This window comes from Excalfactoria chinensis, chromosome 25 (genome assembly GCF_039878825.1).
Source record: "Excalfactoria chinensis isolate bCotChi1 chromosome 25, bCotChi1.hap2, whole genome shotgun sequence".
NCBI classification, from domain to species: domain Eukaryota; kingdom Metazoa; phylum Chordata; class Aves; order Galliformes; family Phasianidae; genus Excalfactoria; species Excalfactoria chinensis.
The window spans coordinates 3,393,310-3,681,667 of NC_092849.1; the positions used below are offsets into that span (position 1 = coordinate 3,393,310).

The 288,358-nt window shown below is 42.4% G+C and overlaps 1 protein-coding gene and 2 long non-coding RNA genes across 3 annotated transcripts; all 3 read right to left on the reverse strand.

The window, feature by feature from the left end:
- Positions 1-19,701: 19,701 nt before the first annotated feature.
- On the reverse strand, positions 19,702-21,562 carry LOC140262538 (uncharacterized). Its single transcript, XR_011905836.1, has 4 exons — positions 21,453-21,562; positions 21,052-21,184; positions 20,402-20,503; positions 19,702-19,839 (listed from the first exon to the last, which is right to left on the reverse strand). It is a non-coding gene; the product is annotated as an uncharacterized lncRNA (long non-coding RNA).
- Positions 21,563-36,350: 14,788 nt separating this feature from the next.
- LOC140262695 (uncharacterized) lies at positions 36,351-45,284 on the reverse strand. Its single transcript, XR_011905849.1, has 4 exons — positions 45,192-45,284; positions 44,277-44,414; positions 38,376-38,457; positions 36,351-37,696 (listed from the first exon to the last, which is right to left on the reverse strand). It is a non-coding gene; the product is annotated as an uncharacterized lncRNA (long non-coding RNA).
- A 453-nt stretch (positions 45,285-45,737) lies between these two features.
- Positions 45,738-211,378, reverse strand: LRRTM4 (leucine rich repeat transmembrane neuronal 4). The gene is made up of 5 exons (XM_072357223.1): positions 211,152-211,378; positions 177,648-177,918; positions 177,157-177,363; positions 173,549-175,095; positions 45,738-47,164 (listed from the first exon to the last, which is right to left on the reverse strand). Exons 3-5 carry the CDS (start codon positions 177,158-177,160, stop codon positions 46,943-46,945), a joined length of 1,773 nt encoding a protein of 590 aa, XP_072213324.1. The 5' UTR covers positions 177,161-177,363; positions 177,648-177,918; positions 211,152-211,378; the 3' UTR covers positions 45,738-46,942.
- Between the last annotated feature and the right edge of the window lie 76,980 nt (positions 211,379-288,358).

Genomic DNA, 288,358 nt, shown 5'->3' on the forward strand with positions numbered 1-288,358 from the left:
TCTGCATACAGCCCTGAAACCTCAAATGTGCACGTGGTCTTGCAGCAATCTTCCCCATTAATGGGAAGCACTGGGAATACTGTCCTTTGAGCTAGAATCATGGAACGATACCCTGCTCTGCTGCAGAATTAAGTAGAAAAAGAGTACGGCCCCAAAGAAGGTCATTAATAAAGAGCAAAACATGAGCTTAAAATTGCAATGATATTAATCAATGAAAAATGTGATTCTTTTATACTGAGTTTTTCATCTAGATGACACCACCTGTTTTTATGGGCTCTGAACTGAATAAGGTGAAGTAAAGCAATAGCTCAGATCTATGCAGAGAACATAGGGGAGGCTGAGCTCCCCACTTAGCCTATGGAGCTGTATACATGCACGTTTCCTAATGGCACGTTGCATTTGCCCAACTCTTGCTTGTGTTGTAAGCAAGTCAGGCAACCACACGTGGAAGTTTCAATGGGGTTCTGATTTTCGTGAGGGCTTTTTTTTTCCTTTCTTTTCTTTTTTTTTAATTCATTCTGGTAATGCAGTCAATTGACTTACTGCAAACAGACTGCAGCGTTAAGATACCATTTGATTTTCTAATTCCAGAGCTTCTTGCAAAGGAGCTGCTTCCACAATTTTGTTGATTACTGTTATGAAATAGAAACATTTGATCTATTATAAATACTATACAGAAGACAGGTTTCTCTTCCGCGCTATTTTTTCTTGCATGCTAAATGACTGATTCAGGGACTTCTTGTGAAGTGGCTGTCTGTCCCATCTTTTTGATTTATTGCTCTCATACGACAAGATTGAAATCTCCGAATGTTTTCATGACTCAAAGATTCTCATTAGGAGTTATCAACAGAGAACTTGAAAAGGTGGGTTATTTTGTACTCGGTGTTTGAAAGACGGATCAGTGTTTAGCAATGACTGTTTTTTTCCAATTCTCTTTGGGGAAATGTGTTTCCTTTATCACAGACAGCGTATCTATATTCATTCATAACTGTTTGGAGAATCAGCATAATATTCCCTTCCTTCCATTATCTTTTCTTAATAACTTTCTTTTCTGCTCAGTGATTTTTTTCTTTCTTCCCTTCTTCGGCACTACTTTAATATTCTCTTTGGACAGTAAGAAATATTATCCCTGAATAACAAATGTGATTTAGTAACCTTGTGCCTTTATCCTTGACTCAATTATTATTTCTCTTGGATTTTACTCCTCCTGCTCTCACCAAACTACGCAGTTTCTGGGGCAAGTTCCACCACTCTTGGCCTGCTGACCTCAGCTCTCCATCTCCTTTTACCACGTTGAGCTGTGCGCAGCACTGACATAGGGCACAATGGAAGAGCCAAACTTGGACTCCAACACTTGGCTCTGGTTCTTAGTCTTTAACATGGAGATGAACAGAAGAATGAGTACGGAGGACTCAAAAGCCCTATACCTGAGTTCCTGCACAGGACTGGGACCAACCAGGATACCCCAAGGCATAAAGTTGGGTCTCACTGTACCCACCAGTCTGTATTTCCACCCACTACCCTCTATGCCACATTTGCTGTCCCTGTGCCATCTTCTGGCACTGCACTTCGGGGACGAGGATGCACAGTTCAAATGGGAAAGAGATGGAAGGAGCAGAAGTGCAGCTGCATCTTTTTCCCATTCACTTCAAGTAGTTTCAGCCTCCCATATCCTGAATCTCTCCTTGAGATTTAGCCAGAGGTTTCGGTTTCTTTTTAAGATGTTAAAAAAAAAGCCTTTCACCTAAAATGGACGCCTTTCTGGATAGGGCCAACAAAAACAAATCGATTTTGTGCTCAGATACTAAAAGTAGTGGAGTTTTTTAAGGAATAAAGGACTGGTCCATCTGAACAAACCAAAGTCTAAGAAAAAATCCCACAATAAAGTGTGGGAATGTTTGCTGTTTTCATGCTACATCAGATTTGGAAACAGCAGTGGCAAATCATTGGGAGAAAACAGCAAAAAGGAAACTGTGGCATTGCCAGCATGATTCAAGACAAGCTCTAAGCTGAAGGGATCCAGTCTGGCTGCCCGATGCTGTGAAGGACTAAAGTGTATGAGAAAATAGCTGGTAGCCAAAACATTACAGCTCCAAGAGCAGATGTCAGAATAGCTAAAGACAAGCTGTAAGACTAAACAGAAGTAATGGCACAGAAGATATTTAAACATCTTCCTTGGATTGAGCACAACGTAATTCCCTCCAGCGGGGGATAGTCCTTCCCTATCCAGTGACACGTTGTTAAAGGCACCAATTCTCAAAGAGAATGTAATGAAAAGAATAAAACATTAATGCATTGAATAAGAAGAGTCTATCGCTACTTACAATATTAATGATGAAGTCTGCTAAGAAAGAATCATTTAGAGGACAACCGGTGGCACTCTGATCACTTCTCCAGAATATGAGGGGACAAACAATAGCATTATAATCTCATTAATCCCAGTATATTTCTATTTCCCAGTTTTAGTAGAGACCAAGGAGAATACGCTCTCCAACGTAATTACACTAATTAACTTCTAATAGGCCCGATTAACCTTAAGGGAAAAGGTTAAACATCACTTCAAACACATGAGCAGAAGCTATTTTTCTAGTATTCTGCAGTGATATGGAAAATGATAGGACAGTTAACTCTGAAGGCTTGGAGGAGGAAGGTTATGGATAAGAGTCCCTATAGGGCAGAAGGAGGGAATAACAAGAGCTGGCATTTGTTAACACCTTCCCATGAAACTCAAGGTGTCTGCAGCAGAAGCGATCCCAAAACAGTTGTTCGTGTGTACTACTCCCAGTTAAGTCTGGATTGAACAAATCTGCATAATCCCATATCTAATTCAGACCATGCCTTCATCTGAGTTAGTTCATCTGTGTGCATAACTAGAGCCAACCAGATGGCTGCATTGCAGACATCAGTTAGGCCTTGGAAAGGATGAAATACTCCAGCAGGTCAGTGGAGGCATTCCCTGAGCCAAGTATCCTGGGTCTGAAAGACTCCAGTACATCTTCTGGTACATGACATAAAGGTTTTTTTCCCCAAAGGAAAACAAATAGCCAAGCAAAAATAAATTGCACAGCCCAGAAGAAGCCATCAGTCCTGTGTTCAGTAATAAAGCAGAGCTTTGAGGAGACAGTAATGTAGGAGCCTTCACATCTGCAAGCAGTGAAATCAATATGAAGAACATGGCTGCGGCCAAGAATATTCTTTACAGTCGCAGCACGGTTTATGGGATGAAAGAAATCAGACAGGAATTAGAAATACACGATTTGTCTGCTTTAAGAATAAAACTGGTAGATTGGAGCTTTCGAGTAATGTGGCTCTAATACTAATTAACCCACAACGCCAGCAACTGAGAACCAGAATGACCCAAACAAAACAAAGATCTTTGCCTGCCTCGCTGTTAAATAAACACAGCTCTTGTCAAAGCCTGATATGTTTATCAGCTGAAGCCTTTGTATCCTTGCTGCTTCCATCAGAAACTGAGTAGATGCTTATGAACATTTGCATCTGTCTGCGGAGCAACAGGATTGGGAACCTATTTTATGTTTTCAAGCTTCTTTAGTCTTATCTCTTGCCATTTTAATTGCACTTATTATTTACTAAAATCCCCAATTCTAAAGACGTGTGGTGATGTCAGAAGCACTTCATTGCTGAGCCTCCCAGCTACAAGGAACGAAAAGCATAAAAATATTTCCTAAAGGGCTCCACATTTATTTTTCATGATTTCTGGGGGGGGGGGGAAGAAAAGGAAAATGATTTATGATTTTTCAATGCTTAAGTTGTCACAGCTGCTTCACTTCCCTCTGCTATTTGGTAACAAAATAGAGCGATCCATTCTTAACGCATGAATAGAATAAGAATTTCCATGTTCTCCTGTGTAATACAAGGAGACAGGCTCAGTAAAGGAACCAAAACTCCTCTGAAATGCTTAAGGTGTCCTGACCTCATTGTCAGTATTCCTTTTTGTATAAAGGGGAGGACCAAAGGCATCCTGTGTAACCTACTGCCATCATGACCAGCTGCCATTATGCCCATTTAACATCACATTGGGCAGCTGCATTTGGCTTGTGGAGCTGGCTACTGGTAACAGCTTTCTTGCACATTATTTCCTTACGTCCAAGCTGAAAGCCTAAACAAGGCTCCTCAAAACAAGGAGGATAAGAAGGGAATTCATTCTTGATAAAGTCAGGTCTGAGCAGGGAAAAAGGAGAAACCTCCCCACAAAGAGGGCAAACTCACTGCACACATTGCCTGCTCCTTTATAACATAACCCAAGCACGGGTGATGAACAGCACTGCACATGGAACACGAGAGACATTTCCCAACTGTTATTGTAAGGTCAATGGGGTAGAGCCCTAAGGATTTCCTGCTGAGAAGTCCGCACCAATATAAAACTTAACCAGCAATCAGAAAAGGAATTACACACACACAGTCCCTGCTGAGCTGGTGTAGGAGGTTAGGGCAGGAGAGCATAATGAGGTACCTTGAGGTCAGTTTAAGCCACACAGCAACCCTGTTCCCAAATGGGGAAACAGACAGTAGCCCCAAAGGGACAAGGAACTGTATTAACAGCTACTCCAACAAAGCACTCCATCTGCCATCCCTACACCAACAGGACTCGGCACTGCTTGCGAGTGAGTGGCACCACTTTCCTAGATGGCTCTGTGTGCTCAGGAACACAAAACCTTTGGCTGGAAATCACAAGGAAGTTTCTCTTCTTTTATTTTTTTATTGCTTTGGTAAAATTAACAGCATAGGTGGCTGCTTGCAAAGCCCAATGGAAGTAGAAAAGCCGGTCAGTTCCAGGCCAAAAAGACATTTCTAGATCAAAAGCTTTCCTTCTGAGAAAAGTTGGATGTATGTGATGCTTGTTGCTATTAAAAATCAGATACAAGAGCATGGTTTGTTAATGCTGTGGCCTGAGTGCCATAGCAACCCGGCTGGTCCCATCCGTGGAAATTCAGGCACAACACAAAGAAAGGATGAAAGAACAGCATCCAGTGCAATTCCACATAGTCTGCAGCATCAGCAACCCGCGTAGACATCTTCTGGATCTATAAGCAGAGAAAATTTGATCTGGGAGTCTTGGAGAGAGCAAGCAAAATTTATGGCATTCTCCAAGTCATTTATTTTTCATAGCATCATTTTTTTTTCCTGACCATAACTACGTTTTAAATGGCAACAGGAGAGAGCCAGAGAGGTTTCTAAATTAAAATGAAAAAGCCCCGTGGTTTTCTTTCTCCTTCAGTGAATAAACATATTTAAAAAGTAGGAGAACTGAACTAGAAAGAAATCACATGGAATTTTTATAAGAGCATGACGGTGGTAGCCTCCCAACAATACGATGCCATCTGCACTTCTGATTTCAGAAAGCAGCAATGAGTAATAGCAATGGATTGTCTGTAGGAGTTGGGGTAGGAGGAAGGTTGATCACTGCTCCAACCCAACCTTGTTGTTTTATGAAGATCAAGGAGAATCATCCTGATCCTGCTTGCACAATCAGCATAAACTGGTGTAAGCAATTTTGGCCTCATGGCTTCTATTCTCTGCTCCAGATATTGGTAAGAATTGGTCTAAATCTTCATTGACAACGGAGATCTACTACTGCACATCAGCATTCCCCGCTCTGTCTTGCAGAACCTCTACAATTAATCATCACGTACATTACTGATCACAGTTTTGCTAGTCATTTATCCTCAAAAACTTTGACAAAAACCTGGAAGTGAAGCAGCTCTCATTTTTACTCCATTTCCTTCCAGAGCTCCAAGGGTCTCCAGCTCCCCAGCCCTCCTCTATGCATTCAGCCAGTACTGTTTCCATTAATACCAGGTTTTTGTTTAAGAACCTTATCTCTTGAGATAACAATCCAGCCCCAGAATTCTTTCTCTATCAGCCAACAGAACATTCCTATTCTCTGTTGCCTCCCTCCTTTTGTCGTGATGCAGTATCAGTCCCTATGCAAGAACCTGGAGCACAGCCTGCATGGAAAAGCAACCAAGCCACATGAGGCATCCCATTCTTCTGGGAGCAAATGCAAACTATTCAGATCAGTGCAAAAGAACCAAAAAGAAAAAGAAAGCTAGAAACAGATTGGGGCCTGGTTGGGGTTGAACTATTTGATCCTAGCAGTCTTTTTCAACCTTAATGATTCTGTGATTCTATCTATGGGTCTCACAATGTAAACACAGGAATAGATAGCTGGGAAGGATGCAATGAATTCTAAAAGCAATAGAGTTAAATTCACCCAGCGGTACAAGAGACTGCTGCCACATTGCCTTTAAGCAAGGAAGCAATCAGAGCTAACTGGACTTTAAGTGGTCAGTGCTGAAATGCAGCACCGCTGCTGATTTAGAAGCATGTTCTCCTACCTACCTGAACGCAGAGTCATTAAACCTCCCCATATAAATCAGAATTAAGAGAAGGATGGGCACAGGCAAAGCAGCAGCTGTAAATCAAGTGATGGAGTGAAGGAATCCAGGCAGAGCATGGACAAAGGCACTGCATATGCAGCCTCTCCCTGGGGAATTATGATCCCAGATCAGTACGTTGAGTAATAGCTTGCATTTACACACTGCCTTTCATTTTGTAAAAACAGAGTGCTTCGCTGATTATATATAGACAGAGGTCAGTCATCTCCAAGGAAAAACAGCCACTGACGCAGCAGAAAACAGCAGCAGCTCGCTGCAAGGCAAGCCAATGCTTTCCAGAATGGGAAAACAAAGAATAAATTCTCTGAAAATATATACCTTCACGTTCAGAGATGCAGAGCAAAATCAACTATGGCAAATGCTTAATGATTGCTGCTTTTAAGGAGCAGTTGAGATGGCTTAAGGGATAAAGCGTGGGTCAGCAGGAATGCACGCACCTCAGCTGCATGCAGCTGTCCGAATTCTCTGGGTCAAGAGCACAGAAAGAGAACAAAACTGAATGTATAAAACAAACCATGTGATCAAAGTCCCTTTAAACAGTGTGGAGAACCTCAACAGTCAAAGCCCACAGAAGAGCTCTCAGCTTTGAGCTGCCAGCCCTGGTGTCAGGGCAGCAGATGGAAGGTACCAGCATCACATCTTCAGAGGCACTCTATATTTCAGAGGTGCACAAGGGGCTAACAGAGCACAGACCACAGGAGATACCACTTTATCAAGCTGTGTAGCTCGCTTCCCTTCTGTCTCTGCCACTTGTCATGCTCCTGTGATGCATCCTTTCCTCCCCCCAAACCAATCTCTACAGTAACACAGGAAAAAAAATCAACTAAAGGAGTATCAAGAAGAAGAAGAAAAAAAGACTGTTACAAGGTTGACCGGCTCCTGGTTTGGTCTGTGGCAGGAGTCATATATTTTGCCTAATTAAGATAAGGCTGTTGCTTCTTTGCAGATTTCACTAATACAGAATTTATTGATGCAGCATTACACAGCATTTTAAAGTGATAAAATACAGCTGACGCAGGAGCCAAAGGCACCCTGAACTGCAGCCTGGAGAAGGCACTAATTGAGACAGATCTCTGGGCTTTGGCTGAGCATGAGTGCTTCTACTGCATCCAGGGTCTGAGCCCAACCCAAGGAAGCAAGCACTTCAAGCACTGATTGAAAATTCATTCCTGCCTTCTGTAACGTATGCACAAGTGCTTGCACTTAACCCAGGTGTTCAGTCACATTCCTGCTCATCTCAAGTGGTTCTGCAAACCACAGATGCAAAGCGGGGAGCCATAAAAGCACCGAGTGGTGGCACTTCTGGAAGCCAGGTCCAACACCTGCCTGATGACCTGAACTCCTCCTTTACTGCAGATTAGGGAATCTTGGGGTTCTGGCCCCTTCTGGCTCAGGGCAATAAGCCTTGGTAACAGAAGGGACAGCTGGAAACAGCAGTGAGATCTGAATCTTCAGTAGTATCAGGGCTGTGCATGACATTAATGCATCATTGGCTCCTTCCAGAAGAAGCCATTCTATCATCCTACGATCACGAAGAGGTTTTGCTCCAAAGAACTTGAAATGCAAAGTGCAGTTCCACACTTCGTACTGAAATTAGCAGGAAGGGTAACGAAGGGTAACCATTTTCAGGCAGAAAGAACCTTTTCTTTTTCTTTTGACAAGCAAAACCTTAAATTTCCCAAGTAAGGTTTAATAATGGAAACGATTTGCCATTTCTGTTGCAAGAAGGCACTGATTGCTCCATAATGACGACTGCATACGAATCACCTGCAACCAGAAACTGGAAGCTTTGCAGAAGCACACGTTGCATTCAGATGCCAAAGCGATGAGCAGAAGCAGATGCAAACAGGCTTACTAGCAGAGTTATTAGAGGACGCCACGCTTCAAAACACTCTTTCCAATGTCTGCCCTGTTGCGTTGCATCGCGCTGCTGAAAACGCGTCCAGTTAAAGCCCGACGTGCTGTGATACAAGATGCATCTTAGCAGAACAACGTGATAGTTCATGTTTAATCCAGGCTCCCTTTGCCATGGATGCTGATTATCTCTGAGATTTACAAAAAACAAACGTGATAAATTACTTGACATGCAAGATTACAATCCCTGAAGTTCCTCCTTCTCTCAGCTCGCTCCCATTAGAGCTGCTATGTCCCATTAGCTGAAATTCCTTTCAATTCTTTTAGACTTACAATGTTGAGTGTACCTCGTTCCAGTTATTTCCCAATATTATCCTATAGATGCACGCTGCACAATCCCTCAAACAGTTCCAAGTTAACAAACTATTTGGCCCCCCAGTATCTGCCCTGCACGCTTGCAGCATTAGAAGTAGGCTGTAGGTCTTTGCAACCATGCAGAAATCAAAGCTTAATAACCTTAAACAGCTCCTGTCAACTTGGCAAGGGAAAAATAAAGAAGTAAATAAGCAAACATGCAAATAAAGCATGCTCCCTCTAAGTACTCTAAACGCAATGTTAGTATTTGTATTTAAAATACGCCTCGTGTCTCATATTTAACATGTTTTAACAGCTGTCTGATGGCCAGAGAACACAGATCTCCGTTCTGACACAAGCTGTGTGCTACTGTTCCTAAATAAGTGCCTGAATCGAGATGCAAAATGCAACACGAGAAGTGTCAGGTTTTTTGGCCCTGTTGAGATAAATGCCCTGCAATGCCCACGCTTCCAGCAGTGCTTTATCTGAGCAGCCCTCCTGTTCCTGCCAACTGGAAAAGCTTTATCAGCACAGGTTTTCCAAACCTGCCATCGACCTCTTTGGTTTTGATCACGCTGCAAATACTGCACTGAGCTGCCCTCGTGTTAGTGCTGCTCTAGGTGGAGAACGGACATAATTCCCTGCAGTGAGGTTATTACTCTGAATATTTACTGATTAGAAGGGGGGGAAAATCATGCTAATCAAAGATTTTTTAATGCAATTTATTAGATCTCTTTTAAAGAGCTACACTGTTGACAAAGGGTAAAAGGAAGAAAAAATGAGGGCATTCATTAGCCTTGTAAATAAGTTAATAGCTTGGGGAATTTGGGGAACAAGTGAGAAATCGGCTGGGGATTCCAACTCTAACACCATTCTGAATGTATTCATAACCCCAGGTATTTTTCATGTAAAACACATCTCACAATGACACGAATAAAGGTAACGCTGCTGAAGATGCCCGACATACAAGTGTGTGTACATATATTAGGTTAAAATATGTTATAAATATGATAAGAGTTTGTTCAATTCCACCCTTGGTCCCTCAAGTCACAAATAAAGCAGAACTGTATTCCCAAGTGTGTCCTGTTCCAAAACTGGAATCCAGTCCAAAACACCCACGTGTCATTGAGTCTACAAGGAAGATCCTTTAAGATCATGGCATCTCAGAGCAGTGTTATCACTTTAAGCAGACTTTTCTTGACAACATTCTTCACAATTTTGACATTATCCTACACACACCTCAATTTTCATCTCGCTTTTCAGTTGGGTTTCTGGGTCTGATCACAGTCTATTCTCCCTGATTGGGTTCCTCACCTGTACTTAGAAATTTCAATGGAAATCAAATCAATCACCTCCGCCAAGAGTGAACATCAGCTATTAGGAACAAAAGTTAAGCAGCATAATCAAGGTATTCTTGTTCACCCGACACTTTGCAACCAGTGTATTGCAATCTAAACAAAGGAAAATGTACCTTGCCATCAGGTATTTAACACTGAGAGAGACAAGTCATGGGATGCGTATAGGTTTTGCTATTACAAAATGTAGTTTATGATTAAAACTGTCTAAAAATGGTTCCGAGGTTGGGATTGAGTGGTAAAGTTTAACAAATCCTCATCTGAGCATATATTCTATAGGGATACTAATCCACTGGTGTACCTGAAGCTTATTCATAGTCATAGAAATGGCTTGGGTTGGAAGGGACCCCGAGGATCATCAAGTTCCAACCCCCCTGCCACGTATTCCTTGTACAGCAGCTCACATAACAGGCGCCTATTTCTGATGGCTGCAATAAAAAACAATGAACAACAGTTTGGAGGTTGAGCGCGTGCTGAACCACTGCCATATGTCTGAAAATACCCTGGAGGTCTCTCAGACCGTTTCCACACGCTCATGATCCAGCTCAGCCGCATCAAACAGCATCGCTGGAGGCCACCAGCACTGTGCTCTGACCCAAGAGAAAGTGATGATATTGTGGCCAAAACTGAGGTTTTATTCTAGAGAAACAGGCCTGCCATGGATCTGAAAGCAAGGAAATGCAGAAGAAGGAAAAGAAAGTGAAAAAATGAGATACATGAGCCTAAAGACAAATGTTTTCATTTCACCCCTGTCTAAAGGTGGGAGGCAGGGATCTGCAGACCTGGTGAATGCTGAGCTAACACAGGGCTGGGTGCCCTAGCAAATGTCTGCAAGGGGCTAAAAGCTTGCCCTGTAGGGACCCTATAATGTATGTCCATATGTACATATATTACGACTCCAAAGCAACAGTCAAAAGACACCAAAACTCATCAATAAGCAGAGTAATTAAAAAAACAGACAAGAAATAACCCAACAACCCCCAAAACCAATTAGTCGTATAACAAGTAACATTTGAGTGCTTTTCACTTGACTTCTAGTTAGTAATGCAATACACTTAGAGGTTACCCACCCATAAGGGCTACACCTATCAGCTTTAAGCAGCAAGCTCAGGTCCTTGTACATTTATGAGGCTCTGCTGATGTTTTCAAGGTGCATCATTTTTGAGTGAACACCAATAACAGATCTATGAGATTTCCGTGAATTATCACAATTCCAGGACGTGAATCCATTTCCCATGCAATAAAGAATATTTAACAACCTGGAGAATTGGTGGTAACTGACATGAAAATCATTCAGTTTTCATTTTGGAGCAAAAAGCCCTATCCGTAAAAGCTTGTGGTATTAACAATGTATGTTTAACTACCGTAGTGCAACCATCAAGGTGTCACTTAAAGAATGAGTAATGGGCAGGGAAGGATTTTAAACGATTCCCAACAAGACCCCGACCCTCTCCTTTCCAGCCATTAACAAGTTTCTGAAGCATTCAGAGCAGTTTCATTTGTTCTCAATCACCAGGAGTTTTAACTGTGGAATTTCAATGGTTCTCTCTTGGACGGATCTAATTTTAGGAGCCATTCAGGTGACATCCCTCTGAGCTACAGCGCATCAGGGCAGCGCTCCGCAGCACGCACAGCTCTGTTTGCTCCAGTAGAGCAGAGCAGACAAATACGACTTATCAGAAGTGGTACATGATCTAGGGATAGAGCTGAGTGGCAGCGAGCAAAGGATGAGACATTAAAAAATCCCCCCCAAATCTGGCACTTGGGTTTGCAGCAAGAAATCTCCATAGAGGCAGGCTGCCTTCCTGTGATACTGAGTCCTTCCAGCCTCCAATGGCTCCACATAGATGTGAAACCTTTCTAAGAGATCCGTGAGATGTGGGTCTGTCTATGGGAGCACTTGCACTGAGGGATGAAAACATCTGTAAGCCAGCAGCCATCTCACCGGCCCCAAGGGTTGCAGTTCAAGCCAGAATTTAGTTTACAGAAGCCAAGATAACCTCTCATAAAGCCTTGTGTGTGCAAGACACTAATAAAGAACAACTAATAAAGTCTGCAGAGTTCAAAGTGTGCAAACCTTGCACTAAGCACATGAGCCTGCCTTCTTTGTCAGAATCTGTTGCAAACTCCTGGCAGAAGGGATAAAAAGACTCTTTGAAGTGCTGACGCTGCTGTATGCAGACATCTTCCATTTAAGAGATCTGTCTTGTTCCAAAACATTTTATCTTAGCCACAGCAGCAAATTACTGCAGATGTTGAAGCTGTCAAAAAATAAACAACAAACAGAAGCCAAGGAACAAGTTGATCAGTAATTGCACGCACGCTCAGCTGAAGCCTGAGGTCTTGCACCACCCCATTCCCCTGCAAGCATCGTGTTTAGGATCCGCCACAGCCCAGCAGGAATATTACGCTTTGCAAGCTTTAAGCCATTGCAAAGCTGCTCTGACATCACAGTTTCATACATATGTCAGAGCATCACCTTGCTCTCAGCTTCCTGCTGCTGTGTTTTACACACTGAACATACTTTAAGCATCCGCAGCAAACACATCAAGGAACTCACTGTCTGCACAGCGTTGCTGATTTACTCCCTCACCGGCTCCTACTCCTGCTCTCCTCAATGCAAAGCAGGGTAAGTGCATCCAAACTGGACAACTATTTCATGCAAGCTACTCCAGAAGATTCAATGTGAGCTCTTGGCTACACTTCCATTTTGGCAACAGAAATTCAGCCCTTAATGCAAGAGTGGCCCAGGTTCTGTCCAAGATTTGAAGCTTCCTGGTAGATTTTACTCCTTCTTTATGCTGAGAAAAAAGAGGTTTATGCAAGAACTTTGCTCTAAGAGGAATTTAAAGCTGTATTCATAGCCCCGATAATGCTATCACATTCTGATCTGCACACAGCCTTTGCTATGGCTGAATATGAGATCACAATACATACATAATTCTCTGATAAGAAGTAAATCAAATGCTTGGAGCAGAGTGCGGCACAGCAGCTCCAGATGTTAAGAAAGAGAATACGCGTCAGGAATTACACAAGGGGCCAACAAATCTCTCTGTGCTGACAGAGACCTGGAGCTGTTTGCTAAAGCTAGGATTCCTGATAGGAACTGTGGATGGTGGGAGCAGGAGAAGGCGAGGAAGAAGCAAAGAGGGCAGCAGTGCTTCCCTTCCCTCTTGCAGGTTTCTGCTCCTGCTACACCATCACAGCACCAAGTACTGCAGGCCCCGGATGGAATTCAGACCTGACCAAAATGCTTCCCATAGAAAGACTTACTAACAGAGCTCCAGACTGTTTAGCATGAACAAAGCATAAGCGCTTATAGATGCTTGGCTATGGACGTGAACGCCATATACAGCAGCTCTTTCCTGCTGCAGTCTTTAATCTTATTAGACTTGACTGCAGATACTTAGTTGGCTCTTGTCATTATGCATAACATTATAAATTGCTTTCTTATTAGAGAAGGAAAAAGTTCTCTCCATTCCCAAGGCTGCCAAAACATGGCAGTGCCCACCTGAGTGAGTCAACGTCCCTTCCTCCCATCCTCAAGACTTGCAGGCAAATTCTATTGTTAAGATATAATAAGGAGCATTGGTTGACAGTTAACACAGTTTTTGATAGGTGAACATGAGAAAGGTCCATGTTTTGTAGTTATCTCATGGTGAGAGCCCCTGTCTGTAGGGGAACCTTTCCACCTGGCTAACTGTGCTGCCAGTACTGCTGAAGGAAGCCAGGCAGCGCAAATTAAGCAGCGTTTCCCCATCTGAGTCGACATTCTGTCCACAAGGGACCACAGCAGTCACCTACTTAACACTCCATCACTGGAAACCACTAAGCACTAAAGGAATTATTAGGCAAATACCTATTCAATTAGTCAACAAACCAGCACTGATTTCAGGGGAAAAACGATCAATCCTGAGTCTCACCTATTTGCAGGTTCAACGGTGACAGCAAAGCTTATGGCTGTTGAAACAAGGGATGTTTAACAAGGCACTATTCCGGATTTTAATTATTTTTGGTCATCTTAATCCAGACACTTCTGAGAATTCGGAGAGTTTGATAGATTGCAATGGATCTTCATCTGCTCTTACAAAACGCTTTTTATTGCATGAGATGTTTGCAGCAGTACACCGCGCGATTTTCCCTGTGCCGTTTTCCCTCCTTATCATCATTCTCTGAGCAGTGTTTCGTAGCGAGAAGATACGGTGCACAAAACCTCCCTGAATATGAAATTTCTGGAGTAATTCTGTCACAGGTCTCCCAGGACATCCTAGTCAAGGATGAACAATTCAGTCAAAGTCCCGCATAGCCGGAGAGAAATTAATCATGCATTTTTAAGCGTTTTGAACCTTCTTATAGGATTTAATGAAGAATTCTGTTGAGCTTTGAAAACGTGTAGGGGAAAAAAGCCTCTCCTCGTCTATAAATCGAGTTCTTGATACATATTAAGTTGATTAACACGAGGGAGAAGATCCTGCCCTATCTAAAGGTAATTCTGAGGCGACCTCAGACTTCGTTCTGGACGTTGTGATTTTTTATTGCCTACCTGGCTGCATCCATTGCCACAGAAGTGAAAAGCAAAGGTGTCTTCAACTCTGGACCAAATCACTCCCAAATACTTATTCAGATTTTAATGTTAAGAATGGAAGTCATCTGCTGGTTACTACAGAAGCCAAGCATTTTTTTAAGCACCATTAAAAAATAAATGGTTTTCCTACATAAAGCAACGTGGAGCTGAAATAAACCCTTTCATTTCCTTTCATTTAACACACCGAATTGGTATCAAACACCTTCATACCTTCTCCAGCAAGTGCAGCGGGTGCAGACTGTTAAGGACTTCATGAAGTGGCTCCGAAATAGCCTTCAATGAGATATGATTTGCTTTAAAACACCCTTGGTACCACCACATGACACTTAGTAAGCTACAGCAAACACCGCTGCTTTAGCATATGGTTTTGGTGTAAGGCTTTAGCCGGAGTCACAAAAGAATTGGGCATTCATAGGGATAACAAAACTGCCCAGAACTGTCACACATTAAAATAATCATTAAAAAAAAACACCCACCCTAACAAGACCTTCAGAAATCATAAAACGCCTTCATACTTCACAGCATAACCCAGCCTCTAATTAATTGATGCCAAGAAGAAATTGTCCCTGGAGGGCATGTTATTCTGGCTGCATAACAGGGGTTATTTTTGTTGGCACTGACTGCTGTCAGAAAGAGGATATTGCAACAACATCTATGACTCAGGGCAGCAGCGCTCCATGTATTCAGGAAGAGATGGCAGCACAGAGAGCTGCTACCAGCAGCCTAGGTGAAAATTCTGGCTGTTGAATCACAATCTTAATTTTTTTTAATAGCATGCAAAGACTATGTCAGTAGCACTTTTCATTATCCACTTCAGCAGTCCAGAACTACTTGGTAATTACGCCCATCCACTCTCCTTTGACAGAGCTAACTAACAGAACAAGAGCTTCTGATAATACACAAGCTTCTTGTAAAGAATTCATGTAAGGAGGCAATAATCTAAATAGCAAAGCTGATGAGTTTGCACAGTGTCTTGCTCTAGGGAATATGTGGTTTCTCCAATCTGAAGGTAGCATTGCATACTTGGGGAGCAAACAGAGAAGGACTGGAGAGTAGGTTCTGTCAGAGCTATTACAGGACAGATCCTACAGCCCTGCTTTAGCCAAACAAGTAAACAGAAGTAAAGAAGCATCCTCAGATCAATGACTTGTTCCTTGTCCATCCCAAACGATGTCTCTAAAGAGCAGAAAAAGAATGCTATTGCTCCCATGGATACCGTACTAACAGACATGGAGACCACATTTCGGAGTGAAAAGCCAGGAGTGTTCCCTGAGATTGTGTATCCCTTACACAAACAACTGGATTCCAAATCAGTCACCCCTGCAGCATCAATCTCACAGACAGTAGCTCAAAAACTCATTTGCTCACCTTTTTTCCAACCCATTAATACAGAAAACGTATTACCAGACTCAATTAAAAACATGTCAAGATAATCTTAAGAGAAAGTCCACAAAGTCTCAAATATGGTATTCCGCACTGGCAATAAAATGCATTTAAAATATGAAAGACTCTTAAAGCCTTCATTTGTTTCATCGTAATCTAAGGCACTCCTTTAGGATTAGCAAAGAATCTTATACCAGTTTTAAACCATCGGCTGAATTTCTTGGGTATAGCTTCAATAAATTAATTGAACTTATCAGCTCAGAGATCATCTCCATAGTAGCATGAAAGACAAGAGTTACAGCCAGACAAACTGATGCAGCAATCAATTTCAGCCCTTGTAAGCTATCTGAAGATTAAGATTCCAGCTAGATCAAATATGCTAGATTAACAATAATGCTGTATTTTAGGCTTTTGCAACCTATACTCATAGACCAATCTTCACAATGCTGCAGATAAAGCTGCCTCATTAGACAGCTCTCCATGCAGAAGCTTATGATGCTTCAATTAGTCATCTTCCTCATACCTTTAAGTCAAAAAAGAGACACACCTTACTAAAAAAAGGTATCCCAGCTATTCCCTTTGACACTCGGCAGGATTTTTCCATATACAACTTAATGAGGGTGGTGTCTGTCTGCCCATCCTAGGGAAGCTGCCCCAAGACCCCAACCTTTGGGTCATCCCAAGTAGCATCTCTTCCAAGACCGGGTAATGGAAATGTGGGGAGGGAATTCTTGTTGTCCGCGGTAGCAGAGTTTGATGCAGTTGGAGGATGGAAGTGGCAGAATAGAGGAAATAATTAACGTTCCCAAAAGCACACTGGGAGTAGAAATGGGGAGAGAGAATTAAAATCCAAGAGCAGCTTGGATGACTTTCAGAGCCGCCCCTAGAGACCTTCCATCAGGTGTGAGCATCCTGCTCATCAGCTGCCTTATTGCAATTGTCATTTACCTCTGGGGATGCAGGCTTCACTTAAAACTATATCCAAGTTAGTCATCCAAGTATTTATATCCCCCTTGTACTTTTTATTCCATTAGGAGAGTTATAAAGAAATAAATTAGAATCACAACACATCTACAGCTTGTTCTGAAAGAGACTGCTAGCACTTGACTCACCTACTTAGATGTCAATTTAACACTCTTAGCTGGATTTAAATTGAGTCAAGACCAATCTGCTGAAGACAGAATCTGCACCTGCCCCCCACAACACTTTAAATAATTAGACTCACACATAAAAGTCAAACATTACTACAATTTGGGAACATCCAAGAACTCAGAGCGTGGCAGGTTTGTTCACCAAATGTGAATGTTACTCAAACAACCCAGCACGGAACAAGAGGATTTAGTGCTGTGAATCTCAGCTGCTGTCACACATCCTTGCTGTGGCTCTCCAGGAAAGGGCAGGACTGAAGGCATTACCTGTTAGCACCTTGGGATATCCAGCACCTTCCACCACCAGCCCTTAATCCTGCACATTATTTTCAGGGCAGAAAAGGGTCTTTTATTTGAAACACTGAGCTCAGTTTTCTGTGTAGGGATCTTGTATTGCACATGAGCTGGCCACCCAGCCAACCAAGGTGATGTTCAGAGCCCCAGCCTTGGGATTACAGCAGCATTCCACAGTTTTATCGCAGGTATATCGCTTTATTTGACATCAAAGCAGAATCTTAAGTAATAAACCTAATAGTGAAATGGGTGGAAGAAAGACGCGTGGAGCCACAAGCAATCACTGCAAGCTCAGCCATGGAATATCTAAGGAAAAAAGCTGCTGCCCCATCTTCTCCGAATACATCAGATCAGTAATTAGGCATATTAAGGGCTGCGTCTGTCGCATTTCACTCATTTCCACAGACATAAGAAGTCACATTTATAAGTCATTAAGCTGAAATAAAATCTTTGCCGGGCTTAATTAATTTAAATATTCATGGAAACAGGAGAGCAGGGGGAAGTGTTATTCTTAATCAAAACAGACATTGCTGTTCTATAATGCAAATTACTATTTCTTATGTGGACAGTGCCAAGCACCTACAATCAAAGGCAGCATAACATTAATGATGACCACATAGAAAATGCAGCTAAAAGGGATCTGCATTGTCCTTCACCTCTCAAACAGAACTGGGCATTTGCTGAGCCAAACACATGCTCAATAATTGTGAAACAGAAGTCACTTCCAGGTAATTAATCACAATTTACTCAAGCTGAATGCAACACCCACCTCCCTCTTCATCCTTTAAAGAAATAAATTAATAACAATAACACCATGCACCTATGGACACATGCTCTCTCCTTGCAATGCCACGGTGGCCATAACTTGCTTTTAAAGATAAAGGTGTTGGTCGCTACAATTGCTCCTCTTCACTAAATCTTTGCAATATGGGCATATAAGGGCTACGAGGTGGGACATCAAAGCTCCCTTTCATTGTCTGCAGAGGGAAACACCCAGAGCTCAGCTCATACAGGTGTCCTGTGCTGCTTGGCTGGGCTAAGACTTGACACAACAGATTGCTACGATATGTGGAAAATTACTTTGAAAAGAGCAGGGAAAAAAAACACAAGTTCCAATTTCTATCTGTTAATAGCAGCTTTGGTTTCATTACCCGCCGTCCCCATATCAGGCTTTGGATACAATTAACATCGCAGAAATCAAACACTTGATGGAAGTAGCAACGTGTTCGCTGGTAATGAAATGTTTATGGATCTGTTTGGTACACCAGTAAAGAGTGAATGCATTTCATTCAGGATGAGTGAAAACAAAGCATAGATAAGCACCGAAAATCACTTTGACTCTAGACATTCACAAAATGTTATTATTATTTCCCCTCTCCCCCCTCGGAAGAAAAGATAATATTGATTGTCGAGGATCATTTGGACAATGCCAACAATGAGTTTTCCTGATAAAAGCCAACAGCTCACCTAACACAGAAAACAGCACTGGTGACCTTTAAGGACCTCTTCTGACTCAAACAACTCTATGACAAATATCATCCATCTCAACAGAAGAAAGGACACATCCTGAAGAGACTCCGGCACTGCAGGAGGTACCAGATATTCCTGGAATTTCTCTGGCCTGCCCCAGCCCAGCAGCTTTGCAGTGGGCTTATGTGCAGGCTCAAGGAGTGCATTCATGTCACTTCTATTGGCCAAGCCATTGTGTTAACCCAAAGCCAAATGTTTCCAGCCATCACATTTAATCCATATCTGTGGTTCTGGCCACCATACTCAGCATGTGGAACTTAATAAATGTCATCTGTATGCAGATTCTGCTTTTTTTTCTCCCCTGAAGCATAATAGAGTTGAAAAGTCACAATTCAAGCTAACCAGCGACACTTCAGTCTAAGAGCCAACTCCTCCAAGAATTCTGACAAGCAACAAATGAACAGGACATAAAATATGCAAAGAAAAGACTCCTCTTTGCCTAAGGACTGGAAAAGTTGCTGAATCCCAGCTCACATCCAAAAGAAGCCTTTTCTTTCTCTTAAAGAAGTGAACTCATTGAGAACCAGTGCTCCAGTTCTTTGACTACACAGACCCCACGTAAGCCAAAGCACAACATACCAAAACGGGACACCAACCCACCAACCAGGATGAGCCCATTAATTCAGTACTCACTTAAAAGCTTGGCTAGTCTTCCAATTTCAGGAGAACTCCTTTCAGAAGATGCCACAAACAGAAGACTTCAGAGGCTTCCATGCTTGAGCATCCAATCTGAAATGCTTTCCTTATGTAAAGGCTTCCGAAAATACCCCGCTATTCTTGCCCTCAATACAGGCGTCTCTTTTAAGGGGCTGCAAATTCAACTCAACCAGAAGTCCACAGGAAACAAGTATTTCTGACTTCCTCTGTACTGTTAGCTGAACCACACGGTACTGCTTTGGCTCCTTACAGATTGTAAGCTGGGGAACAAGGTATAAAAATGGTTCGGGTTATAACTGATGAAATGTGTCTTTAGGCACAACCTTTTATTATTATTTTTAAGGATATCTGATCCTAATATATATATATATAAATCAGTATTTTTACAATTTGCCTTTTTTAGAAAGAATTAAAACAACTCCCAGTGCAAGAAATAGCATTCAGTCTTCCTCCATCAAATTAATTTCATAAACGTTCAATATAAATGCAGACTTTCACTGACTGAGATTGGATGACATGCCCACGGAACTTGTTCCACGGATTCAACAGAAAGCTTCATTTTGCCCCTGTCAATTTCTCTACCCTCAATTTATTTTCAATTTGTTCAATTGCCTCCAGGATAACAAGTTCCATCCTACGAAGAGCGGCGTGCCTCTCAAAGAATCTACCAGCCTGTTTTATTTACCACTCAATTGATTTGACCTTCAGAGGGTCACCTGCCACTTGAAGTCGTCTTAAAGAAATCTAATTAGTCACCACACAGAAGAAAGTTCCTAAACCAGGTTGCAACACAGTCCCCTAGCTTCCAGAAGTGTTAAGTACCTTCACTTCCAATGATTATAGAAGAATTTGAAAGCACCCAAGAGCTTTGAAACAACCCAGTTCGAGGTACGTTGCCGCTTCCATACCGTCTGCAAAATTCACCTGCAACAAACATCAGAGGAAAAGATGCAACAGAGAAACACAATGAAAAGACAAATGCTCATTAAAGAACAAAACAGGGGAGGAACAAAAACAGGTATGTATATTTCATGTGGCCTGGGCTCGCTCTTTCTAAAATCATCCCTGGTTAGGGATATCTATCTACTGAAACGCACCAGTGGGTTCCATCCCATGTAATACACGTTTCATTTACCTGGTTTCACTGAGCCCACTGGATCTGCTTCCCATCAAACCCCAGCTGTTGAGGTTCCTCAAACAGGCAGCAATTCTCAAACTTAGATGCAAGGGCTTGTTCAAGCAAGACAATGAATAATTAGCTACTGTCTCAGAAATAGGAGCAAGTCAACCACATCTCAGGTAAAATAATGCAGAGACGGGCTACTGAAATCAATAAAGCCACAACTCTTATACCACCAAGGGTATGATTTCTTAACAAGGACCATAAATACTGAAAGAAATTCCCAATCAATTGCTTCTTCCCACCCACTCAGCTCACTAAAGGGTATAAAATCATTTCTTCAATTACTGACATTTTGTCATTTGAGCCGGAAACACATCCTGGGCATCACTGTCACTGCTTTGTTGCAGAGTTTATGAATGGAACCAACTGCAAGGATGAGCTTCCCTTTATCTGCAGGGATTCTGTGTCACAGATGATGGCATCTGGTGGAAGAAGCAGAACATGAAACCGATCAGCCAAGATACGAAGAGCAATTAGAGATAGTTTCAGAAAATCTATTGCTTCTGGAAAAATCTTGGTTAAAACATTTATTCTACTGAAAAAAAACCAAAAAACAAACCACAACCCACATAAATGTTTTATTTCAGCTTTCTTTCCTCTTATTTTCGAGATTACAAAATTGACTAAATTACAACAACGCGCTTCTATACATTTCTCTGCTTGCGATTACCGAACTCAAAGCAACGCTACCTGAGTTGCAAAGACTTCAATCGTCAATGAATTTCAGCAGCACAACACCACGCTTGAAGTTGCAGATGGCATTTTGGGGACTGCTCAGACTACAGAAATCTGTATCTAAGATAAGACTGGTCCCATCCTACGCAGCGCTGAGAAGCTTTCCTGGGAAAGGCGAAGGTATTCTGCAATTCTCACTGATTTTTCCATTTTCATTATTTATAAGAGAACTAAAAAGCGGTGTGGGGATGCACGGATGAAAAGAGGGATGGAGTAACGAAAAGCAAAAGGAGTGGAGCCCATCCTGCCCTACCTGGTATAACAGAGGATTTGCTGATGGTTCCAATAGCAGCACGCAATCTGAAAAACGGGAATTCATTTCCAGGGTAACACTGGTAGGAGGTGAAACATAAAAGTGAGTGATGGGTTAATGAAAATAAATGATCTGAAATAACAGTGGTTCAGTAAAGCACATATTTATCGTGTTATCCAAGTTGGCTACATGAGAGTTATTAAGTTAAATCAGCCCTCATAGAAGCTGAATAAATGAAGGCAATTCTGATGATCCCAATGCTTTAATCTCCCCATTCACACTGTATTTAGTCAGGGACAGAAAGAGCAAGAAATTGGCGTAGTGAAGTACCTTAATTTTTAATGTAAACCTTTCACAGGAATGTCACTTTAAAACAGGCATACCACAGACAATTGAATTGCATGGGCAAAGAGGCAAGTATAGAACGATATCACCAAGAAACTCTACAAAACAACCTTTTTGTTGTTGGCTTCCAAGGACACAGATTCTCTGCTAACAACATTGCTAAGCATAAAAAGAAATAATTTGGTCAGCAACAGTGAAAAGCTGATGGTTCTATGAGGAAATAATGGCTGGAACTCTGAATCCTGAAGGATTCATCCTGTGATTTGCACCAGAATAAATGAATCCCATCTCCATTTCAGCTCACATTTTTATGAGGGAGTTCTGCTCATCTTCTGACTCTGCTATCATATCCAGGTTGAGGGAAGACTATCATTTGGAAAGTTATCAGTCGCTGTGCCTTCTCAAGAAACCCTCAAAAGCACAAAAGTGAAACCCACCCCCTTTTATCACCACCCAACTCACTCAAAACTCAAGGATATTAAAAAAAAAAAGGAAGAAGTTTGCACTGAAAGTTTTGCAGGAAGACTGAAGATGAGTCACCTCTATTCCCCAAATGAGACCGTTTCAGTTCCGTGGTAGCACTTCATGCAGCTGAAACTAAACACCGACTTTCACAAAGCCAAGAAATCTCATTCAGATAACGTTACTGAGAAGGAAAAAAAAACAAGTTATTTCCTTTTAACTTTCCCCTCACCTGAAAAAAATGCAGCATTATGCAAACCTGAGTTTTGCTCATTTCGAATCTTCTACATTCATTAAATCCTTCTCTTGTTGCTCATGGCAGCCAAGCAGAGGAAGGGCTGGGCTGTCACTCTCACTGTAAAGCAGCTCTTCCACTTCCTACATTCCAGCTTTTGGCCACTGCTCCTTGTCCTGTCGCTTCACACCACTGCAAAGGGACTGGCCTTGTCCAATGACCAACTGTCCAACTGAAACCTAATGATCCTTCCTTTTTCCTTCCCACTTTCTACAGAACCATCAACTTGCAGATTTTCCAAGCCAGAAGAACTTGCTTTGACCTTCTTGTGTGCTTTGGGAATATCCCTTATTTTTCCTCTGAACTCAAAGGTAACTTTGTCCTCCAACACACCCTGTGGCAATGAGTTCCACCACACAGTAACATGTTGAGGAAGAGGTAAAAAAAAAACAACACAAAAACTTCTTCTTTTCCTGAACCTGCTGATGAGTTTAAAAAGACCACAGCAAAAAAACCCTGCAGATGCTCTTCCGTTTGAAAGAGCAATAAGCAGTAAATAATCATTTCTACCTGTAGGCTGAATTTGAGTTGCTTCAGTTCCAACTTAATGTCCGCCAGCTCTATCACACAAATGCACCTATGTAATTTTCCCCAAGCAGCACGTCCATAAGGAAGAGCTGATAATGGTCCAATATGCACTATTACCACAATGTAAATCCAGAGCAATTTCATTTTGTTGAGTCATGCATTTAACCAAGTACTGCCTTTACTAAATGCAGTTTTTTTGCTTAACAATTCTCTAGTTTTTCCTCCCACAAAACCCTCAGTGTTCTACATAACAACGCACCTGCTGCCTTGTAGATAGACCAGATTATAATCCACAGGCAAGGCACTGAAGTCTGGGCACCTCTCAGCAGTTTAACGTAATGAAACGTAGGGTAAGACCATGGGCAAACTAGAACTAGTCTTTGAAATACCCCTTACAAGTTGACTGCTTGTGGCACTAACACATCAGTTACAGTGGGATTTTACGGACACTGAGCACTATCTATACGTCTTTGCTGCCTTTTATTGGCTCCTAACCCGCTTCTTCCTGAAGACACCCACCTTACCTCAATGAATCGAGTTGCTAGGCTCAAGTTTGTGGGACTCGGAACATCTTTAATACCCACGACAAACTCTAAGACATGGATGCTTTCCCTGCAGTTATTTCTACTGCCAGTCATTCTGCAGTCTTGTAAAGGGCGTAATATCAACTGTTACAACAAGAATGAAACCAGAACAGAAACCTCTTGCCCCTGTAAATCAAAAAGGAACCAAATGTGAATCGATGCCCTCGAGCACCTCACATCCAGGGGAACTGCAAAGTACCTATAAGAATCATCAGCCTTATTCATTTAAGAGCTCATTGAGTCTATTTATACCCAAAATACATCACTGGGGAGGTATGTTGGCTCTCAGACTTAAAAAGTCATTTTAGTGGCAATTCTGCCACGAAATATAATGGCCATTACAGAGGTCATAAGAAGTATTTTCATAAAATATTACCTTCTGCTGACACTGTCCTTGGTCAGTGCCTTGGTCAACTGCTTGGGACTGATCTCAGCATTTCCTCCAAAGGCCTCCTCCTTGGATGGCTGTTTCTGCAGTGACATGACAACCTAATAAAATTTCTAAAGGTCAGACTTGAGCTTCGATGAACACATCAGCAAGAAGTAAAATAAAACCTGAGCTAAACTGCAACTAGCTGCACAAAACAAATGGAGTGCACAAACACTAAGTATAAAATTAATGGTTAACAGCTGTTTCCACCTAAACTCACAAAGCAAAACCAAGTCAAGGTGAACTGGTATGATGAAAAACATCTCATCTTGCTCTTTCCGCCTCATTAATGGCTGCTTACTGGAGACAATGCTGTTGTAGTGAACAGGAGCAGACAATACCTACATGATAACTAAGCTTTACTAATTCAGTATTAACTGGGATAGAGGACACCACTGGTCTCCTTCAGATCTTAAGTTCCATCCACAATGCAGTGTATGGGAGATTGGTAATCACAGCCTGAACCTCTGATTAATCAGCTGAGGCAAGTATGGGGTCAGCTGTGGGAGCACAGGTGAGAGTGATGGAGCTGTGCTCCCGGGAGGGGTGGAGCTTGACTCCATCCCCTCTGAGACCTCATTTAAGGGCTGACTCCCACTGGAGCAGTATCTCTTGGAGATTGCTCACCAGGGAGGACTGCTCCAGCTTCTTCAGCCAAGGCACCACCATTGGTGAGTTTTTCCTTTACTTATTCATTTATATCTTCTGTACATTTTGTTACCATCTGTACATTAAAAACCAATACATGCAGGTTCAAGTAAAACTTGCATTTTGTTGCACCGAAGGTGAGTGGTCAAAGCATCTTTGCTAATTCTGCAGCACGATGCTGCACCTGATCCAACTTTCAGCCTCTATATGCATCAAAATGCTTCACGCTCACAGCACGGCTTTGGATGAAGGGAAAAAAAGAAAAGTCCTTCACATTTACAGCTGCATCTTCACCTTTGCTCTGTTAACACCTGATCCTCAGTCAACGGCCCCATGAACGCAAGCCACCTGCTGCTGATGAGAAGGATGTGACAATAGGGCAAGGCTCATTATCGCACCTCCACCCGCAGCTCCTGCCCTCCACAGCTCCTGAGGTCAGCCAGGTTCTCCAGTTCACCTGGATGAGCCTGGGATGAGCACAAAAAGCCACAGAAAGGCCCAAGATGGGCGTGTTGCATGCTGGCTCTCTTCTGAGCTCTGAGTACCTTTCAGAACGGGAGCTTTCAGGTTCTCTCTGTAGTGGCCTCTTCAAGGCCCCTTGCCAAGGCTTTTCATCCAAGTCGCACAGTCTTCTTTCTTGGGTAGCTTTGAGCACATGGTTGTAAAAGCTCAGTTCTTCTGGACCTCTGCTCCGTTTCATTTTCACAGCTGCACAGCACCCGCGTTTGTGAGGCAGGTCAGGAGGTTAAGAAGAAGGTGCAAAAAAAAGAAAACTTGCCTCCCTGGAAAGAAATTAGTGCTCGGAAAGTTGCACGGAGTTGAAACAGAGGATGAAAGGAGCTACGTTTATTCCAGGAGCTGCAGCAGAAGGCTGGTTGCCACTACCTTTGTGACTGAAGTAGCACCACACAACTGAAAAAGACAGCTTTATCATACAAATAGTGGAAGTCAGGACTGGAAGTTAGAACAACCCATAAATATGAGCTCCAACAATGGATCTGAGCACAAAAAAAAAATATATAAATTAGAAAAAAAAACCGAATAGATAAACTAATCCGAAGATGCTGTGTGCTGAGACATGGCAGAAAGCACACCAGCTGCCCAGTGTCCAATCAGGTTTGACATCCACAGCTCTAACTGAATGAACACTCTCCCAGAAGAGCCTTAAACGTCTTCCTTCACCTTCCCTCTTCCTCATATTTGCATGCAAGTAAAAATCACTAAAAGCCAAGGGTGTTATCTCCTATTAGCCAATGCTAGGCAGCTCCGCCTGGTGCTTGCTTTGAGCCCACCTGATTTTTCAAGGCTCTTCCAAGTTGTCACTTGGAAAAGATAAGGAAGAATTGAGGTTGCCTGAACACGGCCTTTGAGGCAGAGGTTGTCCCACACTCCTGTTGAGGCTCCAGCAGCAGTGCCATAAATGCTGCTCGTTTGCAATCAGGTCACAGCGGTGTCACACCTAGAAAGACTGAAAGCACAGAACAGGTTACGCAGCGAAAGGATCGCTGTCAGGCGGCTCAGACACAGGGATGAATTAATTTCCAGAGCTCTTCCATGTTGGGACTGGTTTTGCTGACCCTTAAAGAATCCTCTCGTTTCGGGGTTCTGCAGAAGGCAAGAGGTGATGTTATTCTTCCCATGCCACTGCAGCAGCTCTCTGAATGTTAATGCTTGCTTCTTCCAAGACCCAACGAGACTGAAGTAGAAGTATTGAGAGCTCCTGTTCCAGAAGTGACATAAAAGGGGTTACAGCTTGGGGCACTGACTTGGAAAACGGGATCTAAAACGGGTCTGGAACCAGAAGAATCGATTCCGAATTTACACGAGGCTACTGACACCAGCACATCAAAAGTAAACATGGCCCTTGGAGTTAAATTTAGATGACACGTTAACAGCTGCCTATTTTCCATACTGTGTATTAATCGATCATTTCCGCTGCTTACTGCGGTGTTCCCGTGGGCGAAGGCAGGTAGGTGACAGAAGTGAACCTGACAGCACTACCAACATTGCTGGAGCCCCTCTGGTATGTTTTTTGGGCATGTTTTACCTCTGAAGAGCACAGCGTGAAGCAGTCAGATGTGTGCTGGCTGGAGCATAAAGATAAACTTTCGGTAACAAAGTCAGAAAGGTAAAAACGATGTCCCAAGGGTTTGAGCAAAGAAGGAAATGCTTCAGAAGGCTGTTGCTCCGTCAAGGTAGAATTAATCCAACACAAATGCATTACTGATCTGCATGGGGAACAGAGATTTGTAGAAGCCACATGAAGTGGATGTTTGATCAATGTTGGCAGTTTCAACTCAGGAAGATGCATCAAACCCCAGGTCTTCTTCCCACACGATGAGCAAGCACCCTTAATGCCTTCCTCCAAAAAGGCCCCGAAAGCCCAAAAACCAACAACAGAAAGACTGAAACAAAACAGATGAACCAGACATACAAAGTATGAATGGAGGCTCACCAGCCCTTGCTGGGACCTTCAGTGGAGCTTGAAAAGCCCCCCCCCCCGTGGCTCTGCAGAAAGGCATGGCCCCCCACAACACCAACCTAGCAAGCAAACAGCCTGCCAGCCACAGACACAGCTGCATTGTGGACCCCACACACAGCAGTTCTCAAGGTATCAGCACAAAGCCCTACGTAGCAACTGCTGTCGATCTCGCTACACAACATCTCCCCCCCCATATCCCCTTGAAACAGAAAAAAAGGAGAAATATTTTTGACTGTTTTTGATCTTTTGGTCTTTTAAATAAGAGCAGGCAAGCAGAGAAAAAGCAGAGAAGGTTTCCCAATAAAATGCTTTGTGCGTTTTGGGGAAGCCAAGGACTCTATTTGTTAGTTCCACTGGAAAACAAAAATTGACTTCGAGCTGGTGCCATTCCAGAGCATTGGCTTTCAGTCTGCGCTGTCTTGTCAAATTAGTGAATCTGGTGTTGCTGCTGCATCCCAGACTGACAGCTGTAGAGCAGAGCACAAAGAAATCAGCCTCCTGTACTCACAGCAGAGATACGGAGGCGATGCAGCCGCTTCTCCCCACACGCCTGTGCTGCAGGCACTCATCCCCAGGGCCGTTCCCTGTGACATTTCATCTCTTCTCTGCCCAGAATACTAATGGGATTGCCAATTAGCAGGTAACTGAGATAGGGGTTTGGAGCCCAGCGTGGGTCAGCCCTCAGATGTCTGAAGCACGAACAGAGGTGAGTTCTGCCCTGAGCACAGCACAAGGCTGAAGTGACACCTCCAATTAGGTGGGAATGCTGTGAGGGTCTCTTACTGCACCCCCATAGGGGAAGGATGGGTTTTCTTTTGGTAAAGGTGATGCTGATTTCAGGTTTCCCCCGATGGGTTGGGGAGGCCGGATGAAACCAAAATGAAAAATGACTGTTTTTGATGCTTCAAAATCATAATGTCCATGATTCGAATCGTTTTCTGTCAATAATGTAAGAAGAGAGCGTTCAGCAATCTCAAAACATTCTGATTGACGTGAAAATAGAAATCAAACTGGATCCAAGGCAGCTGTGTGCCTCTCCTAAAGCTGCACACAAAACACAAAGAGGTGCGTGTTACATCTCTGCACTCAACGCTGTTCTGCTGCTGATTCATTTCTTCCTGACTTCAGACATCATTTGAGAGACCAATCTCACCAACTTGCTTCCACTTCCTACTTCGGAGGTTTTCATCTTCATCACTTTGGGTTATACGGCAGACTTTCCAAACCCAAATATACAGTCAAATAGCTTAAAAAAGCACGCTGAGCAGCATAGAAAAGTAATACATATGGAGGTGAGTTTCCTCCCAAATGTCTTGAGCAAATATTTGCCAGCCTTTAAATAGAGGTTTTAGGATAAGAGATAAGCCAGGGGGAAACTCAAATGGGCACCAGCCCCCAGATTTATGGACTTCTAGCCCTTAGAAAGTCCTAGAAATCAAGGTGTTTCAGAAATCTGGCACCTTTACTTTGAGATTTCCTATCATGCTTCCAAAACAGATTCCCATTCTTTTCCCATAGCACACAATGCCAAGCCTTTCTGCTTTTTTTTTCTTCCCACTAATGAAAACCGACTTTAAATCTGCACACTGTTCTTTCATCTAGACCTGTTAACGTGGGGGGTGGGGGGGGAATATATTCTGTTTTTAAATGGAGAATCATTGCATTTGTCTGGACAAACGTGAACTCTGCTGAGTGCTAAAGAAAAGCTATTCGAGTTCTCCATATGCTCAGCAGGGCTGGCTAAGCCTGGGAGCACCCACATCACACATGCTCTACCCAACTCTCCTTCCCCACCCTGCCTTCAGCAGATGCTTGTAACATCGAGGCATCTGCTGCTGCCTCACAAGTTGGTTTTCTGTGCGCTGGGATTTGAAGGATGCTTGCTGTAAAATAAACCTGTCACAGCAGCTGGAGAGCACACAGTGGATGAAGGTGACAATGTGAGTCTCAGAAGGAAAGGGAAAATGCTTGTTCCCAGTTTCTTCCCTGTGAGTTTTTAGAGCCTATACTCTGAACTCCATTCTAATCTTAGACACCAGTGATTAATTTGAGCCACAATTAGGCACAAAATCCTCTGCTGCTTCTATTTGCACCAGCCAGTCCGAGCTCCAGAGCTGAGCCATTGTAGCTCCCCTTTCCTTCAGCAGGTTCCATCATGGTGGGGACCCTCACCTCTACAGGAATGTCACAAGCAAACAAAGTGAAAAACTCCTTTCTGTTGCTGTTCATTAAAACTGGCTACTGATTTTGCATTGGATGCAGATGTTGGTTCTGTCCACAGTCTGTTGGACGTGTTCTCCTTCTCTTGCCCCAAGGACTACATGCCCTGTTACTCCAAGCAGGAATGTAAGCTAACAGCACATTACTAAACAAAGATCTTGCCATATTTCTTAAGGTTTTTTCAAACTCACTGACCTTTAGGAAAAGGAATTCAACACATAAACGTTATTAATGCTTGCATTTATGTACTGATATGCTTTAAAACCTCTGGCTCCCCAGCTCCATCTGTTCTACCTACAAATACTGAATTCCTAACCTTAACCTATCTATTTGGATCCTAACCCAACCTCTATTAAACTCAGCAAGAAAATCTGCTGGTTTCAGTGGTAAGTGGGTCAGATTCGTGGTACAAAGGTTAATTTTTAATGATTTTCCTTAATAAATACCATAAAGGTATGGCATGGTAATGCAAGGTTCATCACTTCGACTGATTCCATAACACAGCTCATTTTTATAAGCCTTCAAATAAAATTTCTCCTGCTTGTTCATTGGCAGCTTCTACCCCTAAAGGCTACAAGGAGCATTTGGAGAAAGACTGCAAGAAATGAAGAACGGTCCCAATAGAGCTGCTTGCTCACATCCAGAAACAAATCTTCCTGTCAAAACTAGAAACAAACCGGATGGGAACGTGCCCATAAGCAGATGGTGCCCTGAACACCAGATACCCAAATCCTGCCTGCATCTCTCCCTCAGCACTAGGCTGTACAGTTTCAACAAACCACTGAGCCTCCGTTTTTTGGTGCCCCTATCATTCAACATGCTTATCTCAATGCAGTTGGGAACTAGATGATCTTTAGATCCAACGCGAGCTGTTCTATTACTCTATAATTCAAGATGGGACACGACTAAAAGGTCTAGATGGGACTGCTCTAGTGCTGCGGCAAGACTCATTGTCCCAGAAAGAGCTGTGTTAGAAAAGCTACCTTAAGTGGCTGTTTTTCCTGGCCTGTCCATGACCATTTATTGTTACTATTGCCCTTCTGAGATTTTCCAGTCCAATTGCAAATGCGGTTGCTCCTGAGCACAGTGGAGCATGCCAAAACAAATAGCAAGACTCCTCGAAAACAAATTGTCTTACTGCTTAAAATACTTGAAGTAACCTAATCCACCAACTAGAGAAAACAGCATGTATGATTACCGACTGGAACAACTATTTTCCCTACCAAGGGCATGCCTTTGAAGCGAGCTCAGATATCTTCCTTCCCCTACCTGCATCCACACACAAGAAGGCTTCAAATAAGGCAACGTTTTCTCCCTAGGATAGTCAGTCATCCTTGGAGAGATGCTAAAATGCAAAACAAAGCTGTCACTTAAACTGATCGTCTGCCTTTCCAGCAGTGAGGACGTCAGGTCAGATCTTTGGGGTGCTGACTGTCTTCCCTATGGGCTGGCTGGGAAAAAAAAACAACAGCTGCATCAAGCCATTGACTGGAACTTGTTTTCCTCTGCAGTGCTACGAAAAGGAGACCTTATAAAAGGCTCAGTAGAAAACACGAACAACAAAACCAACTCAGAGAAAACCAATTCTTTGTGGCCAGAGAAGCCACGTCAAATGATAAGAGATTTGAGTTCAAGTTCTTCTCCACCTGATGGGATGCAGAAGCATGAAGCTGAAATCGCTCCTAACCCAATGGGATGCTCCTTTCCTAAAGCTGCAGGACCCACCTTTGTAAGCCAACTAAATGCGATACAGAATGAGATTAATCAGAGGAACTCAGTGGCTAATTTGACAGTCTGATGCATGGAATGCTTCTATGGGATGTGGGAAATCAGCAGAGCAGAACAGGGTACCCAGCTCTTCTCCAGCCTTGGGAATCCTCTAACTGCAGTGCTCTGTTTGCCAGCCTCCCACACAGGGCTGTAAATTCCATCTAGAGTAAAGTTTCCAAGCCATAAACAATATGCTTCCCCAAAAAGCTGCGTGTCTGAAAGACAAACATGCTGCAACCAGCAGCTTTTCCTAAGGAAATGTCTCTCTGGGGTGTTACCTTGTGAGTTGTGCAGCCTACGTGTGCACAGAAGACAAAGAAATACCCCTCTCTAAACCCTGGAAAAGAAGCAGAGAACAGCACAAGGAATCCCAAGCATCACACCTCCAGGTCCCAGCAAACATACTGCAAGTGAGAACACAGTACAATCTGAAACTGCTTTGCAGGGTGGTAATTTATAGCCCGGCTGAGGCCTCGGTTCCACATTAGCACCCGGTTTAGCACACTCACTCCACCTGTCTACCAAGTGACACCCACATGGAGCAGCAGCTCTGCTGCAATTCCTGGCTTTCAGCCTCTTGTGTAACCTAGATGTGCCCTAACTGAGCCTCACTGCATTTGATTGGAGCCTGTTGAACTTTCCACAACACGTTAAAGGCAGTTGAGGATGCTCCTACCCGAAGTCCCAGGATATTTCCAAAGCAGGACTGAGAAGCTCTATGTGCAAGCAGACACCCACGTGCACGCAGAGGTATCCAAGTTAATCTGATTAGGCCCACTCTCTGTTTGCCATCAGTTCTGTAGTCCTACAGCATCTCCTCCCTGCACCCACACACATCTGGTCCTGTTCGTTTTCTTTTCCCTAAATAAACTTCGGAGAGGAAAGCAAAGTTTCCAGGGATTGGGCTTATTTATTTATTTTCCCATCCTCTCTGAACTTCAGCTGCCTGGATCCCACAAAGTGGGGCTGTGCCACATCTGGAAATGCCCTCTCAGGTACAGCAAATGCTACAGAAGAGATAAGCAGCGTTCAGTCCCTCTGTTTTGCACTCAAAGATACACACAACAAGCCTAAGGCAGTAAATGTCAGCTCAAATGAGAATCACTTTCTGACTGCAGTGGCAGCTCTCACGCTTGCAGTCTCTGCAGGATCAGAGCTCTCCCTGCACAAAGGATCCATCAGTCCGGTTTTCCCCTCGGTCCCATCATTCACATCTCACTTTGACACCAGAGCCTCCCTGCCTCGATGATTTACCCCGGTGAAAGCCATAGCAGTCCAGAAATGCATAACACTGATTTCAGAAATGAAACTCAACTCGGCTTCCAGCAGGGACAAGGCAGCAATGCGAACAGCAGCGCACGGTTCACAGTCACCGCCAGCTGGGAGACACCCTGCAGCCAGCACCAGCACCTCCTGCCTGCACAGAGATGGGCAAGTGTGCATCCAAGGCTGCTCCAGATTGCCCTGTGGAATGCTTTAATTGACAGCCTTCAACAAGCCTACTCATTATGTGGTTGGAAAACAATCATGCAGTGTGCTGCATGCTTTACCCCCTGCAGACACAGCACAGGTCCCTGCTGATTCAATTAACCCCACAATGGTGTCCTGGCTGGGTGATGCTTTGCTAGGTGCACAACAAGCTGGTGTTCTGGGCAGGGAGGCAGGAGATGCTTGAAATCAGATTGACTTCTGGAGAGAATGTGTATGAATTAAACCATGCAGTCGGATATGAGACTGCAGAAGAAAGCAGGCTGGGGAAGGAGCCAAAGGGCTTTGGCAAACCGACTCCTAAAGGCAGGCTGAGCACCTGCCTTGTGCCACCCTTCTGTCCTGCGCCACCTGTTTCCATGAATTTGTAGGATTTTAGAACCCGTCAGGCTTCTTGTGCTACCTCAATCTGGTCACCAGGTTCAGAAGTGCTCCAGTTCCACACGTCGCGTGTGTCTTGTTTCCTTAAGAAAGCAAAAGACTTCTTTTATTTTATTTTTAATGCTCCCTCTCAGTGCGTGGCTTGAGGCAACCCATTCTCCTTCTGTTTATCCATCTGTGAATGTGAGAGAGCAGCTACCCTACCCACAGTGACAGATGCTTCATTAATTCCAAGGGTGAAACTCATCCCCCCGCAGACAGCCAGCACGGGACCCAGGAAGCACCTGCACTCCAATCCAAGGGTTGCAGTGAAACTCGAGCAGTGTGCGTACAGACAGTCGTGAAGGTGAAATCCCAATCTTCTCAAGTCAGATGAAACAGATGCATCTGGTCCCACGCTGCTAGAGAAGCATTCGCATCACTCAGGGACAAGGTTGAGGCCCCACGACTATTCCTTTTGTTTAACAGAGCTGCTGTCACGTTTGCAGCACCAAACACAACGCATCCAATATCAGCACCCAGGGCTCCCCTATACTCCAGCACTGACACCAAAAGCACAACTCTGGTTGAACTCAGGTGCTTTGTGGATACTGCTCTGAGGTTGTTCTTCTATAAGAACACAATACCCACAGGCAAATGCTTCTCTACAGATTAACCACTATTTGCTGTAACCTATAGGACTACTCCAACATTTTACTCTGGGGAGCAGATACCATATGGGCATGTAGGCTCAATTAGCACATGCTGACAGATAGCAAGACACTTCGAATTTTATTTTATTTTTTTTAAAAGTCTTGGCAAGCTTGAAAAGATACTGTAATGATTATGTCATACTGCATCTTCTGGTGCTTTAACTTTTGGGGTTTCTGTGCAAAATGTAATCAGAGGAGCAACAAGCAATTAGAAGGCAAGGATGAAATGGAAGAGGCTCTGGAAGGCACTGGTTGGGATCAGCAAGTGGCACAACAGAACCCACCCTGCCAACTCCCCTTGCCAAGGATGGGCAAGGGCCCTTCACAGAGCAGACGTGTTATTACTCACACATCTCTGACTGCCCAAACTGATCTTAAAGCACTTTGGCATGTCCCAAGGGTCATTAGAGATGACTTCCTCTCTGCATTAATAATGAAACTGCTCTTAACCAAAATTAAACTGGAGCGGCTTAATAGCGTTTTAAAATTGACAAATCTCGGATAGTTCATTTCTTAGTCCCCTCTTGCCCATACAATTAACAGTGGGAGAAACTTCAAGGTTTTCCCTCTTAAGAAAGAGCTGAAGAATCCTCAAAACTTCTGCTGGAGGAAGGAATGAGCAGCCACCCCTCGGATTAAAGGATCTGTCACCTCCTTCAGTGCCATGCAGACAAAATGTGCTTCAGCAAAACCAGATACAATACCTGACCCTCCCAACAGGAAAAGTGATGAGACTCCAAAGTACAAGCTCATCCTCTGCTGTTATCACTGAATTCTTTCCATATGTATGTATACATACGGATTTGTGTTGTGTACCTGCTACTCCATCACATAAATTCAGAGCACATCTTGTAGCCAGCACCAGCTGGACACAGCACATGACCCTTTGCCTCCTGGTAAACGACCATCTGTACCTGCAAACACCGGTATAGACCCTCATGGAAAAAAAAGCAGAACTCTTTCCAAGCCCACCTATGTAGCTTAGAAACCACTTCAGATTTTCAACACACAGCAGAAATTTAAGTACCAGGAGCTTTATTTAAGAGCTAGGGAGATTTGCAAAGATTTCTAAAGACTATGAATTCTAAGAATCTTGTTTTCTGCCTTGGCTCCAAAGCAACATGGTGGTTTTAATTGATCCTGGATGTAAATCTCAGCAGTGATAATGACAGCATGAGCACAACACAACCAAGGTCTCAGCAGAGGCTGCTTTGGAGGATGCTGGACCATTTGCAGTTTTATTTCATGGCTGGACATGGAACTGGCTATGGGTTTGCAGAGAGGCATTTCAAAGCTCCAAGTAAGCTCAGTGTCCGTGGGCAGAAGGTGTTCAAGCTACAAAGACTCAACCACTTGTTGCCCCAGTGCTATGGGGAAATAGATGGAGACTTGATGATCAAACAGCAACAGGGAGCAACCCGCTGCTCTGCTCTGAACACTGTGCTGAGAATATCCCTCGTACACCTTTGTATGCAGCAACTGGAGGGGAAGAATTTGAAGATCAAGGAACAGTTGCACGTCTGAAGATGAGGACAAACGACCTCTCCTGGCTTTGATGAAATAGCAGAAAGGGAAACATCTCTGGCTGTTTTGAAAGGGGGGCAAAAAAATACGGCTCACAGAAAGAGAGATTTTCTTGGATGAGACAAGCAGGAAAGCACGTGGCGCAGCAGATTTCCAGGGTGCTTTCAGAGAACTGCTGCAAAGCCTGTGGCAAAAGCTTCAGCCTTCGATGCTGTGTCAGCTGGCAGCCTGCAACTGCCCCGTTGCTCTCAGATCCATTTCCTTCACCAGCGACCCCAGCACCTGCTGCTCAGCTCCCTGCATCCCCTCTGCACCACAGCTCTGCTCACTCGTGCAAAGGGAGCACAAAAAGGAACAGCTGCTTATTCCCGTGGTGCCAGCTCCTTTCCCCTTTCCCACCTTGCTGTGCTTCACAGATGTTGCACTGATGTCTGCCTACAAGTGCCTTCCTGCAGCAGCTGGTCTGTCATCCCCCAGCAATCCTTTCTTTAAAGGCCAAAGGATGGCTCCATGCTCCCCTGCCTTGTTTTAAGGCAGCTCTCACGTTAACCACAAAACCTCAGAACGAAGCTTCTTTCCACCATTCTCTGGCTTTATCCTCCTATTTGCCAAAGCATCTTGCCAGGAACTCTACAACAAACTCTGCCTGGTACTGGGGAGAACCCTTACATCAGATTCTCTCACATTGCAATTCAAGGAATATGGGGAACTTGGCAAGGAATAAGAGGAAAAGCAGCATAGCGGTGTCCGTGTTGTACAGAAAACCATGAGAGCATTTCATATAGAACCCCAGACTCATTAAAGGTGGAAAGGATTTCCAGATCCTCAAGTCCAACCCCAGCCCTTCCCACCATGGCCACTATGTCCCACATCTCCATGTTCCTTGAACACCTCCAGGGATGGTGATTCCACCACCTCCCCAGGCAGCCTTTGCCAGTGCATCACCACTTGTTTAGAGGAGCATTTTAGTGGAACACATCTCCATGTTATGCTCGACCTTCAAAGTGCAACACCCAAGCAATAACAGATTTGGATGGAAGTAACGCTCTCACTTCCCCATGAGAAGCTCAACCAAGACACAGAGAAGGAATGTTGATTTAAGCAGCTATGCAAAAAAGCCCTTCTGTTCTGCTGGATTAACTCAACTTCTCTGCTAGGTTAAGTTAAATTTAAGCCATTTTCTCCAAGTGCAAACTTTCCTCAATCTCATTAAAATTGCAAAGCAGTCTATCAAAAGTGTACTCTCATGAAATACAGTCATACATACAGGCACCATATTTTATATGGCTGTAATTATTCTAGCTATTCATCACAGAACCACAAATCCAAGCTTCAAACTGCATCGTAACACAAGATTCACTGAATCCAGCTGATATTAAATATCAACAGGGCTCCATTATCAGTTTTTGTATCTGAACACTGTAATATCAGCTATTACTCTTTTATATTAAAGTTGTATCTTTGGAGGAGAAATACTTCCCTTGGCAACAATGGTAAATGTTAACTACCTTGAATATTTCAGTTATATATACATTATGCATAAGATTGTGATCTGCTAAACAATAACGGAGAAAAGCAGAAAGCGACAAAAAGATTTGCTCTGTGAAAGATTTCTTTCTGTTCTCTGAGAAAAAGCACATGGTATATAATGGAGAAATATTTGGAATAATGTGTCAAGTCTTTTTTTCCGCTGGGATGCAGAAATCTGATAGAGTTATTTCTGAAAGAACAGGGTTCTGCATAGCAAAACAAAGCATTAAAATAAAATGGTTAATGTTATTTGTATGACAGTAACGCCTAAAGACTCCGAGCAATACCGCTGTGAATTATGTAAGGCACTATGCATGCAAACCAGAAGAGCTCCTTGTCTTTCCTATGTATGCAATTGTAAACTGTTCCCAGCATGGATCGAGTACAAACAGTCGGCATACGCAGATCAAAGCAGAGCAGGAGGAGAACCCAGATTTAATGTACAGCACAACCCAAAGGCTGCAGCCCCTCGATCCAGCAGCTTCCAAGCAATACAGCGATGCATTATCCCCACATCCAGGATCCCACCAGTCAGCAGGGTTGACCTTAAGCCTTGACATCTGATACCTGTGAGAAGACCTCATTTTTAAGAGGCATGCATGCAAATCAATCTTACCACTTCCCAGAACGTAAAGATACGTAAACCAGCATTAGGATCAGGTTTAAATTACTGTTTACATTGATAAGTAAATTGAAAATTACACTGCTTGCATGCATTACACAAGCTAATTCCACACGCCGATTTGCAAATATTTACCAAGCTCTAACTCAGTCATTAAACTCGATACTTACAAATCATTTGGAAACCAGTTTATGTCAACTTCATTTTTCATTGAGTGAAATGAGGCATTAATGGGTAGCGAGGCAGCTGAAACTCCCCATCCTGGTTTGTTCACATTCACAAGGCAGGAGGGAGCCTATCAATATCAAGGCTCAACAGCCTCATCTGTGGTGCCAGCTGCAGCAAGTTACCCTATTTGATGCTGTCCTTCAACAAGTCATTGCTCCTTCCCATTGCCAACCATTTCACCACTTCACACAGTATAACAGAATCATTTAGGTTAGAAATGACTTCTGTGATCACCAAGTCCAACTCCAACCCATCCCCACCATGCCCACTGACCATGTCCCTCAGTGCCACATCTCCATGGATCTTGGCGGTGGTGACTCCACCACCTCCCCAGGCAGCCTGTGCCAGTGCATTACCACACTCCTTCCAAGAAGGAATTGCTCCTCATATACTAACCTGAACCTCCACTGGTGCAACCTGAAGCAATTTCTTGATCCATCTGTGGCCATATTCACCACTTGGCCACACAAGCAGACACCTAAAGCAACAAAACAAGAAACGAGGGTATATATTGAAATGAATGCCACCACCAAGTTGTCATGCTATGCCCAAACAAGACTTATTACCTGTCCTGTCTTTATTTACCTGTACACTTCAACTAATTCAAGCAAGACTTGTGAATTCAAGGCTACCTAGGGAGATGGGTCAGTGCAGAGTTGTTAGTAGGCAGTATTGGTGGTAGGCGGATGGTTGAACTAGATGACCTTACTGGTCATAACCATCTTAATGAAGCCAGGAAGGAGACAGACTGTATTAGGACACTCACCCATATGGTGAGGGGACCACATGCAGCTGGTCCTTGACACACAGTCATAGGAAACCATCATCCTTAGTTCAAGTAAGGACAACATGGTTAACAGTTGAGATGTTTGATGCATAAAGAGGGCATTACGTTTCATTACCCAGCACTTCGCTGCCATTTTCCCTAGAAGTATTTAAAGGTCCCTGTAAATTCATTACTGAGGATAACATGAATGAATGTAGGCTCCTCTAAGAACACTCAGCATAAAACTTAAAGCAACGTAAAAGCCGATACCGAAAAATCATTTCAAAAGAGAGCCCAAACCATTTGATGGGCACAAAAGAAATAGCACAGAATTGTTGACATTTCCTTCATATTCATACAGAGCTAAACTTGCGATAGCTATTGATTTTTTTGTTTTCTTCACAAGTACATATACATTATTTAATACAACTGAACAGTTTGTAAACCAACTTTCTTGTGCTTTTCAAATATTGATGCCTTTTAGAAGGTTGAAACCTCTGCAGTAAATCTCAGCTCCATGTACGCTGTCTGGAATAGTGCAACTTAATCTAAACAAAAGCAAAAACTAAGTGTTTTCTCCTTAATTCTATGGGTGTTCTTCATGGTTTCCAAAAGCTGATGTTGACCTGTATTCCATGAACCCCTAAAAACAGATTCCCATTTCCTTTCCTTGCTCAAAAAGGGCTTATTCTCTTCTCCAAAACTTCCTTTCTAGCACGTTCAAAGATGTTCGCAGCAGACCAGCAGCATTTTTAATTCAGCAGCATCCCTCCTCCTACAGCCAAAGAAATCAATTGCTTCACAGAACTGACCAAGAAAGCTCCATATAAATAATGATCAAACAGTCTCCATTGATAAGCCATTGTCAACTGTTTATGGGCTGATCTGGTCCAGTTCCATGACTAGTGGGGCCATAACAGCCATCAGCTTCCCTTTGGGTTCAGGAGGACAAGTGGGATGTCTTGCTCAGCTTCTGCCAGAGCAGCCAGCCCCTTTCCTTCATGCAACACCCACATCTGCTCTTTAAGCACTCTGACAGCCCAAGAACATATAGGTGGGCAGCACAGAATTTATATCAGTGCAGACTGAGTCTCGTGATACTTATATAAATGGGAGTGCTGGGCTCAGCCTTGTTGGTACTAAAGCATGTCACCTTGATCTGCTGCTTCCACATCCTTCAGAAAACTCAGTGCTGAAGATACCAGAACTCTGTGCGCTCTGCTAACACAAGGATAAGAAAAAAGATGGTGATGTTTTCCAGGTGTGCTTTCCACAGGGATTTGACCCAGGCAGGGCTGTGGGCACACAGATCCAGAAGCAGAAAGCACAGTTTAACCAAGGGAAAGGTCCTCTAGGGACGAGGCTGATGTGACACCACACAGCACTCTGCCACTTAGAGAAAGAGGAAATCAAACCAACCAGCACCAACAACATTCCGACTATGAAGAAATATTTGCTGCTAAGAGGCCTGGAATGGAAACAAAAATGTTTCATCTTGCCTCCCGTTATTACCTGGATACAAACCAGGTTCAGAGACCAGATAACACTGCCTGTGATTTAAGCCAAAGAAAATAGATGTGTTTGATCTTGTTTATGTCTCCTGCAACCACAAGGCTCTTCTGTTCCTGACAGTGTCAAAAAGAGGCAAACGTGCATAGCAAGGCACGTCTGTAGTCCAGCTAGTACTACTGGAAGGATGCAGAGGGACTATGAAGGTCCAAAAACAACCTGTGAGCACTAGAAGCTAAAGAGGTCTTAGGAAGATGCAGTCAACAATTACTATTTCCTGCTGTAAATGGGAGGTAAGTGAAATGTTTTGATTTTACATACATTTTTCCCTGCAAATCTCTGGTCAAATGTTGAAGATGCATCGCTGTGTTCAGCAAAACTGCAAGGCTGAGAGCATGGTCGACCGAACACAAATATTGCTGAAGATTAATAACTTATGCAAGATAACAACTAATTAACTGAAAAAGTCTATCAATAACTTTGTAATGTTACTGATGGCAAAAACAGATGGAAAACAAGCCAGGCCTTACCCAGGTGAATACAGCTCTCTAAAAGCCCACCCAAATCCCACTTGAAATTCCCATAGAGGGAGCAGTCGGGATGTCTCAGCTCAGAGCCATTTAACTGTGCTGCAATGCCTCCCCAAAAATTACTAAACGTGGATAAAACATAGAAATTAATTGCAGCCAAAAGCCATCAGTGTACCAATATATGCAGCTACATCAGTATCTTCCATTGACAGCAGCTGATCGATACATTTTATGCTATCTGTTCTATCTTCACTACTGCATTAACACTTATCTAAATGCTTCTCCCACCTCAAAGGGGTCATCTATCTGAAATTCTACACTTGTTTCCTATGAGCGTCTTGTACCTTAAGAAGGCTGAATGATCTATACAGACAGGGATGGACACTAATTTACACACAATCCATAGCTTGCTTTATTGTCTGCAGTTCTAAAACCAACCACATGTTGAGTTCAAGCAAAAAAAACCAGCTGCACGCTGATCTACCAGCCCAGAATGAAATTCAAGTGCTACTTCAAAGCTTACTTGCACAGATAAACTGCTGAGCTTTTGCATTGCAACAGGTGTGATTTCAGTTCTTAAGCCTGCCTTATTTTGGTGCATTTTCAGAGTTATGCACTCTATGTAATTATTTTTCAGGTCTGTGGATGCAGATTTGTTGCTGGGATCTGCTGTTAAAAAGCCCCAAAGAGAAACCCCAAGAGAATGCAATAAAGCTCCTAGCAGGAGCATGAGACTGCCTCCAGGTGAAGGATTCCACCATTAACCAGCCTGCCCCTCTCCTCACCTGTGCTCCCCCTTCCAGCTGCTGCAGACATGCTGTTAGCCAATGGGAACGCTCTTTGCTAGGCAATGAGCAGCTGCAGACTTTCATTCTTGCAAGCTTATTAATAATTCAGTGCTGCTACAGAACCGTTCCAAGGCTTCACAGGTGCACTAAATAACATGGGAGAGGCTTAAAGGCACCCTGTTCCTTCAGATGGTTTTATACCTCTTTTATTGTAACCTCAGTGCTTTTGCTTTGAGTATTTCCAGATCTTAAAAGTCCCTGAATACTTTATGAAGGGACCATGGTAGCAAAGTGGGGATCCCTGTTCCTATCACAGTTTCCCTTATTTCTTTCCTGGGTGAAGGAAGCCAAGAAACTTCAACTTTTTAAGGTCTCAAAGACCAGCAGAATTGCCTCACTTGAAGTTCCTAAGGAGTGAACCTTTGTGCAAACAAACTCACAACAAAAGAGTGCCAAAAAGACACCTCCAGTGTGGAGGATGTGAGGGATTCCATTAGAAGTGGAGACAGGAGCAATCACTACTGTAAGGAGGCCACTAATCTGCAGCTAAATGCTAACAAAGACACTCATGTTATGCTGTACCAGCCCCTCTAGCAACTTCCACTTGCTGCTTGTTCCCAAACCTTGCTGCAACAGATTTCTAACAACAAAGCACAGATTCATTCATTCTTGACTGAACTACACGTGAACAAGAAGCAGTTCTAGCATTGATCAGAACCAACCTCCAAGCCCCTTGTTAGCAAGGCTAGAGAGAAAGGAAATGGTACGTCATTCCCAAAACACTTGCAGATAAACCGTATAGTAATTAATATCAGAATTATTGATGCACAGCAAACATTCTGCAAAGGACTCATCTGAAACTCTGTCACCACTTCACACGTTACAGCATTGATTTATAAATCACTGAACAAACAGCAGCGTGTCCAATAAATACTTTATGAATGTTCGCCAACAATTTATCTTACATATTATCTAAATACACTGTTGTACAGTTAAACTAATACAAGTATAGTTGGATATAGATAGCCAGAGGGTATCTGAGGAAAAGGACTCACCAGCTCTGATGCCTTTGGTCAAGATGGATGCTCTCTGATGCCGAGGCTCACCACAAGAACTCCAAGAAGGAGCAATCTCCACAAAGAGATGCTGCCTTAGTGGTGGTCAGCCCTCAAATGGGATCTAGGAGAGGGGGAGTCAAGCTCCACCCCTTCAGTGAGCACAGCTGAATCACCTTCACCTGTGCTCCCACAGCTGACTCGTTGCTTGCCTCAGATGGTTAATTAGAGGTTCAGGCTGTGATCAACAGTTTCCCTTACAACTGCAAATACTGTGTATGCTGTTAATAAACCAGAGGCTGCGTATCATTAATATGGTTTCAAGACACTCACATTCTTTTGCATAATGCAAGAAACTTAAAAAGAAATCTGGTCCCACATTTGCAATATGTTGCAATATGAAAGTGTGGCTGCTCTTCCATGCCTTTCTTGAAGCTTTGCAGGAGGTCCTCATCACCATCAGCTGTCTATGAGTTACTCCACCTGAGCCTAAGAGGTAAAAAAAAAAAGCCCTCTGGTGTTGCTTAGTGCTTCTCTGTAACTCACCACCAACTGCCAAACGTTCCTATTTCATAGAACCATGGAGTCCTTGGAGCTGGAAGAGACCTTTAAAGGTCATCTAGTCCACCTCCCCATTTCATCTGGTTCAGCTTCACAGAAAGCATGAGGAGTACACCAAAACCAGTAAAACTCAATGGCTGACATACCCATTATAAAGTCCCTTATACACCTACCTAGAGGAAACCACAGACCCCAAGCCTCCAAAGGGTTACTGTGCTCAGCTTGTCCCACTCCTGCAGGAGGCACGCCAGCATTGCTCCCCCAGCAGACCTTTTCAATTCATGTTTTCCTACTGTTCTATGATTTCACTTGCCCGGCCCTCTTACTTTCATCCAACAAAATACCCATATGCAGTTAACTTCTCTTTTACCCTTAAAAATCCATCCCGAATAAACAAGCACAAGTCACAAGATGATGATATATTTTGTATATCAATGAAATATACATAATATATTCTGCTTTCAGCTATTGGGGTATGCTTTCTTTTTAATTCCCCAGCTAAACAAGAACTCTACTGTATACGACAGCTGCCTTCTTTTTGAGTCCCAACTCCCGGGATGACTTTGGAATAAAATGCTTTCTTTCCCTTCTTCATCAGCCTATCAAGATCCTCTAATTCCTGCTGTTCTGAGAACACACTTTTAGCAAATAAGAGTGCTTCAGATCACTGGGGAGTCTGAAGCGCTGATTGAAAGTCACGAGCTACCATCGTTTTCTGCGTTATCAAAATGATTTTGCTTGCCTTTTAAATACCCAAAATAACTCTGGGGGGTGGTAAGGAAAAGGGGGCAAGACAGGGATTTTCAGGCTTTTTCACTTATTTCCGTTTCTGTTGCACCAGAAGTCACAGAGGACGTGACTAGCGCTGAATGCAAGGCATGAGACATGCTAGCAGCTAGGAAGAGAATGAAAGAGTAAATTGGTATTCCCAAGGTCATATGGCAAAGCAATTGAGGGTGAGAAGCACAGCTGAGGCAGCAGGACTGCCAGAGCTCTGCAGCCACTGATGCAATGAACTGTCTGAAAAGCCACTGCTTCCCCAAGGCCAGTTGTGTCCACAGCAAAGCAACAGGAATAAGATCTATTACCTGCATCATCTGCCTCTTGCCTCCGGGGGAGTCAGCAGCTCCTCACTTACTCAAGGCTGCCTTGCAGATGTGCAATGTTTCAGCTACTACGGAGCTTGGAGTAACTTCTCCTTCTCTTCTGCCAACTCTGGATACCTCCTAGAGGGAAACAAAACCAAAATCAGAAAAGCAAGAATGCATTTAATAGCTTTTGTTTGGACCTACTTTGGAAAGCTTGGCTTACCTGTAGCGCCATCATGCAATGCAAACAAACAAGAAACAAACAGGAATGTTGCTTGCAGATTGCTGAAGACCTCAACAGTGCTGAGTTAGCACTGGGAGCTGCTTGGCACCAACACTGTGCAAGAGGAAGCTGGGATATGCATCCTTCACATGTAGCTTTATTTTTGTATCACTCCAATACGACTTAGCACAGCAATGACAAAGGCGTAATGTATCCCCTGACTCCAGTAATGACCGATATCACACTCCTCTGTAGATGAATTTACTTTAACCTACCCATATATTACCAAAATGCCAGTCACCAGAGCATCAAAGCAAATAACAGGCATTAAGTAGCAATGAAATAACTGCTCTGCAAGAAAATGAGGGGTTCTTTGCTTTTGTTACTCTACCAACGACCCCAGACCTTGGCCACAGGACTGCCACGTTCATAGGTTTCCACTGCTGATCCAGAGCCCGCAGGAATCAATAGGAGAGAGAAGGAGCTTCCATTTTCAGCATAATAGGCCATAGGTCTTAAAACTCAATTTGAAACAGCCTGGTGTTTCAGGCATCCTTTTCCCTCTGCCTGTAGGAATGCTAAAGCTGACAGATATTGAGATGTCTAATAGAGCTGGCTGTAAACTCATCACCTCGTCTTCCACTCCATTTTCTTTTCATTTCCTGCCTAGCACTTAATTCTAAATACATTACCTCTGATGCATCCAGTTGGCGTTGCAGGTCCATGTTTCCCTATGAACTGCCTAGTGCACAGAATGCACACATCCACACATATTCTTTCTTTCCTTTCAGAAAAAAACATGTTTTTCAGGTGAGAAATGCAGAAAACAATACAAAGTCATAGACATGATACAAGAATGAACACTAACAGAGACTCACACATTGACTTCTAACCTTGTGGCCAAGTGAAAAACACCCTTTATAAGCAGTAATTAAGTAAACACCCATTGTTGTATCAATCAGCAGCCAATCAACAAACACATGCCTTACCTTCTAATCTGAACCCATCTGGCTTCATCATGGAGAGAGAATATATATAGGAAAGCCAGAAGACTTCTCCTTTTCCATTCTTTCCTCCCCCAGCATCACCCCTAAACCTATTCTTAGGCAGGCACAACTCTTCCAATCTTCACCCAATTCCTTCATCTCCAAGCAGGTGAAATGGGACAAAGTTTTGTCCCCTTTGCCCATTGAGGCCGTGTGTCACCCATCCAGAGAAATCATTCAAACAGTAGCTTGGCTGTGGTGTCCCAACCACAAAATAATATGTTTATTATCATCATTATTATTATTATTTTTTTTTTCCACCACTTTTTTCTTGTTGCCATTTTATTGATAAAAACTACACAAAAACTAACTGGTCAGGATCATTAATTTAAAAAAAAAAAAACAAATAAAAAACAACAAAAAAAAAACCAAAACAACAAAAGAAAACCCAACCAAACCCCCAACGTTACACATCCTCCTGTGGTTTAGAAATCGTGTCAACCAATGAGTTTCACCCAAACACTTTTGCTTTCAAAGGTTTTCCTTCTGATCCATTTCAAGCACATCTCTTCCATTTTGCTCCCCCAGTGTCCATTAGTTTTGCTTACAGCACAGCTGGACTGTAAATATGAGAGTCGATACACCATTGCATGTGTTTCCCCCTGTTTTTAGAGCCCCAGAAGTAATTATAGTGTCAACAATGAAGCACAATGATGATAGTAAAAATCAAAAGCACCCTCCGTAGTGTACAGCCTGTCTCTTAAATGTACATGCACCCAAGTTTCTTTGTTTCTGCTGCATCAATTGCCAACGTCCTTTTGGTTCAGCACAAGCTGTAACGCCCATGTCTGAAGCTTGAAATATTAGTGCTCGACCACCTTAAAAAAGAGAAATAAAAAAAGAAAAAGGGAAAAAAAAAAGAAAAACAACTAAAACCAAAGAAAATATAGATCTATCTTTTGCATCGTTGAAAAAAAGAACCCAAAATATTAAACAAATCTTTGTAGAGTAATAAACACTCCATAAGGAATCATGGCTGACCCATCCCACCCCAACCCTCGCCCTCCCCACCCCTGTATTTTTTTACCTGTGGTTCTCCTTCCCTGGAACCGTGCAATGTAGAAAAATCAAATATACAAACAAAACTCTTAATCCATCCCTTTATGTAGCTAGAGTGAAATCTATTCTTTTTTTTTCTTTTTTTTTTAATAAGAACTCGACAATCTCTCTTTTAATATTTACATTGAGGGATTCGTTTGAAAGTTTAAAGCAAAGAAAATCCTGAAGTTCTCAGTGTGTTACTGCAAGACAGCATTTCCAGTCTGCGGGGTCTGCTTTATCCCCTTCCCGTGGTCTGTGCTGGAACACCTCGACGTGGAATGGTGGATTTTAGCTCCTGGCCCTGCTCTCTTCTGAGCTGAAAGGTCCTTTGGAAGAGCTCCCCGCTGCCTCCGGCCCTAGTTTGGTATTCTCTCAATGTAGATGGCCGGAGCCGCTGAGCGTGCGATCGTGGCTATGAAGCTGTGGTCCCGACTGAGTTCCAGGTTGGTGGGCTCTGGCTGCTCCCGGGCCATGCTGTCGTAGCCCTTGTTGATGTGGAGGGGCTTGTGGGCTTGGCAGTAGCTGATCACTGGTTGGTCGTAGCTGTAGTAGGGTAAAGTCTTCATGTGGTGAGGGACCTGCAGGAGACCAAACAGATCGAAAAACAGAGAAATATGAACGACGTGCTTTGTTGTGTTTGTTTAGCAATTATCCCAGTGCAGCCCCAATGCGCCGGGATGCTCAGCATTCAGCTCCTGCAAGAAGACTGCTCTTGATTCATCCAGTCCCCTGCAATGGGGACACCCCAACGGAGTGAGCCTTGACTCGGGCTGAGTCTGTATAGTGCACGTGGGTCCATCTCTTCCCACTGTGCTGAGCTTAGGAGCTGAGGTCCATGGAGATGACTACATCTAGGGGCAGATCTCAACCTGCCCTGTCTCGTATACTGAATTCTCACCTTGCTTGCAGAATCTGGCTGTGAAGGAAGCTGCTGGTAAGACAAACCTTTAACAAACAAACAGGCCCTCTTCCAGTGCCTCAAAAGCAGCTGAGCGGTTCTACACAAGGCAGCCCAGACTGAGCAGGTCAAAGGACAGGAAATCTCAGCTGCCAGCTCATGCAGCTCTCAGCACAGCTGGACACGTGTTTATTCCTCCTAGGACTAAACTGCTTTCGAGATGATTTCGTGGGTTCTGTATCTTACAGCCTCACCATGAGCCTTAATGATGCTCGCTGGAGCCGAGCAGATCCACACCCTGTAAGAATGCAAAAATATATTCAAAATGCCTGCAAGATCTACCCTGAATCCTCTTTCTTTAAACATAAATACAAAATATGCCCCAGTGCCCCCCCCCCCCCCCCCCCCTCCTTTCCTTTCTTTTTGTAGATAGATGTCCTATGTTTGCAAACGTTAATCCCACAGGTAAATATGATTTATGGCACAACCTCAGATACAAATCTTTGCAGATAATTTTATCAGCTGCAAGACACGAGCTTTTCAAGTAGGAAGAAAGAAGCTTTTAGGAAAAAATCACACACTGCAGGAGACAGAGGCAAGAGTCTATTCTAACATACCTAGCAAACCTGGGCTCATTATTGCCGAAGAAACCCTACATAGAATTCAATCTCATAAGCAATGCCTCCTTATTTTCCATGCCGAACTGTAAGTGAACACTACAGAGCTCATTTATCACAACCTTCCATTGCACGGTGCACACTGCTCCAATCGCTATTAAAGAAAAAAACAAGATATTAGGAGCAATTCTAAGTCCTGCAGGGTCAGAGTTCCTGTTGCATTCGGACCTGAGAAGCAGCTGGAATCCACCCCTGGTCCCTCTGCAGAATGCTGGAGAGCTTCCCAAACTCTTTTCCTACCTGAAGCTGGGCTGAAAGCATCATTTTACATGACAGCTGAAAGGCAGGAATGCAGCAGACGGGCTGCTCAGCAGAATTTGATGGGACAGTTGTATTCACTTGTGGATCGCTTTCAGCCACAGCTCAAGAAACTCCAACTTCCTTTGGATACAGCAGTATCTGTGCCAATTCCTATCAGGGCTCGAATTTGTCCTCAGCCTTTAAGGCAGCTCTTTATGATTCTATAAAAGCCAAGGACTGTTTGTGTTCGGGAGAGCTGAGAGATTGAGGTCCTGGCTTTACAGCAATAATGCACAGTACATTAACCACCCGAGTCATGCGAGCAGCACTCTTTGCTTCTTTTCTTCCCTTCTCCAAATGGGAGTCAAACAGAATTGGGATCCCAACAGCACCCCTGGGTGGTGAATAAACACGTTTCCCTTGTTAGAACACCCAAAACGAACCACCCAGTTCTTGGCTCTGCCTTTAAGTCCTGCTCAGGAATTTTCTTGGTGCACAGCAGCAGCCTGACTGCAGTGAAGACAAGTTGAGGATCAAAGATTAACGCTCTGTCTCGCGCAGCATCACTTGCAGTTCAGTAAGATCTAATCACCGGCGGTCCCAGGTTGAAGTAATTTCCTGGTAAACTGTTAAATCACATTTTGAAAACACGAGTTTTCCAAACAGATCTATTTCAGGTTGGAAATATTATGTGCTTTTTCTTTCAGCTGGGCTTTGAAGAAACATCTCCAACCATTTGTTACCTTGAAGGGAGGGGATATCTTTCTTGGGAAACAAGGATGGCCATGGATGTCTAAATGACTCATAGCACCAGGCCTATCAACCAGCGGGCAGACACGCAATGCAAGGAAGGGCTGATAATCCCAGCACAGCCTTCTGGAAGAGGTCTGTAGTGGGAGGGAGGTCATTTGGATTCAGGTAAACTGAATTATGAGCACACATTTGCCCACTTAGTGATTGCACGATTCAATTACATCCCAGTTCAGAAGTTGTCCATACATAGCAGAAACTCAGAGTGACAAAATACGGAAGCTATGCTTTCTCATTAGTGCTAATATTTAGTCTCAGAACACCATGACCTCATTGCTGAATTAACAACATAGATGTTGATAAATCAGAGTTCATTTTAAACCCTATCGTAGTTTTTCGAGTAAAAAATAAGCAAGGTTTACCATTAGTGAAGCACACAGCTTCACCTTAAAGATGGATGGATTAGATGCATTAGGCAGGTAGGGCAGGTATGATCAATTTCATTGGATTTCCCCCCTGGAACATCCCTTTGAAGTCAGTTCAGAAAATCATTCCTGTTCAGGAAAATGCACAATCACACACTTCCTATTAAACTCACTAAAAGCAACAAAGTGCCTCCATCAAAGTTAGGTCTGAAAAAATGAATGTTGCTTCGTTCTGTTTGCAACAGCAATAAACATGAGATTGTTTGTCCTTATGTTTATTATTATTTTTTAAATAAACCTTTTGGGCCTGAAATTTGTGTTCCAGCCAGAAATCACTTCTTTGTCTCCTCTTATCTATTCCCCAACAAATCAAGTTAATGATCTACTTATCTCCCTCTGGGAAAGGAGGTGGCCCATGGTGTAGCTCCAGACTCATTCACATCAGGACAAGAACCCCGACACCAGTTGGGTACGTAGCACTTTTCACCAAGAAAGTGAGGGCTGCACCCACAGAGGGGATTTTGGGGGGAGGTGCAATAGTGTCGGCTCCTCACCTCTTGCACACTTATGCACAGGCATGCAAACACTCATGACTGACAGGAGGGTCACTATGTTTACTCAATCCTTGTATTTATGACCATGAAAAGGGACCCCAAAATTGACATACGATGTATTCTCTCGCCCTTTCAGTTTTCCTCTTCTCCCCCACAGACAGTTTTTTAACCCTTCCATCCAAGCACTGGAAACTTTTCCCTTTCAAGCACTTCCACTCTTTGGATGCTGAACTAAGCGTGCTCAAAGACCAGGACAAAAACAATACCCACCCCCCCCTTGCTCCTTCTATAGGCCAATTTTGTCTATCAATCAGCAAATGAAAACCTTTCCCTAAAGGGAACTCAGAGAAGAGAGACAGTCCTCTCAGCCTTCTTGGGCAAGATATTTCTTTTCAATTGCTTTATCTGTATTTCACGGTGTGTCTGCTCATGACAAAGGAGCTCGCTGATGAAGAGCGTGAAGTGAGATTCAAAGCAACCTTCGATTTTCCGCCGTGGAGCGCCGATAAAATAAACAAACTATCTAGATATTCTAATTGGAAAGCCATTAATACTGCTTTCGGTGCTATTAGGATAATTTTCGATAGAATTCAATAGGAAGGGAAGGGCGGTATTTCAACAAAAAGCTTTTGCATTGCTTAGGGACAGATTAGCTTTCCAAAAGCAACGCAGTGCCTCGTGGCAGGGACCTACCCAGATGCAAGAGAGTCCCTTTGGGTACACGTCTTTGGGTGCCTAAGCACACAAGCCTTCAAAAACTTGATTTTCTCGGAAGGCAACTTGGTTTTCATTTAGCTACTTTAAAAAGCAATACTCTCAAGGGAAGTTTCTGCTCCCTATGTATGGCATTAAATGCTGCTTAAGCGCAGATCGTTTGTACTTAGCCTACCAGGATGAGTCAAAGGGCCATCGAGCCAAGTCTCCGGTGGATCAAGAAGAAAGAGCAGAGCACAGGTCAACAGCATGGTAACAATGTCCACAGGGCATTCTCCTGACCTCCAACACTCCCGACTTCTGTTAGCCTTCTCAACTGCTGACATTTCAGCCTGAAATGCTACGGGCTGGATCTTCCAGCATCTCTAAGAGCCTGAGGCACTCTCACAGGCGCTAGCAGGTAAGGGGATGCTTTGCATCCTTCAGCAGATGGTTTGGGTTTCAAATTGCACACTGGATGATTCCGGATCTGGGAGGACAACCTTAACTGGGAGCTGCCCTAACCCCAATAATTGCCTTTCCCTCTGATTTCCATGCGAGAGAGAACTGGAACCTCTGCTTTTCCTGTATTGTCCCCTGGGAGGGGAAGGTTCAGTGTGCAGTTTGGAAAATAGAGCAGAGTCCTCTACCAGCATTTAAAGTTCCATGTTCAACATCGTGCTATTGACCCTACGGCAAGCAGATCACCTGGTTTATTTTTCAGTCACCCCCAGACAATCTGAAGGGGCTTTCTTTGCTGAAAATGAATGCCAAAAGAGATTAAGTGGCAGAAAAATAAAGAAAGAAGACTACAGGAGCTCATGCTGCTGTTGTTTTCCCCTGATCTGGGCATCAGATGGTCTACAATGGACCATCAACATCCAGAGCCGCTGACCAGAAAGGACTTAAACCAAAAGCAAAGGAACAACCAAAGCACCAAGGCTGCAAAGTGAGACTGAGCTGAAGGAATTATTATTTCTCCTGAGGAAACAGTGAGGAACCAATTTCCTCTGGGATAAATTTGTTCCAGTGGGAGAGAAGAAAGTGCTGGCACTACAGACCTGCTTGGACACGGGAGGGAGCTCCTATTAAACTGAATGTCTCAGCAGGGTTCTCTTCATGAGAAATTACATTTTAATTACCTCCACTGTCTCCTAGCAGAGGAATCAGTGTGTGCAATGGCACAAACACAATGGAAAGAGCATTAATCCAGGGACAGCTTCTCCTCCTGATGCATGTCACTTCCATTAGCACTGATGGGAGCAGTGTTCCCACGCGTAGATGTACCCAGCTCCATGGTTCCCAAAAGGTACTGATAAGTGACTCATATTGGGGTGAGGATTTATATAACCCCCATCTTTACTGGAAGGCTGAGAAAAAGTCTCTGCATGCTGCAGCACCACAAGGGGAGGAAGAGGAGGGCAGAGCTGGAAGGGCTAATTTAGGGGCAATGCTATCAGCCCAGTAACAACATGAGAAATCCATCCACCCAAAACCCTGGCTACAAATACATGACTAGCTGATATATGTTAGTTCACCTCTCTTACCAGCATTAAAACTATCACAGAGGAATATCAGGACTTTAATTAAAGCTCAGAAAACGCTCGGATATGAACTGCTACAACACCTGACTGTGTTCCTAAGGCACTGCAAACATATCCTGTAACTGCTGTTGTACGAGCATGTGACTTGCAAAGGAGGGATGTAACAGCAGCACTGCTTGCTGCTTTCTGAGCAGGCTCCTGAAATGGCAAAAAGCAAACCAAAAAACAGCAGGGTCAGGGCTGCATAGGATTAGGAAATTAACAACCAACTTGGGTTCATGCTTCAGTCATGTTCTATGGGATCTTTGTGTATCTGACATTGAGCAAGCAGAAAATTAATGCAAGACTGTCCAGCGTTGCAGGCAAGGACAATGCACAATGATAGCATTATTTTTTTAATACTCCATAGAAAACAAATGACTTTTTCTTTCCTCTGGGCAAGTTTTGTCACATGCAGTGAAATCTTCAGAATATTCAGAATCCCTGGGAAAACTGCAAGATAGGTTAGAAAATATTCTTGGGTTAGTGATCTTGGCTGCCACAGAACCAAGTGGGTCAATTTGATGACCCTATGAATGCAAAATGAATGGATATACATGGATATATGCAATGGATTACTGGGCACCAGTGGCTTAGTGACGCTTTTAAAGCAGAAAGGCTGGCCTGGGCGATGTGCACACCGAAAAGCATGCTCAGTCCTCAGAACATCCACTGTGTAGTGGGAGAGGAAGGTTGTGACTCTCCATGGCCAGATCACTGCTCTCCCCTTCCATGGAGCTGCCAGCTGGCAGATGCCAAAGCTGTAATTATTGGCCAGCAGATCACGAGGTGTAAATCCGGCTGGAGACTGAGCCTAGCTTAGCAAAAACAGAGGCATTTGGGGATGAGGAAACTGAGTGTCTTTGCCTGTACAGCTGAATGCAGCCAGCAGAGGGCTGCAGAGAACGCAATGCACACGCTGATGTTCCGGACGAAGCGAACAAAGCAGCCTCATACCTATTCTGACGCAATGAACATTAATAAGCAAAAAAATAGTTGTTGCCTACTCAGACCCTTCCTGTGCTCGAGCTCAGCAGCAGCGATGGAGTGTAAATGAAAAGAAGCAGGTTCAAAGAACCCCGCTGGAAAGAATAAAATCTGCGCTGCGAGCGAGATTTTGGAAACCAAAGGAGCTGCTGTGAGAAATCTCTGCAGCTCACGTCAACAGGAGACGGCATGCTTGAACGCTCTCTCAAGCAGCCAAGCGTGAGCCCAGCAGTTTCCAGCTACTGTGGCTTTTTTGCCCCCCCCCCAACTCGTTCTGTTTGGGAAAGGAAACTGCAGCGTGTCATATGGGCTGAGCACAGAGGTGAGCAACCCACCTTTGTGGTATTGGGTCAGAGCATGGCTGGGATGCTGGAGCACAGGGCTGTGGCCGTTCTCAACCTCCTGCATGGGATCTGTGCTGGTTGCACAGAACAAACACTTGATGTTTTGCTCATCTGTAAGATCAAGGCAATATCACGGCCTGATCCCTCACTACCCAAGGGTGAAACAGACTGGGAGAAGCAATAGAAAGAGATAAATAAGCGTCTTGTAATCTGAAATCTGTTGTTTATTTGCAGTGCCTAGAGGCCTCGACCAGAACTGGAACTGCGCGGCGGTAACCAATGCTCGTGTGTTCAGCAGAGCCCTTGCCCTGGAGAGCTCATGCTGCAGACAGGCGTGACAGATGAAGGGTGGGAGAGAAGAGAACAGCAAGCAAGCAAAGGATCTCAAAACTGATGCACAGATTGAGGGACAGATTTTTCCACGAGCTAAGTACATGAATACAGATCTTTTATCCCTAAATGACTTCCCTTATCATGTGGCCACTGTGCCTGTGTAGATATTAGCACTACAGGCCAAGCATTGGAGTTGGTGCTGAGCACACAGTGCCCACAGCACACGCATTGCAGAGGACTGCCACCAAACCTGCTCTGGTCTGGTCCCACCAACACTCAGAGCAGGTTTAACTTCATCCCAGAGGGATCTGCCTTTGTGCTGGGATGTCAGCACACTAAGTGAGGACAGCCTTGAGATCTGCACATCAAATGCATCACTCGGATCTGAACTAAAGCATCAATTAAAAGCATCCTCTGGGAGTCAAGGATGGGATTCATTTCTCTGGAGCCCCAAGCCAGTGCAGCAGAACTCAAAGCTTTCTGTTTAAAGGTGGTTTTGACTAAGACATGGTAGCTTAAAGTCATGCTGCAGGAGTTTGCCTACACCTAGTTCTACTCTTTGCTTTCATTGCACTTAATCCAGGATCAACAAAGCCATGAACTGAGCACAGATGCTTAAGCAAGCCAGGCTGCTTAGTCCCTTTAAGGACAGCGATCTCAGCTAACCCACAGATCTCAGTTCACCCCCAGAACAGTGGGGAAAAGCTGCCTAAGAACAGCTCTTTAGCAGAGCCCCTCTGAAGCCCAGTTGCAGCTCAAAACAATGGGCTTTATGCTGAAGGCTTGAGCAAACAGCAAACACGAGCCTTGTGACTGCCATCGCCCTGCGGGTTGCTCAGACCCTTCTGCTCCTTTCCAGCCTCTTCTCTCCCAACAAAGAGGAGAACAAAGGTGACGATGTGACTGCAGGCCACAGTTTGTGCACTTTTGTGGCAAAGAGACAGAGAGAGGAAGGCTGAGAGGAACGATCCCATGGAAACCAGCATGAAACAGATGAAATGCTGTGGAAAAGGCACTGGATTTCTATTGCACTGAGGCTCTTTGGGGAGCACTGCATTGAGGGGCTTCACCACCAGTGAGCATTGAAGACCTGCAACAAGCAGGAGGGCTCAGATGGAACAAGGTAAATCAAAGTCTCTATGAGAACACTTTGCTGCTCACTGGGGATGGGACAGGTTTCCTGCAACGCGGAGCACGCTGCTTTAAAGCTAATGCTGCTTAAAGATAACACTCCTTATCTTTCTCCTGCCCCCCTCCCCCAACAAGGATAGAGCAAATGAAGGTCAGCCACGTGGAATAGAAGACAGGTGATTTATCTCAATGATAAATCCAAATTCTGGAAGAACATAAAGCACTGACCATTTCCCCATATCCTTTAACATTATACATGAGTGCTTTGCAATCACTAGCAGAATGGGCTCATGGGATTAGCAGGGATTTTAGGTGACAAATGATAGCCCATCCTCTTCACACTGATGGAATGACAATTTTTTTCCCTTTGGCAACTGGAAATAATTCAGTCCTGTGCATTAAAAGACCAAATACATCTCTATTTTCCACCAAAGAAAACAGGGACAATCACAGCAGCAGCCTCGACTCATAGCAAACACACTGCAGGTCCCTAAGTTCTCACACTTGGCAAAATTTTATCAAGAGCCTATCTTCAGCCTGCCACATTTGTAAGTCAGATCATGTCAGCAACAAGAATAAACAACAGTTGTTTGCCCTTGTGCTGCACCTTTCATCCAAGGGCTCTGCAGTCATTATTCTGATAAGTCTTGTGTTGTTGCTTTGAGACGAGCAGATATCATTATTCTCACTTTATAGATAAATAAACAGAGGTCAGGGAAATCCCCCAAGGCAATCCAGAGAGTTGAATACCTACATCAAAGGGTTTAACCAAGACTGATATCACTACTGCTACCCAAAAAGACAAAGGAACAAGAAGAGTTGAAGCTGAGCCCAACATCAGATAACTGGGCCTGGAACTTTGGTCTCTGAGATAACTTCACCTGAGAGCTGGCTTCCAATTTTACAGCCAGTATGAGCTCTATGTAGAAGCAAACAAAACCATATAATGTAATTTGAGCACCCCGCGCTTGCTTATTGAATGCTAAGATACACAGCTCTGTGGTACAGTACAGGCACAATGCAGACAATGAAAAGGAGAACGATGACAAAAGACTTTCACAAGGGGCATTAAAAGGGGCTTCATAAGTTTCAGAGTCATAAAACCTGGCATCATTGTTGCAGATTAAGGCCATCAAATCAACCAGAGATTGTCTGCAATTCAGGTAAGTGAAAGTACTGTATTATCTCCGTACCACAATGTGTCTTTTACTTTCCATCCACTTCAACTGGTTTTATCACTTATGAACTCAACAGGACTTTCCCATTAGGCACTGTACGAGTCCTTCCTTGGTAGAATGGGGCTGCTAACGCAGTGGCATCAGCTAGAACAAGCTAATAGCCATAACACTGAACAGAATGAACTCAAACAGTGGGTAAAACTGATTCCTCCAGATGTCACCTCAGGTCTGTGTATTCTCTCACTCATGTAAACACAAATATGGGAAGCTTATCAAAGTACCCATTCATCTTCCAGCAGTTACGTTGTTCTGCTTCCTACTCTTTACCTCAGGACAAAGCACACATGAAAACCCAAAAGCCAGCAGAAAGACCGGTGTATGCAGAACCTCACTGTCCCAACATGATGCTGAGAGCTGGAGGAAGAGCCCCAGAGCCTTCATCCCATCGCTGTCCACATCACTACGGTAGGACAAGGCAAGGAGATGACGGCAGCGCATCATGCTGGTGCCAGCTGGACACTGGTTGACATGGTTACCCTTTTCCTTTTTGTGCTATGGGTATGTAGTGAGTTCAGCTTCAAAACCTCCCTACAAAATGTAACACAAAGCAAGGCAGGCTCGTCCTATTACCACGGAAGAAAAGAATGTGCCATTGACAGACTTCAGTGCCCTTTTAAAGCAGAACAGCGCTGACATCAAAGCTCACAGCACTCCTCTGCAATAGTTATTCACCGTGTCTTTGTGGCTGGGGACTAAAACATTTGTATGAAGTTCTAAGGGGAAAAAAATTATCTCCTGAAAATGAGTCTCTTGTAGTAAGTGCTGCAAATAAAGAACAGCTGCGGTGTTTCCTTTGGAAGGTGAAGTGGAGGGAATGCAACCTTGATGTGCATTTGGGCAGCAGCGGTCAGTCTGCAAGATGTTTATTGGGCATAATGGGACCATTCTGTTGTCAAAGGGAACATCCCAAAGGATTGTGGCAAGTTGGGCAGGGTGCATTATTTAAACACATATTTATCTATCAGAAGGAAAACAGCTGTAGATTAGGGGGGAGTGTGATCAACCGTGGCTCAATTGTAGCCTCAACCATATGGTTTTTGTCTGACAGATTAGGGGACTATCTGAAACCCTTTTTTTTTCCTCTTCCCTGCTCACAAGTGGGGCCTACATACGGCAATAATAATAATAAAAAAGGATAATAATGAAGCACAGCATTCCTTGCAAGATGTCCTTCCTTTGAGGGCTCCGATGCCACTCGCTGACATAACTGACAGCACTGGAAGCACTGTGAATCTGTGCACTAATGCTGTGCTGACAGCTCCTGCACTCACACTGCTCCAAGCCGTGGATTCGGTGCCCTTCACCATCCCGTTTGTCCTTTAAGCTGAAAGATTCAGATCCAGTGCCCTTAACCAACCTACTGCCCTTCCGCATTTGCTTGCAGGCGGCGCTCTTCACCCTCATCCTTCCACCCCTGGTGGGCATTTCACTGCAAAGTGCTTGGTTTCCAGGTCAATCCCTCTGCCTTCTGTCCCCACACACTCAACCTGCTCCACGTACATTAATCCCCCTTCATTTTTTTTTTCCCTTTCCTACGTGCATCCCAAAATAGCAGGCAGAAAAAGCATGCACTCCAACCAGACTGCAGCCTAAGCCCATTTGTTTAAGCAGAATGAAACATTAATAGCTGACGTGCTCTTTGTGTGATACGCAGTTGCTTGAACTTCATGAATTTTGGGGGGTAAAAAGTTTACATCAGAATAATCAACAGCAGCAGTTGATACAACCTTAGCAGAGAAGGGAACCAAAGGACCTGCATGCAGAACACTGGACTGCCTTCCCAGGGCTCTATTCCTGCAGCCTGAATGCTGTGCTGACAGCACACAGGTAGAAACTACAGGAAGACATATAAATGAAGAGCAGGCCTGGAGCAGACTTCGTTGCTGGTAGATTATAATGGAACAAGCCTGTCAAGAAACATTATTACTATATAGAAACAGAACTACTGAAGGTTCTGCTTCCAGAGCCTGGTTGGTTGGCTATTTTTTAGCTCATCCTTTTAAGCATCATAAATAACAGACAAAGAATCACGATCTTCAGCTGTCAACAGATGGAAATGGATTCCTCGAATGACATCCAAAACTGTTTTCAGAGATGAAAATTGTATTGAAAACCAGGCGAGCTGCATTCCAATTTTGGAAACACTTCCCTAAATCCCTCAGAACAGTTCCCTCATATGTTGAAGAGCCTTTGGAGGTCTGCTCCCCATTTTACATGTGTTTCAAAGAGGGCAGGCCGCTCAGATTGGTTTTTATATACTTCTCAGATTCAGCCTTGATGCTCTCCACATCTGTAGCAGTTTTAACTGTCAACAAGGTCGTTCAGTTTAGCTCCGATCTGATCATAACTCACTGCTACTTAATTGCATTACAAACAGCTACACCAGCACAAAGTCCTTACATCTTTACTGAGCTTATGGGATGAGAAACAAACAAATAAGCCAGTTTCCACATATATGTGTAACCTGGATGCATATTACTACATGTACAAGTAAATACAGGAGCTGCATCAAACGTCCATCACAAAAACGTCTCTGAAAGTCTTGTATTAATGATGAGAAAAAGCTTAAGCAGCGAAAAAGGAGTCCAGCAAATCCCTCCCTGTTCTACCATCTCTTTGCTAACTACAGTCAGCCTCCCTTCATTGCCTTCTTCTTTGCCATGGTAACCTGATGCTGGTTTCAACATTGTTTATTGAGTGCACGAACCTGTTGAAAAAGTTGCTCACCCTAAAAAACAGCACTTTGTGTCAAACGCCACGCACGTTTCCTTATAGTTTGGGTGCTAAAATGGAAGAGTTCTGAATAATAAGGGATTTGTGTGTGCATGGACAGCATTACTGCCAGACCAAAGTTTCTGTAAATGAGATCAATGCAATTGAAGACACAACTTGTGACTGTGTACCTTGCACTATTTTTAACTGCTGTACATCACTGGTGCTAACAGCACCCTGTCTGGGGAGGGTGTGGAGCACAGCTGCATGTAACTGAGCTATTATCTTCAAAAGCAAGTTTGACCCTACCGAGTTTAGCTCATTTCCACCAACAATTTGCTTCCTACAACAATCTGCTTCCCATTAACTTGTGCTCTTTTGATGTTGTCAAAACACACGCTGGACCCAAAGCACCCAGCTGTCCCTAATTAGCTTTAACTTACATCCCCATGACCCTCTTGTATCCCCTTGCCACATCTGTCTCTCTAAATTAGCACTGTCCTTTGGCATACAATCATCTTTTGACAAGACTTGAAGCCAGAACTTAGGTGTAAGGCTTCTACTTCTTCTCTATACTCCTGGTCCCTGACCTGAAGTCAAGAATAACACTCAGCAGAGAATGAGCAAGCAGACTGGATTCTGACAGTGATGGGAAAGGAATGCATGCATACTGCAAGAAAACCCCTTGTTGATACCACCAACAAGGTATCAACTGAGCCAAAACACCACATCTCTACATGCAACAAAACATGAGATACCCATGAAGGAGTCATCCAGCTTTGGATGCCTGCTTACCGACTGTTGGATCGGTCATGTTACCAAAGGCAACAAACAGACAAAAATGCTGTTCCTTTCCACATCAGCTCCCAAGGAAAGCATTTGATGCTCAAGTTTATGCCAGTGTGAGCAAACAACACGCTTCCAGGGCTGCAGCACGAGGCCAGCAACACCCGGGCACAATTAGAGGAACCAGCGTGAGATCTTAACTTATGGAAAGCATTGCAAAGTGAAACAGCAGCACGCAGCACGGGGAGGCAGCGGCCAATCTGTCAGCTAGCTCGTTTTGTTCTGCTCGCAGGAAGGCACAGCGATGCTGAGCTCGTACAGCTCCTGCCCTGGCTCCAGGGAGAGATAAATCCATTCTGCTCGCGGCTCTGCAGGAGCTAATGAAGTCAAACGGAGCTCACTGGGATGAGGTTCCTCTTGCTGGTGGAGGCTGCTGCTGTTCTCTGCTCCACCAGCTCTGTGTGATGGGCTCTGCAGCCTTCTGTTGAGGGTGCTGCAGCACTGAGAACAACAGGGCTTTTCCCAGCTCCATGCCGGGCCATTGCTGCTGTATTGAACTCAATGACACTGAGAGGGATGAAAGCATGACTCTCACTGTCAAGTGAACTCTCTTGCACTAACCTGCTCCGTAGTACCTTCAAACTACAAAGACAGATAAAACTAAAGCCTGCTAAAGACACAAAGACCAACATCCTCCATAGGAACTAATAAAGAATCCAAGCTGAGATGTTTATAAAGGGGTCACATTTTCAGAAGGCAGACATGCATTTCTCCTCTGCTCATTAGAAGTCCTTGCTAGTAGCTATGGGCTCCTGGAGGCTGCTCTTCATGCACCAGGCGCATCCTTCCATTCAACAATGGCTTTTCAACAAACAATCTACCAACAACAACCACTCCGAGCGTAATTAAGTAATTAATTATATTTTCTAATCTATTAAGTCTTGATTGCTTATCAAAGCATTCAGCTGGATCGTTTTCCCTCTTGTCATTTCCCATTAATTTTGCCTTTATTATTATTATTATTATTATTATTTTAAACAAAGGGAAAAGTCTCTCAGACTTCATGGGAAATCCAAGGCTTCAGTGGAGCAGGGTTGTTAACATGGGCACGTACTCTACAGCTTCATCACAATACTTGATCTTTTTTGCCACTAATTTGTCCTGGGATTTTAGGCAAGCACAGAAGATCTGTGAATATCCAATAGGGGAAGGGAAATCTTGGCTGCTGTAGGTTTTGGGGACAAAAACCACAAACAAATGTGCACTAAAGTATCATTCCAACCAACTTTTAACCCAGAAAGAGTTTCATAATGCGTTTACAAAGAGGGGGTTTGTTGTGCACTCTGATCTGTTGTGTTGGACCTCACTGATGGAAAACAATCAATAGCCAACGGAGACAAAATGCATCAGTGCTACTGAGAGCGCAGCTAATTAAACCTCCTCAAACTGCGCTCTTCGAAATTTCACTACTGCAAACAAACAGACAGGAAAATGCCAAAAACACAGAAGAAAACCCACTTTCACCCAATGACATCAGCTCCTCAAAACACGGAGGTCCAGCTCCTCGCTCCCAGCACTCTGCATCAAACACCCCGAGGGGCTGAAGATGAGGACTTACCCAGAACAGTGCTACTGAAGCACTGGGTCCGAGGCACAGCTCCAGATCCTCTCACCTCCTCTTTGTCTGCATTAGCAGCAAATTACAAACCTGTTGTGTGTAGTCATCTATTAAACTACTACAAGGTAAATGAGCCACGTTTTCTCCTTTTTGCTCCTTATCCATCTGGACCAGGAATGCTTTTGCACTGCATACAATGCAGGCATGAAGAGGACTGATTACTTACTCCCCTGAGGGCATATAATCCAGCTGTAATGAATAGCATGGCCGCAAATGAAGTGCTGTGGTTCACAGAAAGGAATCTATGCAATGTGCTATATATAAAGCACACGTGATAACAGAAATTATAACCTGGTACAAGTACAATTTATAAATACACATCTGTGATTGCCATAGAAGAAAGAGTGATCCCTGTAGTATGTACAACACCGTGATGAGAGGAAAACTCCTCTCTGACGAGAGAGCAGAGGATAACCTCACTGACAACAGCGTGGATCCAAAGGTTCAATGCAGACTTTGCGCTGGGAAAACAGATGTGCTTTGCCTGTTATTTCCCCCTTGAGCCACCAGGATTTCCAGGGTGCACCCAGGAGCTGGGATGATGCCACACTGCCTTCCAGTTGCACAGCTCTTGCTATTCTTTTTCACTCTGTGTGTGGAATCCTATATTCTCCGCTCAACTCAGACCTTGCAATCCAAGAAAACACAGAAACCTCTGCAAATCCAACACAACGTGTCTGAGCAGATAAAATTCCAGGCGAGGTGGTTATAGTTATACTGAAACTGGGAGAGCAGGACTGGAAAATTACCCAGCTGGGTACTGATACATCACATATAAAGTACAGTCAAATGGAACAAACCACACAAAATTAACTGCATTCACATCTGAGGATAATGATCGGAAAAGATGCTTCATAAAATAAAATGTAATGCTAATTAGGTTTTTATGGAACAGGGCTGTTTAGCCCTACTAGCTACAGGGAGTAGCTAGTGTTAAGATTGAAGCCTTTTACTTAAGCCCTAGTATGGTAGGCATTATGCAGCCTAGACAGAACTCAAGGTAGGAGGATGGAGCAATGCTGACAGCCCAGCCCCTCCTCTCCTTACCCCAAATGGATTTCCTTTCAGCAGCCTCAGATCTCGCACGTGGGAGCAATCCTTCCCCTTAAGTGACAGTTACATTTGGGCTATTAACAACAGAGAGATGGGCTCCATGAGATTCTCATGCTAAAGAAAGGGTTGCAGAATATATAATTCTTTTAAATTGCTTCTTCGAGGATAAGCAGTGGAAACTGAACAAGCACAACAGAAAACTTGCTCAAGAAAAATCATCGGAACTATGTCTGAGGTGCAGCTTGGTGGAGAAATTCATTTCTCTGTCAATACCACAGCAAAAAGGGTTTCTCATCCTTCTCCTTGGGTATTCAAAGTCATTCATTTAAAAATAGATATATAGATATATTGCCATTTTTCCACTGCTGAAACAATGCACTAGGATGACAGTTAACTGCCTCTGGATAGTAAATAAATTTCCTGCCTTATTGAGTGAGGTGAATACAAAGAGATGAAGCACTAAATCCTGCCCGTGGCATGCCATCTCTGTCTTGTGTTGCCATGCCAGCAAAAATTATACTGAGTTCTGTCCAAGTAAATTCTAACTCAGAAACATTCCTGCTAAATACGTTGCTCTCTCGGTTACAACAACGTGAATCTGCAGACAGGTCTATATCCAGAGCTTGAGACACTGACAGCCCTACTGTAGGGTGAAGTTCATGTGATGCTCTCAGCAGTGCTCAGCACACGCTTTAGCAACAGAGTTGAAGCTGCTCAAGCAATTGAGGCTATAGCATAAGAACCCCCCCTATGTCGCCTTAAGAGAGAAAGCTGATTTATAAACGTGGTTTTACAGAAAGCCAACATTTTCCTAACGTTTTTCTTGCCTTTCTCACTTTGATATAATGGGAACACAGCTGTGAAGTGAGCGGACCTGTCCCTGGCTGAGCAGTGTCAGCCTTCAGTGCTTGGCATTTGGATTTGTGTCACGGAATGCCAGGGTTTTTCAATCACATCAGCTAAGAGCCAGAGATAAGATAAGGCCAGAAAGGGAATTACATGGGATATATCCAGGTATAATTTGGCTTTATGGTTGAGGAGAAAAAAAGAAATAATAATCAGAGGCAGCAAGCCGGAGCGATTGCAAGATTTCATCTTAAAAACAACTTATTTACTGGGAGCCAAAATTGGGATAACGTTTCACGAAGCATCTCTGCAGCTTAAAAACCGGGATCTATCGTCGGCCTTGAGTTCAGCACTCAAAGTTCAGTTTAAATGTTGAGTGTACGAGACTGCCTGGGTTCGGGGAGAGTGAGGGGCTTTTATTATCTGGCTTGAAAAGGGCACTTTGTGTTTGGGAAACACACGCTGGAATAGAACTTCTCAGGCATGTTAGGCGATGGATGCACAGTCCACGCAAATCTGACTCCTCTAAAACCTCAAGAGCTTTACTCACAAAGGCACTGACTCCTCTAAAACAGGCACACAGGAATACTCCAGGGGAGGAATGTAGGACATTGACAACTGACTGAGCTACACCTCGGGTTAACTGCTTTCTCTTTAGGTGTTTCTATAGCACCTGGCACAATGAGACCTGATGCTAATTGGGATCTTGAGGTTGAACGGAGAGGACTGGACAGCTGTGACCCATTTGGCACTGCAGCAAGGCAGGGGCAAGGTCCTTGCAGCTCCTTGCTCTGAGCCCTGCCATCCCCCCATCAGCATGACAGCTGCCTCTGGCTGAGTGACATTTGGGTGTAGGAAGCAGAGAGAAAGCTACCCTCAGAAAACACTGAGTCATGGTTTCAGCTACAGAAATAACACAAATAATACTATGGGCTCACAATGCTGCAAAGGAAGGCTTTTCCCTCCTGGCCTTCTCTGCTCTGTTGCAGCAGATTGCCGGCCTGCAACCCGATGGAAACCAGGAGCAGCACCTGCTACAAGTTAATTAGTGCTTCCTGGCTCCCAGCAGCTGTTCATTGCGGTGCGGGTTCTGTCTTTATTTTCCTTTTTTAGCAGTTTGTTCAACAGAGCAGGAGATGGGAGCAACAAAGCCAGGTCGGCATTGGCGAGGTCAGAGCTGAATCTCATCCTCTGAGATGGAAGAGCTCCCAGGCAGGGTCAGGTCTGGGCAATAGGAAGGGAAATGCCAAGCCTGGGTTTATTCTATGGAGAAGATAAACTGGTTTAATATACACTGAAAGAGCCTGTAGTTCTCTGCTTTGTTTGAGTGTTTTGGAAAGCACTACTCTCTCTCTTCAGCTTCTATCACAGAATGGGTTTGGTTGGAAAGGACTTCAAAGATCATCTCATTCCAGCCCCCAGCCATGGGCTGGGATGCCAACCACTGAATCAGGCACTAGATTAGGTCAGGCCATCCCACCTCATCTTCATAAAGCTAAGTTTATCCAGAGATATCCCATAGTCTATTTGCAAAGCTACCAATGGGGAAAAGGGCTGATTTATGCACAGGTCGGCTGAATGTCTTCTCTTTGGAGTTATGCTGAGGCCAACAAGCCGGGCCATGGAATGGAAATAATATGGTTCACATGTCCCTCATCTGGCTTATCAGATGTTGCACAGGTTGGACCTGTGGATTGCAGAGGCCTTTTCCAACCTTAATTCTATGGTCCTGTGATTTCAGCTGCCTTGGCAATCTAATTATACACAGAGAATGATACAGTTATGTGCTGTCCCTAAGATGAGTTCAATGACGATACTGGTAACGAGTACATGACCATCTACAATTAACAAATAAGAAGCTTTGTGGAAATAGCAAACCAATTGGCAGATGGCAAACAGATGGATACAAGATTCAGAGATGTGTACATACAAAACTTAATTGAAATGAAAATGATTATTCATTGCAATAAATTTCAGCTCGGTTGGATGAAAGGCAACAGTCTTAAGTAAGTAATGGGAAAAAATGGTTTTAAATAATTAAGGCTTTCCTTATGAATGTCTCCTGAAGTATTCATGAGAATCTCTTCGTAGGGATAATAAAGAATATATTGCTTCCAAGTGACAAGCAAAGGTATTCACTGAGTTACAACCTCACTGATAAAAGCAGTATCTCCCTCTTACAGGAGGGGAGAGGAATCCCAGCACTTGGGTTAGCACATCGTACTGAAAAGGCATTTACATGGATTATGATATTCTTCTTAAGAATAACAAACAGTTCTGAATAATATTGATACTGAAGCTCGTTCTCACCTCATGTGAGAATCTTATTCCTTTTGTGTCTTCTTCTCTTGAATGTGAAATTAAAAGAGAATTCATTTCTCCTGCCTGTGGATTTGGTATGCCTAAGAAATGCCTCTCACAATACACATTTCCAGCTGCCAAGCTGACCACTCTTTGCAGATGATACTTAATGAAGAGTAAACAACAAACTGTTGTGCTGATTCAGTTGTTTGAACAGTTCTACATTTGCCTTTCCAAGGACTGCCAAAGCTCTCCCACTTGCTCCCAGGAACTTGCCAACACCACATCACACCTTACAATGACACGATAACTGTTTTCCTGATATGATGATGCAAACTCACTTGCATTCCAACAGAAGCAGTGGGATCCTGGCAAGTCTTACAACATCCAGGATCATATGGTCCACAGAGACTGCCCTGGGGGATCCCGTCTACCTGCAGGTCCTGGGAACCCAGCCCTGTCCTTGGGACAACCCCACAGTGGTTGTGAAGCTGCACAAATAAGCAGTGAAACCTGGCTAGGAACATCTCTGCACTGGGAGCCCCCATGCAGTATCACAGTATTGGCTTGACTTGATCCACAAGAAACTTTAGGTTTTAACAGCCCAACAACTTTCAGAAAGAAGCAAATCCATCTGCAGAAGCACAAAGAGATCACATTTATTTGCTCAGCTCCAGCCTCTTGGGCTGCACTGTGCCATGTTTCTTCCTCCCCTCCTCCCACTTTCTATAGTTAAAGAAAAGGACACCCTCCATGCAGGCTTCTCTGAGCGTGCCTGCCATCTCCAAACCCAATTTCACACAATGACAGCCTAATTAATCTTCTTCTTTTGTTTCAACAGCATACAGCCTCTGCTCAACTGTGGAATATGGTGGAATCTTGCTGAGAACACATCTGTCGGGGCTGCAGTGCGAATAAAGGAATGCAGCACGCTGTGGTGTGATTATATCTGTATTTATATGGATGTGTGCCTATCGAGTGCTCCGAACACGTGTCCTATGGAACAATCTATACAGGAATATCCTGAATTTTGAGAAACACCTGCAATCCAAGACACTTCAGCATCAAAATGAATTAGCAAAATCCAAGGAGATCTCATTGCTCCTACACCCACTGCTTGGGCAAAGAAGGATGACACAACCTGCCCAAGGTCCCGTGGAAAAGCCTGCAAGAGAGATAGGAACTATGCCAGTGGCTCAGAGCACGGCTTACTCCTAAGCCAAGCTCCTTTCTGGTTTGTAAGGGTTTGTCTCTGTTCTCCAGCCATTCCCCCTTGTCCTATCACTATCATATCCATAGTTGGATGCTCCCGGGAGCAACAGCACCCGACCTGTGCCTAGTTTCTCTCTGTCTACCCTGCTGATGATTCTCAGGGCTTTGCTATCACTTACAATACTTGTTCATGTTCTTAATTCTTCAGTTTCTACTGTCAGGAAGTTATGAGATAACCCCAACCGCCACTGAAGAAAAAGGTTTCAAGACCTTCCACCTCAAACACGACTGCAAAATAAACCCCAAAGAGCTGAAGAAGCTCTAAAGAAATCACCGTGCTGTGATAGTTTGATTGAGGTTGGAGGCTGATGTTTGGACGTCCAGGGCTGCTGGTGCTGCACGTAAATCACTTCCCCACAAAGTAATGAAAGGTCACAAGACTTCAATCAAGACACCCAGCCAGCATAAATCCTGTCTCCCCATGGAAGCCCTTGGTGCAGCACAGACTCACGCCTGTCAGTGTCTGCCTCAATTTATTGTCCCACTATCAATAAAATCTGGTTTCTTGGCTTTAAATATGAGAGCTGAATTTGTCCCTACTTCAAGGGAGTGGATCTATGTTATTTTCAATGCAGTTTCTTGCATTGACACTAACGGTGAACTTGACCCGCATCTGGGAGTTTTCTAAAGGCAAAAGCTCTGCTGTGCACTGCAATATTTTCTTTCACATTGGCTGCCTAAATTTCTGATAACCGCTAAAGAAATTATTTGCCTAATGAGCAGCGATATCAGCCATCTTCATTAGGATCCACAGCGATAATTAGGAAGACAAAAAGGAGAGGGGAGGGGAACGGGAAGAACCTCCAAGTTCTTTAGGATAATTATCATTTGTGTCAATTAAGACAAATATTTCAATTTCTGGGCAACAGGTACCTTAGGAAAAGACTGTGGGCTGTTGTAGTCACAACATGCCACGAGCCGTAGTGCCATCCGATATCTGCAGTCATACAATTAAACCTGGCATGTACTAATTAGGAAGGCAGGCGTACTCCATGCTTACTACAATGTTTCTACCAGCTGCTGTCTTCTATTAGCCCATATTTGGTTAAGTCATCGTGGAGACAGAATGGTGATCCTTCCAGATACTCAGGGGATGCACAATAGAGTTTGTGGTGGGTAGGACAGTGAGCAGCTTCAAGTGACTAAAAGGAACTGGAAGTGAGTACGTAGGGAAGCCTCCCTGCAAGGAATATGAGCGTGCAGCACCTGCTCCCAGTGGAGGAGGAAAACCATCCCATGTGAGACTGAGGGAGATAATAGAGTGAGTATCATGCCTGATAACCCTTAGAAAAACAACAAAGACTGGTTATTACTAAGAATAAAAAACCATCACCCTCTACTCTCATCCTGAAGAAAATTCATTCCAATGAAAGCTGGTGCTAATGAGGGCTGTAGTTCACACGTCAGCGTGCACTGAAACAATTAAGAGTTCTGTAGTACTTCATAAATACCAATATTGATAAAGCAGTAGAGGCTAAAATACAATTAGGCATTTTTATGGCTCCTAAGAACTTCCTGTGTTAATGCTCATTGGGTTAACGAGTTAAAAAGGAAGATGAACTCCCAAGTTTCAGCCAACAGTGAAGAGCTTGGAGCCATGAAGATGATGTCACCTCCAGATCAGGTCACTATAAAATGGTCTCTAACAGGAAGTTTTTAACCTCTTCGTTTAAACTATCTTACGCCAGTGAACTACACACACAATTTAACTAATTCTAAACGGTTGCTTTTATTCCTCACACTAAAAAAGAAGATTTTTCAAAGCTACCCGGGACATTTAGATGTTAAATTCACATAAAAATTAATGGGAAGCGCGCTTCCTAATTCCCTAAGCATCTTTGAAAATCTCAAATAAACAAGTTCTATTCATTTCGAAGGCTCCTAATGCACTTTACAAGCGTTACTGCTTCTATACAGAACACATTTCACTGAAATGTAGCTACCTCTGTGATGAAACATGGCATAGGAACGCTGCATAAAAGTTTAAAGGCTGGCAGTAAAGAATACCCAGGGGTAACTGGGTGAAACTTAATGGCCTGTGATAGACTGAAGTTCAGTGCAGATGATCTGACGGGCCCTTCTGGCCTCAGATGCTGTGAAATTAAAGCAGTCCAGCTATTGGAAATGAAGACCTGAGTAGGGGAAGTGAGCACCTGAAGGAGCTTTTATACACCATCTCATGCAGCTCTACCTGGGAGATGGACCGGCAGCTCCACAAATAAACACTGACCCAGTCACCACTCAGCACCTGTCAGAACTGAAAAGCACATGCAAAACCACAGCGTGCTTCGAGACAGCAAATAACGCTCCTTCTGACAGCAGGAGATCAACTGCCAGCTTTACACATCTCAGTTCTGTATCAGTTTCACAGAAGACCATTGCATATGCCTCTTCTGATACTGCCACAAAGCAAATGAAGTACTGTGTAGGAAAGTCTGGCTATATGCAATTATAGATGAATACATGGGTTGGAGCACACTTGAAAGGATTATCATTCCATTGTACTCCAGATTATTATAATTACATCCACAGTTTTTCATACTTACTTATTTTCAGACTATTACACATCCTCTTTGGAAGAGTGAAGTCAGTGCTCGCAGCCTTGACAGCAAAGGACAAATGCCTTGACAGGTCATAATGCTTCTCTAAGAATAATTAAAGCAAAGCATGGTGTAAATCCCAATGGTGCCTCTCCATTGGTAGTATTTCTATCAGGAATCTTCCAAACCTTTAAAGCAATATTGAAAATTTATGGGTTTCACCTATGGTTTCAAGGTGAGAGGCAGCTGTAGCGATGCTTTAGCGCTTCCGTCTGTCTTCCTTTTCATGCAGAGCAATAAAGAAAAACAGCACAACGAACCTCTCACCTATCTGCTGAGGTGCACATAATTTCCACCTGCACAAACACAGGGAAAAAGGCTATGATTGAAAAAATCCCCATAGCTCCAATGGGTAAACACAAACACAATATAATCCTAACTGTTCATATTGCAAATGTTATATATTTAGAGATGCCCCTTGCAAGGTCAGCAACAGGTATTCAGCGACGTCGCAGACAGGAAGGAGAACAGAGCTCTCATTATCTTTGCTTAAAAATAGGAAAATAGGTAAGTCGTGTACAGAACGTTTCAATAAATTGCCCCAAATTACCCAGAGAGAACAAGCTGAGCATTGTAACTAAAAACTCTCCCTCCAAACTGAAACCAAAGACAATCAAGATGAAAAAGGGAGAAAATAAGAAAGAAATTGAGTTTTTCCTTCCAGCTCCATCAAGTTGGACAAGGGCACTACTGCCTCTAGCAAAGGAAAGAAGGGGGTAGGGGAAAAAATGAAGGCAAGGGAAGGGAAGGAAAAGAGGGAAGAAATGGTATTTTGATGGATAATTTTCCAAGAATCCTTCATCTATTCTCTGAGTCACCGTAGCAATAATTAAAAGGTACCAACAGGCCGTGGATGTAAAAGTACATGACCACAATTCAGATGATGACTTTGGAAGCATTCAGAACTTGAGTTTATTACGTCTGTCTCGAAGACCTCAATCCTCTGAACAGCCCAAGTTCTGACCTTAGGGGTTTTGTTACGCCACGAAGCATCCGGATGCTGCGTTGAATTCTCAGACTCGCTGGGTTCAGCTGTTAACAGCACTCTGGGAAGAAGCCTTGTATGAGGATCAACGCCAGATCTCAGAAACACGAAGGATTGTTTTCCTGCTCTCACATTTATTGCTAACAAAGGCACCACTCTATTAACCTCTCCCACTTGGATTTCCCTTAATCTGTACATGCAACTCGAAACCCTTTAAAATGTTTCCTCTGTCCCTCCTGTGGTTTTAAAAGCTCAAGTTGTGCTATGATCTTTGCTTAAGAGAAGTTACTGAAGCGATGCATTCTAAACGTTATAATCCAAGCGGTCATGGCTGGATGAAAATCCAGTTTATTCAGTAATGCTACCACCCCGGCATGCAACCATCTTCATTTATGAAACCATTGCTGCCTGATGGGTTAAATAATGAAACTGCAGTAACAGAAGCTCTGAAGATGAAGAACACTGAGGCATGAATTTCATGAGTTTTAATAAAGTATCTGTAACATCATTTAGGAGGAAAACAGCTCCTTTAAGGCAGCCCAAGCTGACATGCTGAAGTTCGTTTTCACCTTCAAAGATCAACTTTGGTAATGTGCCAAGACAGTAATTGCTTTTAGACCTCATCCACGTTGGGATTTCGCTCCAGTTCTCCCAAATGAGGGCCAGCTCCCACATAAAGCCCCAAGGCCAGCTGCTTTGCTGGCACACATGAACAATGTCCACTGAGAGCAAAGCAAACAGCTGTGCTGGCTTACAACATCTGGCCCCAGATGTGCCCCTGGGAAGCGGTGATTTGCAGCACAGCTGGCAGTTCTCTGGGTCCATTCATTGTCCAACACCTTGCTAGTGCTCCAGGCTTACAAAGATCCATGCAACCGGTTGGTGTGAGATACAGGAGCCAGGAGGGATCCCCAGTGGACACAAATCCTTAACATTTATGTGCAGAAACACGGTCTATAAACTATAATCTTATAGAAACAGGGAGAGAAAATCTGTATGGAACAGAGAGACACAGAGAACTTCACTTGTAAGTGTGACATGGATGCATTATTCCAGTGAACCTTTCTGGCAATGCAAGGCATTAAGAAGGGGAGGCAAAATAAAAAGGTTTCTAGGGCAGGTGTGCTGAGGTGTGCCCTTAACAGTGTGGGAATGCCATGTGCTGAAGCTGCGCTGTGCTTTCCACCAAGGCAGCATGCAAGGCATTGCACTCAGAGCCAGAGCTTGCACTGTTCAGGGGAAGATCCTATGGCAGCAATTGCAGGAAATTAAATCCCTGTGTGCTTGCTGCTATGAAATGCCACACAAGCTGAAAGCAACGAATGAGATACTGTATTTGTAACTCTTTAGCAGACACACTTAAGACAATTACGGTGATGAAAGCTACGCAGGCAGCACTGTACATCAGACTTATTTTGCAGAAGTCCATAAATACATAATTTGACGTGGTAAAGCACTCTAAGATGGCTTGGGGTTTGGAAAGTGATATTGAAAAGTGAACCCACACGTACACATGCTGCTTATTATACTGCAGCACAAGCAATTTCCTACTTTCCTCCACTGCGATGAAATAAGATGACTAAAAATGAATGATTGATGCCCCCTACCATCCGTGTTTTGAAGAGAGAACAGTGTAATAATCTACACCAAAAGACGGCTTCAAACTAAAAGAAGGTTTAGATTGGATGTAAGAGGAGGTTTTCTACAGTGAAGGTGGTGAGGCACTGGCACACATTGCCCAGAGAGGCGGTGGTTGCCCCATCCATAGAGATACTCCAGATAGGGTTGGATGGAGCTCTGAGCACGTGACGGACCTGTTCACTGCATGGGAGTTGGACAAGATGACCTTTTAAGATCCCTTCCAACACAAACGATTCTGTGTTCATACGGAACCACATTCCTGGACAGTCCCTGAACTGAGTGTTCAGTTCTGAAATGGTTTTAAAGGGGTTGCATGGAGGCAGGCAGGCAGCCTATCATGCAGTGCAAGGCAGAAAATGTAGAATGTCAGATTTAAAATAAGCTTCCAAAAGTCTTTCCATAGGGGGTGCAGAACAAGGAAGGATGAGCCGATGTGTAACGGCATAGAGAATCGGGTACAAGTGATGCTAAAAGTGTCTGCTTGAAAGACTACTGAAATACATTAAAATGCACATCGTGGGGAGAGCAGCAGGCAACTTAAAAATAAATCTAAGGATCAGCTCAACTAAAATTTTTAAGGGACATGCAGCTTTCGAGCACCACTTTGATTACTGACCTGTTGAATGCTAAATCTGCCTCAACAATGGGTTAGTCATCTACTGAAAACATCGAACAACCGCTGAATAACCGTATAAAGTCTACTAATAGGTGACCTCTTTAAAGAACATGAGTCAAAAATCAACACAAGGTAATAGCTTGGAGGTTCCAATGCGATAGTGATCCTCAGCTGCCTGTCATTCCTATTGCTCAAGCTCATTTTACATTCCTCACACCCAAAATACTGATGGAAAAGAAAAGAAGATTTGAAAGTGCTTGATCCAGAGCTCACTGACAAGTACCAAGGGGTGTTTTTCTATTCTCACTGGTCCCCAGAGGGCTGAATTGAAGACCGATAGAGACCATTATCACGGCTCAGAGACAGCATGACACTGTGCCCCTCAGATCTCTTTCCAAGGACAGAGATAACCCTGTGACAATGAATGTATGGCGTGTTCGGTTGCTGCTACCTCACCCTAAGGCAGATGCAGAACATCCCTGGAGGCATTCAAAGCAAGGCTGGATGCGGCCCTGGCAGCCTGGTCTAGTGGCTGGCAACCCTGCCCACAGCAGGAGGGTTGAAACTAGATTAAGCATTAATCATGGTACTTTTCAACCCAGACCATTCTATGATGATTCTATGAAATGACCTCCATCAAGATCATCCAACAGATCCCCATCTTATTAACGACAGCGTACAATGGTCATTTTCTCTTGGACTCCAGTCTGCATCCTTGCTGCTTTTATAACTACAAATTCATTCTTAGCTTTAGCCTTTCTAATTAGTTTGTTATACACCATTAATTTTCCCTGTAAACTTCTTTCAGCACCTCCCTTCCCCAGATATTTGAGAGTCCAGCAATTAACTTCTCTCATCTCCCTTATCATACTGCCATCACCATAGTCTCCGCTGTGATATTTAGTTCTTAAAATCACATTCGTTAGTTACTGTCAGCCAGTGTCACTGTGTGAAAGACAGACTCTCATTAATTAACATTTTTTTACATTAGGAAGAAAGAATATTGAGCATCTAGGGGGAAAAGTAGAGTACAGGAACTAAAAATATAGCTCTGACTGTCTATTACGGTATAACAATATATTGCTCTTAGCAGACAGTTAATTGAGACTGTGAGCTGCGAATGAAATAAATTATCATTGCTCTGAATGTTCATGGAAATCGAGCCCAAAAAGATGAGTGCCACACACCCAGCGCACCTTAATTACTGTGGATGGATCCTCATTGCAAAACGAATGGCAAGGAAGAAGCTGAGAAAGCCATGGGGTGGCAACTATAACAGCATCATACTCAAATGCAAGTTTGAAAGAGGATATTACAGGGCTGCCAGGGAACTGTCGGGTTACTGGGCTTGACTCATTGAAGGAAGAGTAAATAAGGAAAAGTGACCCAAATTTTACATTGAGCCATATATTGCATTTTTGGAGGTCTTGGCGCATGTGCAACCCAGTGACATCATGAGTCTGCAGTGATGCCAATGACAATGAAGACAAGGAGAAGCTCTGATTGATTGTGTTGGGGAAGTCCCACCAGCAGCTCTCAGATGTGGGAAACTTTCCTCCTTCCAGCCAGGATTTGCTGCTCTGCATTATAAAGAAGTAGCTGCAAGAACGAGTTGGTTGTTTTCCCACTTCATCAGCTGATTTTCACTGTGTTGCATTCTGCAAATTCATGGTGTTAGTCCTTAATGCATGGATCAAAGCTACCAGAACCTGCATTGACTCAATGGATGCTCACAGAGCCTTTGGAGGAGCCACGGCATCAGCAGTAATCCATGGATTAAGAGCCCCATATGTCACAATTTGGTACATCTACAATGTCTGAATGTAAGGCATTTACAAAACACAAGTCCAAAGTTATTTTAGAGTAAGATTAATTAACAAAAGCCAATTCAAAATCAAGCTGAGATGCTGCATTCCGCTACGTTTTACAAAGACATAAAATGACAAATGAACCAAGTTTACAACGGAAATTGCACATGGTTATTCCATGATTTATATTAAATACATCATTAATTAATATTAATTAATTCCAGAGGTCTGATTTCCATTCTCATTTTGCACAGTTCCTACGCACAAAAGGCCTTCATCTTCCCAGCTGGGGTCTGTGGGAAGAAAGCAATGTTTGCTCTTTTACTCTTTTGTTTTTTAACACAACTGCACCAACTTGGTGGTTAAGAACCCTTCAAAACTCAGAGCAACCACCGTGAGGTCAATTTCCTCATTAAAAAGCTTTATGATCAAAAAAACCCCTTTGGTAGGATTTTTAGTGATCGAGTTATCGATATATGTATGTATGTATGGCAACGTATGAGCTATGTGCTCATGTATAGCCAAAGGATATGCTTAGAGATTGCATGCATATGTGTATGTATATATATATATATATGTATGTATACACATTGAATTCTCATGGGAAAAGTATTTTAATGTAAATTTGGCACAGAACTGCAAAACTGAGATGATGCTGGCAGCTGTCTGGGAAAACGCTGATGGAAACTCAACGTTTACCACTGCAAACAGATACCGGCAATGAGGTGAGCAAATGAAGAAATGATTTTCCATTAAAAACAGTTTCGTAGGATGGTTTTCAACCATCTGAAAGATAGCTGTGCATGTGTGCACGTACATTCATAAATCAACCACATTCAGACAAATAACAAGTAGGAAATTAAATCTAAACGCACATTACGCACTCCTCAGCATACGTTGATAAATACACACCAGCTCAGTAAACATTTTGCTTCCTGGAGCAACTCTGGATGAAAATATTTTCCCTGTTTGCCTTGAAATATACAAAGAAAAAGGTTCTTTTCTAACAAAGGCTCAATTTTGTTAAGAGCTATTTGTCCATTGGAAACCAGAGGTGGGTAACCTCTCACTGGTTCCAATATGCTTGCACACCGTTGCTGTTGGGGTGTTTAATCACATTTGAATTGCACAGTGCAGGTCTGCCAACACCTTGCTGCTTTAACTAACTGAAACACCATGCAAAATGCATGTAACAAATAACAGCATCAGCAGGGACCTCCCAACAAACAAACTCAACACACCTACAGAGTGGGTTACACGTTGAGTAATTACTGTGTGCAATTATCATGCACCGTTGCTTTTACATTCAGCCTAACTCAACAAAAAATGCATTGAGAATAAGGAAGACAAAGGCAGAAGAGAAGCAGGAGCTGCTAGAACTCCTCTTGGATTCCCTCCCCACCACATTCTTTCTGGGGAAGGGGAAAAAAGGAAACATTCCTATTTTATGTTGTTCTATTATTTAACACACCTTTCTCAGTCAAGGTTTACTTACAGGAGTGTGGGCCTGGACTGAGAGAGGTGCTTTAAACAATATAATAACACAAAACTAGACACAATCTAGATTCTTTTCCCCCAATGCTTTCAAGTTTGGAAGACTTTGTCTGATTTAAAAGAGAAGAAAGCGACGAAGGTAAATCCATCACTGAGAAGGATGGCATGAAGGGAGATATAATACATATGTCACACATGATTTAGAGGAGTCCGGCCTAAGAGCTAAACGGTAAGGCTCTGTATGCAGATTCATCGATAACGCAGTAATTTATGGGAGCCCATTTAAGGAAAAAAATTATGAAGGAGGAATACACAAAAATAAATTTCCTTCAACACAGCCTAAATTTAAAGAAGCAATCTAGCAACTGCCAATGAATACCAAAACTCCAGAGTGATTAAATAAGTCGGAGCATAAATTATGCAATGCAGTTAATCAACACGCATGCAATGTGGAAGAGTCCTTTTGCAGAGCAATGCAACGCTGAAAAGAGCCTGGTGCATTCTGAGACCTCCTTGGGCAGCATTTCCAACTTGCACCTCAATGGGGGTTCCTTCCCTTTGCAAACACACCCATGGCTGCAGTGATGTGCAGGGAGCAACTGAGCAGAACAGACTTTCTCTGCTGCATTCATCTTAACCTACACAAAAGGATTTCCTTCCTCCACCCACTTCTTTAGAGAGATTAAGGCTAATCTAAACAGCACCCGAGTGGAAATCCAGGATTTATTTTCCATACTCACTTTTTCCACACAGAAGCACTAGCCTGAATTCAAGGCACATTTATCAACGTGTTTGGCACCACCAAGTACCTCCATTAAGAGCTTTCCCAGCTCCTAATGTTAACATCAGCTTACCTACACATACGTACACACACCGTTCTGTTCTTTGAGGTTTTGAAGAAACACCTGAGCCCAAAACTTTCCCTTCCAGTTTTAGATTATTTATTTAGATTGCGAGTAGTTCAGAATCTAAGCATCTCTTTAAACATACAAACAAGCCAGCAAACAAGCAGAGCCCAGTTTCAGGTAGATTTAACATGCCTCTGGACAAGTGAATTTTCAATAGCTAATTTCAACTTGACAGCTCGTGGGAAATATCAATCTATTAGGCAGGTTTCAAGTGTTGCATTTTTAATGCACTTCTAGTGCAGAAAGTGCTGTGTTTCTGCACTGCTTGAAAGGGGACACAGTGACTGCAACTGCTTGCCAGAGCAAGCAAGGAGAAGGGAATGTTCACCTATATTAAATCAATAGCACAAACAGGTGGGATTCCAGTGCTGCAGTTTGGGAAGAACAGGAAGAAATCCTGTTATGTAAATAGAAGTCTGTGATAAAAGATTGCCTCCAAAATATGCTATGGCATACCAGGGGAAATATCCTGAATTTCTGCATTACTGTTGGAACAGCTGACTCTGAGAACTGGGATCTTTAATAGAAGTCAAACTTGAAGAGAGATTTCAAGGGCTGCAGCAGCGGTGGTTTAATTGGAACACATCTCAAAGCTTTTTAGGGAGAGCTCGGTGTCTGTTCCATTTTATTTTATGCTGCCTTGCTGATACAAACGAAAATTAGCATTGCTTCTAATTTCCTGGCATAGCCTGTGCAGAATGCAGGAAATACTTGTAGTATTCAAACTGTGTTCCTCATGTGTGCAGTGCACAGGAATAAACCCTCCAGGGTGCACATCCATCATTTAGATGGGTGCCTCCTTTGCCAAGAACCGTGTTGCACTGGCATTTCTAGGAAGCAGAGGTGCCTCCAGCAAGAGGAGCTGCTGACACAAGTGGGAAGCTGGTGCAGCAGAAGGCAGGCAGCCCAGATGGTGCAGGTATGAATGGAGCTGGGTATCTTGCATGGCATCAGGAGAGAGGCAGTATTTTGTGTGCTCCATCCTGATGCTCCAGAAAACGCAGGGTAATTGTCAGCTCCTCCTTGGGATCCAAATGTTTGCAATGCTGTTATGCTTGTTTTTTTTCCAGCTGGATTTTGCTGTGAAAGCTGTGGTCCAGATTTCTCATCTGGATCACAAGAGAACAACTCTTCTGAGAGCCCCAGCATTGGGCAGACTTGGTCATTTCCTTCATTATCCATTAATTTCTCCACAACTTCAATATCATCCTTGCTGGCCCTTTGGCCATTCAGAGCTCAGTTTACTTTCTGCAGGCTTTATGGGAAGCAAAAGTATCCAAGAACAGCCCTCACTGCTTGGGCTTTGTTCCTTCTTCATGTAGATTCCAGCTATTCATGCACCTAAAAGAATAGAGCGTATAGAGCATATCCTTAAGGAGCTGAGGGAGCTAATTGTGTGGCTGAGCGAAGTAAAGGATGAATTCTGTGTGGTTTATTTCTTGTTTTTTTCAAAGGCGTCAGATGTAGGCACTGAAATAATTGTTTTTTTTATTTTCTCCTGCTCACCCAATGGTTCAAATAGGCAGCAATCAAAGCAAGGCACTCCCTGTCTGTAAATAAGCCTTTAAAGATTCTGACAGAAGAAGAGCATGAAGGGTTATCATTAGCTGGCTTTAATATCTGCAAGATCAGTGAATTATAAGGATTGTATGTGAATAAGCTAACGAAAAGTAAAGAAGCTTTCATGTTTGTTATTGCTGCATCAGAGGCAGCGGATTTCTGGAGGCTATTGAGATGTTCCCTGTGTATATTGACAGCTTCTCTTTTTTTCCAGAGGCGCTCACAGTTTGCAGGCAGCCATTGTTTGGAATCCTGTTACTTCTTCTAGCTCGGTACCATGTTAACTTGTTTATGTTGCTGTAGGATATGGTGTTTTTCAGGCATTTTTTTCATGGCAACAATAGGATTTGGCAGGGTGGAAGAACTCGGAGTCACGGAATTGAAGAAAAATGTCTTTAGGAAGCAACCTCTGTAGATAATCATTTAGTCTCTCCTCCCTGCACAGCAAGGCTGACTTCAAAGCCGCATCAGGTTGCACGAGGCTTTGGCCACTCTGAAAATGTGCAAGGATGAACACTGGGCATTTCTGCATACTGAGACACTGAGACCTCCAATGTGTCCAGAGGAGGGCAATGGAGCTGCAGACCACAAGTATTATGAGAGAGAGAACTGGGATGGTCCAGTCCGAAGAAGAGGAGGCTCAGGGGAGACCTTATCACTCTCTACAACTGCCTGAAAGAAGGTGAGGGGGGCTGGTCTCTGCTCCCAGGTAGCAATAATAGGATCCAATGGTGCAACTCTGCTTCTGCAAAGGTTCTTCAGCTGAGAGAGTAGTAGAAGCCATTGCTTGGTCCCCCACAAGCAGTCTGCAGCATTCCTGTCTCCCTCCCTCTTTAGTATTGCAGCAGCATCAGGAAGGGTTGTACGCAAGGGCTATGAAGTGTTTTTCCTCTGCTTGCTTTTTCTGTATCTAATAGTCCCCTCTATTAATCTCCACTGGAGAGAAAACACACTTGTTATAATGATCTTGAAGGAAACACAATCTCCTCTGCTCCCTTTTTTTTCCACTTTTATTCCCTCAGTTCAGAGCAGGTCTGCATTATTTCAGGTCACAACAGATTTGAATGATAAAGTGATTCGGATGGACCTATTAAGATAGTAGCAGCTGAGAACTGTGTTATTTGCTGGAGGACGGCAATTTGTACAAGAAGCTCATGATAACCTATTCACCTTCCCCCCACAGAGCTGTAATCCATGGGTTTGGCCATATGGAAGCTGGTATTCACACAGAGTGAGTGTAAATAAAGCTTTTCAATGCCTTTGATATCAAAGCTATTTATGCCTCTCTCTCAGCAAGTAGTTCCATTCTCTCCCAGACATAGTTAGCATAAAAGAGCAACCCACTGCTCAGAATGCATTTGGACTGGAAAAAAGAACAACAACCCAACTTGTCTCCTGACTTTCAGAAGACTGTCATGAAATAAGAACCCTACGGTTCTTATTTAGCAGGGGTGGTGGGGGCAGAATTTAGCCAACAGGAGAAAGAAAAAGGCAACCAGAGCCCACTGCCCATCACTGAAGACACAACAGCCCTTGTTGGCTCTTCCAAGATCAAATCAGAGACTATTTGCAAAGCCTGATTGACGACGCTTATATATGTGCATATATATGTAATAAACTGAGCAAACCCCACCATTTAAAATAACCTGAGTTTTCCACACAGTCTTTCTTAGTGTGTTCTTACGTAAAAAAGATTTTGTATGGGCAAATTTGCCTTATTTTTTTAATGGCAGGATTCTCTATTGCCCCACTGCGTGGAGTGAGCTGCTCAGCTGCGTTCTCTCATGTTTTAAAACCCCAGACAGTTCCTATATCCCATTGAGAACCCAGCACAATTTCTTCCCTGTTACGAAGTTTCCACGTGTATCAGCTAATACTGCATACAGATACGTTCATTAAAGATCTGTTTTGCTGGGGGGGGGGAAGAAAAAAACCCATCAATCCACGTTCTGTCAAAGCGTATGAACATTTACATAGAAATACAACAAGGAAAATACCCGAGTGTAGCAGTGCAAAGCACTGATGTGCTATAAAAAGAAGCAATTTGGAAATACTGTTCCCTCCCTGAGCTGGCACAAGAACCATTTCTCCAACCCGACCACTCTACGAATTTCCTTGGGTACTTAAATTTGTAGTGATTGTACATTAAAAGTGTTATAGGCAAATGGGAAAAATAAAGAAGCCAGGCATTTCCTAAACAAGTGCAATTTAGCACAGCTATAGAGAGGAATGCTGAGATTACCAGCAGCCCAGGACCAAGCACTTTGCTTCATCGCCTTAAAAAAAGAAGTGCAAGTTGGCTGTGAGAAGCAACGTCACATTTCATTGTGCTGAAGGTAGTAAATACTTAAAAACAAATGGGCCTGGGTTCGCATGGCATATCTGTGAGCAACTTTGAAATCCAATAAAGGCTTGTGATTTTATTGGCCTTGTACCTCTGGCATTTTGGACTTGCTGGAGAGACACTGAAGATAAACACAGAGACCTGAAGCTTGATTAAGCTCATGAAAAATGGCTGTTCAATGAGGTCTGTGGCTTCCCTCGTGATGATTCCTTTTTTGGTTTGGTTTGCTTTTCCCTTTGCTTGTTCCTTTATTTCTTTTTCTTCTTGCACCTCAACAGGAAGCACTTTTGCCTAAGGGTGATTGTTAGAAATGCAATGAGCCAGTTCATCTCTTATCATTACTGGGGATGAATATCAACCTATGTGATCTTCATCAAGGAAAACTGGTTAAGATCCTTAAGCCAGGATCATTGGAACAAGTTTAATTGGGTTCCAAGAAGTTGGATCCTTCACATACAGGACCATTTAGACCTTTCTAATGGATATATTTACTCTGCAAGCATAAAAGAGTTCTAAAGGGTTTTCTGTGGATCCATCTAAGGCATATAGGTGTAGTTGTGCTGTGCTGCTCCCATTAGCCCTGGAATATAACCCTGAAACAAGAGTTGTGAACAACTCTTGGTGTTCAGAATGGGAAAGGATCCCATAGTACTGCAAAGGCAGTCTGTGCACAAAGGATCCAGTTCATTCCTTTGGGGTGTGCTCTCAGAGAAGAAGATTCACTGCTAGGGTTATGGAACATGTGTTTATCTAATCTTTCTGCCCTATCAGCGTATATAATTAAGCATATTATTGTTTGTATTAGAGGGATGCTCGAGTGCCCTGAGATTGGGGCCCTGTAGTGCTCAGCGATATGCTGTGCTTCAGGGGAGCACAGTCCCTGCACAGGTTGGGCATTTTAATGATATTAATTAATTAACTACAGTAACGTCCTATCCTCTGCCTACATTGCTTCAGCAAGCTTATCTCTTCCTATGTTTTGCAGCGTGGCCAAAAGGGAACAAAGCTGAGCTTGCTTATCACAAAGAGGAGACAAGAGCAGGTACCACAGGGCACCCATCAATCTGTCCCCATGCTTTCCAGCTCTCCTGCACGCATCTGCTTTCCATCTGCAGGCAGCTCACCTCGCTGGCAGGGGATTTTGCTGCTTTTTAGGCAATCCCTTTGCACAGCAAAGCCATTTCAGCCTCTTCTTCCAGCAGTCAGGGACTGCAGTGCACACACAAAGACGAAAAGAGTCTTCCTGCATCTCATCATTAGCGCTCAGCCATCACACAAGCTGTGATTGTGGGCAGGATTTGGGGTTTTTTTTTGGTGTTCAAAAGCCTTCAGTGCCAAACATCTAGCCCCAAAGGACAGTGTGGGAACCGTGGAGTTCAGAGCATTTTGCAATGCTGCCTACCCTGTCGCTGCCTAAAGGAGAAACTGGTTGGGCATTTGAGCTCGTTTCAAATCTGGCTTGTAATGAGCGTGATTCACTTGCACCATTGGCATCCAAAACAGCTGGTTCCTTCCTTTCTGCTAACAGGAAAGGAAGAGATTCCTCCTGCTGGACCCTTCCATAGCAGCATGTGTTGGTATTATCTCTGGAGCTGCCTGAGTGGGAGGCTTTAGGAGAGCAAAGAGGGAGGGCAGTGCTGCAAGCAATAGCTTTTATCTTTGCTAATAGTAATCTAATGGACAGAAGAGAGGGCCTGTAATTGGATTTTGCTTCAGATCATGATTAGGAGGATTGCTTTGTGAAGTGTATAGAAACTGCCCGCGAGAGCTACGCACATCTTTCTGCAGCACTGAGCGAGAGTGATAGCAAGAAACAAAGCTATGACTATAGCATGGCTCTACATTGAGGTAGTGAAGGGTAAAGGCAAAGGAGGGACTTCAGCTCAGATATCCAGGGCAGCATTTGGCTTTGTGTACCTGTGGGGATGGAGGCTCTGAAGGCCCTCTGGGCAGCCTACCCTGACACTTGACCATCTTTCACCGCAACAATGCAGAACCATAGAATGGCTTGGGTTGGAAGAGTGCTTAAAGATGACCCAATTCCAACCCCTGCCATGGGCTGGTTGATCCCCACCAGATCAGGCTGTTCAGGGCTCCATCCAGACTGGCCTTGGTCACCTCCAGGATGGGTCATATGCTTCTGTGGGCAAATGAAACATTCTCTATTTCAGTTTAAATGCCAAAGAGTCTGGCTCCAGATATCTCTGCCTCTTCCTTGCCTGTGCCCTCATGGATGGGACCTTGTATGGAAGATTGGTAATCACAGCCTCAACCTCTGATTAATCAGCTGAAGCAAGTATGGGGTCAGCTGTGGGAGCACAGGTGAGAGTGATGTAGCTGTGCTCCCGGAAGGGCTGGAGCTCGACTCCATCCCCTCTGAGACCTCATTTAAGGGCTGACTCCCACTGAAGCAGCATCTCTTGGAGATTGCTCACCAGTGAGGACTGCCCCAGCTTCTTCAGCCAAGGCACCACCACTGGTGAGTTTTCCTTTACTTATACTTTCTGTACATTTGCTACCATCTGTATATTAATAACCAATACAGACCTCCTTCAGGCTGAGTGGTCCCAGCTCTGCCTAACTTCAGAGCTCAGATCCTCCAGTCCCAATTGTAATTGTGACCACACACTACTCCAAGATGACCACGCTTACAACCAGAGAGCCACAAACTGCTCCCAGGGCATCCATGAGGTCCTGATCCTAACAGCACTGAGCAGAGGTAAATTATCTCAACCTCAGCTTGCTGGCTGGGCACTGCTCCATGCAGACCCAATCCTGGGGGCTTTCTTTGCTGTAGGAGCACGTTGGTGGCTCAGACACAGCTGAGCTCCCTCCTGCTGGGACATGCTGGGATGGAGGCAGCAGTCAGACACAGCCACGAGCTGCACATCAGAATCCTCCATCTTTGGGTCTGTTATCCTTTCCCTGTAAGACTTAGCACAGTCTTGGAAGGTCACCTGAGATAAGTGGGTTGTGATTCACAGCAGATCTGATTAATTATCACCCAAGGTCACGCAGATACATTCCAATCTGCGTCTGATTGTTTTTCCAGATAACACGCAGGTGTTTAAAAAGCAGCCATGGGTGTAAAGCGCTTTTTGTTTGTTTGTGCACGTTGCATAATTAATAAATCACAATAGGAAGGCTGGGAATACTTAACCAGGAACTCTACCAGAGCTGTAGGAGGATCTCTTTCTCAGCAGAGGTGAGCTTGTTTCTTATATAGCAGAAATAAAGTAAGTTTGTCTTTTGCACCTTTCAGGTATGGGTTTAATTTCCCCATTAGCTCTGGGTAATCCTGGTTTTAAACAGGACTCTGTTGGGAGAGGAGATCAAAAGAGATCAACAGAATTAAACCTGTTGTAACGTTGTATAAAGCACTGCTTGGCCGAGCTAATAGCAAAACGTTGCTGTGAATCTGTTGCTGATTTAGTTTTAATTTAAGATGAATTAGTAATTTAACTAGACCGGTTGACAAAGACGTGGATGTTGTACTGAGTTCCCAATTGAAGGCAACTCCTTTTGTTAACCAGTTTGTGATCTGCAGGGCAGGGACGTGTTTTAATCTGTGAGGCATCTCTAGACCAGCCTTCTTATTTCAGCTCTTCTATGAGGATATCCCAAGATTCCCCCATGCCCGGTGCTTTTACTGTGCAGCAGAAACTAAACAATAAGTTCATACAGTTGTTCTTATGTTTTAGAACAGCGTGTCTAGAACAGGCATGTTAACAAACACAAGAGAAGGCTTTTGGGTAGCCAAGGCAGATGTGCAGCCCCTATTGCCTTCAGGCTCCATGAGCAACAGCATTGCACATAGGGGTCACTGTGCCAGGTGAATAAGCAGAAGGAACAGAAATCCATCTCAGGCACTATTCTCGTGTTCCAGCAGCTTAATGGAAGGCTGTGCTGGTATCACTCCAGCCAACTCACTGTCACTGTGAATTCAATTAACCTAAAAAAGCGAAATATATGGATAGCTGCAAAGTGATAGCTCCAATGTCACCTTCAGCTGGGGAAGCCTTGACTTGTTTGTAACTTCAGGAAGCTGAAGAGAAGGTAAAAATTGAAGCCCAAGTTTTCCAGTGATGTTGGATATTCAAACCACTTCAGAGAACTGAATTCTACCTTATCCTTTCCTTCCTTCCCCCTCCATCCCTTTCCTTCCTTCCTTTCCCCTTCCTCTGTTTCCTTCCTTCCCCTTCCTTTCCTTCCCCTCCTTTCAATTAAACCTTGATTTCTGTGAAAGAGGGGGATTTTGCTTGACTCTTAATCCCTAAGGAGATACCCTGCAGCATCACTAGCTGTAGTTACTCATCATAACACAAAATCACTTTTTCACATGCTGACTCTTGAAAGGCAGATACCCTTATTGCTAACATCTGTCAGGAAAAAGATGTCAGTTTGAGTCTCCTCTAATGCCCAATTCTGCAGATATTAATGGATTAGGTTATTTTTTCACCAGAGTATTCTGCATTGCATTAAGTTTAAGGTATTTAATCTACTTTGAAGCAAACTCTATCAGGCAGTAGAGAAAGTCACTGAGAGTTTTACAGAGTGAGGGATCTTAAACGATGAAGCTCACATCTAAAAACAGGTTGCTGTGAACAATCCTGACATCCAGACTTGCTTGCATTGAAATCTTAACTTCTGATTTCTGTTTCTGCCATTTAAAGGGTGGGAAGATGACTTTTAGGGAAAGGAAAATAGAAGGCATTTGAACAAAATCTAAACCCTGTGATCTGTTTACTCCTGAAGTGCAACTTCAGCTTGCTGAACAAGGGCTTTCAAATGATGTTAACTAAAGATTGATTTCTCTCTTGTACCTCCAATAATTGGAAGCGGTGATAAATTGCACGAAATGGTAAGGAAAGGAAATGGGGGCTTTACCTTTTTGCTTTAAGGGTAAGTAAAACTGAGGAAATTGGTACCGTAGGTCGCCCGAATGGCAAATGTTGAGCTTGACAAAATATGTTCACTTGGAGGTGTCATTATTTGAATCTAAACAAAGGCCAGCATCAGGGTTTGTGCCTCGTGTGGAAAGCCATGCTCTGATCCCTCTGAAGTAAGGAAAGGTTTTCTGTCTGTTCAAGAGGAAAGTCTTGGCACCATCTGAATGGCAAATAAGCAATGCTGGAGGGAAAGTCCAGTTCATTTAGCAAAACCCTGCCATGAAGCTGAAATGAACCAGAAGAGTGAATCCCTGTCCCGGTGCGATCAGTTCCCACTTCAGCCGAGATATTTGGAACTGAATTAAAGAAAGAAGTGAGAATCCACAAAAATGCACAAATTAAGGGTTTACAATTTGCTACTAATTTTGAATAAAAGGCATCTGAATCGTGTTCTTCTTAACAGAACTGGCACTACATCAAATTAGAGGAAGTTAAGCCTTTGCTTGTCATGCTCCAGTTCCTTAGTACCCAGAATTGATAATAATGGGGACTTTATTTTTAAACCTGTGATTTTCAAAGGAGTCTGACAGTTGTCAGTCTCAGGCAGGCTAAATTTAGCCTGACACCTCATGGTTTCGAGCTTCGTTACCTTCGTGAATCTGGGACTCGCTGATGCGAGTTTGAAGATGGTGAAAGTAAGGTAGAGAAAGCACAGAAGTAAGGTACAGAAACCACAACGGGAACCATTTGGGACTGAATAGGAAATGATGGTGTCTAGACAGCAACTGTGCCTCAAGTATCTTGGAGGAACATAAAAAGAGAATTCCCATCAGCTTTGGGCTGCTAATAGCTAGAAGTTAATGATGACAACGATAGTTCTGATCTAAGCAGACTCAAGGAAGGTGTTTTAAAAACAAACAAGCTCAACAACCCGGAATAGGAATTCTGCTTTTCAAAGCTGGACAATTATTCATCATTTCTATTATTCTATAAGAGCCTGGTATAGAGCTCATCTAAGCTTAGCAGTTCTCACCACCATCACCCCCACAGGCTTCTTGACTTCATCATAAGCAAGAAAAACAAGAAGAAAACCTTCCACCTTAAAGGATGCTCGAAATCAAAACAGCCCAACCTGAAAGCCTCAGACACCTTCCTGTTAGAGGGAGCAGCCTGTAGCATCAGCCCAACACCACATATCCAAGGGAAGAACAGAAATGGGCTTTGGGGTCTCTAACCCAAGCAGCTCCCTATCCATAATAACGCCATTACATTCTATCAGTGGCGTCTCCGCACGACTACTCCGATAATGAAGTCCATAAAGGATGCAGTCTGCCTTCTGTGGAGAGACTGGAGCAGCCACTGCCTGGCAGGGAAGGAAATCAATGACTGCGATGCAAGCACCCTGTTGGCTACAGTGAGGAGTTATCAATTTTCTTCCCAGCCAGACAGCAGCTGCTTCACTCCCTCCATTTGTTGTGTGCTTTTTTTCCCCCTATTTTTATTATTATTTTTTTTTTAAAGAAAACATAACACACGCAAAAACCCCACAAACAAACAAACCGTGACAGCAAAAAGAACAAACAAAGGCTGTCCTTCATACAGCAGCAAGCCATGACATTGTAAACCAGGCTAGAAACACTTCTATGAAAGAATTCATATTCATGTCAAGCTGAAGATCCAGGGATCCCTCCAGTAAGATGCTATCTGTACCCAGCAGGACTTCCAGCCTTGAACACCAAGGTATGTGGTCACCTCTATGCATGGACCCACCTGAGACCCTGTGCTGCTATAGGGCACTGAGGGCTCTCCCACTGGGCACTGTGTGGTCCAATGTCTTCAACTAAATATATTCAGTTTACTATTGGTAAAAGGAGTCATTTATTCAGTACCTGAAGGGCAACGGGAGACGCGGGCAGATCAAGCTTGTATCTAAGTGAGTCGTTCTAAGTATTCCAGTATAGCTTTTGCATATATATTCCAGCATAGATCAGTCCCATCGTGAACAAGCATGATTTTAGATTATGAGAATGTTATTTAACATGTCCTCCCTTATTAACAAAGGGGAACAAAACTAAATGGTGTCACTAGGATGAGAAAAACAATGAAATAAACACAAAGTTACCCATTAAAACCTCACAGACGACATCTACCTGGTTTTCCCCCAGTCGCTTTGAGAATGAACCTGCAGAGTCAATACAAGAGTCCTTGTATTAAATAGTTTGTGCTTTTCAACTTCAGTTCGACTTTTAAATGAATAAATCTGCTTTCCCCTTGGATGGTATGCAACGGATAACCAGGACAATCATCTCAAATCTATAAAATATGCCAGGACACTCAATAAGCTTGATACGGTGCATGCAAGCCCATAATTAGTAGGGCAAAAGTAGCGGGTACTTCATATTTAACCACTGCAAGTGTCAGCTCTGCATACATGCATCACTGAAGGATTAAACGAAGAGGAAAACAATAAGAATCTACTGAATATATTTACTTCAAGCAAGCAGAACCCTGGGTGCTCACAAAGGTAACACGAGCTTAATGTAATATTTAATTTACAGCCTGGGCTCCTACAGCTGCTTCACTGAATCAAGTTATTTCATAGCACTGAACAGGACTGCCTTTGGGGCGGTGGGCAGCCTGCCCCACCAGGTGAAGGACATTTCTGAGAGAAGGTTTGACTTTCAAATGGAAACCTTTTGGGATGGAGACAAATCCATCACTGTAATGCTGAGAACTAAGCTGTGGAAAGCAAAGGATATGAATCAGTGCAGTGGTTCACCAGCCATGTGGAGAACGCTGCACCTGGAACTAATAGATGCTATGTCACGCCTCTGGACCGCTTCCCAACCATTCCTACTCAGCTAGAAAAGGACGGGAGGAAATTCTATTCTATTCCCCTCCATTCCTGCCTCCTTTTACTTATTCCACAGAGTAACCTGTAGCCTAAGCTCATCCAACGCTGCAAAGCATGAATTAACAGAACAGCAGGATATTACCATTAAGAAGGAACAGCAGACAACAGAAATAAGGTCTGATCCTACTGCTGACACTTTGCCCAGCTTCAGTGCTCGTTCTGGTTTCTGACTGACCACGCAGGGCAAAACCATACAGCTACTAATTAATAATCAGTGCATAGTTCCATTTACCTAAAGGTTTCACAGTGTGGATCTTGGGATAAATCCCAGTGATTCACTGCACAAACCGCTCCTTTTAGATTGCTAAACGCTGTCATGACCCGGCTCAACAACAGGGAAAATCAAACCCATGAACCACTGGCTTGTGTAGAACAGGTCTTACAGCTCAGGGCTGTTCTGAAACAAACATACAAGATTCCCAGTGTCCCCATTTCTTTCCACTTTAACCCCAGGCTGAAGTCCAGCTGAGCTCCAGGAAACACTGAGTTATCTCAGTACTCTTCCAGCGCCTCACTTTTTCCCCTCTAACACAGTCAAAGGGCTGTGCAGCTTTCAGCATATTTTCCCAGCACAAAGCAATGAATAACACCATGTTCCCTGTCAAGCTGCAGCTCTCAACGTATAGCAGCACAATGCTGCAGCAGTGATTTTTTCTGGCAGTGCTCTCGGTCATTCAGCCTGTCTTTCCAGTTCGGAACATTTTCCAGTTTCTGAAATAGGCAGATCTGGTTTTGGACTTGACTTTAAACAGAGAAAGAGGAAAAGTATCCCAATATTCTGAGATCTTCAAGACTGAACGCAGAGAGCAAATGTGTGAAGGTATGATGGCCACGAATTAAGTAAGCCAAAAAACAGGCTGCTGCACTGCTCCAATGAGCAGAGGGATGGATCTCAACCTGCAGCGTGCACCCCAAGTAACTTCACATGATTATACCCACCCCATCTTTCTACACAGAAAACATCTTAGATTGCTACAGCCAACTTCAAAAGCCACCACTGGAGAGTATAAGAAAATGATTCATGTGAGATGGACTAAAGGTCTTAATAATGATGTTAATCCTATTCCGGTTTCTTGTTTCTTGAGAAGGAATAAACCTCCCAGGATCTCACTTCAAAACTGCTTACAGCTGACAGGAGTTCACCACCCTTAATGACCTCAATAATTATCGCTATTGAATGAGTATATTGATCTGTAGCTTCCAGTGATGACAAATCTCCTTTTTGAGCTGTTACAGCGGATAGAATTACAGTATATCTCTGTATACACACCGTATGGATATATGAGCAGACTCAGGAGGTAACACTGAGAAAGAATGGATCAGAGATCTACTGGCTGCATTAGAAGTACAGCTATTAGCAGCAGTCTTTTAGCTACTTGATAAGCCAAGAGAGGTGATGATAACATCTTAAATCTAATATGGCTCTGTAGATCCCAAGGCACTCTTTAAACTGTTCCCAAAAAGAGGAGATAATGTTCTCCCCTTTCCCAGAGTCATAAAGCGGACTGGGAGCACAAGAACAAACCCAAAGCAGAGGGATATGAAGACACTACGGTCACTAACTCAAGGCTGTTTCATCTTTGCAACTATGAGCTACAGAAATAAGGACTGTTCTGATGCAGTCAGCTCTGTGCTGATCTAGAAGTGAACTGTTGGGAACAGATACCTCTTAAATTAAAGGAATAAAACCAAAGGAAGGGCAACAGATGTAAACTTGAGAACTCTTGATTTTATTCCAAGCTTTTGCCAGTGATTTAATGAACAATCACAGACAAGCCACTTCATGTTGTTTCTCAATACATTAATTAGGCACAATACTCATCTCACAGTTCTGCAGCTGAAAGGTACTATGTGCAAAGATTTCACTTCTATTGGGTTTCCTTTGTTTTGCTTTTCAAATGGAGATTAAAAAACAATTTGCCAGAATTCCCCCAGATCAAAACAAACAGCAACTCCCATCAAATGCCACGGGCAACAACAACAGGCTTCCTGTACATTGTGCAGATCCAATTCATCTGTCACAAAGAACCACACATTTAGTGTTCTGCTAAGAGACAGGAAAAAATACTCAGAGAATACAGTAGTGTACTACTATATTACAACCTATAGGTAAATATCCCTACATACATGTATATATCCTGCCTACACTTCAGCTTGCTGAAGGCAAGCAGCTTGCTGATGCTGGGAGATGCCAGGGAAGGACTCTGAGAAGCCCCAACCAACTCACTTTGTTAACTCAGCCCCACTGACAGCACAGGTTGCTGTTGCTTTGTTTCTTAACAAAGCACCTTTTTACCTTTTTCAGTGGGAATTGATCAAAATACAGCAAGGTCCGGCTGTCCCTGCTTTCTTCTGCAAGCACTGCCACTAAAACTGAAAACAAAGGTGCCAAAGAAGCCAAGCTAAGCAGTGAAAGAGCTTTTCCATTCCTTACATATAACTGGACTCAGAACAACGCAGGATCTGATCCGCTCTGTTTGCAAGGAAATGGAAGACCTGAAATTGAGGGAAAAAGCCACTCCTCTAAAGCAGGAGTTCATTTCACAGATAAAATAATGTGAGCCTTGCAGCAACAAAACTAATTAGAAGCAAACATTTTCAAAATGCATAGAAACCGGTTAATGATTTTCTAATGGTGTGATATAAAAACTGGCATCTCCCACATCTTGCCTTGGTGGCCCAGCAGGGTGGAACACCTTTCAATACCCAGAGCAGCAACTCTTGATGTTTTCAGTTTGCTGTTGCTTTCTTCAGCTGCGATAAAGCAAAAATCCTCCACCGGCCATGTTTCCTCACTGTAAATCTTTTAGCGAGTTGGAATAAGCTGCTCTCCTGATTAAACACAGGACTGTTTTATTCCATCATTTCCAGTATTAGCACTAAGAGAAAACACATAAAAGCCTCACTGTAAATGAGCAGTTGCTGAAAAAGAGCTGTGTGTGGCTTGTAAACCATCCCAGTGTCTCAGATCTCACTGGAACCTACAGCTCCAGCTCAGCGTTTGGCTTCAAGTGCTGTAAATGGGTCTGCAAATTATCAATAAAGGCTAATAAAGGTAATTGGGAACGGCCAGGATGAAGAAAGCATCTTAGCTGAAATGATCTCCAATGGAAAAGAGGGAAGGCGTGGGGAGGAGGAATTTGTGCCTGAAATTTCAACTTTTAGAGGTCAATTCAAATAGCAGCCCAGGCTGACACAAAGCCTACCAGTAGGATGCCTGATATCAGCAGGTTTGGGATTAGACTCTTGTGTTCATTGGAGAGATCTACTCTTTCTCCTAACTGAATATTCATTAAGTAGCCAACAGATGCAAACAGAAGAGTGTAATAGAACAGTACATGACTTAACAATGCATCACTGATTTCACTAAGCTCTCTTGGGCCTATTTAAGCAATGGGGCTGCAACACTTACAGCAAACTGCCCCCAGACTTGGCAAACCAAGCGTGCTTACCTGGCCGTGCTGTTTATTCTACCTTACATTACTCAAAGATCTCTTATTAACTGGATGGGAAGAAGCCTGCTACGTCAGTCTATATTTCATTCCATTCTTTTTTAATTCAGTCTCACCATCAGGGTCCAATCTGATCTCATCTCTTACTTCTTTGTTTATTTGTTGGAGGTGGTTTCCTTCCAAGAGGGAAAATTGAGGAGGCACAACTTGGGCACGGCGCAAACAGCCCAGCTCACTCTTAACAAGACAAATATTACACCAAGTTAATTTGAAGGTAGTACACATAATGCAGCCTATCAATTCTGTATGACTTATGGGATCGTGCCTGTGAAACAGCAACGTAAAACCACCATTGTGTTGCCAGTGACAATTACTGTACTGCAAACTGCTTCAATGGGGCCTGCACATTAATTTAATTCATTGCAGCAGGCAGGTAGGCACGCACAGAGAAAAAAAAAAACCCACTGCAAAATGACAAATGCTTTACAATTTACAACATAAATAGTTCCTTCAAGACTACAAACCCCTGTCATGTCAGAAGCACCTTCTGGCGCTGCTCCAATTCATTAAGCCAGCAGTGCTGCTGCAACAACAACAACAACAAAAAAGGGCCTGCAAACATACATTACAATCATTGTTAGCTCCATCCTGCTCCGTCACTCATACGAGTGGGATAGCAGGGAAAGCATATAGGAGCTCTCATATAAAACTCATGAAGGCTGCAATCAAGTACAAACCCAGCAGCACTTCATTCCTTCTCTCTTACAGGCAAGTTACTCACTAACAGCCCTGGAGATGCATGAGTCAGGAACCATTCCAGGGTATGCTGTGAGCACTGTGCTTAATTGGGGACTTCAGCTTCCTGCATATGTTTTGGGTGGACAGATGTGTGCTTTAATCCCACCAACCTCTTCACATCTTCCAAGAACCACCGAATATCCCAACTAGAAATGGGACCCATCAGTATCATGGAGCCCAACTCCTGGCTCTCATTGCTTATCATTACTGAGAGCTTGAAAGGCTCTCTCAGACTCTTCTGCCATCAGGAGGTGAATGTGCAATAGAACAAGAAAAGAAACCAATCTCACAGCTCATCAAAACAGTTCTGGTAACTCTTGCTCGGAATTTGAAAGCAGTGGGAAGTTCTGACGAGAAAAACCACCAAACGCCACCTATTTGGGTCCTCAGCCAAAATAAAGCCAAAGCAAAAGAAAGAAAAACAGTGATAAAAAAGGAAAGATTGCCCAGTGTAAAAAAAACCTGCATATGCAGAGGAACTTCTATGTGCTTTTACAAGCTACTGGCTTTTTCTTGTCCTTTTTCTTGGCTATTTTAAGCCATTATAAGCCTTTTTATCTGGTGGCGTCAGTTGCTAACCACAGTAATCTCCTTTTACAGGAAAACGAAAAGGCTTCATGAGATTATGTAAAGGCAACCAAGAATAGAAATTAATATAAAAACGAAGTAATATATGGGCTGTTAGTGTTTGAGACAAGATGTAATCTCCGTCAAGCAAACGCTCAGATGTCTTCAGCAGGCTTCCATTCATTTGCACAAGAAATGACAATATCTCGCACTGATTTACCCTGAGACTCTCAGGTTTCCAGGAGCAGCTGCTGCAGCAGCAGCACCGTCAGCAGTGCCACAATCAGCGCTCACCATCACTGCACAGACCTGAATCTCTCATTCTTGGCCCCACAGCAAAGTCGGACATCATCCTTCCATCTGTGTGTGTGTGTGTGGTTGGGGGTAAATACTCATGTTAAGTGAGTTGCAGGTCTTACCAGTTTTCAGGCTTTTCTTTCTTTCAATTCTCTTCCTCCCCTTTCTCATCATCTCACATTTGCCATGGAAAGAACTCCCAGAACAACCTGAAGCAGACAGTAAGACCACCATCATCCTGATCCCAGTCACACCCGACTGCTTAGCAGAAATTAACATCAGCTCCTAGTTCTAACCAAGCAGGTTAAACAGTGGGACATGTTTACATGCAGGAGAAACCAAACTTACTCCAATTACCGCCACTGCCTCAATGTGAGGTGCCCACAGCTGCCAATTCTCTTTTGTTGCAGTTCCCAGAGGTTTAATTTACATCTTTGTGATTCCTGTTGCACATGATTAATAGCTTGCAAAGAAAACATAAGCGAAAGCAGTCAGGTATTTTGGGTTGCTAAGCTCCACAATGAGCTCGCACATTTCACTTCATCATTCTGGGCTATTATAGAAGACTGAAAAGGTAAATTTGCTTTGAAACTGGCCACATTCCTGCGCATTAATACAATGTTTTCCAGCTTCTCTGTAAGAAAAGCTACATACAAAGGATGCTACAATGGAAGGACCCTTTCATCACCCTTCAGAACTATGAGAAACAAGCAGGGAATAATTCTATAGCTGACCAACAGTTGAAGGACAATGCACAATTAGTGTTAGCACTAGATCATGTCAACAGGGCACATGAATGCCTTCCTACAATACATTATGATGAAAATTGCAATGAAATTGCTTGCAGTGCTTTCACCCTAAACCTTGTGTTTCAGAGTACATGAACTCCTCTGTAGGCTCCATACAATTTCTTAGCACACTGAGGTCACGCTGCTGTGACAATAGATCTCAGCTCTTGGCCATTACAGAGCAAGGTATAAAGCAGAACAGGAGTAAAGCAGTGCAGTTGATCTAACAAAATGCAGTTAAGTGCTTCTTTGAGCTGGATGTGCATATGCACTCTCTTGATTGATGCCCTTAGCTCAGAACTTTGTTAACTCACAAGCAGGATGTTCCTGGTTTTAGCTCCCTAAAGTCAATGCAAAATACATCTCAGACCTCGGGAGCCCATGCTTTGTCCATCTGCTGTTCCTATGGTCAGTAAGTGCTACAGGCGAGCTCCAGCTAATTGCTCTGAGAAGACAAAGCAAACCAGCAGCCAAACTGATATTTATCAGTGATTTTAACAGGAAACAGAAATAGGCATATCTGAAATTCACATATGTCTTTATTATACAGAATAACTCATTGAAATCAGTGGGGCTTCCGAGTCTTTTATGAGGAAAGCAGGGATAATGACTGCAAGAAATGCTCATTTTAATTTCGTGGCTCTCTCTCCATTCAACTTCACTGATCAGAAAGACAAATTCAGAAGGATAGGGTGCTTACCCACAAGTCATTTGTTAGACATCCTGAAAACCCGATGCTTGACACAACTGAGTATCTTTTTGCAACAGAATTTTATTTGTCAAGTTGGGCTGGAAGCATCAGTTAATAATTCACTCCACAGTTCCATGAACCTCCACTGCTATCTTTCACACAACCTTGCAGTTTCACAGGCTGTTGTTAAGAGCAGCTTAAAATAGTCTATTATCAGCGCTGACCCTCGCTGTTATAACTCAAACAGATGCACTATCTGTGATCATTCTGACAAGGAAACAAAATAAACAACCCAGCAACTTCGAAAAGGACGTATACGCGCTGCATACATACACACGTGATGGTTAACCACTCCAAAGCTCCTATCTCTAACAGAGAAAGGGGAAACCAGCAGCTCCAAACTGGTGGCCCATATGCCAGCATTGCTATGAACTGGGGATGGATCACGGTCGCTCAGCTCTGATTTAGCTCTGGGCTTTCTGCTTTCCCAAGTTCTTGGATGCTTAAATGATAGGTTCGAATTCATGACAGCCAAGCTGCAGAAGTGAGGGTGGGTGGAATTACTGTGATTTGAGTATACAGGTCAATATTCAAAGCAGCCAAATTGTGGGCTTAGGACCTACAACGATCCCTACAGGAAGCTTGAAAGCACAGATTAAAAGCACAAAGTAGGCCAGCTACAAACAAGCTGCACCTTGTTTGAGTTAAACACAGTCTTCATCATTCTACAGTGTCATTCCCATTTTCGGTTGCAAAAAACATCACCTCTGATTGAGCTCAGCATCCTGATTTTCCAACTCAAGAAACAGTCTGCAAGCCTGAGCTTCAACGCACTACAAAGCCCACAGCTTAGAACTGAAGTCTTTGGACCATTGAATACTGTTTTTTTGAGCAGATGTTAAGACTGCAGCACATCAGCAGTGATGCCAATACACAGCTCGCCAAATATCTGTTCCTCTGACAGTTATTTATTCCCTTGAGTCTTTACAATACGGTTGGCTTAAGGCTCAAGAGACCGCAATCACAGAATCGCTCAGCTTGGAAAAGACCTTTGAGATCATCATGTCCAACCTCAACCCAATCATAGTACCCTATTTCTACCAACCCTCCCCTAAATCACATCCTTGAGCACCACATCCAAATGGTTTTTAAACACACCCAGGGATGGTGACTCAACCACCTCCCCGAGGAGCCCATTCCAGTGCTTAACCACCCTTGGTGTAAAGAAGTTTTCCTGATATCCAACCTGAACCTCCCCTGGCACAACTTGAGGCCATTTCCTCTCATCCTGTCACCCATCCCCAGTGACAGCAGGGATGCTGTTAACCCCAGAGGAGAAGAAAGATCCAAACTTTCTGTCTAAAACTCCGCTTCTCCAGGTCTCTGCATACAGTGCACGCTCAGTTTGGTTTATTTCTGCAGCAGCGACAGAACCCGCGACTGCTACAACTTGTTTTGACAGTGCAGCAAACTCTCCATAGACTCCCATTATCTCTCTACCACTTAGCACGTCTCGATAATGTGATGTTGTCTCTGCAGGCTCGTGCATTCCGATGGGCAAACAACTGCAGAAACAATTCAGCACGCTTTCTCTGGGAGATGGGGGGGATCCTCACTGCTGGAAATCAGAACCAAAATAACAACGGGGAGACGCACAGCAGTCATTTCTAAACACAGAAGGTAGGATGCTGTTAATGCCATTTAACTTCTAACACAAAAGGAGCTCCTGAAATACCAACTTTGATGGATTCTATACAAGCGTATGAATACAACCGTAGATTTGACTTCACGACGCCAGCAAGGAGACGATTTTGTTGCTCTGTTGTTTACAGCTGGAAGAAACAGAACCTGGTAGACTGAAGGAATGCTGAGAAAACAAGCAGGCTAACCCAAATTCACTTCCTCGCTCTTGTAAACCCTTCCTATAGAACACAGGATACGCAGACAGATGGGAGATAGGAGCCAAACCCATATGCTGCCTTTAGTAAATTTCACAGGCAACTCGCTGAGCTGTACCCGTGGAATTAATCAGAGCAGTGGCAAACATTACACATTTGTAACGTGCATAAGCAGCGTTGCTATAGCTAACGTGGAATTGTTTCATTACAAACTCCCATGTTATGAGTTTAATATGCCTAGCTGTGAAAAAAACCAAACAACACCCCAAAAATAACACAACAGTTTGGGCTAAATGCAGTGGGAACGGTCCTGGGAAAGTACCTGTGTGCATTCAGACTTCCTGGTGCTAACACAAAACCCATTTACTTACTGAGCTAAAAATCAATAGGGCGAGAACTAGGAGAAAATGCCTTCCAGAGCAACGCAAAAAGCCAACCCCTATTTGCTCCCATGAGTTTAGGAGAAAATCATTCAAAGGATCTACACTACAGAACAATCTGCAGGCAGCACAAGTGAGGCTGGACAGAACTGATTATAACTGTCAGGAACAAGACAAAGAAAGAAGACAAGTTCTATCTCTAGTTATAAAGCATTGTATAATTGTAAATAAGGAGATGCTCTCCAAGATGGGAATGATAAGAGCAAAGCGATGTTGCTGTGGTTAAGACCAAAAGTCAAAAGGAGTAAATTGGGAACTTTTCCCCTGTTATAATTGAGATGCTGCTTCTCAAGGGCATCTAAAAATCCTTCTGCAGCTCCAGTTTATGCTCCCAGGGATAAATCAATGGTGGGAGAACCATAGGAGGTCTCTGATCCCACACTTAGCAATATAAACGCCTGCGTGTTCGACACCACTTAAGTCCCAGCATGGACATGGCACCCGATTCCTTGTTTTTAAAGGCAGAAGGAAAACTAGCATCCTATTTACACGTCCATCTTCATCCATTACAGGCTACCTACCCGGGTCTGGAGTGGCAGCATCACAGCAGTTCCCTGTTACCACTGACTCATTTGCTCATAACACACCATTTCTTTGGTTAGGAAACTATCAGAAAATTAGCCCTAGAAAAGGATGTAGCGACACATTCCCAGTCTGCCAAGTTGCCCTATTTAATCTTCATCTATTATAAAAGCTGTTTTCTGTAACAAATATTTTATTATCTTCGCAATCAACAGTTCTTTATATTGATCACGGCAGTGATTCATAAATTAGCTCTATCATAGGAGAACAGTAGCTGTAATTTTATGGGACTGGCAATAGAAGCTCCAACGAGATGCTGATCTTCCACTGCAAACAGCACCGTCGATAGAAGTTCTGTGACAAATAAAACACTTTGTAAAGAGCATACAGAAAAAGCTTTGTGCTAAACTACTTCTCATTATATAAAAGCTTTTAATGTATTACCAGTCTTAAACAAATCTGCTGGGGGGATATTGTCTCTGCATAACAGTAATGGATTTAGATTACACCATCATCAGGAATATCTGTTTTCGTGGCTGAACATGGGCTAAAGGCTTAATGCTTGGAAACAGGGCTGGCCTCACCGATTTAGGAGGGCTGGATGTAATTAAGCATCTACCCACTCACTGTGAAACTCATGACTTCAAAGGCACACCATATACTCCTTTTATAACCCCTTCTGTATGCGTATGTATGATACGTTGAAAATCTAATTGGAGAGGAGAGCAGCAATTATGTAATTGCTCATATTCCCCATTTGAATACTTAAACTTAAGAGGACTCACCATATTGCTAGCTGCATCCCAAGGACCTGCTGGGTCAAAGGGTTCCCTTCAGGACACGCTCTATGGTTACACTGAAGCACTTCAAACATTAGCACTGAGCCTGAGAGGGGACAACATGATGGGGGTGGGCTGGAAATGAAGTTTGTAGTCTGCACTGGCTTAAAATTCCACTCCTGTTAACACGGGTTACATTCATGCTCCAGACACCAGATTTAGCCCCAAACCCGGACTTTAGCAGACTGAACTGCAGCAAATAATGCTTTTACTTGCATTATTTTTTAAAAAGGAACGAGGCCAACGTAAGCAGAAACCATTTTAATCTTCATCCCTTTTATACTGGAGTAGTTTGATCACCTTAAAGGGATTGAAAACAAAGGTCTGAAAGCCATATGGGACAGCACTAAGGGTAATCTAGTTAACATCCCTGCTCTCTGCGTCTCCTCCCCCCCCCCCCCAGGCACACTGTGTTGTCTGTGCTCAGAGCTGACTCCCAGATGAGGTCAAGCAGCATTCAGGATGGAACTGTTTCACTCACCATTCCCCCGGATTATCCCAAATGGTGAGATTAGAGCAGAGTTGGGCAGCTGGAATCCCTCCCCCCCCCCCCTCCATCCGCTGTTTGTGAGGATAGAAGCTACACACAAAACCACTTGTGCACGTCAGCAAGGCCAGGAGTAGGGGGAAGGATGGGTTAATTCAGCTGTGTTTAAAGTCATGTCCCCAACCTCAGCTCCTTTTGGAGCAACTGAGTGGGATCCTCAGGTGCCAAAAGTCAGAACTGGTTTGATAGAGATCCCTGGGCTCCATCTAGGGTTAACCAAGTGAACTATCTCTGTTAGAGAGGAGGTGAAACTGGATTAACTAAAGGTTCCTTCTGGCTTTAAAACACACAGAGAAATCCAGGAGAGACAGCTGATTGTCTGCCTCAGCATCCCAAGCCCAAACACCCGGCTACTGAGGAACATTTCACAGACCAGCTTAGAAAGGCAAAAACGGAAACAGAACAGTATGTGAAAAGTTCCTAATTATTTTTACCACTGACACAAATTCTGGCCTCAGGCACGCTACACGTTCCCGCTTGTTCTCTATTTTTGGACAACCACATCTCAGCAAAATCAAGTCCCATGCCTACCCATCATGTATGCAGTGTGATGGAAAAGTCTTTCCTGGAGGTGTTCGAGAACTGTGGATGTGGTCAGTAGGCATGGTGGGATGGGTTGGGGTCGGACTTGGGGATCTTAGAGCTCTATTCCAGTCTAAATGATTCAGTGATGCTATGCCGGTAGATAACCAAGGAGCAGGTATCCTTCATCCCTGCTGCACTGGAATAAGCAGCCCCACAAAGCACAGGAAAAGCCCTGGGCAAGAGGCAGGAACACCCACTCAAGACCCCACATGCAGTTCCATCTGTTGCAGTAAGAGAGGACGTGGGGACCATGTCTGCACACTGATGAAAACAGTCATCAACAAGAATTCCAGTGCTGAGAGAGAGGAACTCCAGCAAGCAAAGGTAGTCATTTTCTACTATGAAAACACAAGGCACAAGCAGGTTTACAGAATTCCCTTCTTAGCCTTGGAAAACTGCTATGTATTGAGAAGAGCCAGAACGCATTTCATCCTTTTAGTTCAGAAAACAAACCAAGTGACACCCTGCAAGTTGTTCATTTACAGCAAATATTAACACCGAGCGCAATTCTCTGCCTGACACAACCACTTTAATTTCTACCAAGACAAATGTTTAGAACAGCAAAGAATAATCAAATCATTTTCCAGCCCAAACGAAGCCTCGTGGTCTCACGGCGCGTTTGCGCCGTTCTGTAAATCATTTAATGATTTTCTGCTGGTTTAAATACCATCTCCCCATACCAAACTGATTAGCTAACGTGAAATATTCATGACAGAGGTGCTTCCAGCAGGCACAGAGTTCCTAAATCATCCAAAGATTTCCTGCTACCGTGAATCTTCCTTGCCCTATGGAACAAATTGAGATAACGCACAACCAGTGGGGTCAATTTCTTGCCTGTGATGTTTCTGGTCCGTTACAAAACCAACAATGTGCTACGAAAGGAGAAAGAAATTTCACTTTGAAGTTGGAATTTTCAGATTAAATCTTCCGGGGTTGAAAAGAAGAACACCTCTTGATCTGCTCAAAGTGTGCTCTCAGTCTCTTCCAAGCAAACACTTCCAGTCCGCTGTAATGTACAAGATAAACAGCAAAGCTGATGCGTAGACATAAATCAGTGTTTTAAAACGTGAGCAAAATCTGATAGATAAAGCTCATAAAACAGAGTTGTCGCTTTCTCTTTTTACAATGGCCTACCTGAGCAATGAGTAGGTGTTTTCCTATTAGAGAATATGGTCTATATCTCACTTTAAGCACAGTGCTTAGAGATGCCGCCGAACAGGCAGCACCAACACACCACCCCATCAGCACGCATCCATGCTTTTATTTTTAGGCTCCACTTCCATATCTTAACTCTGCACAGCCTGATCTGGGTGCTCTCAGATCATTAAGCTCTCCAGGAAGCAACAGAGATCCTTGGCGTGATGCAGCGAGAGAGGAAGCGCGCCTAGATCCATACAGAGCATCCTAATGAAGGGCAGCTCTGCTTTGCAAATGTGAGAACCCAATAAACTAAATGAATTTCTCAAGGTCGCAGAAGGAGTCGATAGCAATTGCAAACAGAACCCGGCGGACTGACACCTTAATGACAGATTGACCGTTAATTTGCACTTTGACTCCCCCACAGCAGCAGGAAGGCACAGTGAGGTTTCCAAGTCAAATCATTACATTTTAATTTCGCTCTGTGCGAGTAGATACAGGGACAGCGGTATGTGACAACAGCTAATCCAGTTTCTAAAGAGCAGCTTGCTACATGGAAGTCCATGCATTTCATTGTCAGAATGCTTATGTGCCCTCCATAAATCATACACACATGCAAAGCTATCTCAGTTCCGCTGGGCTGTGTCAGCCCAATGTTCTTTGGGACCACACATCAGGTGTTCAATAACCCCTGTGTGGGAGAAGAAAACCAGACTGGGACAATAAAACCAGACGTCACACTGAAAGAAAGGAAGCAGACAAAGCAGGTTTGTACCCTGAATTTCAATTTAAGAGAGTTTCTGTTGAAAACTACAGACCAGGAGCAGCGACTGCTTTAAGACTGCTTCAAGGGTTTGTTTTCCTTGCCATAATAAACCTGGAATTCCAGTTTGTTAAGGGATAAATATATAGCTTTTTATGTATATATATATATATATGAACACACACAATAAATTCTTAAGCCATTTTTATTACTCGCTTCAATTTACATGCAGCAAAGCAGTAACTTCTGCTGCAGCCCCCCTTCCCATTTCTTCCCTTCTGTTCAAAGGGCAAAAAAAAATAACCCTCCCTGCCCCAGGAGATAAAGCTATTTATTAGTATTTCAGCGCTGAATGCACTTGTCAAATATTTAATCATCTGATTCTTTACATTAAAAACTGTGCAGACGGAATCTGCCACAGGGGAATAGTAACAAACCACAGAAGTGGGAATATTTTTGGAGGACACTTATCGAGAAGAAATGGAGATATCTGCAGCAAAGATGGCACTGCTGCTATTGTGTGCCGAGGAAAACATCAGAAGTGGCTGGGGAATAGGATGTATGAGAACAGCAGGGCTCAGACTTGCCTTGATTTGCTAAACACACACTCGAGAAAACTGGTTAGGAAAGATTTGCACACTGTGATCCAGGTATGCCTTTACATGTGGAGATAAGGGATTTCCTTGCAAGGGACACCAAACCAACAATTCTCTTTGGCAATGCTGCCCCTTAAAGTCGGCTTGCAGGGAACACCAGGAAAGCTGGGATCTTTGGACACAAAGACAGAAAGGCAAGACAAGCGTGAAAGCTCCACATCTGGCACTGCAGCACAGGGGAACACAGCAGAGTGCAACCCAAGGGACAAACCAACAAGGCACAATTGGGGTGTTTCCTTAAGTCTCCTGATCACAACGGCATGAGCCAACATAATGCAATGGGTGTAATTCCAAATCCAACAGAGCTGACCTGACTTCCTCAGCTTTCATCACCGTCTTCTTCTCTTTCCCATCTGGTTGATGGTTGGGCAAGATGATGTTAATGGTCTTCTCCAGCATTAACGATTCTATGGTTCTCATTCTTTTCATTCTGTTTTTTAATTACTGCTTCTCCCCAGCCCATCAGCTGTTTCTTTGTGAGGTTAGACCTCCCCCACTTTCCCTATGACATTAACATAAACGATGAGCACACAGAAAACAGAAGTGGGAACAGCTCAATCAGGAATATTAAATCCCAACAGATGACCTTTGTGTCAAACCTGATACCTCAGCACTGCAAAGAATTTCAAGTCCACCCCGTGTGAGGAAAATAGTTTACTTACATCTACAGACATGTAATACTTAGAAGATGCTTGCTCTTCTTTCTCGCCATGCAACGGGACTCCTTGTTTAATCAAAATGTTAGGAGTTAAGTCTTTCTTCAGCTAAAGCCTGGCCAAATGTGTTTCCATCAGTCACTTCACACGAGCCTTGCTCGACACATCCATCATACACCTCCACTGCTTATTTAGCACTGACATTCTGTCAGTACTTCAGCCTCCATCTGCACATCAGCATCTATAGACATCAGATGGACACATCAGAAAGCTGACTCCTTGACCCAAAACAGTTATATTCAAGATACAAAGAGCGAGCCTGGAAACCAGGAAAAAAGAAAAACAGACTGGAGAATATACAGAAAAACACACCAGGCAGTATTAGAACTGCCCCCAGAAGATGGAATTTCCCTCCCAGAGAAATTCTGCTACTTCAGATTTAATTTTCCTCTAACACAAGAGCAAGAGAACACCTGCTTCTTACTATACAAAGTCTGAACTTGTATCAGCCCTTGCAGCCAGAAGGTTTCCAAATGCTCCTAAAAGCCAGTAATACGAAAACAACACTGTGCATTTCCAGTTTTATATCACACGCTGTTATTCACAAATCACATACAAATCCAAGCAGCTTCTATTGATTCATTTACAACCAGCACCAATGTGTACTATGAACAAAGCTATGTTTCTCCTATTGGCCTTAATATTCCAGCAGGTACCAACGCTGCTTGGCTAATTATAAATCATTTCTCCCCTCCCTGCAAAATGGCAGCATCAGAACTATGGCACAGGTAAGGAAAAGTGTGGGATTCATAAAAAATGCACATGTTGTTTGCTTAACACCAAGATCCAAATCAGCTCTTCTGGGACAACTCACTCATTACTAAGTGAAGAAAGCACATGACCCCCCCAGGCAATCCATTTCAGTGCAGATACTGAGTCACTCTGCCCACTCTGAGGATGTTCTTAGCAACATGCAATGGGAGCATCAAGACTTCTTTCAGTGTCTTTTCTCTATCAATGTAACTAGAGTCCCTCACTGAAAATGCAGCCTCTTGCCACCAAGTGCAGCACGTGTGAGTTATCCCATGCAATTCATTCCTTCAGATACCTGCGAGGTCAAACAGCCTCAGAATGAAAACAGAAGGGAATAAATAAAAGCAGGGAGTGCAACCTACATCTGTAGTAGAGCAGCATTAGTATGAAATTCACCTGATTCACTTTGTTATGATGACTGTAGTTATGGCTTATCAATGCATGGGAGAGGGAGGTAATGAAAACTGACAATAAAGACATAGGTAATACTAAGGTAGCAGCTAATGGAAAGGAAGGGGGAGAAATCATACATTCCTCTTCCATATTTACTTTACAATGACCATGGTTTTGATCTATGTCTGACATTTACTGCGTAGTAAAGGCCATTAAAACTCACCTGGTAAATTACAGGGAGCCATTCCATGAGTGACCCTCACATGCCCCTTGTGCAGGAGTGCAGAGGTATAACATAAAAGACCACCCCCACCCCTTGGTGGTCATTCATTTCAATCTCATTTGCCTCATGCCAGACTGTCAAGACAAGGAAGAAACGAAACCAAACAGCAGCCTCAGAACCCACCAAATCCTGGTTTACCAAACTCAGCTTTTGGAACATACCTTCAAAAGCCTCTACAAGGAATGATGAAAAAGAGCCCTCTGCAGAAGGGAAATCAATGATGCCCACCAGTTAGAAGCTGCACATTTTGAGTGCTCTGCAGTGACATCAGGACAGCGTGTGCTGAGCCAGGAGCTCAAGGTTTACTGCACAAGACAGCTTCATTTTAGAATTCCCACCACTGCTATGCTAAGTGCTCTTTGGATATGAGGTCTTCATTTGAGACTGCAGATAAATCACAATAGCTGCTCCTCGCAACACTCAATTGCATTTGTAATGTGCGGGAGGCGGCAGCAGTTATGTTCTGGTAGCAGTTATGTTCTGGTGACTTTTGGCTTTGTTTAGTCTTAGAAATTCTGCCTGGCAAGTCTAAGTTTCAATTCTCCATTTCAAAACTGGGCATGGATGTCTCTTCATCAATGCCGAGCATCACATTACACGTGACTGCACAGCACATGCCCTTCCTAAAGCCAATGCCACCACGTCACATCTCGTGACTGCAATTAAAACTTCCATCCAATTAACAACCATCCTAAATTAAACAACCTAATTGCTCTGTTCGCCCATTGAATAAGTCACTTTTGTTAGGCTATTTTACAGTATGCTGAAGGTAACTCAGCTCCCAACTATCCTGAACCCAATTACAAAAACCAGTACCTTCTTCACGACATTCATCTCCTGTTATGCCATTTAAACTCCTTGCCTCCTGAGAACAGCCTTATAATGAGACAGGTTGTAACAGTGGAAATCAAAGTGGGTTTTCACCCAGTAGGACTGGCTAAGCAGCCCCTGACCTTTAACAGAGTAATGGGTAAACTGAGCCAGAGGGTGGTCTGCCAACCACGTACTTCTGACCTTTTCTAAATGGACATATTTAGCACACGGAAGGTAAGTCGTTTCCTCAGCACAACTAGAAACCAAACTTTTAGATCCTTCAGCCTCAATTTTCACTAATTTATTAAACCCAAGTGAGCCATATATTTGGCTCAACAGATGACACAACAGAAGCACTCAGCCACACAACCTCAGGGCTGGATTTCCTGCTGAGACACAATAGTGTGGTTTTCCTGGCTTTGCAGTTAAATCCCCAAAGAAGGAACACACTGAGACCTGTTTGCCTACAGACAGGCAGCCTGCCTGATGAAAGTTATCCTTGGAAAGTTGATACCAGAAAGAGACATTTGGTTACAAGGTCATCTCACAGGTGAATAGGAAGAGCACAACCCAACGCTGCAGGTTCTTTCTTGGGAACATTTAGCAATATTAACCATGAAGGAGACATATCTGGATGCAAAACGAAGCTCTGCAAACACTTGAAGGAGTAGTTTCCCAAGTTTATATTACACATTGAGCCACAATCTCACTTTTGGCATTAGGGATTTGTGGATGTTAACAATGCAACTCAGCAAGCCAAGCACTTTACACATAGGGGTGGAAGAAGGCAAATGCAAACTGTCAAGTCCTATATATGAGGGCTAAAATCTCAATCGAGCATTTTGAAAGCTTGTCAGGAAAATTAATTACCCTCTCGATTGAAAGAGTTCATTATTGTCCCAACAGACAAAGGCAGCATTTAACCATTATAAGCTTATATTGGTCGACAAATGACAACCAATTCATAACATAGCCAAAGGCAACACGTAGCTTATTCAAAATAGAGATTCCCCAGGCACCTACTTCTTCAACCCTCCTGTGCATTGCTTTGTAGAAACTCCCCTAACAGCTGACCCTATATGCACGCAGATAGATTTGTCAAGTTGTTCTTCCAATTCATCATCTTATTTCCTTGGAGAAGTGATTTTTTAACTTCAGTTCCTGCGAAGACACTTTCAAAATTAACAGCAATCTCTGCATTTTACAGAAAAAGCTTAATTGGCCCCAGAATGCATCGGTTCCATGCCTTGGCTCAGGAGTACGTTACCTGTCCTGGTGACTAAGCTACAAAGACAAAACTCCAGGCTCAGTTCCTTCCAAGCCATTCGCTATTTAAGTTCACTATGAAAAGGGAGCCTGAAGAGTAACAGCAAGCTCTAACACAAGACACTGAACAGACAAACTGAGACTCTGCAAGCGTGCAACGAAACACTCTCTGAAATTAAATGCTCTTCTTTAATGACAAAAGCAGCTCTCAGTCTGTTCTGGAATGCCTTTCTGTTTTATTTTCCCTCCAGAGAAAAGACGGAGCCAAAACAAACCTGGAGCCACATGTACTCAGGGGAGACAAACAGGAGCCACACGCAGACACACAACCTTGAAGTGCACACAAGGCAGAAAGCAAAGAAAGAACCCTATTCTTCAACAGGCAACAACGCTGGGCAGCAAGCACAAAAGCAGAGAGTATCTTTTTTCCACCTTCTTCTGCACGTGAAGCCACTTCAGCACTGTCCAGAAATAAGTCCTTGGATTACTTGATGAAGTAGGTAATAATTATCACTGATGTTTTAACTGAGCAAAGGAATTACTCAGTGTCAGCAGACAAGTCAGCGGGGGAAGTGTAGCTATCACACATCTCACTGCATCCCACAAACCATGCATCCAACTCTACCTGCATGCATGTAAAGGCAGAGCTTTAAGGCAAAAACCCAGAAGAAATCCCCAAACATCTCAATGTGGTGCCTACAGCAAAACATTTGAGGCTAGAATTTAAGAGCATTCAGCACCCAGCACTGGAGCCAGCAATGCTGCATTACTACTGGTTTCCAAAGCCACTTTCTGACCTCATCAAAAGCATAAATTATTTGAAGCTCTGGACCCAATTATTTTTGCATCCTATGTTTTCATTCTTGTCACGCTCACCATTTCCTCCCCAGTCTCCCCCACTCCCTCCAAACTGACATGGAGCAATACTACAATACACATCCTGAGAGCAGGCAATTACCAGCTTGCCAAAATGAAATTCACAGATACCTTATGTGCTGCAGGGACTCCGCAGCACAAAATAGAATGAATCATGTGTGTCCACTGAAATTAAACCAAACGCAGCGCAGTCCAAGTAGAGCCATTCATCACTCAGAGGGCCAAAGGGACTGTCATAGTGTATAAGACTCTGGCTGCATTCTGAAAGGAACATTCTCTCTTTGTGATCCAGTATGAATGTGGAAATTGTAACTCAGCAACAAGAAAACGTCACTCGATTTCAACTGCAGAACCAGGTCAGACAGAAGTTTGGGGGATTATTTACAAATAAATGTGAACAATCTGCAGCATTCAGCACGTGATCACATATAGCCCACTTGCAGCTTAAAGTTTATCAAGGCGCCTCTTGGTACCAAAAGAGTGATGCTCCTAACAATGATTTTCCAAGCTAATCGTTAAGACTTCAGACAAGAGATATTGGAGAAGCAGCAGTTGTCCACAGGAGCTCTGAGCTCCCTGCACTACTTAGATGCCATTTGAGACTTTGTTGCAGACAGCGTGTTGAAAGGACTTTTGAAAGAGCAATCAGGGTTATTTTGCAAATTACCACGGAAAAATGTGCAGGCACATGGGGAGAAGGCATAAAACTGCTCGTAAATTTAACATAAAGAAACAAACACAATCATCCAAGATAGAGCCATTCAAATTGCTACAATGCTTCTAAAATACATAACGTGATCTTGATCACTAAGAGTCCAGTGCAAGGAGATAATGAACACCTCCTGCAATGTGCTGAGCGCCCTCATTGCTTCTCGATGGCAACACAGAATTGCTGCTAACAGCTGCCAATTTACAGTGCTGGCTCTAAATATGAGTTACCTGCTCCTGATTCTATCCCTACTAATTGATTTACTGCAAACACACTGTCTCAACCTGCAGACTCTTGCTGTCCCACTCTTTGGACCATCCAAATGCCATAGCCATAACTTAACAGTTATGCCTGTTCCCGATGAGTCATTGACACCTATAAGGTGGGAGACACAACACAACAGACCCGGCAGCCTCAGCAAGCTCAGCAGGATGTTCTATAAGGCCTAATTCTCTTTTCTGCTTCTTTTAAAGGAAAGGAAGCCAAGTGGTGCCTCTTATTTTATAACTCGTGCAACTGGGCTGAGAAATTAATGGCTTTTCTACCCGATGGTGACCATTTTGCACTCAGTATGGATTCCGTTTTTGAAAAGAAGTGAGAATTTGAACTGATCCACGAACAACGTTTTAGAGGATGAGAAACCCTCCTCTTCCATTCACCCCAATAAGATGAACGCTGCTGGTTACAGGAAGCAGCCACGACACGATCAGGAAGATTCTTCTGTCTCTTGGGAAAAAGGTAACTATGGAGATAGTCAGCAAAATCATCAGCATAACTGGTTTCATTAGTGCCTAACACAGAGCACGCAGACCATGGGCAGATTCACCAACCTTTTTCCTTCTCTTAATTATTGAAAGGACCCTGCTTTTATCCGGAGCGGTTTGGGTTTTATGCTATCTACTTGAAAGAAAAACATTAAAGATCTCCCCATCTCGGCCCTTGAGAGCTTTCACTACCGAGTGAGGACAAGCAGACACATTTCAGGGAGCAGCTTTCTGTCAGAACATACGATTTCATTAAAACTGGAAGCATTTCACAGTATCGTGCCTATACTGACAGAGTTACTTTACAAAGTCCAAATGTTTTGTTTGAGGTTTCTCATCTCATTCCGAGACTGTTTGGACATTTGTTTGCGCCGGATGAAATAGTTTTAGCATTTATGATCCATTCATTTCAGTACTTATGAGACCATTGATCTGGTTAGTTGGGAAAAAAAAAAAGACATCTGTTTTCTTTTTTCCCCTTTATCTGTTTGAAGTGATGAATTTATTTCGCAAGCAGAGCAAACAAAACATCTGATTCTAACCGGTCCTTGCAACAAATGCTCAGCCTGCACAGAACACCAGTTGATGGATTACAGAATCACAGGAGTTGGGAGGAATCTCTTATGATCATCCAGCCTTTCCTCTTGAGGGAGATGCTCCACAATCATCTCTGCAGCCCTCCAGCAGTTCACTGTCTGCCCTGAACTGGGGAGCCCAGGACTGGACCCGATGCTCCAGCTATGGCCTTACCAGGGCAGAACAGGGGGGCCATGCTCCTTGTAATGGACCCCAGAGTTCCACTGGCCTTCTTGGCCACAAGGGCACACTGCTAGCTCATGGCCAACCTGCTGGCCACAAGGACACCCAGGTTCTTCTCTGCTGTGCTCCTTCTCAGCAGCTCAGCCCCTGTATGGGAGATTGGTAATCACAGCCTGAACCTCTGATTAATCAGCTGAGACAAGTATGGGGTCAGCTGTGGGAGCACAGGTGAGAGTGATGTAGCTGTGCTCCCGGGAGGGGTGGAGCTTGACTCCATCCCCTCTGAGACCTCATTTAAGGGCTGACTCCCACTGGAGCAGTATCTCTTGGAGATCGCTCACCAGGGAGGACTGCCCCAGCTTCTTCAGCCAAGGCACCACCATTGGTGAGTTTTCCTTTACTTATTCATTTATACCTTCTGTACATTTTGTTACCATCTGTACATTAAAAACCAATACAGCCCCCAACCTGTACTGATGGATGCGGTTATTCTTCCCCACATGTATGACTCCATATTTGCTCTTACTGAACCTCATCAGGTTCCTCTCTGCCCAACTCTCAGCCTTGAAGATGGTCTTGGAGATAACAGGAGAGCCTCACTCGGTGTGTGGTGTGCTAGGTTCAGAACAAAACATAACGTGGAGTCTTGTACAGACAGGACAAAGCAGAGTCAACAGCTCCACCTCTTTCCTTCCTAGCAGTAGAGAGTGCCTTGGCTTCACCTGCTAAAACATCAATTACTGCCAACAAAACAGCATGGAGAGTATTTTAGCCTGCTGTCAGCCTGCGGGGGCAGCTGAGCTGCAATGGCATTTCAGGCTCTCTGGAGATGTACCCACTGCTTCCTGTGATTGCTTTACCTCAAATCAGAAAACATGCTAGTAGGTTTTAGGTATTCTAGTGTTTTATATTTTAAATGTGGTTTTACATGGCTTAGAACCTCAATACTCTGTTGTTTTATCTAACAAGAAACATTCTTCAGCAGTGTTAACAGCAAAGTACTGCTGGTTCAGAGAGGAAAGCAAGGCTGGGGGGACTAAAAGAAATTAGACCGGACAGTGAAGGATAAGCTGTAAAGATACTAATAAGAATGCTGAGGCAATCTGTGCTTCTTACTCAGGCTGCACTGCATTCCTCTACCAAGGCCATGTTTTAGATGGGAACACACAAGAACGGTGGAAGCAGAATCCTTCTGAGGTTTCTGGTTCTTTGTCCTGCTCTGTTCTCACCATAGACACAAACCAATAACTATACAATAAACCAAGACACAAACCCCAGCATAAAAAAATTGTCTGTGACTAAAATCACCGAAAGTGAGAAGAGGGAAGAGATGACAATGGGCCCACCTGGATGGCTGGGCACTGCAGGCAGCCTTCCATCATGCAAAGAAGTCACATACCCTCCATGTGCCCATTTCCAGTGCCAGACAGCTCCGCAATGCCAGACGCTCCCACTGCTCGCCTTAGACACGGGCCACTATTTATCCTTGGTGTCAGAACACCGAGCGCTAATGAATACGAAAGGACACAACTTCTTCCACTGGAAGAAGCCTTAAAAGTTGAGAAACATTCTTTAGCAGAAAACCAGCAGTAATCTCTGCATGATTAAGAGCTGCGGATATTTAGCCCACACACAAGGAATTAATTACCCAGAGCTGGCCACGAGCGCTGTGCATCCTTCAACTTGCTAAATGCTCACCAACATTTTAACGATGATTTTTTTTTCATGATACCATTTTCCCCTCTTCCCCCCGCGCCTTGCAGAGATATTATTGTTGGAGGATGTCATCAGTGCTGTTTCAGATCTGTCAGATATAATCTTCTAATCTGCCAACTTTTCACAAGGAAGAGATGAGCTCATGTACTGACTGACAAGATGTGCTGAAAAGTCTGGGCTTTCTCGAAGACTGTTAAAAGTTTAAGTTCCCCTATTGTGTGAATACTGTCAAACTCGGCCCTGCAATTTTCATAATGACAGCTGCTGTCAGTTTAAAAGGGTAAATTATTCAGTTCAACTGGGAATGCTGACAGTAACTGTAAAAAGGGCCTTAGCAATGGAGAAAAAGGTTCCAGGTATCTAAGGAAAGATGTAGTAAACTCACCAAGTCACCTTAGGAATGCTCAACTCCAGCTCATTTCCAGCCTCTCTTCAATAACCTGCAAAGCTCTTCACTTTGGCAAGATGATAATGACATCAAATTAAACCACATCTGCAATAAAGCTCAGGGGACCTACCTAGGGTTACAAGGTGCCTGCTGCTATGCACCTTTAGACTATTCACAAGGACACAGTGCAACGTTAAGTGCTCCAGCTCCTACATACAGGAGATCTGAAGCCATTGGAGGACTTGCTCTTTGCCACCTAATACTGCATCTGAAGCTTCCTTCTAGAACAGGTGAACATGGAAGAGGGTTTTAACTACTGTACAATCATGGAATCATTAGGGTTGGAAAAAGTCCTCTACTATCATTCAATTCAACCATCAACCATACTACTCCATACACTGCAATGCTCCAAGACTGAAGTTTGCAAGTACATTTCACACAGGAAATGTTTTTTGTACCACATACACTGTACTTCCCATATGCTGTTAATATCTCTGTGGTTCCGAGCAGTGAAAACAAAAGCACATGAATCAAGGGGGGAAAACTGGGGTTTGTTTAAACCAAAATGCATTAAATCACTGCGGAATGAGACAAAATATCCTGACTATCTACTATCTAAACCCATTACAACTTGCACCATCTATTCTCAATTACACCAGACACTCTGGTAGTTGCACATGAGCTATCACAAATATTAAATTAACTATGAAGTGATACAATCTCCCTCAGCAATCGTAGTCATCATCTTTCCACACTCTAAAGAAACAAGTGTTACTGGCTGAAATTGCTCCAGGGTTCAGAGCATCCCTGCTCACCTGCCGTCCTGCTAATTCCTTGCTCCGTTATCCATACCTCAGCAGGCACAGCTACCTATTTGGAAAGAGGGTTTCAGCCTTTAAAAGAATATAAATTCTATGCTCTGTGCATACTTGCTGAAGTAGATGCTCATTCCTTATTTGCCAAGGGAGGTATAAGAGGCCAATCAATGCTTCAGCACTTGCGGCTAAGGAGAGGCTGAGTATTTACAGACTTAGGTAGGTTCTCATCTCTCCCTCCCATCAACCATATTTTAAAGTCTGATGCTGCAACTGTTGATAGACTCAGAGTTACGTGGAGTCAACTCCAGAAGAAATGCATCACCCAATCCATAAAGGCAAAATGGCTGGCGAATACCCTCAAGTTGTCCGCAGCCTTTTTCTATCGCCCAGGTCAAATGAGTGCTCACTCTGTGGAGAGATTTGTTACAAGCTATTAGCTATTCCCTTAAGATACCTCCAGCACATTCTCTTTCTGCAACTAGAACTCTCATAAATCTTCAGAAAAATGATTCCGAGTTCAGGAAACTTTCAGAGCTGGCCTGAATTTAAGTTTTGTTTCTCCCTATAGCTACCATTGAACAGATCATAACTCACCAAGAACATCACACAGCCCAGCACAGTCTAAAACCTGGAATGTTCCATCACCTCCCCCACACTCTTACCAAACACCAAAAGGTGTTTGGTTACCAATACTCCAAAAGGAAGGATCCCAGGTAGAGACCTTTCCCTTATGGCAACCTTGGTGATTCTATGACTCTGTTTCACATGGTTCCCACGTTCACTTTAAGATTGATGCTATAAATAAAGCAGCCCTTCACCCACAGCTTAATTTTTAGCAAGTCAATCATGTTTCCTCTTTATCTCTTGATAATGTGCCTTCTTAGTGGTCACTTGATGGATATATTTAAACTTATCACAAACGTGTGTACAAATGGGCATATGCTACAGGATGCACAAGGCCAATCAAACAGCCCCTGAACGCCAAAGCAGAAAATGAAGTTCCCATCATTAACCATCTGTCTTAGAGCAGCCCTTAGGCTGCATCCCTAATGCAAACAAGAGCTGTGATCAGTGTACGTGAACTGAGGTAGCAGTGTTGGGAAGGGAAAGCCTATACGTGGTTATTGGGACCCAGTGGCACCTTAGAAGCTCTCCCGTTGGTGACAGAACAACCTCATTGCCATCCACAGGACATGGATAAAGAAAAAATGGGGAGAGGAAAGGATGATCACAAACAGCCAAACCAAATGGAAAGAACCAGATGATGCTTCTTACTCTTGCAGTTCAGTGGCTTTGAGTTTTATTCAGATGATTAGTCAGTTTCTACCATCAAAGAGCTTATGAGATTGATCTCTGACTAGGATTAGAATAAGGCTTTTAGTATTTTATCTAAGCACACGTTTTTAGTAGAAAGTTTCCCCGTCCGGACCCCGCTGTTGGATCATCAAGAACAATCCTGTTCCTTTTCTTCTTTCACAATCCTCCAGACACTCCTTATGGATGTTCAGATGACAGTGCTACTATAGCAGCAGCTTGTGTAGTAACGCCAGGAAAGTGTTTAAGATGAGTAGGGTTCTATGTATGCAGTCTAGCTGCTGGGGATAAGGAGGAGGAGCTGATCTCACAGGAACAGTTCTCCACGAGCCACCTACAGATCACAACTTAGGAAGCTCTGTGTTATACAGAGTACCAAAAGGGTGATATTTGCATTTCATCCATATAGATAATGTTACGTAGGGACCACGGCACCAGTGGTGGTCTTCTGTATTGCAGACAGATGGAAACTGCCACCATCATCCATGATGGATGCATTCTGAACAAAGCAAAGGTTCAAAGATCTTTCAAGAAAGCATTATTATTGTTAATCCTTTCACAGTGCCATTATACATGAGAACAAGTAATTCTGGGCAGAGAAAACCACGCACAAAATAGCACTCCATGCACACGCTGCTGCTTCAGATGATTGAAAAATTGATGGGAGCTGAAAACGTCCCTACTGAGAAAACCAGAAGGAAACAAGTGCTGGTTTTGCCAAAACAATCCCCTTCTTCCCACACACAAACCACCAGCTGCATTTTACAGCGGGTTTCAAGAAGTCACTGCCCTTCTCCAGTGCTCCTCATTTGCTATTTTCTGAACACAAGTAAATCTCAACTCCACAGAGCATCCACCTCCCTTCTGGTGCTCCATTAAGAGGAAAACAAAAACCTATTACAAGGATACACACCGTAAATGGAGAAGAAACACTGCAGTAGGCATTCAGGACCGGTGATACGCATCACACCTCTTCATTCACAAGGTCTTCTTTTAATTTCCCCCATGCAGAGATTTGGCTCCTCCACTCTATCTCTGTGTGTATCTACGTGTGATCAGCTTGCCCTCGGTGCTGCTTTTTGTGTTTTTGCAATATTCTCTTTATAATGAGGTCATTGAGATCATCGGGTTTTAGATATAGCCTCCTGGAGCAGTTCTACAAACTGGGCTACAGCACATTAGTTACTCCAATGTAGAACTGATGCTTTATCTCTTACTTATGGTATTGTTTCCTTTAATGGTTTTAAACACTGCAATAACACCTATTGTCTCAGTATCCAACCGGCAATATCCATCATTTCAGCATTTCACAGCAAATAACTTCATTTCAATGCAACTTTGAAGGTGTCTTCAGCACAATTTTAGCCCCATTTCTACCCAATCGGAAGCATAAAATAAGCAGTCTTGTTTTCATGTGACGCCCAGCAGCTTACACAGAGAAACATCCAACATTAAAAGCTCCAATGCAAGGATAGGCAGCTCCTTCAGAGAAGTTTCCAACTCTCCCAGCTGGATCACAGGACCAAAATGCAGTGAACCACACTTAAAATCTGACAGAGCACAAAAATAGGCTTAGGCAAATCCTGTGGTTTTTTTCCCCTGCATTTCCCAGCTGTCCAAGTTTATTTTATTAGCACCTAAGTCAATTTCAGCACTTAACTGGAAATCATTGATGCTGAGTGCTGAGCATTGACCACTGAGTGTTTACAGGACTGCTTAATTTCAGCTGGCAAAGAAATGACAGCTGATGCTACAGGTACATCATTTCAGCATTCAAGCTTCTTGTACTGCAAACAATGAACAAATTCATGTAGACATAATCAGCTAACAAATAAATCCAAGCCCCATTGTAATGACGGCCTCTAACTCATTGAGGGCACATCTCCTCCTGGGAATAGTTGAAACAGACTATGAGACTGATAAACCACTACATTTCTTAATTCTCTTTGTTCTCAATCTATTGTTGCCACAGGTTGTGTATAGTGCCACATATAACCACAGCTCTAATACGCATATGCTGCAGAAATACCATTTAAGTTTGGAATTTGAAGTAAAACTACTGAAAAATGCTACGAAACAGATGACAGAAGGATGAGATTTGGATTCCTTAGTTCAATTACTGACCATCAGGTGAGCTGATTATTTCAGATAGAGTGAGATTTGCAAAACCATTCAGTTTTGACTTTCATCAGCTCTAATTCAAGTCACTGAGAATACTCATTGCCAACTCCAGTCAGAGGAGAACCAGATCAACAGAGTGGGATTTTGGAAATCCCACATTCAATATATTCACAATCGTGCCTTGCCATCGTATGGAGGCGCTGAGAACATTTAATTAAAGCTGATACACCATCGAGGTCCCAGTTGTGAAAGCAGATTGATGCAAGAATTTGTTAATTAAAGGCCTTCCATTCAGATAGCTTTCAAAAACTGGAGGACAACAAACAAAAAAATGCTTGAAAAGTCAAACTTTATCAGTTAACTACTATTAAGTTCCTTAGTAAGTTTTTCTTGGGTTGGTTTTCTAAGATATACCCAACTATTGACTCTTTACATTAACGCAAATAAACCCTTTTAACGGTCAAAGAAAGGAACCAACAACAAAGGAATAACTTTAAAATGGTTTAAGAAGAGATAAATTGCCAATACAGTTATTTCAAATAGCAGCTACCATGATCTGAGTTTGATGACAGTGGTCAGATTCACTGCAATGCATCGTATTTGTGTGTCCCTTGGGAAATGAGGAGTCTTCCATGCATGCCTAAAAAGGCTGTACACAGGCACGGGTAACGAAAGGAAAACTTCAAAGCCATCTATTGATTTCAAATGGTTCTTTTTGAGGTCTCACACTTTAAACACTTCAGTATGTCTGAAAGAGCGACACGCATTATCATGACTAACACTGGAAGCAGAACTACTTCTGCTTTGGGGCACTGCAAGGACATTTACAAAGGAGTTGTTTGAATGGTTTGGTAAATACCTACCCTTTTGTATTTCATGTACAGAAATGGAATAGAAATGACTCGTTTACTGTCTAAGTGGAGTTTACCAGCAAGAAAAGAAATATCCCAGTTCATACTCTGTGTCACGCTGTTATAAAACAGTTAATTTGCAGCACTGACTGTATTTGTGCAGGTGCACGAGGTTTTGCAAACTATCTGCTGAAGCACTCTCATGGTCTGAGTGTCACAGCGATAAGTGCTATAGAAAGTAAATAAATATTTATGAGGACGTTAAGATAAGAACGACAGACATGAGATCAACTCCTGAAGCTGCAGAAAACCTGTGGCTGCTGTGGTAGCCGTTGCTATATAAGGAGGATGGGATGCATACCCATGGGCATTAATGGGTGGCCTTAAAAAGGAACAGGTACACACAATTCATGAGTATAAGATGAAAGCAAGTCAGTAAGGCCAGGCCTAGTTGTGAGGTTACAGAGGGGGATGGTGGAGTGATGGGCTCAGCCTGCACTGGCCAAAAGGAAGAAGATGCAATTGACCAAGTAGTGCTGTATGTGTTTCACCAACATTTCTGACCAAAGAACTGATATCAAGTGACTTTCTTAACCACAGGAAGGTTGAATAGAATGCACTGGAGTGACACCTGGAAGCAGGAATGAATTGCTGTTCAATAAGATGTGACACAGAGAACACCAAGGGTTGCTGTTTTACTCAGTTACTTTGATTAACAATGTTGTCCACAAAGACTGAAGCTTAATTAACATTTTAAAACTCTGCTTTGACATATTTAGCTCTTCCTATAAACGCACTTGTGCAGCTGTGTCCTTAAAACAGAGAAGCTCCACAGCTTTAACTGTTCAAACTACTCACCCACCAGAGGCGGATTGTTTCTATGCTTCTGACAACAGGAAAATACTTTGAGACCAGACACGACTTCCTGAACATGACACAGGCTGGTTTGTTTAGCAATAGGAATTGGTATACTAGTTTAAAAACCACTATATTGCTTTAGCAAAAGGAATCCATGAGAGCTAGTTCTAAAACTCTTCATGTCAAACTTTGCTTTTGCTTAGCGCGTCAGCAGCCCTGTTTGCCTTAAAGGTTCCACCTCACAAGAAGATCTGGCGTCACAATAGATGAGTTACCTTTGCATTTCACCTGATGCAAGGCCATTTTCCTCAGATTATCACATATATTGTTCTGGGATCATCTCCTTTGCAGTGGGAACTCAATGCAGTTGAGCAGAGGAATTTTGAATAGCTGGAGTTCTATATATTGCAGTGGGTGCATGCTGCAATGTGTACATACACCAACTAAGACAGGCTACAGTAAACAACTGCCATTTGTTTTACTGAATATTTAACAGCTTCATTTGAAGAGCAGCTCTATTTTACTTCTTATTTGTGTGCGAGGTGTCAAAGCACAATCACAGATAAATCTACTCAAATCAAACCTAAACCAGAGCCTCTTATATAAATACACAATACAATTAGAAGGAAATGGTCATCTCAATATTGCCACGCTAATGAGAACTGCCTTTATGAAATGACTATATTCATTTAATTAAAAAGCCCATAATGGATCCCATTCAAAAGGCTGTTCATTGACCTCTTTCATATGAATCTAATTTGCTTTTGTAGAATGTTGAGACTATGATGTTTATTCGAAAAGCAGGTTCCAAACAACAAAGCTGTTGTTTTTTCTCTCTCCCAGCTCATAGGCATACATAGGTCATCTCCTTCAGCCACCAGACCCCAGCAAAGCAGGAATGGCAAAGCATGAGTTGGGGAGAACGCCCATCTGACTGATGTGTTCAGCTTGGATCACGTATTGCCTACTGCAACATGGGTCTAAACATGCAGGCCTCTTATTTCAGATAGAGTTCTACAGCAACACAGAAAAGTTACAGCCTACATGTTAAAGATGTACTCGGTCCCAGGGCTGAGCTGTAGTTTCAAACATTAAACTTAGGTCTAGACATCACAACATTTGAATTATTTATGTGATTGCTAATGTTACATTCCAGAATTTAAAATAAATGCCTTATGCCCCAGACTTTGGCACACACATTTACTCCTAATGAAAGCCTGCGATGCCAGTGACCTTCATTCCAGATTTCAGCTATGCTTAAAATTTAGTACGCCACGGACTGAGAACCATGGGCTGCCTGTATTTATATCCCATGCAATCCTCTTGAAATTAATAGAGCTTTGTAGCACACATAGCAGGCAATTTGGCCCTGAGTAAGCAGAAGGCACACTTTCAGTTTTTACTGCAGATTATGGCACATTTTGTTAAACTATTAGGCCACGTCTGGTAAAAGCAGCCTAGAAAGAGTGACAAGCCAGCAGCACTGCCCTTCAGGACTTCACATTTTGCAGCGTTATTAGTTTGCACAGCCCCTCAGAAAACAGGATTTTAGGAGAGCTTCATTAGCCATAATTGTCTAGTTCTTGTCAATGCAATTATGTTCTACCAGATGTTGCCAAGTGCCTTGCATAGTCTTCTCCAGCCTACAAGTCTGTACTGTTGCCCACTGCAATACCAGCTCAGGATCTTCTTGTTTCACATATGTATCAATGAGGTCAATGTGATGGTGTCTAACAGATCTGTTTAGGCACCACTGCTGGACAAGATTCGATGCTTTTCTTATAGAACATCTTCATCCCTACTCATCCTCGTGGCAACATGCAGCTTTCCCCCTCTCGGTTCCGAGATCCTCTTTCATCCATTAATCCAACAACAGCAAAAATTGCTCAGATATGACATCTGCTCCTGGATTACACTAAAGCTCCATCCCAACCTGAGAACAGGACAGTTTGTTTTCAGGGGAACATTAATTTCAGACAAACCAATGTGAAACCTTTTAGTAGCTTAACACAAAAAAGGCAGGGAAAGGGGAGGATCTGTGGCTGTCCCACTAAACTCAAGGAGCTAAAGATAAAAGATAAAATAACAGCTATCACAGGAAGTTGTGGGGATGAAATTCATTCCACTGTTAAGAAGATAATTAGTAAAACATAGGATACATATACAAAAAACAGTGTGGAAAAAAAGAGATGTGTCGGGACTTGCACTATAAATTAAATCTACATCTTCCAACTCAAAGTGAAGCTTGAGTGACTTACATGATGGATTGATGTATGTGCATATGTGCATGACAGGAGAGTGGATTGCATGCATTTTCAGCCATCTCCTCTTAGAAACCAGCCCTGGAATATACAGACCATTGTATAAAATGTCCTCCTGGATGAGTTTTTCAGAGAACATAAGGAATTTTGTTAGCCAAGTCTAATGATACAGAAATAGGAATTATTTCTTAAGAAAAATCTTATCTCGTTTTTTCCACTCAGCTGCTGGTACTACAAGAAAGGTAAATACAGACATAGACTGTATTTGCAGTCTGACAGTGAAAACGGCATCATGAGAAGCATATGCAAGATTCACACTTGCTGGGCCTTGGTTCTCCGGTGCTGAGTGACCTTGTCTATGCTGACTTGGAAGAGCAGACAATCTGCTACCGCTACGAACCAGGCCATGCTTTGCTCCTTCTGAAATGAAGCAGAGCAGAGAATCGTGCTGCAGGGAAGGAATATATATCCTGTGGGTGAGATGGTAGGCAGCCAGCACATGCTGTGCTCTATGTATATCTGGAGGTGCTAGTTTGTCTTCAGGGGACAGGCAGACAAATTTAGAGCAACCCCTAAGCAGCCCTTGAAGCACAAAGCTACTGTGGAGGTTATTTCAGGCATTTCCTGAGAGCAGAACCACTCTCTGGCTTCTCCCTGACATACAAAAGACCAGAAGAACAATATGAGTAAGCTTATTAATCAGCAACACTTCATTCTGCAAAATACGATCAACTCAAGCAAGGAGCTCCTTTCTGTGTAATTCCTGCTTAATGCAGCTTTGTGGTTAACATTTAGATGCTGAAGTTTATGTTAAATATTGCTGTTCTGCCCTTCATCTCTGTAACCATTATACATTATCCAGCAGATAATACAAACAGCTTTCACTTCACAGGCAAAGGAGTAGAAACGACAAGGCCTGGCATTACATTAATGCACTGAAAGGCACAGTATTATTTTGTTCAAATGTGCTTTCAGAAAATAGTTATTGAACTCCGAGGAAATGGCTCAAGACAAAAATCACTCTCCGGACAAAAGTAATAGCTGCCCTACAGCCTCGTATGGACATCTGTCACACTGTCCTCCCTGCCTGAAACGGTCTATTATTTAAATCCTGCAATATTTCATGTTCACATAGGGAAGAAAATTTCCCATTCTGTGATATCATCGGGGGAAATTCAGGGGTGGCAGATAATGGCAGCATAAATCTCATGACGTCAAGGACGTCCATGTGAGAAGTGGACAGCTGGAAGGAGCTGGGGCTCCATCAACATGACTTCACTGGTATAAAACTGGCCAAGCAAACAAGTGCTGCCTTGTTGAAAACTGGCCTAAGGAAACAAGGTCTGCATTACCAGCATTGGTCTGCTCACCTGGTTGCTTTACTGCTTCCACAACATCTGCTTAAAAGCAGATGGACTCTCTTGAAAGCATGAGAATCAGTTAATACTTACACCGTGATTTTGGTCATTAACTGGTTAAACATACTTCCACTGCTCTCTTGTTTCTTTATAGGAACGAAGTGACACTGGCTTCTAATATCAGATTCACATCAAAATTTAAATAATTGCTGCCATAAATACATTAATAGTTACACTTGCTAATACCAGTTCTTAATTTGTTACATGTGCTTGATTAAGATCACTTTTATTCCCCACAGACTCCTGGAGTTTAATGCCAAAGAGAACTATTTCACCAATCCAGTCTGATGACATATTTATTATAAACAGAGCACATAAAATCACGACCCAGCAAAGAGTTAAATCAAAACTCCTCGGCTCCTGGGAAAAGATACATCCCTTTTATTTTCCTTTTCCCCCTGAGCTTTCCCAGATCTAAAGCAAAAGGCAACACTGAAAATGCACTGAGTCTAAGCCTACATAAATCAAACTGCTGTTAACAAGATACATACAAGGTCTAAATGCACAGCCAGTTAATAAATTCACCCTGACCATGCAGAAGGCGTTGTTAAAGAAACAACACTCCACGACACTGCAGAATATAAATGATTCCAGCAACACATAGGACGGCTACACCCCCAAACCACCATCTTGATGGGGAATATCTCATTACCGGCCTTTTCCTTATGCCTCGTTAACTTTTTTAAGGAGGGGGAATAAGATGGAAAAATCACTGCAGACACCTCAGTGGTGTCTGATGTGTATTACAGAAAACGATGGCTCCTACTGTTCGGTGTCTCTGGTTTGTCCTTCATACTCCAGCATCTCTGTGTTTGGGACTCGTAGGACAAGACGAGAACCATAAGCTAACCTCACTGAATTCCTTTTTCAAATGAAACACCTCTCTACGAGAACTTTGTGTTGAAAGGAAGGACTAAAATTATTAACAATGGGAATAAAAAGGAAATCAGCGTTTGCCCAAGTGAGAACAGCGCACTCCCAACTTCTCTGCGCTTACACTGAGGTTCTTTCTTGCTTCTGAGATAACCACAGAACAAAGAACGTTGGAAGGATTTTCCAAAGATTTAGAATGTCCATTATTCACAAATTAATCTCTATTTCTCCTGCTCCCTTCCATTAGAATACAAATAACAAGACAGCACCTTCCAGATAACGCAGCCCAGACAGAAGTCGCAAACTACTTCCCACAGTGTGCATGTCTATGTGCTGGCCAAATAGTTTCATCATTGGAAACCTTAGGGATTAAACTGTTCCCAGAACCTACCTTGGTGAAATGTATCTTTGGAGTGGACAGCCTGAGACACATTAATGGACAACCAGTGAGATGCTATTCTTGTGCTCCACGTAGCAAGGCTCAAATGTGATCTGAATGACTCCCCAGTGCTGGAATTTATACGCAACTTGGGGACACTGGATATTGTGTGTTGCTACACAGAGCTAAAACATTGCAATCTCTGTTTATAAATCTTTGAGAAAAATGCATTTTCCTGAGCTGCAGCTATGGCAACAAGCAACCCAATATTGAACTGGGTGGCACAGTGTGCTATACTAAGGACTTTTTTTTGTTAACTTCTGAAATAATTGATTGGAAAATCTGTGGGCAATTAGATCACTGTCTATTTTTCCAGTGTAGACAGGCTTCATATTCTGAAATGTTATCTAGTGTGTTGCCATTACGCTGCTTAGATTGTGGGGGCAGCAACTTCTGAATTACAGCCACATGGATGCAAAGATGCGGGCCTTAAGCCTACGCCTTCATTAAATACAGCTCTGAGGTGTGTGTACCTTTGTTGCTAAGTATTTGATATGTTCAACTTCTGGCACTACTATTTCAATTAACAATGTCCTCGGCATCAGCTGCTTCAAAATGAAGGATGTTGTAATCTGAAGTTACCACTTTCTAGATAAAATTAGTCATCTCTGTGCTACTTTGAAGAGACAAACGATGGCAACCCCAGCACATCACTAGTGTTTGGTTTGGCTACATGGACTGAAGAAAATAGTACAAAGGTCAGAAATGTCAGGGTTTGAAGAGGACCTTCCCCAAAGCCTTGCCCTTAATGCTGGATATAACAGCAGATGAGTGCATAGCAACCATGAAGGATGGGCAGAGTCCTTTTTGAATAAATCCATCCCGATTTCAGCTGGGATGGAATTATTTTATTCACAATGTCTGGTATGATGCCATATTTTGGTTCTAACAAAAAGAGGTAGTGAGCCACAGCTCGTGCATCACTCACTATATACATTTATATATATAGTCATAATTATTTTCCTTTTCTCTAACTTAATAGTGTTATCTCAACCCACAAGTTTTACTCTTCACTCTTTTCTCCCCCCAATCCTACTAGAAATGGGGAGAGTGAAAGAACAACTGTGTGGCACTCGGCCATTTGCCAGGTTAAACCTCAACAATGAACACATATGAGTTGGCTTGAAATGCAACAGTGACTCCACAGCCATGAATTATTTTCCTAGCTTTGTCCAGGAGTTTTTAGAGAACAAATCAATACACGCCTTTGTATCTCAATTTCCCGCTTTGTAAAATGAGTATAACAATATTGGTCTCCTTTGTAAAATACCTTGAGATCTATCAGAAAAGGTTATGCATTGCTGGCAGCATCCAGTTTGAACATGAAATCCCTAAGTGTGGCTCCTGCAGTCCCAGGCAGTCATAAAGTAATTGAGAAACCATCCGCATACAAATTACCAAATAACGGGCTCCAAATGCTTGTATTTTCCTTTATTTACTCCTAGCACTGCCACAAAAAGTGCAACCTTTCTTAACTGCTTCTGATGTCAAGTACTCATATTCGCCTTTACCCTGTGTTTACCCAGAATGGTATTTCCACAGCTGCCGAGAACATCATTATCAAAGAAACAGCCAGTCGAAATTATTAAGAAAAAGGAACAATTGATGTTTCCATAATACACAGTATTCCCCATCTGAGCCTTGAAATCAATTATGGAAAACATTAGGCCCCTCTGTCTTCCCTTGGATCAAATTCAAGATCCAGTATTTTATCATCATTTGTTCCAACATTATAATTGCGCATTGACTTTGATTAAGCTCTTTTTAGCCTAAGCTCTTGAGCAAGACGACTCCTTCTTGCTTCTGAATGCACAAAGCAGCTTGCTTTGTAGCACTGCCACCCCCTCCCCCTTCCTCTTCGTTTTGTTTTGCAGCTGAATTTGTTATTCTCAAAGTATCTTCTGCAAACCCTCTCCCATAAACCACTCTTTCCTCATACTCTTGGTCTTCATGAGCAGAGGTAGGTGCTTATCCCTTAGGTTCCTTTTCCTAGACACAGAGTCTTCAGAGTTGGAAGTGGATGAAAATGAGGAGATGCTCATCCCCTACATACCTGCTTTTGAAACTTCAGGCAGGACTTTGTATTACTTCAACTAAATTACAGTAATTATTGAAGTTCACTGCAAAGTTATTGCTTCTCTGAAATTCTGGGGTGTCCAAGTTTGGTGCTAATTCAGTACGTTAAAGGCAAAGCACCCCAAATGCTGGCTCAGCCTTAGCACTGCCAAGTGTTCACTCCACCAGTATGTCAGGACTAAAGCAGTCTGAGCCACGAAACGGATTCCAAGACTCAGAGATCACCTGTGAATTTTTTCATCTGTGGTTTCTGCCAAGAGCTCAGCAAAAAATGACATTCTTATTGCCACAGGGACATTGTGTTTTAAAAGGCTCTCACCTCATAAGGATAAAAATTCAGCAACATCCAGGACTGTTACTGCATGTCCTAGATTTCACCATTTCCATGATGTGATGAAAAGGGAAGTCATCAGGGACCAGCCAAGAACAAGTCCTTTGCTCAACTGTCAATAGCTAATAGAGAAGGTTGGCAAATATGGAGCGCTGAGAAACTGATGCTATACTCTGACATCCCAGCATACTCATTAGGGCCTTTGTCATCTTCTCTGATGTCTGTCCCTAGGAGGAGTGAATCACCTCTGCCCATGTCTAGCAACCATCCAACCTTCATTTCATTGAGATTTACTTTGTCACATTTCTCCCCCTGTTCTCTCACCTCAGTCCTCTAGATGAATACCTGTACATTAGAGCAATCTAAGCTAAAAACCCTTTTTAATAAAGAAAACAGAGACACGTAAACTTTCTGGATCTTGAAAGGATCCTCAGTATTTTGCTGTTACAATACAGCTTATTGCAGTGCAAAATGCTTCTTTTAGCATGAATACGGAGAATGAAAAAGGTGCCTGTTTGCAGCAAGTGCTTGACCTGTCTCCCTCATTCAAGATACTCCAGCATACACATACTTTAAGCAAACAGCGACTGTGTGTGTAGCCAAGGAACTCACTCAATGACCATCTCTCTTAGCACAACGTGTCATTCTCCATTCCAAAGAAATTAAACCTATCAGGAAGTCACAGTATCATTACGGTTGGAAAAGGTCACCAAGACAAACCTCAGCCCATCCCCACTGTGCCTACTGACCACGTCCTCACTACCACATCTCCATGGTTCTTTAATACCTCCAAGGAGGGTGACTCCACCACCTTCCCAGGCAGCCTGTGCCAGTGCCAGACCACTCTGAATGGTTCTGAATATTCTACCCAGACCTCCCTTGGCACAACCTGAGGCCATCACCTCTTGCCGTGCTCAAAGCTCCATCTGCAGGGCTGAGCTTCAACACAGAATAGAGAAAGGAAAAGAGGAAAGGAAGGAGAAGGTTAAGAGCTTTTGTCAGGTCCTCCTGGGAAAGGTCTGGATCAGAAACCAGATCTGGACTCTTGCAGTGCTGACATAAAACTGCTGGAGTTGGGAATGAACGTTGTTTAGTCTCTTAAGAAAACAGCCCTTTTGCTGGCTGCTGCTGAGATTAAATTCAAGCCACGTGGGGCAGGGATGGCTTAAAATCATTATCACTCAAGCAGAAAGGCCATTATCCATTCAGACATTCAGCCTGCCCCCCCTACCCCCTCCTTTTTCTTTTTTGCCTCATGACTTCTTAATGTTACTACGCATCAGATGGCTGTATTGACTCATCCTCCCACAAAAATAAACGTTCTTGCTTAAAGCTTATTTAAACCAATGTTTTTCTTGACTCACTGCTGTAAACACCCAGTCCTTCGGGCTCATTTGGGGGTCCTCTCTAAACTGAAAAGCAAAACTCTCAATAGAGATGAATTAGTTACATAGTACAGATCCCTAAGAACTTGAAGGGTTCTGCGGAGGGAACAAGAAGGGTTAATAATAAACAATTTCATCAGTGACTTACATGGCAGCTTAAAGGAGAAAGGATGTGCATGAGCAGAAGCAGTGCACAGGGATACAGTTAGCTGGCAACATTGGTGATAGGTGAATGGATGCACAGGATGATCATAGACACCTTCCCCAGCATTAATGATCTTCTGATAGGTTTGTGCAATGTGTATCTGAAATACAGTTGTGTATCTGAAATATACGTGTTGAATTTCCCTTCTCTTGTTCTCCACCTTCAGGAGATGCACCAAGGAGCACATACCCACACCGCCAGCAGCATGTCCTCTGTTCCAGCCAATTAAATAGCTGCTTTAACTCAGCCCTCACTGCCTGGAGAGCAGATTCCTCTATGGTGCATGAAGCTGTACATCCTTTCCCTTATTTATTGCTTTCTACCCTAGTCTTGAAAGCTTGGCAAACACACCCAGGATTGGTAGGCTCCTAGAATATGTAGGAAATGCATATAATGAACCTGGAATTACATGGCAATGATGTCCAGCTTGGTACCGTAATTTTCAGAGGATTGTGATAAATTGGAAAAGTACAGCCAGAAAGGCAAAAATGATTGGTAGGCTTGCTCAAATGGCCTTCAGCAAAAGACCTTAAGACCTCAATCTATTTATCCCATTAAAAAAGAAGAGCAACCAGCTTATCATGTATACATACCTTTTGAAAAAGCAAATAGGAAGTACCAAAGAGATTTATAAAAGCTCATGTAGGAAGATATCAAAAGAAACAGTAGCTGGACATGAAATGCCAGGCTCATACAAAATACAAGTGAGGATTTATTCAGTTATTTATACAGCCAAGGTGAGTAACCACCAGAACAAACTGCCAAGGGAAATGGAGGCATCTCTGTCTTCTGAAGTGTTCAAATCAAGACTGAATGACTGGCTGGGCAGCAGGCATTATTTGAACCTAAGTTATTGGGTTCAGTTACCCCAGGTGAAATTGGCAGACTGCATATGCAGGAAGTTGGACTGGATGCTCCAAGGGTCCCTTCTGCCTTCACATCTTAATACCGCTGCCTTCACATCTTAATGATCCTTTCTTCTGCCCCTATCTGCTTTTGCTCCACTTGGATATGCCCTGTATCACGCAACATTTTGCACGAGGCTCTGCAGCAGACCCAGTAAATCCCAGTGACACAGATCCTACACGGTAGCACTGCAAGGAAAGATCTCTTGGGATGGGAGGTGGAGGGTCTAATGAGCTGTGTATAATATACAACATAGAACGGATTGCTGCATCAGCTTTTCAGAAAGTACCATTGCAGCTACACTGGATAATGGAAACAATTTTATCCATCCAGCTTGCTATGTCTGCATACACCTCTATTGAAGATACATGTTAGAAAGGGGAAAAAAAATAACCATTTCTTGACCTTTTTCTTCTGGGTACCGTGTCTGTTACAAAACTGAACCTAACACGTGCTCAGAAGGTGGCAGGTAGGAACCAAGGCTGGAAGAATTAGATTGTTAATAGCTGCAAAAAATAGCTCCACTTCCAACCACTGCAAACCAGCAGTGTTGACAGAGTGATGGAAGGCTGACAATACCTTGCCAAGCAGAGTGAGCCTATCATAACCGAGCAGATGATTAGTTTTAAAACTTTTAATGGATCTCTGTCCACTGCAGTCTGATGGAGTGAACGGTGCTGATACCTGAGGGAAATGTGAAACTATTTTATATCTCATTTGCAGGAATGAACACCCAGGAGGTATTTTCTTTTGACAGAATACATAAGACCTACCTGAATGCATTGCATTAGCTTTCTGCGCTGCTCCATACAGCAGATGCTAATATTTTTTTATCCCAGGCTGGCCTCATTAAACGGCCTCACATAATAGGGAAAAGTAAACCTAATAGAAATTTTTAGCTCTGTTTTGTGTACAAAATGTATTGGCCGTGGAGGGGGGAAGCATTAACAAATAGGAGCAAATAATAAGCTGGGTTTAAGATAAGTGACAAAGAGAGAGCTAAAAATGAGCTTACATAGAAACGCACCAGGAATGGAGAAAAATATAGTCTGATTTAATAATGACAGCACAGAAAAGCTCATTTTGTTCCACTACGGGAAGAAGTGAATGTCCATTTTGGGCACATGGGGTGCATGGTGTGTAGCTGTCAACTGAGAGAACAGGAGCTTATTACCAGCTGCTCACTGGATGGTGGCCCTTCCTAAGATCAAGCGGCAAATGCCTGTTCAACAACTTCATACCTATAGGGCAGGCCCTCCAGCTAAAGAAATAAACACACGTAGGATACCAGAGCAGATGAGCTAAAGAGGTTACAGGGTGTGATCTGAGCTGACCCAAGCAACAAGCTCTCAGTCGAGCTGGATGGAACCGGGATGTTGTACTTTGATATTCAGCTGCTCATCCTCAGATCAGACTTCCAGACAGTTCATTTTCCTTTGAACTCTTGTATGCTCACATAGTTACTAAAGAACCTACTTCTAAGGCAGCTGAGAAAGTGGCTCAAGTCCCAAAATTAGCCTCTTTTCTGCTGAAGCTCAAGTGAACTACACCTTCACTTTGTGCCTGTCACAGCATATGTTGAACAGTAACACTGCCCAGGGCATGCAGGTTGTGTCCAAGAGCAATCTAAGCCTCACCTTCACTTTAGCCTCTACAAACCATTCAACAATTAGCCATGTAGGCAACGAACTGTGAATTATTCTGCTCTTTAGCAGAGCTGGTTCTGCTGTTACCTCAAGTGCTTCCGCTGCTCGCAGCAATCTGTCTGGTGAGCAGACGGGTAGGTCTCCAGGGAAGCCACTATCTGTTTGTTCCAAAGCAAGGGCAATGCCAGGCACGCTGGGGCCCACATTCTTGACTAAGGCTAGAATGCAAATAACACAACATTTGTGTTAACCCCACATGAACCTACTTTGTAGAGCTAATGAGCTCCTCAAAGGAATCCCAGAGATTTCGTAACACGTTCCCACAAAGACCCTTCACTGGTACCGTCTCTTCAGAGTATTGCACATAAATATTTCAGCAAACAAGATTAAAATTCCAGAATGCTCAGCCCAGAGGTGCAATATTCACCTAAATAACAAAAAACGTTCAGAAATGTGCAAGTTTCATTAGTTTGCGAAGCGAATGTTGAGCCACAATTCTTCCAAGGAAAATGTAATATCGCAAAAATTACCGGAGCCATCCTTTTTATTAATATTACTTGATAAAATGTATCATAGTATCATAGTATCATAGTATCGTGCGAGTTGGAAGGGACCTTAGAGATCATCGAGTCCAACTCCCGGGTTTCGAGCCCTCTGTGTAGCGAAGTGGCACTTCTACCCCTGCGCCACAGGGGGGATTCAAACCCGGGCCCTCCAGTGCCGCAGGCAGCAGCTTAAACCACTGCGCCACTGTGAGCAGGATCATGTTAAAACTATTACATTAATATTCCTAAGAGAGTTATACTATAATTTTAGCTTCTCTTTCTCACTCTCACTCATTTTGCCCTGTGAGTCAACACGGGAGGATGGTTGGCAATCAGCTCCTGCAATTATCTTTCTCCCTAGATTTGAATTGTTAACCGTAGCTTCCACTAATAGAACTGCAAATGAATAGTATCCTTTTCACTTGTATTTACTGGATGAACATTATGCTCAATGACTCTTGTGCTCGAGGCAGGATGCTAAACAGAGGGCAAAAAGGACAAGTTTTATTTCTATTAGCTTGCTTAATGGCTGCAATGAAAATAAAGACAGGAGCAAAGACCACGGGGCCAGACTAGCACATCCAAGGTGACTGGATGGCTCAGAAAGAATGTAAATGGATGACGGAGATATTTCCTCACTTGGGAGATTCTTGCATCAATACAGAATAACGTTTCCTTGTTCTGGTGGCTGTGCATTCAGACTTCTGGTCTGGCTCCTCTGGGCAACACTGAACAGAGAACTTCAAAAGAGGCTCCTGATTTCCCATTTGAGTTCCCCACTGATTTCATTTGTAAGTTATGAGCATAAAAGCTGGTGAACTTGAGTCTTTTCTATGTAAGTCCTTTTGGAAAACAGAATTCGCGCTTCAAACTTCATTTTCCGTATTTCATTTGTAGCGACACGTCTCTGCGAACACACAGGGAAGCTACTGGGATGGACTTTGATAAAATGATCTAATGGTCTTTCTAATCTGCCTAATGTTCACTTCAGAAGCATGAAAGAATGGAAAGGACTGTGACAAAGCACCGCTGTACTCCTTGCTGGACACTCCAGGAACAAATTTGTGACTGGTACGCATATACAGCAAAAGCCATTGACATAAAATGTGCATTATGTCCCTTCTTTGCCTGTTTGCTAATAGACGTTTCTAATAACTGGACCTGCTTTTTTAGCTTACAGAGTACATGCACGGCTTTGATACAAGCTGTGCCAAACACTGTTTTGCCCCACGGCATGCGGTCATTTTTCTAGGCAGCAAAATGAGACAAAGACTCAAAGTCCTGAGGGAAGTCCTTGATTATAAGGGCTGCTCTGATAAACTTCCAGACTGCACTTCACAACACTCGAGTAACAATGTGAACGTTTCCACAAAGAATGAAAGAAGTTCACCAAAACAAGCTGATTATGATTGGCTCTTCTACCTGCCAAGTATGCAGCTGCTCTGCTAGACTGCGAGCCACAACTCCACTGATTGCAGATGTTTGTATGGATCAAGAAATTCTGATCAGAAAGGAGCAATTTGGTTTTTGTGCCCGTATTCCGTTTCATGTGACAGCAGTCATTACATGATCCCACGATTGAGGCATGGTTCTATTCATTGAAACATGCAGGTAAATTCTTGTTAGCGGTGCTCTTTGCTGGCATTTGGAATTCATATGCAACCCAAAACATTGTAGGGAAGCCATTCTAGGCTCATAAAAGAAACTGGCTTTCAAACTGGGGGTATCTACAATAAAAAGAATAAAGGGAATGCGACCATTGGGCTATGGAGCTGTTCAGTGCATTTGACGATGGCACGTTGCTTTCAGAACTTCCGCAATTACCTCGCTATGGAAAATATTCCCCCAAGGAGAGGATGTGAGCCAAAGGTACTATAAATCTCTGTGGATCTTTATTCTGTACAGCCTATGAAGTTTCAGTGCCAGAACCCAGACGTGCCCATCCCCGGTGATCGGCTGCCGGCAGACAGGCTGTGATGACACAGACATGAGAGAATCTATACGTATTCTTTTAGATGTTGGCTCTAACATTGTCAATACTGACTCCTGAACAAAAAGTAAAACACAGCTGCTAGGCAGTATGTGAAACATTCCAGACCCAGAGATTTCAGGTGTTACGTATTTTGGCATTTTTAAAACATGAAGAGCAAACACCCTTTTTTTTTGGCTCTTTAATACTCAAGTCTTTCTATCCTTCTGCCCGCACCCTTTTAACACTCCACAAGATTACATCTGTTTTATGCTATTCTCCCCTCACTCTCACTTTCTTCCACTGGATCATATGCGGACTTCTGTATTCATAAAAAAGATTCAGTATTCCCCAGATCCACTCATTACTCCTTAAAACATTTTTAGTTCTCCTAGCACTGTGTGTTAGTTATGAAGGCAAGAGCTCTTTGATCTCTACAGCACAGATCAAAGCCACAGGAGCCAAAAAACCAACCTTCTAACTCAGTACCAAGATTGTCACCTGAAAGAGAACCAAGACACAGCAGTTCCCACTGGGAACTTCTGCCATTACTTGAATGGAATGATCAACACTGAAGTCTTTTATAGCATAAAATCAAGAGGTACATCGTTTTCATTCACTTGTAATAAATTAAGACCCTTCAAGAATGCATGGTAGAAACGATGGTATCCTCCAGTACTTAACTAGTCCCAGTAACCAGGTTTGTCAAGAAAATCAGCTGAAATGAATTAATATAGGAAAAATACATGCATTGGAACACATCATTCCTATCCGTAAAGCATTACGAGCAGCAGCATTTGTTGTTCATTCATCCAAGAAGAAGTCAGTTATACAAGCAGAGCAATGGGGAGGCATCTTCACATCTTCATGAGGACAGAGAAACCGTGAGGAAGGGAGGTCACAACTTGTATTTCAAGGTGCCTTAGTTTAGAGCTGATTCTCTTATTGGCATTTTTGTTTGCTTTAAAGCAGAAAGCTGATAGAATTTACAACACTGACCCCTACGCAGAAGGATGAAATTTAACATAGTGCAAAGTTCCTACTCATATTCTTCTTAACGTAAGTTGAACTCAACGTAAATAAATAAAGATGTGTGTTATGCAAGTCAAATTCTCTTTTCTACTCCTGCATACACTTACTGTGCTTCTGTCTATTCAGAAAGTGCATCATCAAGCCTTCCTAGCTCAGAAACACCTAGAAACTCTATTACTAAAAGCTCCATCTACTGGTTATGAGAGAGTACTAAACTCAGAGACATGGACACCCAACTTGCCAGCAGCCTATAAATGATGTCAGAACACGATTTAATTCCTGTTCTTTTACTTCAGATTTCCTTGAGTGTGTCCCCAGGCTCCCTGCAAGCTACTCTCAGTGGTAAAATGTCTTGTATGTGAGTTGGTAAATCAACAGGGGAAAACTAGAGTTGTAAATTTCACATACACTCACATTTTGTGAAAACATGCAGAAAAATAGGTCAAAAAATGGGTCGAAGCAAGCACAGGTTTCAGCCATAGGCTCTCCTGTCTCTTCCAACCCATAGAATCACAGAGTCATACAATGGCTTGGGTTGGAAGAGACCTCAAGGATCATCAAGCTTCAACCTGCTGCAGGCAGGGCTGCCAAACTCTATATCTAATCCTGGACTTTAGGGTCACACAAGGAACCAGCAACCAAGTCCCAAACTAAAAATCCTGCCTGATCCATCCACACGCTGCTCACAAGTCAACTCTCTTGCTCTTAAAACACTTCGTGTTGGCTTTCAGAGCTCCATTATCACAACTCTTCACCGTTGTTTTTCTGCTTTCCAGTTACATTCACAAGGCTGTCGCACATCCCCAAAATGATCAACAGTCTGTTAAGATTTCAATGGGAAGTCAGCAGTCAGAGGAAGGTAATACAGAAAGTCAATGAAGCGTCTTGAGACCTGCATTTTAAGGAATAATTAATAAAGAATGATGCTATTTATTTGCAGGGCTGGGAAATCAAGGCATAGGAATGCTGGAGCGAATTGTGGGATCCATCATTACACAGATGTTGCATAAATCACATAATACTGTTTACTCATTGCTGTAATACACAGAGAAAAAACAATATTCACTGAAATGAACGCAGCAAACTGCAGAATATTAGTATCATCTATAAATAATAAATGAAAATGAAATACCTCAAGAGCCAAAGCCCATCTACCATGAGAGCTACTGTACAAATACTTGGTAAGAAAGAATGTTCCCCAGACAGTTTGTAACCTAAAAAAAATCAGATGAACGTGATTCTGAAGGGATTTTTCCAGGCATGTGTGACAGACTGGCAGCAGAGCTGAGTTCAACCTCATTTTCTTACACCACTCAATTTCCTTTGTGAATTTGTTTGTTTCTGAAAGCTTTGAATGCGTATGTATCAATGTTTGACCAGCAGAAAACCAAACGGGTTTCAAAAGTCTCTTTAGAATTAGAAGAGCTGCATGCTCTTGCCATAAAAATTATGTAAAATAGTCAAAATAAACCTTAACTTTGGAAGGCAAAGCACTTCCAAAACACAGCACAACAGCATGACATTCATTTGGTAGAAACACCACCTTGTGAGCATAATTTGATTACAGAAAGCTGATGTTTTATCCATGCAAGTCTAACAGGCTTTACGCTGGGTCAGATACTGTTTGTCTTTCCTATCCATGCTACTCCAACTTCAGGCTACATCAGGTACTGCCCATTTCTTTCACTTCCAGCAAGCAACCTACCCCAACCAGCAAGGCTGAAACAAGCTCAGATTTAGGTTAGATGTCAGGAGGAAATACTTCCCAGTGAAGGTGGCGAGGTGCTGGAACTGGTTGCCCAGGGAGCTGTAGGTGCCCCATCCCTGGAGGCATTCAAGGCCAGCTTAGATGGAGCCCCTGGGCAGCCTGATCAGCAAATCAAACTCCTTTCCCTGTAGAACGTATTATCATTTTCCTATTATGTTCAAGGTGCTCTCACCCGACAGATCTGAATGTTATATAGATATCTGCATTTCACACCAATTCTGTTCAGCTGCTGTTTCCTACAACCAGTGCAAGAAATATATCTATCTCACACGGAACAATCAATCAGAAAGCAATGAAAATGACTTGCCAGCCTCCCTGAGTGACAATATTCCAGGCAGGCGCCATTTCCCACAAGTTATGAGATGCAAAATGCAAAAGCCGTGCCACGTTTTGAACACTATCTGCTGACACCTTACGTGCTACGCTCACATCTCTAATATAACAACATTATAAGGATGGAAATCAAAAGAACGGCTTCGGAAAGCTGTTTTCCTTTGTGCATTATGCTGCAGTCTCTAGGTCTGATTCACTTGCTCCACGAAAGCACAGTTGATTAAAGGACTGCTCGCACGAGTCACTGCCACACTTCTCAGATCCAAAACATTCCGTGCACTCACTTCTCTGGATGTCCACCTCAATAGGATCCTCAATAGGATTCCCTAGATGATATTCTATTAAGATCCTACCACAGGGAAGTACTCAGTTCTGTTCTTCAGCAAAAAGCCCATTGAACTCCATTTGCCTTCAGCACAAGCCTGAAGTTTAACATGATCTTAAGTACCGTTTAGAGAGGAAGACAACCCCTAGTTGACACCTACAAGCCCAAAATTCCCAATAGAAACATATCTGCTTCATAAGACTTCAAAAGACTTTTTGTGAGTAAAGCACTCTGAACTCCCTGCAAGAAAGTTCCTATGGGTATTATTATATTCATGTCACCTTGGAGAAGCTGATGATATGACATTAATACCTTGCAAAGAATCTTCATACACCTCAAAAGAAATCAAGAAATAAAAAAGGTTTCTTCCTCTTTCTGCCAGCAGAACCTTAAAAAACAAAAAAAAAAAAAGGAAAAAAGGGCATTTTATTTCATGCTAATAACATCTCCCTACTATGATTTAAAAATAAAACGCCAGCCTGTTTAGCACTTCTTGAATTTCAGGCCTCCCATGATCCTTCTTATTTTAATCTGCGAAGAGGGGGGAAAAAAACACCTAAAGAGTCACCTTGAGAACATATTTGAAATATATGAGAGTGCAAATTAAAATGACTGATGAGAGGCTGAGGTGCTGTGAATGTGTCATATTTTTAGAGACGTCCACCGAATCAATCAGCAATCAAGGAAGATTAAATCATTGCTGGGTAAAATACCTGTCTTCTATTTGTATTGCAGAGGATTGGACCCGGTACCCTTTTGATACTGCACCTCATCTTCTCTTGGGATTTGTACCTGCTTGTTTAGGCCTCCTTGTAGAGGTTTGGATAAGAATTAAGGGTTTCATGATGGAGAGCCATGTTATTGGTTGGATTTATAGCATGCCAGATGGCTGCAGGATGCCAGATTCCAGTATTTGACTGCAATGAAGAGTAAATTTCAGATGTCCCTCAGTGATCTGACACAGAGGAGAGAGATTACTGTGGCAATTACTGTATGACCTCTGTCACCCCTGCGACATTTCGTAAAGCCACTGGAAATGCCATTAATTTTCTGCATGGCCCACTTTACTTTACAACATACACTGCTGTCAACTATTTTGCACAGGACAGCGAATCCCAAAGCCATGGCAGCTCCAGGTGTTTGCATTTAACCTGTTTAGGACAATATTTGGTACAGAGCAGAGGTCATAATGTGTAAGACCCACCAAAGTAGCTTGGATGGGTGAGTTCAAGGCAACTTGTGTTCTCTTCGCTTTCTGCCAAACAACTGTCCCAAACTGCTCCTTTCAAGCCTGATATGGCAATTCAAGCTCATGATCATATTATGCTATGTTGACATTATTGATGTCACCGGGCTTATCAAACTTGTAATCTTTTCAACACAATTCTGTGGCTTAATAAGATATAGAGCTGTGGTTCAGGCTCCAAGGGAAGAAGCAGGTGGTCCTATGAGTCACTTTGTTGTATGCTCATTTGTGACTGGGGGGATGGACTGCAAGACACCTGCAGGTCACTTGATGGTGCTTTTATAGGTCTCATCCCTTAAACACCCATCACCTTGTCATTGGAAAACCCATCTCTCCTTGCTTCTCATCCTATTTGAAGTTTGTTTTCACTGCTAAGATGTGTCGACTAATCGGCACCTGGAGTGCCATCTACTACCTGCTTCTAGAGTCACTACCAATAAGCACCCTTGGAAGTGCTGCAATACAAATCATAGCCCATGGATGCTGCTTGTGTTTGAGCTGATAACGGCATGGAAGAGCATTCCAGCTGCTATGTCAGTATCCTCATTTCCGTCCACAAATGTTTGCTTTATACAATCAGCTTAAAAATAAAACATCTCAAAGCAATAGAAACAACGTATAAGCTATTAATTAAACATTCAAAGGTCATTCATTCGTTAAGAAAACAGATTCCTAGTGACTACCCCATCCACTCTGGCTGCTGACTCAGTGGAACTCAATCAGAATTGTCAGCGTTACTCTGCATGTTTTTCTCTTCTAGAGCAATTTCTACTTCTTTGAGATACAGAAAAAGGAAATCGAGAGGATCACGGGGTCTCCACATAAACATCTTTATATTACAGGTAGAGAAAACACTTTCTCTTACATGTGCATGAACAGAAGCACAACCCAATTCACACAGTAATCTTCAAGCTGCCCTGTAAGGAAGAACATTAGCTGTAGTGATACAATCACAAACTGTGAACCAGAAAATGGCTTCTAATTTTGCATCTCACATCAGCTCTTTGCTACTTGAGTTTTCTCATTTCACCAATCCACACAATGCAAATATCCTAATAGAAACCTATTTCATGGCTGTGGAGGTTGCAACATCAGTGAACACAGTATTGCTTTTAGCAGAACGGTAAGTCACAGGTTCTTTCATTAAAACACTTTCAAGATGAGGAAGTATTTTCATTATTGGGTATCAAGTTATCTTTTAAAGAACCAAGAAGACTGGAAGCTGCACTTAAGGAGAGTCAAATTAACGACTATTAAAATTATTAAGCAGTTATGAAAACGATGAACACTGCAGAATGAATACAAAATTGCTTTGGCTTTCTGCAAGTATTCTGCGGTACTTTCAATGGGAGTTGGCTGATTTACAACACTATTTTGTCAGCTGACAAGCATCTAGAGGGTATTGGTTTGGTTTTAATGCAATTCACTGAAGCAAAGGGCAAGTTTTGCTGGAAAGCTCCCCCTGCCCTGACAGCTCTCAAAACAAATGAATGAAGACACCATTTTCAAAACCCAGAAAGCCTCAGTGAAGTTACAGTCCTGTCCAGCAGGTACTACATACATAGGAAAGATCAGTCCATAGTAATTTATTTCTCTTAGTGGGAACTACGCTAAGATTTGTTGTATCTCACCTACCAGAGCAACTCAGGGGGCTCAGCTCATTACTCACTGTGACACCTTATATTGGCTAAACAATGCGTTAATGAGTCATATCAGCAGCTGGATGATTCTTCTTCCACCAAGTCTGTCATTCTCTATTTGGGTAAAAATCTGTTAAGTTTGCCACCCTACGCTGTGTCCAATGTCACCATAATTATCTTCTGTGCTACCTGACTCAGAACACAGGGACAGTGAGAATACAGGAGGTTCCCCTCACCGTAACACCTCCTCTTCTTAAGGTTTATCCTTAGTTTGTTTCTCTGTAAATGTGTTTGCTCCTACTCATCTTGGATGGATACGGTAACCAGATAGAAAAGACTGAGTCAGATAGGCGTTCTAGTGCAAAGGCACACAACATGTGAGCTTTGGGGGCCACATGCTTGTATAGCTTCTACAACAACGGGCTCATTACCAGATGCTACCTTTAAATATGGCCATAATAACAAAAATGAACAATATACCACTGCCTCCCAAGCAATAAGGTAGGAGTTGCTGTACGAAGACAGCAATTTTGATCAGTAACAGCATATTTCTTCCATGTTTTCTATCTCCAATGGACTACACTAATTTACTTATACAGCCTCAATTACCATGGAAACCTTCTTCAGTACACTTCCCCTCAGAACACCCTTGCAAGGCATGAGAGCTGAGCAATTCTGAGTGTTGATACTCAGATTACTGGCTTAAGCTTCAATTCCTGTCACTATGTATTCACCACTATTCCATGCTAACTAGATTAAGACCAGCATACAATATGGCTCCTGTAAATAGATGGTTCCCATTTGCTCTGATGTCAGCTAATGGGTAGCATACCTGAAGACCCCAGCAAGCTCATCCAATCAAGACCAGTGCCCATGCAGGAGAATCCTCTTATAACAAGCTATCTGTAACTACCTAGATGGAAGATGAATGCACACGACTACCTGCATTCCAATCATGTACTACTTTGCTGTGCAGAAATGCCTACAGAAACATGAAATTAGCTTTCATGTTCTCTCCTCAGCCACTGCATCTATCTGCCCCATGTTGCAGAGTATCCCAAGACAGTGAGGCACAACAGCGTGCATTAACGTCAAGCCAGCGATTCCTGCTTAACTCTGAGCTGTGACAAGAATAGTAAATGACTAATGAACCCTTCTCCAAAACACTGTCTCATTAACACTGTGTCCTCATTAAAAGGGGCAAATTTACCATAAACAATTGCATCCCTTATGCACAGACCTCAGCAGCAGCTTACAATAACATCCAACATTTACCCCCTGCTGTCCAGTAGACAGCAGCCCTGAATATAACAAAGCATGCCAAGTGGACAACACTCCTCCCCAGGACAGCCAAAGCTCTCGGGAAAGCAAATCAAATACAACAGGCTTTAAAACGTTCCAGTTTCACCTTCGTTTGGTATATGCAGTGTATCATTCCGTACATCTCAGCTGACAGACATCATCAACTCCTCCACATTCTAAGGTCGAGGCATTCATGTACATTCAGAAATCCCATCAGGCAAATATTGTAGCACTTTCAATCCCTCTGAGCAACCAAGCCTCCAAATACATTTTTGAGGATAAATCTTAGGCACTTAAGTCCCCTGAATTGAGTGCCTGAAATCACCAAAAAGTCCTTTGATGTTCTGTATGAACTCCCTGCATGGCCTATGATAGGACTCTGACACAGAAGTCAATGCAAATATGCTGAATTGAGCCTAACAGAATACTAACTTGACTTAGAGATGCAGCTGCCTTTTGGGAGCAATTGATTTATTGCTTATGACTATAACAAGGCTTTCAATTATACTCAATCTCTAGCAAAAACTTGCACTTAAGAGTCAAGCTTGGGCAAATTATTAGAAGATGGACAAGAAACCAACCTAGCTCCAATACCCCTCAAACGAAGAATTATTTTCTCTTAAATAAACTCTCTGTCCACACAATGTTTTTATCACAATCCACAGTCCTATAAAGTTCCTAAAAGTTCCTATAAAGAAGCTTTCCTATAAACAAGAATTATGTCCAGTGATTTTCATCTCAGTTATACACGTATTTGCAAACAACACATTTGCTGGACAATGGACATATAATGAGAACATTACAAACCAGATGATTGGAGAGAACCTTCATCTGCTGAAAAGCCACTGAAGTTTCAAAGGCTAATCTACAGCATAATGTTTTAAATCAGTCTAATAGCAGTCGGTCAGCTCTGCTCAAAGAATCCGTAGAGAAAACAATCTTATAATTATCAACTGTAGAATTAACGTGCAGCATTTATTTGCGTGACTGTGCTAACAACCCAATTGTTGGCCAACTGGAGACAAGACCTGATGTCTTCATTCCCTCCCATCTGTAAGGTCCCATCTTGCAATCATATACTCTGTAGTCATCACCTCCTGAAGACACTCAGATTTTATTTAGCTGTAGCCTTACTGACACTCAGTTATGTCCTATTCTATTCCTTGTGATGCTTTAACAGCATCTTGTAGTGATACGGGTAATGGAAGGGCTTGCAGCAGCTCTCAGGTGAACAGTGCCTCAATGAGCCATTTCTGCTCCCTGTAAGCTTTGAAACTGACAGTGTGGGATTGTCCAACATTAGCAAAACAGGCACAGAAAGCTGAACAAAACGTTTCTTACACCGAAAAGTACATAGTGTTGAAAACTTCCCCATCTTGACCAATTCAAAATGCTCTTGGGAGACTTGTGATGAAAGGTGTATGCCAGCTATGCATGCACGCACACATAGATATCCTTTCACATACATGTCTATGAGCAGAGAGTTGGGATGTAAGAGTGTTTGGCAAACAGCAGATAAATGAGAAACTGAGATTCAAGCAGCCTGTAATAACTGCACATCTGTCGAAGCAGATTAGCACCACTAAAACAGCTGCCAATAGGTAAGTAAAACTAAGAGATGCTCAGTACGATGCCAGTCTCCTCACAAAAACCAGGCTAGAAATTAGTTAAATGCATGAAAAGAGACTGCAGGAGTCAATTGTGCCACCTGATTTGACGTTAATTGGGAGACTCTGAGACAAGAAATGTACCCGGTATTTTGATTTGTTTTCAGGCATAATGGTACATAGAGATAATGAAGCGTTTTCTTTTTCTTCCCTCCTTTCTCTTTTATTTTAAATGCACTTCTTCAGATGCAACAGCTGAAAGCTGGTTCATTTCCAGCTTCACCTTTGTGTATCTTAACCCCTTTCTTTTTCTGCAGTTCCCATTAAATAAAACAGACTCAAAAATGGCAAAGATGGATACAGCACCATCATACAAAATAATTACTGCATTCTCCAAAGAGCGATGGGCTCATCTTAAGAGCTTGAGTTTGTACATTTAATCACATACATTTCTATCAGCTTTCAAACAGGTGCCATGTCCAATATCAACACAGCACCATGCCTCCAATATCAACACTCTGTACCCACAGCACCATGCCTCCTCATGGCCTGGAAGGATGCTGCTAATTTGGTTCATCGGAGAGAGATATAAGCATTAAAAGCTTAACGATGCAGCTCATTTAACTACTGAAGTCAATGAGGCTACTCACACGAGTAAATGCTCACCAGTACCAGTAAAATGTCTGTAATCTGGCCTCCAAATAGTTATTGCTTTTGTTTTTCATACAAAAACAGAAAGAAACAGACATAGGCCAACATTTTTTACTGGGGTCTCTGTTCTCCAGCTTTCATTATCCCACCACGAAACACAACACGTTAACAAGCCAAATCTTTGAGGCCAGGAACATCCCCTTTTCCAGTAAAAGCTGATGGACGTGCAACGCCCAGCCATGCAAACATCAGATTTCCCACTTCTAAGCTGCCTGCTGGATGAAATGAGCACGGCTGTATGGGCCAAGCACTCTTCAGTCTCATTTAGCACACAGCCCTACCGGATAACACCTTAAAGAGAGGAGAAGTTCCAAGACTGCTATTCTCTTTTACTCCTTCATTTCATTCTTTACCACTTAACATAACAGCATCATGTTCTGCTGGCAGGAGAGCAAGCTAAGGCCTGTTTCCATAGGTATGAGACACATGGGCCACAGTACAGCCTGAATAAGCTCATGCAGAGCCTCTGGCACTGGCTATGCCTTGATTTCAGGCTGAAAAGAGAGTGGATGGAACTTTAACCTCCTTAAAGCAGCCCAGCTTATTTGGACCTTCTCCCACTTGTCATAATCGTATTCATTCCACATACGCCTGAATGATGAATTTTCAGAGAGAGGAATAAAACAGGTTTTTTATGCAAGTTTTATGCATATCTGAATTCCCCCCCCCCCCCCCCCCACAAAAAAAGCGCCTTCATTCTTCTTCTCCTGAAAGCTCTGCCAAACTTAGGTGCTATTTCTGGTTAGCAATTAGCAAAAGAATCAGTCCCAAAAATACTGCCGTTACCAAGCAGCGGGGTTTAGGAAGGAGGAAAAAAAGGAACACATGCTATAGCCCACTGGCATATGATATTCTTTCAGGCTATGAACAGGATTTCACATCACATACTGCGCCTTAATTCTAGAATCTGCTCCTAATTACGTGCTCTTTTTTGCCTCTGCATCTCAATTGCATCTCGCCCTGTCCTCACACCCGTCTGATTTCCCCATCCCTTGTACATCCTGCTAATTGACCACCTGCATCTGCCATCATCTGACACGTGGGGCGACGAAACGGCTCTTCAAAGTTCAGCTGGCTGCCGTGCGTGGGTTCTGCCTGCTGCAAAGTAACCCCCACGGCTGCCCTTGATGAGATGGACTGCCATTCCTTTTTCCACCCTCCTTAAGGATGAAGCATCGTTTTTGGATGGTCTTCATGAGCAGACTTGTGGTGGATGTGATTATTATCACCCCCACTTCACCAGTGAGGGAAATAGAGATCTGCAGAAGTAAGAGTTACTCGCTCAAGGTCAGCGGAGCAGCTGCATGAAGCCCAGGACTCTTGAACTCCAGTTAAACGTTCATCACGACTTCCTGACGACGCAAACATCAAAAAAGATGATATGCAGCGCGAATCTTGCAAGTCACTCTGATTGCATTTACCGCTGATCCCAGGAGATAGCGCGTCTGTCACAGCTGTCAATAATGCTGCTCCCTGCTTCCTGCAGAGCTTGGCTTTGCCTCTGGGAGTTAAAGGGGAAAAAGGTAATGTGTGCAAGATGCACTGTGCCCGAGATAATGGAAATTCAAAAGCACTCTGTTAGTGTAACTCTTCTCTGTTAGCTTATACCTCTGATTCTGGCAACCAAGAATGGAAGTGGAGCCCAGGATCTGCCTGGTTCCTGCCTCAGTTGTGCTGGAGAAAGAGCACATGCAGATGGCCCTACCCAGTTCTTCTCATTAAACATTAGCACAGAGAACAGGTGCTCACATGCACCCTTCTATGCATGGGGTTAAACGGGCTCACAACCTGGTGTGAGGTAAATAACTTTTAGTAGTTCAGCAACAGTCCGTGCTGGGTGCAATTCTACTTTCCAACCCACAGATTCCTAGTGGGATAAAAAACAGCTTTTTAAAGGTTCCACAGAACTACACTCCATTTAAGACCGGTTCAAAGATATTTCCTTACTGGAGTAATAAGCACACAGGAAACGTATAGGACATTGGAGGAATGAAAAGTCCATCCGTGAGCGAAACCTAGAGATGAGCCTGAGAAAAAATAATGAAGTTTAGCAGGGCTGTCTCTCCCTGCAGACTAGAAGAGAGAGCTGTGATTTGCTGTGTGCATTTCCTGTTGACAAGTAAAGCATGTAATGGAACAGAGGGCTCCTGCCTCCATTTAGCAGTGGGCACAAAGAGGTTGTTAGAACACTTTGTGATTAATGGGTCTTTCCTCTCTGTTTCTGATAGCAGGGCTTGTCTTTGGAGAACTGATCAGTGTGAGACGTCTGGTCATGCTCTACTAACTAGCAGTCATGTAATTCACTAAGTAAGTCCTGTTTGGGAGATTCAGCTACCACCTGCAGCAAACTGGGCTTGACTTCTTTTGATACTGAGCATCAGCAAACAGGTTTTACTCGAAGTCTCAGGTTTTATCACTTTGTCACATCTTGCTTCAGATGCACATTTCAGAGTCTCACCCCAGTGCCTGTAAAAGCAAAAGGAGCAGAGACCAACCACCCCCTCCTTTCAGGGAGTTGCAGAGAGCAATAAAGTCTCCCTGTGCCTCCTCTTCTCCACCCTGAACCATCTCATTTCCCTCAGTCACCCCCTGTAATATTTGTGCTCCAGACCCTTCACAGCTTTGCTGCCCTTCTCTGGACACACTCCGCAGTCTCAGTGTTTCTTGCTCATCCCATTGGCCTCAGCCCATCCATCCAACCCATTCATATCCCTCTGTAGGGAATACCCAACACACTTGCCAAGGATGTGCTCTTGAAAAGAGCAGCCATTAACAGCTAAATGGATATCTAAGGAACTTTTCCTGTAAGAATTAATTACTTGAAAGTGGATACAAACAGGGACACAAATGCTCAATTTAAATACATGCAGACAGTACATAAAGAGAAGGGGAGACAGAAGCAGGCTCATCAGAATTGCCAACTGCTAACTGAATAGCCAAGGAACACAGTATGGTTTATGTTGCAGCCCCTGCTTGCAAAGCTCTAGACAAAAGGTGTGATATAGTTTTATATGTAAGTGAACAAGTGAGATGATATAGCTAAGAAAAATGCTCCCAGGACACACGGTGTCTCTCCTAAAGATGTTCCTTCGGAAACGTTGTGAGGTTAAGTACTTTGTTTTGCTGTTGCCAGGTTGGGAGCACAGAGTGTTTTCCAGCATACAAATCAATTCAGGAAAAAAAACAAACGAGACTGTCCTTTCATATTTACACAGTGCTCAAGAGACTGCAGACATATCGGCTGGAAGCTCAACGCTACTGCAAAATAAATTAAGAGCTGAAACAGCATTTCAGCTGCTGAAAACCGCATGTTGTTCATCTTAGCCTTTTGCTTGCGTTCCTAGTTTCAGAGGTTAAACTTTAACCCTAATTGCCGTGATTAAGAACTGCTTGAGCATCACACCTAAAGTTTAACGGACTTGATATAGTTTCCAAAGAAATTCACAAGCAAAGAACACTCTCAAGTCTCCCAGACCCCAAAGATGTTGATATGGGAACGTTAGCCCATGCAGAGTCCACCTGCCTGACTGCAGGAGCACCAGGATATCCATGCCCATCACCAACTTGTGCTTCTGTCCTTCAAGAGAACTAAGCCACATCCTCCTCATGTCTTCCAACAAGCTCAACCAGAGGAATTCTTCCAAAACTTGAAAGCATGGTATAACTGCGAGCTACAAAGCATTTTTCAACACCATTAACTAGAATTAGCCCAGTCAAGCCATTGCACATTGACTGCATATATTTCTCATACATAAAAAGCAGAGGGTGGGTAGAAGCAATGCTTGGGATATGCCATGCAATACGATTTCAGTTGTTTTGATGTAGAAGGGAAAAAATAGAATTAATTCAAAGGATGGTATTTTAGGCTGCGTTGCTGTGCATGAATCCAAGTGCAGCAAGTTCCTCTAAAAATAAGCCAGTGCAGAAGAAATTAAAAGAACAAAAAAGAAAGGTTGGAGGTGTGACGAAATGACTAATGGTTCTATAATAAGTGAGCAGCTTTCAGTTAGTTCCATCGTACATTTGGTTGTTATTTTTCTTAGTGGATTTTATGCGACCAGCATTGCAGCTGACGAGCCAATGCTGACTATTCGGTTGTGTTTCATGTATCTTAATTGCTACATTTCTTATTAGTGGAATTATGATGAGTACAAATTGGTATTGCAATACCAGGCATACACAAAACAGTCTTGACCCAGAGCCCCTGAAAACTAACAAATATGATAAACAGAACCTGAGGCTGGATGCAGCTCCACGTCCTTGCCAAGGTGGCTTTTTGTAGTGTGACAGAGACTGGAATATCTAACAAAGGGAGTTTCTTGGCACTGGTATTGACAGAACACTTGTAAGCTCATCCTCCGCTCTCTTACATGCTATATCCTGTGCTTGTATGTACAGACAATGCTGTTATACACAGGAAAGGAAAAGGATGGAGCAACCCTCTGCATTTCTGCATCTTGCTTCTCAGTCTGTAAGATAGGGGTAATGTTGGACTTTGCCTGTCTTGCTCCTATTGGCTTTTAGCTCTGTGTAAGTAGATCTATCTTTTACCCCTGAATCCTATGCACACATTCTCAGTTAGACTCTCTTTTAACACATGCATTAGCTAATGCAGGTATGTTACTGCTCAGCTTTGTTCTGCAACCCAAAGCAAAGACAGCATCCTCTCTTTACTAACATTTTTATCCACTGTGATATCCAAGTTAGTCCTTTTCTTTATGACAAGACTGTCATAAGCAAATACAACTGCAAAAATGTACTTACTTTACTCTGCACACAATACTGCACAATTACTGTCAAAAGCTATTTGATTTAGTGGCAGACGGGAGGAGGACTGTGCTCCAGTCAAAATACTTTGTGGTTGTTGATGGTGTTGGCAATTTTCTGGTACCTAGCATATGCATATATGTATATATGTACATGTGTATGTATGTAGTGATGTCTGCTGTGATCTATGTTGGAAACCAGGTTCAAACTGACCGACAATCATTTATTCATCCAACACCTATTAAAAACCTGGGTGACCTTTCAGACTTCATCCCTTACTATTTATTTTACATTAGATTCAGCATCCCTTCCAACAATCATGACTTCTTTAAGTAATAACTGCAGTTCTCAATGCTCTGACTAATCACATACATATCTTCTGAAAATACATTATTTCTACACCTTGTTGCTTCCTTGATTTCAAAGCCATCTCACAGTCATGAGTTCCAAAGAAATGACTTCATGTTACATAACATGAAAAAAATACACTGAAAAGCTTTTGTTTTAAATGCTTCTTGTCAGCTCCTCAAAATGTTCCATTATTCTTTGGGCTTTTAGCTGAAATTCAAGTACTACAGAATGCTTTAACAACCCTCCTTGATGAGCAGAGACTTACACTTAATTCAGAGCATCAGGAATTATGTGCCATATCATGAGCTGATGCCTGCTCTCGTCAGAAAGATCTGGAATCATGCAGCACCTTCACAGTGGCTATCTGCACTTTACCCCCTCTTGGTGCTACTTTAGAAACGAGTTATCATAATTAGATCATGGTATTGGTTAAGTATCATGCAGGATCTTTTCATGATCAGGAAAGCCCAAGCATGGGACAACCTCATAGTTTGCCTTGAACGAGACAATTTGTGCACTGAACTGTAAATGATCCAATGAGGTAATTTCAAACACACATCTGAGCTCCATTTGCTCAGCGTAGCTCCCAGTCTTTCAGAAGCAATGGCTGATCTTCACCTACAGACATTTCCTGTTCCTCGCTTTCTGATTTTTGTGTACAATATGCAAGGCAGCAGTTCCACGCAGATGATAACGGATCATTTGCAGCCTTCCCTGAAGTGACTAATGGATTCAAGCCATTCAGCACAGAGAGAACCGAAAATGAACTGGATCAATGGAGTAGAAAGAATGGAGTTCTATAATCAGATTATTTGACCCCAGGCATAACAGAGAGCCTACCTCCCTCTTCAACCCTACTGAGTGTTGTCCACAATGCATCCAAGACGATGAGTGGAAGGACACAGGTGGTTTGTCATTTAATGAATGAAAAATTATGCCTTTGATGAAGGAATTTGAAGAAGCCAAAACGATTTACATGCTCCTATTCTACGCTCATTCAAGGGAAATTACATCCTTCCCTACTTAAGCAGGCTCTGAAAAAGTATCAGTGCTATTGCAAGCTGTTCCTTGAGAGCTCAGTTTGCTCGTGCACCTCCAGAATGAGCAGATACCCTTCAGATTTCACCCTTCTCTCACACACAGCCCACATAACCACTATCAAATGTAAGAAGAACTGTCCTGGTTGGGTTTTGTTCCCTGTTCCTCCCTTCAAACACTGTTTATATGGAGTTTCTCTTAAGAAATAAAAATATTGTTTTACCAAAAGTTACATCTTTCCAGCTGGAATTTGGAACTAAAAAGATGAAAATATCTTGTGAAGGGCTCTTAGGATATTTCTGTTTGTGCTCAAAAGCAAAGGAGAGCAGAAATCCTGCCGGAAAACTTATTCTGAAGTTTTTCAGCCTTGAGTTGAACAGCTGCTAAATTCCAAAGTTCTGAGGTTCAGCTCCCAATGTCTTGCATGAACCTGATGGAAAAAGACTAGCAAGAGCTGCCTTCAGAGTCACATCTGCATTCCTGCATCTGGAACCTATTTCACAGCCAGTCATGCTACACTTGGAAAGGAAAACTGAAGCAAGTAAAGACAGAAATAATGCAGTGTGGGACTATTGGTTTTTAAAGTCTAGGTAACGGAGCATGTCAGATAAAGGAATTCACAAACCCTTGCAATGCTGACATGAAATTCTCCTTCTCTGGAGATATTCAAGACCCACCTGGACGCCTTCCTGCTCAACATACTGTAGGAAACCTGATTTAGCAGTAGCTTGGACTGGAGGGATCTCCACAGGTCCCTTCCAACCCCCATGATTCTTCACAAGCAGCATCCCAGCTACCATTCCCACCTCTGAGCTGCCCCTGCGGCTGCTGGCACAGATGGTGCTGCAGCTGCACAGTGAACCGGATCAGGGAACTGGTCCAGCTCAACAATTTTCTACTTATTTTTCAGAAATAACCGCCATTGTGATCCAATAGGAAATCATGGGCTCATCTCGAATATCCGAAAGCGGGATGAAATCGTTGGTTCTAAAAATTACTTTCCTTTAAAACAAAAGCCAACTTCTTTGCCCTTAAATAGATGTAAGAGCTGACACTGCAAACCACTAGCCCAAACACTGCCTGTGCAACATGCTCCCTCACTGTGTCATCCAGATAAATCAGTTATCAGCTGGATCGCTCCACATTCAAGAATGGCCCAAACAGCAGCACCCTCATTTGAATACGAATGTAGTTCCAAAAATGCAAATTACACAATATCTACCCAAGGAGGTGGAGGAGTCACCATCCCTGGAGGTGTACAGGAGCCATTGGAGATGTGGCACTGAGGGTTGTGGTCAGTGAGCATGATGGGATGGGTTGGGGTTGCACTTGGGGATCTCAGAGCTCATTCCAACCTTCATGATCCTATAATTCTACGATTCTATTTGTAGAAACTGTATTTCACACATGGGTAAAATCACATTTAAACAAGAGGAAGACAGGAGATTTTTCTTTCCTTTTTTTTTCCCTGCACACAGCCTACTTCATTAACTCGTGTTCAACCCGCACAGCATTGCTTTTTCCCAGAGCCCTGACCAATGTGATGCTGGCGCTCACCCTGCAGTACCTCTGGCAGCGCATACAGCTTTGCTGCATCTTGGAATTTATTAATCTGGACCAATTCATAATGAAAACAATGCAGAGACTCATAAAAACGGTCTGTTTGAGTGCTGAAGTCAACAGAAGATGCCTTAATGCAGTGCCTGACTTGTGAGCACGCAGCAGCTTGGGATCCATTTTGCTTCTGGAAACGGTCTGATGCTATAGAAACTGTCCTGTTCCACCTACATCAGCCCCATCTTTTATTTTAATTCCCTTTTCCTTTTCCGTATAGAAAGTAAATTGTATTAATTTGGTTTTAATTAGTTTGAGATTGATAAATCTAAGCTTTCAGCTCCGACATCTGTGGAACCACAGTGTTTGTAACAGAGCTTTTAAATTCATTATGAGAACAACATAAATCAAGTTTACACCTGCTACGTACTGCAACTCATCTCATTTACGCCTTACCAATTTAATGGTAGCAATATTACCTTCAAAGAAAACTGCAGACTTCTATTTTCCTGCTCAGTCTGAAAATGGCATGTTCAATGTATGGAAACATTTGGCAGCAAACTTATGCAGTGGAAGAAGTTGTTAAATACAGAACAACTTGCAAACCCACCATCAGAGCTGGGGGGCTCTCCTTGCAAGCTTCCAAGTTCTGCAGATTCAAACTACCTTTGAGTAGTTTAAACACATTTAAACCCATTAATTCTGAACTGTTGGATTGAGAGTTGGATATTTACCTTCATGCTTTTCCCTGACTACCACGCCATGATCAGGCACGCAGCCCAGACTGGCTGTAAAACTTCCATTCCACGTTCAAAGTCTCCTGATTAGGGACAATGTCAGGTCTGCTCCTACATTTCCCATTCATTTCATTCTGCTGTATCAGCTGTAACTTTAAACATTCATCTAAAACAAGATGTCCTTTGGAGATGACATCAGTGTTTGTAAAACTGCAAGTTAAAATACTCCCCGTAGTAAATTAATGGATAACTTATGTAATACCTGAGTACCATGCTTTTATTAAGCAACATTTCTAATCTGGAATGAATTCACTGGATTCCACTCCACCAAGCTGGGTTTGTTGGGATGGATCTGGAAGCAGACACGGGCTACGCGTGATAGAACATGAAAGAATAGTGGAGAACCTCTGAGATTATATATATTAATCTCCGCTATTAAAAACGCAGTATGCATTGTTTCTCACAAGAAAGACTCTTTTCAACCATGATTAATTTGTAAAACAGCTGTGTTCTGCCCATGCATTGTATATGACCTAATTACGGTAATGTGCATGGAATAGATTTGATTCAAGCGCCACAAACCATGGCACTGTTAATCATGTACAGTAGTGTGAATAAAGAGATGAACATGTTCTGGCTCTGGGCCACCTGGTAGAAATGAAATATCTGTGCTCCTACCACACATCACCACTCACTTACGGGTCTTGAATCAAAACATTTGACCTCGCCTCTGATCACTCATCAACGTTCCAACAGTGTTGGCTTAATGCGTTTTTGCTTCTGTTCACATGGGTCGTAGAATGCAACGCAACCCTACATGCAGTGGTAGCAGAGAATCAAACAAATACTGAATTCCTATGGAAATTGGACACCTGTCACCTTCCTCTGTCTAAGAAATGGAAATTTTACCTGTTAATTCTATGCCAAGCGATGCTGTTATTCCCCAAAGGCTGTTTAGATGCATTGGAGTATTTTTTTTCCCCTCAACATCTTTAGAAGCAGTCATTAGAACAAGGTACTGAGATAATGGCCCATTTTTTAAATAGGGCCTTTAATAGCTCCAAACACCATTAACTAGCAAACAAATCACAGAAAACACTGGATATTGTGATGAACATGCAGTTGGTTATTAGGATTAAAAGAACAAACCACAAGCAAACGAGTCTAGATACAAAATTGAGCCTAAATTCCTCAACTCAAAGTAGAATTACCTTGGGAATCATTTTCTTCATTATGGGATTTGATTCTTCATCATTATTTGCTACTATTCCAATATTGGGATACCAACTGTGAAATGGAATGACGTAAAAATCTAATAAGTGCCAGGCAGAGTTTTAAGATCAAGACATTCCTATAGAAAAACGGGCACCTCTTCAAGTGCAAAAAGATTCTGCTTTACAGTGCAGACTAAAAATGGGATTTTCATGAGGTTTTTGCTTGTTTTAATTGCCCAGTTAACGGTGTATATGTTGAATAGAGTGCTTTGTATCTAACTTTTGCTTATGACAACCTTTTTTTCCTAACAGTGTTTATCTATGTGTGTATATATATATACATATATATATGTGAGGTTTCATTATATATGGAATTGGGGGATGCTTCTAAAAATCATGCATGGGGAAAACAGTGTTGAGAACAGAACACCAATAGGCTTACTGCAGCTTACACTAAGCTCATCTACTTACAGCATCAATTTCCCCCATTTCAGTGGGTCCCCTCCTTCTCTTCCCCCACAATACATCTTCAGAAACACCTCAATGAGATAGCATTATGCAAAAGAGCTGTCGCTGCAAAGCATTTTATTATGCTTTGCCTGATTATGCTAATTCTAACTCTATGAAGTCACTTTGCTTCCTCTCTTCCCTTCTCCCCTCAGTTCTCTGTGCTGCTAGCAAGGAGTTTGTATTGAAATGGGGAACTTGAATGCAGTTATGAAACAGAAGAAATTAAACTGAACAGTTGCGATTACTTGTCTTTCGTAAGACATCGCATATGTTGCAGTCCCAAAGCTACACAAAGTGGCAGCTTTACCTTCTGCACTATCTGCTCTTATTTCTCAACTATTAACATCATATGGGAAGGAATCTGGTGACTGCCATTCTAAAGGGCAGGACTGCAAAAAGAAAACAGATCATAAATCCACGTTTGCAGCACCACTTTCTGTTTGTAGAAACATAATGCTGGATGTTTGTGATGACCCAACAGTGGATGTCAGCACAGTGAGGCAGTGGCTGGAGTGTTTCAGCAGCAGTGACAGCGGGTCACCTCCACTGGTGCAGACTTTTATGAGCATGGCCATGCAGCTCTTGTTTGTTGCTGTCCCCATTCTTCACTTTGAATGTCCCTTGTAATTCCAAATCTTCTTTATTAGTTTGTTTTTCAACTGCTTTGGAAGAGCCTCTGTAAACCAGAACTTCAGCTGTGGGAACACGTTCCTGTCTGTAGCTCTGACATAATTACTAGTTCTTGTTTAACTGGATCTCCCATCCCATGTTTTATTTCAATCATTAATTAAGGATGGCTTAAAATCTAAATCTATCCTGTACAGTCAAAACTTCCTTCCACTTTAGAGACATGTTGGTAATTTCTTTGATCCTCCACTACTCCAGCACTGTGGGATACCAATTTTACAGACCTTACTAGTGAACAAGTCTGAACATCAGACTCTTTCTCCTTCCTACAAGACAGAAGTCAGATACTTGCTGGAATAGGAAGCTGCTTTTCTGCTATTCAGATGAGTTTCTCTGAGAATGAAGAGGAAAAGGTATTTCTAAAATCTCACTTAATACACGTAATATTTCAAAAGTACCCAAAGACTTCATGGCAAAGAAATAATTTCTGCGCAATCCCAGCAGTGTTAAGTATCATTATATAGATCACTCTTGAAACACTGATGATTTCCCTTCAGAGTGTTCACTGAAACAAAGGAAGCTGTCTATTTAAAGAAGAAAACAAGTTATACTGAACCCAAAGGGGATCCAGGAGCAATATTCAGTATTTCTGGTGTTCTGCTCGATATTCCTGCTTAGCTGTGATAAATTCTATCATTCTCTTCCCATCTCCAAAGCATGCCTGAGTCAGAAACATATGGAACTCCTATCCTAGCTAACTGAACAGAACTGAATGGAACAGATCCTCCCCAAAACCTGTCTGAGGGCTGTCACTTTTCCTGTCACTACTGCAACAGAAGGGTAAATAGACAAAAACAAATAAGACACTGGTAATGATAATAGCGCTTTCAATGCCATCCCGAGGCAGGAAACAGCACAACTGCATTTGCTGGATTGAATCTTGAGATACGTCTCAGATTTGTAGAGTCCCTTTCTGTTCCTAAGTAGTTCTACGTGTTCTTTAAAGGGATTTATAACTCATATGCCTTTACCAGCTACCCTCCCATCCTGAGCCCATGTAGCTCTTGAGTCAATTCCTGCACCACAAAGAGCTGTAAGGGCTGTAAGAGGGCTGACAAATTGAAAAGCAACAAGGAAAAAAAGAGACAAGCGAAGGGAAAAGGCAGGAATTCTCAATGTTTTGTGTATGTAACCCCACATCCTTGTTAAACATAAATAAATCACTTCAAGTTTGGAACTGTGATCAGTTTCCGATGAGGATTAAAGAGAAATTTGAGTCGAGAGCTTGTCTTAATTATAATTAAAAGGAAACGGGGACATAAATAATGGATCAACTGTGAAGGAGGAACTCTCATCCTTCATTGACTACCAGGCTATAACTGGCGCCCAGAAGCAAAGCATTACACTCTTTTAAGGACCAATTACCAGTTCCCCTAATCCTTGCAAAAAGAGCTTTTAAGGGTCTTGCCAGTGCTCTCTCTGGATGCTCAATTCCCCCCATTTTCACTGTTAGCTGTACTGGAACATGGGTTATTTTTATGTTCTGTGATTCAAACCGAGGTAGAACCCAGAAATGCTAATATAATACAAGCAATCATTTCACATACACATACATACACACACATACATAAAAGCATTTAGGCTCGCTCCTGCCTCTCAGCTTCCACAAGCAAATAAACAGATCTTATAGTATATTCTGATACTTAATAAACTCTGCCTGCCTTAGATCAAGACAGAATGGATTCTAACAATAATTGTCCCTCTGGTTAAAAAGGAGGCTCTTGCCTGTAGCTTCCTCCTATTTGCATCAAGAGGGTTCAAGCTCGAGTTCCTCTATTGATTTCAGCTGTGGGAGAGAGGAAGGTTTCAAGTCTGTCAAGACTTTAGAGGTCAAAACCAACACCTGAAGTTTAACTGCAAATAAAGCAACCATTTCTGATCATAGAATACTAATGCTGTATGGCACCATTATCATATGTCACACAAGTGGCAGGACTACGTGCTGTCTTCACCAAGTGAAATACTGGGGAACTGAGCTGCAGGGAGAAGAACAGAGGTAATACAGGAATGAGTACACAGACAGAACTTCCAGGTCAAGTTCTTGTAGAGAACAGTCCTGTCTCCATCAAGCTGAATTTACTTGCATCAAGCTCTCCTATCCAGGGAAATTGCTTTTTAGTAATGAAAAGGAGCACTTATTTCAATCATAACTCAATGTCCTCTAATGACATTTACTGAAGGGAAAGACTTCATGTAAAATACAGGTTTCAGGTTCCGAAATTCAAGGGGAATTCAGCTCACTGGGTATAAGTGTTAATCCACTACAGTTTTAAATAGGGTGATGTCCCTGCTTTGCCTCTTGTCTCTCCCCATCAGAGAATTCAGCTTATATAAGGAAAACTTGAAACTGCGCTCCCTGAAGAACCAGTTAAAATGAAAATCTACTGTAATTACGACTGACTGCAAAGCAGTTCCAGAAGCTCTGCAGTATTTCTGATGGTCCTGTTCCAGAGGTGGACAACAGCATTCCTAACTGTGCTCACCCCACTGACCCCCACAAGTCCCAACAGACTCTGTGCCATCACACACACCTTGGGTAGCAGTTCTGCACTTGAAAACAGGATGGGAATACCACTATATGATCTGGTTAACAGGAACGTGGGAGCACAGGGAAGTCTCGTACTCTGCTGGGTCTGGAGATGCTGTTTACATTGTAATGTAAGTAACAATAACAGAACAGCATCAAATGATTAAAGGAATCGACTGTGAAGAATACAGAGGTTACCATCATGATGGCAAACGTGCAATCAAATACAACCACAACACCTAAGGAGCATTTTGCAAACAAACTCACAACACGAAGGGGGGGAAAAAAAAAGCAATCTTTGCTGGATAATTTATTCACAACGAATAATTCCTCCAGCTCTGATAGTAATACATAATTACACACCACGATGGGGTATTATGTGTTAGTTGGGGTATTAATTAGTTAATGTTTGTACAGCTTTCTGAAGATGTAACGTGCTTAAGCATTATTATTAACCAACTGGAGCATTCAATCCTAAACTATTTTTACCTTAACTCAGAGCAATATCACCTACACTCTTTCCAAGAGCGGTGATCAGTTGAACGCGGTATCTGCTCATCCTCTGTCAGGAAGTAAAATTCACAGCACAAATTAGGTAACCAGGAAGAAGTATTAACAGCTCTCCTGTTGCTGAGCAGATTAAAAGTGAGATAATTTACTGCCTTTTCAAAAGACCCTTCCTTGAAATAGAAGCCTTCTGCTTTATCTGACACACACCGGATCACACCAGCTGAAGCTTATCAGGTGAGATCAGATGGAACCTTGATTTGATGGAATACCAGAAGCTTCCACGTGCCTCAGTGTGGGGCTGTGTTGCTCCGTATCTCTGATAACCAAAGCAATGAAGCCGTGTAGGTGCCTCACACCGCTGTGAGATTAGAACAGTCAAAAGCCAATGGGGGATAAAGAAAAAAACTCACTCCATTTGATATTAAAAGCTTTAACATCTGCTTCTCAGACAGAAAGAACTCTGAGGAAGGGCAGCATTACCATTAAGAAAGGTTTGTAACTTAATAAAATCTTCACTATACATGGGACCAATGTAACCTATCCATAAACATCACAGCTTAACGTGCTCCAAAGCAAAATCCTGCCAGATACAGCATTGCTTTTCTTCTTCTCCCAGCTACACAGACAAGAAGTAAAGCTAGTGGAACTTTTCAATGTCAGAGTAGCCCACTGTCACTGGGAAGGGAGTGGATCGGTATTTATAGCTGTCAGACTCAGAGCAAAGGACACTAATGCAAGGCAACGTGCTTGCATTTTTATGCTGAAAGCAAGGAGGGTTGTTTTTCATGAGCTGTTTCATCGAGAACCATCCAGCTCTCTTCCAAAACTTTAAACATTTGCATTTTTTAATAGTTCTGGACCCCAAGTAAATGATCCATGAAAAGGCAATATAGCACGCATCCATTTTGTGCAGGATCCACTGGAAATGCACATATGTTGGCACTGACAAAGGCCAAGCGCTTGGTTTCTGCACATAAAAAGTACACATAAAAAACCCCCAGGCTTGAGGAGCCAGGATCCCACAGGTGAGCGACCACTGGTGGCTCAAAGATACAGATAACGAAGGCAACTGCACACCGAGCTCATTAAAGCCACCTAGAGCCATTTCACAAAGGGTTTTGGCCTCTGTTTATCAACTCAGAGAGATTCATTCCACAACGCGCAATCACATTCAGTTCCTGACAGTCTATTTGTGTACGTACATACATTGCTCTTGACAGATGCTAAACTGAATGTCTCCTAAACCAAGTGCGGTGTGAAAATGAAAATCAAATACTTTCTCTTTAGCTGAGTCACCGCTCTTAATGTCCTGGCTCTGGATCCTTCCGGGAGGCTGACACCACAGTCTTATCCCTATGGTTGTTTTAATTGCATGTGAAACTAACGCAACTGGGTGGCAAATTCAGCTCTTTCACATCTCCCTTTGTGTACCCAATTTTAGTTACTGATGTGCCAGCACGTGTCCATGTGGTCCAAGTGACAGCACAGAACGATTCCGCTCAAGCTATGCAAGGAATGAGTAATGGCCTGGGAGCTTTTGCTTTAGGAAAGGGACGAGCTGGCACCTTTACAAGGAGAAATGAAGGCTTTGAAAAACAGCGATTGCATTTGTTTGTGGCAAATGCACTCACTCTTCCCCCCAGTTTTTCATCCATTTGTCAAGCCATAGGCGCAGCTCCTAGTAATTGCACAGCACCACAGCTAGTTCTAAAATACAAATGCATAAGGACATCTATGGGATGAGCACAGCTATACGTAAAAGTGAAGTAACACATCCGAACCACGGAAGCCCAAAGAAACGATTCCTTCACACCGTTACAGTCACAACTGTGAGTTGCAAAAGGATTTCGTGCAGCAAAACCAAAGGACTTATCCCCAGCGTCCATTTTTGCTGACTCTGCACTTTCCTTTCATTCTCTGATTGAAATGGACTCAGAGCAAACCATGGCCTCTTTGCATTTACTCTCTGTTCCAGCCTTCCTCCCCCTTATGAGTAATTTTTGGACCTTCAGCCCTACAGGACCCGATCATTTGGAAATTGAGATGCTGCAGTCAGAGGCAGCTCTGAACCGCTTTCTGGCACTGGATTCATCTGTCAGACTGCTTCAAAGTTAAGGCACAGGTCATGCCAATAGCTGGCTAAACATCTGCACGCAGACGCTGTCACAGCAGTATACAGTCAGCACTGATATCCTCTTGGGGCCAGCACTGATGTAAAAGGCTTAGAGACTTTGCAGGAGCCAGGCCTATCTCCAGCACACAACATAACGTGAGGTTAATAAAGCACACGCATAGTTGTCTCCAAGTATTATCACCTTTCCTTTTATAATACATTTTTCATTGAAGACTTTAATGGCGTGGCATCCCATATAGGGATAACTGATTTTTATTCTCTTTTTTAAAATAAAATCCTTGGTTAAAAGTTGATGCCCTCTAGCCAAGAATCAAGTGCAGCATGTCACTACTGATGGTATCTATTAGTACTATGAATACTTCTGTGGTTTCCTAGTAGCACTTGTTCACACTTGGTTAAATCAATAAGCAATTTCCCCATATGTATGTAATATACAGTAGCTGTGACAGGAACCAGATGGCTTATTTTATCTGCAATTGAGTTTACTGTTTTACAAAAATAATAAGAAGAATAAACAGAATGAGTGCTTCAGAGAGATAAAAACTACCCTTTCCTTAATTCCTCTTGTACTACCTACCCACAGCAGAAAGAAAACCAATAGCAACGGAGGCCCAACAAGGTAGTGGCAAATTAGAGACTTCCCAGCATCACTGTGCTATGCACTGCGAGGCACGAGACCAGAACAGAACAAAACCCGCTATAAAGCAAAGCAGAAAACAGCTCGGATAGGTAGAGAGCAAGGAGCTGACACAGGCTGGTGCAGGGCACTGAATGTCCTGCTGCAACATGCAACTGGAAGGTCTGATTGCCTGTATTCCCAGAGGCACATACAAGTCATGGGAGAACAGAATAAAGAGGAGAATATCAATCTTGTCAAGTGTCATCTCCTTAATTTCCCTTCAAACACCTTTGATAGCTTCCTGGTACAAGAGCTGGTGAATCTGTTTGTTCAGTTTCCCTTGTGCCTTTTTCTAGTGCTGTTCAGCCGGTCCCAGCACACAGAGCTGAATGACTCCTATTCCTTAGCTGTGCTTCTAAATAGGGTCACATAAAACCACAGTGAGCATTGGAGAGGTAAATGCTTGCAAATGACGTTTGCCTGCTTTTCCAAATGGCAACCAAAGCTGAAAAAAGACATGAAAAGGACACCCAGAACACTGGATGAAACACAAGCAGGTGCTTTATACGGACACCAGAACACTACAGAGCACTGAGTCTTTTTCATCTGTAGTTAATGTAGCTGGATTTAAGCTGACAAATCAGAGGTATGATCTGATACTGACTGCCTAGTGGCAGAGCCTCCTGTCTTTCAGGATTACGCTCACAGAGATGCAGTCAGCACCTATTCCTCCCAGCTGGTCTACATAGTCCTGATGACAAATGGTTTCCTCAAAGCACACCAGATCCCGTGCATTGCACTGGATGGGCACACTCACTTGTACCTGCAAACCAGTCTTCTGCAGGGAGTGGATTCCCCTGACACACCTCAAATATGGAAGAGGCAAAGCCCTGAGTTCTCTCAATCCTACAATGTTCGCCATCCATGACTCAATGTATTACGAAGGTCATTCTTAATTAAAAGGTGTAACCTTTACCTCATACTTTCACTCTCATTAAGCTATTTTTCTGCTCTGCAATGACTGTTCCATCCGTTGATCATACGGTGCTCACCACAGTGAGGGCAGAATGAGTCAGCACATGCCAGGATTCCCTACCAGCATTATAAAGAGGTTTGTAAGGTCCTTCTGTAGTTATAAAGCAGAGGAGTGGCACACCTCAGATCTCATTTCTAGGCTTTGTTTCCGTAATCACTTCTTGCATTCCATTTCTGCTATTGCACACATATGTAAAATTGCATTTCCTATTTCTAAGGCAGTTCAAATGAAGGGGAAGAGCATCTCTCTTTTGAATAGCTCATGCCTCAGATCTTGTGGATATGCAGATAATCTCTTAATTGGCACATTTCTCTCACCACCACAGTGTGCTCATTAAGAGGATCCTCCCGCTCACCCTGTTGCATGGGGCACCTGAAGGACCGGCTGTGCAGGCAGTGCCAGGGGACCTGGCTTCACACCAAAGGCAGCGGTCAGCAAAGCCTCAGGCACATCGTGTCTGTTAATTAAAGGGAAATCAGGAGTGTCTGGAAGCCTTCATTCATCCCTGTGGTTAATGGCATATCCAGAGAAGGCTAGACAGGCACTTCACACCTACCCTGGGTGCTCCAAACACTCCTGGTGTTATCTCAGCTGTCCCCTAAGTGCATCCATCCCTCACAGCAAAGGTAGGACCAGCACTGCGTAGATACTGACCACACACATGGTGTGCTAAACAGAGTAGCAGAAAAGTCCATTGAACAATGTTACTTTCTGGTCAGTTTGGTATGGTGTGAGTTCTAGAATGGAAATCAGACAAGAGATAATGGGAACCCGGATAACTGATACAGAAGGCTTAGCTTCAACCCAGCACATTCTGATCCTGCCGATTATGCACATGCTTAAAACCATTAGGCTACATTTTGGCTTCTATAGGATTCTGAGCATGTGTAAGGAGATTAGGAAAACCAATTTATAGGCTGGAGGTCTGGTTAATAGCACAAGAGAGGAATATGTTGTGGAAAGAAAGAGAAAGCTTGTAGCCAAGCTACCAGACCATGATGTGAAAGCAGAGAATCAGCCTGCAGGCAGGGACTGGACTTTGGCTGAGGTTGAGACAAATACAGCATCTCATTGCTCTGTGGGTCTCTAGTTGAGAACAGGGGGATGAAGCCACCATGCTGCTACACCAGGGCCATGCACCATAGCAGCACATAAAAAGTGAGCAAGGATCTGTAAGTGAAAGGAGGAGAGAGAAAATAGCAGAAGGAATGAGCAATTCCTCCCATTGTATCACGGCAATGTAGGAAAGCACTCAAGTCCAGAGCATGCTGTTCCTGAGCACACATGCAAGGTCACCCTAACACAGCAATATCTGTTATTGTTCTAGAATGGCCCCATGTCATGCTGGCTTGTAGCACACAAAACAAGCAGCGCTTTGTCTCTGCTTGTCTGTATAGACCTGCACTTAATAAAATGGAGGGACAACCTGATTGCCATTTATCAGCGTGTTTACAGGGTGTTTTTTAGCCTATTCACTGCACAGGAGACAGTCAAGAAGTATACGGAGCATCCAGAATGAGGGGGGGGGGGGGTCACTATCAGCAGAGCCTCTAAAATGCTCCGCTAAAATAAATAGAAATTATTGCCATTAAAAGCAAAAATAGGAGGAAAATCATGATCAAACTTTTCAAGAATAAAGCGAGTTCTGTGCTGGAAAATTTAATGTAGCCTTGTAAAAAAATGAGGAGAGAAATATCGCCTCAAACTGCCTTTAAGAAAGAGAAAAACGGACAGCAATACAGCAATAGTTTTTTCTAAGCATCCTTACTGTAAAGAAAACTGGCAAGTTCAAGGATCTTCCTTGAAGAAATCAGCCGAGGCTCATAGGTAGGTAAAAAGACACGCCAAATAAAAGAGAAGGGAAGGGAGGAAAGAAATGCATCAGATGATAAGACATCAAATGGATAAAAGAAGTGGAAATAAAAGAAATAAATCAGAACTGACTCACTGGAAAGGAGACAGGTGGCAAGCAAAGCCTTTAACAGCTCTGTTTGATATTCATGCTGTTGTCTGATTCAAAGATGGTGATGAAATAGTCCTAAGCAAATGCCCTCAAAAGGAAACAAAGCAAACCTTGCATCCAGGTAATTAGCAATCAACACAGGGAGAGGAGGAAAATATTCGAGTGCCTACCTGAAGGGAAACAAATATTGCAGCGCTCTGAAACAAAGGCACAGCCTGATGTGCAGGGACAAGTAGCCATAAACACTCGCTTTCAGTGAGCTCGCAATGTATAAATATTGATTCAGGAAACACAAACAGAGAGGAAAGCTGATTTGCCTTTCCCCCTTTTTGAAAAGGCTCTGGAGTTGGAAGAACAAATTGTATGCGCTATCTGTAACGACCAGGGAACCCATACACACAACGCTGGGTACACTTCACTCTTCTGCCAACACACACAAGTGGGGCAATTTTGGCAGTGACTGCCTCAATTGAATCAATCCTGCCAGCAGTGAAAACACCGCGGAGTTTCTCTTGTTGGTTGGGGGAGTTATGAGGGTCTTGCTCTGGTTTTGTGTTCTGGCTCTTCCAGAAGGGAACTCCCTACAGCTGCTATCACGGGTATTCAGAGCATGAATCCTCCAGTGAGAAATCCAAGCAGCAAGTGTTCTTGAAAATCTGACCCTAAGCTCATCTCCTACTAATTAAATCAAACACTTAGACACAAACTCAACCAATCATCAAGCCAACACTTGAAAATAAATGTTCAGTCTTTTCCATGCTAAGGGGTAATGTAGTGAGTCTCTTGACTGCAATACATTAAGTAAACCCACACAACTCCAGTGTATAGAAAGACCTGAATGATGAAGCCTAACCAAAACAAGACCCCTAGCATGACACCGCCTTTCTAAAATGCCCTCTTCTACACTGGGAACTGGCTTTGCGATGGGTCCCAAAGGCTCCACTTCACACCACAGAAGCACATGTTAGCAACGAGCGTCTATGTTTCGTTTGCTCGGTGGTTCAATCCAGTTTCTCTACCGTTCACACGAGGTAGATGCTAATAAGAGTTTCTCATTTGCCTTCTGACTGCAAATCATCCGCTGTGTTTCAGATCCGGCACGCGTTTGTAAATAGTTTATCAGCAGTTAATAAATAATTAACTCATGCTTTAAGAACCGATCAGAAATCGCATGCGACCTCTTATTTATCTGCTTATCCTGTTTTAAAATTCACCCAGGGTTAAACCGGCACTTCTTTTTATTTTTTAAAACCTCTTACAAAATGTATCTTTAATCCACACTGTGACTAATTAATTACTCCATTACGCTTGAAATACAGCAAAGCCGCACATTACCTCCCTGCCCACCGAGCAGAGACCCAACCAGCCAACCCAGCTGAATGGTAAAAACCATAAGAAAACCAGAATTAAACTAAAGGGAAAAGGTATTTTCCACTGAAACCTATTTCCTTTGTTTTTATTACATCAGTGTTTTGCACACATGTCTCAAACATTGACATTTATTTAATGAAAACTTTGTAATTCTGGCCTGAGTTGCTGGAAACTCCCTTCAGGTGATGGTGATGGGAGGCAACAAGGCCTTACCTAAGTGATACTCTCCATGTAAACAAAAGAATTAAAGCCAGTAGCAGAGCTGTAGTCCTGACAAAGCTTATCAGACAGCAGCATATGGTAAAGCAAAGGCTTGAACATTTAATTGGATAGGAGTAAAAATAACCCCACTCCTGCAGAACTCAATGGAGGAAGAAGAGAACCCTTAAATTAATTACTTCAGAGAAGTCACAATCAAATTCTCCTTTTGTTATCGCCGACCTTTCAAGGATCTTGGCAGATTGCAGAGAACCAAGCCCTCCATGTTACATGCTGCATCACGTTGTCTGCAGGGCTTGGAGCCTTTGTTGGCAAAGAATCCTTGATGTAACTGAGCAAGAATTTAGCAGGGTAATTTAAGGCACGTCGGTGAAAGAGCATATTCATGGGCTGATTTAATTTCACATCCTGGAAACTAAGCACACAATAAAACTTAAACATTATTGCTATTATGCTAGTAAGAAAGATGGGTTGAAGGCTGGAAAACCAGGCATGAACTCCATCGGTTTCTTATATGTATTATGCTTTATAACCAGGCTTCAGGTCTCCTATCCATTCTGTTCCCTAATACAAATGAAACACTTGTGCACATCACAGGAAAAGATCCTCAAAAACAACACTAAGGAGGAATTTCCATGTGGGGTTTTCTGTAACCAGGTATCGTATTTGGTTATCCTGAGTGACATTTTAAATATCAGATACTTCTTCCTCTCAGATGAGTTTAATCTCTTTGTGGAGAAAAGAACGATTTCAACAACTGAGCAGCTATTTTTCACTGTGAAGGTTATTAACCTTTGGAACAAAGTACTAGAGAAGCAGAGCCTTCCTTAAGTCTTCAAGTGACTTTTGTGGAGGTGCTTTTTAGTCAAAACAAGGGTTTTATAAGCACTGTAATTTCCTATATGGTTATATTGGTCTTTGATACACAAGAAGGTAAAGCAGGTGACCCACCTGTTTGGAACCTAATCATGAACAGAAAAAGCATCATCATTGCCTCAGACTGACAAAGCTTTTTGCACACTGGGACTCTTAACGTATTCAATAAATAAAGGGAAGCAAAAAGAACACCCATTGACTTTGTTTTGAAACAGAAGTTCCAAATTGCCAGTAGGTTCCTTCCTTTCTGATTTGTGCGATTCGTTTTCCCTATGCAAAGCCACACAAACTGCCTTCATTTCCTTTGCGCATGACAGGGATGGGGCTTTTGAAGCCAGAAGCCTAACCTATGATTTAGAAAGGGAAAAGAAATGGATCAGAAATTTACATTAAAATCATGCAATTGCACTAGGCTGCAGAAAACTAAAGGGACCAGGGAGAACCTGAGTACCTAGGAGTAAATCTCCATTGCATCTGAATATAGTATAGACCTTCTAAAAGAACTAAATAGGCATGTGCTAATACCACACCAACACAAAGCAGACCACTTCAGACAGCCTTTTATAGCAGGAACAAAACAGACTCAGTGGGAGTTCCCCAAGGCTTCCGACAATGCTTTTTTTCCTTTCCTGCTAAAGCAGTAGCTCAAGCCCCAGCCCTGTTGTTAGCATCTTGCATGGAGAGAGTGAAAGGCAATCCTCTCCAGCTGACCCCTGTGTAAGTAGCTGGGAGGGCAAAGCCTACAGGAGGATGGGAGAAATCTTCAAAGACGTGCAGACTGATTTAGTTGCTCAGATTCTAATGAAAGCCGTTGCGACTTTGCTTGATTTTATTTTCTTCTGACAGCCTGACAGTTTGCAATGCTCACACTACAGATTAAGGGCAGAGTTTAGAGCGGTCCCCAGTTCTTGTGGCCTCCAGCCCTGGCTGGTTGGTCAGACTTCAAATGCCAAATCCATGAGCACGGACACCATCCAGTCTCACAAGGCAAAGCTGAGCACAGATGCTCACCCTTAAATATTCTTGAATCTTATTTAGCTGTGAATCACATCAGTCAACATAACACATGTCTAAACTCAACAGTAATGAAGTGGTAAGGTTTATTTGTCTGATTGGAAGCACGGGAAGGATCCAGAGTGGTAGACAAAGATCTAGCCTGAGGTTCTTCCATGAATTAGAGCTATAAACAGAGAAAATGTCAGCACGCAGAGCTGCATTAAAAGGGAGCAATGCATAATTGCATAATGGGGTTATGCATTATGCAGACTTCAGGATGTTCCCACTTACATCGCTCCTACCTCATTCTTGCACAGAGGGAGAGAGCTGCTCTCAAGCAGAGAAAGATCAAAAGCCAACCAGATAGCTCTGCACAAATTCTTGGTCAACTACAGCATTTGTAGCTTTCATTCCTTTTTTTTCCTACTAAGTATGAGAAGGACTTTAAGTTGAATTTGTCACCAAATAACTGGTGATTTCATTGCACTGTTGTGTTCTTTGACATTTATCCAGCACAGCACCTTCTCAGGTAAAGACCCTCCACATGGAAGCAATAGAGGAAGACTATATGTTATGAACACAAAGACCTCTATATCTGTTGGACATTATACATGGAAAAAGAACTAGGATTAAAACACTCTACTCTTAGGACCTCTCTTTACACACATATGCTTGTGTCTACACACAGACACCAAACATCTGTCCTGACCATCAGTCCTCCTCGATACACATTCTGTTAAATTAAATGGGTAATGATGACCCAGAAAAATCTTCTTATAATGGCAAAAGTACAAGGTAATTAACCAGCCTTTAAGAATGACACTGTCGATTATTTCAGGACAATCAAATAATAGTAGAGAAATGGGAGTCTGAATGGGAAAGAGTGTCAGAGGTACAGTCTGAACAATAGTGGGTTTTGCCTGTCATTCATACCCAATTACTGCAAGAGGTGGGGGGGGGGAGAAGAAAAACTATTTATAACCTGTCAGTCTCAAGAAACCACAATTACGATGATTTAATTAACACACAGAGAAGCTCCAGGCAATCACATCGCTCTAAATTTAAGGAGTAGCACATTTCAGGCCCAAGATGATTTAGAACATTAACAAATGCTAGTTGAACCAGGGCAAGAATTTGATGGCCTTGTTGGTTCCCTTTAAAGCATCCGTCACGGCAGAAAGATAATCCAAATGGATGTGTTAGTGAAAGATGAGAGCAGTGAAGAATCATCTGGGGTTTCAGAGGCCATCATGCAGAAGGAGAAGCTGGTTTTTAATGAGAACGGAGTTTGAAAATGAGCAAAAACACACAAGTTGAGTCTATTCATCAAAGCCACGGTTATGCATTAGAAAAGTTTGACAAAAAGTGGAGCTGGGATGCATGGAAATGCAAGTCACCATGAGCGAGCCTGACCTCCTCATAGGGAGCTTGTTCTCAGAGATAAATGGGTTCTCCACTGGCCCAATGCACAGGAAGGGGCTTTATTCTGGGCACAGCACAACAACAGGACAGCTTTTCCCTATACAAGGCTGGCATCTGGAGTCATTCCATAGACAAGATATAGTCAGAGGTTTCTTATAACCGGGATTTCAGTCCTCAGTGGGTGATGAGGCACCTGGGCAGCCTAAGCTGGTGGGGAGGAACCAGCTCATGGCAGGGGATGGAACTGGACTATCTTTAAGGTCCCCTCCAACCCAAGCCATTCTATAATCCAATCAACTTATCTGAAAATAAGTTGTTCATGTCTCTGTTAACTCTTTCTATGCCAGACCTCTATGGATGACACACTGGGTCCTATTCTTCCCAGTGAGGACTACTTCCTTCAATATTTCCATATGCTGGTTGAACCTGGGAGTTGTCACAGCTGCTGCTCAAACACCAATAGCTGCAGTAATAGTAGTACCATTACACTGAGTTTCCCTTCTTTCACTTTCTGATATTGATTGCTTCTAAATTGGATTAAAATACAAGAAATATACAGGAAAAGCCTACATACAAGAAAGGAAATATGCCGATATATTTGTTTGCTAAGAACAACGATAATGAACCTCCTGCTTTAAAGCTGGTTCTTCCATTGTCTGGTAAGAATGGGAGATAAATATTTTACTGCAACATGTATTTATATCTGTATGCAATAGGAAGCAATGTACACAGACCAAAAGATCTTTGCACACAACATCATTTCTAAGCTCTGCCTGTTGCAATGAAGGACATGCCTCATTCCCACAATAGATTTAACAGGCACTGAGTTTTAAAGGCAACTTGTAATTTTTCTCCTGATATAACACTTTTGCAGTGCAGCTGCAGACACAAAATAGCAAATACTGTTACACAACAAAAGAATTTAGAAATTCCAGTATCAAAATCAAGACTCATTTATTAAAGTCAGGCTTTTCCTATTTAGGCCTACACAAAACTCATAGCCATGCAAGAGCACACAACAAGCAACACTCCACCTCTGATCATCAACAAACTGATCAGGCTACTTTTCCCCATAGGCTACTAGCAGAAAGACTATTTCTGCTTCTATTTCAAGGAAAGCCTTTCTAGCTTACTTATATCCATACATTTCTCATGTCCTCACCAAGAGCATTTAAATGTATCTAATGAACTCCCAAAATAATAAGCTTGAACTGAAATGCTTGAACAAGGATGGAGATGTTGCTGTAGCAATACACCATGAAGGTGAAAGATTTCAGCTGATCAGCATTTCCTGCCCTTTATGGGGCTTCCTGCTCTTGCAGGTAGAAAGACTTCCATCCAACCACCGCTTCTAATAAAGTAGGTACAGAGGCAACAACCCCCAGGAGATTCCTAAGAGTTGACTCAGCCATCTTCCTTTATGTAAGACAGAGATGTATAAGCAATTCAAGCTTATTTGGCTCCGCAACAGGCAGATGTGATAAAATCTGATTAGTGTCAAAAATGTTTACTGCTGCAGCCCATCTGCATTCAGCCCTGTATACTTGGCTTGCAGTGGCCAAATACCAGGATGTTAGTGCTATGAACACAAATCACACAGGAATTTTACACGTCAAAATGTTTACAACAAGGAGAACATGACAGAGAGCTGTCCTCTTCTCTATGCCAGGCAGCTCTTGCTTGAAACACATGCAATCTCCTGAAAATAACCTGTAGATCTATCTCAGTGGCAATAACACACCTGCACAGTGGGTTGTTTCTAAGCAGCATCGGACTGCCTCCAAATGTGGATGCATCCAGGAACAAGAAGCAGCGCCAAGAGCACAGCTCTCATCCGGCACCCAGCCTTGCCCCATTGGCTCTGTGTTGGATGGCATAAGGTTGCGATGTCAAGAACCAAGTCTGCACTGTTATTCTGGAGGGGAGTTCAAGGAACATTTCCAGCAGCAAGATACTTACTAACAAGACCATTCGCCTCCTTTCAAGTGAGATTTTGGTGTGTGTGCGTTTGTATTTAAAAGAAGCAACAAATGAATGGGTTTGACAGATTTCTCCCTGTCTCTGCTACCATTCTCCCTCCTGGCATGAGCTACATAATGGACTAAAATTGATTTTTTTCCCCCCTCCTTAAAATACTGGCAGCACATCACAGAGCTCAAGCAGAAGCAGAAGAAGGGGTGAGAGAAAAGGAGAGATGGAGAGGGTAAATTGCATCTGTCACAATTCCAGCCACGCAGGAATCCTTCACAAGGCCCCGAGTAATGATTATAAAAGAAATACAATTATTTTCCTCCCTCGTACAAAGCTTTTACAGTGCAGTTCCGTCATTCCTCATCGTGCATAACACAACCCAAACTGGTTTTCAGCATATGGCAAACTAAAGGGAAGAAGAAGAGGTGATGGGGGGCAGGGAGGATGCCATTCTGTTGGATATGGCTGTTTGAAGAGCGCACATCCTTGGTGCAACTTCAGAGTTCTGCCAATTAGCTGTCAGCCTCTGGATGAGACGCAGCAGAACAAACGTGATGCAGGAACACAGGAGAGTTCCAAGCCTAAGTGAAAACTGGGAGATACGGGCTCAACTTCTTTCTCTGCCATTAATTTCTTGCTTTATCTCAGAGCGAGCTCTCAGCAGAACCACACATTAAGACCAGAGCTCAAGATCAGCTCATCTCCCAACCAGACACCTGAATAAGGATTGAGTAAGACTTTCAGAAGTGCTCAGCATCCTCCTGCAGCTCCCTTTTCAAATTCACAACCAGCATCTCAATTGCTACTGATGTGCAGCTGGCTGAGCTCTCCCGGAAATACAGCCAGGCATTTTGGTAATATCTTTGGAAGTCTCATGCATTGCAAGTGCTGAGCCCTGGAAAATTTGCCCCTATGCATTTATGACTACATTACTTAATGCTTCTGTAGCACAGCCTCCTGCATACTGACACTATGCTTGCAACCACAAATAACAGCAGTGTATGGAAAGCTGAGGGAGTTAACATAAGACTGATGTTAACAAACAGGCATTTCTACCTTTGGCCCTAATCCTGAAGGTATTTCCAAAATTCACCTCCTGCTCAAGAGGTTTCGCCTCTGATCCACTACATTGCATGGAGGACTATTACCACTATTACCACTAATCCACTATTACCTCAGTTACAGAGCCACAAAGGCCTTTCCAGAGCTGGAATCTTGGGCTAACCAGCATCTGGAAAGAGAAGACTATTTTGTTTTTTCCCCCTCTTTTACATCTAAGCACAGTATGGTGCTTAATAAATACATGATAATCAACAGTGGCATGTCAACATTTCCTTTTAAATTAGGCTCAAAAAGAAGAGGTCAACGCAAGCCCAATATGTTTGCATATGTTATATTCCTCTACCAATCTATTTCTTCCCACTGGCAAGAGGGGAGCAAGCGGAATTCAAAGCAAACATAATCTTCTGCGACTGATTTAGCAAGTCTGAATGCAAGTGACAACTGCCCTGGTTTTCACTCCGATGAAAAGCATAGAAGCATCACAGCAGAGACATTCTTGTATGCGAACAGGTGGGCATGTTTGTCAAACTCTGGGGTATGGTTAGACATGGAGGCATGAAAGTGTAAAGAGCAACACTGCAGGGTCTGTGTCAATTGTCTCTCAAAGGGTTTCACATCAACTGTGCTCAGCTAACGTGGAAAAGATGTTCACTTGGTTGGTTCGTTGGTGGTTGGTTGTTCAGTAGCAGCCAGCCTGAGAAACAGGAGAGGAAGAACCTAACAGAAAGGGGGAAGCATTTCTGGAGCCATGTTCCTCCTCCCCGCACAGTGTGCTATATGTGGATATTGTGTTTGCTACGTAAGGAATACATCATTACAGCTTGGTTTATAAAACTGCTTTTCATGCTCCATGATCTTCAGCAAATGTACAAATAAACATGACAGAGAGAGGGAATAAGATGCACAAGCACAAAGCAAATACCAAAATGAGATAGCAGCAGTCTGCTAACTGGATGGTGAGAGCCAAAATCATAAGCATCCAGTTATTTTAGAAAGCTTTGCCAATAGACTAAATAGAATACCATGGGCCAGGTGTCAGTGATTATAATCCCACTGATGCCAAGAGAGTCGCTCCCGTTTACAGCAAGCCTGACTTTGGCTGTGCCTCTGTAGTACAAGAAATAATTCATAAAGCACAGAGTTAAAAGCAGCCTTACAAAGTGCCCCTGGCACCGACTGCTTGCAGATAACGACCCAACATGGGGCAGCTCCCATAGAGAAGAGCTGGACACTTGAAAAACAGAGAGCTGTGACAGTGAAGGCTGTGCCCAGCACAAGCCTAGGCCATGCACAGTAACATCCCTTATCACCAGCTTCCAATAGTATATTCCAATATACTCAGGCAATAATAGTAATATACTATATAATATAATAGTATAGTAATAGTTTTCCCACAAGCAGGTGCATCTGGGTAAATTAGCTATTGATAATGAAACATTCCATTTTCTTCCTCCCCTCACCCCAACACTAAGCCTCTCCACTGCTGAAGATACTACAGGGATTTTTTCCTTACCATTCCTAAGTACTGCACAGTGCATATCTGTCCTTTCACAAGTGGAACCTTGTAGCTATGGAGACGAAGGATGTTAAATTCAAGCTGAAGATAGTATTTCAGTGGGGGCTTATGGGCTGCTACATGTGTCTTCAGTGATCTGCTGCTTTCCGTCTCCTCCAGCCTTCTGTGCTAATAGCCAACGCATAATTAATACCACACAGATACAGAGCATATGTTCTCCCAGTTCCAGAACTACTGCCTTCAGTACAGGCTTCCTGAATTCACACCACAACAAGCAACCCCAAAGATAATGGGATAAACAGCCCGACCTCTGCAAAATTGTGAGCCAGTGCAACTTAACCTGAGCAGCGGATGAATTGAGCTGCTATGGCACTGCGAGAGCACCTGGAAACCAGGTGAGCTGGGGTCCCCTTGTGTTTAAAGCTGTGTCTAACACTCAGCAGCAGCAGGAAGGAATTATGCCATGCTGACCTCCAGTTATCAGACCCAGTAGGTCTCGTTACCTATTTATTTATCTCCTATAATCCAAATTATTTGGATTTCAGCCTCCCAAACAGCAACAGATGTCCCCTTCTCTTTTGTGCATTATAATTCTGATCCAAATTTCCTTATGGTGGTTTCATTACATGCACTTCTGTCCTCCAAACCATCTTTAGATCAAACAGCTCCGTACTGAAGCTAATGACGTTTTAGTGGAGTTAAACTTGAGGAAGAAGACACGACAGCCTTTCAGGTGAAATTAAGGCTTCTCGTGACAGCTGGTGGAAATTCACAGTAACTTTGTTAGCATCTTTTTATTCCTATTTGTGCTGCTAACAGGAAAGAAAAAGCCAAAGCACACAATTCATTCACATAATGCTGGTAGAAATGACAAGGGCACGACAGGTGCTTTTCCCTATCTGAAGGCAACGCTGCTCCAGACACAGTAACCCCAAATCATCTCTATTTTTGCTTCCCCTTTAGTTCTGCGGTCCAACCTCAGATGGTGATTTCAGGAGCCAAATACCAGCCATCTTCCAGCAGCCCTATTTTCTGAAAGTGCAAAACATCCAATTTTCCAAAATGAGGATCCGAGAACCGCAGCCTGCTGAGAACTGCACAACTTTAACACACCTTTCAGACCGCCTCGCTGCTCAGAACCTACCGCAGCCTATTCAACGTGCATAAAAAGACATGAAGAAATAGCAGCAGGCAGACTGACAGTGAATTCAGGTAGGACACCCTCAAGCAGGGAACCAAAATCCACCATGACCCCCTGATCACGTGCAGAGTTAAGCAACGAGTACCAGAATGTAACCATGGAAATCCTCCTCATCAGGAATAAATAAGCAATTATATTCACAAGTAAAAACGTTTCTTACATACATATTAAACAGTGTCAATGACAACGCAGCAATGAAAAAATACGGCATTTTCTTGCCAAAGCTTAACAACAGAGGAAAAAAAAACACCCAGAGCTTTTCTTGTTTTTACTTCTCACGTACTTACTAAAGCAAAATAATACTGCATCCTTAAATGCACGCAACTGCTGTCTCCAGTAGAGCTGTGTCTCAAGCTAAGCTGAAAGTTTTCACTACAATGGAAAAACCAAGAAAATCCCTCTCTCGAGCCCAGATATTTGCAGATATTTCATTTGGGGCCTTCGTAAGGTTGAAATCTAGAATAAAGCTAGTAAAGAAGCATGGACGTTTCTGCTTATCCAATAAAATAAGTAAATGCCCAACCCAAAGCTGTGTTGCAGTCTTGCTGTTCCCAGGTTTACCCCCTGAATCAGGTAGAAAATGCAGAAAAGCTCTGGTGTTATCACTGAACACATCAGAAAAGCCCCAAGATGTGACATGGGGTCTGCAGCAGAGAGGACTCCATGCTTATTTTTGAAGCAGAAAAGGTTCTCACCTTCTCTGCCTCTAGCAATATGGGAAGGATGGGCCTCACGCTACCACCGGTAATTAAATAGGTGCAGAGGAGAGGGGGATAATGCACCTTTATCATAGGTGTTTACTTCACCTTAAACTAATTCTTTGTTAAGTCTGAATTGCTCAAAAATAATCGCTGTCACTTCCCTGATTGCTGCCATTTAATGAGATAACCTCGCACGCTGAGCAAACCCCAAAGCAAAAGAAACCTCATTAATCTTTCTAGCATTTAGAGACACCTCGAGAGCTTCAAACATTTACCTCTCCTTCCCAGCAGCTGAAATGGTTTTAGGAGGATCATGGTTCATACCTCACATTCCCTGGAGCCAGAGATGGTATACGTGCAGGGCCCAGATCCATTAACGGATACATCCATGGTCTCAGAGTTTGTTGGCTTGTAGTCCACGTAATACTCCTGTAAAGGGGAGTTCATTTGCCTTTCAGACTCCCTGGCCTTTTTCCTGCGCCTCTTCATGAGCGAGTGCTGCTGGAGCTGCTTCATGCTGGCTGGGTAGCGCTTCCACGACACATAGATAACCAACAAAATCATGGCCACGGAAAGAAAGAGGGCCACGCTCCCAGCAATGATTTTGTGAAAGGAAACGTGCTCGTATTCGGGTTCCACTGCAGGCGTTGGGAGGTCAGTGGGAGCGCTTGGCACAACAGATGTTGGCTGATTGCTTTCAAGTTTGGAAACAGTAGGTTTAGGAATAAAGACGGGTCTCTGGGGGGTTTTGGGAGCCTGGTAAGACCTTTCAGTAACCACCACCTGGATTTCAGCACAGATATTGTATGTCTCCACAGCATCGCTCACTTTTTCACCCTGGATTTGCTTAGGGCCTGCACATATCATAGTGCTTTCTTTATTTCCCTTGAAATTCTTAAGCCAAGTAAACAGAGGGCAAATGCTTCGTGTACATTCCCACATATTTCCAGATAGAGTGATGGAGATGAGCGAGATCCACGTATTGATGGTCTCCTGAGAGATGTTGGTGAGTTTGTTGGAATCCAGGTTCAGCTTTTGCAGGTTGGGGAGGCACTGAAACGTCCCGGGCTCTATCCCCGTTATGTCATTTCCTGATAAATCCAAGTTGTGCAAGGAACTCCAAGTCCACGTTAACCCTTGGCTGATAGACCGGATCCTATTCCACTGCAAGTAAATTGAGCGAAGGTTGAAGAGGCGTGGGAAGTGGGCAAAATTGATCTTAGAAAACTGGTTGTGCTCCAAATGGAGCTCCGTCAGCTTCAAAAGGCCAGCGAAAGCATTACGGGATAAGCTCCGCAGGCGGTTGTAGCCCAAATCCAGAAAGTCGAGGTTGCGGCAGTCTTGGAAAACTCGGATGGGAACCGTCTTCAGCGAGTTGGACCTCAAATGCAAGATGAGGAGTTTACGGAGGCCCTTGAACTGCTCAGACTGCAGCACCTGCAACTTGTTGTACGACAGGTCCAGGTTGCGGAGGTTGGGGACCGGGTGAAACGTTTTGTTGTGCAGATGGGTAATTTTGTTGGAGCTCAGAATTAATTCCTTCAGCCTGCGGATCCCCTGAAACGCGTCCTCGTCCACGGAGTTGATGTAATTATGGTCAAGATAAAGCCATATGAGCTGATTCAGGCCCGCAAACTGATTCGATTTAAGCTTCTGAATGCTGTTGTACCGCAACGATAAGCCTTGAGACCCTCCAGAAATATTCTGAGGGATGTCTCTGAACGCATGAGATTCACAGTACACAATCTTGCCATCGCATCTGCAGTTCTTGGGGCAAGCTCGCTGAGCCCCCGCAAGCACAACAAACAGCACCACAGGAAGTAGCACTAACACCACACTCATGCCCCTCAGCTGCTTAATTAAATGGAAACCTACAATATTAAAGAGAAAACAAACGTGCGTTGTAAAGCTACCAAAATAATTCGCCAACAGGTTACTAACAGCAATAGGGTTTGTGATAAAGCCCTTACTGAAGCGGTGGGTTTTGAAGACAACCTGTTTGTGTCCTGGCTTGCACTTTTGGTTGTATAAATGCCTGCTCTTTGAGTTGCTGGCTTGCCATCATCCCTACCTGCACCATCACCGGCACTACTCTCCATATTTAGTTACTTGTGTGTGATTTATGAGCCCTTAGAAGGACCACGAGCCCGTTCTCTGTTCACTGTTCTCCTGCACATCATCTCCCAGGGCTGCTGGTATATCCTTATCACTAGATGCTGGGGTTTTAACAATAAACATATTTGTCAAGTCACTGTGCTGAATGCTCCACAGTGCTGGGAAGGAAATGAGGCAAAGCTTCTGGTATTTACATGGTGCTAAATACGTTCCCTGATAAAAGCAATTGCAAGTTCAGTTCCTCCCAAAATTACTGTAAAAATGAGGGATCTACTTCTTATGAAGTTTGGTCCATCTTTAATGCACAAATTTGTTGTAAAACTGAAAATTACAGGCTTTACTTTTTGCACCAAGTAATTATATTGGAGAGTAGGTTTCAATTGCTCATTATTTTCCATGTACCTTAAACACGCAGAGATGCACAGAAACAAACTTCAACCATAAGGGGAGGTATACTATAAAATGCAAGCATGGGACCTGAGTAACAAGCTAATGTTAAGAAACGTTTACTTAAAATGAGTCACAGCCTTAACACTTATTGCCTTGAAGTTCTCTACATGGAGGGGTGAATACCTAAGGACTTGCTATTTTTAGTAGACATTTCTTGCATATCCTCCATGAAAACATACACAGAAATACTTACATATAAACACTGCCTTTAGAGCAGCAATACAACTGAAGTTTAAAGGTGATTTTCTATACTGTAGCTACCCTCCCTTTTTCCTCAGCCCTATTGATTTTAGGATTCTGCATTTCAGATGTCAATATTCTCATATACAACTGATATCACTGCATGGCCACAATGCTATTTCCACACACTCTGAATAGTTATGGAAGGGGCTGCAGGGGGCTGTCAGAACCCCCAGCACACACACACGTTCCCCTCAGCCCATTTTAGGAGTGATGCCTCTGTGTCCAGACTTGCAACCTTGCTAGGAATTAAGATGCATTCTTTCAACAGGAAACATTCTAAGGGCCGGTATCTCCTTGATAAATAATCACCTCATTATTTGTCACATACACAAAACCACCCTTGTGCTGCAGTTATTCCAACCAAGGGGGGCAATCTACAAAACAATTCCTCATCTCAAATATACCCTGAGAATGCATCTCTGCCTTTCACTTTAAGGTTAGATTTCTAATTTAAATCCTCATCCTTTTTTTTTGCTACTGCCTATGTGTCAGCAGCAGCCAGCTAGAAATATGTTCTTGCTGTTACAGACTTGGGGGCTGGGGTGGAGGGAGGGAAATAAACCTGTCACACTTGAAAAAATAAAGACTGGCAAATGCCTGCTGGAAATCCAGCAGCAGTATTAGGGGGGCATCTTTTCAGAACCACCCATAGAACCAAATCTAACCCCCTTCCCTTTGGCTTCCCACCTAACCGCAAAGTGTTAACAGCCTGTTCTGACAGCCCGAATAATGCCACTACAGGCTCACGGAATAGGAATAGAAACCCAGAAGAGAGGTGGTACGGGCTGCTTTCACGCATGCATGTACCTCTGTGCATCATGTGTGCAGGTGTGTGGGTGGTTGGACAGACAGGAACGTACAGCCCTTCAACCCGTGCATGCAGGCACACATTAATTACATAGGAAACCACTGCAGGAGGAAAGGTGTGTGTGTTTGGGGGGATGGAGGGGGGGGGTTGAATGCATGAGCTAAAAATACAATAGCAAGTACAATGAGTCACCTGGCACACGAACGCGCTGCCGGTTCGGCTGCTTTCCCCTCCCAAACAGCTAATAATCCAACTGAAAAAAATATGCCATATAGCCGCAGCTGTGCTAACAAACAAGCACCAAAAGTTCACTTACCCATCCTTTTGTCACCAACAAACGTCCTCTTCTTCCTCTCGCCAGCTGTTTTCTCTGCCCCTTTCTGCTTTTTCCCCCCTTTGCCTCTCTCTTCTTTCTCAAACTGCTTCTCTTTTCCTTAAAACATCAGTATCTTCATGTCACAGCGCGGCTGCCGCTCGCATCACCGCCATCCAGCGTGCAATCCAGAGCCCCACACAAAGTTCCCTAGAGAGGACAAGCAAGAATTTTGGGGATGAGGAAGGGAAAGGAAGGGGCTGGGGGTAGGGAAGACAGGACGAAGGATGGGGGGGAGTCTGTGAGGGAGGGGGGGGGGTGTTAGGGAGGGACTCTAAGCTCTGAGAGCCATTGTGTAAGTCATCAGAGAGCCATCAGCATTAAGTGGCAATCTGCAAGGGAAAGCTACAGCACACCGAGGAAGGTAAAGCAACTTCTCTGGGAGAAAGGAGGAAAAAAGCAAAGAGAAGAGAAAAAAAGAGCTTTGCCGGTACCTAGCATCTCTCATTCTGCTGCCTTTTGTCATTCCCAGACACAGCAATCCATCTCCAGCTCCCAAAGCAGGCAGGCCTCCTGTGCCGTGTAACCCCCCAGTTAAAGGCTGTGCAGGATAGCTTTATCCATTTAGATGGTCAGGTTGAAAGTGTTTTGTAGCAGTGCTGAGAGGCAGCTCCTGTCTAATTCAGAAGGCTTTCCAGAGAGTGATGATGCTTTGGAGCTTGTTGGTGCTAATGTTCTAGTTTGTGATACACTGAGTGCCCTCCACTGGAGAAAACAGATCACACATTAAAGGCACGAACAAGTGCTCCTGTCATTGCTATGCAGACTTTCTTCCTTCGGAAAAGAAAATTAAAGACACAGCATTGCCTTGCTTACCACCATCCCTCCCTGGACCCCTTTGCCTTCCCTCGATTGTTCAATGTTTATGGGGTGGATTTTCTCACAATCAGAGCAGAGCACTGAAAAAGCACCACCCAGTCCCCATGTGTTTGGTACCGGATCTCCTTCTAATCCACCTGACCTGGATATTTTTCTTCAACGCACTCCACGCTCATTTTATTTTCCTGCATTCCCTGGGTGAGCACAGGGGAAGGGACGGCTGCAGGTTCCAAGTGAAAGTCGTGTTAAGGGCAGGGGGAGAACAGGAAAAGCACAAACACATCATCCACATAGAAAGAATTCAATTACACGCACCAAACCCAAGTGTAAACACGCTGATAACAGCACGGTGTCCCTTTTTTCAAGCACTGACTTGTCGATTCTTTTCCACCAGCAACGATGAACAAAGCAACAACTCTGAGAACTCAAAGCTGACAGAATTCATCCCCCTTGGCCTCCCCCAGCTCCCAGGCAGCGACTTCTCTCGCTGCTCAGGATGTCAGCAGGCTCCAGCCCTGTGCTGGGATCCAGGACGTGATGCTTTTGCTGCACTTCACCTTCTGCTATTTGTCTGGCAGGTTCACCTAGGCTGGAATCAATTCTCCCTCAGCCAAAGGGATCTGGAGGCAGTGCAGAACCACGCAGAGCGCTTTCACCTGCTGCTGCTTGGCCCCATTAACCACAAGCAGCAAACAGACCTGTCAATGGATGCCTATGCAAACATAGTCATGACTACTGGGGTTTTAAAGCCATCTCAGAGGGCAGTGCTGTACCATCCCCTAAAGCTTTTAACCTGGGATATAAAGAAAGAAAACTGTCATTTATCAAAGAACGGATCCATGGATTCCTAACGCGTATTTATTTGTGTTGCCTGCCCAGCTGCTCTCCTCTCCCTTTGCTGTGCAGACATCAGGTATTTTAATAGCCATTCCCAGCTCAAATCTTTTATTTAGATGATAAACACGTTCAAAGTGTTTGCTGTTGATTTTCATTAAGAAAAAAAGGAGCAACATAAGATCCCTTAAGTGTATTTTAAGCACTGCCCCCTTATGATTTAACAGCCTGCTCCTTTTGAGGTTTCTGCCTGGATCCAGCAGTGGCTCCACACCAATATGACCAACATGAAAACTGCAGAAAACTCTAAGCCGCTTCATTTCCATTTAAAGACAAATAAATGCATAAAAACACCCCTAGAAGCCAACTTCCCCCTCTCCTATACCTCCATCCAGACTGCAACCCGAGACAGATTTGCATAAGGAAAATAGAATTAATCACTATTTTTACTCTGAATTGGCTAGCAATACTCACACCTTCCTCAAACAAGATTCAGTGCTTAATTATCATAAATGATGTTGAAAGTACTTCTTCCATGTCTCTATTAGCTACGTCTGCGTTACAGCCGGTACCATTTTAGCCAGCATTCATATTTATTCATGATACAATTTCCTAATAAAGGTAAAAGCTAAAGTGTGCTGTTATACCTTGTGCTGATGGTTCTCCAGGAAGAGTCCATTTGAAACCATGCCAGATCTCGGAGTGAATCGAGCAGTGATGTCTGCAGACACCACACAGATTTGCAAGGGATGTCTCTTCCTGGATTCCGGGATCCTTCGATCCTACATGAGCTGAACCAGCATTGCCATAAGCTGTCCTGCTGCTGTGCACTCATTGAGACTCCAAAAAACCCCATTCCTACAAGAAGTTTGAACAGATTTTTACTTTCATGACAACCTTCTGAGGCCGTAAATGAAAAATATCATGCATTCTAATGCAGAAATCTTTTGTATTTAGCCCAGCAAGGGATGCTGGGTGGATGAATACGGCCTGTTTGTGGTTTTGTTCCATTTCTTTATAACCATGAGTGGGATGAGATACACACAGCTCAAAGAAACCTGAAATGTTCTAAGTGCTTGGTTGGTCCTCATCCAGCTGGCATGGTTTCCTGCCACCTGACCACCACTCACCTAGATAAATTATCCATACTAATAAGTTTGTGTGCTATGGGATCTATACCATCCCTTCCATGATAATGAACCTCCATTTGTCTGGTTACATTTCTGATTGATACTAACAGCTGTGATTTTGTACACGTATTTGTTAGGTATGCTTAGAATGTTGGCTTTGAACCATTCAGTTTTCCATTTTGGTGCCACGCACGAATGCTTAATAATTAATAATCAATTATCTCTACATGGTGAACCAACATTCCCAAGCACACCAACACCAACAGCCCTCAGCACCTGCCTATAAGGAAGAGGAGCTCCCAGCTACACTCTCCTATAGAACCAGCTGTCCAGTTTATGGGAAGTTACAGCCCTGAATAAGTTTTCCTAGTAGTATGAGTTGTACAATGACTATAGGAAGAAGCTAATGCTCTTTGAGCAGTTCCTTCTTATCTGTATACAAAGACCTGGAAGGTTTACCCCATTCCTGCACAATAGAAAGACACAAGAAGAATAAACAGACCCAAGAGGTGTTTTGCTCTGTCCATGTCTTACCAGATCCAAATTCACAAAGCTCAGGCAGCAAACGGTACATTTTATCCCCCCTTGATCTACTCAGCCACTCGGTTACATTCAAGCTGCATTTTCAAGGCTTTACAAAATCATTTGGACTTTTCAGACAGATTTAGAGATTTCAGGCGCAAAAAGAACAATTCCAGTTCTGGCTTTCTATAGAATTCATGACAAGAACGCTCCCCAAATTTCTGCCTTTCAACTGCTTTAGAGCCAAGCTGGACCCTCCATTAACCCACATTTTAGATGCCCTCAAGGCTTTTTTCAAACCAGCATTCTCACAGACATATCATATTCAGCAACACACACTTCCTCTTCATCTAATTAAAGTTTTATTTAATTATTTTTTTTCCCCTCTCGGGCATCCAGTAAGTATTTTTATTAATAAATTTATCTGATTAATGACAAATGTCTAATCTCAGTGTTAATTGCTTTTGAAGCAGTCAATAGCCTAGAAACCCAACCCAAAAATAAACAGGCAGCCCAACAATGCAGAAATGTCATATTCTGACATTAAGTAGAACAGATCTCCTCCTCAAAGGAAGTCATGCTTTTGTACCCAGACACCAATTCCTCTGTTGGTGCTTCTAACCATTTACAGGATCATGCATTCAGATTGGAATTTGCAGGCAGGATGATAAAACCAGAAGACACTGAGGATGCTTGTTGCTGTCAACGTTTGGGTGGCTGAAAATGAACGATGGCTGTAAAACTTTGCTTAGATGAAACATCCGCTCCTTCTTGTGCCACCGCCACGCTCCTTCTCAAGCTGGTATATGCCCAAGTAACACACAGCTGAGGTCAGAAGCAAAGCAAGCTGGGCGCAGAGCGGTTTTCCCTTCCACCTCTCACATTCCATTGGAACAGAAATGTGCATTATTCTAGTTTTGAAGAAATAATCCCTACACTGGCTGCAAAATACCCACATCCTCAGGCGCCGAGCACGACATTTTGCAAACACTCCGAAGCTCTCTTCCATTTAAACACTTTGTTGTACACTGCTGTTAAAACCAGCCAGGTTTTGATTTTTCAGCCATAATATTTCTTGCAAACGATCAATAGAAAACAGTCTGCATTTTAAGTTTTAAAAACTGAAAGGGAAAAAAAATAAAAGACTTTCTTTAACAGTATTTCCCATTAACTACCTGTGATTGACAGCAAAAGTACCACTGTTATTAGCGCGATACCACTATAATTTAGGTATAAGAAGCCAAGAATAATCCTACCTGCAAAAATCAACTTTTAATCACATTTCTCTATTTCTTCATAATATATTGCAACACTGTTAGGCGCGCTAAGATTTCCCCTACAGTTTCTCATAAGTGCAGCCAATTGAGCAAAATTAAACTGCTCTGAGGATTATCCAGATAAGATATTCAGTGGGTAAAGAAAACAGCAGCGTCAGTGGAAGGGAGGAGCACGCAGTTGCTCTTATCTACCAAAGACAACACCAGAGTGTTGGTCAATGACTGGGTAACCCTTTGAAGCACGTTTGTTGGACCACCTTTGTCAAGCAGCGGGCACTGAAGTCGGAGTTTCATTTCAGCTTTTACAAAAGATTTCATTAAAACAGATAGGATTTAAATAAATGAATTCATCCCAAAGGACATCTGGACATCTGTTAGTACCAAAGTAAATTTCTGTTTAGCTAAATCCCGAGGCTTTCATCTATCAGATGGATAATCTTCAGCATTTATATTCACTCACCGTTTCCATTCCCCCTTCATTTGGCACCTGCCAATCTTGTCTATATGTTCCGGAAAGAACCCTGCCTATCTACAGAGACAGCCCACCAGAGAAAAACCAGACTGCAATGTGAATAACCTTCCTTTCTTTGTCAAGTTCTACATGCTTTACTTCTAAGCTCAATCTAAAAACGAGTTTCCTTTACAGGAACACTACTTTGAAGTTTATGAAGGGTTAATACAATATTGCTACATGTGTTAATACTCTCATAATTGGCAGCTGCAGTCTTACATATGATTTATAATGATGCTTTAACCATCTCTAACACCTACAAACCATGCATGCAATTGCTATTAAGCATTTGTTAGCCCTGCATAAATTACATTCAACTATAGTCTTAATATGAAATACGATCAGTTTCCCTCTAAAGGTGTAATTTTCACTCTACATTCCTCTTCTACACACAGCACACGGAAAGTGCTTAAGCACTGCAAAGTGCTTTTGTGTAGCAAGGAGAAAACTTACAACACTATCAATCTGAAGAAGTGCAAATTCCAAGAAACAGCTCAAAGATGACAACAGAGGGGGGTTGGGAAAGCTGGAGATAAGGAGAGAGGCTTCTTGGTAATCTCTTTGTGGTTTTCCTAATGCTAAGAAGAAACTAAGGAAATACCACGTTCTATGGCCACAGGATGGCCAACTAATTTCCATACTGAGTATCACACTGCCACTAGTCAACCCTAGCTGGAATTGGAGCAGCCTGGACTCAAACCAGTGACCTCCTATGAAAGGCTGTGTCAATGCAATTCCCAAGCGCTACTGAGGCAGAGAGAAATTTAATTAAAATAACACGAATAAGAGACTATTCCAGCTGGACAGTGATTCGACACAGGAATGACTGTGCACTTCATTAAGAGATTGTTATCAGGACAAGTCAGGTCCACGTTATTGGGAATTGCACCTTTAAGCAAATTTCTTCCCAGCTATTTGCTGCTTCTATGTGAAGAAGTGCCCTTATCTATCAGACACTTCTGGAACTATCCACTGCATGAAGAGAACCCCATCATATACCACATTTTGAACCCAAGAAGATAACTGGATGGAGGGTCTTGTCATGGATGCATCACATGCTTCCAGATATACAAAGCATTTAAGATGCTATATAACATTTACATTTCCCAGCACAGAGGATGAATGGAAAGTTCTGCTCATGCTTTCAGTATGGAATATCACTGCACAAAGCCTGCTTACATACCTCGAACAGACATTTGGGATCTTCTTGTCTTCCTGTAACGCCACAAGCTTTACCCTCTTCTGTCCCAACTACACCACTACCCCACCAGACACCCATTCAAACTACTTCACATTATCCCCAATGGAAATCAGTGACACTTTCAGTTTGGCTGTCTGGATTTCATGTAAATATCTTCAAATACCTTCTCTTAAAACAAGCTTGCAAATTCTAGAGGCTAAAAATGTGTACAAATTCTCTAAATTGTTCTGGCACGTTTTGAATGAGACAGATGTGTTCACATTTGAAGTGCACTAGGTGCACAGATGAAAAGCAGTTTGTGGCTGTAAATGGGTGGATGTATTTCACAAACTAGACCGTGCATCAGATTTTGTTTAACATGCTTTGTACAATGCCACTGAAATAAGGATGACTGCAGACGTCTGTATAAAGTTAATTAGCAAGTCTTTCAAAACATGACTTCTTTTGAGATGCTTTCCAAGCAAAAACAGTAATTATGGGGGCACAGTTTAATTATTTCTAAGACATCGATATTGAGTTTTGAAATGTATCTGAAAATGAATGCCATTTAAGGACATGATGGAAGTTGGATTGTGCCTTCCTGAATTACTTTAGGAGAGAGTCCTGGAAAGCGGTGTTGGGGTGGGCACAGTATGGAATATCACTGCACAAAGCCTGCTTATATAAGACCTTGAACAGACATCTGGGATCTTGTTGTCTTCCTGTAACGCCACAAACTTTACCCTCTTCTGTCCCAACTACACCAGACACTCATTCACACTGCATCACATTATTCTGCAATTAAAGCTAGCATATATCTGCGTTTCAAGGGCTACTGAATTCAGACCTTGGGTTTTCCTTTCCCCCTCTCTTCCCACTGCTAGTAAACTATGAATAAATTAGCAATTAGAGTGTAATGGCTGGAGCAAGTTCATTAATAAACTGCCATCCTGTGCAGAGGTTCAACTTCTGACATTGAGACTCTAATGTCCTGTGAATTATTGATGGAAAAGTATACGCACAAGTTCAGAAAGCTTTCTTAAACTCCCTCCCTCGCCGCTCTTTTTATGTTCCACATGGGGAGATTTCAACCCAGTGAGCAGATTCATGACTTAGATGCCCATTATAGGGACTGAGACCAACTATAAACCCCACTGGTGTTAGCACCAGGTTGTTTTCTCAACAGGATGACCAGAAGAGAAAGACTGGCCTCCACCTAACTGTACACTGAAATCCTGTACAGTCCTCAGGAGTACATTCACACTGCACTAAGTTTCTGGAGCAGTCCTTAGAGCACGAGAAAGAGGCACATCACTAAGGCAGATTTGCAAAAAGACCAATTTCCACCCCAGTGAAGGCATCCATTAACTTCCTCCCACAGCTGCATTCCTGAGTACCAGCCATAGTACGAAACCTGCTTCTTCTAAGCCTTTGGAATCTGACCAAAGCTAATTTCCTTTCTCATTCATCGATTACGGCAGGAAAGGCTGAGAATGGCAGCCTGTAGCCATGTAGCCTGTAGTCTTCTGAAAACCTTTGTGGAAGCCAGTGGGATCCAGCAGCTGCTGGTGGTCATTCTTCCTGCATCATTAGCTTCTCTTCCCCTCTCATACTGCGGAGTGGAACGACAGCTGAAGGGTTCTGTGGCATGAAAACTTACTCATCTCTTTCTCTCTCTACCTACTGATGTCACCACGGCAGGTGTAACTGCTGATCAAAGTTAACAAGCATGTGGCACTAACATCACTAATTTGCCTGCATTCGCAGCAATTACTGGTGTCCTACTGGAAATCATCCTGGCTATGGAAGAACTGTGCTACTCATTTTGTTCACCAACTACTGCAAAGCCTTGAGGCTTCAGCTCAATGCAAAGCTGCACTGAGGGTATGAAAGCACACCAGCTCCAGAGCACACGACTATTTATTGGATTTAAGTATAGTATTCTTTCTTCTTTGCGTTGCAGTTGCATTTACAAGTCACCGTCATGGGCAAGGGGACAAGATGCTCTGCAGAAAGATTAAAAGACGGTGTTGTTCGTGCTGCTCTACCCAAAGCTAACTACACAGCCATGGCAATCTGCTCTGGGTGTCCCCACTTCAGCCTTGGCATAAACAGCCCAACACATTATGTAAGAGAAAGACTTAATGAAGCAGTTCATGGAATATCCCATGTTGAAAGGGAGCCATAAGGACCATTGAGTCCAACTTGGTATTGAACTCATATACAGTTGGAAGTCCTACTTTACAGAACAGAACTTAACACAAAACTGATGGCTGATTTACATAACCACTATTCTGAAGCTATGAATGTCCCTATCACACACAGAATGCATTTGGAGACAGCTCAGACCATGTTCTGGGCTTTGGACAGCTGCTTGGATGCAGGTCCATTTAAAACATCAGTATCTGCCAGCAGGCTTTCACTATGTGATAGGTTTTACTACATTTGCTATTCTGTTAGAAGAAATCCAAATCATTTACAAAGCTAACGAGCACCAAAAACCTGAGATGAGGCCATTTGAAAAGTAAAGCATATTAGCAAAAAAAGAGTCTTAAAAGTACCAGTAACACACATCCCCCCTTTATCTAGATGGCTGTCAAATGAAATGCTGGTATTCAAAAATGGGGGGTAATTGTCTGTACATTTTCATCCCCCAGGACTTTGATTGCACTGAACCACAAAGCTTTGCTTGTAGAGAAACGTATTGTGGTTGAAAACTACTGTCCCTTTAGTATTCTGCTGTGTGTACTCGTTTGGAGTAGAAGCAGCAATCACACACTCTGAGATTGTCACTGATGAACCCTGAAATAACCATTTAGCAGAAACTACAAGCAAAAGCAAAAATAAAGGTCATGTATTTAATTCTGAATTTTACCTCGCTCCTCGCGTTGTACTAAATACGCTATAAGGATGAAAATTAATTGAAGCGAGCACCCATCCTGCCAATTAGGAAAATGGAAACCATCCCACCACCTTTTACTTGCTTCTCACCTTTCTTATTTTCATGACAATGTCTGCATTTTCTCTCTCTAAAGCACAAACAAGTCAATGTAAGCATGGCTGGAAGGCTAAGATGATTATAGGATAATTCGTGTTTGCAAGACCAAACAAAATCAATTGCAATTGTTTAGGAACCAAGCACATTAAATGGTTGTGAAAAGATATTTGCTGGACTCTTTCAACGTGTTGTTTTTTTTCTTAAATCCCAGCAGTGATAAGGGAGAGACTGACAAAAACCCTCAGGAAATGGTTCAGAAATACTACTGTGTCTACTCTGTCCACATCGGTAACGCAAGGAGTAACTTCAGAGTCAAAATGTGCCTCCCAGGTAAACAAGGTAACTGCCATCTTCAGGAACTGAACCATGAGGTTTTCAATCAAACACTTCACAGCCAGACAAGACGACCTTGTTAGCAATCGAAAAACCCCAAATTCATTATATACATTCCTAACAAACATCCTCCATTGACTGGGTGCACATGAAGTGACACAACACATGTCCCAGCTAAATGCTCACTAGAAGAACCAGATCAGCTTGAGTACTTCATTACCTATTTTACATTCTGAAGTGATGTACAGAAAACACTGCCCTCAAGTTTGTAATGCAAACATTTAGACCATGGTGAACTAAGGAATGTGGTGATGTGGCACCAATAGGCATAATCAGTTGGCATGATGGGGATAGGTTGGGGTTGGACTTGGGGATCTTAGAGGTCTTTTCCAATCTCAATGACTGTGATTCTAGAAGGACCCATCAGCTAAGGAGACACGGAGAGCCTCAAGAAGAAAAGGCCCAGGATAATCATACCCATGTGCCTGAGTATCCAATGGGAAGGAGAGGAGAACAGAGGCAGGTCTTCATGCTGCCCAGAGACAAGAGAAAAGGGACTGGGCACAAACTGAAATAAAGCAAAAAGATGCCTAAAAATAAGGAGAAGATTGTTTTTATCGTGATGATACTCAAACACTGCAAAGAGTCTGTGACTCCACAAGGATCAGACACACTGAAGGTGATCTACACTCAATAGAAATTACTTATAAAATGAAGGAACTTCAATGTGCCTGAGGGGGAAAAAAAAAAAAGGGTTCCCAAGTAATGTGTCTTGGTTTAATTATTTACTGTGATGCTTGATGGTCTCATTACTGGGTCATCCATGACCTCTGGGCAGTGTCTTCATCCCTTCAGATTAATAAGTTATTGTGACACAAATAACTTTGGCAATTATTTCTTCTTTAGAGACAGAGAGATATGTACTTTTTGCTTGGGAAAAGGTCAATTTTGGCACACACAAATGTCCTTTAAAAACAGACAGTATCTTCATGCTCAAGAGGCCAATTATTCTTTCTTAATTCATTTTTTTTAATCTTAGTCTGTGTTTTATAAGACTCACACAAGCTGTGAGGGGTTATCTCTATCAAGGTTCTTTGCACAGTAAGCCTGAGAGTATTTTAACACATAGACAAAACTGTCAAACTGCTGTAAAGTGAAGATGTTAGAAGTACCCATTTTTAAGGCAGTGACTCTCCTAAGTCAGGGGAAAAAAAATCAGTCCAATTCTTCCCATCTCTGTCCAAAAGCTCCAATACAAGGAGGAGGTACTTGGATTTAGTTGGAATGCTTCACCCACCATTGGTACCCGTGAAAACCTCACTCAGTGCTTTCAGTGCTAGTGCCCATTCTTGCAATTATTTGTCAATCTAAAGAAGCCCATCAACTAGAGTTAAATTCTCACATAACTCAAGATTACACTCAGCAAGAAATGCCTTGAGGGGGAAAAAAAGCAAGACTCTGCTACAAGAAACTGATCCATAACTCCTTGAGTCAACACTCAATTGGGATTATGAATACCTTAAAGATGCTATCCCATTAAAAAACAGCAACGTGTCTTAGATCAGAATTCAGGAGCAAAGGGGAGTTCAACCCAAAGGATGGCTGTTGGAGGAGACAGGAAAATCCCCGGGTTTGCAGCACCATCTTTGGAGCTTTGGGGAACTGAAACATCCTCTGTACTGTTCTCTGTTACCTCCAGATCACGTGTTCCTGTGGAATTTGTTCTGCTCTTTCATTTTCTTGACAGCAATGATGAAAAGTTCCTTACAGACTTTCAACCTCACAATCTCAGATCAATCCCTCAGAACTCCAAGGCTACGACTTGCATCCCTTCAGATACATTCCCATTAAAATGCAGTTACCTGAAGGATTAATAACACATAGAGCTCATCTAACGGCTATATCATCCTAATGTATACGAGAGGCAGAGATCTGAGGAAAAAGGATATCAGGATTCCAACTCCATCAAAGAGGAGGGGTACTTGCCAAACAGAGTCCCTGCTTATTCCTGGCTTAGTTGTATTAAAGAGAGATGTATGCATTTGAAATATGCTTTTTTCTTTGAAAAGATACTGTAAAAAACATACCTGAGTTCATCTCCTGATTGCTGCCACTGACACAAAACTTTGTGAAAAGGGACATCCTGCATGGGCAACTTTGAGCCATCTCTGGGGGCATTGAGCACGTTACAATAATCAGATCGCGCTGTAATTTACTCGACACACATCGCCTGCCTCCCTGTAGGTTTCAAACCTATAATAATGGACCACTTGTGTGCAGAGAAATGGGATGTTTGTCAAAAGGTTCTGCATACTGCTTTCATTTAGACCTCAATTCAGCAAAGCACTGAAAGCAAGCTTACCTTTAACATATGGTTAAACCCCATTGAAGCCATTCATATATGCTTAAGTGCTTTACTGAAGAGGACTGGAAGTAAGCACATTCAAAAGCAGAAATATGAGTTACGTGTTGAACGGGCCAGCTTTACAAAGCAGAATTATTCAGTCTGCTGTTATAACTGCAGTGAATTCCTTTTTGTACCGTTACATAGAAGAAATATGATTTTCAAGAAAAAGAAAGAAAACAACCAACACCAAAACAGTCCAACAACCACACAACTATTTTCTAGAGCTCCGGGAAGCCTCTGCTCATTGGTAAAATATAAATGCATTATAAGAGACCACACGTGGCCACATTTCCCTCCTGTTTTATCCAATTGGCAAACCAATTCCTGCCACAACTTAAGGCAATGGAGTCATGCTCAGCCCAACACCGTCTGGATTAATTAGCTTTTCTCAGAGGCTGAGCTAACGAGCCTGTGTGCTGCCCTGCTACCCACTGTACTGCTTTTAGATGAACCAGGCTGCTCCAAACCTGCTCTCCACCCTGCGGGCACAAGCAGAATATGTGCTCCCCCAGCAGAGTTAGAAGCTAGCATGTTAAGAAGACTGGATGAGGGGTTCCCGTAGTGACCTTTGCAGTGCTAACAGGACAATGATCTTACTACAGCCCAATCTGTAAGGACAAACAGGAACAAAGTGTCTTTGCAGTAAGGAATGCAGAAGATAATAACAGCATTGATTCTAGCAGGAAATATTAATTCAGGACATTCAAAATTCAGCCATTTTTAGCACACCCTCACCTCTGCTATTTCCCTGTGTTGCTTAGCCTGGGTGTTCTTTGCAGATCTCAGTGTTGCTTTGCTGGACAGATGAAAGCTTCATTTACATGCCTGTAGCAGCTGTAGTGGAATTAATATTGGTCTCATTATCTTAGCTTACGATGTACAAGCCATCGGTTTTACAGAGCATACTGATGTAACAGAGAGGGGAAGGAGGAAAAGAGATCTGGCTATTTTCATTACAAATGGTTTTGTAAGATAGAGCAACTCGTGGAGGAAATCCTTGAAAGGAGAGAGTTAAGCTGAAGTCATACTCTGAAAGCTAATAGCACCTAATGCAATTCATTAAAACTAAAATCTGTTGAAGTACACGGCCTGAGCCACAGCAGTTTTAATTAAAAGGCAGAAGAAAAGTGAAATCATTTATTCAAATCACCCCACTTAAAAGGTATGGCCCACTTCTGAAATATTCATTTCCGTACATCCATAGCATGGGCATTACCGACTCCAAGCCTTAAAAATTCAAGAGAATATCAAAGAAAAGATTCCTGTTGCTACTGTTTAATGAGCCTGTAGGGTTCATTTAGGTCACCTTTTTCATGCATTCTCCTAAAATTACATAGGAAAAAAAAAAATCACTGCCTTGGGAGGTAGAAGTTTGAACAACAATCAAGTAGTTTGCACACTAAGAAAGCTACCACGAATCATGGCTCTGTTCCATGACATGAGAAGGTGTTTGCTACTGAAGGAGAAGGGAATGGGATGCTTCAGTGGACTTCAGTAGTAAGACCATGACTCTGCACTCCTTCACAAACCATCTACTGATATCACTGCCACAGCAACAAGCTCTCCAACAAAGGTCCCTGCAGATGGAGATAAATCAACATTTGCTTCACTTGTATCTGTGCTTTATGAACATCTCCAAAAAAAACCACCAAAACCCATCACAAAGCAAGACACAACTTAAAATGAATTGGATTTTCCTCGCTCACTAATTATGCCGCCTTTTGAGATCAACTGGTATAGAAATGAGGTCTGATTCACAGCCCGTTCAAGTCAATCCCCTCATTGATTTCGATGGATCTAGACCAATCCTATCAGTATGCTGTGAGTCGTCTAACAAAACAGGATTTAAAGCTGCCTGCACAATGAAGAAATATACCAATTGTTTAATGATTGATGAGGGAAACGTCAGATAAATTATCTGCCAAATTATACTAGTCCATCTGTTACAGGATTTTGCATGTAATAACAGAAAGAAATTAATTATACCTAGTCCATATACAGAAACATTCTAAGCTGTGAAGCTCAGCTCATTTGATAATCAAGTCCAGCATCATTATCTTCATTACTAAAGTACAGAGCTGAAGCATTAGTGGAAAGGCAGTCAGAGCTCTTAAGTGTGTAAGTGACAGTGATTATCAAAGATATCAACCCTGTGTATCAAAGATGAACCCATTTCAGAAAGGCGGTCACTCATGAATTTACAGATGAAGGAGCCCAAACAGATTCCTCCTGCTGCTGCTTGCTGTTGGACCAAACCATGAGCAAAGATAACTCTGAACTACGCAAACTCAATACAAGAAGTCCCCAAGTTTCTTCTCTTGCTAACAGTGCATCCCCTGCCTGCCAGCATCATGTTGTAACACACACAAATACTCGTGTACTAACTGAAAAAACCCACCCTGTAAGACCGAGGACATGTCAGTAAATATCTGTAGGCACCATCTGCCACTGAGCTCTTTTCATAAATCCATCTGCTGTTAATTTTTCTCTTCCCCAGACCTGTCTGGTCGAGTCAGATGCACTGAGAATCCAAAGGCTGAAAAGGTCAACTGGCAGCATTTGCTCTCTTTTGGTGAGGTGCATCTCTCGTTCCTGTTTGGAAAGCAAAGATCACCACTCTTAAAAAGCCTGGATCAGATGTGGAAGCATCATGGGCTGCATGAAATGATAAGAGGTCCCTTTATTCATAGATGGGATTAAATATCTGCAATAAGCATGCTGCCAGCACTGCTGCAATAGGAACAGTTTGGCTTGGCTTTGTGTGTTCACTCTATTCGAATAAGAAAAAGATGGGGAATGACACTGGGTGAAAACAAAGAGAAGAGGAAGGAAGGAAGTGAGGGAGAGAAAAATATACACTGTCTGCTCCTGACATATTGAATCCAAGAGATGTAGCACCACTGACAAAAGGCTGCTTTTGTCAACTTAGTTCCCATCATCTGGGGAACGCATGCAGCAAAGCCAATGGAAGGAGTTTTGTTGGCTGTAGTTCTACAGCGAGAATCTGCAGATACAGAAATAATTGCATAAACATCGATGTCTCCCTGCTCCCTTCAAACCCTGAACATTACAGCTCATATTACCCCCTGCTACTTTCCCTACTACCTCCACAGAAGTGGTTTGTTGCATACAAGCCCTGTGAAATTTCCATAGCACTGTCTGCACAGTAGACCAGTACAGCCCTTTTCTTTATGAACTAATCCTGTTGCTAGTAATAGGATTAGCATCAAGAACAGATGCAGAGTAATTCATCGTGCGCTTTATCCAGATACAAAACTGTGCACAACAGTTACTTTAACAGCAACCCAAAAGACAAATTAATGCCTACTGTTATCTCAAGGAAAAGGAAATCATGCATCCTTCCAGGGTGCATTCTAGGCTCAGTACATCAGCACACAAGACTGAATGCCTGTATGGGGACAAAGTAGGCGCAGGAGACTAAAATATTCCATAGAATTTACTTATTCCTTGTTAACGTAGGTTTTGATTTTGGATAAGCCACATAGTAGTATAAAACATCATTTCAGTTTTGTTGTAAACTAGGTATGATGTACAGAAAAAAACCCATCACTTTGGTCCTTTAATTTAATCTCTCGTTTCACACCACGATGCCTTAGTAGGGTGAGCCAGCCAGGCAGGCCATCAATAAATGGAAAATGAGGTCAAGTGATCTCTTTAGGGAATCTGAGTTCATATCCAAATCCCACAGACTGGAATTACAATATCAAGTTCTTATCAACATTTTTGCCAAAGAACTAATAAATAACACTTGGTATTTCCAGCATACACTGAACAAGCTCTGTGACACATTAAATGCATTTGAATTAATTAAGCCTTCCATAGGCAGAGAATTACAAATACTTTATGACTTAAAACAGATTGACCATCACTAATTACATTAGAGAACCTCAGAGAGAATCAGAATCAGAAGTCCAAGCCCATGCCTGTAAGGACAGTGTATAAGGTAGTAAAGGGCCTGAAGATGGAATATTTAATACAAATATTAGTGATACCTGGCCGTTCAGCTCCATTTTTATTACATATTCTTGGCATATACCCCTTCTTAAAATTCTGAGCATTCTGCTTAAAACCATAAGCTTTGGGAGAAGTTGGCTTATTCTGCCCTGAGATTCTTTGATTCAGAGATCTATTTTATTCTCTGGAGGGATGCCACACGTGTTCATTTCTCAGTTATTAATTTTTGCTAACAGTTCAATCTCTGCGAGATCAAAGATAGCTTTTCTATTTAGGTCAGCCATATTTTCTTCCCAAAATGAACCAAATGAAAGTTTATGCACAGTGATATTAAAGGGAAAAAAAAGCCTTTCAATACATTTGCATGCACAGCAAGAAAAACGAGTTGAGAGATCTGTATTATAACATTCATATATTTGTTCCAGTAAGACTCATCCAAATAAGGAAAACCCAAAAACTGGATGTACACAGGTTCACAGGTCTTATCTTGAATCTCTTATGCTCTGCTCATACAATCTAACGTCAGCCTCGACTCGTCTTCTTATCAAGGAGCAAACACTACGTGATAATCCCTGCCTGAGGTCAGCTTCACACCTTTACTCATGGAACTTTCTCAATCCTCTTCCCAAAAAGTCCCCAAAATTACAGTGAACGATGAATGTCTCAGGCAATATCACAGCTCCAATTTTGTTTAATACCATCAACATTATCCAGCAGTGAGAGCTGTCCTGACTTCACAACAAAAAATGCAAAGCCAGCCCTCTAGAACTGGTTCATCTACAAATGCAGGGATTGGGTTTTGACTTAATTCCAACTGCTTCACACAAAGAATCATAGAATCACTTGGGTTAGAATGGACCTCAAGGAACATAGAGTTCCAAATCCCCTGCCACAGGCAGGGCCACCAACCTCCAGATCTTCTACCAGTCCAGGTTGCCCAGGGCTCCATCCAACCTGGTCTTGAACTACTCCAGGGATGGAGCATCAACAGCCTCTCTGGGCAGCTGTTCCAGCACCTCAATGCACTCTGTGAGAAGAACTTCCCCCTGACATCCAATCTAAACCTTCCCTCTTCGACCTTAAAACCATTCCCCCTTGCCCTGTCACCATCTACCATAACAAGTTGACTCCCCTCCTGTTCATAATCCCCTTTTAAATACTGGAAGGAACAAATATAAGGCTGAGCAATCCGGCCCTTGATAAGACTCACAACATGCAGATTGCTAACAGGAAAATCAATGTTATTTTGGCAACTAAACAGTTTGTGGCATCAGAAACTGTGGCAAGTCACAACTTTGCATAACAAAGCCATTGGGGATGAAGCTTCATAAATTCAACAACACCTTCCTACTTCACTTGCATGCTGCCTGCACAGCTGAGCACCCACTCACTGTTTTCTCTTTGCCTGCTGTAAAATAAATGCAAAAAATACAACAAAAAGTCCAACCAAAAAAAGGAGTGCAGTGAAAATCCCTCTTAGGAGTAGGGTATTTCTAACACCCTTGTCAACATGTAGCTACCTCTACTTTTAACCACAGTCTTCTTTATTTCGGGGGGAGCAGTAAATAAACTAATTCATCACCTAAGTGTAATGCCTTTCTAACACTGTTATACTGTCAAGTTATTATGTTGTAAAATGAAAGGGGGGTTTTTACATTGCATATTTTTAAGGCAAAATCAGGCAGGCATTTTCCCACTAATTTTACTCTCTGCACACATATTATGGGAAAGAAAAGGTAAGACAAATACTATCTAACCCTGTACTTCATAACAGACCAGTAGAGAATACAACGGTCCCATCTTTGGGGTGCAGCACTACCTAAAATTTCCTGGGCACGCTTTTCTTCTGGCAACGTAAGCCTTAAAAAGAGCAGCAGAAGTGAGAGTTGGCATAGCACAGAAAGCAATTTAGTAGATTATCATAGCGCTAAATTGTACCTCCAGAAAAGCATATGTGGACGTTTCAAAAATAATCTGACAGTTTATCAAAAGTGGCAGGCACTGCCCTGGGTCATCAGCATAATGGCTAGGAAGATATAAACCATATATCACTGATAGAAGTGGATGGCCGGATTGGAAGGAGATGGGGGCAGGGAGAGAAAGAGGGACAGGATAATTAGCATGCCAAGCTGACGATGACCGGGTTGGTGTGGCTATAGAATACTAATGCAGCTCATATACAAGGAGGATCAATCTGAAGTGTTGTTCCCCTTACAGCCTTACTAAGGAGTAGGGCTGCTGTCAACATACCTATTACCAAATATTTCATTAGGGAGTGTAAGAGCAAATGCAAGAAGGTGGGCCTTTTTTCTTCTCCTACTATTTATCCTTCTGCTCTGCAACCATCTATTCTCTTTCCCATCTCTTTCTTTACTGAACAAAACTAGGTGTTTTTTTTTTCCCCTGCTTTGTATTGCTTCAATTAAATACAATTCTCTCTTTTGTCATTACAGGAGGGAAATGGTAATGGGAGTTAACATTAAAAAAGGAAGATTTTGTTGTTTATAAACATCAACAACCAAATGATTATGCTTAGTAAACAGTACTACAGAAATGCTCTTAGGAGTGGAAAAGAATCCAGACATAATGAAAACATTTAATCTCCAACCCCGGATGATAACATCACAGTCATTACTTACACTAAGCTCGAGATAAGGCAAAGTGCTCTGAATATCACAGGTTCACGTTCCAACAGAGTTTAGAAGTTTTCCTCCCCTCCCTTTTGGTGGAGGAGGGTTCTGGCACGTAACTCATCAAGCAGTTATGAAAAATCCTGAGCCAGTACTGGGCATCATGAAGGCAGTGTTTGTGCTTTAGATATATATACATATATACAAAACAACACGAGCACCAACTGACTTACCCAAGGCAACAATCTCTGTAGGAAAGCCAGAAACCGCTGCCAGCTTTCCTGTATCTGTTTCCATTGCCACAAGGCCCCTCTCCTTGCAAAGCCAAATGTAGTTATTAAAGAAAAGAAGAAGAGAGGAGTCTGTCCTCTCAAAAGAACTGCAGGATGAATTATGTTTTACGGAAAGAACTCCTCACGACCGCTTGCTGAAGTGGGTTGGCTTCCCATAAGGAGACAGCAGTGCATTTCTGGCACCTTGAAAAACTTCAGTTTGAGCCCATTTCTACTGACATTCTTGAACAGCAAAGGGCACTTCCATTCAAGTCCAGGCTGGACCAGGCTCTAAGCACCTGATTGAGCTGTAGGTGCTCCTGTTCACTACAAGGAAGCTGGATTTAATGGCCTTTGAAGGTCCCGCCTCAGACAACATCATGATTATCATTACATTCTAACACCTTCTTATACCATGCAAAACAAAACCCATCTGTTATAGGTGTTGTCAACGTCTATAAGAATCACAGGAACAGAGGTTGGTGGAAGGTGCAAGCACACAAATGACTCCCGCATTTAAACTCCATCAGCACAACCTTCGGTTTGCAGCTGAATCCCAGTGAACAGCTGCTTTTCCACCATCCTGCCTACGCACTGCAGCATCACAGCCAACCAGGGAGACGCCGCCTAATCAACTGCTGGATGCACAGAGCCCCGTGCTGCTAGGATCCCCTTCGCTCCCAGCAGTGGATTCACTAGGAATTAAATGCAAGGAAGCCCAAAGAAAAAAAAGAAAGAAATGATGAAGTTGCAAAGTGGAGCAGCTATTGCTCCTGGCTCACCCGCAGGTTTCTGCAGCTTTAAGATGTTTGGCACTCAGACAGAGCAGGGGCTGCTGAGCCAAATCTCACACAAACCCCTTTTATTTAGTTGGCTACTCACTGAGGGGGGGGGGACAGGGGGGGAAGGAGAGTGACTGTGGCAGAAACAACGTGTGACATGAACACAAAACAAATGCCTGAATTTCAGCTCCCCCAAATTCACAGAACTTCGCTGCAGAACGTAGAAAGAAAGAAAGGACAAGAAGGGTTTGTGTCCTCTGCAGTTGGGATAAAAGCAACTGATAGATCACCTCCAGCATTTTCAGCAGCAATTATTGCAGTGAATCCAGCCCAGAGTTCACTTCCATAAATGTGTATGCAGAGTGAATCCATTGACAGGGCAATTGTTGAGTGGCAGATCAGAAACAGACCCACCGAAACAAACAGGTGAGCCTGCATTGGTGTGAGCACTCTCAAGATCACCCAGTGACTGAGTCAGGAACGAAACTTACAGCAGATCTCTAATTTATGCACTCTATCACACTGCTACAAATTCCTTAATAGTTTGAACACCTTCAGTGTAACGAGGTTATTCTCCTTGTAGTGCTTTTCTTGTTCCGTTTGCATTAGTCCCTAACCGTTTTCATCTCAGCATCCCTGCAGCAAACAAAATCTTGTAGAACAGCTGATGTATGAAACATCGTTTTGGTTTTATACTGTTCTTAATGCATCTGAGTGGTTATTTCTGAAGAGCTGCTTTTTCACACTCCTGTCCATTAAGCCTGAGGGTAAACAAGTGCTCAGTGGGACCTGATTTCATTCTGGTAAAAATAAAATGCTCTTCGACAGCTTCACGTTTCTTACTGTTAAATTCTTCAGAAGATAAATAACCATTTCAGTGCATGCACTGTTAATGAAAGAAGTTTCGGTACTGGATTCAGCAGGACATTGTGTTTGGCTCCTTTATGTGAGGCGCCTATTAAGTCTCTCCCATTCTTACTGTCCTGTGTACTTGCTGGAAATCATTTTTTAGCATGGCCGTTTTCCAGCATGCAAAATGAAACCTGTTAGTCTCACCTCCGTGCCATTAAAGATCATAGAACAGATCCATAAGGCACATGGAAGACAAGGAAGGGACACGGGAGAACCAGCATGGTTTCAAGTTTAAAGAGGGTTGATTTAAGTTGGATAAAAGGAAATGATGACAACTCTCATTTGGACCCTCCTATTTCTTATATGATAAAGGACACTATACACCAGCTCTCCATTCAGTTTCTCTACAACATTCATGATTTACAGGTCTTTGTCATATTCGGCAAGCCATCTCTTTCTCAGACACAGCTCTCATCTCTGTTAAGCACCACCAGTATGGAGATCAGTCCTTCTCCTTCATGAACCTGTTATTTCTTCTCAGACCGTTTCTAGTTCACTTATATGGCACCTACTTGGCTGTGGCCAAGTCACACCAACCCCTTCTGTCTCAGTGCTTATTAAAAAATAAAGTCATTCCTACTTTTCAAGAAGATTACAACAATTCTGGTGAGGCAATGATACTCAAGTGACCCACCTCTCAACCTCAAACAAATTACATTGCCTACTGCCCAACCTCAGAGAAGCTAATGTATTTACCACAAAGGAGCAGCCAGGCTATCCACAGTGAAGCACACTCTTGACCCGGTTGGGTTTCATAGGATTACATTATACTGCTATTTTTCCCCCCCTCAATCAAACAGAAATATTCAGACCAGGGATGTGGCATTGCTTTAACAGCAGATCTCGCTTTTCCCTTATCTTTCTCCAGAAGAGATTTTATGAAACAAAGCTATCAAGGTGTTCGGAACAGCCAGAGAAAGATATTGACATAATGTCAAAGAAGGGAGAAGTGCATTTCTTTCACCTCTAAAAATAGTGATCATTACAAACTTGTCATCTTTTTTACAAAAGCAAATCAATGATGCTTGTTTTCTTGCTTTTACAGCATAATCAGTGCTGAGGAAGAATTATACTGATTATTTTGCCAATGGCTAAAAATCACGAAATACAGCCCTTTGGGGGCTCTTCATGTAAAGGAATGCCTTTAAGACAAGTTAAATTCCATGACACCAGACTCCGTGGCTGGCAAGCACAGGATCAGATAGAATCCAGGGACAAAAGCCTTCTTTTGGGGTTGTCTATGAAGATATCTGGAATCTTCCTACTGATTCTGCACTGAATTCTATGTATTTTCAGCCTACAGAAATTAGCTCAGTTATGCTCATTTCTGTGATCTATATAAGCTGAGTAGACAAAAGCCTTAAGGACTAAGCCTGAAGTCATTTTATCACTGTAGAAATGTTGCTGCGTTCTGGATTGGTTTCAGCCAACGCCAACTACCTGCAGCACATCCCAATTCACCACCAAAGCTGATACCAGCATTTCCAAACCAACATAAATGCACACAAACTGAATCTGAAGCTGGAGCTCTCCTCATAGGGAATCTCACTTCTTTTGTTTGAGCTCTGCAGAGAAAACAACTCCAAGTTCCCTGCCAGATGAATAAGAACACCAATATCACCTCGAGGAGCATAGGCACCAGTTTTAAAGATCAGCTCTTTGCTGGGGATCTATTTGAGCCCATCATTTTTCTTTCAGAGCTTTGAAGCTTGAGGGACATCCACACTCTTCAGTTTGGAACACATGACAGAGGAACGAGGTGATCTTTGAGGTCCCTTCCAACCCAATTCTACAGCTCCACACAGTTCTGAATACAAAGAGACCACCTCATATTTCTAATTCAAATTGGAAAGAAAGGAAAAAAAAACATTTAACAAGAGGCTAAACTCGCTGAGAGCTGCAAGTCAGACCCTACACAACAAGGAGCCAACCCAAATCACAAACCTCCAATTTCCAATTTAGGTCTTATAAATAAACACCACTAACCTTCTGCAACAGCAGCACAACACAATCCTTCTTTAGGTATACTGACATCCCCGGGCTTGATATAAATACACCAGTCAGAAAGGATCATAATTATCACTGTATTTTAATGATTTTAATAGGCTCTGAAAAATGAAAAGCAGGTTAACTGTTCACATGTACCTGTCAGATTTCATTAAAACCGCATGGCATCTCGATGCTGAAAGGCCTCATTTGACACATTTTATCTCCAGGTCAAAACAGAGCACTTAGATCTTTTCCGAACACAATCATATCTCATCTACAGCATCTGTTTTTAATCCGTAACAAAGGAAGATTTTAAGAGGGTATCACATAGGAAAGTCCTGTTTGACAAATTAGGTTTAAAAACAGTAATTATCCCAAACATTGCTTCGGTCATTTGTTTCTCCCTCTGCTGACGGCATCATCCATTACTTGCAGTGAGTATCGTTACCTCCGTGCTGGGTGCTGCACAGTCTCCAAATAAACAAAACAAGAAATCTTTTGCATTGATAAAGAGTAACAATATGGAACTACCGCAACAAGATTAAAAGAATTCCATGAAGAAAAACTACCATTTTCTATTAATTTAAGAGAAAAAAAAATAATAACATTTGTCTTCAATTAAAGATTAATATTTTAAGAAAGAAATTTTATAAGGCTTTTGCATTGAGGAGCTCTATGCGTAGACCAGGATGCGAAGGATGTGCCAACTTTCTACCATAAGGAAGCACTACTTACTGACTCCTACATTCATACTACAGAATTTAATCCATCTCATACCCTTCCCAAGGGACGCATCAAAGTCTTGTGGAAAGAAACACAATCTGCAAGGCTTTGTGGAGCAGCTCATAGCCTAGCAGCTGTGCCTGGCCGTGCTCCTCGGCCATAAATCATCTTTAGATTGACAGAATGGCAAATGCTGGCCAAAAAGGGGCTGCTGTATCTCCAGCAAAAATACAGTAAGGATCCTCTATTATAAATAAGTCAATTAGTACTTACTGACGGTGCTCAGGACACAAGGAGGGTCTGTCCGTGTGGAGGTTTGCCCTCAGACAAGGTTACACAGCAGCCCATAGTGCTGCAAAGGGTGACCTGACACACACACACCTTGAATCGCAGTCTGAAGATCAGGAACACATCCCATCCATGCTGGCACATCTCCTTACTTCTCTATTCCAGCATCTCCTTTTCTCCTTTAGCCATTCAAGGTAAGAGGTTTGCCAGCAAAGCTGCTCGTTAACATTCACTGAGGGTACAGAACTCGGCTTCGGCACAAAAGTACAAAATGAATTTCATAAGCAAACACAGAAGATACTGTAGCTCATAAGAGAAGCCTTTAACAGCAAAAGGCTTTATTAGGAGACACTTCCTCCGCTCCACCAGTGATTCCTTTTCCTTCCAAGGACACTGACACAAACCAGGCAGGAGTTTTCCTGCAGGATACTCCAGAGATGCTTGAAGCTACTCGCTAACATCAGGACAGCAGTGGAATACCATAAGGGAAATTACCAGCCAAATAAAGATAATGGTAAGAAATTAGTACCATGAAAGAGGATTAGCTATACTGAGCTTAATAGGATCACATATCACCTAAGCCAGAAAATATAAGCAAACATGGGCAGCAAATACCACCCTCCCTGCCTCCCTCCCATGGGCAGATGTTGCAGCTAGTTCAGTTGTAGCCCTGGCATCTCTTTAGAATAAGTGTGGCCATCTGAGGTTTCTAGGAAATAATGACTTGCACTAATTACTCTAATGAGGATTGTACTTTGCACTCCCTGGACTTCCCCCTTGCAAGGTTTCTTTTCTCTTTAATACAAAAACGGCGTTCAAGGACCTAAGTCTAATGAGTTTGGTGGTATCAGTCCAGTTTCTCTTGGAGCAACCTCCATAACCTGCAAAGCCAAACACTAATTAGGCCCCTTGTTGCTACTGTCTGCAGTAAAGCCAAGGACAGAAGGGATATTAACCTACCTCCTTTATTAGTGTAATCTTAAAGTGATCCCTGTAGATTTAAACTGAATTAGAGCTGCAAAGGGTCAGTAAGAGAAAAAAATACATATACATTCAGACTCCTCACCTCTGCTTGAGGACAAATCAAATATTCCGAGGCTTGATGCATCCCCGACTTATACCAATGTAATTATAGCTTCAGTGAAGGTCATTATATTGATTTGAAACAGGTGAGAATACGAGCAGAGCTTCCCCATCCTCTGATTCCTGAGGCAGTGTAAGTGCCTAGCCAAGGATTTGAGGGGAAAGGAAAGAAAAAGCCCATGAGCAACGCAGTGCTGAATTCTGTTGGTACCAAGAGAGGATTTTTCTCCTTTATTTTTGAACCTACAGGAAAAGGTTTTGTTGTGCCCAGTAATTTTCCCCATACTGAATTCATGTCAGGTACTGCAATGATTCCCCTCTGGTCTTACTAGAGCAATTAACCTAACATGCCAGACCTTCCATGCATCCTTTTGAGACTCGGGTGGTTGAAGATGTCCCATGCTACTGGCAACCAGTCCACAGGCACTATGGGAGCCGAACTTAACAGTAACACCAAACAAACAGAAAAAGTCTGCTACAAAATCCAACAACTCCAGCAGCAATTTCCAAGCAAGACCAGGGCTTGCTGCTCACTTACCCTACAGCTGTTCACCCGAGGAATACAGAGACTGTGTGAATTTGAGCAGCCTCTCTTATGCTTGTGATCAACTGCACTTTGAACCTCCCTTAGAGGAGGTAGAGCAAGCTCAGGATGTTTCTGTCTGTTGTGCAAGGTGAGAAAGAAAGGCTCAGAATGCAAACGTCCACCTTGTTTTCTTCTCCTGTGGCTCTATGCTGCTTAAAATCTACCGGTTCATAATCTCCTTTCAGAAGATTTAGCTGGATTTGTATGGCTGAAGGAACAAGAGGGTGCACATTGGGCAATGGAAGAGCAGGAAGGAAAGCAAAATCTTTCAATAGCCGTCTCTCATCAGAGTCACCAAAACCGAAGGCTGATGACTTCAGGTCAGGATCTGTTTCAAATCTGTGTCCGGAGCAACTGCATGCTTCTGGGGATTGGCAACGAGATACAGAGCCTTTTACCCTCTAGGACACCAGTTCAAACCCAGGTCACGAGTGGCTTTAAGCAATAACAGGGACAGACTGGAAACAGATTTTCCATCCTAATCTAAAAGCGAAGCAGAGTTCTGCTGCAGCCAGCTGCAGTGCAAGCCCCGCTGCCTGCGCACTGCGAGCTCCCTCTTCTGTCCTGCTCTCACCACCAGGGACACAGCACAGGAAACCAGGGCTTGCAGGCAGTACACACTGGCACTGCTCACTGAGCACAAGCATCTTCCTGCTTCTATGACTTCTATGGAAGCCTTACTAGCCCAATGCCAACCATATGAAATGAGAGAAGTCAGCACTGTCCCTTGATTGCCATACTCCACTTGGGTTTCTTGCTGCCAGCTTGTGAGCAGCCTGGCATGCATTCAGCTTGGAAAGTCATGTACAAGCCTTACATGATTTGATGAACTGCAGATTTAATCCACAGTCTTCCCAAAATCAGGCATATTTGGAGTGAAATTGAGATGCCACGTTAGCCTTTTCAGTTGCAGCTCCATAAATTAAGCCATCCCAAAGCTGACATTTACACAGTCTATTTTATCAGCAGAAATGCAAGTACAGACTATGGTAGATGAGCAAAATTAAGTTGAATTTCAAGGTTGATGCAAAGAGAACTCATACACACAGGCTTTCTGGATCTTCCTTAGAAAAGGATCTTAGCATTTAACATCAGTGCTTACTGGGGATCATCGTGTGCTGAGAAGTAGATGGAAATGTAGCAAAAAAGAGCTCAATTCAGAAGAACCCAACAGTTGATGCACGCAGACCCATGCAGAGCCATGGCTGTGCCACCCTCCTGCTGAGTTAGGAACAGTCACTCCCAGGCCATTTTGATCTTGGCCAAACTGACCAAGGGATGCCTCCAATCCCTTTTAGGAGCTGAATCATTACTTTCAAAGCAACGCATTAGGCTCATTTCCATATCCACATCATTTCCATAGATAAAACTGAGTGGAGCTGCTCCTTACTCTCATACCTGCAACCTACAACAAGCACGTCTTCACTGAAGCCACTTTTGGGGGAAAAGGAATAACCCAACCTCCCAATGATCTGAATTCAACAGAAAGCATCTTCTGCACAGGAGAAAACAGCCACGAGGTCACCCATAAAGAATTCATATACAAGGGAACACATGCAGCTGATCCTCAGGACGCCATCACTGCGTATCTGAAGGAGCTGTGATTTCTGTGCAGCTGCACTGAGCTTCCCCCCTCAGGAGCCATTAGCAGGGCATCCAGCAAAGCAAGGGTTGTTCTTCAGTGCCTTGCTTGACAAGGAACAAATAACTCGCATTTTATCCAATTTCCTTCTCAAAACGTGCTTTCTGCTCCTTGTTACAGCACGCATAATAAAATGGAAATCGCTTTGTTTTGACAAGTCTCGAGTCAAGCTTGCCATGCTTCAAAACATTCAGTAGTGTTTGCTATAACATATAGGTTAACCAAAAAAAAAAGCACTAAATCAAGAAAGGAGAAACACCCAAATATTCACAAGAAGGCATATGCTCCATTTTGTACACTGCCTAAACACTACTTATCCATACAATTTGACACAGTAATTACACCAAAACGTTGCTGTGTGAAGGCTGAGAGCAGGAAACGTTCACTGCATTTTTGCATTTCAGTCTAACTCTCCAAATTTGGCTGCTTTGCCTTTCGGGTGTCAGTCAGGTACATCAGGGGAGAAAAAGATGAAAGCACAAAGGTTCAGCTGAATGCTCCTTAACAGCAAGAAAATATAACTGAGGAGTTCCTTAGGAAACGCAGCATTTAGTGCAATAAATTCACCCAACAGCCCAGTTTGCCAGTCAGCAGTTCCTGATTGTATGGTCTCTGCTGGTCCTTTTTCTTAAGGAAACTGCATGCATCTCGCACAGAAAAAAAGATGGAAAATGGAATAAATCCAACCATGGCAGGTGATAAACGTGATAAATATAACAGTAATGAAACGGCATAGGGCTTTTCTTAATGAGGAGAGCAAATTACCTCTGCTGAGTGACACACGTGAGCGAGGCTGCAAGGCCAACAACACAGTTCTGAAGTGGACATCCTATTCATGTTAGAAATCCAATCAGTGTGACTGGCAGCTGCAGGACGTTGCCTTAACAATGTTGGCTGGATGAGGTGGTTCTTCTTTAAAGATATTTCTATACTGGAAAATTTCCTTGCAGAAATGCAATTATTCCAGCAAAATATGCTTTCACTGGTCTACTCTGTGCTGTTTCCCTGAACTCCCTGGCCAGTGTGCACATTCCATCTGCAGGAGAGGGTTTACAACACTATTCTTTCCCACTGCATGCAAGAGAATATTAGAAAGGAGCCATGAGATCGCACTGGAAGGTTAGAGGGCACCTATGTAATATAGTTAACATCCCAGGCTTGCTGCCTAGCTAATGAACCATCCCTTTACATGGCAAAAACTTGGAGATACCAGCTACCTAAATCTTTTGGAACCCATTTGTTAATTCCCATGCCATTTACACTATATCAGATGACAGAGAGAATACCTAATGACAGGCAAGTTTGTTGAAGCCAGTAGCTAATTTAGACCTGGCTCTCCTTAGCAAACCAAGAATCTTCATCTGTCCTTTCAAGTTATCCTCAAAAGGCTATTTCAACACTGCAGATGAAGACACAGTCTTTTTAACTAACTGTTTTTATCCTCTTTGGGAGGCAATTAAAGAGTGCAAGAAATTATCACCTTCTGTTTCTATTCTTGTCACGGATGGATAATTGGTTTGTTTTAAGAGAGAAAAAAAAATCAACACCTAGAAATGCTGAGATTGGCAACGTCTGGCTGACAACTTTGAGATCATCAGTGAAAAAACATCCCACCAAACTGAAGGACAACGTTGCCAGCGGGCTCCCAGTTTCCATGCAAACACTGCAACCAGCTGTTTGTCAGCTATGGGACTGCTCAGGCCCTTGGAAATACAGCCCATTTCTTCAGCAGATGCCTCCTCCGATAAATTCTTGCCATTATACTTTTGTAAAGGCAAATCTATGTAATCACTACCATTGATCGTGAGCGGATGAGAGAATTACAGAAAGATTCTGAACTGGATGTATGTACACACACTTAAAACTCAAAGGCTTTGAAATTCAATTACAGAAGCTAAAATGAATGACCAGAGTGTTTTCCATTATCAGACACATAGAAATCATTTTCCTTTTCCTTCCACAAACAAATTCTTCCTCATCAACAAACTTTATCAGAGCCTTTCAACCTAAGCTGTCTCAGATACTCCTAAGCTCCCCTTTATAGGTGTACAAAATCTACATTAGAAAAGCACCCTAAGCCTTCCCCTCTCCAGTCTCCCTCTTCCTCCTTTCAATGCAGTAGGGTTGGGACATTAGCTCCATGTTGCCACCAAAGGCACTTTCAGTTGTCAGCAGAGCAAAGGAGAAGAGAAAACAAATGCAGAGTTGCCAAGGTTACTGACAGTGCCTGCTGAAGGAATGAAACTGATAGGGAGGAGACTGCAATAAAAAGATACTTGACTCTAACTTGATTTTTACATACCTCCCGTTTCGGATGTGACCAGTCCTTGGCATTTTTTTCTCCTTCTTTTGAGGAATGCAAATTGATTCTTGTTCATCAGTGATTCATCTGCTGTCTTGCAAATCTAAGACTCAAAGAGCAGCGGTGCAACTGTCTGAGCTCCACGCTAAGGCTCCTGCACTCCACGTTGTATTCAAATGATATCAGGACACATTAATGATACCTCAAAAATCTTAAGCCAGAAACAGTAAAGCTATAAATAAGGTTTTTTTTCCTCTGCCATGAGAATGAACATGAAATAAACCTTCCCTCCCAAAAGTACAGAAAGGAATTGGCTGCTGTGCCTGAACCTTAAGTCTGTATATTTTCCTCTATGTCTCATAAGCCCTCTGTTGCAAACAAGTTCTTCCCCTTTGTCTCTGACAGGAAGATGAAACTGCCTGCACCGAGCCTTTGATTTTGAAGCACTGATATTCAGCCTCTTGCTGGGGACTTCTAGCTGCAAAGTTATGCTTGCCGCTAATAAGCTTGTTTTTCTTCATTACCTTTCACAGGGCTCTCAACACAGTCTTGAGATCCCATGCAGAGAACCACTATGCAACGTAACCAGAATCACATCAGAACAGCAGAGCATTCCAGCATCAGTGATCTCAAGTGCTAGAAATTAGGTATTTGGTTTCCAGTCACCAAGCTAATCCCCTCAAACTCTCACCTCATCAAGGTGCTGTAACTAAAGCCCTCTCATCGTAACTTGTATAAACTTCATTAAAATTAGATACTGCTTTTAGACAATAATTTTAGTGCATAAATATTACAGAAAGAAAATGAAAGAATTTTCAATTAATTCCCCAATTCAAAACCCAGAATTTTCTATTTTACTCACCTAAATGGAAGACTCGGATTCTAGTATTGTGTTATAAATACACTGAAAGTCACACTTTGACACATCCATATGCTACATGCTCCACTGGACACCCAGCGGATTAAGCAAGGGTTTCAGCCAGTGTAAAAATGCACTTGACTGAAATCCAGGGAAGACACTGCATGTCTCTCTATGTGAACATGATAAATTGGACTTGACAAGTTTTAGTAAAAACTTCCTTCAAACTCCTGTTCAAATAACCATGATGCAGTTACATAATTCAAGTGTTCTTGTGAACAATAACAAATATCTTTCTTTTTTGAGGCTATATTGAAGAGGTCTCAGATTATTTCTCTAACAAACCATGAGCTGTTTCATATCACATCGAATGCATGCGCAGATTTCTCTACTTTTGCCTCATTTTTAACTATTCAAAGATCCACCTCGATGTCATTTTACTCAACAAAGCCCTTCTGTGTTGGAACTGCTATGAAAAGCATTAGCCACGCAAGTACACCTCAGGTAAAATTAGCTCAATCTAAACCCATATTCCATGTGACCTTTTCCATCTTTCTACTCTGATTTATTTTTGGCCGCTTTCAGATCATGTCAGGATTTGGAGGCATCAGAGAGTGAAGAATCTGAATAAATGTTGATTACAGAGAAGGAAAGATCCATACCTCCAACGAGAGCAAATATCAATTTCATAAAGGAAACAAACCTCAAGAAGCTGAAACAGCCAAAGCAAAGCTACAGCACCTACTCCCCATTCCACGTCATTTCTCTTAACTACAAAATGTTCCTGAGGTTTTTGACTGTTTGCTTGCTCAAGTTTGCATATGTTGAAAAGAACCATTTTAGTTCCTCTGGTACTTGAGAGAGAAGCAGAACAAGGATATCACATAACTCAGCGCTGCCATGTTGAAATAGAGGATTTCTTACTGGAGATTAGGAAATAGTGAGGGCTGCTTAAGACCAATCGCTTTCCAATAAGGGAAAAACGTGCAATCTCATAGAAAAATATTTGCCTTGTGACTTTATCTTTTTGGAATCCACCATCTCCAACACAGCAGACAGCATTCAGCTCTTCAGATTCCTGACTCAGCTGCCTGGAAGCAGGAACACTTGAATGCAAGCATTAAGCAGAACATCACCATAAGAGACTATTGTTCAACAGCTACAGACAGGAGGATCAAGCATCAACATTATTTATTCTGCTTCTATCAAACCTTCCCCGTCACATCCCTGTCGTACCTCCACTAATGCAGCACTTCAGTAGCAAAGGATAGCAAAGCTCTGGATCTATCTGTTGAGCTTTAGGCAACTCTTTTCATTTCCCTGTACAAATGTGTGCTCGTTTCTGGAAAAGCTAATTTTTTTTTGGCCTATTTAACTTGCATATTAATCTCCATTGAACTATACAAAATGAATTTCAATCTTCACGTAAAAAAAAAAAAAAGAGAATGGATTTCAATTCACACCCCTCTTGATTTTCATCAATCAACCTTTTCTACTTAAGTACTATTTAATAAAAAAAATAAATCCCCAGATGGCTCCTTATCTTGGCATCGCCGTGATAGAAAATACTGCCTCAGCTCCCACATGCATTCGCTCATGAGACTAACTTTATAGATACAGATATATCTCTTCTGCAACTTTCCTCTGCCTCTAAGGAACGCCAAAAGCAAAGCCTCGTCCCTCCTGATTCGTGCACTGGGTTTTAGCTGTGCTCCTAGCAGAAGGGCTACTCCACATACCTCATCCATTTCTGTGTTATGGACTATGCTAAATTACATTTAGTGTTAGTATTCTGTAATAGCTTTCATATGGCCCTACGCGTACTCAATCCAACAATCAAATTCTGATCTCAGATACAACAAAGAAATGCATGTTGCTATAAAAATTTAAGTTATTATATATACGAGGCCCTTTCCAAAGCTCAGTGGAGTCCTTGAGTGCATTTGTTCTCCAAGTCCGTAGGGTTCAATCATTACAAATCATTAGCAACACAAACTGGCAGTTGTAATGGTGCCCAGGGGACCTGGGCACTCGGTTTCCATTATGCTTCAATTTCACTTTGTTATCTAAGATACCACCGAACTTCTGAAAATACCAGCATAATCAAGATCCTGGGTTAAGTTACAGTGCAACAACAACTGAGCACAGAATAAAGCATCTCACACTGCGATTCTCCTTCACGCATGGGACGGCTCTATCTGACTATTAAAACCTACCAAGAAGCCCCTCAGTTATCCTGGGGCTTTCTCCTATGAAGTCCACACATTTCCAGCCTCCTATTTGTGATGTGAAAACATCTTGGATCATTTGCTGTCCCCTCAATGCCTCCAGAATGCACCGATGAACCACAAGAAAGGTCCCGTTGTTCATATTTTGCTTTAAGTTTGCTGCTGAGAATTTCAATTTGCGTAGAATAGACTAAAAACATAAAGGTTAAAACAACCAGAGTGAAGAAAAAAAGAAGAGATTACACTGCTGCTATAAATGCTGTATAACAAGTAACTGCTGCTCCATATGCCGCAAGATTGCTCACATGTCAAGACATTTTTGTGCAGAGGTTACAGATGGAACGCTTCTATTGTTAAAGACAAACCTGCCTTGGGATCCATTGATTTTCATATTAGGACTGGCTGAAGATTCGCAAGGACTATCAAGTACACACAGATGCACACATACACACAAATGTTCCCCCCGAGAGCAACGCTGATTGCCAAAAAGGATGATACAGGAGCAGAAATTCCACCTCCCTGAGTGTTAAACACTGTAAAAGAGGAGAGCACCACGCACTGAATGCACTGCAAAAGGAAGTCTGAGAATATCCCATCTTTCAGAGAAGCACTAATTAATTTGAATATTCAGATGGCCTTTAAAGATCCCTTCCAACACTTGCCCTGAGCCGGACCTTTCTCAGCTCCTGCAGAGATTTCTACAGTATTTCCCTCCAGCTGAACTCAGAACAACAGCTGAAGTTGCTGAGCAGCGACTATGGGATGTCCCTTCCTCAACAGCTCATCAGAGCTGCTCAACCAATGAACACCTGCCAGGAGCTGCAAAGCCAGACACAAAGAAGCACCACAAGCCATGAGCAGCTCAGCTGCTCGTAATTTGAACCCTTTGAGTACACTGTTCATATGCAAGCCCTCTAGGCGTTACTTTTGCCACAAGCATACAACAACATTGTACTATTAATGCGGTATGTTTGTTACTGTTGCACAAAGCAAACTCATCTCTCATCCGTTTTAGCACAGAAAGCATATCTCATCTTTTTGGTGTGCTTTGCTTCTAGATGTTTCCTATCCTGATTCCTACCAAACCACTGAACAGAAGTTGATAAATCTTCAGCTACGCAGCACCGTCAGGAACAGAAAAAACTGCTTCTCGCTTTATCATTACAGAGCTCCTTTGCTTCTCAGATTTATCTGCAGTATTAAAACTCTCTTTGTTTTAATTAGTACTGTTGGATGATTCACGGCATTCCATGACAATAATAGCTGCTCCGGATTCTTTTTTTTCCCTCTATTTAATACTTCTTTCAGATAATTTTTGGTGGCTGCGTGTTGCTTCTAAAGCCCTACATCCATCTAAAACATCAGCCTCCAAAGAGAACTAACTTCACTTACAGCCTGTTTGCAGCTACTGATGAAGTCGAGCTGAGGTTCAGCTCGCAGGCCTTTCAAACTCATCAGAAATGAAGGAAACATACAGAAAAACAAGAGAATCCCATTGCCAGTTTACCATGATTCCATAAAACAGAGGATCCAGGTGATCTGCTCTGACTCTACAACCTGGGAACATAGAGCACAAGAGCTACTCTACGTGCATCACACAAGACCCGCCAGTCAGAGGCACAAGTGTTATTCTAACCCATAAATATTATATCCTACCTCAGTCTTAGTAGTGAGAAGTCTTCAGTTCAGCTCCTCAACCCGCTGGAGTTCGGGTTAAGCTGGATGCTCGTTGCTTTCTGCCTCTCTTGAATTCATCTTGCTTTGCTCCTTAGCGTTTCTATGCAGATCACGCCTCTGTGCTTTCATGGAAGTCCCTCTAAAAGAAATGCCTCCTATTTATAATAATCATAAATAAAAGCAATGCAAAGAGCGTGTCCCGGGGTCATCCCTGGATATCAGCCCGGCACAGCCCCGGGAAAAGGAAAGAAGGAGACAAAGGAGCGATGGAAAGAGGGAAAAAACCGAAGCGGTACCAACGGTTCGGCTCGAGACCCGGCCACGTGCTACAGGAGAGGGGGAAGGGCAGAGCGCGAGCAGAGAGTTTGAACAAAGAGAAAACGCAACGGCAGCGACCTGAGGAGGAGCTGGAATCGACCGCATGGAACCGAACCGGACCATAGAGCGCAAAGCACGAGACGAGCCACGAGGGCAGCACGTGCTTTGCTCCGCCCCGAGCTGAGACGGCTGAAGGCAGAGAGCAGCTGCAGTCCGGTCCGGAGTCCCGGCCCGGTTCTTCCTCGTGCCGAGTCCGCAGGTGATGCCGCCCCTCCCCCTCCCTGAACCCAAAATGCCCCCAAAAGGCGGAACCGGAACATTAACTCTTTAAGTGCCTACTCTACATTTTGCCTTATCATAGTCCGTACCCCATTGGCTGTGTAATGATGCAACGACATCCAATGACACGCGTGACATTTAAAGAAACGACTACCAAATGACAATAGGAAAAAGTCTGAGGTGTCTCCGTGAGTTTTCCATTCCCTAAGTGTTGGGCAGTTAAAGAGCTGACATTTGCACATGCATAACACAGGTGACTCCTACTGCTTTGGAAACTGCTTTGGACCCGGGCATGGCATCAATGCATCTTAAATCCAACAATGAGTTCTCCACCATCTTCTTGCTGCATGTGCACTTAAAAAGCTGTTTATGTTTGCTGCACGGTGTAACAAAAGCTCCGGAAGCAAGAAAGACAAACAAGAACTAAATTACTGCAACATTATTCAATAGGGTGCATGGGGAGCATCCACAGGAGTGAAAAGCAACACAACAACCGACTTCCACCAACCAAACCTTTCCTTTGACACAGTATAACACGGCCTAGAAGTATTCACTGAGAGTATTAAGTAAGTACTGAGGGGTGGGAGGGATGCTTGGATTTAGAGGTCTGGAAAACACACAGCTCTCCTGAGACTGTTATCCATACCGCTAATCCTCACAATCTATTTAGGACTTTCTTTTGAATCTTAGTGAGGTTTTTAAGCCTTATCTGATGAGCGTAACGATATTAAGCTGTTTTTCATTACCCATAAAAAGAAATGAACACAAAAAGGACGAAGCTACGAGCATCTCGGGCTATTTGGAAGGAATCAATAGTCCGAATCCCTCAGTGCATCCTGCTCATAAAAAATAACATTTCCTTGAAACAAAAGGGAATTGTTTGCACATGAGAAACTCGTTTCACACAAAACACCTTCACGAAAAGGTGTGTTTTAGGAATATAGAAGAGAAATGCAACTTAGGATTTTACGTACATCATTAGATGTAGATATACAGTAATTACAGATGTCAACTTTATTCTCACATGCACCATGTGCTGGACTATGGACCTGGACTGGGTATTTACTTGGTTTGTATGAAGAATGGATGGAGATGAAGGCAAAAAAATTTAAGCATCACAAATCTTTGTGATTTGTAACTGAGTCGCTCTTCTATCACTTTAGAACTATTTGATCTCTATTCTTTGAAACACACTGTATTATGCACTGGCTGATTAATATCATTCCTTTAATAAAGAATTTGTACATATTAACTTAGGATATTCAAATCTAAACCATCTTAAAATAGAAAGGCTTAATCCTCCCATGGTGTAAATAAGGATAATTCCTTTGAAGTCAATGAAGCTAAGACAATTTATGGCAACTAAGGATCAATCCCGCATGCCTCTAAGGCTTAATTAACTGTGTACCTTTTCTAAGGCATAATGCTCTCAGGTGAATTAATATTTAAGCTGTTATCACCTGTGAGATGTGGAGCATGTATTACTCAGAGCTGCATGAACAGGATATTATTCTATTTATATTCTGGTGATGGCCTCCCTGGCACTCAGTGAGCTTTCTTTCCCAGGAATAGCACCAGGCGTGTTACTTATGCATTCAGTTCAATAAATAATAATTAAAACAAAACCCAAACCCAAAAACCCCAACAGTACTGAGCTTCAAGCCTGTCCATAGGTAGTCCTTAGAACTGCTTCTGCATTGTGAAGATGTATCTAATTCTCACACATACAAAGACACAGAGCACCAACGATCAGACTGAGGGCCACATGGTGCTCATCCACACATCCGGACTCTTTTGAAAGGTTTTTAATCTTTACTGCTCCCATCTTTGGTTGATTCTGGTAGGCTGTCTCCTGGTGAAATAAAAAAGCACCGCGCCGTCCTAAGGCTGCATATTAAATTTTCATATGCAGCTACCGGAGACAGATTTATAAACTAATTAAGTGTAACAATCTCATAAGCACTGCTTATGGCTGAAGAGTCCCGTATCAACCAGCTGAGTTATTCCAACAGATAAAAAACTTATTCAGTAGGAACATGTTTCAGAATTAAGCCAAAATTACTTTCTGTCTGACACAGAACAACCCACGTGTAAACAGCTTTGCAAACACCTCCCTCAGTTATTATTTGATTTTTGAATAAAGAAAGCTTGGACTCATTGATACACCTTTATTACTTTCCTTCCTCTATTACTGTACCCACACACACCCATTTTTCTACTGTTTCGAATCCAACTGGAACTGAGTTGCACAAGATGACAGGAATTGCTGTCTTTCCCTCTGCTACACCTCCCTTAAGTCTAACCTGCTGTTTCTTTCTTCACAGTTACAGTTCAGGCTTTCTGGTTATCTTTTTTGGGTAATGTTTACATCCTGCACGATAAAAAATCCTATGGAGGCACTCAAAATAATTAACAGGTGAATAATGAGCAAGGTTTTGCATTCAGCTTTGCTCAGACGAAGCCACAAAACCAAACAAAGTTATCAGAATTTAGTACTTGGCTTTATCTGCTCCTTATACAAAACTTGCTATCTTTATTCCTGTCTATATTTTTATTTTCAATGCAGGAACACACTGCAATCATTTTGTTTTATGTTTGGCCCTATGTCTAGCATGTATTTTCAGCACTCTTAGTCATTTCAACCTCTTTTATTCTTACAAAAATTCCATAGCAACATATATTTAAGAGCCTATTTCTCCCATTGCAATTTTATGATAAGCAGGTACTGAAGCAAAAACCATCAACCACCACTAAATGATGAAGAAATATCTCAGGTTGAAGCTCTTCTTCCCCATTGTTCTTCCACCATAACAGAGACCACTAAAGAACAGTCTTTTACGCTTCCCTGTTATAAATTTTGGTTGTTTATACCTGTTTATTGTCCATTTTCCAAAGGGAAGAAATGCCTTCAAGAGAACCGAGTGTTATTGGTATGGTTGTCCCTGGACTCAAGAGACATTCAAAACTGTTTAGAAATGGTCTCATCTTCCTAAAGCTGCACTGACAGCACCAGTAAATAATCCATGGGGCTGAGAACTCCAACTGGCCTTGGGATTCCCACTGGTGGGGTCAGGGGAGTACTTCAGGAATTGGTTCTAAACTAATTCTGTTGCTGAAATTCTATTTTACTCGCTGGCTCCAAGCACATCATTAGTATTGATTCAGTGCAAGCACAATGATATAGCGGCTTGTCCTTCAACATGATTTCAGCCAACTCCAAGAGCCTCTAGGTGGATATTTCTATGGAGTTCCTGGGTCTAAAAGCTATCTATGACAGAGCTGCACTGTTAATGAAACTCAAATTATGATCACAGCGTGCAGTCTTGAGTAACAACTGGAACCAGACTACATGCAGCGACCTTCAGTATATATGAATCTTAAAATCACAGTGGAATAAATCCATTTACGACCAACTACTGCTGACAAAGGTAAAGATTTAGCTAAGCAACTATTTGACTTAGAGACACTTTCCTGGGACTGCTTTGCTTGGCATATATCAAAAAAGAAAAGAAAAGAAAGTCTTAGGGCTGAGCCTGCCCAATGATTGATGCTCTTCTATTACTGTTCCAGAATCAGTAATATATAGCCTATTGTTTAGGTAATAACTTACGTTTTCTTACTTTATAAAGCTCTCCAATGTGGTGTTTGATGTATGAAGAGTTTTCTGCACGTCTACACAAAATACAGGTAAGTCATTTTCATTAAGAGAAGGTGCACGTAAATCATTTCAGAAGAGATCCTGACGCCTTTAGTCTTTTAGTGAACACGGAACTCTGTAACTCCTCCCACTGCAGTAAGTGGGACACTTGGAGACATCCAAGGGCTTCTCAGGGAACAGTAACACACGCTAAGACCAGCCTCACCTTTTCTTTCTCTTAAATTAGATTCAAAACTAGCTTAAATTCCAGATTAAGTGCCTCCAGGGGCCTCTGTAAAGCTCAGTGGTCACCATCATTTAATCTCACTGATAGATAAGATAGGCCACCTGAATTTTTAAGCACTCCTGTTAAGAAAGGGTCTTTTTTAAGCTGTTTTTGTTCAGGGTGAGGTTTTGTGTTGTGGGAAGGAGTTCTGAGTTCCATTTTTCTCCTAATCAACATGAAAAACATTTTATATCTGAAGACACGGGAAATTGCTCACTGAGCGCTCACTCACTCCTTACAGTGGAGGGGAAAATCACTTCTTTTCCCCTCTGCTAATCCTGTTTGAAAAAACCTTTTAATATTTCTATCTTTTTGACAGCAGACTGAATCCATTAACAAAGATTGAGAACACGGCTGAGAAATCCCAGATTTGCTCATCTGTGCATTTTTCCTCCTGTTTGCCCACCGTCCATTTCTATTACTAATTTAATCAACTTCTAGCACATCTGCAGTATTTGTCATAAGCTCGTTTACTTTAAGCTAACGACTATAAAGAAACTATAAAATCGTGGCATTACATTGATCAGAAATAAAGCTTATTTAAGCCAAAATAGTTACAAAGTGATTTAAATACTAATAAGGCTGACAGTTACTCAGCAGCAGAATGAGAGCAGAAAATAGCAGTGAATTTGCTGCATTGTGACTTCAACCACTATAAGAGAGCAAAATCTTTACTACTGTTTGACTACCAACACCTCTTAGAAAGAGACCAACACCAGCCCTCCGCGTGTCCATACTTGAAGCTTTCAGCTTGCTCCTTGCACAAATACAGTCTCATGCTCAGGAAATGACATGTAATTGGATGCGAATTAAATGAGATCTTGTGGGCAGATAAAAATCAAGACCTGTAATTTTTAACTTGCTCCACTCTCATTTTCTTGCTTCGGTGAATTCTCAAGGCTGTCACCTCACCAGTGCTAATGGAAAGTGCTGTGAGGATGCTATGAGTGGCTGGAGGAGTGGCTGCTTTTCTAGAACACCTCCATCTCAGTGCCTAAACAGGGACCACCTGACATAAAAGATAGCCCAAGACTTATAAAAACCTATACTGTTAGTAAATAAGCTAATGATAAATGAAGGTACACCCACTGCTTGTCAGCAGCAGCACCGCACAGCTAGAGGAACAGCTTGATTTGGAGATGTGGTCTTTGCATACACTCCCAGCAATTAGAAGCCACCAGTTAATTGTCTGGAGCAAAGCCCAAGCGACTCTTATGCAAAGGCCTGACATTTGGGTGTATTTATTTCATTTCAAGGTTATATTCTGTTTATATCTTTTTTTTTATTATTAGTTCTGCAGCACAACATCATAATTGGATGTTTTTATGATCGCGCTGATTCTTATGGTTATTTTTATGGCAACAATTGGTGGGTACCTGCTTTTCCTCCCCCCTTCTTGTGGCATCTTATTACAGAATGAATCACAGAGTGACCTGGGTTGGAAGGGACCTCAAGGAGCATGAAGCTCCAACCCCCCTGCCTGGCAGGGCCAATACGATAATGAGCTTGCACCCAACACATACTGATACAATGCAAATGAAACACCAATAATGAATAAGAGCTACCTTTTCCTCCCCAGAGGTATTAACACTACAGCAGCATGCTTGAAGGTAAAAAAAAAAGAGAACATGAAATAAATAAAGCTTGAAAATAAACAACAATTTCAACATACATAATGCTTAGCACATATATTTCAACAGGACAGACCAGAACGCTGCTTTTTTTTTCCCCCACCACTGTTTTTTTAAGGCATTTAAGAAACATCTCCTCCACCCACAGAGCACATCAAACAGCTCTGTAAATTGCGTATACTTAAAAGAAATCAAACTTGGCTACGATGGAGTGATGTGCAAAGCTGAAGCTTAAGCTGAAGCTTTTTTTTGTCACTAACAAAGTAACAGGCTTTGTTTGTTTTAAAGTTCAGCTTCCATTTTGTTCATAAGGCATTTGATGAGCGTGCCTTGAAAAATAGCAGGGGGAAAAAATAACATAGCCTTTAACAGGAGAAGGTTGCCTTGTTCATGGCTGGCAAAAAAACACGCAGCTAATGGTGATTATGTTGAAAAGCAGTGTTTCTCAAAAATAGCAATAGGGAACTTGCCCCAGCAAATAGTGCTGCTGTGCCCTTTGTATTTTACGTGGAAATAAATAGAAGGCATTACTTTTGGTGCAGCCTACATGTAGGAGCTCCAAGACGATTCCTATTCACTCAGTGCAGCCCAGGCAAGCAAGAAGGATGAACACCTCTGGTCTACGCTGCCAATTTGTTCACTCTTTATTTCACTCCAAGACTTCAGTTTCTTCTGAGATGATACTCTGGCTTTTGAATAACACATGTTCACATGTGATACTTCTGCTAAAACATCATTTTTTTACTCAGGAAACCAGGAAAATACTTTGGTTATTTGTAAAGGGATGGTCCATGTTTAATGGAATACCCTTTTCTGTTCACGCTTCAGACAGTGCTGCTTTGAGAGCCACAAGAAACAAGAGCTAATGCTTTCTAATAGCACGGAAAGATTACACCAGTGTGATTGACAGAACCATTGGATTTCTGTCACAGAACACAACTGCCTTTTTTCTTCCATATGATGGTCTGTGCCACAGAAACCCCTTGAAATCAAGGAAGAAAAACATCCAGGCAAATTATGCTTCTAAAGAGGAGCCGAAGAAATGAACATTCTCTTGTTGTTCTTTTGTTTGTTTTTAAATTAAAACAAGCTTGACTAACAACACTGTTATGCTCACAATGATTTAGAGCACTTAATAGACTGAAATCCTCCATAACACAGACAGGGAGAGTGGGTGCACTTTTCCCCTGGGGGAAATCTCACTGACTGCTCTCCTACACGCTTGTTTCACATCCCTTAGAACTGGACCATTAGGCAGATTCCAGTGGCACGTGGCTGGTGAGACCCTTTGAGTGAACAACCCGATCCTTCTCCTTTGAACAGAAGGAAAAAGGCCCTTAGATGAGAGAGGTTAAGAACATAGAGCCTTAGGTATTCGTTGTAGAAAGCATGAAGTAGGATAGAGAAAAAAAAGTCTCTATTAGTATTGTTGATCCACGTTTTGATGAAAGCTTAAAATGTAAATGAAAAGAGAGAGAATAGGGATGAAGCATCTTCAAACTTGCAACAAATCATTTTATATTGATAGAATCCCGGGCTTAAATCCAAGCACGGCTATTGCCTTAATGCAAACTGATTTCAGGAGACTTAAAAATAGCCAAGATACTATGGTGATTGGCAGGCATTGTAGAGACAACTGCCAAAGTCAAATTGATTTTTTTTTTTCCCCCCTTTTGAAGGACTCCAGATAATTTAAGCCAGGCTACAAATTAAAGCGCACACACACACGAGGCTTCTTGATGGTTTAGAAACACGGTCCCAAGAGGGGAGCTGTTTCCCCACCCTCACCTTCCAGAAGCAGAGGGGAATTCATGCACGGACTGACCCATGACACTGGCCAGTATCCAAACGAGCAGCTTGCTGCAATTCTGCACTATACGTGATCATGCCCAATTCAGTTGCTGTACTTACAGTTCAGACACGTATGAACTCTAGGGCTTCAACAAATGGTAATTTCTAGTATTATGCACCATTAACAGATGGAATCGTCTCACAATTTCACTAGGCGGAAAACTCAATTACACTCTGTATCTACTTAAGGGAGAGCTGCAACAGGAGGTCGCACAGGCTACACAAATAGGCAGAGGTCATGAGCAGAATGTACTAGAAAACTCCAACGGCAGCGAAGCTACAGAAGGTCCCACGGGTAACAGAAGGCATGAGTTTGGCCATGTTGTTTTTTCCTTCCCCTATATTAAAACCTTCAGTTTGTACTAAAATGTCAGGCAGGCAAAGGCAGAAGGGACTCTGGGGGGAGGGGAGGAGGGGGTTGGAAGCATTTTCTAATCCACTGAGAGCGCTGCCTGCTTACAGCGCTCACACATCTGTCTATGGCTCTTGAGATATTACTTCCAACAGCACTATAAATGAATTCAAACACGCATTACAGCTCTGATTAATTTTCGGCTGGTGACATTTTTAGAATAAAATACATGTCAGGTAGTCTCTCTGTCACACGAATATGATACGCCTCCAAGCGCGTGTGCTTCCCCTGTGCAAGAGGTGTGCTGAAAGCCTCCCATTGCTGCTGCCTATTAATATTCCAGAGAGGTTTTCAATAAGTGATATTGGACACTTGCTCCAGCAGGGAAGGCAACAGAAAGGTATACCAACCCATTTAGTTTACAAGTACCTACGGAGTACTGCTTGGCAAAGAGCTTTTACATGCAATACCCTTGGCATTCAGTTTCGTACTACAGAGAATCTACACGTAATAGCTCTGTACAAAGCAGAATAGCCCTATAATCACCTTTCTGCACATAAAACCCATGCTGATATGGGTGGGTAATTGCAAACACTAACATTAGCCCTGTCAAGCTCATCTTCTCAGTTTCCCTTTACAATCAGAGTGCTCAGTGCAGTTAAATGCATCCTCGCTGCCTATGGAGGGAGCCAGGACCAGTCGCACAGTCATTAAAGTACCAGTCACCAGTATCAGAAAGGACAAGTTTATTGCCTTCGTATCACTGCTGGGTGCAGAGGCTGACCCCCATCTCACCACAACCTGCTTTCAGGGCACCTTAGAGAGTCTTATGTATTTAGCATGAACAACTAAATACATAAACACACTCTGAACAACAACAGATCTTCACTGCCTATAGCTTCCTTCACCTGACAGTCCTGTGCAGATAGGGACAAAGTGACACAGGTTTGGGATGGTAATTACTCCTTACCAAAATCCTGAGTGGTCAGAAACTCTTCTATGTCAACAGAGACTTTAACCAGAAAACTCATCTGCTTGTTCTCAAGGACCTGGATTTCCCTATACAGCCATTCAGGCAAAACCCAGCCTCTGTCACACTGCAGATCCCAATAGTCTTTATTACAAATCTTTATACAACTGCAGGGATGGGTAAGAAGACGGCGATGCCCCATTATAAACTTGCCTCTGTAAAAACAGCCCTTGTGCAATCATTGAGTAAGATCCCTATTTAAAGCTCACCTTTCTTTGGTCCTCCAAGACCATTAAAGCCTAAGTATCCATTATGTGTCCTGCCCAGCCTGTTATAAAGGTCAAATGTTGTAAGACAGCTACCATTCAGCTCCAAACCTCATTACACTTCCTGGAAATCATCCTGCTCACATTCTTTTTGAAATCCGTAATGAGATTTTCATACAGAAGCAGCACTGCAGAAGTGATCGACCCTTGGTATAATAGCAAGGCTTAGAAAATAACATCTCTGCTTAGCCAAACATTAGGCAAGAATGACAGAGTCCCAGAGAAGTTCATTAGGAATGTTTTGAGCTGGGGATAATACTAACTTATCAGGAATGGATTCATGATACATCTGAACAATAACCACAATTAAACTTGAGTTTAATGTATCTTGAATGATCGGAGCCAACAAGAGTCGTATAAACTCAGGGGGCCGTATGCCATGTTTTACACAAAAACTGTTTCCTCGCTACCTGTATCCCTACGGCCAACTTAAAAACAACAGAACTGAAGGTAAGCTTTGTCTGCTTATGAAACTATTAGGACACACAAAGGACAGACCCCAAGCAAAAGAGCTTAAACCGGGCATCAGAAAAAAAAACTGCAAGAAACTGTCAAAAATACAAATGAGGGCAACAGGCCAATAAGGTGAAAGTGGGAATATGAATTCAGCACATGAAAAATAGCGTGGCAGACAAACAGAAGATGCAGCTCTTCATCAAAATCAACATAAATTCAAGTTTCTGACATACAGAGGTATCATCACCTCAAACAACATCCTTCATTACAGCTAAAAGGAACATGCTGATCAACAGAGGTTAAATAATGTGCAACCAGAAAGCTGAGAAGGAGCAGCACGCCCGACACTGACAAAACTCACCAACACTCCCCATGTCATTAAGAAAAGTAGGAAATGTCTGAGTTACAGACTCAGTTCTGCCACTTCTAATCTCACAGGGCTGCACCTGCAGCATCAGAAGTGCCTGATAAAGCAATTGGTTGAGACAGCACTACGGCTGCTCAAGTCCCAAAGAGAAAATGGGACGTTTCTCAGAGACCAACATCACATGAAAGGTGGTTCGTCTCTGTTCTATAGAGAGGCTGAAGTCCTTGACAGTTTAGACTAGAAATGAAAATAGCTGGTTTTGTTACTATGTGGCCCTGAGCACTTCACCTTGTTTTATTCGCACAAGTGGTATTTTCAGATTAAATTTTGCTCTGCAAATCAAGATGCTGACCTGCAGCTTTTTGAGTGCAGAGACAGGAGAGTCACTTCTCCTGTTAGAGGAAGAAAGAATAGCCTGAGACCCAGACCTTCCATGAGATTATTAGCAATGTTATCCAGAACAAAGATCACACCACGACACTCCTTGCACAACTTTTATGACTTTACCTTCCGCGGTCTTATTTGTGTTGAATTAAAGCTTATAAAATTTCCTATTAATCTTCAGCTAGCAGTTCCTCTCCCCTTTATTTCGTAGGCTGAAACCACAAACAATCAAGAATTTGCTTTAAGGGGTATTTTGCAGTCATGCATACCTAAAAAATGAGTAACGTCACTCCAGCCAACCCCCCAACACAAGAAACCCAACGTATTAATGCAACATTCTACATTTCCCATTAATGTCATCTGCTCCCCTGAGGAGTTCTCCTTCACATACTGTTTCATCACACGAGACGTTTCCAATGTGACCTTTTCACACAGCTCTATTGCAGTAAGCAGGTACTACACCAAGCCAGTCAGAAGTAATGGCCAAATAAGATTTTCTTTTACAGTCGTGTCAAAGTGTATTTTCATCCTAATCAGGATGAAATGTTGAAAATGGAAAGAAAAAGAAATTGTGGACGAAGAGAGAAATGAAGTATTTCAACTGACATCAAAAAATCCTGTGGAATCTTTCTGGTTTGTTTATACTGATACATACTACTGTATAAAGATAGGGCACGGTGTACCATAATGTAATTGAATTCAGACAGATTTGGAGCTTATGTAACTTCTCCATTCAAAAGTAACAACACCACCATATCCTGAGATGCTTCGATTTCATCAAAACCTTCTGCCCTGACAAACTGCTCTCACCACAAAAAACCAGACCAGAATAAGATTAGCCGACATACCCACAGTGCATTAACTCTTAGCTTATGTTAAACAAGTTGCTTTCCATCTTAGCTGCCTGTCAATGGCCTGTGCTGCCCTTGTCAAGAGGACATTTTCAGAGATGCTCGGCTGACAGCAGCTGTCTTTATTCCCCTTAGCAAGCTCCTGGTTCAACGTTCCTCCCCCAGCTCCTCCTGCTCAGTGTGGTATTTTATGTCATACTGCGACCTCAATCATTTGCCTCATTATACTTTTTTTTTTCCCCCCTTGTTTCCACAGGAGACTTTTTCCCCCCATCGGAACTATTTTAAAGGTGCTTCCTGATAAAGTCATTCCCCATTCATTCCACTTCTTTTCAGGTGGATGGAAGAGCTGTCAATGTTTTCAGGAGCTGAATGCAAAGTCCAGAAGAGATTCATGCAAATCCCTCGTGCACAAGAGCTTTCATCCTGCTGCCATGAGCACGTCTCCCAGGGATCACAGTAGTCTACAATCATCCCTTAAAACATCCATACTCATTTTCACTGAGGACTCTGTTTCAGTCATCCCTGTAATTGCATAATGAGTATCAACTCTGGCACATTTAAACTTCTATCCTTTTTCCAGACTAAGTGGATAGGAGGGAAGGGAAAAGAAGGCCTTTAACTGAATCCAAGGTCAGCATTTAATACTCCCTTTAATGCAAGACTATCAATGTTGGAGGCCTACTTAATGCCTTTTAAACTGTCACTTAACAAGTATAATCCTTGTAAATAAACAAACCCTTGTGTGAACAGGCTCTTTTGATCCTTAAGAATAAGGCTAAACAAGCAGCGAGAAACATCTGAAGTCTGATGTGATAATCAAAGCATGTCTTCTGTGCGTCCTCTGAGCTGGCAGCTAACAACAGCTTCAGTGCACCTCCTGAGCAGCCTTTCTTCTCCAATGCTGTAATAAAACACTGCATTTTATTTAAACTTCCGGGGAGTTGGAGCTTTATTGTGTCTATCTGAAATCTCTGCCAACCTCCACTCCTACAATAACACATTCACAACATCCCTGTGCGTTCTGGAGACCTCCACTTGCCCCACTCATTTTCACTCGGATTAGAAGTGCTTGGATCAGACCACTGAGGTTGATGTTCTCTACGTGTCATCAAGAAACTGAGCCTTCATCATCTGCAAATGAGGATTCTGATACCCTGATCTCAAGAATTCAGTTATATGCTGTCTGATCTTCACCTGTCTTAACAGCTGCTGGGCATTCCACTTTGGCTATGTGAAGTTTCAGGAACAGCTGTTTCTTCCTGACATGCACCACAGCACATTTTCCATGGAGTAAGCAGAAAACAAATAACTCAATTTTCATGCGGACCTTCATAATTATCCCTATCAGTGGAAACGTAAACATAACCTTCCAGTCCAACTATTAGTCTTTTTAATGACTCTGAACCACACATATGCTAGGACAGCATCTCATCCAGCCTGTGCTCAAGTCACAGGTGCTCCACAGACTCCTGATTTCTATGGTCTTTTATTAAGTTGAAGTCTGGATGGGCATGAAAGCTAAAGAAAGGGATTACAGGGGGTTATTCAGTGCTGTCAGTGAAAGAAAATCCCTCTCTCACTGCCAGATGCATTAAGCTACTGATCTCACAGTTGCATAAAATCACTGCCATTAAATCTATGCTAATTCAGCCCAAAGAAAGAAAAAAAAATGATTTAACCCAGAGCCCTTTTCCAATGTCATTCAAAAGCTCTAATTAGAGAAACATTCCCATTCTCCCATCACTTTGTATTATTACAGGTAGTATTTAAAATATAGCATTCACGTCCATTAAGGATGAAACACCTGGAGGGTATTGGCTGTTTAGACATATCTGATCATGGCTTTGTTTTCTTACAGACACGTTCACCTCTTGCTACACAGGTTCTTGCTTAGTGTTATTCACAGGAGAGGCACAAAGGCGGACGTTGCAAAGCGAGCGCTGACTTCTGAACGCATCATTTCAACAGACTAAAGGTATTTAATGGGAATTAAAACAGACCTTTATACATATACCTTTATACCAAGGTCTTTTGATGGAAGTTGTTTCTACAGAGGCCTACTGTTGGTCTCCCCTTCAAGAGCTTGGCACACATTTGCGTTAAGGAAGACGATCTGGCTAGATGGATCGCTTGTCTGATCTAACATGGCAATTTCTATGTTCTTAGAGGAAAAAACACCAAGTAGAGCACTAATGCTCCAGGGAACAATCCAGCACAACTTAACAATTAAAATAAAAACATAAAATATCCATAAATTAATTTTCCCCCTCCTGTGTCGCAATATGATTTTATGCGCAACATTAAAACTACAACATGAGTTATCTTTTCAAGCCTTACTTGTGAGGGGCTACGAGCAGAGGCAGGCATCTGAATCTTGGTGGATGAACCAAGTTTATATCCATTCTAATTACGTTCATAATGCACTTGTTTGAACTACTGTAGGTGTTATTTAGATGTATGCTATACATTCCGTCTAAAGTAAATTGAAATAAAAATATAATGCATAGCTGAAAAATATACTCTGTACAAAGCACTGTATCTCACTGACAAGTACTTTAAAAAAAGGCTAAAAGTAATAAAAATTACTGCTAGAAAAATCGAAGTGTTCCATTCCTAGATTTTATGGGGGTAATAAAAAATGAAAAAGCAGCTCTAGTTAAGCTAGACTGATGAAGTGATATACAGCCAGAAAGGCATTCAAGGTTGTGTTGAAACAGATTTAAAATTGATATATATCAAATACAATAATTCTGGTGCATATTAAACAGAGTCGGGATAGAAAACCAGAGCAGACTACCAGCAGATGATGGGGAGTTGAATCAAAAAATATAGCTTGACCTGGACAAACTGCCATGACCAAGAGCTTGAATGAAGATGTCAGTAGTTGTTTTAACACATGAAGTGCCTTGCTTGAGAGCAAAATGGGAAGCTTTATTTTATATGCATATTTCAGGATTTCTGTCGCTTTAACTCTTTGTATTACCAAGATGTGTTTCTGATTGCTGCGGAGAAGCACAAGGAACTGCCAAAAACATGATCACGTGTCACAAATGATTTCCAAGGTCAGTTCCTACAGGCACAGCTTGAAGAAATGCATCGCATCCAGGGCAATAGTGAGCACAGACACTCGGTGACAAACATGAAATGGGTGAGTTTAACCACTTCATCCACATCTAAGGCTCAGTGACAGTCAGAGCAGTGGGCCAGTAACGAAGGTTATCTCTGAGAGCGAGGCTTTGCAGCATTACATTTCATTTTTATCGTAGAGTCAGAGAGCTCATCAGTGCTTTGGGTTCATACAACGCAATGGAAAAAACAAGGCAAGAAGATCGTTAGCATTCTGTCCACATTCTGTATGGGTTCAGGTTATGACACATCATTTATTCTCCTAAGCGAGATGCTTTAACATAAGTTCATACGGAAGAATGAAATGATCTTTTCAACACTACCCTGTATTCATCTTCCTCCTGCTGGAACCAGATAAACTTAAAAAAAGCTTCAAAAAAACTCCCAATGTGGCTGCACAAAACAATCAGGAAAAAGGTTTTCAGAGCATTCTGACACACACATTTTCTTTGTAGTCACTTGTTCTGAAATTCAGCCTCAGCAAAGGAACAGCACAGCAGCTACCCGCCACTCTGGTCATAACAGAGCTAGATTCTGAAAAGGCAAATAGTATTAAGAAACAAATGGACCTTCTCTGCAAAGGGGAGGACTTGAGCTTTGTCAGTGTCAGCAGCATCTACCTCGTTATGTGGGTCAGTAAGCACCGCAATGCCGCCAGCATCCCACCACTGCACTATATGGGAGTTTTGCCTTGGCTGTACCACACATGACCAATTTCAGGTCTACAAGTAGCACCTTGCCTATGTTGCGACTCTTCATACAGAAATAAACCACCTTCAGGTGTCAGGACCTGAACAGAACCCTTCCCCACACCCACACAATTGCCATGATGGCACTATGAAATGGGTGAACTGTTACCAACAGCCTTCCACCTGTATCCCAACCCAATGACATGAGATAGCTTGAAAAAGAAAAACCACCTATCAAACAACACTGGAGATAGCAGAGCTCCCTTGTCGACAGAATTGCTCCAGCCACCCATATCAAGGCGTAAAACTCATCTGTTTGCAGCAGAAACAGAAAAATACTGTCAAAGATAAATCAGGCTGGTACCTGGCAGACTAAGCACGCTGTACCAATTACCCTGAAGAAATTGTAACTACACAGTCAGCTCTGTACAGAGGACATGTGTACTCTGACAGTGACAAAGCAAGAGCCTGCTTTTGAGACGTTCACACCTCTAAATGCTCACCAGCCTATGACATCCTGCAAGAACAAGTTGCTTTGGCAGTTCAAAATCCAGGTTGGCTGTAGACTAGGAAATGCTAAATTATTAGCAACAAAGTGTTATAAACTTGTCTCCTTGACTACTGATCTTAAAGAGATTCCCTTTATAGGCTACTGATTCTCTTCTGCTTAAAAACATTGCAGAAAATAATGATTATTGTTATGTCCATCGTGCCCGTGTACAATCATGGCATGCTCCAGCCAGCATTAGAGCTGCAAAGCTGCTCCCAGCCTCTGAACCAACACTCCCTTGGAGCAGTTTAGACACAATACTTCTTGGTATAATGTCTTACAGACATGGAGAACGGTCCACTTCCAATAGGAGAAACTCCTCAAGGACAGATTCATGCTGAGATGCCACCTCTGCCTGCTGAAGTTTCTGAACCACTGTTTGAGAAGATGCAGTCAGACCTTACACTGTTCTATAAACGTTCTCCCCTCCCTTTGCTTTTCCTTCGTGTTGAGCATCAGGCAGTATCACAAACGGGAGCACTACCAGAGACGGACCCCACGTTTCAGTCTCATCTCATCAATCGTGGTCTCAAGATGTGGAGGAATGGTACAGAAAATTTAAGTCAGAAATTGTGCTGAAAGCCCACTAATTACAGAAGAATATTACTCCAATATTGCCCTCCATGCCCTGTATTTTACAGCATAATTAGAAGCATAAATAAAACCTTGTTGCCACAAAACTTCTACAAATCAGTACCGTACCCATTCCAGAGAGAATTCTGAGTAAGGATTTATTTGCCAGGTCAGAACAGAGAAAACAAAAATAATCAGAAGGATTTGCTTAAAGAAAAATACTGTGTGTGAATGTTAAAATTTACCTCCTGTTGAAGGACTTTGGCATTACCGCATAGCTGGGTACAACTGTGCTGTACGCTGTGATTAAGCACACAACTGCTGATGCTAGACTCGAAGGGATCTTCAACAAGTGAGAAAATGAGGAATATAAGAAGAGGAAACTGACAAACTGACAAACCTCCACTCACACAGTTATGCAGTAACAAGGTTCGATGTAATCCTGGGTTCCAATCAACAAGTTCATATCGACTGCCTATAAGGAAATGGTGGCTTGGCAATTGTAAGAAAGAGCACTGGAAAAAGAAATGTCCTCAGAACACAAATGTCCCCACGTGTATTTCTGGCCACTTGTTCAATTTCTTTCTTTTTTCTTTTAAATTGTAGATGAGGTGCTTTTATCTCTCAGTATAGAATAAATATCACAATAAGGAAGATCCAGATAGAATATACAAGAGCTTCAAAATCACAGTGGAATAGAGCACCATGCGGATAAGAGATCTGTCTCTTAAAGTAAACCAAGGGGATTAAATCAAACTCTGAAAGAAGACAAGTAAATGATAAATGACACACGGCTGTAACTAAACTAAATCTTTGGTGTCTAAATGAAATACAGAGGGCTGAAGAGATTATGCAAATTGAAATGAATCAGACTGAATCAAGACTTACAGCTGACCTAAACTGTGAGGGAACATGCTGCAGTCTGAAGGCAGAGCAATTATACAACCTGGGACTGAACAGTTGACCCAAGGATAAAGGATGGAAATTGTATGCAGTACCCAGAGTTCTCCAAGAATAATGGTGGGAGGGGGTGGGCAGGTCCATCTCTACAGCTGTATTTGGAGGAGGGTAAGAACAAGAAGAAAGCTTTATAAAACATGTATTAGGGTTTGCATATGTAAATACAAGCATACACTCACTGCAAGCCAGCTGAGGTCTCAAAGCCATACGGGGTCAGAATCTACTGAGATTTTTCCACTACAGTACTTCTGAAATGGCACCGCAGTTGCTTTCAGCTGAAATAAATACACTTATGCCTTCAGCAGACAGTTGGATACTTTTCTGAAAGTCTCCTGAAACAGACTGTTCTGTACTATTAGGTCTGATCACCACGTTCAGAAATTGCGTTCAAGATTTCTCATAAGAATTTCCACAAGAACTCAGATCTCAATTCCTGGTTTATTCCTCCTCGTTCAACTACTCAGTTAAGTGTGTACCCAAAGTCACACAATGGAACAGAACCAGTAATACACAAGTTAAGCAATGTGTTAAAGGATCCAAAATTATGCTGCATTTACTTTATTCACTACTATCAGCAATTACAAATCATAATACAAGAGTCTTTTGACCTTTAGAATAACTGATGCAGTCTTTTGCAAGCTGAGCAAACCAGCTTCCCCAAGAACACGGGGAAGGGAAGGACGAAAGTCAAGTGCTGTAATTAGCTGCATAATTATTTTCCAAAATAAAATGTGCAATCTTCACCTCTTTGGTATTGAATGGCATCACTGGGGCTGCTATCATTAAGCTGCCATTGCTGCACTTTCATTACAGGTCTGATAAGGAAAGACAAACACTTTGAGACCCGCTAGAGGATGCACTTATTTCCCAACTTCCCTCAACTAATGTATTTACGTACTTATTTTTGGTGGATGATGGGACTATGAGGGCAGGAAGGAAGTTCACTGATACTTGAGCCAGCAGGGATAAATACACACTCTTCTCAATAGGAATGGTGCTCTGATAATCACAAGGCATTACATCCCAGATTTTATTCAGCCAATGACAAAAATCTCATCAACTTGAACAGGACCACGATTCTACTTCAGGCTTGTAGACACAAGAATAAAGTTCACTAATAGAACTCCAAAGGAACATAGCAGGAAAAGGGAACCCAAATCTTCAAGATATGCTGCTTATGTGAAACTCCTTCCTGATTCTGTTCTCCCAAACAACCACCACCAAACAAGGGTAGTCCCCACCACTGATATATATAATTCAATACAATTCAATATAATTCAATACAAAATTAAAAGCTAAATGTTATACAAAGGTTGTTTGTGTTTACAAAACATGCAATAGAACTTCAAGCAATCCACTGCATTGTGAGCAGGCAGGGACAAATGGAGTGAAACAGCTCCATGTTATCACACACATTGAAAGGAAGAGAGCCCTAATTGCTTCTGAGAGGTTGGTTTAGTGCCATGACCTGTTGAGTGTAAGATGCGAGTAGATGCTTTTGCAGCCAGAATGCCTCATAGCTTACAGGCATACAATTAAGAGTAGACATTTATTTGCTGAAGAACTGAGTCACTGAGCTGCATGCTTTGCCGATGTTACTTATTTACCTTTTAGAAAATATTTGTTAAAAATCCTCAGAGAAAACAAGATTTACCGCTTGCTACATAGACAAAGGAAAGTAAATTAACAACGATGTTCATGCTTAGACTAGCTAGAATAATGTAATCAATGCTAACTGTATGCACTGAAAACAGATCTCATGCACGTGCAATACATTAACACAACTCCATCCTCTTCCTCGAAATCCAGGTGCTGCTTCTACTAAGAGTAATATTTCTCCTTCTCTGAGCATTGGTCTTTAAAGCACTTCACTTAAAAAGAAGACAGAGTGTTTTCTTTACCATTTTTAAGGTAAATATGCAACAATTTTGCTCACCTCAGTAAAATAAAAATGCATAATTGCCAGCCTTAAAGCTGTAATTTGCATTAATATTGTAGAGTAAACCTCTTATGCATGCAGTGCTATAGTGGTAGCCTCAGCAGTTGTGTCTCCTACTAGGTGGGAAGGGAAAAATATTGCTGAACACATGCATCACTGCTGACCATCCCCGAACAGAACTTCTCTGATTAGATTTGGGAACTGGCGAGGAATTGACTTTATCTATAGACTCCATTTCCTGGATAATGTTATTAATTTATTCATTAAAATGTTATCAAATTATTGAAAAGAAATCTCCAGCCTGAGCATTAGATAACAGCAGCTCTGCTTCCCATCTCAACGGTACATTCGCTTTAACAGGACTTTTAACTAGCAATATTGTTCCGTGATTTTATTATTACCATTATTCAATTCAGCCACGCTCTTTTTTTTTTGCTTTCCCTTTTTTTTTTTTTCCCTTTGCACTCTGTTTACACTTTTTAATGAGGTTTTAATCTTCTCTGACATGTTTATTCAGGTTGTTTGTTCTACAGAACGAAAGAGCTTCAAGTATAAATGAGCATATCCATATTTTTTTAAACCTGGGTCCAAATCTGTTTAAATATTCCTCAGGCTCGGCCAACTAAAATCAACCATAACCATCCATGTGAGTTTTGGAGCACGTATGCTCCAAAGAAGCTGCAAATGCACGGTGATTGGAGTATTGTTGACCTATTTCTTCAATCAGCCTCTTAGTTCTTGATACCATCCCTGTTCTGCAAGCATTTTCCATACTATGCAGATGGATTCAGCCAATTCTTAGACAGGGACCGAGAAATGCAGCCATGCTGCTATATTCAAGACTGTGCCCATTACCCCATTACCCAGACTGAAAAGTCAGTGGGCCTTACTGAAGTATACAGGCCATCGATGTTGCTTTTCACCCTTGTGATAAAGCTCAATGCAAGAGCAGTTTCAAAGCAAGCTCCTTGCTCCAGACCTGCTGTTGCACCTTTGCAATAAATAAGAGTGCCAAAAGTTAAGAATTCGAGTACTTTACTTACAGTGACTTCTGTGAAGAACTTCTATCCTGTAGCACTTGTCATGCTGAATACACACATTATTACCTTACATGTAAGATAGCTAATAAGATGTTTTCCATTTAATTTTCTGAACAGCAGAAGTATTTAAAGAACATTAATGTAGTCAGACTTAATTTACTCCTTTTTTTCTTCCCCATGACTTGCAATCATTTTTCACCATCCTCATGCTAGTTAGCTATTATTTTGTAAATGAATGACTTCATTTAATTTAGTTTCAGATTTAATTGTTCCTTATTGGAAATGTCAGCTTTCACACTTCATTAATAAGGGCGCTGGTGGAAAGGAAGCAAGGAAAGGAGTGAGGATGGGGAGAAATAAACTTGTCTTAAAAGTAACAAAAAGCTTTAGTTAATGTTTTGTCAGCATTTATATGATACAAAGTCAAAGAAATAGCAAAAACTATTATTCCTTTCTTTGCCAACTGATGAAACAACCACTGAAATGACCACAAAAATGACCATTGAAATGACCACTGAAATGACCATTGAAATGACCATTCTCACAGCTTTATCTTTAGAGATGGCTTTAGGTGTTTTCTAATAATTGCAGAGCCAAAGTGTCTTTTTAAAGGAGTGAAATACTTGTGAGAATGACTGAGACGTCGTAATGTCTGCGTCCATTAATTGGAACTCATTAGAAGTTGAAGCTTGATCAAAATGTGTCACTTTCCACCACCAGTTAATATTAATAAGGTCAATTACTGGCAGAGAGAAAAAAAAAACACAACTAGAAAAACCAAGAATAATCTATGAAATCTTTATGACATAATCAAGACTAGTAGTTAAAACTGATATATCAATCCAGCAGCATAACACTGCAGTAATATATTATAAAAGGAACGTATCTTGCAATCCAGCCTGTATTTGGGGTATTTTCTCTGTAAAGCGCTTTCTAAGCTCATTTAGCTCAATTAGCATTTATGAAACACTTTCTATGAAATGACTTTGACTTTGTGTTATTGGTCTGCCTTATGCTGCTTGCACATGCTTAAACGAAAGGTTCCCTACAGCTTCTGGGGGAGAAAAAATGCAATTTCATCTCTTAAAAAAGCAAATAGTGCATAGAGAATTGCAGAAGAAAAGGGGGAAAAAAAGGATAAAATTAGAAATAGGCTTTTGTATATTTATGCAGAGCCTCCAAAAAAGACAATAGCTGAAAGAAAACAGGGCTTTTGTATGCGGAATATATTGCACATCAAATGAAGCAACATCAGCTATACTTACCACGTATGGGAAGAAAAGCAAGATACCACAGCTTGCATATGGCAGAAGATATTAGGAATTTGACTGAAATTGAAGGGGGGGTGGAAATCTCTGCTAATTTTAAGGTGTGTTGGATCCAGCCCTAAGAGCTGCACACCACTTTTGCCATAGATTTGCCCCCAGTTCAACAAAACATTCAAGTGTACCACCCGCCTTCAGCAAACCACTTAAGCAGAGAGAGGTCTTTGAGGACACCACCAAGTCCGACCTCTGGCTTTGATCTTGGTAATGGGATCCTGCTTCCAGAGATGCACACCAGGTTAGTGCTTCCATTTAGTTCAAGGGAAGAAACAATGCACCCAGGACATCACTACCTCAGTCTCAGTTTCCTCATGTATACAGCAGTGGAGTCACTTTACATAACAGGGGTATTGACAGGCATTCAAACTAGCGTTTCAAAACCACGTTCAGATTTTAAGATAAAAAATATGATATAAATGCAAAATATTGTTAAAATAAACACTGAGCTGTATGAACTACAATCATCCTCATTTCTTTTTCCCTTCCAAAACAGCAAAGGTAAATATAATATCAATACTTATCAAGGTGAAATTACCCTGTCTTCAAGAGACCATGAAGGGAAAATTCTAACATGGTATTTTCTTGGATGAAAGCTCCCATGCAAGTATAAATTATTATCATTAAAATAATGAATTCTTTGCCCAGTTTCAGCTTTGCAGCTCGCTCTGGAATTGAGAAGCATTCTCTGGTCAATGGAGCTCAGGGGGGTACGGTATATTTTTCACAGCATTTTGTTTCCAACTGCATTGTACAGGAGGCAAAACCCCATTAAAAATAGACTTTTGAGGAAGCACCCGGAGTAGCTGCCTTTCAGTTTTAATTCCTGGGTAATGTGAATGTTGGTCATTACTACAGAGCACTTCACAGACCAGCTCATCAGTTCAGATGTGGGTCAGACAGAATGTCAGGAAGAGCTCTTTGGATATCCTACGTCAGATGCCACAGTTCTGGGCAATTTCCCACCTGACATACTGATATATATAGAAAACTGTCAAAATATCTCACCAATTTAGGAAGCTCTTGTCCTTCTCAGCAAAGAAACACAGAATTAAAGCAAGCACTGACTTGGAACTGACTTCTCAATACTGAAAGCGCTCGCTCCCTTGGATGTCAAGCTGAGACACGCTATCCTGCACCACATTCACACGTTCTCTTCACTGCTACTCAAAATGCTAAGAAAACATAAGAGAGCAGCATGGATACACTTTCATGTGCTGACTGTAGCCAAGGGAAAAATTTTTAACCTACCTAGAAAGAATTAATCCGTTTGTTTCCAGTTAATTCCAAAGTTGCATCCAACCAACGTTTTAAGACCTAAAACACAGAAAAACACCAATTACAACACACAGTAGAATGCTTTTGACATAAAAAACAACCTAAAATGTTCCTTGGCCGTCTTTATTTGAGGGAGAACTTAAATTTCATCATCTCAGAATGAAAATTCCCTCCATTTCCCAGCTCTATTTCTAGATTTCCAGTTCACTTTGCAGTGGTTTTACAGCACTAAGTATCTCTTGCCAGTCTTTGGGGACTCTGTAGGAAATAGATTTGCTGATTTCAGGTGGATTTCGGAATAACAAAAGAAATAAGTCCTAGTCTAGGATGCATTTAGAGTGTTCAAAATTAAAGGCCACCTCTGACCATGCCCAAATTCACTTTAAGAATGATTATTCATAAGAAAGAGGCTTTAGGATGAACTTATCAATGATAAACAGATTATGTTAGCACACAGGCAGCATCAGTAGCAGTTCATCCAGAAAAGTTATTAGATGTGAATATAACCCTCTGCTCTAAGTGCTGCCTTCACTGATTCGATCCCTTCGTTACAGCAATCAATTGACATTAATACGGCAATTCCATGACCTACTTTTGTAAAGAGGTCAGACAAAATGATTGAATGGTCTCTTCCACTCTTCAAACCTATAAATAACAATGTATTAAGATAGCTAATAAGCATGTATTAACTAGATTGAGCACAGAAGCCAAGCCATCTGAGTCAAGTCGAACAAAGATTTGCAGCCCCCGAATCAACAAGCTGCTCAAGGGATGGAAAGTGGACATTTGTATGTTCACCTCAGCCCCAAATGCCTCCCAGCTTTACAAGTCTGAAAGCTCTCTATCTTTGTGTGAAAACTTTCAGCGAGCCCCTAAGAAGTTGAGAGAAAGGAAAATCAATGGCCTGTTCACTTTTATATTCATAGAATTGCTCAGGTTGGAAAAGACCATAAATTACACTAAATCCAACCTAATATTAATCCTTTACAGACTATTTAGGAATGAAACTTAAATTCAAATTTTGTCACAAAGGTTTAGGAAAGTTATTGCAGCACTTGGAATAATGTCCTTGCACTACCTGCCTATCGTATCTATCAACTTAATTGATCGACACAACACTATTTATTAAGAGACTCTTCCATTCTTCTCCTGACCAGTTAACTCTTGGTGGTTCACAAGCCATCAATCAAGTCCAAAGTGCAACGTAACGCTCTCACATCATATGCAAGTGTGAGGTGTTGCAAACTTTGCTAAAGAAACGTGCCACTGTGAAGGTTATTTAATAACACACGTACCTAAAGATTTCTGTATACTGAAGGAGCCCCACAAGGAAGGAGATACGAGACTATTCAGAAGATAATGACCATTATTTCCAATGTTCATCTCAAGCATTATTTGCAGCGGTAGTAATTGCAGGAGATAACATGCTTGACTGGCAATAGTCATCTCCTTGACCTCAGTTAACCGCTGCACTCCCAATAAAGCTACTGCTGAGCACTCGGTCCTGACGTTCTGTTTCTGCTCCCATACAATGAACACGTTCATCTGAATATCTACAAGTTTTCTGCTCCATCACTTCACCAGGTGGGCTTGCAAACATTCCATCATTTGTCTCAGCTTTCTCAATTACAGCAGAATTCCTTCCACTCTGTCCAGCTCTGTTACATGCACAGCTCATTCCTCCATTTAGCATTAGAATACACAAAGCTGACTCCACATCCAGTATGCACAGCATACATACCATTCGTATGAAACAAAATCCTGTCTCAGTGTTACTGCATTCTGGAAACTTTGCAAGAGAAAAGCCTTTGGCATGCAAAAAAAATGGCAAGGAAAGCTAATAGGAAAGCAAAGTCAGAAAAAAAAAAGAGGACAAGTGAAAGTCATTCCAGGAAATCTAAATTGTGTTGTTCGATGATTTGCTAAAAAAAATAATAATAAAAAATTGATTACAAGCCTGCAGATGTTCCTGAGCAATTCCAAAAGAGGAAGAGCAAGTCTTTTGTGTTTACTGTTTAATCTGCAGTACTTGGCATTCAGCACGTTGGGTACTTCCATCCACAATCACAATTATTGCCCTTTGCTGACAGTTGACCAGAGTGTGGGGAGTAGAGGGGCAAGGAAAGAAGGGGAGGGAAGAAGAAGGGAGGGATGGTAATCATCAGAATGCGTGAAATTTCACCGCTACCTCTGCAATGGAATGGCTGGAATAGCATCAAATTGAGATTCTATGCACATGTTTCTCATATGCAAACACCATCATAACTGCCTGGGAGGAAAAGTCAGTTATTTTCTTTCTCTAAATCTTCTTTTTCCTTATCGCCTATAAAATGTTACCATATAAAAAATAATAATAATAATAATCCCAGGGGTGAACTGAAGTCGCAGAAGGTGCTCGTCGAGGAGAAAAATAATTGTTAGGCAGAGCTGATTAAATAGCACTATTTTTACACAGACCGAAATGATGGCTGAGAACTCATCCAGGAGATATTAACTGCAGCATTCGAAACTTGTCACAAGTTGTTAATTTGCTCAGAAATACGTTTTAAAGAAGTAGAATGCTACATGTCCCCCCATTCCCCCCCCCCCAGCCACACTAATTGTTTATTAGCATACAAAAGAACCAATGACCTTTCAAATGGCACGCTTATCGTCCCTCGTAGGCAGAAGAAATGAGCCTTGGCACAGCAAACATGACTTGGTTCCTTTTCATTTTTAGGAAACTAACCTTTTAAGCAATGAACTCTTCACCAGTTCTGTATTTAATGACCATAGACGTTACCTTGTGACTTACATCTTCGCTACTGCAAAATTCCAAAGTTTAAAACAAATGAAGGCTATTTTTAAGCGTTACATAATTACTTGTATGGATGGAAGCACTGAAAGGATTTAAAAACATGCTAAAAAGCTTCATATCAAGCACTGGAACTAAACATTTATGTGCAAGCTTGAGGAAGGTGTTCTCAACTTGGACAGCTTTTTTCAAGGGATTACATTATTCCTCCACTCAGCACTGTAAGTGATGGAGGAGCCTGAGTCTCACTTTCAAAAGCCATTCCAAAGCCTTGGACAGTTATCTTCATTGCCTTTCATTATGGATTAGATTCTTAAATCACAGAACCACAGAACAGATGCGGTTTGGAAGTGACCTCTGGAAGTCATCCAGTCCAAAGTCCTCCTCGAAGCAGGATGAGTTAAAGCTGGCTGCCCACGGTCATGTCCAGGTTTTAAGTATCTCCAGCAATGAAGGCTCCACGGCCTCTCTGGGAGATCTTTCACATTAAAAAGCTCTTTCTTATGCTTAAACAGAATTGCCAGTATTTCAACATTTGCTCAATGACTCCCATCCTATGAGTGGACACCACTCAGAAGAGTCTGGCTCCATCATTTTTACTCCATCCCATCAGGAACCATGCTGATAATACTCCCCGTGCTTTCTCTTCTTGAGGCTATAGTCCATTAAGTTCCTGAGCCAATTCATGATAAAGTTATTTAGTGTGAATTTCCATTTGGATGAATGGCAAAGAGCTTGATCTATAACATCTATAACATCTGTAATTGAATTAGCAACCTCTTTGTTTCCCTATTCTTTTTATGACTGGGCCATGGATGCATTTTGTGCACATTCCGAATTACGGCGCTCAAGTCGTTAGTGGGGAAAAGTGCCACATGAAGCACTTTTGGAAGCGGATCTTTATTCCATTCAACTTTTTTTTCCTTCCTGGAGAGGTGGTGCTTTGCCTCTACTTAATTCTGTTTGTTTCACGTCGATTCAGTTGGATTCCATAGATCTGCTTTGCACGGCTGATATAATTTGACCCTTATGAGCCTAAAGCTTGGGCTTCAGGATTCATTTGTTTTCCCATTATTTTTCTGGACAGGAATAGTAATGGTAGATTAGGAAAGAAGAGACTAATTTAACAAGGGATTTAAACACTTGCTTAATTACATCTCTGCTGAGGGCAGCACTGATTCAAGTGCTTAATTGGGTGTTATTTGAAAGTATGGAAGGATTGCATGAAAAGGGCTTTGTAAAAGTACCTGAACGCATTACAGCATTCACCACCACGTATTATAATGCTCTGCAACTAAAACAGGCCGACATTTTGAGTTTATCTACTGGATCCTATGCTGTGCAAAGACTGAAGAAAATGGATGACGGGACAGGAGTGAGGATACTTGTGCTTTTGACAACATATGGATGTTTACCTTGAGTGACTTCCCCATTTTCCAACACAATTTCAGCAGTATGAAAACTGTAATGTGTCCAAGGAACTGCAGCCCATTTTTATAAGTATCTACACACCTCTCCATAGGGGTCAAAACCTACTATGCCAGGGGGAAATGTGATTCTGGCCATCTCCCAAATGGGAGAATTGAGCCCCAGAATCAGCAGAGGTTAAGCGCAAGGAAAAGGACACAAATATTACCATGCCTAAATCAATTAGCTCAGTGTACTCAAGTATTGCACGCTGCCCCTGAAAGCAATGAGTTGTCTCCTCAGTTCTTCACTATCACTGGGACTATCATACAGACTATCCGACCCCTCCAGCAGCTTCCTGAGCATCAATGTCACTTTTATAAATGAGACGTATACTCCTAAATTAGTAAAGTACAAGTGAAAGATTTCCCTGCACTCCAGCTAGATTTTAATTAGCAAAGCTTACATTTCCACTGATGCTGCAGGACAGAGTTTTAGACAAAATTCTTCTTCGCGTCTTTTAAAGCTGAGACATTGGAATCAATGTACAAACACGCCAGTGGAAATAAACAACTCATAAAAGAACCCAAAACACCAACAAATATGTACTGCTTGCATGGACACGGGATTATACCCACACTAAGGTGAAAGAGCAGTTTGTCTGAAAGGTTTAAAGGCTGATAAGAGTGAGATGTCACTGATGCTGGATAGGGTAAATGACAAAAATTTACCAGTGAATTTACCTTCCTAAGAGGAAAATGGCATTCAGTAAAATGTTTGGAGCTTCTCCCCTTGTGAATATCTTCATCGAATGGGGCTCTGGATCATATTAGCTTAAGCCCTCAATGTAGAGCATTCTTCTTCCCCTCCTTTGAGGTGTAAGTCCTTAGGGCTCCTGCCAAAACGTATTGCTGAGAGGCATCCATGAGAAACAGAGCCAACATACACACACTACAGCTGGGAGAACAACTGAACAGCCAATTCCTTCAGGGCCCAATTATTTGCCACAAAATTGAAGGGCTGGGATGCATTTCTGGCTTTAGACACTTCCCAGCCAACTTTGTTTTTTCTTCTGCACTTCAAATAGTAAGAAATAAAGAAAACCATTTAACAATAATATGTTGAAAGATCCTTTGCTAAGTTTGAGGCTATTAGTATTCAAGTAGAAAACACTGGATATTCATGTAATCAGTCTGATTATCGTGAATATGACACTACTAAAAGCTAATCTGTGCTGTCCAGAATCATTTAAAATAACGTCTTTCAAAAGCATAAATATATTTTTTACATTAGTAATCATTTGAGTACCTGAAGTCATGATTGCTGCCAGAAGGGGATTTAAAAGGTGTCTCATTTTAAGGGGCAGAAGGAACCATTTCAACTACCAGAAAATGGCTGAACTTGATATTGGGAGGATGCTGAACTTGTGCTTCAGGAACCAGCTTTTCTTTTTAACTCCCCAGCTGGAACCTTATTGAATACATATGAAATGCATCTCACAAATCAGTAGAAAATAAACCTGTGTATTAAGCATCTTTGGGTAGAGCAAGTTGCTATAGTTTGTTTATAAGACCGCTATAACTGAAGTGGCTTCCAACATTTGTGCTAGCATGTGTTCAATTTGTTTACTGCTTTATATTAAAAAAGAAGGAAAAAAAAGCCATCCAGAAAGGACAGATTGCCATGATCTCAAGGGAAAAAGAACCACTTTGCATAACGTGGCAGAATAAAATCAAAATACAGGGAATCTCAGCCACTTTAATCTAGCAACTGTTGCAGCAGAAGAGACAGAAGTTAACCACTGATATGTGTGAAGTAAGGTACCTTTGGTAGAAAGCTTCTTCAATCACATCCTTTCCCTCTGTAGGCATACCTAGCTTAGGGCCTTCCAGTTGGCCTCTCCCATGCTGCAGGTATTAAAAGGCAGAAAGAATAGCTGTATGGGAGGTTGGTAATCACAGCCTGAACCTCTGATTAATCAGCTGAGGCAAGTATGGGGTCAGCTGTGGGAGCACAGGTGAGAGTGATGGAGCTGTGCTCCTGGAAGGGGTGGAGCTCGACTCCATCCCCTCTGAGACCTCATTTAAGGGCTGACTCCCCACTGAAGCAGCATCTCTTGGAGATTGCTCACCAGTGAGGACTGCCCCAGCTTCCTCAGCCAAGGCACCACCACTGGTGAGTTTTCCTTTACTTATTCCTTCTGTACATTTGCTACCATCTGTATATTAACAACCAATACAATAGCACTAGTTTGCAACAACTCTTTAGAAGAGAGCAAGCAATGTTCATATTCAGAGTCATTATACACAAGGCTGGGAATGAGGCATGAATATTAAAAATAACTTTTCATCCAGTTAGATCTTCACTTTATCGCTTCAGATATATACATGTTATTTTAATTAAGCTGCACAATTCAGGGTCAGGCCCTGCAAAATGCCAGGCATGCTAAACTGAAAATGATCTGCATGTAAGGAAGCAAAAGTTGCTAAGATGAAATAATAAAATAGTTCTTGATGGAGGTTTCTGAGCTCCTGTCTGTACGTAAAACCCCAGTAAACAGCCAGTAAGAAATCAAGGGAGAACAGCAGTATTTACATAGGAAAACTGAATACATTCTCCCCTTCCCTGCTCCCTTTTTTCCTCCATACCCACACAAATCTGATGTCAGAAGATGTTTATGTTCATGCACAGATTGTAATCTGTATACTAGAACGTACCCTGTGTCGCTGAACTTCAAAGGTAGATGGAGGGCAAAGGAAAATACGATGGACTAAGTATGAATTAGCAGTTTCCTACCAATATGAGAGCCACTCTTTTGAAAAGGGCAGTGTGGATTTCACTCCCAGTTACATTTGGGCTCCTTTACGCTCCTGTGCAATGGAAGAAGGTCACAAGTGCTGAAATGCCATCATTTAGTACCCTAGGACATGGATCACGGCCTCTCAATTCCCTTGTGCTTCTGATACACTGAAAGGGATTGGCTCAGTCATCCAGTGCCTGCACCTTCATTTCCTTTGTTATTGCTCTTGTCTGTTCCCCTTGTTGAGACTTCTGGAGAAGAAACAAATTCCCCTCGTGAATCAATGCACCAGGTAACAGTGATGAAAGGAGAGGTATGTGAGCTAACGTGCCTATAAGAATGGAGCCTGATTGGTCACAGCCTATGTATGTCCCTGAAAAGTACCCAAAAAGTCATGCATCAACTTAGATCCTGTCTAAACATGGCCTGTAGACAATGACAAAAAAAGAAGTCTCAACAGAAAATATCAAGTTAATGTTGTAGGTGTCTTTTGGCTAAAAATGCTGCTGTTAGGAGGACATGGGAGACGGTTTAATACACAATGGAAATGACTGAAGAGAATATCAGAGGATTCATCTGTCACATCTATCAGACCACCAGCTGTATGCATGGCCCGAGGCTATGACGGCATTACTGGTTTGATTTGTTGTTGTTGATTGCTTGCTTCATGTTAATTCATTCTACTGTACTAGAATGTTTCAGGGGCTCATCTGTTATTATTAATATTAATAGACCGAAGCACTTTCAACCAAAGAACTCAAGGCACTTTACAAACATTAATTAAGCTACATAACACCCATAGGGGTAAGTAAACTTTTGAGATCTCTTGAAAAGGTCAGAGAGGGCTTGGCTGGAAGTAGCAGCCTTGGTTAAATTCAACCAACTGAGTAACAAGAGACAAGAGTTCAAGAGTCCCTTTTATCACTGACACTCTCCTCTGAGAAATGACTCCATGCCTCAGTCTTCCAATTGAACAGGATGGATTATGGGACAGGTCTAGCTTATGGGATCTGTAGGAAGGACGAGATGACAAATTATCAGGAGAAATAAAAAAGATACTGAAAGCATCAGGCTCGAAAACAGAAAGATTGATAGCTGTCTTCAAAGTGGTACCTGGAAATTCTCTTCTAAACTGTGCACTTGAAGTAGTCCATAAATTCCATGGGAGTCTCTCGGGTATAAGAGAATGTGATCCAAAGGCAATGGGCATTGAGGTCCTTGAAGGCTCACAATCAAGGTCTGCACATGGATGCTCCTGGTGCGAGTGTCCCTCCATTATCCTCATCTCTTTCAAAACTAAGACAGAAATCCCATCTCTTCCACTTGGTTTGTGAGCAATAATTCCCCTAAATGCCTTCTCCTCATTTAGCTTTGCCTTGTTGGATTTCTTTTTATTGCTTTTCTATAGCAAACAACCTGTCCATTCTCATCATCAGTATTTCGGGGAAAGAGATTTTACGTCTGATGGGAAGAACTGAGATACAATGGAGATGGGCAGCGAGATAACAACTGAGGTAAGTGCATGCTAAGTGCCACAGAATCCATTAGGGGAGGAAACACTGAATGACTACAAATAATTTTTTAACATTTCCTTATTCCAGGAAAAATCTCTGCTGTGTACAATGTGAGAGATCACGTGGGCCAGGTAATTAAATGAGATCTGGGAAAGCTGCAGCAGCAAATTGTACATATTGGAAACTAACACTGAAAACAACAATGGCAACAACAAAAACCCATGGAACTGTTTCTCCAGGATTCAACAGGAAACCTTCCCCTGAAAAACAGAGCACTGCTGCCTCTTTAGCTTGAGAATATAAGATGTTATGAGTTTTTGAAATGCTGCTAGACTGCAACTAATTCATAGTTACTCTAAAGTTATTATACAGCCTTTAATTTCCCAAGCTAGACCCAGTCTGAGATTCGCATACAAGAAAAACATAACATTGAGCTGATGTTTAGGATGGCAGATGCGTGTTGTACTTCCACCAATAAAGACAATGACTGTTACATAATTTGCCAGGATTTACCACAAAAAAAGACAGGGTTCTTCTGGAAACAATCTTCAGGAGTCCTGAATTCTTTAACTGGAAGAAATCTTACCCCTGGTAACTGACCCACAGCTGGACTGCCTCAAATGGATGCGCATCCCACCAACTTTGAACCGAAGATTAATGGAAATGATTGTCAAAAACATCCAAGAGGTTTAGGAACACGACTGGGTAAAAGCACAAGTTCACTGAGCCCCTCATTCCTGTAGCACGGGTTCAATTCTGAAGAGCTAGAAATGTTTTCAGCTCACTCCACCCTCCCCTCTCTTCTCTGCCGTCCATTCTTCCAGTTGTTCCACTTGGAGAGGTGAGACAGGGCAACGTTCTGATCAGCGTTCCTAGGACTGATGTGTGTATTTCTCACTTTAAAAGACAGTCTGGGAAATGGAGAACAAATTTAAGCCATTTTTCTAACCTCGTGGCTCCCAGAAGGCAGGAATAAAAGTCCCGTATTTTTGTCATCAAGATGATAGCAGCAATCTTCAGATCTGTGTGAGTCCACAAACATTTACCTGGCAGAATCCCTATAACTCACAATAAAAAGATAAGCCCAGAGCAAATTCCATTTCGCTGGTAGTGTTTCTGTTCTGAGCTATTTCTGAAAGAACATAAATGGGAGTTGACTATTTAAACCCTTCTCAATAAGTGGCAAATTCTGACCCTTCGTTGTGTTCCTTACGGAAGCAATAGTAGAGCATAAGCACAGCCGAGGTTACAGCAGCTTTCCTTAGCTGACACATCTCTGAAAGCCAAATCTCTTCCCCAGGATGCAAGATGAACTTTGGGTCTTTAACAAGAACATGCAAGTGTGAGATAAAGGAACAGGTCTCTCAAGTGGCTGTTCACACTTTCATGCTACGTGTCAAGCAATCATTTAACCTGTGTGCTGCACAGACATCATTATTTGACAGCTGAGGACACCACCCCTGTCATTCATTTCCAGGCAAGCCACATCGTTACCTTGTGCTTTGGTTTAACACCTCCTCAAAATGGAAGATAATACAACTTTCCCTAAGTGGCTTGTCGACAACAAAGCCCATAAGGAGGCATCATTCACTGTCAGTGATGGAGTCGGGATAACCACCCAAAGAACAGCTGCAGAAAATCTTTGCACTTTACTCCTCACCTGAAGCAGATTGCATGGGTACGATACATCAGCTTAATGCAGCTTCAAGGATGCACAATCTGTGCATTTTAATTGTGTTTCTCAACCGCTCCATATTTTTGCCTGTGAAGGACAGTTTGTTTTAGAAACTCTAATAAAAAGCTTTTTGCATTGCATGGATTTGTTTAGCAAACATACAGAACTGTGAAACCTGTGACAGACAGAAATCTTAATAAGGAGTTAATACTGGAGCAAAGCAAAAAGCATCAAGCCATCCTGGGACCTAAGTATAAATGATAGAAACTATTGCCTCATATGTCTAAGACTGTTCCTGGTATATCTGCATCATGTAAAGCAACGTAATTCCATTTTCATTTCCATTTGCTTCTCTCAATAGCTTTCCTATTTACCCCCTCTGAGCTCTGCATTATTTACTGATTGCAGAAAATACGGGTTGTTCCATTATTCCTTGTTCATGGCTAAACAACAAAATAAAGTTTTCCAGTAAAAGAGAAGAAAGTGGGAAAGAAACAAGGGAAAACAAGCAAACAGAAACAAGATCTAAGAGAGAACTGGATAAATAGTATGAAAAACCAGCAATAGCCTGTAGATGGTGCCTACCTGCTGCATCAGAAGATATTTCTATAACCACAAACTATTTAACTTTGACTTCATTGCTTCATTGGAACAGAAGTTCCTCTCCCATCTATGCCACCTCCATCTTGCTTCACTTCCAGTGGAAAACCAGGAGTGCCATCCACACATCTCCTGAAACCCTCACAGGCACAGGCTGGCATGCAAAATCCAACTGTATTTCCAAGAGACTTAAATCCATACTCATGGGACCTAAAAACCTTTCTGCTTCTGCAGCACATGGACCTTCAGCAATGGGCAACCCACAGGATTACTGCCTTCATTTTAGGAGTAGAGCAGAAGGTGGATAGAAACCAAAGTAAAAATAAAGATGAGCTAATACTAAGATGAAAACAGTATGTAAGGAAAGGCACAGAATGGTAGAGTTGTTGAGAACGGAAAAAAACACCAACATCATCCAGTCCCATCAAACATTTTCACATCCCAAGAAGTGAAAGATACCAAAATGGGAAGGTAACTGAACTGAGACAGCTGTGGCACATATAAAAGTGATCAGCATTCCAAATACATTCAGAAATAACATGTGGTGACAGAATTCAAAACAAAACCCAGCCGAACAGCAACAGAAGTTGGTCAGAAAACAGAAAACTGTTTTGTTTTCTGAGGGGATGAAAGGCAAATATATGACTCTCTTTGGAACGGTGGCATGCAGCCTGCTGGCAGCTGTAGTCAAGAGACTGCTGTTCCTTCTGTTTTCTATGCAGGCTGTAGTCCCAGGCTCAGCTCCAAACACAGGACACGTTCAGACCTCAGACCTATCTTTTCCATGGTGAAGAAGGCTGCACCTTGAAAGGTAACTGCAGCCAGGGAGCCTTGCCTGCCTGGGGACATCATAAACCAGCATGGGCAGCTGCCTAGAGCCTCCAAATCCAAACCCTGCAGAGTGAGAGAAGTTCCCTTTTCTTGTTCTGTGAGCATCCAGAGGAAAAAAATAATAACAAAATAGAATAAATAAAAAAAGCAAAAAGCTTTTGTGCAGATAAAGTACGATTTAGCAAATAGCCACAGTGAGGGATTCTTCTGCAGGGAGCTGCAGAATGCCACAGCACTGCCATTATTTCTAAGAAACAAATGATTGTGAAAGAGCAGAAATTGCATCGTCTACCTGCTTTTAATCCAATTCCTGGCATACAGGTCAAGGATATTGCATGCTGCAGTCACCGACGTCAGTCCTTCCTGGGAGAACTTACTCATGCTCAGAGCAGCAATGAGGTGTGCAGGCAAAGCGAAGCTGCACAACAGCAGCCTCAGCTGCTTGTTAACTTAATACAACTCAGCAAACAGACAGGGGGAAAAAAAAGACCAAGTTGTTAGCATTTAGCAGATTATCTCTGCCCACAATGAGTGTGCTAATAGATACAGAAACAAGAGATATTTAGGGTTTTTTTTTTTAGCTACTTTTAATTATCCACATAAAGTTCTCTCCCTGCAGTCCTTTAGAAATGGCACTTTATATGCATGACCCACAGACTCTCCATACATGTGACATTTTCCTCTAGAGCTGTTCCCAGTTACTAAAACCACTTGGAAGAAAAAAAGGGAGGAAATAATAATAATTACAACCTATCTGTTCTGTTTGGATATGAAATACTTACAGTTAAAAGTAACCAAGCTGAAGTTATATTCACATTTAGGTCTTCTCTGGGGATAAAGAAGTAAAAAGGACAAAGCAGAGGGGAAGAAGAGCTGCTTTTTTCTTATTATTAATACTCCCATTGTATGCTTTGAATTTTGTCCTTTTTTTCTGCCTAAGCCCTGATGCTATTACAATACAGCCTGAAACAGGATTTATTCCCTGAGATAATCCCAAACTGCTTTTCTTACTTCTCTTCTTTGAGAGAAATATACATGAGTTGGATGATCAATTTTGTAATTTGCAGTTGCCAAGCAGCTTTGAAGCAATTTAGTGATTTGTGTACTTATTTCCTGTCCTCACCGATGGCAGGAGATGATATAAGGATATTGAGTCTTAATAATCTATTCATTTCCTGGATCAAACTTAAGGAACGAGAATCAGAAGCATCTTTTTGACGTTCATTTTGTACTTACAAGAGCCTGCGTTCCTGTTGTGAACTATCTCTGCATTCACTTAAGAATGGAACCCAATAGCAAAGGCCTAATTTAAAGAATACCCAGACACCCTTCTGCTTGCATCTTGCAACCATCTGCAGATGGACGCTCAGGACACTTCAGATGCACTAATTGCAATAGTTAAGTTAATGAATACCAAAGAAACACCCATGTGAATGTGAGCGCTCTCATTCAAAACTGAAGCATCTTCTGCTCACTGCAGTTAAATCCTCCTCTGAGGATTAATTTCAAACGTGTAATTTAAATTCACTAAACACCTTATCAAACTGGGATTCAACCCATTATTAAACATTTATCACAACACAAAAAGCCTACATTAATTCTTATCATCCACATCCCTCTGATCACCCTTATATAAGAGGTCTACAAATCACATCCCATGAGCCAAGAGGTGAAGGAAAGGGACCAGGACCCACTGCTGAAGTGATTGCCTTCTGGTCACCAAGGAAATAAGGAAGAACCAAGAATCTCCTGGGATGCAGCATCCCCATGGGCTTCTGCAGCATCACGGGGTGGGATGTGCTTTGGTGGCCAGTATTGGTGGGAGGTGGATGGTTGGACTTGGTGATCTCAGAGCTCTTTCCCAACTTTCATGATTCTGTGCTCACCTACCTACAGGAAATATGAGTTTAAGCAGCCACTTTTGTTGGCTGAGGATAGGAAGGAGCTGGTGCTGTTTGGAACGCAGAGCTCCCAGCCCTCCTTCCTCCAGCCCCTTCTCTAAATGCTTCATCAAAACTCCCTTGCAATGAGCTGCAATCTCTGTGCTGTCTCTGCCCATTGCAGACCACTTGAAAAGAAAGCAGTGTGCAATTGCAAAGCTCCCAGCGCTGTGCACCTCTGATCCCTAATTAGTTTCCAACCGTTTCTGTAATTTAGGTTCTTGCACTTCGGGTCAGAGGAAGCACTTGCATTTCAGATGGGAAGCAGTGAACGTGAAAAAGATTTCTGAAACAAGAATCGACCACTTCAGGAATTAAAAATAGCACGGAGTTATGCACAAGTAGATGCTGTGAAATTTTCTTGACACAGAATCCCAAGCTGTAGGTATCTCTGCTCTCCGTGCACTCAAGCACATTATCTTCTATTCATTTCGAAGTTCTGTGGCTATTTTCAGATGATGTATCCTTGGAAGACAAAGGTGACAGGCTTTAACTAGGTCACCCAATTCTATTTTTATTAGCAATGCAATGTCCTTTCTTCGCATCAAACATTTGGTTTACAGTCACACTAAACACTCATTAACTTGTTACTTGGTGCCATCTCATTTTCTCACTGCTCGCTCCTCACTATACACATAAAATACAGAGCAGCCCCTCTCTGCAGCACTTAATACAGCACTTCTGAGCTGCATTTAAAGGTTTCAAGAGGAAGGGTTCCCACCTCTTCCCCAGAGAGTCTATTGCACTGCATAAGGCATCCTTAAAACACCCCCACTGCTGACAAGGGTCTGCTGAATTTTCAGATGGAGATTTTCCTTTCTCCCCTTAGAAAGCTAATTTGTGAATCTCAGAAAACAGGAAATTCTGAATGAAGCAGCAACAAGACGCTGAGCACGGAGACACAAACAGCTGCTGCAATGTTGGCAAATATGGTAAAATCTGAGATAAGGGAGGATTTACTCAAGTAACCAGGTGTGGAGCATGAAATGGGGAGCAAGAAAAGGCTGGAGTAACCATTTGTGTATAAATCTATCTCAAAGGAAACAGGAACAGGTACTTTGGTCCTTGCTCCCAACAGCACTCAACTTGCTGTCACATATCATATACATCCATGCACATATATTTGGCAGAACTATTAGCCTTTTCTCTACCTTAACAAATGCTTTTATTGCAACCTACAAGCTCTACTCTCTTTTTTCTCTTCACTTCTCCCCCCATCTTAATGGAAGGAGTGAATGAACGGCCCCGTGTTGCTGAGCCACCCACTGGGTTAAGCCACAGCACCTACAAACGGAATCGCTGCCCACCAGCGCTGAGTCCTCTTTTCAAGGTCTTCCCATCCGCAGCCTCGAGCACGCCGCCACCACCTGCCTCCTCCCCAGCTTCCCAAGGCCCTTCTGTTGTTGAATGCCACCCGAAGATGCAATGTTGACAAAGCTAATGGCTGGCTGAACAGATGGCAAAGAGAAGTTAATTGATCTACTGGGGCAGAATGAGTCGGCCTTGTTGAGGAGAATATGCAAAGATCCATAATGAACTTTCATTAGAGATGGAGAAAGTTCTATCACACGTACAGACTCTATTATGTGCATTTCATGATGCATATCCAAATTCCAGCTTAATGACTTGTATCCACTTCACAAAACTTAGCTCCTTCAAACTGCTATGGAAAGGAATATAATCTAAAGCTTTTCCTTTATTTTTTTCCAAGGCAAAATTTCTTCTGCCAGGCTATTCTCCTCAGTAATAAAACCCTAATTTTTCACATCGAAGGACAAGTCTGTTTCTCTCACTCCTGGCACTTCTATATTTCACTGCAAGACGTTTCTGAGCAGCGAGAAAGGAACCTCAGAGAGGTTTAAAAACAAAACAAAACATGAGAGTATTGACAGCAGCATCAGCATCACTCCGAAAAACATCCCACAGACACAACCAGGCTGAGTTTTTGTATGGGAGATTGGTAATCACAGCCTGAACCTCTGATTAATCAGCTGAGGCAAGTGTGGGGTCAGCTGTGGGAGCACAGGTGAGAGTGATGGAGCTGTGCTCCTGGAAGGGGTGGAGCTCGACTCCATCCCCTCTGAGACCTCATTTAAGGGCTGACTCCCACTGAAGCAGCATCTCTTGGAGATTGCTCACCAGTGAGGACTGCCCCAGCTTCTTCAGCCAAGGCACCACCACTGGTGAGTTTTCCTTTACTTATTCCTTCTGTACATTTGCTACCATCTGTATATTAATAACCAATACAGTTTTACAATGCAAATACAGGATGGTATTGAATTCCCACCGTAACTTCAGAAAATGATCTGGATGTCAGGAATCCTTCAGGAAAAAGTCAGGATTTCCTGTAATATCAAATTCTATTTTATTACGTCCTCAAAAACCTGTAGCATGGGAGCAATGACACCAACGCCCTAAAAACCTATAGATGAGAAGTGCTATAAGAGGCAAGGCATGATGTACTCTGGGCCCTCCACAGCCAGGCAGCAGCTCCCAGCTCTCGGAATGGACTCACACCTACCTCCACCAGGTGGTCCTGCATTTTTAAAGCCCAGTAAAATCGTAACAACCTCTTCTGCCCTCCTACATAATGCAGGTGACACAATTTCATCTGCTAAGTTCTGCGGCGAACTCGACGGTTTATTTTTTAATAACTTGATATATATTTCATCAAAACTGTCATTCAGGCCCTCAGAGCTGGGAAAACAAAGACAAGCATTACAGAAAAGTTTATGATTCTCTCACTCTGAGGATTTCCACTTTGCACTCATTGTTTTTGGCAGACTCACTGTTGGGAGGTTTTCTTCTCCTCGGTTATAAATATTCCATGCCGACTTTTAATTAGAGCAGCATGTTTGTTGGCAGAGACGAGAGTCATTGGATACCCCCTCACCATTTGGGCTTCGTTCATCTGGATGGACTTACACTAATATATACACATCAAATCCCTACGTAACTAAAGCAGAATGTATTTTATTGAATTCCAAGTTTAATTGCTCTTATCAACAGGTGTATATATCACAGCAGGAAAAGAAGTAGTTGAATATGGACATTCCAAGCTGAGAAAGATCTTCCCCAACAGCCTGAAGATCCATGTTTTATATCAAGGTTTCTCCTTATTGGCCGAGTATTTTTGGATTCTCAAATTTCTCAAGGTCCCATATTTTATGTAACTATTTTCTACCATTACAAAGAAGTCATTCTGCTGTTGTTATTTTTCCTTCATTCTTTCGTCAAAGATTTTTATGCCCCGAAGAAACAACAATAAGAGGAATTCAGAAAAGACAAATTTGAAAGACATTCTTTCTGTAACACAGACAATTACAATACCCAAATTTATTGCTCAGCCCTCTTTATTCTGCACAATGCCTCCAATTCACAAGACGTGCTCAGTTTTAAAGGCAGTGATTCCAGCAGTTCAGACCCCAACTGTTTCCATTACGACAGGCAAGCTATAAAATGTTGCTGATGCTCAAACGGATGGTTCCAAAGGGCAAGGGCATGCTGAATGCTTAAATTTACACCAAGTCGGAATAAGAGAATAACAATTTCCATAGGCCACCACCTGAGTCGTATTCAAATAAGTTATCTGGCCCACAGACATCTAAAAGCAGGGCTTGGTGGTTCATTATTCTCCTGTGCATTGGTCCAGGATGCGCAAATGTGATTTGGAGTCGGTATTTCATATGCAAATGTACGGTGACTTTCTGCATCACTGGCAGAATGCAGGGAAGAAAAGCAGCTGTTAAGGAGACAGTATGTTGTGTTATTTATTCATGAGCAACTGAAGGGAAAAGTTGATGGGCTTTCCACTATAAACAGTAAGATAAATGTAAGGGTAAGGTATCATATTGTGCACTCAAAAAACTTAGCTTAACACTGATATATTGGGTCCTCCAAGTCAGTCTTGTGAAAGCCACGTAGCATCATCAGTGGGTCGACTCAAGTCATTAATGGACTGAAACAGACCAAGACATTTACTAGGCAAAGTGAGTCACCTAAAACTAACAGGATCCAGGATTACATGGAAAATAATGCCTAAGTTGAGCCAATGCTTCTTTGTGCTACTCTAGCAATGCAAAAAAGAAACCTTAGAGCACACATAAATGTACATTCTGTTAAAGAAAAGGCTCATGATAAACTCGGGAGCACGCATAAAAATTGCCAGAAATACAAAATCACAGCCCTGACGTACATTATAACATCATGCTTGAATTTCCAAGAATTGCTTAGCTAAATTCACACTGTATTCTCATTTCTTTCTACAGCAAGCTCAGTTCCCATGGAACGTACACAACTGATGAACTTTAAAGCTAATTCAGCTCCAGTTTAGTTAGCTGAAGCAGAAGAGACACCTGAGACTGAAATGCTGTATACTTCCTCAAAAAAACATCAGGATTGGATCTGGCTGAACCAATTTACTCTTTTCTCGCAGGACACTGAAAGAACCATTCAGTTGCAGCAAGTTTTGATCATTACGGCTGTGAACCAAATTTGATCTTGTGACCTCCAGGTTGAAACTCCCGATTCCATTATCTGGCCCCTGCACTGCTGAGTACGAATGGAGACTGTGTAACATAAAGGACTGCATCTATTTCATTTGTGCAGCAGGGAAAAGAGGCGAGGGAGAGCAGAAGCAATAACACCAGCTGGCCATCAACCTTTTTTTTCCCTTGCACCAGAGCAAAATTACTTTATTCCTGGAAAGACACGGGGGTAACAGCAAGAAAGAGGCCACTATGAGCTGACCCTATGTTCGTGGCAGAGCAACACAAGAAGCAAAGTCAATGCCATGCTGTGAGAAGAGCAGAAAGTGGCAGCCAGGGAAGCACTGTCATCTAACATAACAACAGCAACAACAAAAGAAAAACAGACAAACAAACAAAAAGCACAGACACGGATTTAAGCTTCCATCAGAAATGAAATGAGGACCTGAACCCATGTCTGTTGTTTGCATTACCATATTGTGAATGAACCACGGCCAAGACAGGGCTCAGCCCTTGGCCAACAAAATACTTTTGTACCCCTGCGGATTTTCAGTCTGCAGAGAAACAAAAAGGATATTGGAGGGAAAAGTCTTTGAATAAAGAGCAGATCAGGTCAAGGCCAGGCTGTGATGAGCACATACACGAGCTGCTCTTCAGTCTGGCACCCCACCCCCTGGATACTCACACACTTAGGTCTCAATCCAAGCTCCAAGTGTGCTCTCATCCTTCAAGCTTTGTGTTTGCTCTGCAAACCCAGGCTTGCATGCTACTCTCATCTCCAGGTTATTTCTCACCACAGACCTAAAATGCACGTCACACCAAAAAATGCATTGGAAGCCATAAAAATTCCTGCCCTTGTTCTCATCATTTTCTCTGCGTTCCACCCCAGGCAAAGAAAAATCATTTGGTTTTACAATAAATTCTGCTGGAAGTCAAGTGCTATTAAGGGCTTCCTCATACTGTTTACCACGGGAATCTACCTTGATGTCTTTCTGAGCACTCCTGTAAACGTTTGTTTATTAAAAGGTACAAGTGTTACTACAGCCCTACAAGCATCGGAGTGATGAGCTCGGCAGCTCTTTACAGTTGAGGAATAAATAATACATAAGACCAGAAGAGAACTATAGATGTTATCTCGTTTGACAGAAGAATGAGGCTTTTAAACCACACAATTAAGGATGCAGCCCTAATACTACATAGCAAAATAAAGGTACAACCACTGTGCCCTTGGGGCTAAAGAGCAGGAAGCTATTTTAAGGTACTGTAGGTAGGAACTATCCTCCAGTGTCTTGCCCTTATTGCTGTCATTTTCACTATGCAAAATCAGTACCCACTGCATGCCACAAAGCAGTGTTCTGCAAGTGGCACTTGATGGGGTTTTAAATCCTGGCCTTTTAGATGCATTTGAATTTAATTTTGTGTAAGTCTTGTGGGTGGGTACAGAAGACAACAGTTGCTTTTGATGTGGAAAGGAGAGAAGAGAAAAAGAATGCAGAAGAATAAGCACTCTTTAATGGGCACAACAGTATCTCCTTCTGAATCCAGCCAACCAGTTCGAACTCAGAATAATACTATCATTATGTTTACATAAATATGAATCCACAAGTATTTGCATTGAAATAGTCCTGTGATATTAAGATATTACAAGGTTTGTCTATTTGGGATAGTACAGTTAACTACGAGAGAGCAGAGTTTACATTGCAAAGATAATAATAAATTAACCCCAGCACATAATATCAAGCTAATAATTCCCTCTCACAGATCACAGTATCTTGGCTCCAAGCGTAGATCATATGGTGCAAATACAACCAGAGAAGAACTCATCTTGAGCAGCGACAGGAGAGAAGGAGCAGTATTTTCTTTCCTTTGAACTGCAGTAACATTTCCAGGGCTTCACAGGAATCCTGATTGCCTTTCTCACCCCTAGCAAAGTTCACAACCCACTGATCGAAACATTGATCCCTATGATCCCTAATGTTAGCTTTGGTAATGGAGAAAAAAGATTTCATTGAAACCATACACCAATTAGGAACCACGGTTATCTGAACATAAAAGACCCAGTAATTTTTGCTGATGCGATCATTATTGCAGAGACTTAATTGGCCAGAACTGTCAATGGCAATTAAATGCTTACAGTTGGGGCTCTCAGAGGCTCGGTGACTTACTGTATGTTTTTTAAAGCATCCCATTTGTTCAGTCACAGTAGATGCCTGCGATAGTGCCTCGAAACCTAAATTTTGTTCTATGGTAACAGTTAAAATACCCCACAAGCAAATCTTCTACAATTGGTATCTTCATAGGTGGCAATCAATTCTCTTATCTTTGTACAGAGAAACTGCGTGGTTATTTTTTTCCCACTCCTTGCTATGTGAGGTGATTGCAACGGGAGACTGCAATTAGAACCGCAGTGAACCATTTGAGATTTGAAAGGTTGAAAACATTCTCCTCCTGGGTTACTTTGTTTTGAGAGCTTTTTGGGCTTCCCTAAGTTCAGCTGGGTGATGTAACCTCCAAAGCTTTCCAAAAAGGAATTGCCAACCTAAAATGTGGAGAGTCAGAAGAGTGGGAGAGATGGCTTGCTATAAAGCTCATCTGGCTGCTGTAGAAATCTGACCAGGTACCTACATTCCAGGTCTAGAAAAGAGATGCACTCTATAAAATCTGACACTGTCACCTGGAGTCTACGAATGAGAAACAACAGAAGGAACCTGGATGTTAAATTTGTCCTTCATTTAGAGCCTGCAAATTGTGGCTTCATAAACTTGGAATAAATCAGATAACTCCAGTCCCTTACACTAACAGCATTTTGTCATATAGATTGTACGTTAGATACTGAGAATTTGGATGCTAAATTTGTCTTTCATTTAGAGCCTGAAGATTATAACTTCATACATTTGGAATAAATCAGACAACTTCAGCGCCTTACACTACAGGCATTCTTTATTACAGATTGCATGGTAGATACTAAATGTTAATATTAAGCTGCATTTCCCTCAGAACGGGCTTTTTGTGATGACTCCATTATTTCGGCTAACAAATCCTGTACCCTTTCTAAGAGTGTTCCTTATATGAACACCAGCCTCTACTTCCAAAGACTGGTCAGCAATAGGCTAGCAAGAAGCATCTTGATTCTAAATGTTTAAAAGGAGAGGAGGCATAAGGTTGGTGCGAACAGATCCATGCTCACAATTTCACACCTGCTGAGGATGCGGGTACAGTTTCTCTCGAGTGACAAACAGTGTTGGATGCCAAGGCTGTGAAACGAGGCAGGTTTGAGAGAAATGAAAGCAAATCCCATCTCTTTAGCAGATGTGTGAATCTGGGTGAGCGCAGGAATGGATGAGTCTGAAGGAAATGTGTCATTTCTGGAAACGCTGTTCTCCTAATGAAACCATTCCTCAGCAGGAATCTGCCTTTCTGGCCTGACTCTCCAGGAAAGCAAATGCTTTATTTGCAAATTTCAACATCCCAAACTCCATAGAACAGACCACACTAATAAAGAGATGCATCTCTGTAGGAACTATTGGTATTTTTTTTATGAAAACAGATGGAAACGAGATAAGATAATGCTAAACCTCCTTCAGTAAGGGAAAAAAAAGGATGGAAAAGGGATGAGAGATACAGTTCACGTTTTGTAAACCAAGTTTCTGGAGGTCAGAGAGAAGTTAATTATGCCTGCAAAGAAAAAGCAGCTGCAAAATAATTAATAAAGACGTTGTTCAAACAGCATTTGTGTGATTTCCAGGGTTAGACAAGCATATGAAGTCATCTTTGTGTTCTTGCTCACCTGAAAGAGCGTGGAAGGAATTGAGACGAGCAATGCCCTGCCTGAATCACCGAGCACTGCTTGCACCTACACTGCATTTGCAGCCATCCATCTGGCGATGTGCATTTGCTCTTCCAAAAAGACAACCTTCTCCAAGATCAGATGTCAGGAAGCGCAAAGTCACGTATCGTTCCCGCTGCCTTATGAACTACTTTAGCCTGGATGCTTCATTTTTCTACCCTAACGGCAGATAATAGTGGTGAAGTGCTCGCTAAATTTGTAAACCAGGTGACTATAATGCGGCATAAACATGTTCATTATGCAAATATGATTGCCTAAATCTTCAGATATAGCTCATTTATTTGTATGAAGCTGAAGATACTCAGTTCTTTGCCCTTCCTCGACTAATTCAGTAATGGATCTTTCTAGATAATTGTTCCTATTCCACCAAAAGCTATTCATACTCCAGGAAAAGTAAAAGACATTTTACCCTGCAGAGCAGATCTGAGAAAGGACAAAAAAGTTCTCTGGGATCTGAACTTGGATTTTGCTTCCTAATTCAGAGGGACGGGCTGCAAAGGTAAGAAAAACGTTAATGCCTCGTTTTTGAAATATTCAGAGGCCTTTTACTTTCTATTTTTGAATAACGCTGATGTTGTACATAAATCTGATTACTCTGGCAAAGCAGAGGGGAGACACCGGAAAATTGCAGGTTATAAGAACAAGGAAACAGGAGAACTGTGCAGGGTTACCTTAGAAAACACCTCCTTAAAAGCAAAAGCAAGAAAAGATAGCAGTGAAAACTCCACAAAGTCTCCAGCTTCCACGAATATCAGAAGTTCACTGTTCAGAGTGAAAGTAAGAGAAAACGAATGCAAATGCAACTTGAGATGGAATAGGACGCAAAAGCCCTAAGGGTGATTTTAGTGCTGCCAACTCCAGCATTAAATAATCATGAAACTGGCTTGAAAATCATGAATTTAGGAGTATTTTGTCTTTTAACAAATTGCACTTCTATACAGGTTAAATATTCTTGCAGCTGCCATCTCCTGTACAGCCAGGAAAGACAAAGACAGCCGGAGGGAAGTAACACACAACTGCCACTGGCAAACCAACCACTTACACCAACCTGCATATAACGAGTCATCTGCGAGTACAACAACTAATCCTTATCACAGTTAATGACTTTCCTTGATTATCCATGCACCTCTACAGCACAAAACATTCACACACAAAGAGCAGCGATAGACCAGCTAATTTCTACGCCTCTCACAGGGTTGGACTCAATGGTCTCTTGAGGTCCCTTCCAACCCCTGTGATTCTGTGAAGGTCAGAGCTGAATCTGGCTTCTCCTCTCCAAAATAAACATCTGCTGTATCCTCCAAAGCCACACAGACCTACTGTAGCCACTCCTGCCATTTCCATGCAAATCTGCAATGGGCAATGCCTGTCTCCAATTAAACTGGAGCATTTCAGTAAAAGCATCCAACACAAACACAAAGCATCTCCTCTCTCCTGTTTCTCTTTTTCAAAGCAGTGCAATCCTTTCCCAATGTTCTGCTGGGCAGTGGAAATGGAACCGGTGACGCATCTCCCATCGGCAGTAAATATCTTGTTGTTCTTTGTCTACGCGTAGGTGCTGACTCTGTGAAATCATCATAGCTGGCTGCGAATGAAGCATGAAATGAAAAACCCTTGTCCATTCCACAGAGAGATGGCGCAGGATCATTTTTTACACCATGGAAAGGACTGTGTGCTATATAAACAAAGCAGCCGTGAGGGCTTGGAAATTCTCTCATGCGTTCCCTTTCTTTTCGCCACGTTATCCTCTTCTTCCTTTTCTAGTTCAAAGGATCAGTGAAGAAAGGAAGATCCACTTCTAGCACTAACACCCTCCTCATAAACACAATGGGGCCTGATTCATGTAAATCCATTAATTGTAACTGAATCGTTTAATATCAGAATGAAAGCAAAGAATTCAGTTCAATCAGAATAACGCCGGCTACCAGCATTTAAAGCACACAATACCTTTGTTTAAAACACATTGAAGTGTGATTTCAACCTTTTCTTCAGCTGCTCTTTTTCTGCTAAGATGAAGTTTCATCTCACCCGCTTGGAAGAAGTGCAGCCTTAGACAGGGCTTTCAGGTTTGCTGGCTACAGATATTGTTCCACATGAAACAGAGCTTTCAAAAGGGTGCACAAGGCAAGTTCAGGACCTGCTGCTCATTGAATATGAAAAGAAAGCAAGCTGCACCTGAAATCCAAATGGTGAAATATTCAGGAGTTCATAAGAAACATTACAGACCAACAAGTTTCTGCGGGGCTGTACAAAGGTTTCTCAAGAGCTCAGGCTGTGTCGTATCATTAAATAAAGACAAGCCGGGGAGCAGCCATCGCCTTGAAGTCAAATGGCATGGGCAGGCTCACAGCTGCACTCAGCCCGAAGAGAGCTCAGCCAGCCAGTCCAGTGCTAGTTTGCTCCTGGGCCTGCAATGGGAACACATCATCCAGGACAAAAGTTGCAGCACAGACAAAACCTGATTTTGGCAGCCCAAGACTGCAGTTGCTCCCTGAAAAACACTGCTATGAAATTAAGCTTAACAAGCCAGAAAATACAACGCACTGCCAATGAAAAACAAGCCTTCTGCACAAGCCCTCAAAGCCTACAGTCTACATCAGTTGTTATTTAGAGTGAAGATAACAGAAGATAGCAAGAGGAAAGAAGAGCTGTATCAACAGCTGGAGGCAAGCCCCACAGAACGTGCTTGTACAAGCGAGCAGCTTGGCTTTTCACAATGGGGCCTCTGGTCATCACAGAGAAACTGCAATAAAAAAGCATAGCTGCATAGTAATGGGCTTGTCGTCCTTCTACAAAGCTTATGCACAACCACATATAGGACTTGAAAGTGTTCTGTGTATGTCCCATCTCAGCATTTATTTCTTCTTACGTGCAACATGGCATTGCAGCTGCCTTTCCTTTTGTTACAGACCACTGTTTTTGAGAATGTCCTTGCCAGGAACTTGGAATGAGAGTATATCAGTACTCATAATAAAAGGTCACTGCACAGGAACATAAGAGGCTGCAGAGCATCAGCAAGAAGAGGAGCCCAGTGACTGTCAGCAGCGGCAAAAGATGTGTGTGGGGAAGTGATGTCAATCAGGAAACACTGAATTATAGAGAAGTGAGAGCTGAAAAAAAAAGAAGTTAAAGTAAGAAAGAAACCCTTCCTTTTTCTTTGCAGAAATCTGAATATGAAAAGGCAGCAATTTTAGAGATTCTTTTTGGTAATGCTTTCGCTGTGAGATCTGCATTCTACCTTCCTCTGCTTTCCAGAGGTGACGAAAATCAGATTGGTGGCAGCTGATGCAAAAAAAACCTGAAAACCCCCCAAAACCCAAAGAAACCTTTAAATCCAAAAGAGCCCCTGAAAATTCCGTGGCTGCTTTCAGCATTTTGAAGGACATTTTGAAATTTCGGGGTCAAAAAATCCAGTGTTCCATCGTAGAACATCCATTTCAAAAGGCATCTCAGCTCTGAGCCCAGTTTCTTTGCAAGTGGGCTCTTTCTTGTCAGCTTGTTGCATCAGGGACAGAAAGGCAGTAACTAGATGTGTACTTAGCAGAGAAATACAAGAACACGATGTCAGCCTCTATTAAAATCCAGGTTGTAAAACAGGGCAGCATTATTTTTTTTTTCTTCTTTTGTGATGAAATAATCATACCCAGAGTTTTGTTTTGCGTGAGGAGGCATGTGTTAGGCTCTGTCATCTCCGTGTTAATTGCCCAGGAGTGAGAAGGCTGACAGTGCGATGGTTCCATCAGGGGATGCTGCTCATGGACTGCGGATGCTGTAGTATTATTAAAACATGAAGGGAAGCAGTAAGAAAGCACCTTTCTTCTTCTACTAGCTCTATCCACCAGAGAACACACAAAACTGCATCTTCACTTCAAATTCCCCTTTCAGTCATGTTTGATTTTATTGACAGCTTACCAGAAACATTCATTGGGTCCACCTACAATGGAGGCAAAGGGACGACTGCATTGGCTGCACTTAGAGCACTGACAGCATCACAGCTTCATCACTGAACTGCCTGCAGTTGAGAGTTTGGCTCACCAAGGGTCTGCCACATCCTGCACTGCTCTTTGTGCTGCAGGAGTGCATTATCCACTGCATGCAAACTGCACACAACCAGGTGTTCTGTGATCTGATTTCAACTTCAGCATTTTTAAATGGCACTTTATTCATTGGAAGCATCTTCATTTCTCAGACAGGTGGATGCAGAACATCTTTTGTGTTGTAGGCAACTTTATATTCCATTCCATTCCGTATTCCATTCAAAGGATCCCTGATCCTGCAGTCCTCAGACAGGAGCAAATCTCCAGGGAGCAACAGCAGGATCGAAACCATGCTGTGATGCACACCTCTTGGTTGTATTTATTATTAACTTCTCAGCAGAATGGCTGGAATTTGACCCGACAATAACAAGCCAAACTCTCTGTCTCATCTATGAATTTACCATCTTATGTTTCAAAATGCATGCTATTATTAGAATACGCAGCGCTGCATCCATGCAGAAATGAGAGCTGTGCTCTGTATGGCTGCAATTCTGCACAGTCTGCATACAGCGATAAAAATTACGCTCATATACATAAAGGAAAAGAACTAAAAGAAAGGACTGCATTCTTGATCTTTAAACTCCTCAGAGAATTCCCTGGGAGGTGATGATTTTTCATCCAAGTAACTGTTATATCTCTATGATAAAACAAAGATTGTGTGACATTTTAAAAGAGAATTAAAATACACAGAGTGGGCAGAAGGTCATGGGAGAGCCTGTGCCTGGCAGTTAGAAGAAATTTATTATCTAGGCACGAGTGAATGGAACAGAACCAAGGATTTAATGGACAGATTTAGAAATGTTACTAATGCTGTCACCGAATGCATCGTTAACTTTGGAATATTTGCATAACTAAGTTAGGAAAAAATTTAAATCCAGCCAAAAAAAAAAAAATCATATCTACTTTTAATTTTTGCCCCTGCTCCCTGATTGCCATTTGCATGCTCATCTAGACACAAAGCCCCTGGAGACTGCATCAGAGTACATGGAGAATATTTGATAACCCAGCCTCGCGTATTTAAATCCCAGAAGATAAAATGATTCCTCAGCAATGCTACAACAGAGAAACTTCTAATATATTTTTCATCGGCACAATCCATCACCTTGCCTTTTGTTCATTACATGAGGATGACAACGAACGTGCTTTCAAGATAGATGGCAAACAAACAGACCCCTGCAAGAATCCACTATGCGTCTCTTTCCCATCTGTACCTTTTTAAAGAGAATTTATATAGCAACGAAAGGCAGATTTGTAGACCCTGAAAGGGAAAGTTTAGAAGCAAAAAAATGAATTGACATTGAGGAGAAGATAATGAAGACTTGTTACGTGCACTCCAGTGAGTTTCAGGCCAGCATTAAATACAAACAAATACCTAAAGATGCAACAGCTCAAGACTTGGAGAACTGCAACCAACTCCCATACAAACTACATTGAGCAAAAGGGAAAAGAATCTCAATTTCTTAGCAATAAAACACAGACAAGCATTACCCTCACTGAGATCGTGAAGACCTCTAACACATTCTATGGCCATTGAGAGAGTACAAAGAGGCAAGTAAATCACAGTACTAAAGCTTACCTGACCTTCAGGTGAGCATAGACTTCACACAGTTCTCCTGACCTCAGTAGGGGTGCACTGGGCTGTGCCAATGGAGGATAACACAAAACCATGAAACTTCAGAAAGTTTCTCATTCCTGCTTCAAGAACAGATTTCTTTTCATCCCAGCAGGTTTGCTGGCCCTGCATTTCACATAAATAAGGACCTCTGGCAATGATTTTATGCTTGTCAGGTTCCATACTTCGTATAGAGATGTCAAGCACCGTTTTAACTCAACTTGGAATCGACTTCAAACGCCTGTTGTCAGCAAAAGTGGAGACAAAAAAACCTTAAACCAAACCAAAATGAGATAGGGAGCCTCACTCAAGACAATACGATGGCGGCAAAAACATGAGCTATACTGTAGGTTAGAAAGGAATGGGAAAAAGTCTGCAATCCAGCAGACCAAACACGGACTCGTTTTTGGACTCTAATCTGGGACATCTCCAAAGATAATCCTGAGGACCTGCCCTGCTTCCAGCAGACCCATCCATTTTACCCTAAGTGTGTATCATTAAAAGCATCATCTCCCTGCTCCCCGACCCAGTTTGGGAGGGTAGGAATGTGCACAGCTCAACTGTGCAAGTTTGGTACTTGGTGTGTAAGACCTGGGCTAAAGCCTCTATACTAAAACTACTATCGCATATACAGATGAACATACATATTTTGTATTTCCTACCTTCTTTGCATATTAAGAACATACTTGCATGGCTAGCACCAGCTGCAGTGAATTGCTTCTTGCAGAACCAAAGGGTTTTATGTATCATTCTATGTTCTTGGACCCAAAGTGTCTCTGGGAAAGAGAAACAACTCCATCCCATAAAAATTCCTCCAACCCTATAACTAAAATACAGCCAACCTACACTGAATTAATGGCAGAAACATATCCTTGTTGCCATACAAAAAGTTAAAAGTCTGCATTTGGGCTGCTCCATATGCATCGCATTCCCTTTCTGAATAGGATTATGCTCAAATTCCCCACACTGGTAATTATTGTATGTAAATACCCAAAGTCGATTTGCCAACTGCGTGGCTGCATTTGACATCTGCATATTTCTTCTATACGCCGTAACTCTGCATGCAGACAGCTGCCTGCTTATATAAATCTGCCATTTGACTTCATGAATCTCATGAGCTGTAGTGTAAGCAGGTCAGGTTTTGTGTAGAAATGGTGGAATTAATGAGACCCCACCGTGCAGGTGTTTCTGGATGAGCAGGCAGGGGCTGGGGCTGGCTGGAGGAGGCAGGGTTGTTGTTTGCTGATACGATTAGCAGTAAAGCCCTGATGGTTGAGACAGAGCAAGTCCAGCACTGTTGCAATTAAAGCTAAATGGCTGTGTAACACAAGCGCTCATTTTTAAACACATCTATCCTTATCCAAAGCAAACAGAAACCTTCTCGATGCTTCACTCTGTGTTGTGTACCTCAGAGGCCAGAGATACTTCAAAGACATGGAACTGCAGGGCACAGGTTAGAGGAATGCAGCTGGGGTACCTTTTCCAAAGGTAAAAATGTGAGCCCTGTAGATCCACTAAATATGGAAACTTTGAACTGTTACAGAAGCAGAAAGTCGGGGACTACTTCATTTTGGCTTGAGAAATGTCACCTGTTATTTCAGTCTTTTTCTTTGTTGCTGGGAACTGAAAATATTAAAATAAATAGAGAAATATTCAAACAAAATGCCTTCAGTATTTTTGGTTTTCCTTCCATTTTCGGCTGCGACGAGTAATTGCCCACAGTTCTCAGATCAGATTTTCACTCAGCTCTAAGGTTGAGAGGCTCATTCGGTCACAGATCACTTGATAAGAGAATGTCACATACATCTGAAGATTGGACGGGGAGACATGGGGAAAAAGCAAGTCGGAGCAGTTCTGACAGAAGGCTGCTCAGCTTGCACTGGAGCAGTTATCACAAGGATTGCACAGAGGACAACTGTATTATTCACAGATGCTGAACAACAGGATTATGGTAGAAAATGAGTCAAAGACTCTTACCAATCAAACAACTCATTGAAAAGGGAGGCCTGAGAAGATTACTTTCCGCTTCTGAAAATCACCAGCTATAACAGATATCTCAAACAGGGATCTCAGAAACCTCAGAGGGTGCCTAAGCCTTTTTATACATCAGTGTGGGGGTGAGATATTACGCCTCAGTCCTTGACAAAACCTCAACCCACAGGACAGCATTTGCCATCGTGAATAAAGGAGGCAACAAGGTCTAAGACAGGACTTCAAAACCAGGAAGAGGAGAAAGTAGAAAAGGAAAGATTTATAAGTTTCATCCCAATAGCAAGTAGGTTTCTGTTCGCCAAGGTTAGCTGACACAAGCACAAAAATGTAATAGCTATAAATTTGTCTCCAACAAGATCTATCGTCACTTGGAGATGATGGAACCTGTTTTATCATCTGACTTTTAAAATATATACACAGAGCAAGACATGCTATTAACCTATAAAATAATACTGCTTTAGAAATTTTAAGAGGATACCCAGTATATATTACTTAAAGTGGAAATAAAATGAGTATGTGGTTAACCATTTCCCCAGTGAAACATCACTTTCAAGAAAGCGCGCACTGAAGACTTCGGGCCATCTCATTCATGCAAATAATCCTCGATAAATCAGCATGAAGGGGAAAAAAAAGCAAGACAAATGCCTTCGCACAGCGCTAGTTCTACTGGAAGCTCAGAACTGAAACCACTGTAAGAGCAGGGATCTTCCCACTGAAATCTCTTTCTCAGGGCTAAGTGATGAATAAAAGTGGACAGTGGGACAACATGCGGCGATTGGAATACTCATCAGCATTCCCTAGCTAGATATGCCTGCAACCCCACAAGGCCTTGCTCTCCTCCACCTCCTCCTTTCTGTATTTGGTTTTATATATAGGCTATAATGAATTATTGGAGACACATGCTGGAGGCATGGTTGAGCAGTCATGCAAGCAAATTAGAATACATGGGGAGAGAACCTACAAGAGGTACAAGCAGAGGTCAGGGGTACTCAGGCAAAAATAGAAAGCCCATCCCAAAGGGCAGCTTCCCCCAGAATGGTATTGTTTTGTTATTAACATGCCTACCAAAAACATTAACGTAGGAATACAGAAGTAAATAAGAACCTTGTGGGGATAAAACACTGTAAGAGAGGAGATGTGCTGTTCCATTGGGAACACATCAGCTCAGTTCATCACATCACCCAGATCCTCACAAGCAGCATTTTGTTTTGCAAGAGATCAGAAGAGCATCTTTGCTCTGCAGTCTTGAGACAGGTATCTCCAGGCCAGGGGAGACAGATATGTGAAAGCAGCTGGATTTCAGAGCAACTTTAATGTAGGCAATTTTGCACAGAATTAGGCATCTCATTAGTAGAGAAACTGGCATGCATACGTAAATAAGGGGACAGACCATGGCTTTGAAGTAAACCCTGATTAACAAGAAGGATGAATTCAAACTCACATAAAGTTTGCCAGAGAAGTTGCTAAGAATTCGTGTTCTTGTGATGCTCCTTCTCACTAAGAGCTACTTAGGAAACCACAGTCCCAAGTTCTGCTCTGTTCCATAGTAAGGATGTTTCAAACCAACTCCTTGACATTTTGAATTTTCTCTTCCTTCCCATTGGAACAGGTCAAGCATGTTCTCAAGAAACATCTATAGATGCTCAAGGACCAACAAGGGACACTCAGCAGAAGCATCATCTGGGGTGGATACTAAAAGCAGGCAGACCTAATCTTGGCTTTGAAGATGGATTCTCCGTGCCATGTAGGGCAAGTTACTTCCCTTTCTCAGTTCCCCACCAGTGGAGTGACAACAATAATACTCACTGTTTCTGAAAGCTTACTCCCAAGTAATACTGTCAGTATAAATCCACTGCACTTGGAGAATTAAGTGTGTTTTAAGACAGGATAGAAACAAATGGGAAGGTGTTATACCAGATGATGAAACAGCCTGTGAAACATTCAACAAATGAAATATTTCGTCTGCTAAATCAGAATAAAAATACAAGAATCTCAATTGTCCTCTTACTTTATAGTTGTATAAAGAAGGAAGAATTTCATCCAGGTTACTTATTCATTGGGTTCTATTTAAATAAAAAAAAATAAGAAAGAAATAGGCTGTTCACAGGCCAATTCATCCTGCTGTAATACAGGTAAGATAAATTGCTTTTATACCTGAACATAAAAGAAGCCATAAGAACACCCTAAGTGTAGGCCCTTAAACTTGCCAAGCCAGCTCATATTAACAGAGATGAATTTCATTCTACCTGAAAATCCAGACGAGCTTTAATTTTGGATGAACCCTTGACTGTCAATTAAATTTCTCTTTTAATTAAAAAATTCATGTGTGAAAACCAAGTCCTTCATTTCACTCTGTGATATCAGTGTTCGCACAGAACGCTTCCTGACCAGCTCTAACAACAGAGTAAATTTGTTTTGGTCAGGGTTTTATGTTGTTTTTTTCCCCATAACTTGATTAAACATAATAGAACTTTCAGTAAAAAGGCTCATATCTGTTGGAGGCAAATAGAGTTTTTAACCATCACAGTCATCCAAATGACAACTGGATCACACACACCTGCCATCACATTGTTTTTTTTCTATCGTAGGGCTCTGGAAACTCAGTTTTTACTTCCATTAATGACATTTATATCTGATAACTCACAGATTTGGGTTCAGTTCTTACTCTATTTCCGTTCTATTCTTGGGGGCAAAGGAAAGTGTTAGTCTCTAAAATAAAACTCCCCTGCGATCTGCCCTCTACCTTATAGCAACTTATCCTCTTCATGTTTTCTAACGTGAGCCAAGTAAATGACTCCAAATGGCAAAGGTTAGCAAGTATGGCTATTTCGCGAGTGGATAATAGGAAGGAAAGCCCATTACACTTGTTATTTTTCCATTAGGTGCCTCTGAACAAACAGCTCTCATAAGGGGAGTCTTGGCTTGATTCTCCTTTGTAATTAGAATTGTTCTGCAGTCCTGTAAAACCTATTCACTTACTAGAATGCATTTCACTACTCAGAGTCCCAGTCCAGAAAGACCAAAAGAGCTGAAATAATGGGCTAGATAATCCAGACCAGAGTTGTTATGCGACTACCTGGGATGTTAGTGCCAAATGTGAACCATACATGATTTCATGCAAACAACTCCTGCAAGTTTTGCATTTTTGTTCTAACAGAGTCAGAGTCATTGGCGTCTTTAAAAGACACCAAAAGACCCCAAGACACAGCAACACAAATTGTGGTCCCCTTAAGCTGCCGGTCCATGTCTTGGAGAAGAAATGGAGGAATAAACTGATGGAGGCCAAGTGCACAGCGTGAGGTTAGCTGATGAAATACGAAGGTTAAGACCCACAATTGCTGTGTCACGGCATTCGTGGCGACAGTCAATCTGTGGGGCTGAGATCAGGTGCCGGCATCAAGTGATTTACTGCAGCTGGGCAAAGTGTCTTGCCCCCTGAGGTCCAAACATAAATACAGCCGTGCTCCTTTCAGCCAGGATCCCAAAAGCAGTCCTATAAATTGTGCCTCATTTTCTAAAGTTTTTCAGGAGAGAAATAAACAAAATAAAAAGCTAAGATTCTCTTATTTCCGTGTTTTACATCTATGGAAAGCTGCTGCCAGGCTCACGCCCCAACTCTACACAAAGCAAACCTCCTAATTAACACCCTGTAGCCATGTCAGCAAGGCACCCAGAACACTCAGCTCATGGAAAAGAATTCCTTCCTTCCCTGCCAGTTTCTGAGAACAATGCTCTCAAAGAGAACAAAAGAATGAGTTTTTAAGTATTCTTAAAGAAACACAGCAACATCCCAAGCACTGGTTTCATTTACACCATCCTATGCTTGAAGGATGCATCCTCATTGTGTAATGGTCTTAGAGCATAGGACAGGTGGACAGCCAAACAATCCCACAGTGCTCTGGATCTGCATTGTACTCCGTGAGAGGTGAACACACAAAGCATAATAACAAGTTCTGCATCTCCTCACCAGTTCTGCCTTTTGCAAAGCATTAAAGAGGAGCATTTGTCCAATGCTGAGCACGTGGATTAATAAAGACTGGAAATTATCCTTGCAGCGACGTGCCGCTGTCTGAGAGCTTTGGCAGAACTGAAACTAAAGAAGGCATGTAGCAGGAAGGAAAACTGCTTTTGCAAAGCAGACTGCAGACAGAACACCGAGGTGAACATCACCCTGACAGGCTGCTGCAAAGAGGAAGATGCAGTCTGGAAGGCAGCTGGGACAAACAAGCTCTTACTTCATGAACAAGCAGGCACCCCCCTCAAAGCACGGCGTGCTACAGCACCACAAAAAGACACTGTGTCAGTGTTGATGATGGAGAAATGAACCCCAGTAGCAGCAGCTTGCAGTAGCATCACGCTGGCATTAAAAGCCTTAAGGCAAAAACAATTCATATAAAGCAAACAATGAGAAGTATACAATTAAAGGAGCTATTTATGCTTCTGGAGTTGCAAATGTGCTGCAGGTAACAGTTTTCATCCTATTACAAAAGACAGACACGAATTACCTTGAAGGAGAAGGAAAGGTACAAATGATCTTTTAAGGATGAGTGTGTGGGAAGTACCTTTGAGCTCTTCTGTTTTGTCAGCTTAGTCTTATCGTTAAAGAAAATAAAATCCACTGGGAGAAAAAATAAAGAAGAAAAAAAGAGGACAAGGGCCCATCTGTCTGCTGGTACCCAGTGAGGCTGCTCCACTGCCTCTGGAGCTTTAACCTTTCACACCCCCAGGGAGGGAGTTCACACTGTGGATGATCTACACACACTTTCTCCTTAAATCCTCCACTTCAACACAATGCATAATGCAGACAGTTATTTCCTATTACCACTTTCCAGTCCGTGGCTTTCCTAAGGACAACAGTTAATAAGGAGGCACCCCAGCGGGTAACATGAAAATCTGTGCATTCCTTCTTGGTTTGTTTACTTAAAGTGGAGGCAAAAATACACTCGTGCCTAAGCAAACTGATGTATTTTTAGAGCTCTGTGTTCCCAAACATTTGCATTAGAATCAACTGCTAATAAATCCAGCATATCCAACGTGATTTTCTGTACCTAAATTGCAGGCTTGTGGAAGGCACAACATGCAGCGTGCTTATCCGCCTTTCAAACTGTTAATCTCACTCTTTAATATAATTACCCACCTTTTTGCACTGAATGAAACTAAGACAGGGCTAGATGCAGAATGTGCTGCTGTCTACCTGTGCAAAGCTGGCAGCGTGCAGCTTTTCTCTATCCCAGGTGAGAGCAAGTGGGCTGGCAACATCCACAAACACAGGTGTTGAAGGTGTCAATAGCAAATGGGTATAGGATTGCATCTGTGCTAACTGCTCAGATCACCACCTACATGCCCTGTATTCACAGCTTTTCAGTGGGAAAAGCAACCTGAATTCAGGCTACTGGGCAGCACAGACAGGTCCAAGTGCTGCTGTTTGCTGATGGGCTTCATGTGCTTCATCTGAGCAACCCCAGCACAGCCTGCCCAGCTTTGCAGTTGTCTCCTCATTTCCCCCAGGTAAAATCAGCAGGCTCGTTGTGCATCTCAGCACTGTCAGGCTGCTGTGTCAAAAGACAGTAAGCTATGGAACAGCATCATATAACTTCAAAGCAGGAATACAGAGCCCAGGCCAGTGAATATTTCATGCTAACGCCTGCTCTTTTGGCTCATGGTTCTGCACACAGTGTTGTCTAAGCTACTTTCTCCAAAAGGATTTAAAAAAAAGAAAAATAAAATAAAAGCCTTGTTCAGGAGAGAAGCAATAATTTACAGCTTCCATTTACTGTTCTACACTGAAAGAGAGCATGGGATAAACCAAGCTGACTTCTCCATCCTTACCTGTGTGCACCCTGCAGGCAGTCAGCCAATACCCACAGCTTGTAAGCCAAAACCGATGGTGTAGTTTCTCATCAGGAGCCATACAGGGAGATCTTAACACCTCTCTCACTCCAGGAAAGGGACAAATAGTCAATAGCCCAGTCAAACCTCTCGCATTTTGGCTGAATTATTCCTCCCCCATTTTCTTTTGTGGTGTTTTATCCCCTTCAAGCACCCTACGCACCCCTCTCCCTGTGGATGCACCTACCTTTCAGCTGCACTCAGATAACTTTTATAGCCCATCCTTAACAGTTGTTTAGTCAAGCCATACATACTTTATCACTTTAATCTCCCCTTATAAATCAAGCCCTCAATCCTCTTCATCATTTCTGCTGTCCTTCCAAAGCAGCCTATTCCTTCTTTGTTGCTGCTCAACGCACTGAGTTGATAAAAGAAGATATCAAATATTTGGAAACACCCTCTATCTCACAAATGGTACCAGTAGCTTTGTTGTATTTTTCTGACCTATACATTATGATGTTTATTCCTCCTGTTCACTGCAGTCTTTTGCTTAAAATCTCACTAACCCTCCAGTAGAGAAAGAATAAGCAGGTAATCAAAATACTGAATATTAAAAAGGTCAACGTGGTACAACAACACCTGAGCTACTACAATGTGTTAGATATTAAAACTCCTATATCTCACACGTCTGAGAGGAGAGCAAGAGAGAAAGAAAAGGAGCAAAGGATGGAGCAACAATCCATTCAAGCATTGAAGACTGTAATGAAAGAAGAAAAAGAAGAGTTCTGAACTGCATAACCTTCCAAAAAAAAGTCTTCTTTTTTAATAGGAAAATGGATTTCCCCTTATCTGCTTCAAGGTAAATGTTTAGAATGAAGCTGCTTTTCAAAGAGATCCAAAATAAAGCCTGTCCTGGAAAGAACGAGTTGGTAGGCCGCTACAAATAACGTAAATAGACACTTCACATACTGAATCCTTAAGATCATGTCGGTGCTGTTTGCATTATGGCAAAACACAAATCAAAACAATATAAAAAAATGATAGGAGGAAGGAACTGTGTTTCTCACAGAAGCCTTCAACTGAAATAGATATGAAAGTGTTAGGAAAGTATTGAAGCGTAAGCGTTGAAAGAGGAAGTCTCAAAACATTTCAGGTTTTTCTGTTTACGTTTTTGTTATGACATATTTTGGCTCCAGAAAATAGGAAACGCATATTTTTAGCTGATGAAACACACACCCGGAGCCCATATTTAAGGCGTATATGGAATGAAGCTCAGCCATGGCTTTTCTGATCATGAGAAGTTGTAAGTAAAAGGAAATTAATGATTCCTCTCGATAGAACAGATTCTGTTTTATCTGCCCTGCTGCTAAGTGGGTATAACTGCATATGTGTTACATATATTTTCCTTTTAACAGCCATATCCCTTGTTTACAAGGTCGAAAATGATATAAACCCTAAAAATTTTAGAAACATTTATGCGGGTTGGCAATGGAAGTGACAGCTATCAGGCTGCGCGAGAACTGGTGAATGAGGATGAATTTAGTCCTTTGGCTATGCATCTGTTACAGACCAAAAGCCTTGAATTGGAAGAGGGAAAAGCAGTGGCAGCAAACCAGGACTTCATTCATCAATTAAATTCATTTCTCATAGTAGCATAATGAATATCCAGGGGAGTGTTTAATGCCAAGCAGAAGAAATAAATAACGAAGAGCAAACTCACAATTAAAAATATGGATATGGAGAAGCCTGCTACAAGTTGGAGAGATTGCTGTTTTTTTGCCCAACAATTCATCCTTGAAAGGGGCGTGCATCTATTTCTGCATAAAGGGAGGTCACCGTATTACAGTATGAATGAAAAACGCGCTTGTCTGAAGTTTGGCTCCTAGTGAACGTATCCTGTTAGATCCCTGGAAAGCAGCAGCCTGGGATGACTCAATGATGGTACACAGGATGTCACTGGACATCTCCAAACTATGAAACTTCCTCCTATGAAGTTCTGTATACGTATCTGCATCAAATCAATAATGTGTAGCACAGCTGTCAACAAGGTGAAGGAAAGAAGAACACATAGGAAGAGGACATAAACAGGAGCAGCAGCACTGATTTTTGTGGGGTTGCTCCCACCACCAAAGCACTGTTCCCATGTGCTTCCATGCGAAGCCAGCAGCCTACTGGGCATAACCAGAGAAAGGGAGATCAGAGTGCACACATGGCCCAATAGGGAACTGAGGCCACTGAGCTGCAAGTGGGGGAAAACAATCGGAACTAAAAAGGAAATAAAACCAGCTGTGTCACAATGGCTGCTTCCTCTTAATTCTCCCTCATTAGAAAGTTAAAAGAGACAGAAGGACAATTACATCATGATTTGTGCTTGATGCTCCACTTTACTTACGTCACTTTTCTGTCCCCTTCACTTCTTGGCTAATAGCTCATTAATTTTTTTGTTGTTTAATTACTTTTTTTTTTCCTGGGAATGGCAGTTAACTAAGAGTAGAAACAGACACAGTAAATTTCTAGATAAGTAACTTGAAAAGATACAATCAATAAAATCCTGGGTGGCAATAATGTTCCCATATTAAATTTATGGCGTCTGTTTAAACAATACTCTCCCTCCTCCGTTATTCTAAATGTTGCTTCAGGAGGTCTTTTTTATAGACTATATTTTTTCTTTTATGGAGGGACTGTAAACAGGCAGTTAAACTAATATTTTGTTACGTTCGGCACGCTGGGTTTCGTTTTATAGAGCCTTTCAATAAAAACTCATTGCAGCTTCAAATCCTCTCTTACAGCATGAAAACTGGAATGGCAGAGATTTCCTTCCTGCTCTACCCAAGGCAAGGTGCTGCATAAAGATGGGTCACAGAGCTTCCTGTGGGATATATTAGAAGCGTACTGCGAGAAATGGGAAAGTTCTGAAACAAAACCCATCTCTGGCTTTATGTCCAAGGTTCAAGCCGAAAATGAAGCCCACAGCAAGGCCTTGCTCATCAAGGAAACAGGGTTAGTCCCATTGCAAGTAACAATAACAATGCAATAGGGATATGAAAGTAAGACACGGCCTTGAGGAAGTACTTCTCACTTTTTGGAAACAAACAGCACTGTAAATAGGATGATTCCTTCCAAAGCGAGCAGATATACACTTCTAACCCAGAGAAGCAGCGCTACTGCCTTTAGAAAATGCTGGTGTCCAGAGCTTTGCTTCTCCCTTGCTCAACAATGAAGCAGGCTCTGTGCGCTATAGGACACTCGGGAACTTCTGCTCATGTCACAGGGTTTTTGGGCGAGTGATTTGCTACCCAAGCTTAATCCCTCACCTAAAAATGAAGAGCCAGGTATTTACGATCCAAGTAACCAGACTTGTAGCAATTGGAAAACAAATAAAAGGAAATGGAGGATATTAACTCTCTCCGTTGCTTATTTTTATTGTCTGTATTGATTGGGAGAACAGGTTCTAGGCAGGGAACTCTTCTGTATGAGCTTTCCCAATATCTCTGAGTGCAGGGCTCATAGTCTGTGCTCTGCCACACATGACGAGTTTCATAGAAACTAAAGGAATTTGAAGTGCTCAACCCAACAAGGGTTAACCTAAGCACTCCAACAAGGAAAGGGAGAAAAAGCCACTCTGTCCCCTACCAGATCCATACTGAAAACCTTCCTTAGGTGAAGCAGCTCCCCAGCACGTGTCATTAATCTGAATGATCATTTGGAATTCCTCCCTTACGAGTCTTTGAATACTGTAAACAGAAGCTGACAAAAAAAAAACTGCAGATATTTGGCAGTCTCTGTTTTTTAAATGTAAAGCATGAAAGGAAGCACGTGTGTGCTTAAGTCTGAACATTTCTCGTGGGGTTTCTTTGCTCCTTTCACTTGCTTCTTCACACAGTAAGTTTGACAGAGACAGTCAAGAACAGATGAAGTGAGAAGCGAGAAAAAATGAATGTGCTACACATAATCTTGTAATTTGTTGCTGTTGTTGCATATCCGAAACAAAAATCAATTTCCTTATTGACAGTCCTCTCCATCCAACATGCATATATCCTGCTTTATTGCCAGTGGTTTCTCTATTGTTGGCTCTTGCATTGATTTTTCTTGTTTTGGAAAGGATAAAAACCACACTGAAGCATTTTGGGAAGAGAGCATGAAATACTGCAGAAAGCAAACAAGGAGAAGAGGCCACATCCTGGGGACAAGGCTGAATTCCTCCAATATCTCCAAGTCGAAAAACCTACGTGACTATACAGCAGCACCTGAAGATCAATCAGGACCATTTACACAGTAGCTGGACGGCTCTAATGAATTTGCTAATAAGGGTTCTGGGGATTTGCATAGCCACATTTACATTGTAATGGATACACTGACATTGCGTTGGCTGTGAAGGACCTGGAGAAATGATTGATGACGCACGTAGCGAACCAGCGAGCTGTCCCGTGTTTCTGTCAAGCTCTCTTTGTGCTCAATAACAGTAACTTTTGACTAATGCCTCTACTACAGAACTGCTGTGTATTCATCCTGGTGACTAAAACCTGATTTTTCGTGCTATTCCAGATTAGAAGTTTTGAGCTTAAAGCTTATCGGTGTTCTGAAATTAAAATGGAAGTTGCATTCCTCGGTGCAGTTCAGACCCTCCAGTTAACCCTGGATATGCTGCCCAAGGACTTGGGTTGGCTGCTTCAGCCCCACTGCTGTAAGAGTTCCCTAAAGGCCTAAAGGACTCTATATTCAATTTGTTGTCTTTGTTCTTAAATGCATCTAGGAGATTATGTCCCCTATTAGAGTCACAGAATCACAGAATCACCAAGGTTGGAAAGGACCTCCAAGATATAGTTTAAACAATGAACAAAATGAGACCCTAATGAATTAAGAAAGGACAATGAGATGCCCGTTAGAGAATTCACAGCCTAAAGCATTTGCTTCTACACCCAGGCTGTTTTTACTGCATCCTTCCTGAACCAGCAAGCAGCACCGATAATTATGCAGCACTGTAGCCACACAAACCTCCTCTCCTCCACTCAGTGTAAACTATTAATGAGTTGTAGATTATTTTCATGTGACAAGTCTAACACTATCTGACCCAGCTACTTCTGAACGCAGCAAACAGAATAAATCTCATTTCTGCCACATCAGCAAAGCCTGACAGGACATGAGTAGTTTTGAATACTCCAGATGTGAGCAGCAGGTACAGCAGTTTACATATCTCCATGGACAGTCATCAAGCAGTTATTACTTTCCCTTATGTCAAAAGGAAAAGAAACTGGATTAACAGAAGAACTGAATCCTAAATAAGGGATTCTGAGCAAACCACAGTAGTGGCTAAAAAAATGAATAAATAAATAAAAGTAGGTATGGATTTGTATTTAAAATGAACGGAATATTGAAAAACAAATACTGGTCCATCATCACATTAAGGGCTGTCACAACCACAGCTTGTAGGTAACACTAATATATAACACTGCCTATCTACTGAGTGCTAGCTAAATGCATAACACTGTGTGACACAATGAGTAATGGAAAAAGTATGATAGGAAACTCAACTGACCTGACACCCAAAAAACAATTTCTATATTCATTTCCAGGGCAATTCTGTTCCACACTTGAATTTGGCAGCTCAGTTTTTATCGCAGGAACATATAAATAATAAACACGGGCTGCTCGATCTTTCCTTGAAAACCACCCTGCCTCCATCAGGGAAAGGAAGAAGAAAAGTAAAACCAAAAAATATTTAGCAATGAAATGACACTTGGTCTTGTCAAGCTGGTGTGACACCAGCAGCCCCCCCCCCCCCCCTCGTTTGGTCTGCATGATATGCACAGCAGCAATCCACAGCAGTGCGCTACACTGATGTAGCCACATGTGATTAGCAAAGATCAATATTACTTCTCCAAAGAAGGCAGCTGCAGGTCCCCTCCAGCCAGGTGGAATTAAGGAGTGGGGACAGAATGCTGTGATCTGGAAGCAGCTGACCTCACACTGTATAACCAAACGTGGCTGCCACCTCCACGCGCCTGCAGCACAGCAAGCCCCGCAGCCCAGCTCTGTGTCATGTACTGCTGGTGTTCCCACTGTTGGTTCGGTGTCTGCAAAATGCTTACAAGCACACAGCTGGCCTTTTGTTTTCCAAGTCAGCCTTGCAGCACATTCATCAACAGATGCTCGATATGCACTTGTAGGAATAAGGGTTCTGGTGCAGGGTGAGTCTCCTTCCTATCCTGGGTAAAGGGGTGAGAACATAGAAGCCTCTGCAGCAATGCATCTCTGAGCAAACTAAAACAGCTCCACACCAGGGTGATTTCCACACTGAGGGCCTGTCTGGGTGCCAGTGAAGCCAGAGAAGGCTCACTGCTGGCATAAATGAATACAGAATGTTTGCAGGCTGCCAGTCCTGCAATACAGAAAAACAACCTGAACCACAAAACCACCCTGGCATGGATTTAAAGATTCATATTGGAAATGAGAAAATCACAGAATGGTTTGGGTTGGAAGGGACCTCAAAGTCCATCCAGTACCACCCCCTGCCATGGGCTGGTTGCCCCCCAGCAGGTCAGGCTGCCCAGGGCCCCATCCAACCTGGCCTTGGGCACCTCCAGGGATGGGGCACCCACAGCTCCCATGGCCTCAACATCCATTTCTATACAGTCCCCAAATAGAATTCAAAGCATCACACCAATGGCTGGTACCTAGAGAACTCTCTCAAACATATTCACAAGATTGTTTTGGTATGAATTCAGATCAATCCAGCCATATGAGCTTGGAAATAGGAGATACAAACAAGAAACCTAAGAAAAATAATCCCAATCACTGTGTTTGAAATTCTGTAACTCTCTGCATTTATCTATATTCAGAGCGAAAGTGTGCTTATAAGACCTGGACAGCTCAAAGGGTCTTTTATCTGCAGATTATAGGTTCAAAGCCAATTTGTGTTAATAGCCACTTAAAGTTCATTTCCATTCAAAAGCTGTTAGGTATCATATGCATGTACAAGCTTTGACACAAAATTAGTTGCAGAGGTGAAAATTATCTTGGAAATATCTACAAGAAAGGGACTGACACTACATTGCTCCTAACGAGATAATTTAAGCCATGAACTAGCTTCAGAGTCATCTACATGGAGTGCTATGAAACAAGAATATTTCAGTGAAAAGGAGATGGAAATAGATGGAAAACCCTAAGGACTGTTTCAGTAAACATCTAAGCATTATTCTATAGTTACCTGAAGTGCTTAACCATTAGTGTATATATCTAAACATTACTACATACATAGAATTCTCTTCTCCAAACTAAACCATCTCAGTTTCCTCAGCTGCTCCCTGTAAGATTTGTGCTCCAGACCCTTCACAGCTCCACTGCCCTTCTCTGCGCATGCGCTTTATTCCACGACACCAGCAATGTCAGAAGATGCCAACAGTTATTACAAGTTTCTCTTTGAATAAACTTTATTAGTGGTTTCTTCCCCTGCAAATTTCAACAATTCTCACACTATAATTAAATTAGCATTGTTTATGCTTTAGAATATTTAAAGTCTGAAATTACAGGCAATAACTATAAAATAGAGTGATAATTAATGACAACAACTCATTCCTATGGAAACTGGGCTGAGGCTCTGCACTTACACCACTTTTTATTCACAACAGCTACTTTATGGTACTTGAAATTACCCAGTAATTCTCCTAAGCTAATTTTTATTAGCATGGAAAACTTTCAGTATGGGGGGGGGGAAGGTTTTAGGTCACTTCTGTCTGCTTACTCTGTGGCACCAAAAAATATCACTGTAGTGGATTTGACTACAAGCAGATGCCTTGTCCAGACAGTAAGGACATTGACTGAGGTGGTAGATTAAATGCACTGCTCCTGTCTCAGCAGATGCCAAGGAATGATGCTGGAGATGTCTTCGACAGCCTGTGCAACCCCTTTGGTAGCTCCAACCACATCCAGCCTAGCACATCACTGGAGCAAACTTCTTGTGCAACTTTGGCCAATAACAGCAGCAAAAGCCTGCTAGAAGTACGAGCCTGAATTCCCCATGTTGTAAAAGCTGGTAGAGCATCTAAATCTTGAGAAGTTTTTTGTGTTTTAGCATGGAACAAAGCTTTAAATCATGGAGACTACAGTAAAATTGCTTTTGCTTTTTAAAAAATGAGGCTCTATAAGCCACAAAGTCGAGGGCAAGAGATCAGCGTGGCAGGAGCTGAGGGATGACTGGAGACATCCAAGATAAAGAAAGCCTATTAACTCTCCAACATCCAGATTCCTAAAAACCACGGGATTAAAAAGAAAATAGTTTGGGGGTTTTGAGCAACCTGGTCTAGTGGGAGGTGTCCCTGCCTGCAGCAGCTGTGTTGGGACTACATGATCTTAAAGGTCCCTTCTAACCCAAGCCTCATACCTGCATTCAGCAAGCATGAAATACTCCCCATCAGCGCTTCCCTTTGCAGCTATGCCTGCTGCAGGAGGGCTGACCAACCACCTGCCTTCATGAAAGGAAGGCCAAGTGTGAACAAAAGTCCTTGAAATCACGGGAATTGATTCTGATGCACATCAGTGTGATTTGTATGACGTGAGGTGAGAGAAGTCCAACCCGCCCTGCAAATGCCTAACAACAGACAGGCTCTGAAGAGTTATAGTCCAAACAGACAAGATCGATACAGTGCGAGACTCTCTTTAAAAGTGAAGAGAATTAATTGCTAGTGTTATAGTCCAGAGAGAGAGTTAAAAAGCTGAAGTCACTGGACCCGCACTCCTCAATATCTATTCTGTTAGCCAGGAATCTATGCTACTTTTCCTATACAAGGAGGATTTAAATCCAATTAGGCTCCACATTTGGTTGGCAACGTCTGTCTGTGTATTTACATCACGCTCCTTACGCTGGTATCTCATCATCTGTTCCAGGAAACCTTTCTGAGCACAGCTAGGTCACTCCGTGTCCATTCAGCCAATTATTTTAGGAGTGGTTAGAGATTTCCACTTTTGCAAAAGTAGTTTCTTGGCAACTAATAGAGCTCTGAGGAGACATCCCTCTTGATTAGAGCATAGATCTTTACTCTGACACCCCTGAACTTTTTATGGTTGGTTGGAAGTTCTGCAGGCGCAGAAGAGAGAACAAATTCCAGACTTTATCAGCTGAGGAATGAACGTTTAGCTGCTGCTGCCACCTTGCTTCTCGTCTGGACTTGAAAAATACATTGGTCAGCTGGATCCTGCTTTTGCCTCTGCCTTCTCTGGAGTGAAAGCACCATGCAAGGAGCGCAAAACAGCCCTTCAAGCCCATTTTGCTCCAGGAGGAGTCCTTTGTACCGACATGGGTTAACAGACACCTTGGCACCCTTTGATATTACAAGGAACAATTTCTCTTCACCTTGTAAGAAGCATCCAAAACACTGCAAGCAGCTGCTGCTCTCGGACCTGAGCCTGTAGCTCTCCTAGAAGCAAACTGTTCATCTGGGGTGGAACAGTGGCTCAGAAGGTATCGATTTCAGCTCTCTCCATCCATCCATACCCTCCCACTCAACAAATCCTACTTGGATTTGCGACATTAATGGAACACACAAGGTCTTTTCCAGTCCAAGTATCAGGACTAAGAGACCTGTTATTTAGATCTGTTTCAGCTAATCCAGCTCATTTAAACTGGGATGAATTTAAAGAAAGAGAAGCTATACGATAGGCACTTGACCAAACATATCAGGTAGGAAAATGATGAGAGCGCTTGTCGGTGCATTAGCAGGCCTTAATCACTTCTGCCAATGCATCTGCAGCCAGAGACTGCAGCGTGAATGAAGCTATGATGCATCCTCACTCATTTCTGCTTTCTTCCTTTACTAGCATCAGTCTGTTAGTACACAACCCTGCACTATATGTATCAGCTTAACGACACTGCTTCATCCAGAGGGAGCCTGTGATTTCAGTCACCTCTCTCCTTCCGACACATAAATCCACCAAGGCAGCATCCCTTCCCCACACCACGCTGTAAATGCTGCTTTGCTCAATACACAGGGCTGGATGCAGAACTCCTGGCTCATACTGCAATCCCAACGCTTATAAAACATAGACGATATCCAGATTATTTCCTGAGTGCAGCTGTTGAAGGTGTTGAGTTGGCAGAGTGGGGAAATAGATGTGTTGTTTATTTGCAAAGCAGGTATGGTGTGAGCATCATTGGTCCCAGCTTCCTCATACTGCCCCTGCCAATGTGTTGTACCTCATCCATGGCTGGGCTAAATTCCAGCCAGTGAGCTGAGAATGAATGGGGCTGCATCCTATTATCAGTCCTTGGAGCAATACAATCCCCTCAGTTTATGAGCTGTAAAATATGTACTTCTGCCTAGTGGCTTCCTAGGGCTAGCATCTTCAGCACTGAAATCAGCAGAGCTTTGCCAAGGTACACTGCAGAGTGCATAGGATAACATAGAGGAGCTGCAGGGCCGGTAAAGGGATGCAGCACAGGCAACTCCTTGGTAAACAGGGCTGAATGGCAAACAGATTTCCTGGCATTTTTTTCTGTTCATCAGATGGGAACAATAACATTTAATTCTTCTTTATTTTCTTTATTTTTTTCCTTTTTAACTGAAAATGTGATGCAAGGCAACTGCATGCATTGCTATTTAAACCTCACATCCTAAATGCCCAAGATTTCCAAACCTCTTACTAAATAGATATACACATACAACTGCACTTAAGTCTATAGATGGCTGGTCTCAAAATAAAGCTTGATGTGCTTATGAAAGGATCAGACAGCATGGTTAGAAGGAAGAGAAGAGCATGAAAGGTTTGTTTAAATATAATGTTCCCAAGAGGGATTTCTGCAATGAAGTTCTGCATAAGCAAAAAAGTGTATGCAGTCCATAGTGATGCAATTATTCTTGGGAATATCATTAGAAATTATGGCTTCATAATGGTGATAGTTGGAGGTTCCAGGCAAACTCTAAGCTCCAGTTCAGTAGATGCTGAACAAGCACAGATGAACAGATGATATTAACCTAATTTGTATATTGATACATTGTTAACAGACTAAAATAAACAAAGATCAATTTACTTTCCAAGGTCACATAAAAAGCAGCTGGTGGCAGCAGGGTTATATCCAAGCCTCCTGGTTATCCAATAGCGATCCACTTCTGCACCTGCCTCCCTGGTCTGGGTGTCCAGCCACTCAGCCAAACACCTGATGCACACAACACACACTGATGCACACAGACACAACACACTGGATTCAAGGAGACAAGCATGGAATTCATTTCTCCAATCCAGTTTTAAGTGCCAAAGGAAAGTCAAACCATTCTAATGCCTGAGCTACTTCTCCTTTCCATACCAACAGGGCTTAATAAAAAGTTGCTTGATATTTAAAACATACAGTGAATTCTGGGATTAAACTTAATGGCAGACTGCCTCCATATGAAAGAGAAAATAATAGTTACTTATCTCTTAGATTACTAAATTCAGAGATCACACAGTTACGACCATCAGATCCTTTCTCTTTCCTTCCTAGCTACGATCAGTGTCATTAGCACAAGAAAATCTCAGTGTGCCAAGAAAAATATCCCCCGTCCATGTACTGTTTGCATTCCAGTTGGGCCATCTCTCACTTTAAGCTGCAGATATCTCTTTCTGCTCTGCTGTCTCAATACAGCTTGCAGCTCCTCTACGCAGCGGAGTGCTGGGGCGGGTTGGGGAATTAATTTCGAGCAGTTGGTTCACCAAATCCCATGGGAACCGTGCACTGCAATAACCTCAGCAGCTGGTGCTCCAAGTGAGAGGTACACGGCTTTGACCCTGCCTTTAGAAAAAGAAGAAAATAAAAAGCAAAGCAATATGACATAAGAAGAAACAAGAACAGAAAACACTTCGCCGTGTATGTTGCTGCTTTTGGGGAGAAGCAGCCGCATGACGGGGCTGTCAGTCATCCTAATTAATACACCATTGAGATGCACTCAAATACTGTGATGAGCAGTACAACAAAAGCTGTACAGAAATACTCAACTCTCTTGCAGCTCTTACTCTGATACAGATTAAAGGGAAATACCACTCAGCCTGGATGATTGATTACATTTTCATTCGGTAATGAAAATTCTTCTAATAATTATGTTTTGCCAAGAAGTGCACAAGTTCCCCTTCTGAAAGGCTGGTGTCTGAATACAGAGAAGGTAGAAGAGCGGAGGCTAACATCTGTTTAATTTATAACACGCTGCCTATAATAGCCTTACAACCATTCATAATTTAAGAAAGCTTCCTTCATAAACGCCAACAATTTTTGTTTGGCAAGCTATTTATTTGCTAACAGGACATCACAGCCTCCTTTATTGACCTCGCAGGGTGCCTCCATTCGCTGCCAGATGCTAACAAGAATCCCACTGTGGCACTGCAAAAAATATCAAAGTTTCTGTACAATTGATTCTAGTTGTATTTTACAAGAGATTGATTCGACCAACGTCGGTTACACTGCTTAAGCCATTTATTCACATTCCCCAGATAAAATCTAGGATTATTTAAAGCTTTAATGCTGCTGTTAGACGACCAGGGCTCCTCTATTACAGAGGAAAAGCATGCAAAGTGTTTTCTTGAAGAAAAAACTGCAACCTTTACAGGAACAATCCAAAGCCTTTATAGGCTGTGCACATGGAGGCAGCACAGCGTCAAGCACTGCTCCAGCACTGGGCTGTGTTTCTGCTGTTGCTGGGAACTGCAGTGCAGCATATGTCACTGATATGGGGATCCTCTTTTCTGCAGGGTTCTGGTAGCAGCACAGGGTGAAGACACTGACCCACAAAGCATGCTCAACTTTGCATTCGTTCCTTTGCCACCTGAGATGTCAGCAGCCACATAAAACTTTTCTGAGGCATCTGATTCCTCGTCCAACAAGACAGCTGCTTGTGCAGTAACCTTCAAAGCATCAGGGAGCATTGCTGAGAGGCAGCAGCGATGCACACCCAGTGCTGGGAGGACAGTCCATGGAGATTTAATGCTGTGCAGCCACTGAAAACATGGGAAGGCAATTATAGCTACTGCAAATTGCACTGAGAACATCAATAGATCAAGGCAGTGATCCAGCAAAGCACTTAAGCACGTGCTTAACTTTAAGAGCTCACTCCTCCAAGGCTTGAGCCTGCTCTGCCCCAGAGGAACAACCAAAGGAGGGTGGTCAGCACTACTCCTACAAGTGGAAAGGTGGGCCAGCAGAAGGCTGGTAAAGGCAGATTGGCGGAACAGGCTCAAAACTGTTTTTCAGACTCCAAATGCTCCACCCTGAAGAAGAATCAATAGGAAACTACCGACCAGGGCAAGAGATCAAATGAACTCAAATAAGTACAGTAACTACAGGAAGAAACATTCCTAACTGCCATCAGGAACTTGCTGGAGTTGTTAAGTAACTCTTAAACAATCAAGAGATGTGTGATATAAGAAACAATGCTCTGGTTTTGTATCCACACACTTCTTGCTGAAGATATATCAAAGTGCTCCAAGTACGTTCAGCTTCATAATTCATCCACCAGTTCTTCCTGCAAATATACCACTGTCTTTCCCTGTTGGTTGAAATGCATGATTGATGGTTTCTGAGAATTTAAGCATTTTGAAGCCTGCTTTCTCGTAGCCAAGAGTTTATTTATAGGATGAGCTCTAAAAGCAGAGAGAACAAAACATAAACAGCAGAAACTTAAGCAGCGGAATTTGCTTAAAGGAAAAGAGCAATAGGAGGAATGTGTTGCACTCGTATGGAATTACAGTGGGATCTAAATATCATATTGGGCACCTTGAGTCTAATTTTACCGTTTCTACCTTTTTTTAATAAGTTATCCATATGAAGATTCTGCTTTCAAGCAACTCAAACTACTCCACATGATTTATTAAGTATATCTCTGATTGCCAACTGCTCCCTGTTATTTGTTGCCACCGTTACTTTGGCAACACTCAATTTGTTGCCTTCGTTGTGAACTTGCAGCCAAATCAGGGAACAGAAGAATACTGAGCAAGCCTGGAATTAATTACAGAAGATGAAACACTTTTGCAGAGGTTCACTTTATACCAGCTCTTTCAGTATTAATGCATCAAGCAGGTTTTTGGTACCCTGAAACTTGGGATTAGCTCTTAGAACACAGATATTCAGTCTGCCTGGTGTTGCCTTTGTGAGCTCGCACATGGCAGATTCAGGCTAATCCTGTTCTTCAAAGTCTCTAAAAACACTCCTTCCTATTCCTTTCCCTTTTATTTAATTAGAGATGCTTCCAGGAGATGATTATTTCTACTGAAGGCACAGTAAGACACTAATCATGGCTGGACTACTAAACAATTTAAATTAGAACCAAGTATAAATAATAAGGTTAGCATTCTGAGTCATGGTCAATGGAGCTGGTTGGTGCTCTTCTAGAGAACATGAATAAAAGAAACATCCTCAGCAAATGCACTGCTTTCATTGGAATCATCCTAAGGAATTAATATCTGAAGCAGAAAAAGAGCATCTTAAATCATTTGAAGTAGAACACCGAAGTCAAAAGGAGCTCATTTCATATTACTGTAATGAAAGGGCTTGATAACGTCAACATGAAAAATTCCCAATGAGAACGTTGAAAGTTCTCTTCCTGCAAGAAGATCCAGTGATGGAGATGCTGCATTAACTCAGTGCCAAAACAGCACCAGAGGAGAAACGCTGCAGAGGAGGAACATTTATTAACCAGTCAGTTATTAACCAGTTAGTTACAGGGATGGGCAGCACAAGCAGATGAGATGAGAGGACTCCCACGTTCTGTTGGCAGCTGCTAATTCATAATTGCTACTGGGCTCTTCATCAGCGTTCTGCTGCCACTGGCATAAGATAACTTCATCCATGTCCTTGTCAAACTGCTGAACATTCAGGGTATAAAATATAGACACAGATATAGACTTTATTTTCTCCTTGGAGAATTTATGTACCATTACATTCCATTATATTTTGAACATTTAAATGATGTTGAATCAGTGATCACTAAACCAAGCTCCTTTTTATTCAGCAAGGGTAGGATCTTTGACCCCCAACTGCCTCTACCTCCAAGACGAATCCTTTTATAATACTGACAAATTATTACTTCTCTGCCTTGACTTTTAATTAAGCATTCGGAGCAGACAAATTATAATTCCACACTAGCTATAATTCCTAACTTCTATACGTGCCATTATAAAACCTTTCAAACATGAGAAGCCAAACATCCCAAAAACAAAACAAACTCATTATTGTGCCCGTTCGCGATCAAAGAAACAGCCTGGCTTGTTTTATTTCATCTTCTGTCCAGAAGGGGATGATCAGTGGAATGCATCACTTCATGACACAGCTGCTATAATGCATCCATGACATGTTTTTTTGGGTTTTCAGGGGGTTTCTTCCCAAGACGAAATGCAGACTGCATGATGTTCTTCCATACTGTTGTTCATCAAACTCTAAACCTTTATTTCAAAACAAGATTCGAGGGAAACTTATCAATGAGCTCTTAACTGAGTCCTTGCCAGGTAGCAAAGCTACAAAGCTCTTATCCACATTTTCCCTTAGAGTCTGTATGCCTGAGTGCCTTCCCTCTGCTTTCACCCCCGCAAACAGAAAGCAGAACATTGTCACAACCAGAAGGCACATCAAGATATGACAAAGACCTTCTGAACAGACATGAGTGCATTTCAATTAAAACTTGCCTTTTGCTGCACTAATTGTTCCCATTATGTTAATATCATAATTGCTGCCATTTTCTTACATACTTTTGCCGCTCCTAACAAAATAGAAAAGCAACCCATAGAAAACTTGAGCGTGCCATGAGAAGTTCCAGAGGCAGAGAACAGGAGGTACAGTTAATTTGTGAGAAGATTTTGCTGGAGTGCTGTGGAATAATGCAACTCATTAACTCTTCATTAAGTTTAGGAAGCCAACCTTTTAAATCATAATTAAAAGATATTCTCTCTCTCTCTCTCCCCTCTCCTCCCCCCTCAAAATAAAAGTCTGTCAAGAATATGTCTTCTGAATAGATATTACAATGAATTTTTCTGAAATGCAATCGCTAATGGATTAATAATTGGATAGTTTGCTTAATAGGAGAGTGCTCATTATTAATAGAATTGCTAACAGTACAAGGTATAGCTAATGATCCCCTGCTTTTTTAGACCTGATACACAGAGGAAGGAACGCTGCACAACCCCAACGAGAGTATATATCTATCGTCTTTTGTTCTCTTCTCACTCCTCTTATTCTCCCCTCCTAGCACTCTGACACTGGACACCAACACTATTTGCACCTGGAATGAACTATTCAAGTTCTTGAAAGGCTATATCAGATAGCATTAAAGAATTGCCATCTTCCTTTCATGCCTAGTTAGAGGAGCTTATATAGAGCTTATATAGCTTATATATGCATGTCTGGAGTATCACTGTTGTCTCTGAGTAAACAGCAGCATATCTAAATAGCTGGAAACACTCCTCCTAACATCATCTTTCTTGCTTTGCAGCTAATAAACCAATTTCAAATTACTTGTAAACTGTCTAAATAATGAGTGACCTACTATTAAAGAAGGCTAAATGGATTAGTTTAACTGCAGTTCCTACAGCAAGACCATTGATACAGAGGGACTGATTTTGGTCTATTTTAAGGTTGATTTACATCATTCTGGAAGAGTAAAGGGGAATTAAATTAACATAAATATGATCTATGTCCACTTAAAAAATCCCTTCCTGCTTCTGTGTTGAATAAAGGTAGCTTACTGTAAATAAGGCTGAGAAAAATGACATTCAGGTTGTTACCTTGGCAAGAGAATAAGTTAAGTAATCCTCAGGGTAAGTGGTCTAAAGCAGAATAATGTTAGCAGTACCTCTGCACCTCTTCTCTCTCCTCTCAGCTTCTTTCCATGTAGCTGTCCCCAAAAACCCTCATTCACAGATGACCACCAGCATATTGGAACAGCTTACATTTTTTGCCAAGGTTATTCTAATGCTTACAAGAAAACACACCGTTCCTCTTCTTTGGAGGAATTCATCTTCTGAACATCTCACAGCATTTCTGCAAGGGCTCCTTTAGATGGATTTCAGTTTCCTCTGTGAGGCTTAATAGGTTTAAACCAAACGTATCTGTTTCTGCAAACGAAATTTGGATTGAAACCCCATTAATTACACCCATGGAAAGTTCATCTCAGATGCAGCCAAAATGAGTCAATTTCGGCATTGTCACGCTATCTCCGTTAAGATAAATTCTTATTTCAGACTACAAATACACTTACATGAGAACTCAGCCTCGGGCAGGGTGAACAGGCACAGATTACGGCAACTTGAAGCCAAATGGCACCGCTTCACTGGAACAAAGTTATGGCTGCTGAGGATCTGGTCTGTGCAGCAATACAGGCTACCCCTGTTGCTGTATTTCCATGGCACCACTGCCAACATTATTTATAAATAAATACAGTAATTAACATTCTGTTTGCATTACCTTCAGCAGCCCCTAGTCTTCACCTTTCCACTCCTTGACAGCTTGAAATATAGCTTGTATAATTCAAAAATCATCACGCAATTCACTGGGCAAATTCTTGCCTATCATGCAAACTCCCACGTGGCGACAAATTAACGATTCAGACTAATTTTCTATTTAACTTTGTATTATTGGAGATTTCCTACTTCCAAGCAAACACTGCCAATAAAGACTAAAGAACTCAAAATCAGACCATCATCCTCTCAACAGCATTCTCCCCTCACTGCGAATGATAAATCATTTCACATAAGTAGTTTTAAGCCATAAAACTGCAAATAAGGCATTTTGTGCTGAAAATTGATTTCTATTGAGAACTATACCTCCATGCAACTTAATTTGTAACTGACATGGATTGCGAACGGGCCCGCGGTATAAAAAATAGATGACAGTAACTAATTTAGCTGCATATTGGTCGTCTCGCATCTTCCATACAAATGGAACTCCTGGTATTTTTACATAAATGCACAGGACCCAAAATAGAAAGCTATTTGTGCAGAACTGAAGTGCGAGTTAAAGTGCTGTTGCAATACATCTCTGGAGTTCAACTATAGTGTACTTTAATTTTTCTTCCACATTTGCTTTAATGTTTATTGCAGCAGGGTATGATCAGGCATTAGGAAGACAAGATTTAAGTGGTTTACAAGGATCCCAAAAAAAGAGCACTTGCACTGTGATAATGCCAAATAATATCTTTGCCCAGTTCTAAGATAGACTGAAAATAAAAGCTCTGCATTCATGCACTGCATTAGCGATGAAAAGGAGCCCTGGAGAACGTCTCATTACTGCACTGTGAGTTATCAAGTTGCCCAGAAAGGCTACTGCAAACTATTTTTATGCTGCTTGATACTTTATGTTCAATTTATGTTGTCATGCAGGAAACACGGATTATTAATACTTCTACAGAATAGCAGTTGGCCTAACGAATTCAGCCTGCCTCAAAGCCAAACTAAAACAAAAACGAAAGTGAGATTGCATTCAAGCCAACTTCTGAACGTACAGATGCAAAACAGACACGAGCATGTTCACTTTCTCAACACAGGATGATGTGGGAGAGCAATCGGTGACTTGATTGGCTCTCATCTGCAGCGAAGGGGCTGGCACAGTGTTAGCAGAGATGGGGAAATGTTCGATATATTCTTATTCTACATTCTGAGGGAGAGAACACGAGTGATGCGACAACACTC

What these genes read in the sequence shown, in the direction of transcription:
- LRRTM4 (XM_072357223.1), bottom strand. An exon ending in CTGGCTCCAGGGAATGTGAG is followed by an intron (nt 47,165 to 173,548) that starts GTATGAACCATG and finishes GGTCTCCTGCAG; the next exon opens with GTCCCTCACCACATGAAGAC.